At 44.3% G+C, this 288358-nt stretch overlaps 2 protein-coding genes across 4 annotated transcripts in view; both read left to right on the top strand.

The window, feature by feature from the left end:
* Positions 1-81920: 81920 nt before the first annotated feature.
* On the top strand, positions 81921-195899 carry PXYLP1 (2-phosphoxylose phosphatase 1). 2 transcript variants are annotated; one of them, XM_073674630.1, is made up of 9 exons: positions 81921-82173; positions 99750-100088; positions 100446-100530; positions 166586-166721; positions 183706-183762; positions 188766-188936; positions 189920-190046; positions 190837-190976; positions 192239-195899. In XM_073674630.1, the coding sequence occupies exons 4-9, from the start codon at positions 166643-166645 to the stop codon at positions 193168-193170; spliced, it is 1506 nt and encodes a 501-aa protein (XP_073530731.1). In that variant the 5' UTR covers positions 81921-82173; positions 99750-100088; positions 100446-100530; positions 166586-166642; the 3' UTR covers positions 193171-195899. The 2 variants fall into 2 exon arrangements, with proteins under 2 accessions (XP_073530731.1, XP_073530730.1); XM_073674629.1 differs by lacking the exons at positions 99750-100088; positions 100446-100530.
* Positions 195900-259375: 63476 nt separating this feature from the next.
* The window catches only part of CUL3 (cullin 3), a 145511-nt gene continuing 116528 nt past the window's right edge, over positions 259376-288358 (top strand). The window contains exon 1 of one of the 2 annotated variants that reach the window (XM_073674628.1): positions 259376-259786. In XM_073674628.1, the coding sequence (XP_073530729.1) occupies positions 259721-259786 (66 nt within the window). In that variant the 5' untranslated portion in view covers positions 259376-259720. The remainder of the gene's footprint in view (positions 259787-288358) is intronic. The other variant, XM_073674627.1, reaches the window with a different exon arrangement.

The raw sequence follows: 288358 nt of genomic DNA, 5'->3' as shown, positions 1-288358 counted from the left end.
CACGCACACCATGACACGCTCACCCTCACAACTGCACACGCTCACCCTCACACGGTCACCTTCACATGCTCACACGCTCACGCTCGCACGCACAACTCCACACGCACACGCTCACCCTCACATGCTCACCCTCACACGCTCACCCTCAGACGCTCACCCTCAGACGCTCACCCCCAGACGCTCACCCCCAGACGCTCACCCTCAGACGCTCACCATGACACGCACACCATGACACGCTCACCCTCACAACTGCACACGCTCACCCTCACACGGTCACCTTCACATGCTCACACGCTCACGCTCGCACGCACAACTCCACACGCACACGCTCACCCTCACACGCACACCCTCACCCGCTCACCCTCTCACCCTCAAACGCTCACCCTCACACGCTCACCCTCACACACTCACCCTCACACGCTCACCCTCACATGCTCACCCTCAGATGCTCACCCTCAGACGCTCAACCTCAGACGCTCACCCTCACATGCACACCCGCACACGCTCACCTGCACACGCTCACCCGCACACGCTCACACCCTCAGACGCTCACTCTCAGACGCTCATGCTCACCCTCACACGCTCACTCTCACACGCACACCATGACACGCTCACCCTCACAACTGCACACGCTCACCCTCACACGCTCACCCTCACACGCTCACCCTCAGGCGCTCACACACTCACCCTCACACGCTTCCACGCTCACCCTCACATGCTCACCCTCACATGCTCACCCTCACCCTCTCACCCTCAGACGCTCACCCTCAGACGCTCACCCTCACACGCACACCCTGACACGCACACCCTCACGCCTGCACACGCTCACCATCACACGGTCACCCTCACATGCTCACCCTCTCACCCTCAAATGCTCACCCTCACACGCTCACCCTGACACGCTCACCCTCACACCTGCACACGCTCACCCTCACATGGTCACCCTCACATGCTCACCCGCTCACCCTCTCACCCTCAAACGCTCACCCTCACACGCTCACTCTCAGACGCTCACCCTCAGACGCTCACCCTCAGACGCTCCTACGTTCACCCTCACACGCTCACCCTCACACGCACACCCTCACCCGCACACGCTCACACGCACACCCTCACCCGCTCACCCTCTCACCCTCAAACGCTCATCCTCACACGCTCACCCTCACATGCTCACCCTCACCCTCAGACGCTCACCCTCAGACGCTCCTACGCTCACCCTCAGACGCTCACCCTCACACGCACACACGCTCACCCGCACACGCTCACCCTCAGACGCTCACACGCTCACCCTCACATTCTCACCCCCTCAGACGCTCACCCTCAGACCCTCACCCTCACACGCTCACCCTCAGACGCTCACAACTTCAGATGCTCACACGCTCACCCTTACACGCACACCCTGACACGCTCACCCTCACACCTGCACACGCTCACCGTCACACCGTCACACGGTCACCCTCACATGCTCACCCTCTCACCCTCACACGCTCACCCTCACACGCTCACCCTCAGACGCTCACCCTCACACGCTCACCCTCACACGCTCCTACGCTCACCCTCACACGCTCACCCTCACATGCACACCCTCACCCGCTCATCCTCACAAGCTCACCTTCACGCTCAGATGCTCACCCTCAGACGCTCACCCTCAGACGCTCACCCTCAGACGCTTCTACGCTCACCCTCACACGCTCACCCTCACATGCACACCCGCACACGCTCACACGCTCACCCTCACATTCTCACCCCCTCAGACGCTCACCCACAGACGCTCACCCTCACACGCTCACACCCTCACACGCTCACCCTCACACGCTCATACACTCACCCTCAGACGCTCACCCTCAGACGCTCACTCTCACACGCACACCCTCACACGCACACCATGACACGCTCACCCTCACAACTGCACACGGTCACCCTCACATGCTCACCCGCTCACCCTCTCACCCTCAAACGCTCACCCTCACACGCTCACCCTCAGACGCTCACCCTCAGATGCTCACCCTCAGACGCTCCTACGCTCACCCTCACACGCTCACCCTCACACGCAGACCCTCACCCGCACACGCTCACCCGCACACGCTCACACGCACACGCACACCCTCACCCGCTCACCCTCTCACCCTCAAACGCTCATCCTCACACGCTCACCCTCACATGCTCACCCTCACCCTCAGACGCTCACCCTCAGACGCTCCTACGCTCACCCTCAGACGCTCACCCTCACACGCACACACGCTCACCCGCACACGCTCACCCTCAGACGCTCACACGCTCACCCTCACATTCTCACCCCCTCAGACGCTCACCCTCAGACCCTCACCCTCAGACGCTCACACCCTCAGACGCTCACACGCTCACCCTTACACGCACACCCTGACACGCTCACCCTCACACCTGCACACGCTCACCGTCACACGGTCACCCTCACATGCTCACTCGCTCACCCTCTCACCCTCACACGCTCACCCTCAGACGCTCACCCTCAGACGCTCACCCTCATGCTCAGACGCTCACCCTCAGACGCTCCTACGCTCACCCTCACACGCACACGCTCACCCTCACATGCTCACATGCACACCCTCACCCGCTCATCCTCACACGCTCACCCTCACGCTCAGATGCTCACCCTCAGACGCTCACCCTCAGACGCTCACCCTCAGACGCTTCTACGCTCACCCTCACACGCTCACCCTCACATGCACACCCGCACACGCTCACCCTCATACGCTCACACGCTCACCCTCACATTCTCACCCCCTCAGACGCTCACCCACAGACGCTCACCCTCACACGCTCACCCTCACACGCTCAACCTCACACGCTCACACCCTCACACGCTCACCCTCACACGCTCACACACTCACCCTCAGACGCTCACTCTCACACGCTCACCCTCAGACGCTCACTCTCACACGCACACCCTCACACGCACACCATGACACGCTCACCCTCACAACTGCACACGCTCACCCTCACACGGTCACCCTGACATGCTCACACGCTCACGCTCACACGCACAACTCCACACGCACACGCTCACCCTCACACGCACACCCTCACCCGCTCACCCTCTCACCCTCAAACGCTCACCCTCACACGCTCACCCTCACACGCTCACCCTCACACGCTAACCCTCACACGCTTACCCTCACGCTCAGACGCTCACCCTCAGATGCTCACCCTCAGACGCTCAACCTCAGACGCTCACCCTCAGACGCTCCTACGCTCACCCTCACATGCACACCCGCACACGCTCACCCTCAGACGCTCACCCTCACATGCGCTCACCCTCACACGCTCACACCGTCACACGCTCACCCTCACACGCTCACCCTCACACGCTCACCCTCACACGCTCACCCTCACACACTCACCCTCACACACTCACACCCTCACCCTCAGACGCTCACACCCTCACACCCTCAGACGCTCACGCTCACACGCTCACCCTCACACGCTCACCCTCACACGCTCACCCTCACACGCTCATCCTCACACGCTCCCACCCTCACACGCGCCTACGCTCACCCTCACACGCTCACCCTCACACGCACACCCTCACACACTCACATCCTCACACACTCACATCCTCACACGCTCACCTTCACACCCTCAGACGCTCACCCTCAGACGCTCACCCTCAGACGCTCACCCTCACTCTCACACACTCACCCTCACACGCTAACCCTCACCCTCACATGCTCACCCTCACACAATAAACCCTCACCCTCACACCCTCACACGCTCACCCTCTCACCCTCACCCGCTTGCCCTCACATGCTCACCCCTCACACGCTCACCCTCACACGCTCACCCTCACCCGCTCACCTCCCACCATCTCACCCTCACACGCTCACCCTCACCCGCTCACCCTCACACGCTCATCCTCACCCACTCACCCTCTCATGTTCACCCTTACCCGCTCACCCTCACATGCTCACCGTCACAAAATCACCCTCACACGCTCACCCTCACACGCTCACCCTCACTCTTACCCGATCACCCTCACACACTCACCCTCACACGCACACACTCACACGCACACCCTCACACGCACACCCTCACACGCTCACCCTCACCCTCACACGCTCACCCTCACACCCTCACACGGTCACCCTCACATGCTCCCACGCTCACCCTCACACCCTCACATGCTCACCCTCACACGCTCACCCTCACACGCTCACCCTCACACGCTCACCCTCACACCCGCTCACCCTCACACCCGCTCACCCTCACACGCACACACTCACCCTCACACGCACACCGTCACCCGCTCACCCTCACCCTGTGCTAGCCGGTCATCTCCCTCACACGCTCACCCTGTGCTAGCCGGTCATCTCCCGGCTGCTTGGAGCAGAAGTACCCCGACCGGCGGCCTCGCTCCCAGGTCCTCCAAAATTCATTAGGGGCCCTGGAGGGATACATTGGGGGGTTCATTTAAAGTAGTGCACAACCCATTTAAATACTGCTTTGCTGATTAGTCGCGCTCGGTTGGCAGCATACATATTCTAGAATATGTCTTATGTTCTAGGTTCTTCAAAGTAGCCACCTTTTGCTTTGATGACTGCTTTGCACAATCTTGGCATTCTCTTGATGAGCTTCAAGAGGTAGTCACCGGAAATGGATTTCACTTCACAGGTGTGCCCTGTCAGGTTTAATAAGTGGGATTTTTTGCCTTTTAAATGGGGTTGGGACTATCAGTTGTGTTGTGCAGAAGTCAGGTGGATACACAGCTGATAGTCCTACTGAATAGACTGTTAGAATTTGTATTATGGCAAGAAAAAAGCAGATGAGTAAAGAAAAACGAGTGGCCATCATTACTTTAAGAAATGAAGGTCAGTCAGTCCGAAAAATTGGGCAAACTTTGAAAGTGTCCCCAAGTGCAGTTGCAAAAACCATCAAGCGCTACAAAGAAACTGGCTCACATGAGGACCGCCCCAGGAAAGGAAGACCAAGAGTCACCTCTGCTTCTGAGGATAAGTTTATCCGAGTCACCAGCCTCAGAAATTGCAGGTTAACAGCAGCTCAGATTAGAGACCAGGTCAATGCCACACAGAGTTCTAGCAGCAGACACATCTCTACAACAACTGTTAAGAGGAGACTTTGTGCAGCAGGCCTTCATGGTAAAATAGCTGCTAGGAAACCACTGCTAAGGACAGGCAACAAGCAGAAGAGACTTGTTTGGGCTAAAGAACACAAGGAATGGACATTAGACCAGTGGAAATCTGTGCTTTGGTCTGATGAGTCCAAATTTGAGATCTTTGGTTCCAACCACCGTGTCTTTGTGAGACGCAGAAAAGGTGAACGGATGGACTCTACATGCCTGGTTCCCACCGTGAAGCATGGAGGAGGAGGTGTGATGGTGTGGGGGTGCTTTGCTGGTCACACTGTTGGAGATTTATTTAAAATTGAAGGCATACTGAACCAGCATGGCTACCACAGCATCTTGCAGCGGCATGCTATTCCATCAGGTTTGCGTTTAGTTGGACCATCATTTATTTTTTCAACAGGACAATGACCCCAAACACACCTCCAGGCTGTGTAAGGGCTATTTGACCAAGAAGGAGAGTGATGGGGTGCTACGCCAGATGACCTGGCCTCCACAGTCACCAGACCTGAACCGCAGAGTAAAGGCAAAAGGGCCAACAAGTGCTAAGCATCTCTGGGAACTCCTTCAAGATTGTTGGAAGACCATTTCCGGTGACTACCTCTTGAAGCTCATCAAGAGAATGCCAAGAGTGTGCAAAGCAGTCATCAAAGCAAAAGGTGGCTACTTTGAAGAACCTAGAATATAAGACACATTTTCAGTTGTTTCACACTTTTTTGTTAAGTATATAATTCCACATGTGTTAATTCATAGTTTTGATGCCTTCAGTGTGAATGTACAATTTTCAAAGTCATGAAAATACAGAAAAATCTTTAAATGAGGTGTGTCCAAACTATTGGTCTGTACTGTATATATAATGTGTGTGTGTGTGCCAAATGTGAATATGCATATAAAGGCTCGTTCACGCGACCGTATTTTCGGTCCAAGTGCTGTCCGTGAAAAAACCTACAACACTCAGACCAATGTTACTCAATGGGACAGTGCAGATGAATGATTATTTTCTCACTGTCTGAATCTGTGTGTGAAAAAAATTGCACCCTGCATTCGTTTCTTACATGTGTCGGTTGAGACTCACCCATTCAAGTCTGTGGGTGCGCAAAAAAAAAAAAATCTGATGCCATACAGAGTCACAATATGGCATCTGATTTTTACGAAAACATTGCAATTCTGTAACAGGAAACTGTAAATGATCTTGTAAATGACTAATAGATGCAGTGCAAAAAAGCAGATTGCATATGGATAACAAAGAAAAAATTTGTCTGAGTTTTCTGGATGAAACTTTGAATGATTTTTTTATACATTCATGTGAATCTATCCTAGGGGTGGGCGTTAAAAAAAATAAATTGCTGTGTGCATGTTCTACCTTATGTCACTTACTTTAATTGCTTCAGAATTTGGAAACCTTGAAGCAGATAAAAGAAGTGACATGCTCATACTTCTCCGCTCTGAAGCCATCCGCTCTCTACACTTGACAGTATAGATCAGGGATGTCAAGTTTAAAACACACAGAGGGCCATAATGAAAAACTTGGACAAAGTCATGGGTCAGCCATTATACAGTATAATGGACTCCACATAGTCCTCCGTACAAAAAAAATGGGCTCCACATAGTCCTCCAAACAGTTTAATGGCCCCACATAGCTTTCCATACAGTATAATGGTCCCACATAGTTCTCCATAAAGAATAATGGCCCCACAAAGTCCTCCATACAGAATAATGGCCCACATAGTCCTCCATACAGAATAATGGCCCCACATAGTCCTCCATACAGAATAATGAGCCCCACATAGGGGCGGTGGTTCTGTTGTCGCGGGCCAAATATAATCACCCTCCAGGCCAGATTTAGCCAACGGGCCAAAGTTTTACATGTGCGGTATAGAATAAAAGATGATGTCGCCACAAGAACAATGTCAAAACTGCAGTCGAAGCTGCTTCAGGAAAATGACTGCTGGTGTGCACATGGTCTAAAAGACGTCATGCACACATTGCCTAAAGGGGTGTTCACACTGAGTCTTTTTGCGGTGAGTTTTTGCGGAACAAACTCTACAAAATCATCCTCAAAAGGGCTCAAAACTTGAAGTTTATGCTCCGGAATCTCTTAGGATGAGTGCACACAATGTATTTTTCAGGTGGGTCCATCCCGAAATCCACTTGAAAAATTGCTCAGAAAAAACTCAAAAGACAGAACATATGCCTTACTGCCAGCTTTCTACTGAAGCGCCTTTGGCTGGGAAAACCTCGGTGGAGCCGTGTGCACTTACCATAAGGGTGGTTTCACATAGCTTTCTTCTGATAAACAACTAATTGTTGTCTTGATGTTCTTAGCTTTTTTATAAAGAACACTGCGTTCATTGCTGAAAATAGGGAGAAACATAATAGTCCCAATTCATCAGTGTTTACTCCAGTTTTCTGATGTAAAACAGTTTGAGAAGTCACAAAATTTTTGTGCAACACTGAGCTGCGACCAAAACTTTGCAATTTTTGGCATGTTCAGTCCTGGTTAGCTCAGCCAAAATGGACTGTCCATGGGCAGGGCGTGGCGGCTGCCAAATTCATGATATGTTATGCCACTTTAGAAATCATACTGCAGTCCTTGACTGGAGCAGCATTTCTGGTGAGGAGCATGGAGAGTGCATGCCATTGAGAATTTGGGTCGAATTTTTTAAGTGGCGTCTTTAAGTGAGTTTTTTAGTGAATTTGGCACATTTTAACCATATTAATGAAGAGGTGTGATAGGGTATGTACAATGCCAGTTTTAATGAAGTGGGCCCAAAATGTGCAGGCAGTGCATTTTCTAAACTATAGAATTTTTGGATTTGAAAAATGTCTGAAAAAAACATGTTAAAAATTATCTGCAAAAAAAGGCACACCCCCCAAAAAAACTAGAAATAACCAAAAAATGCCACTATATCTAAAATAGACCCAACAGTTGTTAGTTAAAGTAGTTCTTGGGACACTGCTATATTTATACAAAAAGGTGTCATAGATCAAAACTATTTTGCAATAAAGTAGTGTGTGATTTGGAAAATGCCTGTTTTCATTATTAACAATGTTAAAGGCTCCCTCTAGTGGTAAATGGAAATTTTTGCAGTATAGATCTCAGCTAATTGTTCTTTAAAAATCTTTTTTTTCTTGTTTTTACTATATGTAACATAAAAGAAGACCATCACCAGTGAATTCAGCTATTAATGCTCATGGTGGTTTTAACAGTACTTTATTTTTATTGTAATGAGGGGTCAGGAATGGATGACATTTGCCACCACACCCACAATAAAAACATCTAGATTTTCTAGTAGGGGCTACAAAAATGGACTGAGAGAATCATTTAAAGCATGTATGTTCCCAGCTGATAACATTTCTGGGGACATTGAAGTTCCAGCCCCAACCTCATCCCTACTAGGTATACCACCAACCCTACTGTAAACACCCCCGGACGACCTCAATTGACAAAACCTTGCCCTCTTTTTGCTCAGGAGTTTCAGGAAATCTAGAATTATTGAAAAGAGGGACCACGGCAGTGCCAAAAAAGGTGCAACATGGCAATAATTTTACAATAAATCAGCATTGCTCCTATAGAAGAATATATAGCTAATGCACTATGAAGCAGCACAGGCTCCATACATTGCCGTACAGACACCAGGCTTTACCGTGTACATGAACCTTAAATCCGTACTATAATATATATATATATATATATATATATATATATATATATATATATATTGGATATATAGGATATATATATATCCTAAGAAAGCATGACTATGACCAAGTAAGAATGTAAAAACTTACATACTTTATTAACAAGGATTCTTATAAGACCATGTAAAACATTACACAAAACCAGCACAATGGAAAGAAAAAACAAGATGGCAGAGCAAATTGAAGATCCCAGAATACGTTTTTTAAATAAGCAAGCATGTGTATATATATATATATATATATATATATATATATATATATATATATATATATATATATATATATATATATACACATATACACAGTACAGACCAAAAGTTTGGACACACCTTCTCATTTAAAGATTTTTCTGCTTTTTTCATGACTATGAAAATTGTACAGTCACACTGAAGGCATCAAAACTATGAATTAACACGTGGAATTATATACTTAACAAAAAAGTGTGAAACAACTGAAAATATGTCTTATATTCTAAGTTCTTCAAAGTAGCCACCTTTTGCTTTGATGACTGCTTTGCACACTCTTGGCATTCTCTTGATGAGCTTCAAGAGGTAGTCACCAGAAATGGATTTCACTTCACAGGTGTGCCCTGTCAGGTTTAATAAGTGGGATTTCTTGCCTTATAAATGGGGTTGGGACCATCAGTTGTGTTGTGCAGAAGTCTGGTGTATACACAGCTGATAGTCCTACTGAATAGACTGTTAGAATTTGTATTATGGCAAGAAAAAAGCAGATAAGTAAAGAAAAACGAGTGGCCATCATTACTTTAAGAAATGAAGGTCAGTCAGTCTGAAAAATTGGGAAAACTTTGAAAGTGTCCCCAAGTGCAGTTGCAAAAACCATCAAGCGCTACAAAGAAACTGGCTCACATGAGGACCGCCCCAGGAAAGGAAGACCAAGAGTCACCTCTGCTTCTGAGGATAAGTTTATCCGAGTCACCAGCCTCAGAAATTGCAGGTTAACAGCAGCTCAGATTAGAGACCAGGTCAATGCCACACAGAGTTCTAGCAGCAGACACATCTCTACAACAACTGTTAAGAGGAGACTTTGTGCAGCAGGCCTTCAGGGTAAAATAGCTGCTAGGAAACCACTGCTAAGGACAGGCAACAATCAGAAGAGACTTGTTTGGGCTAAAGAACACAAAGAATGGACATTAGACCAGTGGAAATCTGTGCTTTGGTCTGATGAGTCCAAATTTGAGATCTTTGGTTCCAACCACCGTGTCTTTGTGCGACGCAGAAAAGGTGAACGGATGGACTCTACATGCCTGGTTCCCACCGTGAAGCACGGAGGAGGAGGTGTGATGGTGTGGGGGTGCTTTGCTGGTGACACTGTTGGGGATTTATTCAAAATTGAAGGCATACTGAACCAGCATGGCTACCACAGCATCTATTCCATCCGGTTTGCGTTTAGTTGGACCATCATTTATTTTTCAACAGGACAATGACCCCAAACACACCTCCAGGCTGTGTAAGGGCTATATGACCACGAAGGAGAGTGATGGGGTGCTACGCCAGATGACCTGGCCTCCACAGTCACCAGACATGAACCCAATCGAGATGGTTTGGGGTGAGCTGGACCGCAGAGTGAAGGCAAAAGGGCCAACAAGTGCTAAGCATCTCTTGGAACTCCTTCAAGATTGTTGGAAGACCATTTCTGGTGACTACCTCTTGAAGCTCATCAAGAGAATGCCAAGAGTGTGCAAAGCAGTCATCAAAGCAAAAGGTGGCTACTTTGAAGAACCTAGAATATAAGACATATTTTCAGTTATTTCACACTTTTTTGTTAAGTATATAATTCCACATGTGTTAATTCATAGTTTTGATGCCTTCAGTGTGAATGTACAATTTTCATAGTCATGAAAATACAGAAAATTCTTTAAATGAGAAGGTGTGTCCAAACTTTTGGTCTGTACTGTATGTATATACATATATATATATACACACACACACACACACACACACACACATATATATATGTATATCTATATGTACAGTTATATGAAAAAGTTTGGGCACCCCTATTAATCTTAAGCTTAATGTTTTATAAAAATTGGTGTTTTTGCAACAGCTATTTCAGTTTGATATATGTAATAACTGTTGGACACAGTAATGTTTCTGCCTTGAAATGAGGTTTATTGTATTAACAGAAAATGTGCAATCTGCATTCAAACAAAATTTGACAGGTGCATAAGTATGGGCACCCTTATCATTTTCTTGTTTTAAATACTCCTACCTACTTTTTACTGACTCACTAAAGCACTTTTTTTGGTTTTGTAACCTCATTGAGCTTTGAACTTCAGAGCCAGGTGTATGCAATCATGAGAAAAGCTACTTAAAGTGGCCACTTGCAAGTTGTTCTCCTGTTTGAATCTCCCCTGAAGAGTGGCGTCATGGGCTCCTCAAAACAACTGTCAAATGATCTGAAAACAAAGATTATTCAACATAGTTGTTCAGGGGAAGGATACAAAAAGCTGTCTCAGAGATTTAACCTGTCAGTTTCCACTGTGAGGAACATAGTAAGGAAATGGAAGAACACAGGGACAGTTCATGTTAAGGCCAGAAGTGGCAGGCCAAGAAAAAAATCAGAAAAGCAGAGAAGAAGAATGGTGAGATCAGTCAAGGACAATCCTCAGACCACCTCCAGAGAGCTGCAGCATCAACTTGCTGCAGATGGTGTCACTGTGCATCGGTCAACTATACAACGCACTTTGCACAAGGAGAAGCTGTATGGGAGAGTGATGCGAAAGAAGCCGTTTCTGCAAGCACGCCACAAACAGAGTCGGCTGAAGTATGCAAAAGCACATTTAGAGAAGCCAATTTATTTTTGGAAGAAGGTCCTGTGGACTGATGAAACCAAGATTGAGTTGTTTGGTCATACAAAAAGGCGTTATGCATGGCGGCAAAAAAACACAGCATTTCAAGAAAAACACTTGCTACCCACAGTAAAATTTGGTGGAGGTTCCATCATGCTTTGGGGCTGTGTGGCCAATGCCGGCACCGGGAATCTTGTTAAAGTTGAGGGACGCATGGATTCCACTCAGTATCAGCAGATTCTTGACAATAATGTTCAAGAATCAGTGATGAAGTTGAAGTTACGCAGGGGATGGATCTTTCAGCAAGACAATGATCCAAAACACCGCTCCAAATCTACTCAGGCATTCATGCAGAGGAACAATTACAATGTTCTGGAATGGCCATCCCAGTCCCCAGACCTGAAAATCATTGAACATCTGTGGGATCATTTGAAGAGGGCTGTCCATGCTCGGCGACCATCAAACTTAACTGAACTGTAATTGTTTTGTAAAGAGGAATGGTCAAAAATACCTTCATCCAGGATCCAGGAACTCATTAAAAGCGACTAGAGGCTGATATTTTTGCAAAAGGAGGATCTACTAAATATTAATGTCACTTTTCTGGTGAGGTGCCCATACTTCTGCACCTGTCAAATTTTGTTTGAATGCAGATTGCACATTTTCTGTTAGTACAATAAACCTCATTTCAAGGCAGAAACATTACTGTGTCCAACAGTTATTACATATATCAAACTGAAATAGCTGTTGCAAAAACACCAATTTTTATAAAACAATAAGCTTAAGATTAATAGGGGTGCCCAAACTTTTTCATATAACTGTATGTAACACACATATAGATCTAGGCAGCTGTAGACGAATTCAATCATTGGATGCCCGCTTGCCCCCACTGACTGTAATGAGATTTCTGTCAAGATTTCCATCATATTTTACACCTAAGTTCTTGTTCTTATACTGTAAGTTCATGCTCAGGCCATCTCCTCAGCAGGGGTGTAACTATAATAGGTGCAGGGGTTGCAATCGCATCTGGGCCCTGGAGACTAGGGGTGGGCTCAAAGGTCCTTTTGCCCCATATGAAGAAACTATTACTATTAAACACCTGTGTTAGTTGGGAGCCCCCCTGGAGATTTTTCACTGGGGCCCACAAGCTTTTCGTTATGCCACTGCTTTTCAGTGTTCTTCTCTGCCCTCACTCCAAGGCACGTTACAACTTTAAACATCATGATGTACCTTGGAACAAAGGTAGTGAGGAAAATCTTAAAAGGGTCTGTCTTCATAGCTATTTCTTTAAAGCAGCACTCCCATCAAAATGTTTATCCTCTTAATATATTGCAGTCAGCGTTTTATATAGCACTGTGTACTTACAATTGCTCCTTTTTCCCTTCTACCCAGCTAATTCTTCTCTTTTGTGCCAGACTGCCAACAGACAAGACTTCCCTGTCCTGACCAAGAGGATGACTGTCCATACTCTCCTCCTCGTCCTCCAGCTCCTCAGGCCATCCACACTGAACAGACGGTATGACTGTTGTGTGGGTAGTACCGTCTGCAGTGCAGGAAAATAGCTCCTGTTCCTTCTCATTTTCACCTAATCTGCATTGGGATGAGATGAGGCTGGGCTGTGTGGCATCACCCTGTATAGTTCCTTGCTCCATCTCATCGTGATCCGTCTGCAATGCCTCCTCTTTAATTGTGAGCAGCGAGCGTTTCAGTAGACAGAAGCAGGATGGTGATGCTAATTATGACATCATCACTGCTCTCCATCTTGGTGGAGTCCTCAAAGTTTTGGAGGACAACACAGATGTCAGACATCCATGCCCACTCATCAGCTCTTATGTGCGGAGCCTGACCTGAATAACGACGGGCGTGTTGAAGCTCGCACTCAACTGCCCTCCGCTGCTCACAAATCCTTCCCAACATCTGCAATGTTGAGTTCCAATACGTGGTGACATCACACACCAGTCAGTGAGTTGAAAGCTGCAAACACTGCTGAAGCACGGCAAGGGCGGCGGAAGCTGTAGCTGACTTTCTGAAATGGGCACACATACTGTGTACTTTCACAAGCAGCTCAGGCAGATCTGGGTAGGTTTTGAGAAACTGCTGAACCACTAGGTTGAGCACATGGGCCAGGCATGGTACGTGTGTGAGGTTGCCAAGTCTCAGAGCCGCCAAAAAGGTTCTGGCCATTGTCTCACATGACTATACCTGGCTGTAGGTTCGGCGGTGAGAGCCACAGTTCTGCCTGCTCTCTTACAGCTGTCAATAACAATGCAGTGGTGTGCGGTTTGTCACCTAAGCATATTAGCTTCAGCACAGCCTGTTGCTGCTTGGCCGAGGCAGTGCTGCAGTGCTTCCGACTAATGTGGTCATTTCGGAGATGAAGGCTGAAGAGGAGGGGAAGGTGCAGGAGCTGTAAAATGTGGTGGCAACCCTGATAGACCCAAGGCCTGCAATACTCGGCGTCAGGCGGACGTGTTTCGTCCCAGAGTCCGACGGGGTCCCTGCTTCCACTATATTAACCCAGTGGTCTGCCAGTGAGATGTACCATCCCTGGCCACAAGCCCTTGTCCACGTGTCTGGGGTTAGGTGGAACTTCCCAGTAACTGCGTTGGTGAGGGCACGGGTAATGTTCTGGGATACGTGCTTGTGTAAGGGGGGGGGGGCGGCCCACCGAAAGAAATAGTACCGTCTGGAGTCCGATTACCATGGGACGGCCGCCAACATGTGGGACGGGGACTCGAGCTCCCGCCCGAGCATCCAGGAAGTACTCGCTGAGCGCCGAGCATCTCGAAAAGTGAGTACCGAGCAGTTGCGAGCACGCTCGCTCATCACTAATTAAGAGGCATCTTAAATCCTGTGTGCCTCCATGTGCCTCACTACAAATCATGCTCCAGATAAGGATTGCACTAAGGTTTCTGGAGTAAGGTACATCCACCAATTTTGGCGGAGCTGGCCAAAACTGTCGTGGAACTGACAAAAGTTCCAAAATTGTTATGCAACCTTGTGTTGCACAAAATTTTTCCAACTTTTCAAAGTGTTTTAAGCCAGATCATTAGCTTAAACACTTTGATGGGGCCATAATGTGATTTTGATTTTTGCCATAATTTGCAAAAAAAAGGTGCTAGAAAGTGGCCCAGAAACTGAATTGTGGCCCCCTTGCTGTTCTAAGTTTAATGTCATTTCACTTAGTGGCAACTAAACCAAAAGAGATATTTAAGGAAACTAAGAACTAACTAAAGAAAAGCTAAGCTAACAATGTTAGAAGTTATCACACCTTAGGCCAGTTGCACATCAGTGTAACAGATGCGGTAAATCAGAGGGCATTGGAAGAATGATAGACAGATGAAATGTTGGAGTGCACATAGTTATGGCGAGCTCTGTAACTGCTCTGGATGAAATAACATTTAGCCAACACACATTCCACAACAAAGAGAACATATGATTGATTAATCAGCTACTGGACAGGTCCAACCTCAGCAGTCAGAACACTGTCAGTTTTATGGATTTTAATGGTTTCCTCTATGCAACATCAGAATATATATTTTTTTTTTTGCAGACTAAACAACATGTATGTCACATGGGAAAAAATTTAAAGTTCAGTAGAAAATGCTGATGAAGAGAAAACTATTGAGGAATCAATAATTAGTCAAAGCCACTTCTTCATTTATTCTCACAGGTACAACATACTGGCCATGTAGGGCATTAATAATCAACCCATTAATATGTTTTTTTAATGCAATCAATTATTAAGAATGATAAGCTAAATATTTTACATACATAAAATATATATACAGTATATATACACATATAGGTATATGTATACTGTATATACAGTGCCTTGAAAAAGTATTCATACTCCATGACTTTTTCCACATTACGCCCACAAATTTAAATATTTTTTAATGGGATTTTATGTGATATAACAAAACAAAGTAGCAAGTATTTGTGAAGTGTAAAGAAAATGGACAGTATGGTGGCTCAGTGGTTAGCACTGTAGCCTTGCAGTGCAGGGGTCCTGGGTTTAAATCCCACCAAGGACAACATCTGCAAGGAGTTTGTATGTTCTCCCCGTGTTTGTGTGGGTTTCCTCCGGGTTCTCCGGTTTCCTCCCAGACTCCAAAGGCATACTGATAGGGAATTTAGATTGTGAGCCCTGATGGGGACAGTGCCGATAATGTCTATGAAGCACAGTGGAATTAATGGCGCTATATAAGTGAGTAAAATAAATATATGAATAATTCATGGTTTTCTGAATATTTTAAAAATAAAAATCTGAAAATGTTGACAAAAAAAGAACACACCCCCCACAGTAGCTTAGGTTTCTCAGCCTGTGAGATGTGATGATACAGCTCTGATCTCCAGGTTTAACCTCATCCATGATTAGAAAGTGCAGCTAAGTTTAGCTGTGTAACATTACAAACCCTTCTATCAGCTATCTCCTCTCATAGCACTGTCAAGCTCTTCTGTACTGACCCTTCCCCACACTGCCTGTCTGGAGATGAGTCACACTTAAGTGTGTTGTGCTAATGGCAACTTGTAATTGCTCTGCAATGAGAGCACAACAAGCTACTCCTGTGTGAGATGTAATTACACCCAGCTCTTTTCTCACTGCACAGGGATTACAAGATGCAAACATTGAAATTTTACACTGTATGCCCTCTACAACGTCATTAATAAATATTATAAGAAGAGGGCCCAATACCGACTCATGTTGTACCAAACCGAAATGGTGATCTAATCACAGTGTGTTTCATTAATATCAACCCTCTGTTTCCTATTACTGAGCCAGTTGTTAACATAGTTACACATATTTCCCCTAGTCCTATTGCTTTCACTTTATGTGCCAACATTATACGTGGCACTGTATCAAATCTTTAAAAAGTCCAGATACAATAGATTATATCCATGGCCTTTTTCAGATTTTGCAGGACAGCATTCAATCCTGGCCTTGGAAATAAAAATTTATAACTCATGCATAAAGCTTTAATACAGCCTGATAAGGAAACCCTAAAAGATTCTTAGATTGCGATTTCAAATAGGCTGCTTGCACACAAGCAGCTTTTGTGGAAGTTTTTGATGCAGTTTTTTCAAGCCCAATACGAAGGTAGATTCAAAGGAGTCAGATGATTTATCAAAAGGTTTATTTGATGGCTGATTGCATATTTTTATGCAGTCTAAAAGATTATCGTTGTGAGCAGCACATCTGTTTCTGGAAACAGGAATGTGCTGCCAATGTGTTGTCCTCCATGTTCCAAATTCTATGACGTTTCAAGCACCCTGCCATATTACAGCTCTGTTTCCTGCAGACAGGTAATAGCACAGTCAGAAAGTGCAGGAGTCCTCTACTGTACATCTCTATGTTTACAATTTTATATTTTTGCTTTTTTTCTATTCGACTGTGTAGAAATCTAAACAATAAATAAATAATCTGCAGATATAGTACTTGAGTTTGGTATTATGGCACTAAAATTCCAGCACAGCATCATAGGACGATGCTTTACATGGCTCAGTGAGCTGACACATTGCCATGTGCTGTAGAACCTGATTGAAAATCTGAACCAAAATGTGCATTTGTGATACGTAAATTTTGTGACAAATTTGGCTGTGGAATTTCACCAATTGGGAATGTTTTATATTATTTGCGGATGAGGTTAAATATGGCCACTTCTCCCTTCCTGGATCTCCCTCCAATATTTGATATTTTGGATCACCAACTCTAGCGCATATGTCTACTCTATTAGTCTCAAGGATGCCGCTCTCTTTTGGTTTTCATCCTTCTTCTCTGACCTCTCAGTGTATTTTTTCCTCTCCTCCTTTATGTGGGGTTTCTTAAGGTTCGGTCCTCGGTCCCCTCTACCTGCTAACCTATCTAAACCTGAAGTCGTCATCATCTCTGTGGGTGGTTCTACCATAACTTCTAATCAGCATGATCATTGTTTTGGTTTTATATGTGACTCATAACTCTCCCTATAGCCTATCACTCGCCCATGAATCTGCCCATTTTTTTCCTTTGACATTGCCAAAACTTTTACTTTTGCTCTGACTCTCTCGCCTCTTTAATTGGTCTCCCTCTTACTAAACTCACCCCTCTCCAATCTTTTCTGAATGCAGCAGTAAGGGTCATATTTCTGTTCAGCGGCTACACTGATGCCTCCTCCCTGTGACAGAGAAAAGAGAAGAAAAGCGCTCCTAGTGCTATCAAATAGACATAAGGAGGTAGAAAATGTGAGCTGTTAACTCACCTGGTAGTGTTGTGCAGCAGGCACAACACTGACAAGGGCGTGGATGATCTCCCTCCAACAGCTGCAGATGTGTCCGCAAAGCCCTCGGTAGGGCTCAGAAAGGCAATGTGAGGAAGAAAAAGTTGCAGACTTGGTGAACGCTGCCAGGAGGAAACTTTCTACTATGAGATAACATTCAGATTTCCTAAACATAATGGAGAAACAGAAATGACTATATGAAGCCTTCATATAGTCGCTTCTGTTTCTCCATGATGGTTAGGAAATCTGGATGATATTTCATAGCAGAAAGTTTCCTTATGGCAGCGCTCACCAAGTCTGCGACTTTTTTTTCCTCACATTATCCTCCCTGTGCCAGTTATTGCACTGGTTACCCATCTACTACAGAGTACAATATAAACTTATCACTCTCACCCATAAAGCGCTCCACAGTTCTGCACTGACCGACATCTCCTCTCTCATCGGTATCAATCACCTTTCCGATGTTCTCTATTCTGTTAATGATCTGAGACTAACATCCTTTAGAATCCGAACCTCACACTGCCATCGCCAAGACTTCTTTCATGCTGCACAAGTTCTCTGGAACCAACTACCCCAGACAATCCGGTTTATTCCCATTATCCACAGCTTTAACCCCTTCATGACGCAGCCAATTTCCATTTTTTCCTCCCCTTCTTCCCAGAGCCATAACTCTTTTATTTTTCTGTCCAAAGACACATGAGGGCTTGTTTTTTGCAGGATGAGTTGTACTTTTGAATGACACCATTCATTTTACCACATAGTGTACTGGAAAATGGGAAAAAATTCCAAGTGCATTGACATTGTGAAAAAAACCCCCACAATTCTGACATTGTATTTTGGGAATTGTTTTTACGGTGTACATTGTGTGGTAACAATGACCGTGAAATATGATTCTCCTCATCAATACAATCACTGCGATACCAAACATGTCCAGGTTTTTTTATTATTTTAGTGGTGAAAAAGAATCCGAAGTTTGCAAAGAAAATTCGGGGATTTGTCACCATTTTCCGAGACCCATAACATTATTATTTTTTGGGCTGATGGAATTGTATGATGGCATATTTTTTGCGGGGCGAGACAACAATTTTATTACTACCATTTTGGGATAGATGTGACTTTTTGATTGCTTATTACAACCTTTTTTGTGGAATTCTTGTGAGCAAAAAAACTTAATTTTGTCGTTTTGAATTTTTTCCGCTTATAGTGTTTACTGATCAGGTTAATTGTTTTTATATTTTGATACATCAGACTTTTCTGAATGCAGCAATAGCACATATGTGCATTTTTTAAATATCTTTATTTTCAATGAGGGAAAAGGATGGTGATTTGAACAATTTTTTTAATATTTTTTTAAAACCTTCTTTTTTTACTTTTCACTGTTCATGTTAGCCCCATTAGTGAAGATGCAACCGTCTGATCGCTTGTGCTATATACAGCGATGCAACAGCATTGCTGTATATAGCAGAAATCATTCTCCTTTGAAGCCCGGCCAGAGGCAGAGTTTCAAAGGAGCTCCGTAATGACAGGCATGGGGGTCATCAGTTGACCCCCCCCCCCCCGACTGTAATGACAACCCATTGGAGACCCGCGATTACGTCATGGGCGTGCCAATGGGCGGAGATAATGACGTGCGTGCACATCGGCGTGTGTTAAATGCCGCTGTCAGAGATAGACAGCGGCATTTAACACATTAACAATTGCGGGCGGAGCTCCACAAAACCCATGATTGTTAATGGTAGGTCCTGGCTGTAATATACAGCCATCACCTGCCTGGTATGGAGCAGACTCGCTGTGGGAGCCCGCTCCATACACTTGCATCCTACATGCACCATTCATGTATGATGGATGTCATGATGGATGTCATGAAGGGGTTAAGCGTGCTCTAGAAATATTTGTTTAGACTGGCCTATCACCTCACCTTACTAATCTAACTCTTCCATCTTTACCCTTCTTAACTTTTTGTGAGACTTCATTCCCTAATTACATCTGTTCCCACACCCTCTATGCTCTCAATAGACTTTGTATTTGCACTCAAACAGATACTGGCTGAGTGGTTCAACATTATTTGAATACCCCTATTTATTTATTATAATCACGGCAGGACCATACATGACAAGCACTTTTTACCTTTTGTGTCTCCCTATTTCATCATAGACTGTAAGCCTGCGAGCAGGGCCATCTGTTAGAATCAATGTTGTTTTTCTTTTCGGCCATCTTTTTGTGGTTTGCTGGCTTCTAGTCTTTTCCTCTGGTGCTGGGTGTCTTGGTCACGTGATTTCCTCACTCTTTATTACTCAGCACCTGTCTCCCATTCCTCGCTGGACATCAGTGTTGTTACGCTTGTGCTCTGGCTAAGTTGCCTTGTTAGTTCTTTGTGCTTAGGAAAATTGATATTCTGGGACTTGTTCCACCAGTTTTGTTTCCTTTTATCTTCGTTTCTGCAACTAACTTTTCTTCTAGGAGGTCTCCTGTTTTTGCTCCCAGTCCTTAGATCTTTTAGGGACACCCTTTCCCCTTCCTTCAGGTCTTCGTTTGAGTTCAGTGCAGGAGTGTTGGTAGGGCTATTCACAAGGAATAAGGCACCCACCCCAGAGTAGGGTTTAAGCTGAGTCTCAGTGCAGGAACAGCTTTTCCCTCCTATTCCTTAGTTTTTAGTTGCAGAACATAACAGTATGTCCAGCCCCGTTTAAAAAAAAAAAAATATTTGTTTTCTCCTCTCCTCTTCCTGGGTTTTCTTCAGTATGAATACCGTTCAGGAGCTTGCTCAACGCTTGCAGGGGTTGACTCTGGAGGTTGCCGGTCTTCAGCAGTATGTGAGTAAATACCCTGCAGAACGCTATGAAGAACCTAAGGTAGGATTACCTGAGTGTTTCTCGGGGAAACGACAGAATTTTTTTTCCATTTAAAAATGCTTGTTTGTTGTATTTTCGTCTCTCACCTAGATCTTCTGGGAGTGAACTACAGCATGTAGGAATTATTATGTCTCTATTGCGTAAAGAACCTCAAATCTGGGCATTTTCCTTGTCTCCTGATGATCATTGTTTGAGGTCTGTGGAGGCATTTTTTGATGCCTTGGGTTTGCTGTATGATGATCCTGATCGGGTTACATCAGCTGAGGCAGAGCTCAGTCGTCTCAAACAGGGTTCTCTTGATGCTGAGAGTAATTGCACCCTGTTCAGACGATGGTCTGCAGAGGTCAGGTGGAACGACCATGCACTCAAGTTTCAGTTTCTCGCAGGCTTGAGTGAAAAGGTTAAAGATTTGCTCATTGCATTCCCTGCACCTGATACTTTGCAAGTTGCCATGCAGTTAGCTATCCGTGTGGATAGAAGGTTGAGGGCCAGACAGAATGAGGAGAAGTTTCCTATATTGTTGAATTCTGTTTCTCACGATATTCCTGCCGACACTGGGGAACCTATGCAGGTGGGGTCAATGTCATCCCATTCCAAGGAGAGAAACAGGAGGTTCTCTGAGGGACTTGGCTTGTATTGCGGTAAGGCTGATCATTTTTTAAAGCAATGCGAGGTTCGCTTAAGGAAAGAAAAAAAAAATGGTCAGTAGAAATAACACTCCCGTTCGCATTGCGTTTTTACGTTCTGCTGGCGTGTTTTTTCCTGGTAATACCACCAGTCAGGGTCGCTCGATTGAGTTTCAGATAATGGTGGATTGTGGTTCTGCACTTAATTTGATTGATCAACAATTTCTTGAAAAGTATAAATTCGGTTCTGAACCTTTGTCGTCTCCTGTTCCTGTGGTGGCGATTGATAATACTCCCCTGGAGCATGGGAGCATTCTTCAAAAGGTCACTGAGTTTCCGCTTACTATGAATATGGAACATCAGGAGCAGATTGACTTATTTGTACTTGCTAAATTGCCTTCCCCGGTTGTCCTGGGGTTGCCCTAGTTAAAAGTGCATAATCCTTTGCTGGACTGGTCATCTGGTTCCATAAGATCCTGGGGTCAGGGGTGTTATGGTAAGTGTTGTAATGTTCACATTGCGGCTGTTGTGAAGGGGGAGTTACGTGAACCCATTCAGGATTTTTGGAGGGCTTTTTCGGAGGTGGAGTCGAAAACTTTACCACCTCATAGAGATTATGATTGCGCTATTGAGTTCGTCCCTGATGCTAAGCTCCCTAAGAGTCGGTTGTTTAATCTGATAATTCCTGAGATGGAGGCTTCGAAAGAATATCTTCAGACTAGTTTAGCTGCAGGTCACATAAGACCCTCTAAGTCTCCTGTGGCGGTTGGGTTCTTTTTTGTGAAAAAGAAGGATTAGGGTCTTAGGCCATGTCTGGATTTTCGGGAGATTAAAAAGATCACTGGGCGCAATCCTTACCCGTTACCACTTATTACGGATTTGTTTAACCAATTGACCGGATCTAAATGGTTTTCTAAGATTGACCTTCATGGGGCATATAATTTGCTGCGGGTGAAGGACAGAGATGAATGGAAACAGCTTTTAACACCCCGGAAGGTCACTTTGAGTGTTTGGTGATGCCTTTTGAGCTTACTAACGCTCCAGCATTTTTTCAAAATTTCATCAATGACATTCTGAGACCCTTGATCGGTAGGAGTGTTATTGTTTATCTGGATGACATTTTGATTTATTCATCGGATCTTGAGTATCATTGGCAGAGAGTCCGCGAAGTTCTTCAGATACTGAGAGATAAAACATTCTTTGCTAAATTGGAGAAGGGTCTGTTTGCTGTCCAGAAAATTTGTTTTTTAGGTTACTTTGTCTCTTGTGATGGTTTTGAGATGAACCCGGTGAAAGTTCAGGCTGTGCTGGAGTGGCCGAGGCCTGAAGGTTTGAAGTCCGTACAGAGGTTTTTGGGGTTTGCCAATTATTACAGGAAATTCATAAAGAATTTCTCCGTCATCGCTAAACTCATTACTGATCTCATCAAGAAGGGTGCTAATACAGTCCAATGGTCCACTGAGGCTATTGAAGTTTTTGAGTATCTCAAGGAGGGGTTCAGCTCTGCTCCTGTTCTTATCCAGACGGATGAGACCAAGCCATTTTTGGTTGAGGTGGATGCCTCATCTATAGGCGTAGGGGCAGTTCTGTCCCAGGAGGGAGAGGATGGGGTGCATCCCTGTGCTTTCTTTTCAAAAAAATTTTCTGAGACAGAACTCAACTATGATGTTGGGAATCGCGAGTTGTTGGTTATTAAACTCGCGTTCGAGCATTGGCGATATTTTTTGGAGGGGGCTCGACATCCTATACAGGTTTTCACTGATCATAAGAATTTGATTTATCTGGACGCAGCTAAACGTTTGAATGCCAGTTAGGCTAGGTGGGCACTGTTTTTTGCCCTGTTCAATTTTTCCATAACCTTTGTCCCGGGGACAAAGAATGTTAAGGCTGACGCTTTGTCTCGTAGTTTCTCTCCAGCGGTGAATGCTGAGAGGGAGAAGTGTATTTTGCAGAGAGGGGTGGTGGTGGCCGCATTGGATTCTGAGTTGGAGAATAGCATCCTAGGAGCTCAGAGTGCGGCACCAACTAACACTCCGTGTGGTAAATTGTTTGTGCCTAGAGCCTTGAGGAGCGTTGTTTGTTGAATGTCATGAGTCTCGGTTGGCGGGTAACCCAGGGATTTCGGAAACTAGGAAGTCTATCGGTCGGAGTTTCTGGTGGCCAGAGTGGCAAAGGGAAGTCATCAAGTGGGTGCGTCAGTGTTCTGTGTGCGCTAGGTCGAAGGCCTCTCATGCTCCGCCTGCGGGGCTGCTGTGCCCCTTGGAAGTTCTTAGTTCGCCATGGACGCACCTTGCCATGGATTTTATCACTGATCTGCCTGTATCGGAGGGTTTTTCTCTCATCTGGTTTTTGTGGACCGGTTTAGTAAAATGTGTCATCTGGTTCCGTTCAACAAGTTACCTTGCGCCAAGACTCTTGCTAAGGCTTTTGTGAAGGAGATTGTTAGGCTCCATGGTGTTCCCACGGACATTGTTTCCGATAGAGGAGCAAAGTTTGTGGCTCGCTTTTGGCGTGCTTTTTGTGACAGATTGAAAATTCACTTGTCATTCTCGTCGGGGTATCATCCAGAGTCCAATGGTCAGACTGAAAAGAAGAACCAGGATGTCGAGCAGTTTTTGAGATGTTTTGTGGCAGACAATCAGGAAATGTGGTCGGAATTTCTACCACTTGCGGAGTTTGTCCTTAATAATCATACTTCTTCCTTGGCTTGGTGTTCTTTTTTTTTGCTGTACTGGCAGGCATCCATCTTTTGGTCCATTTTCCAAAGTTGGGGCTGCTGTTCCCAGAGGAGGACAATTTTTCTGGTGATTTGGAGAGGGTTTGGACCAGTGTACGCCTGAATCTTAAAGAGGCTAACAGGAGATCAAAAAGGTATTTTGACAAAAAAAGAAAGGAGTCCTTGTTTGCTGTTGAGGACATGGTTTGGTTGTCCTCTAGGAATCTTCGTTTGAAAATTCCTTTTAAAAACTGGGGTCTAAATTTGTGGGTCCTTTCAAAATGGTTCAGATTGTCAACTCGGCAGCGGTGAGGTTGGGCATTCCCTTGTCCTGGTAAGGCTCGGCCTAGAGGATCCTCGTAAAAGGGGAGGTACTGTTAGAATCTATGTTGTTTGTCTTTTCGGCCATCTTTTTGTGGTTTTCTGGCTTCTAGTCTTTTCCTCTGGTGCTGGGTGTCTTGGTCACGTGATCTCCTCACTCTTTATTACTCAGCACCAGTCTCCCATTCCTCGCTGGACATCAGTGTTGTTACGCTTGTGCTCTGGCTAAGTTGCCTTGTTAGTTCTTTGTGCTTAGGACAATTGATATTCTGGGACTTGTTCCACCAGTTTTGTTTCCTTTTATCTTCGTTTCTGCAACTAACTTTTCTTCTAGGAGGTCTCCTGTTTTTGCTCCCAGTCCTTAGATCTTTTAGGAACACCTTTCCCCTTCCTTCATGTCTTCGTTTGAGTTTTGTGCAGGAGTGTCGGTGGGGCTATTCACAAGGAATAGGGCACCCACCCCAGCGTAGGGTTTAAGCTGAGTCTCAGTGCAGGGACAGCTTTTCCCTCCTATTCCTTAGTTCTTAGTTGTAGAACATAACATCATCATTCCTCTTTTTTGAATTGTTGAATAATGTATTTGTGGCACCCCAGGGGTCTGGTTGCCACAGTAATAGAAATATTATGTCTGAGAGCAAGTGGGAGGTTTCTCTGGTCAGGAGCCGTAAGCATGCAACACGGCCCACCCAGACCTGGGAGGGGAGAAATCTGCCCTTATAAACTGGGTCTGGGGCGGGATTAGGTTAGTTAGAGCAGACAGAGGGAAAGTGACAACAGGAGCTCTGTAGGAGCAGGAGCGAGTGCCAGAGGCTGGAAGCTAGAAAGCTCGCCTTGGCTGAAGACACTAAACCAGGACACGGAGTCCGAGGCTGTGGGGACATCCAGGTCCAGCAGCAGAATCCAACCGGCAGGGGATTCCATGTCCTCTGGCCTTAGAAGCCCGGAGGCACGGTCACAAGCAAGGGGACCAGCACCGCCATCGTGAAGCGGAGGCTAACGGAAGGCCCCAAGTCACCGGCCATACGGGTGAGCACCACACGGTATACTCAGGGACGTGGGCTACTTCTACCCGCATAGAGCAAGGTAGCCAGGAAAGAGGGCAGATAGTCGGGGAGGCCTACAACTCCACCTGGCCAGGGGAGATCCTACTTGCTTACAGACTGACCAGGCCCCTACTGCTAACCAGTACTCCCGGGAGGGTCTGCGTTATACCATCAGTAAAGACCCTGAACTGCACCACACGTCTCTGTGTTTCATCGCCGCACCAGCACCATCAGTAATGGGACGCTCACACCATCACTCCCATCATCTCTCACATTAGCTGCCCTGAGGCAATACTTCTCCCCTGGGGAGTTATCCCATACTCGGCTGCGCAAACAACATCAGCCTCAGCGGTCTGCAGCGCAGCGGCGGTCCCCACTGACCGCAATCCACGGGTGGCGTAGTCGGACATTGTTATTACCTAAGACTGCCACTGGTTTGACCGCCCTGTGCATGGACCGGGTCACCGCCACGGAGGACTACAACCCCCAGCGATCCGGCTCCGGGTATCCCCCTGCACAACACAGGCCCAGGGGGCGCGTCATATTTGTCACGGACGAACAAGGGGATGTCCGGCGGACGGCACAACACACGGATACAACGGGATGATATAGGGGGAGGAAGGCCCTAACGGTAGGGAACGAGGGATGGGATACCTCCTGACACCAACCTGTGTCTGTCCCTAAGCTCCCCTAACACCCTATGTGGGTCCTTCCCCCTCGCCGCCGTCACGTGCCTAGTCCCTGACTGTCACCTCAACTTACCATAGCTAATGAACTGGCCAACAAGGAAGCTAGCCTTATCACTACTCCTAATGTTACACAGGGTAAGAAGACAAACAAGGGACTGGCAGCAAGAAAAACAACTTAACTTATAATCGGCAGCAAAGTTCTAATAATGGCACCAGGGTACAGAACTCCTACAGCGGCTCCACACACCTAGCTGGTCTGCAATAGAATGAACTCTATAACTGATGGGTCATGTGGCTATTTAAAGGAAGGTGGGAGTGGTTCCAACCAACATCAGCTGACCAGCCTCAAAAAGCTGCCAGCAAGAGACTAACATTAACCCTTGCTGGACCAAAGGAAAAAACTACCATTTAAATTCCAGCATAACCAGAGCTGCCACGAATCCCCTAAGGATTCGTGACAGTATTGTTGATATAATGTCTTATATAGTTCGTACATGTCCCGTCTAATTTGTAAAGTGCTATGGAATATGTTGGTGTTACAGAAACAAAATTATTATTTGTGATGAAATTGTGGTGCTTTAAGATCTGTTCACTATGAAATCATTGCTTCTGTTTTATACATTATTCATCATATGATCTTGCTCCAATTTATAAATCTATTATGAGTTAATTAATAATGGTTTCCTAAGACTTTAAAGGGAATTTGTCAGCAAAATATCACCCCAAACTGTTTATATGTGCATGTCCAGTCTGTCACTCTAGCTCTATTCTCCACCCAGCGCTGCCTCCCCCAGCTTGACTGACAGCATCTATGCTGAGCGACTTCAAGCAAAGAAGCAGTGAATCAAGCAGAAGGAGGCAGCATAAGATGGGGAATAGATCTGGAGTGACAGAGGCTTCAGATCTACAATAGTGTTCTAGCCTCATTTGCATATCAATTCAAATGCTGATTTCTCAATTACAGAGGAAAGGACTGGTCATGTAAAGTATTGCTGGACTTCTCTTTGAAAGAGCTACATGCTCATATAAATAGTTTGGGGTGTGAAATCCTGTTGACAGATTCCCTTTAAAATTAACCGTTTTCATTGAAGACAGATTTTAGCATTACAGAAATAGAATATGGCAGTTGGTGCTTTTAAAATTCTATGGAAAGGAGAGATTAGGAGGGAGGAGCTAGAGGCAGACATAGACATTTCAATGCAAGTTCTCCTTAAATTGCAGAACTTTAGGAGCACCAACAGTAATACGAAAATCTGTTATCACTGGATAAAACGATAAGTAAAACTACGGTTACTCTTTAAACATCACTGAGATAAGAGATGCCAGTTGGTGCTTACCATATATTATTCTATGTGGGGGGAAAGGCTGTATGGAACTTGAGGCAGATACAGACATTCAGTTGCAAGTTCTCTGGAACATGATAAGAATTTTTAAATATTATAAGACATAAAAGTCATTGAGTCTAACAAAGTGAGATCAAAGTGTCACATAGATTAGATGTGAATTTTATTTTTTGCCTAGTATACATAATAATTATAATAAAATCCAAAAACATCATATCAATCTAGTCCGTTTTATCGCCAAGGGGCCTCTGTATGAGTGAATTGGAATTTTATTATTTTCGGCTGAAAAATATAATTAAGTGCACAAATTGCATGCACTTGTAATTCAAGTATGCGTTATTAGCAAGGGAAATGAGCAGCATTTTCATTAATTTATTTACAGTCCTTAAAATTAACACACTGGAAAATGGCTAGCCTGCTTAAAACATTTACAACCTGATTAGGAAAGGAGGTAAATAATAAATACCAATTTTCGGAGAGATTAGCGGAGACCGCAGTCAATGCAATATTAGGAAATGTTGATGTGACCATGATCATTATGTGCAGACACTGCTAATGAATTTAATTCCACCTCAACTCCTTCTTGACTACTAAACTGGTACTTAAAATTCAGGATAATTCTGAATGTCAGAGAAATGGTATATTACACTTGTGGAACTTAAAGTAGAACTTCTCCATGTACCCTCCTAAACATCTGATCCAATTTATTCATCGCCCACTGGTTGCCACATCAAAAAGCGCGAAAAAGATTTGGACACCTGTGGGGGCATCTTTTTTTCACTTAAAGGGGTTGTGCCACCATAACGAATACATTTAACTAAGCAGAAAACATGGAAATGAATGGTTTTGTCATCTTCATAAGTATGCCCCCGGCACTATTCCATTCCATCCTCCCAGTGGCCAATCAGCTGGCCAAGCTTGCACAGTTTCTGTCATCATAAGAGATCCCCCCAACCCCAGTTTGCACAACGTATTCTTCCTGCGCTCATCTCACACAGGTTTGACAGCGCAGGCAGCACATTCCTGAAAGCGATTCAGTGATTCCCCCACCCCCACCGCACTCACACAGGTCTGATCTGGGTGAGATCAATCTGCTTCACAGACCTGTGTGAGCGCGGAGTGGGGGGGGGGATAACTGACATGCTTCCGTGCTTTCAGGAGTCTGAGAATTCATTGTGCACACTGGAGGTGGGAAGTTGGGGGGACCTCTTATGATGACAGGAACTGCGCAAGCTTGGCCACTGGGAGATCAGAATGGAGCATCATTTTTAATAACTGTAAATTACAAAACCATTCATTTCCACCTTTTTTGCTTCGTTAAATGTATTCTTTATGGTGGCCCAACCCCTTTAAATGCAGGTATTTTGGCTAAAATCATTCGTGCAACTGGTTTCACTGAAACTTTGGCAGCATTTGACTTTGATAGCATCTGTGTTGCACCGTCTATTACTGGCTGCAGAATAAGTTAAAGGGCTTATCTGTGTCTTTGCTTATTTTTCTCTACGAGTCTAAGAACTTACAGGTAGGTAGTTGCTAAAACTTGCCTGTTCTGCCCTGCGACGATCTCTGCTGGCTCAGAGTGGTCATGGACCACCCCTGCCAGCGATTCTCTGGCTTACAGTGATGTCTCGCCGACTAAGCAGCTTCTTATCTTCCACTCTGCTCTGTCGACAAGTCATCACTGCCAATGTCATGCTGATTGACAACCAGCTCCCCACTAACTAACTGCCGGCTGTAAATCAGTATGATGACAGCAGTAACGCCCCATCAACAAAGCAGACTGAAAGAGGAAGAGCTGCTCTGTTGACATGAAGAGCAGTCCATGAGTGCTCTGAATTGGCAGAGATCAGCATCGGGCAGAACAGGCAGGTAGTTCCTAACTAAAACTTAAAAATGTGCTTATTTCATACTAAAGTCCCACACCTATAATAGCCACATAGCAGTTGCTCCGACCAACTGACTAGAGTCCATGCAAAACAGAAAACTGTTTCATCCAGAAAGATTTCATCCAGTATATACTGTATATATACACAAGTAATAGAAATAACTTTGCAGTATATTCACCACTGTGAACAAATCATCCAGACTGCAGTACGGGGTTGCGCAAGCTTCCGATCGCAGGTGTGTTTCCCTCAATGTCGTTCAGTGTCTCTGCTCTCCTGCTCAATCTATGGTAGTGCATGTCTGCACAGGGATCACCCACACCCAGATCACGGTGCATGGGGGGGAGGGATGGTAGCCAGTGCACACATTTCCCATCAACCAGTTCATGTAAATGCCAAAGTCAGTGATTGACAGTCGCATTTAGGCTGAGTGCCCACTATGCGTTTTTCAAGCGTTTTTTCTGCAGAATTTCCGCAGCGGAAACACTTTAAAAGCGCTTGGTAATACATGCTTGTTCTGTGCACATGCTGCGGATTTTTCCGCAGCGGATTTTCAGTGCGGAAAAATCCGCAGCATGTCCATTATTTGTGCATTTCCGCATGCGGATTTGAATACTAAATGCATTTGAAAATAGCATGGCAAATCTGCATGTAAAAACGCTTCAAAAACGCATGCAAAATCCGCATGTGTTTTTACTGCCAAGGACATGCAGAAATGCTGCGGAAAGTTTCTGCTTCACTTCTGCATCATGGGCACATAGCCTAAGGCTATGTGCCCACGATGCAGAAATGCTGCATATTTTTTCCGTTTCTCCCTGGCAGGAAAAACGCATGCGGATTTTACATGCATTTTTCCCTCCAGGTAGAAAAGTTTGTCAAGCGTTTTTGCATGCATTTCTGCATGCGGGTTATCAAGCGCTTTACCAAGCGATTTTAGCATCACTTGGAAAAGTGCTTGACAACTTGGTCTCACTATATAAATCCATGCAACCGGCATGGATTTATATAGTGTGACCAAGTAATAGTTAAAAAAAAAGAATAAGAATGGTATAAAATAAAAAATAAAGATTATACTTACCTTCCGATGGCCCCTGGTCTCCTTCTCCGCTCCGTCCGGTCTCCTCGGTGTCTCGCGGTGGTGTGAAGGACCTGCGATGACGTCATTGAGTCATGTGACAGGTCACGCGACCGCCGACGTCAGCGGTTGCGTGACCTGTCACATGACTCAATGACGTCATGTCAGGTCCTCACACCACCGCGAGCCGCCCAACACACCGCACGCATCGATGAGGAGACCGGGGGACATCGGAAGGTAAGTATAATCTTTATTTTTTATTTTAAATTCTTTTTTTTTACAGTTTCTATGGTACCCAGGTCTGGATGAGAGTCTCCTCTTCTCCAGACCCAGGTACCATCCGCACATTGAATCGCTTCATATCCACGTGTGCACATGTAGTGATGCGGATATGAAGCGTTTCAATGCAGGTCAATGGTGGCGATTACGCTGCATGTCCGCAAAATTAATGGACATGCTGCGTATTTTTCCGCAATGATAATAAGCAGCGGAAATTTACGCAGCATGTGCACAGCACATGAGGATTATCATTGGGGACCATGGGGCACGTATTACCAAGCGTTTTTTAAGTGTTTTTGCTGCGGAAATTCTGCTGCAAAAACACTTGAAAAACGCATAGTGGGCACACAGCCTTAAACAATAAAACAGCAGCAAGCAGAGGTTAAGTTGTTGCTGTTACAAGTAGATTGCAGGATGTATAACACAGTAGGCATCTGCCAGGTACAGTGCAGGCTCAGTTCTTGAGCCCGATTGTTATAGATAAAAATTAAAATCAATAAGACATCTCTGGAGAGGGGACATATCACCCTCACATTGAACATATGGGATTAATTATAGCTGGGGAAAAGAAAAACTAATTATAACTGGGGAAGTAGGAGGGAGTTGACATTTCAACCTCCGTTTAAGTAGGTGCCTCCTGCAGTGAACAGGTATTGACAACAGGAGATTTGTTCTGGAAAAAAGACACCAAGTCTGGGATCCGTTTATGCAGAGGCAGAAAAGTATACATCCCAGGGTTAGAGCTTCCTTTGATCAAAGCATGGTTCTGAGACATTTTGGAGCCAGTGGTCGGTGATAAATATTGGGGTTTGCATCGATCCAATATTTATGGGAGATATATTTATTTTCGGCATTGTAGCGAATGGACAAAGATAACACATTCATTCAGATCACCGTAATGCCAGCAGAACCCCTCCAACTTTATATTGGTCCAATGGATGGTGCTATCCATGTTGCATCTCTATAGAAAGGTAAATAAGAAACATGATGACAATGTCTACCACCTGGGATCTCCAGGGGCGAAGATATGCTGTAAATTGGGGATTTCATAAAATTCTAACAGACCTTGCACATCCCACAACCAGCCCCCATATGAGCTCACCCAGGGGAGGTACATAGGCGTAACCTTTATCTAATAAAAAACAGAATTTGGGTTTGTGCATTGGTCAGTCCTGGAAGGTGTAGCTTGCTGTGGGTTCTGTCCGTTTTCCTAATGAGTACCTCCCTCCACTATGCTCTGAGCCATTTCCGTGACATCAGGTTTAGTAATTTTCTTTTGCTATCCCTTTTCTTTTATCCAACTGCATATATCATATAGTTTGTTCCCATTTTGTAACATCTTTGTACATTTTTTATAAACACTACCTACCTTTCTGGATTAAATATTTAAAATGTAATAGCTTCATTCCTCTTGCTCTATAAACCGCACCCCTGACGCCATACGCTACGTGTAACGGGTGTCCAATCGACATGTATAAACAATTGGTGGTGGAAGCTAGTAGTTTTTTCTGTTATTGTGGAGTTGGCAGTGACCGTACAGAAGGTATGTACAGTACATATATTCCATTAGTTGAAATTAGAGGTGTATATACCATACGCTCACTGTAAGTTCCTCAGCCTAGCAATGGAAGCAGCCGTGGTCTCTTCCATCACTTGACAGTCATTTGCGTAATTGCAATGATGATTGGAGGCAGCAGAATTGCGTCCCTTGACAAGCTGGTGAGAGCGGTGGGATTTGCGGGACCCCTCCACCCCCCCCCTTTTGGCACCGATCCATACACCAGCACCCAGTGTTATTCATACTGTTAGGGTATGTGCACTGTAAAATATTTGGTGCAGACATTTCTAGTGATACAGTAAAATAGTGATGAGTGAGCACTAAAATGCTCGGTGCTCGAATCAAGCAGGTCGGACAGTCGGACGGGCTCGACTTGAGTAATGAGTATAATGGAAGTCAATGGGAAACTCAAGCATTTTTCCGGAAGACCCTACCAGGTGGACTGGGGGGCAGGAAAATTGTTGAAATGAATGGAAACAGCGATCAAATTGCATGGGAACACCATGGGGAAGACGCCTGGATGCATCGCTAACTCCCAGGTCGCTACTGGGAACAATGTTGTCAGAGTATGACTCAACTTTTATGGACTGATAATAAAACATACAAAACCGAAGATAAAATGGATTTTACAGGAAACAATGTTAGGAAACATATAAGGCAAAATTAAACAGAGAAAAAAAAACACCTCCTCCCTTCACCCCTTAATAGCCGGGCTATCTCTCACCATATTTCCCCATCGCCTATGACTACAGTGGATAACACATAGTAGAGAGGGAAATAAAGCTACACCCACTGGTAAATGTAATTTTAACATTTTGCTACCTTATCTGGGCATATGGGGTGTGAGACGTGACTGGTAAAGCCTTTGCACTAAGTGCAAGGGCTGAAAAACATTTACCCCTGGGGGTACATACAGTGGGGGAAATAAGTATTTGATCCCTTGCTGTTTTTGTAAGTTTGCCCACTGACAAAGACATGAACAGACTATAATTTTAAGGGTAGGTTAATTTTAACATTGAGAGATAGAATATCCCCAAAAAATCAAGAAAATCACATTGTATAAATTAGATAAATTTATTTGCATTTTGCAGTGAGAAATAAGTATTTGATTCCTCTGGCAAACAACACTTAATACTTGGTGGCAAAACTCTTGTTGGCAAGCACAGCAGTCAGATGTTTTTTGAAGTTGATGATGAGGGTTGCGCACATGTCAGGAGGAATTTTGGTCCACTCCTCTTTGCAGATCATCTCTAAATCATTAAGATTTTGAGGCTGTCGTTTGGCAACTCAGAGCTTCAACTTCCCCCTTAAGTTTTCTATGGGATCAAGGTCTGGAGACTGAATAGGCCACTCCATGACCTTATTGTGCTTCTTTTTGAACCACTTCTTTGTTGCCTTGGCTATATGTTTTGGGTCATTGTCTTGCTGGAAGACCCAGCCACGACCCATCTTCAATGCTCTTATTGAGGGAAGGCGGTTGTTGGCCAAAATCTCGCGATACATCTTCCCTTCAGTACGGTGCAGTCGTCATGTCCCCTTTGCAGAAAAGCACCCCTAAAGTATAATGTTTCCCCCACCATGCTTCACGGTTGGGACGATTTTCTTAGGGTTTTACTCATCCTTCTTCTTCCTCCAAACACGGCAAGTTGATTTAATGCAAAAGAGCTCAATTTTTGTCTCATCTGACTACAGCACCTTCTCCCAATAACTCACAGAATCATCCAGGTGTTCATTGGCAAACTTCAGACGGGCCTGCACATGTGCCTTCTTGAGCAGGGGGACCTTGCGGGCACTGCAGGATTTTAAACCTTTAAGGCATAATGTGTTACCAATGGTTTACTTGGTGACTGTGGTAGCAGCTGCCTTGAGATCATTAACAAGTTCCCCCCATGTAGTTTTAGGCTGAACTCTAACCTTCCTCATGATCAAGGATACCGCACGAGGTGGGATTTTACATGGTGCCTCAGATTGATGTCGATTGACAGTCATTTTGTATTTCTTCCATTTTCTTACTATTGCACCAACAGTTGTCTCCTTCTCACCCAGCGTCTTACTTATGGTTTTGTAGCCCATTCCAGCTTTGTGCAGGTCTATGATCTTGTCCCTGACATCCTTAGAAAGCTCTTTGGTCTTGCCCATGTTGTAGAGGTTACAGTCTGACTGATTAATTGAGTCTGTGGACAGGAGTCTTTTATACAGGTGACTATGTAAGACAGCTGTCTTTAATGCAGGTAATGAGTTGATTAGGAGCGTCTAACTGGTCTGTAGGAGCCAGAACTCATAATGGTTTGTAGGGGATCAAATACTTATTTCTCACTGTAAAATGCAAATTTATCTAATTTATACAATGTGATTTTCTTGATTTTTTTTGGACATTCTATCTCTCAATGTTAAAATTAACCTACCTTTAAAATTATAGACAATGTCTTTGTCAGTGGGCAAAGTTACAAAACCAGCAAGGGGTCAATTAATTATTTCCCCCACTGTATATATAAGATAATTGTAGAGGTAGACCTCATAAACATTCTGTAAAAATTATGAAGGAGTGCATCAGCAGGCACAGTTTCACCTGTCTCACGGCCTTGGCCTGTGCATGCGCCATCAGCAGCATGTCCACTTCCCCGTCCCTTGCACATTTTACATTAGGTATATATTTATATACCTGCAAACTTTACGGTATTAATAGGGAAAATAAAATATTTAGCCCTGAAAAGGACGTTTATTTTTAGGTTGCAGCTGCAGTATACCTAAAGAAGGACTATAAGGCAATAAACCCTGCCTGTATGCCTCTAATCCAAAACTATCCCTCCTCTATCAGCTATCCCTACACTGAATGCAGGGAACAGTGGTTTTACTAGAGAAAGGACAGTATGTAGCCCTGAAAAGGACTTTTCTTTTAATGGTGCAGCAGCAGTATACAAGTACTGCAGTAGCAATATTAAACACTGAATATATGCCTGCTCTCATCTAAGCTCTCACTCCTATAACAACTCTCCCCCAACTGCTTCCAGAGAAGAGTGTGCCGAGCATCGTGTCATTGGGTCTTATATAAGACCCGATGACGTGATGCTGCCGGCCAATCACAGTAATGCCAGTAGCCAGCATGGCATTACGGTGTGGCAGGCAATCCCTGTCTAACAGGCGCAAAACATGTGGGGCAGGGACCCTAGTATGGCGCTTGTAACGAGCGTACCGGAGCACGCCGGTGCTTGATCGAATATCAAGCAGTAGCAAGCACACTCGCTCATCACTACAAAAAAAACATGTCTTTTCATTGGAAAAAATCAGCGTTTTTGATGCAATACTGCTGAAAGAATTGACATGCTGCAGATTTGAAATTGCTTTACATTTGTAAGGAAAAAATAAGCAAGATGTGCATGAGACTTCAGGAATCTCATTCACTTTATTGGTACTAGGAAATGCTAAAACTGTGCAGAAAAAAAACACGACAAAACAGTGCATTGCCTGGACTGGAAACAACTGTACCAACTTCTCAGTTGAACGTTTTCCTTCACCGATGGCAAATAAATATCTTGAAATTGATGAAAAAAGATAAATCCATTGGAAGAAAATGCACCATAATGGATTGTCCATAATATATTGTCCATTTATCACAGGTCCAATTTCAGAATACAATTATACCCATTTCATACTTTAGGTTTGTGATTGGAAGATAATTACCAGGACAAGGTTTGATGCTGCAGTGTACAAGTGCACTACTAGGTGGCGCTGTTACCTCATAAACCCCTTATTCAGACTTCATTTTTTAATTGCTTTTCTATTTTCTATTTAATATATGCAGCCATTTTACTTAAGGCTTGTGTTTATTGAATAAGTAAAACCATTAAATGATCCATACCAGTGCTGCAGCTGCTCATTAACACTAGCAACACTGTACATTGATGGGAACGCATTAACAATCATGTATAAAAATAAGAAATACTGTATATTAGTTTTGCTTGATTTAAAGAGGTTCTCCAGTTTAAAATTTTACTAGACAATATGGTTGCATATTTTTAAAATAACAATCACAGCGATATTCACCCTCCCCGGGTCCCGCAGTTCCTTTTCGATGAAGCGCTAGTTTTTATTTACTTGTTTTCACTGAAGAAACCCTGTAAGTGCCTCTCTGCCATGGTGTAAAAGGATATCACAGGACAGGGAAGGCTAAACGTCCAAGTATTTAATCTCTAATGGAAATCAAGAATCTTCACCTTATTGATATCAGAGAGAATGAGTGACCTCCACACGCAACACAATCCACTGAATCCAAGAATAATATACAGGTGCTTCTCACTAAATTAGAATATCACCAAAAAGTGAAACTCATATATTATATAGAGTCATTACACACAGAGTGATCTATTTCAAGTGTTTATTTCTGTTAATGTTGATGATTATGGCTTACAGCCAATGAAAACACAAAAGTCATTATCTCAGTAAATTAGTATACTTTATAACAACAGCTTGAAAAATGAGAAGCACCTGTACCAATAATACCCATACACATAATCCACCTACAAGGGACAAATAACACCACACCATGAGCAGACCACACATTACCCCCACATCCGGGGCGGACACTGACTGCTTGGGGTCCCTGTGCAAGAAATGTGTCTGGGCCCCCTACCGTTTATGGCGACAAAGCTACAGATGTATTTATAGCCACACACATATATATACCTCTTACATAGTCTCCTTTATTATGTATATTGCCGTCCCTTATTACACAATGCCCTCTCTTGTTATGTACAGCACCGTCCCTTACATATTGGATTAGCTATAGTGCCCTGTTCTTTATTACATAGAGTCCTCTCTTGTTAGATATATAATGCAATGACGGCTGATGGAGCATGGGAAAGCTTCTTTTCTGAAGGAGGAGCTGATGGACCGGTCTTCTGGTCACCGGCTGCTCCATCAGCAGTCATTTTAACAAGAGACGACTATGTAATAAAAGAGGGCGCTGTGACTGACAAAAATAACAAGAATACGCTATGTAAAGGACAGCACTGTACATAACAACAGAGGAAGCTATATAACAAGAGACGGCACCATATATAACTAGAGGATGGTACATAATAAAGGAAGGTGTTATACATAATAAAAGATGAAACTATATAACTAAGGATGGCGCTATACATAATAAGCGAGTACACTATATACTAAGGGACTGTGCTATACATAATACGGCTACATTCCTGTATCCGTATGCAGTGTAGGTGTGCTGCCTGCTTTTACAAATGTATTAAGCATGTCCTATTCTGATCCTCAAAAAATCGGATTGGAACAGGACATTCTCTGACCCTCATAGATCTCATTCTTAGATCCGTGATTTTCATGGATGTGTGAATGGATCTATAAAACTCTACGAGTCCGTGGACCATCCCATAAAAAGCACCCGGGCATTTCACACAAATGTGAGAATGTGGCCTAAGGGATTTTACAGATAACATTATCACTCCAAGTCACACAGTGCAGATACAGAATAATATTTACATCCAGGCACTTACCACCGATGTCTTATCTGATCTTAGTCGGTTTCTGCTGCTTCTTCTCCAAATGGTCAGACCTTCATGTCGACATCTCCCAGACACAACTTGTCTTGTCACGATGATCTCCAGCCTAGAAAATAACAAGGTCACATATATTGTATATATACATGTGTCGCCCCCGCACTGCACCCCTGAATACAGATATGTACCCCCCATTAATATACTATTAGCCACTTAGTAATCAAAATATAAAGTGATAAGCAGCACTGTGCCCCCCATTAACTATAATCTCCACCAGCCAATAATTTAAATTATTCAGTCTCTGTGACTCTCCACAATTAACTGTAAGGCTATGTGCACTCGGAAAATGTACAAGGCTTTACAGTACAAGCAAAGCGAAACCCCCATCATTGCTCTCTCCAAGCAACCCCCGTCATTGCTCTCCCTAGCCCCATCATTGCTCTCCCCATCCCCACCATCCTCATCATTGTTCTCCCCATCCCCACCATCCCTATCACTGCTCTCTCACAGCACCCCGTCATTGCTCTCCCAGCAACCCCCGTCATTGCTTTCTTCCAGCACCCCCATCATTGTTCTTCCAGCACCCCCATCATTGCTCTCTCCCAGCAACCCCCATCATTGCTCTGCCCATCCCCATCATTGCTTTCCCCATCCCCATCATTGCTTTCCCCATCCCCATCATTGCTTTCCCCAGCCCCATCATTCCTCCTCGTTCTCGTTACTGGAAACTTTCGCTCTGACCCAGGCGACCACTGCATCATGACGTCATCAAGCAGCACGGGCCTGTGTCAGGGAGGAAGCGCCGGGCAGGAAGAAGAGGTGAGTACTGATCCCTCCAGCTCCGCTGCTGACAAGAAGAAAATGGTGGGATTGGTCCCTGCCTGTCGCATATGATGAGGGCAATCTGGCCATGTGCCAAGTCCACCCCTGCCCCACATAGTGATCAAATAATACTACATACAAGGGACAAATACCACCACACCATGACCAGATCACACATTACCACCACATAGTGATCAAATAATACCACATACAAGATAGAAATACTGCCAAACCATGACCAGACCACACATTACCCCCACACAGTGATCAAATAATACTACATACAAGGGAAAAATACCACCACACCATGATCAGACCACATATTACCCCCACATAGTGATCAAATAATACTATATACAAGGGAAAAATACCGCCACACCATGACCAGACCACATACTACCCCCATATAGTGATCAAATAATACTACATGCAAGGGAAAAATACCGCCACACCATGACCAGACCACATATTACCCCCACATAGTGATCAAATAATTCTACATACAAGGGAGAAATACCACCACACCATGGCCAGACCACATATTACCCCCACATAGTGATCAAATAATTCTACATACAAGGAAGAAATACTGCGACACCATGGCCAGACCACCCATTACTTCCACATAGCGATCAAATAATAATACCACATAATAGGGACAAATACTGCCACACCATGACCAGACCACATATTACCTCTATACAGTGACTGAATAATTCCACATACAAAGGAGAAATACAGCCACACTATGACCAGACCACATATTACCATGACATAGTGACCAAAGAATACCACATACAAGGGACAAATACTGCCACACCATGATCAGACCACATATTACCACCACATAGTGACCGAATATTACAATACTGATCATTAATGAAAACCACAATAATAATAACACTAATATTACCATCAGTGCCATTATACACAGGAGATCTGTATATAGTATATAGTGTACATGTAATACAGTGATCAACGGTGACATCATACACAGGAGTCCTGTATCTAGTATATAGTGTCCAGGCAATATAGTATTCACCAGCGACATTATACACAGGAGTTCTGTATATAGTACATAGTATATAGTGTACAAGTAATACAGTGATCACCGGTGACATTATACATAGGAGCTATGAATATAGTGTCAGTGTACAGGTAATACAGTGATCACCAGTGACATTTTTCCCCGAATTCTACACTGCGCCAGTTGAGGGGAAAAAAGCGTCATAGTGCCACCATGCACAGTACCAGGACCTCCCTTTTGTTCCCCCCATTGAAAACAGTGTCCTCAAAAGTAAATATATTACAGCAGTAATAATGTCCCCTGGATATTATAATAATAATTGGTCCCTGCATATTAGAATAATTGGCCTCCACTTGCCACCATAAACTAAAAATGTATGTTCCTCATTCTTGCCCACATACAGTAATTATGTGACCAATCTTGTAATAAATGTTCTCGGTCCTGGGAACCTTCCTGTAATAATGTTCTTCATCCCGGGCCCATTAATTTAATATTGTCTCCCATCCTGGGCTCCTTTCTAGAATAAGGTCTCCCATCCTGGGCCTCTTCCTATAATAATATCCTCCATCCTGGGCCCCTTCCTTTAATAATACCCCCATCCTAGGTCCCTTTCTGAAACAATGTCCCCCATAATGGGCCCATTCCTTTAGTAATATATCCCACCCTGGGCCCCTTTTTGTAATAATGTCCCCCATCATGGCCCCTTGCTTTAATAATGCCCCCCATCCTAGGCCCCTTTATTCAATAATGTCTTCCATCCTGGACCCTTTATTTAATAATGTCCTCCATCCTGGGTCCCTTTATTTTAATAATGTCCTTCATAGCTCCATCCTGGGCCACTTTTTAAAAAATGTCCTTGTGACAGAGTCACTGGTATAATACCTCCCCTCATATATGTGTCACGTAGGTTGCTAGCCTGTGTGAACTAAAACCAATAAACTTTCTGCCAGCATGTTATATGCTGGGGTTTAACTCTTTTAAAGGGTGTGGTTTTATGGGAATGATGTAGAAATGGGAGGGAAGTCATTCCTTTACCTCCCTTCAGGGTGTGGCTGAGCAGGGTTAAATGGTCAGTCAGCTTTGTTTCTCTGGAGTGTGTGATCTGGAGAGGGAAGTCTCCAGGCTGTGTTTGGGTGAAACCAGAGAGCAACACCGGAGGACTGGTGTTGCTGAAGACTTCACTGTGCTGCCTGCAGCGGGCAGAGCCTCGCTTACTATTGGACTCTGTCATTCCTTATCTTTTTTTGTTTTTTCTGTTAACCCCGAGAGGGTTTGTTTATTTTTATGGGACACTGCTGGAGTTTATGCCACTGAATAAACCAGCAGGAAGTTAACCCAAACCGTGTGTCATGTGTCTGCCTCTAGACAGCTGAGCAAGTCGCTTTACCACAGTTGGTGTGAGAGTGCTAGCAAAGATCCAGGAACACGTGTACCTGCCACAAAGAACGGTGGATGTCCTGGGTGAAGGCATTCAGCCAGCCAGAGATGTCCGGCAACATGGAGGAGCTTATTATGAATTTAGTCCAGAGCCAGCAGTAGCAACATCAGCAGCACCTGCAACAATTACAGCAACTCCGGGAGCTACAGGAGCAGCAGATCCTGCAGCAGCAGCAAGCTCAACAAGAGACGACCAAACTGTTACTACAACAGATCCAGTTGCATCAAAAGGCGCAGCAGCAGCACCAGCAGGAGCAGCAACATCAGATACAGCTTCTGGCGGATGCCATCCAGGGCAGAGCAACCGCCCCACCCCCAGGGCCGACTGATGACTCACACGTCAGGAAGGCGGTAAGCCGGGCCATGCAGAAGATGACCCCCGGGGATGATGTAGAAGTCTTTCTGACAGTCTTTGAGAGGGTGGCTGATCGGGAGAGACTTCCACCAGAACAGTGAACAGAGGTTCTGGCGCCATATTTGTCAGGTGAACCCCAAAAGGCATATTACGACTTGGCACTGCAGGATGCCAAGGAATATGCCAAGCTAAACTACGCCTGGGAGTGAATATGGCGGTGAGTGCCCAACGAGTCCACCACTGGGCATACGCCAGCGACAAACTCCCTCATTCGCAGATGTTTGACCTATTGCATCTCGTTCTAAAGTGGTTGCAACCAGAGTTCTCCACTCCGGCCCAGATGGTCGAGCGGGTGGTGATTGATAGATTCATGCACTCTCTTCCCAAATTGGTACAGACTTGGGCTGCCCATGGCGATCCCTAGAACGCAGATTACTTCATTGGCCTGATAGAGTGGTAATTGAAAAATACCTGGAAACCAGATATAATAACTGCTCCATACTGGGATACCCAAAAGAGGGCGGGCTCACCACGGAAGGGGTTTAGAGCCACCACTGGGGGATGTCCCACTTCCACTGAAGGTGCCGCAAAGACTGTTGTTAAGGATATAGTCTGTTGGCAGTGTCACCACCCTTGAAACATAGCCGCCCAGTGTCATATGTCTCCTGAGCCCATGGACTGCAGCCTAGGCCAACGAGGTTCCTTTTATGCGTATCCAGTCTGCAGTATGGACTAACGACCCGGCGAGGGCCCGCAGGCGTGTGCCGTGTCCATAAACGGAGTAAAGGTGCTTGGGCTGTTAGACTCTAGAAGTCTGGTGACTTTAATCAGAGCTACCCTTCTCCACCAGTTGGTCCCTTCCAAAATTGTGGGTGTTCGGTGCATCCATGGGGACGCCAAGGACTACCCTGTGGCCACAGTGACAGTGGTGCCCAGTCCCACGTGGTCGGGGTGGTTAAGGACCTGATACATCCCATCATACTGAGCGGTGATTTTTCTTTGTTTTCGGACTTGTGGGGGAAGGGAACCATACTAAGTAGCGTGAGCAAAAGCCAGGTTCCTGGAAAAGAACCCCCAACGAAGTCTCAAGTGATGAGTTCCCACTGTGCGTCCTTGCCAGCGATGAAGGCGAGACGGTGACCGAGGAGGCCGACCTCCCTGAGTTAGATGTGTCCGGAGAGAGCTTTGGGACTGCTCAAGTTCGGGACTTGATCTTAAAAGGGGCGTTTGACCAGGTTACTGTATGTAATGGGGTTGCCCAAGAGTCGTGGGCCGACATCAGGTTCCCCCACTTTCCAGTTCAGGGGGAGTTGTTATATTGGGTGGCCAAACTAAGGGGCGGTGAGATAGTGGAATAGCTGCTAGTCCCAGGGCCATATAGACAGAGGGTGCTAGATATGGCCCATTCACATGTTCTGGGGGGACACCTAGGGGTTGAGAAAACTCAGAAGAGGATGCTGAGAAGATTTTATTGGCCAAGGTGTTGCCGAGAAATTCTGAACTATTGTAGGTCCTGTCCCACCTGCCAAATAACCGCTCCCTCCTCCCACTTCCGTAGTTCGCTAGTTCCACTACCAGTGATAGAGGTCCCCTTTGAGAGGATTCCTATGGACATAGTAGGGCCCTTAGTCAAATCAGCCAGAGGCCACCAATACATTCTAGTAACCATGGACTATGCGACCCGGTATCCAGAAGCAGCACCGCTAAGCAACTCTTTGAGCAAATGCCTGGACAAGGAACTGGTTCATATACTTGCCAGGACTGGGCTTCCGCAGGAAATCCTAAGGGATCAAGGGACCCCGTTCATGAGCAAGGTAATGAAGGAGCTGTGCAAGGTCCTCCAGATTACCCAGCTGCGAACATCTGTTTACCATCCGCAGACAGACGGCTTAGACAAAGCGATGCTCAAGAAAGTCGTATAGAAGGATGGAAGTGACTGGGACTACCTGCTGCCATTCCTGCTCTTCTGAGTAAGGGAGGTTCCGCAAGCCTCTACCAGCTTTTCTCCGTCTGAGCTTCTGTATGGATGACATCCGCGAGGGCTCCTGGACATCTCTAAGGAAACCTGGGAACCCGAGGTTACGCCACACCTGAGCGGCATCTCCTCCAGACGCAGGAAGCCCAGGCAAGGGTCTATAACCGATCGGCAAGGCTTAGGCAGTTCCAGCCCGGTGACCATGTTTTGATGCTAATCCCTACAGTCGAGAGCAAGTTCCTGGCCAAATGGCAAGGTCCGTACGAGGTGGTGGAGAAAGTTAGCGAGGTTAATTATAAAGTCCACCAGTCTGGCTGAAGAAACCATATACCATGTGAACTTGCTCAAGCCGTGGCAGGACCAGGAACCTGTGGAAACTCCTTGCTTGGGAGCCGCTTTTGAAGGCAAGGTGGAGAGGGTCACTATTGCAGAGACTCTATCGCCGGCCCAGAAGCAACAATGTCGAGAACTGCTGCAGCTGAATCAGGAGTTGTTCTGAGAGTTGCCGGGGCATACTCAGGTGGTAGAAGATGACGTGCTAAATATAGCCACATGTAAGAGTGAATCTGAAGCCGTACCAGATTCCGGAAGCACGCCAGGAGATGATCTCGGCCAAGTTGAAGGGTGTTAGAGAAGTCAAAGAGTGGGTGGTAGAGCCCAATTGTCCTCATACCAAAACCCAATGGAGAGTGGATTTTGTAATGACTACCACTGGCTGAATGAGGTGTCCAAGTGTGACGCGTACCCGATGCCCCGCGACGACGAACTTGAGAGGCTTGGACCGCCGAGGTACATCACCACTCTGGACCTGACGAAGGACTACTGGCAGATCCCCATGTCCCAGACGGCCAAGGAGAAGACGTCTTTCTCAACACCTGATGGAGGCTTTCTCGACACCTGATGGGTGCTTCCAATACATTCGGATGCCGTTCGGACTACAGGGGGCCCCAGCCACCTTCCAGAGGGCTATGGATTGGATCCCAGCCCCACATAAGATGTATGCCGCAGCCTGCCTTGACGACATCATAGTCTTTAGCCCAGACTGGACTAGTCACCTACCTAAAGTACAGGCCATTCTGGATGCTCTAAGGAAGGCGGGATTTACCATAAATCTGAGAAAATGTGCCGTTGGAAAAGAGAAGGCCAGGTACTTGGGCTATGTCATCGTAAGAGGTGAAATAAAGCCACAGGTAAATAAAGTGGAGGCAATCCAGACCTGGCAACAACCGCTATTCAAGAAGCAAGTAAGAGCATTCCTGGAATTGTTGGGATATTACAGGTGGTTTATCCCAAATTTTGCCATGATGGTCGCGCCGCTGATGGATCTCCTAAAAGGCACCAGATCAACCATGGTGAAGTGGACGGAGGAAACAGAGACCGCGTTCCAACAGATGTAGCTAGCACTGTGTAAGCAGCCGGTCCTGGTCGCACCAGACTTTAAGAAAGAGTTTGTGGTCCAGACGGATGCTTCAGAGGTTGGTCTAGGAGCCATACTCTCGAGATAAATGGGGAAGAGCATCCCATTCTCTATCTGAGCCGGAAACTTTTGACATGCGATAACTACGCAATAGTAGAGAAAGAGTGTCTAGCCATAAAGTGGGCAGTAGATACACTAAGATACTACCTCCTAGGCCGGAAGTTTAAGTTGGTGTCAGACCAGGCCCCGTTGAGATGGTTGAGGGAAAAGAGGGGTTAAAATGCCAGGGTTACTAGATGGTTCCTAGCTCTTCAGAATTTCAGCTTTCACATAAAGCATAGGCGGTTACACAGGAACGCTGATGCCCTGTCTAGAATTCCCTGTCTGGTATTGGAAGGAGCCCAAACCCCCGGCTGTGGGCAGAGGGGGGGAATATATGAGACTCACTGGTATAATATATGAGGGGAGGTATGTGTCACACAGGTTGCTAGCCTGTGTGAACTAAAACCAATAAACTTTCTGCCAGCATGTTATATGCTGGGGTTTAACTCTTTTAAAGGGTGTGGTTTTATGGGAATGATGTAGAAATGGGAGGGAAGTCATTCCCCTACCACCCCTCAGGGTGTGGCTGAGCAGGATTAAATGGTCAGTCAGCTTTGTTTCTCTGGAGTGTGTGTGATCTGGAGAGGGAAGTCTCCAGGCTGTGTTTGGGTGAAACCAGAGAGCAACAACCGAGGACTGGTGTTGCTGAAGAATTCACTGTGCTACATGCAGCGGGCAGAGCCTCGCTTACTATTGGACTCTGTCATACCTTATCTTTTTTGTTTTTCCCGTTAACCCCAAGAGGGTCTGTTTATTTTTATGGGACACTGCTGGAGTTTATGCCACTGAATAAACCAGCAGGAAATTAACCCAAACCGTGTGTCCTGTGTCTGCCTCTGGAGAGCCGAGCAAGTCGCTTTACCACATCCTCTATCCTGGCCCCCTTTTTTTAATAATATCCCGAATCCTGGCCCCTTTATATAATCATGTCCACCCATCCCGGTTCTTTTGTTTTAATAATGTCCCTTTATTAATCTTTATTAATAATGCCCCCCATCATAGGCCCCTTTATGTAATAATATCGTCCATCCTGGCTTCTTTATTTAATAATGCCTCGCACTCTGGGCCCTTTATTTAATAATGTCCTCCATCCTGGACCCCTTTATTTAATAATGTCCTCCATCCTGGACCCTTTATTTAATAATGTCCTCCCCCACAATACATTTCTGCAGATGCACATTCAGCTGCAACCAGTGCTGTTCCAGGCAGGCACTTTCTGCATTTGCGGACGGTTGCCCCTGCTCATGGGTCCATCGGCCCAGAGAACCCACTGGGCCCTCCAGAGGATTTTCCGGTTTTCCAGTGGGTCACTCCAACCCTGGACCTGTGAGATGAAAGAAGAACAAGGTGTCCTGGATCTCAAAATCATTGATTTTGCCTGGGATCACATGAAGAGACAGAAGGATTTGCGTATGCTTACATCCACAGACGTGTGGTTAGTTCTCCAAGATGTTTGGAACAACCTCCCTGCCGAGATTTCTCTTTTGTTTTTTCACTTTGAGTTTTGTTAAGTCATAAAAATAAATTATTAGCAGTTCTATTTTTGAAACGATTCTCACTTTGTAGCAACTTTTCAACACCTGCTTAACACTTTTGCACAGTAATGTATGTGCTGTATTTTAATGAATCTTAGACTCACAAAGAGCTCTCATTTAGTCCCATAAGCCCAGTAAGGAAACAGATATTTACTGTAATACAATAATATGGATAAAACCTATGGCCCAATGACCTTTGCAGTTCTGTAAAACCTGCTTTATCTGCAAAAGTATTTTCTGTGTAGATCATTTTTAAGAAAACACAAGAGAAGTATTAATAACGGTGCTGAAGATTGCTGCGCTGTGTAAAACTGTTCTCTGCAGAGCTATAAATTAAAAGTTTTATATTTCTGCTCTTTCCGAAAAGCTTTATAATATTCCAGCAGACTCTTGTTTAAGTGTGGCCAGAACAAAGCTGCAATGCCCTGTGTGCACGTAGGGGTGCAGACAGCTGGTATTGGGCATTTATATGTCATGTATTCATAAGAAGGGTTTATTGCACAGTTATAGGTATATATTGGGTACAAAGGATGAATATTTCAATCTTTAAAATTTATGGCTGCTTATATTATGGACCCATATTGCTTCTATAAGAAGCTGGCGTCACTGTCCCCACCTTCGGACAATTCAAATATCAAGAGGAAGTGAGAGCAGCCGCAGCCCTGGCTTCTTATTGATGTTCAATACAGTACAGACCAAAAGTTTGGACACGCCTTCTCATTTAAAGATTTTTCTGTATTTTCAAGACTTTCAAAATTGTACATTCACACTGAAGGCATCAAAACTATGAATTAACACATGTGGAATTATATACTTAACAAAAAAGTGTGAAACAACTGAAAATATGTCTTATATTCTAGGTTCTTCGAAGTAGCCACCTTTTGCTTTGATGACTGCTTTGCACACTCTTGGCATTCTCTTGATGAGCTTCAAGAGGTAGTCACCGGAAATGGTCTTCCAACAATCTTGAAGGAGTTCCCAGAGATACTTAGCACTTGTTGGCCCAATTGCCTTCACTCTGCGGTCCAGCTCACCCCAAACCATCTCGATTGGGTTCAGGTCTGGTGACTGTGGAGGCCAGGTCATCTGGCGTAGCACCTCATCACTCTCCTTCTTGGTCAAATAGCCCTTACACAGCCTGGAGGTGTGTTTGGGGTCATTGTCCTGTTGAAAAATAAATGATGGTCCAACTAAACGCAAACCAGATGGAATAGCATGCCGCTGCAAGATGCTGTGGTAGCCATGGTGGTTCAGTATGCCTTCAATGTTGAATAAATCCCCAACAGTGTCACCAGCAAAGCACCCCCACACCATCACACCTCCTCCTCCATGCTTCACGGTGGGAGCCAGGCATGTAGAGTCCATCCGTTCACCTTTTCTGAGTCGCACAAAGACACGGTGGTTGGAACCGAAGATCTCAAATTTGGACTCATCAGACCAAAGCACAGATTTCCACTAGTCTAATGTCCATTCCTTGTGTTCTTTAGCCCAAACAAGTCTCTTCTGCTTGATGCCTGTCCTTAGCAATGGTTTCTTAGCAGCTATTTTACCATGAAGGCCTGCTGCACAAAGTCTCCTCTTAACAGTTGTTGTAGAGATGTGTCTGCTGCTAGAACTCTGTGTGGCATTGACCTGGTCTCTAATCTGAGCTGCTGTTAACCTGCGATTTCTGCGGCTGGTGACTCGGATAAATATATCCTCAGAAGCGGAGGTGACTCTTGGTCTTCCTTTCCTGGGGCGGTCCTCATGTGAGCCAGTTTCTTTGTAGCGCTAGATGGCTTTTGCAACTGAACTTGGGGACACATTCAAAGTTTGCCCAATTTTTGGACTGACTGACCTTCATTTCTTAAAGTAATGATGGCCACTCGTTTTTCTTTACTTAGCTGCTTTTTTCTTGCCATAATACAAATTCTAACAGTCTATTCAGTAGGACTATCAGCTGTGTATCCACCTTACTTCTGCACAACACAACTGATGGTCCCAACCCCATTTATAAGGCAAGAAATCTCACTTATTAAACCTGACCTGTGAAGTGAAAACCATTTCCGGTGACTACCTCTTGAAGCTCATCAAGAGAATGCCAAGAGTGTCCAAAGCAGTCATCAAAGCTAAAGGTGGCTACTTTGAAGAACCTAGAATATAAGACACATGTTCAGTTGTTTCACACTTTTTTGTTAAGTATATAATTCCACATGTGTTATTCATAGTTTTGATGCCTTCAGTACAATTTTCAAAGTCATGAAAATGCAGAAAATATTTAAATGAGAAGGTGTGTCCAAACTTTTGGTCTGTACTGTACATCCGAAGGCGGGGACAGGTACCCCAGCGCTGATTGGGTGCACAACGTCACATGGGCACCAGTAGAGCAAGTGCCGACCCGCTGGAATAACGCTAGCATGGGAGGGGAGTATAAGTGTTTTTATTTCAGTGGAGCAAGTATGAGGAATGAGAAAGGGTTGTCCTAGTAGTGGACAACCCCTTTATTTTAATTTTAAGAGAAAAAATGTCCCCACTCCAAATATGGCACCCATTGCCGGCAAAATTTCCAATTTTTCTTTCACCACTTAAATAAAAATAAAAACTTTACAAGTTTGGTATCTGTGTACTCTTCGTACTGAAATGGAAAATCATATTTCCGGGTCTGTTTTACCATATAGTGAACATGGTAAAAAAATAAAACAAAGGACAATTGTGGAAGTGCACTTTTTTTACAATTTCAATGCACTATAATTTTTTCCCCGCTTTCCAGTGCATCCATGATAAAATGAATGATGTCATTCAAAAGAACAACTTGTCCTGCAAAAAAAACAAGCCCTTGATGTGGCTATGGAGAAGGAAAAATAAAAAAGGTTATGGCTCTTGGTATAAAGGGAGGAAAATACGAAAGAGCAAAAATGGAAAATTGCAAGGTCATGAAGGGGTTAATATATTGTACATTGTATTCAAGTACCTTCGATCCTGTCTTTTCCCCAAATTAATCATACAAAAGAAAAGGCACTACATAAGGACGTGCACACCTCCAATGAGAAAATAACAAGACGTTTATTGAACATAAGCGCACTATTAAAATCATCTAAAAACCATAGACATGGTATGCAACTGTTCCCCACATGACAATGATCATCAATAATAATAAATAATAAGTAATATTAATAAATAGTAGGCATGCAAACCCCAAAATGCACAATCTATAGACAATATCCAGGCGGGCAATTGTAGATTCCAAATATAATACAAAAATCCCGACAGTTAATTTTCAAGGAAAAGAAAATGAAGCACAATGTCAGTGTATGTATGGCAAAGGACGTCCTTTACAATGGCATACATGTATTTCCCCAAATTAAAGCTACAATTTTTATTATTTTAATACAATTCGCTTGCTGAATCCGAATGTCATCCATTTTTGCTATAGATGTGCATTTTTACTGACAGCGTTGCATTTGTTTTGCGCATATGAAACACAAAACAAAAATGTCAAGCTTCTCCATTCTCCTACCCATGAAACAGTAAAGAACAGCCAGCACTTGGATGGCACACGGATGGCATCCTGGTGCTGCTGTTTTTATACTGACATATTGATTTGGATCGGCAAGTTTGGTCCATGATCAAATATAGGCATGTCTCCTTTAGGTCTACAAAGAACACAAACTTGTAAACAGCCCCGATAGGACACGTACCCATTATAGTCTAACACGAATAAAACAAGTGCGTGAAAAATGGACATCTTAATGATGTTTGATACACAGGAGCGCAGTCATTTATAATATGATCAGTGTGCAAATTGAAGTGGTCAGTGGGGCGCTAGAAACTGGATAAGGCGCTGGAAAAGGATAAAACAAACCTCTTTATTGAAGTTATAATGCCCACAACGCGTTTCTGCAGCGGTCTGCTGCCTTCATCAGGTGGAGTTATGGGAAAATGGCAGAAACAGGCACTTTTATACATAAAACAAAGGAACTCAATGGGAGGTGCCAAGGGAGAATTTGGTACTTAACCCCTTAATCACCATTAAAAAAGACAATTACAATTTAATAACAAATGGGACTTAAAAAAGCATTACAGGTCAATAACTACACATTATAAACTTACTATGAAGATGCAAGATGCAGACATTAAGGGCAATGCTTTACAAATACATACATATAAAAATGCATATATAAATGAGGGTAAATAAGGATATTACATAAAAATTGGTGAGGCATATTCTGAGTATACCCCTCAACCAGTTTTTATCCCCCCAAAAATATATAAATATTAATAATTCATCTGCACACATTATCAATCGCTAAATTCAAACCTTCCGGATATAATGTACCCAATTTAAAAATCCAAAAATTCTCTCTCTTCATAAGATAATTAAGCCGATTTGTTACATTATCAGGTACTTGTTCTAAAATCGTGAGTTTCAAGCTAATGGGATCTCTCTGGTGGGCAGTCAGAAAGTGCTTAGAAACACTATGCTACACATACCCATTCTTAATATTAGAGCGATGTTTATTAAGGCGGGCCTGCATTCTGTGTATAGTTTGGCCCACGTATTGCAAACCACATCCACACTGCAACAAGTAGACCACATAGTCAGAATGACAGTCTACTTTACAGGTGATGGGGAATTGTTCACCAGTGGTTTGCGAGCAGAAGGATACTGCCCCATGATTAATGGTACTACAGCATAAACAGCCAGGAGATCGGCAAGCAAAACAACCTACTCCTTCTTGCCTTTGCCTCCCATATCTCCGTACTGAAGCTGCAGATTTCAATGTCATGTTACTGGGCGATATGAAGGCCTGTAAATTCCGATTCTTCCTATAAACAATCCTGGGTTTACATGGCAAATGTTTGGACAAAAGCGGATCCCCCAACAGGACGCACCAATAACGACTTAATAGTTCCTGTATGTACACTCTAGATTTATTGAAAGTAGTCACTAAACTCCAATCTTTATATCCTGTATTCGTATGCTCAGAGTTAGGGCTAGAAAATCGAGCCAGACATGATTCCTGACTGAGCGGCTTAATTATTTTATGTGCATCCCTAATCAATTTCTTAGGATACCCCTTCCTCAAGAATCTTTTATCAAGGACATCATCCTCCTTTTCAAAATCTTCATCCTGCGTACAATTTTTCCGTATACGCCAAAACTGGCCATACGGAATGTTCTTAATCCACCTTGGAAGATGGCCACTGTCAAATCTGAGGTAGCTATTCACATCCACGGTTTTGAAATGGGTGGATGTGAGAACCCTCCCCAAATCATCCAATTTCAAAAGTAAGTCAAGAAACTGTATGGAGTCACTTGACATGGATACAGTAAACTTAAGACCCCATGGGTTATTATCCAAAATTTCAAAGAAATCCTGGGCTGATTTTTCCGTCCCTTCCCAGATAAAGAACAGATCATCGATGTAACGACGATATAATCGTATATGGCCTTTGGTTAGAGGAGAAGACGTGATGAACAAAGATTCAAAGCGTCCCATGAAGATATTTGCGTAGCTGGGAGCTACCCTCGTCCCCATTGCACAGCCCTTTATTTGCTTATAAAAATTATCTTCGAATGAGAACATATTATTATTTAATATGAATTCTATTGATTTCAAAATAAACTCTTTTTGAAAAAGGGGGATACTATCATCTTCCATTAAGTAATGGCGCACCGCTTCTGTACCTAGTTCGTGGGAGATATTACTGTAAAGAGCTGCAACATCTGCTGTGATAAGGATACAGTTCTTCACAGACGGCAAACTTCTAACTGTGGCAATTAAAGTTGAGGAATCTTTAAGATAGGACCCCAATTCACATACATATTTCTGAAGAAACAAGTCGATGAAGTGTGATAGATTGGACGTATTGGAATTTATCCCGGATATGATGGGGCGCCAGGCAGATTACAAGGATCCTTGTGTAATTTAGGTAAAAAATAAAAAATGGGGTCCGGTAACTTGAGATATCTAAGAACCTTTTTTCATTCTTATTCAGAATGCCCTCTTCATAACCTTCCTTAATCAAATAATTATAATTAACAAAGATGGAGATAGAAGGATCAATGTCCAATTTATGGTAATATTGGTCGTCACTAAGTATCCTAAGACCCTCACACAAGTACCAGGATCTGTCCATAATCACGACTCCTCCTTTATCAGCACTTTTTATTATAATGTCATTATTGTTCTTCAAAGTCTGCATTACTTCCCTTTCACTTTTCATCAAATTGTCTGGTTTCCTGCGCCGCTCAATCGAGCGTAGATCTCTGAGGACCAATTGTTGGAAAGATTCTATATGTGCACCCTTGTGGTGCATCGGGTAAAACTTATTAGAGCCTCCCCTGACCGCCATATGCTTATATTGATCAGTAGGGATGGTTACCTCATCAGGTGAATTGGAAAAACCTATGGAAGCATTGGGAGCTGGTAATTTCTTGCCACGTTCCTCTATTAAAAAATGTCGCTTAATAGTCAATTTACGAAAGAATTCGTTCAGAACTAAGAAAAGATCAAAACTATTTAATTCAGCATCTGGACAAAATGATAATCCTTTAGCCAATAAGGAAGTTTCACCTTCTGTAAGCATGTGACTAGAAAGATTAAATATACCACAGGATCTTAAATCACTAGTCTCCGAAATTTGTGAGCTGGATGCTACCTCACCTATACCTTTGTTTTCTTGGCGATTAGGGATTCCGAGGTCACGGCTATTACCTGAGATCCCTCTGCCTCCTCTACCTCCTCTACATCCACGTGTGCTCTTTTTCTTTTTGGGTGGCGCCCTGGTGCCACTTGAAAAAACGGAGTGATTTTTGAATCTTTCATTGTTATTGGTGGCTTAAATGGACCAAATAATGGTGTCGATCTCATTGCTATGTTAGCCGTATCTAACATGGGCGCAGTTAGAAACAAGGCAGAATTTTTTACCTCTAATGCTGGCGAGTCCATGGTGCATGTGGTATCCACAATGAGTTCGACCAAATTAGTATTATTATCTCCTGATTCAAATAATTCCTGACTCATGTCTGGTCCTATTAACCTATTAAAGTCTTGCGAGGTCGGGTGAATTGTGAGACATGAGGAAACATCCACAGTGTTCGTATTACTAAATGAACATTCGTGACCTGATGCCAACCCAGCACCCTGATTTGTTAAAGGTATAATGTTGGGGAAGGAGGTAATGGAACTACTCGTACATGACATAATGATGGGTTCCATTGTGTTATGTGCAACTTCAGGTGTGTTGTTAAGCATAACCATGGAATTATTAATATCAGAGGCAGTGATTTTACTTTTGTCACTGACATTACATGCAGCAATAGTGCCCTGTGACTCCGGTATTATTGACCCTATGGGGAGCACGGACACATTGTCCAACCTCATGGAATTCCCCAAACCATCATTACAGCCAAAATCCAAAGATGGAACAAACGGATTTGATAATGCTTCAGCCTGCATAATGCCATCACTGCCTTGCATCTTATGCTGATTTAATGGTGCACCTGATGGAATGGAGAATACAGCAGTTTTGGGTACACTTCTATTCTTTCCTAGCAAGGTATTCTTATGCTTCTCGTAATTATCCCTTTGCTCTTTAGTTTTTAAGATTCCAGACGGACCAGTAGTGGGTATTTTTGCCCGCTGTGCTGCCATTTTACTTGTAGTGTCACCTTCACCTACAGTGTTACGTGTTTGGGAAGAGATCCCAGGCTGAGAAAGCGCGGAGCTTTCCATTTTATCTCTTAAATATTTATTCCCTTTTTTCTTCACAATGTCACCTTCAAACCTCAATAATCTACTTTTAAGAACGGGATCAAATTCCTGAAAGTCCCTATGACAGGAGTATAGTTCCAAATTATTCCTTAAATCACCCATCTCGCCCATAGCCTTATCCACCAGGGTTGTTCTTTTTCTAATTAGGATCTCCATAAGATTCATGGAGCAATCAGTGAGACATTCATCCCAATGTTTAGTGAACTCAACGTCCTGGGGAAAAGAGGATGATACTTTCACCCTTAAACCTCTGGGCGTGATTCTGTTAAGCACATATTGTTTGAGAAACAGTATATCCAATTTATTAACAATCTCGATCTTGGATCTGTTTTCAAACTCCAAAAATAGATCGTACATGCGTTTCTTATCTGATTCGCTCAAGGTATCCCGATGTGTGGTGCAGATCCCCTCCACATGGGGGCTATTAGGGGTGTGAATAGCTTCCAAGATGAGCCTCTCTCTCCTGGACTCCCCATGGGACAAGTAGTCCATATTGACTGCGTGAGTGTAAATGGAACTACCACAAAATATATATTATAGGGTGGACGTATGACTATATATAGAACAAGGATCTGTTACGGCTAAAACAGATAAAAAACAATTCTGAAACAAAGAAATGGAAAAAATCCCACTAAATGATTAAAATGTACATGGGATGCACAGATAACAATAGATTGCTACTATTACATGTCCATGTAACTTGCAGACGTGATAATATATAGAATGAGAACCTGTTACAGCTAAGGCAGATAAAACAATTATGAAACAAAAAAAAAAAAAATGAAAAAAATCCCACTAAATGATTATAATGTACATGAGATGCACAAAAGACATTGAATTGCTAATGTTACATATCCATATGACTTGCAGACGTGGCCAATTCAATGGACAGTTTCAAGTAAATCATCAGTATGGTGCAATCTCCTATCCTTTAGAAGTGAATGTATCTTGTTAACAACCATGTGGTTCAGTGCCCATGAATATCACATGGAAGGGAAATCAGGTCCACAAGACTGCAGCTCTTCCTGGAAGCAAGCTTCCCACATACAAGATGCGTGACCATGAAAGACAAAAAAGGGGGTGGGGTGGAAAAGCGCAATGCTTGTGTGAACCTGTATGGAAATAGAATATACGTGCAGATACAGTGGTCTGCTCACTTGAGTGGGTTGTGCAGACCGCACAACCCAGGTTAAACAGCTACTGGCGCTGATAGCGCTGCCACGATGCCTTCAGTGTCTCCTCTGGATTAGCAGATGGAGCTTCCAATCATGTGATTCCGGGTGGGGTCACATGGGTGATGACATCATCGCAGGTCCTACAGGTCCTGCAGCTGAAATTGTATCCAGTTCTCTGCAGCCTCCAGCCACAACTCCCAAGGGAAAAGTGAACAGTGTGCAAATTGAAGTGGTCAGTGGGGCGCTAGAAACTGGATAAGGTGCTGGAAAAGGATAAAACAAACCTCTTTATTGAAGTATTAATGCCCACAACGCGTTTCTGCAGCGGTCTGCTGCCTTCATCAGGTGGAGTTATGGGAAAATGGCAGAAACAGGCACTTTTATACATAAAACAAAGGAACTCAATGGGAGGTGCCAAGGAAGGTTATGAAAAGGGCATTCTGAATAAGAATGAAAAAAGGTTCTTAGATATCTCAAGTTACCGGACCCCCATTTTTTATTTTTTACCTAAATTACACAAGGATCCTTGTAATCCGCCTGGGCGCCCCATCATATCCGGGATAAATTCCATTACGTCCAATCTATCACACTTCATCGACTTGTTTCTTCAGAAATATGTATGTGAATTGGGGTCCTATCTTAAAAACTCCTCAACTTTAATTGCCACAGTTAGAAGTTTGCCGTCTGTGAAGAACTGTATCCTTATCACAGCAGACGTTGCAGCTCTTTACAGTAATATCTCCCACGAACTAGGTACAGAAGCGGTGCGCCATTACTTAATGGAAGATGATAGTATCCCCCTTTTTCAAAAAGAGTTTATTTTGAAATCAATAGAATTCATATTAAATAATAATGTGTTCTCATTCGAAGATAATTTTTATAAGCAAATAAAGGGCCGTGCAATGGGGACGAGGGTAGCTCCCAGCTACGCAAATATCTTCATGGGACGCTTTGAACCTTTGTTCATCACATCTTCTCCTCTAACCCAAGGCCATATACGATTATATCGTCGTTACATCGATGATCTGTTCTTTATCTGGGAGGGGACGGAAAAATCAGCCCAGGATTTCTTTGAAATTTTGGATAATAACCCATGGGGTCTTAAGTTTACTGTATCCATGTCAAGTGATTCCATACAGTTTCTTGACTTAGTTTTGAAATTGGATGATTTGGGGAGCGTTCTCACATCCACCCATTTCGAAACCGTGGATGTGAATAGCTACCTCAGATTTGACAGTGGCCATCTTCCAAGGTGGATTAAGAACATTCCGTATGGCCAGTATTGGCGTATACGGAAAAATTGTACGCAGGATGAAGATTTTGAAAAGGAGGCTGATGTCCTTGATAAAAGATTCTTGAGGAAGGGGTATCCTAAGAAATTGATTAGGGATGAACATAAAATAATTAAGCCGTTCAGTCAGGAATCATGTCTGGCTCGATTTTCTAGCCCTAACTCTGAGCATACGAATACAGGATATAAAGATTGGAGTTTAGTGACTACTTTCAATAAATCTAGAGTGTACATACAGGAACTATTAAGTCGTTATTGGTGCGTCCTGTTGAGGGATCCGCTTTTGTCCAAACATTTGCCATGTAAACCCAGGATTGTTTATAGGAAGAATCGGAATTTACAGGCCTTCATATCGCCCAGTAACACGACATTGAAATCTGCAGCTTCAGTACGGAGATATGAGAGGCAAAGGCAAGAAGGAGTAGGTTGTTTTGCTTGCAGATCTCCTGGCTGTTTATGCTGTAGTACCATTAATCATGGGGCAGTATCCTTCTGCTCGCAAACCACTGGTGAACAATTCCCCATCACCTGTAAAGTAGACTGTCATTCTGACTATGTGGTCTACTTGTTGCAGTGTGGATGTGGTTTGCAATACGTGGGCCGAACTATACAAAGAATGCAGGCCCGCCTTAATAAACATCGCTCTAATATTAAGAATGGGTATGTGCAGCATAGTGTTTCTAAGCACTTTCTGACTGCCCACCAGAGAGATCCCATTAGCTTAAAACTCACGATTTTAGAACAAGTACCTGATAATGTAACAAATCGGCTTAATTATCTTATGAAGAGAGAGAATTTTTGGATTTTTAAATTGGGTACATTATATCCGGAAGGTTTGAATTTAGCGATTGATAATGTGTGCAGATGAATTATTAATATTTATATATTTTTGGGGGGATAAAAACTGGTTGAGGGGTATACTCAGGATATGCCTCACCAATTTTTATGTAATATGCTTATTTACCCTCATTTATATATGCATTTTTATATGTATGTATTTGTAAAGCATTGCCCTTAATGTCTGCATCTTGCATCTTCATAGTAAGTTTATAATGTGTAGTTATTGACCTGTAATGCTTTTTTAAGTCCCCTTTGTTATTAAATTGTAATTGTCATTTTTAATGGTGATTAAGGGGTTAAGTACCAAATTCTCCCTTGGCACCTCCCATTGAGTTCCTTTGCTTTATGTATAAAAGTGCCTGTTTCTGCCATTTTCCCATAACTCCACCTGATGAAGGCAGCAGACCGCTGCAGAAACGCATTCTGGGCATTAATACTTCAATAAAGAGGTTTGTTTTATCCTTTTCCAGTGCTTTATCCAGTTTCTAGTGCCCCACTGACCACTTCAATTTGCATACTGATCACTTTTCCCTTGGGAGTTGTGGCTGGAGGCTGCAGAGAACTGGATACAATTTCAGCTGCAGGACCTGTAGGACCTGCGATGATGTCATCACCCATGTGACCCCACCCGGAATCACAAGATTGGAAGCTCCATCTGCTAATCCAGAGGAGACACTGAAGGCATCGTGGCAGCGCTATCAGCGCCAGTAGCTGTTTAACCTGGGTTGTGCGGTCTGCAGGTGAGCAGACCACTGTATCTGCACGTATATTCTACTTCCATACAGGTTCACACAAGCACTGCGCTTTTCCACCCCACCCCCTTTTTTGTCTTTCATTTATAATATGATAACACTAGGTCATTCTCTCTGGGTGTTGCTTAGCGGATTCACTAATTGGTCAGAAGTATGTGGACACCTGACCATCACCCGTATATCAATTAACTTGTTGGACATCCCATTCCAAAAGCATAGGGGTACATAGGAGTTGAGACCTCTTTTGCAGCTATAATCGTCCCCACTCTACTGGGAAGGCTTTTAACTAACGTACATGTTTTAGCATGTTTGTGGGAATTTGTGTCTATTCTGCCAAAGTAGCATTTATGAGGTCAGGAATTGGACAGGAATGTCTAGCTTGCAATGTGGTTGAGATCTGGTCTCTGCCTTGCTACTTGAACTCTTTCACACCAAACCATAATGGTTTGAAGTTCTCTATGTGCACTGGACACAGTCATGGTAAAAAAAAAAAAGAAAAGGGCCTTCTCCAAACTATTGCCACAATGTTGGGAGAATACAACAGTCTAAAATGTCTTTGAATGCTGTAAAATTAAAGTGGCTCTCTAGGACTTAAAAGTGTCTATATATTTCTCATGGACAGTCATACTATTTGGTGCCCCGTTTGCCTACAGCTACCACCTCTGCTCATATCGGCGTTCCTTTCTTATTCTTTCCAAGATGGCTGCTGATATGACATGTGGAGTGATGAGCCTACCCTGCATTGTGGTCACTCCTGTGGCCATCTAGAAAGCAGACCAATCTGAGTAGACAAAGTAGAGGGAGGTAAAAGGAGGCGACTATGTAGGGGGACTGTAAGGCTATGTTCACACATTGCGTTTTTTCTGCAGCAAAACCTGATCTCTTTGCAGAATTTGGTGAGTTATTTGGTGTTTTTTGTGCGCTTTAGGTGCGTTTCTCAGGATCCCAAAGTTCAGCTTTGCTTCCATCACAGAAGCATGAACACAGGTCACCAATGCAAGACATATGTGAAACCATATTAACCAGAATTACAAATGTAACAGTGGGGGGAGGTGAATTGCTCAATAATAGTTTTTGTAAGATACTGGCAGTGTATTGAGTTTGTAGGACACTATTTATTTTCACACTATGGTATGCCATTCAGTTGCTCAGGGCAGGGGCAGACATACCGCCGGTGCAACTGCATCGGGGCCCAGAGGTCCAGGGGGGCCCTGGCAGGGTGGCTAATACTGAGGGCAATCTGGCCAGTTTCTCGGACCCCCAGGCTCAGGGGGGGCCATGGCCAGGTTGCCCTCATAATACACGGTGGGCAGAGAGAGATCCCTGCAGCTTTGCCAATCCTCGTGTTCTGTGGCAAATGCCAAGCGTCCTGCACGGTGTTGGACTATGAGCACAACCCCCATCTGTGGACGTCAGGCCCTCATACCACCCTCATGGAGTCGTGTTTGTGCAGACACATGCACATTTGTGGCCTGCTGGAGGTCCTTTTGCAGGGCTCTGGCTGTGCTCCTCCTGTTCCTCCTTGCACAAAGGAGGAGGTAACAGTGCTGCTGCTGGGTTGTTGCCCTCCTATGGCTCCCTCCACATCTCCTGGTATCTGCTCCATGCTCTGGACACTGTGCTGACAGACACAGCTACCCTTCTTGCCACAGCTCGCACTGATGTGCCATCCTGGATGAACTGCACTACCTGAGCAACTTCTGTGGGTTGTACTGTAGACACCGCCTCATGCTACTGTACCTCTTGGGGTGAGAGCAATGGCAAAATCAAAAAGTGACCAAAGCAGCCAAAAAGGATGAGAACAGAGAAGTGGTCTGTGGTCACCACCTGCAGAACCACTCCTTTATAGGGGGTATCTTGCCAATTGCCGATCATTTGTACCAGTTGTCTGTTTAGTGCGTAACTATAAACTTCGGGGCCCAGGGCAAAACTTCATAGTGGGGCCCCTCAACATTTCAATCACTAGAGGTTGTGCGGAACGTGGTGAAGCCTGCTACGCATTGTTGTATACAACACACAGGCTTCATTACGTTCCGCAAGACCTTTAATAGATTTTGTTGTTTATGATGCAAGTTTTAGAAGTTAAATAATCAGTGAATATGTTTGGAAAATTAATAAGGTGAATAATTCCAAATATTGCACAATTTTCAAATAACTGTATATTTTTATTAAATAGCAGTGCTTCTCACAGTTTATCACAAATATATTTGTGTCTGCTGAGACTGTCTCCTCTCAATGATGCTGAGAGTTTGTTACAGTCAGTGTGCACTGTGCCTGCCTTGCCAACTCTCTGTGATTGCCAGACTAACATGTTGTTACAAATCTTGTGCTATGAGACTCTCCAGGCCAGTGCAGGTTTCCATTCATTGACAGCTGGCAGAGCTCCTGGAAATTATTGAAATGATAGTCTCTCCTGTCCTCCGGGTGACATAGTCTGACAGGAATATAGGAGCTGGATATTTTATGAGAAATTAAAGTATTAAAATACAATTTTTTACCATCAGTTTGGGGCCCCTTGGGTGGTTGGGGCCCCTTGGGTGGTTGGGGCCCCGGGGCAGTGCCCCGGCTGCCCCGGTTGTAGTTACGGCCCTGCTGTCTGTTCCATTTGCACAACAGCAGGAGAAATTGATTCAAAATCAGTGTTGCTTCATAACTGGACAGGTAGATTTCACAGAAGTGTTATTGACTTGGAGTTACATTGTGTTGTTTAAGAGTTCCCTTTATTTTTTTGAGCAGTGTGTATATATATATATATATATCAGTACAGACCAAAAGTTTGGACACACCTACTCATTTAAAGATTTTTCTGTATTTTCATGACTATGAAAATTGTACATTCACACTGAGGGCATCAAAACTATGAATTAACACATATGGAATTATATACTTAACAAAAAAGTGTGAAACAACTGAAAATATGTCTTATATTCTAGGTTCTTCAAAGTAGCAACCTTTTGCTTTGATGACTGCTTTGCACACTCTTGGCATTCTCTTGATGAGAAGGAGGTAGTCACCGGAAATGGTTTTCACTTCACAGGTGTGCCCTGTCAGGTTTAATAAGTGGGATTTCTTGCCTTATAAATGGGGTTGGGACCATCAGTTGTGTTGTGCAGAAGTCTGGTGGATACACAGCCGATAGTCCTACTGAATAGACTGTTAGAATTTGTATTATGGCAAGAAAAAAGCAGCTAAGTAAAGAAAAACGAGTGGCCATCATTACTTTAAGAAATGAAGGTCAGTCAGTGTGAAAAATTGGGCAAACTTTGAAAGTGTCCCCAAGTGCAGTTGCAAAAACGATCAAGCACTACAAAGAAACTGGCTCACATGAAGACCGCGCCAGGAAAAGAAGACCAAGAGTCACCTCTGCTTCTGAGGATAAGTTTATCCGAGTCACCAGCCTCAGAAATTGCAGGTTAACAGCAGCTCAGATTAGAGACCAGGTCAATGCCACAGAGTTCTAGCAGCAGACACATCTCTTCAACAACTGTTAAGAGGAGACTTTGTGCAGCAGGCCTTCATGGTAAAATAGCTGCTAGGAAACTACTGCTAAGGACAGGCAACAAGCAGAAGAGACTTGTTTGGGCTAAATAACACAAGGAATGGACATTAGACCAGTGGAAATCTGTGCTTTGGTCTGATGAGTCCAAATTTGACATCTTTGGTTCCAACCACCGTGTCTTTGTGCGACGCAGAAAAGGTGAACGGATAGACTCTACATGCCTGGTTCCCACCGTGAAGCATGGAGGAGGAGGTGTGATGGTGTGGGGGTGCTTTGCTGGTGACACTGTTGGGGATTTATTCAAAATTGAAGGCATACTGAACCAGCATGGCTACCACAGCATCTTGCAGCGGCATGCTATTCCATCCGGTTTGCGTTTAGTTGGACCATCATTTATTTTTCATCAGGACAATGACCCCAAACACACCTCCAGGCTGTGTAAGTGCTATTTGACATAGAAGGAGAGTGATGGGGTGCTACGCCAGATGACCTGGCCTCCACAGTCACCAGACCTGAACCCAATCGAGATGGTTTGGGGTGACCTGGACCGCAGAGTGAAGGCAAAAGGGCCAACAAGTGCTAAGCATCTCTGGGAACTCCTTCAAGATTGTTGGAAGACCATTTCCGGTGACTACCTCTTGAAGCTCATCAAGAGAATGCCAAGAGTGTGCAAAGCAGTCATCAAAGCAAAAGGTGGCTACTTTGAAGAACCTAGAATATAAGACATATTTTCAGTTGTTTCACACTTTTTTGTTCAGTATATAATTCCACATGTGTTAATTCATAGTTTTGATGCCTTCAGTGTGAATGTACAATTTTCAAAGTCATGAAAATACAGAAAAATCTTTAAATGAGAAGGTGTGTCCAAACTTTTGGTCTGTACTAATAAAAATATTAACATAAAATATATATATATATTATATATATATATATATATATATATATATATATATATATATATTTTATGTTATCTGTAACTTTGTTGTAATAAAAGGAGGGGGGACCATACACATTTCTTGCACAGGGGCCCCTAGCTGTCAGTGTCCGCCCCTGGCTCAGGGCATTGTTCAATTTCACACCTTCCTGGGTCATAAGTATTGTTCAATCTCACACCTAGCTCAGCCAATGTTTAATGTGTACACATCACTAATTTAATTAACCCCTTAAGTCTGAACCACTTTGTAGGTTAATGAACGGGCCAATTTTTTCAATTCTGACCATTGTCACTTTATGAGGTAATAACTCTGGAACGCTTCAACGGATCCCACTGATTCTGAGACAGTTTTTTTGTGACATGTTGTACTTCATGATAGTGGTAACATTTCTTCGATATCACTTGCGTTTATTTGTAAAAAAAAAAAGGTAATTTGGAGAAAATTTTGAAAATTTAGCAATTTTCAAACTTTGAATTGTTATGCCCTGAAATCAAAGAGATATGTTACACTAGATAGTTAATAAATAACATTTCCCACATGTCTACTTTATATCAGTGCAATTTTGGAAAAGAAAAAATTGTTAAGACGTTATAAGGGTTAAAAGTTGACTAGAGATTTATCATTTTTCCAACAAAATTTGCAAAAACATTTTTTTTAGGGACGACATCACATTTGAAGTGACTTTGAGGTGTCTATATGACTGAAAATACCCAAAAGTGACAACATTCCAAAAACTGCACCCCTCAAGGTGCTCAAAACCACATTCAAGAAGTTTATTAACCCTTCAGGTGCTTCACAGGAACTGATGCAATGCAGAAGAAAAAAATTAACATTTAACTTTTTTTCACCCAAAAATTTATTTAGACCCATTTTTTTTTTTTTTTTTCACAAGGGTAACAGATAAAAATGGACCCCAAAATGTATTGTGCAATTTCTTCTGAGCATGCTGATACCAAATATGTGGCGGAAAACCACTGTTTGGGCGCACCGCAGGGTTCGGAAGGGAAGAAGCGCCATTTGACTTTTTGAATTCAAAATTTGCTGGAGTAATTAGAGGACGCCATGTTTCATTTGGAGAGCCCCTGATGTGTCTAAACAGTGGAAACCCCCCACAAGTGACCACATTTTGGAAACTAGACCCCTCAATGAACTTATCTAGATGTGTGGGGAGTACTTTGAACCCCCAGGTGCTTCACAGAAGTTTATAACATAGAGCCGTGAAAATAAAAAAAAATCACAAAAATTTTCTTTTAGCCCCAAACTTTTTATTTTCACAAGGGTAACAGGAGAAAATGGACCCCAAATGTTGTTGTGACATTTCTCCTGAGTATGCCGTTACCCTATATGTGGCGACAAACCACTGTTTGGGCACATGGTAGGGCTCGGAGGGGACAGAGCGCCATTTGACTTTTTGAATTCAAAATTTGCTGGAATAATCAGCAAATGCCATGTCGCATTTGGAGAGCCCCTGATGTGCCTAAACAGCGGAATCCCCCCACAATTGACTCCATTTTGGAAACTAGACCTTTCAATGAACTTATCTAGATGTGTGGTGAGCACTTTGAACCCCCAGGTGCATCACAGAAGTTTTGAGCCGTGAAAATAAAAAAAAAAAAATCACAAATTTTTTTTAACCCTAATTTTTTTATTTTCACAAGGGTAACAGGAGAAAATGGACCTCTCATTTTGTTGTGCAATTTCTTCTGAGTACGCCAATACCCTACAATATTACTACATGTAATTGGGAACTACTTTTGAGGCACAGTGCAAAGGTCAGAAAGGAAGGAGCACTATATTATAGTGCAGATTTTACTGTTGTGGTTTGCAGGTGACATGACCCACTGGGAGATCCCCTGAGGTGCCAGAACAGCAGAATCCCCCATAAGTGACCCTATTTTACAAACTACACCTCTCAATGAACTCATATAGGGGTGCAGTGATCACATTGACACCACAGGTGTGTCACAGAACTTTATATGATTGAGAAAAAAATAATGACATTTTTACAGCAAAAAAAATTTTTAGACCCAGATTTTACATTTTCACACTGGGATAATGGATAAAAATGGCACCAAAATTTGTCCCATAATTTCTGCTGAGTGTGGCAATACCTCACATATGGTTGTACAGTACTGCTTGGCCACACAGTAACATTCAGGAGGGAAGGAACGCTATTTGCCTCTTGGAGCGCAGATTTTTCTAGACTAGTTTGCGGACTCCATATACAGAGCCCCTAAGTGCTAGAAGAGCAGAATCCTCCCTCAAGTGACCCCATTTTGTAAATTATACCCCTCCAAACATGTGGACACTAAATGTGGTTTAGATACACTGCGGTGCTCAGAAGGGAGGGGGGATTTGGATGTGGGAGCGCAGAATTTGCTGAATTTCTTTTGGGGGGCAAGGAGCCATTTTGCTTTTCCAGAGACTTTGTACTACCAGTAACGTGGAAGACTCCTATATTTCCATTAACCCATGACAGACCTGAGTGGGGTATTTTATGTGAAGCTTTTATTGGGAACATTTTACATAACATTTTATATCACATTTATCCGGCGCTCTACGCTGAGCACTTACTTTGGGGTTTCCATCTAATTCTCCGAATTACGCGATTCAGATAAAACCCCCGAGGGATCCATTCACTATAATGAGATGAGGCAGCAGAGTTACTCTGGACTCTGTATGGCCTCTGTTCAGCATTGTTTTTCTTTTCAGAGGTGCACAAAACTGTGGCCGACCGCGCTTTTATCTACGCCTAAAAAGATGGACACTGCCGAATCGTAGGTCAGACGGGGTCCACAGTGCCCCCATCTGCCTCATTACAGGGAATCTTCCATCAGGGGTTTCCGTCTGAATCACGTTTTTCAGATATTTACACAGAAACCCGGTGTAAGCGCTCAGCGCAGAGCGCAGGATAAATGTGTGCCGAGCCTTACTGCGATCTTTGGGAGGCAGAATAAACAAATCAGCAGCAGGTGAAGAATTGGTTTTATTTATTTTTTACCCCATTCCTTGTGTGGTATAAGTGATTAGACGACTTTATTCTCCGGGTCGGTGCGATTACAGCGATGCCAGATTCATATCGGGTTTTTATGATTGACAGCTGTCACACACTAAAAGACGTTTTGTTTTGCAAAAACTAATGTTTGCATCGCCATATTTTGAGAGCTATAATTTTTTCCATATTTCAGCCAACAGAGTCATGTAAGGGCTTGTTTTTTGCGGGACAAGTTGACGTTTTTATTGGTACCATTTTCGGGCAAATTACATTTTTTGATCGCTTTCTATTCTGATTTTTGGGAGGCAGAATGAACAAAAACCAGCAATTCGGGAATTATTTTTCTTTGTTTTTTTTTTTGTTGTTACTTGTGTTGGAAAATTGATAAGGCAGGTTTATTCTTCGGGTCAGTACGTTTACAGCGGTACCACAGTTATGTAATTTTTTTATGTTTTTGCGCTTTTACATAAAAAAAACTTTAATAGAAAAAAATAATTATCTTTGCATCGCTGTATGCTGAGTGCTGTAACTTTTTAATTTTTTGGCTGATGGAGCTGTATGGTGGCTTGATTTTTGCGGGACAAGATGACGTTTTCAGCTGTACCATTTTTATTTACATCCGTCTTTTTGATCGCATTTTTTTCCACTTTTTATTTTTTTTGCACTGTTCACTGAAGGGGTTAACTAGTGTGACACATTTATAGGTCGGGTCGTTCCGGACACGGCGATACCAAATATGTGTACTTTTTTTTGTTTATTTTTAATTTTTTTTAAAATAAAAATGTGTATTTATTACTGTAATATATTTTATTTTATTTTTTTTTTTTACTTTTTTTAAACTTTTTTACTTAGTCCCTCTATGGCACTTTCACTTTTTCCACAGGTATAATGTATTGCAATGCACTAGCATTGCAGTACATTATACTTATGGTGAAAGCTTCTGAGACCATGCTGTGCATTGGTCTCAGGAGCTTTTCGTAGCTTGGTGACCAGGCAACGGTCGGGCCACAGCGATGACGTCGCGGGGGCGCCTATCTGAAGGCTGAGGGAGCTCCCGTCCCTCTGCCTGCCTCCTGAACACTGCTGATCACACTCGATTGCAGCATTCAGGGGGTTAACAGCCAGGGGCGGCGCTGACACCGCTCCTGGATGTTTAGTGCTGGAGCTCAGCCACTGGCAGAGCTGAGCTCCTGCTGTGATCGGGCAGGAGATGCTGAAATTTCAGCTTCTCCTGCGCGATCATGCTGTGATCGGTCAGTCAGACTGACTGACCGATCACAGCGATCTGGGTGCGGGGACCACCGGCATAGGTCCCTGCACCTCTTCCCTTGCCGCTCAGCTGTCTGTGATAGCTATCGGCAGTGAACTGTCACTGCGTGTTTATATGCAGTGACAGATCAAAATCAGGATGGGGATAACCTGTCATGGTGCGCGGACTGACATCCTGCCATGATGGGTTATCCCCGTTATTGGGCGTTAAGGGGTTAACTGTTCTAATCCAAGCTGCCATCTAAGGTGACCAAGACATGATGGTAAAATCACAAAAATAAATGTGTTTCACATACTGTTGTACTTGCTTTTTTTCGCTAAAAACGCAGAAAAACTTGATAGCTATGTTCACACCAGGCGTTTCTCACCACCTATTACTTTTAATGGGTGAAAAATGCTGAAAAAACACAGAAAAAAACGCTGAAAGAAAAGACATGCTCTATTCTGCAAAAAAAAAACAGGCAAAGCACAAAATACTGATCAAACAAAAACCAAATGTGTGCGCATGAGATTTCTGGAGTCTCGTAGACTTTGCCGGTACTGTAAAATGCAGCTGAAAATTTGCATTAAAAAAACGCATAAAAAAACCGCAGAAAAAAATGCAATGTGTGAACGTAGCCTAAATCAGAAATGTTTAGTCACTTTCACTGGAAATAACAGGCCTAGCCCAAGCTCTGAACAGCCCAGTACCAAATTTTAGTTGGTACCGTTCACCCTGGTATGTAACTTTGCCTAGATAACCAGATTCACAAATGATGAAATGTGACGGGTGCTTTAGAACTCGGTGGCCCCGCTGTGTGAATCCTTCGATCACTTTTTGCTTCCGCTTTACAATAATATTACTTTCAGCTAAGCAGGGTATGTCTAACAGATCAGATATTTACAAGCGGACTTGTGGCACGGGAGACATCCTATCACCACACCCAAGAGTCAATGAGATCTTTGGCCTGACCGGTACTTTTCCCAATGTTTATCTATGGAGGGTGCATGGGTGTGTGCTTCATTTTTTGCAGTGGATGTGACTGAAATACCTGAAGTCAATAATTAGGATGGGGTATCCACATATTTCTTTTTTAAATATTGTATTTATGTTGTCACAGGCAGGGATGGCGTTTAGGGGGTGGGAGCCCAAGGCCCTCATCTTCAAGAGGGCTCCCTGCATTATTGGTCACTGTTCTGTAATCTGCAGGTTGCTTTACGCCTACAGACTAAAGAACACTGGGAGCATACACCGGAAGTCAGCATCTTGGTGCACGTGGCGTGATGACATCATAGCGTCGCTCCACCTCTGATGCTGTGATGTCAGACTCAGGAATAGGGGAGAATAGAGGGTTTATTTTTTATTGTCAGTCAGTACTGATAGAGGAATGTGTGGGCAGTAATGTATACAGACAGCTGTGGGGGCCTCATACTGTATATAGGAAGCTGTGGGCCCCATACTATATATAGGGAGATGTGGGGGCCCCATACTGTGTATAGGGAGTTGTGGGGATATTATACTGTATATAGGGTGCTGTGGTGCCTCACACTTTATATAGTGGTATGTTAGGGCCTCATATTATACATAGGAAACCGTGGGGACATTATCCTGCATGCATAGAGCTGTGGGACTCCATACTGTATATAGGGGATGTGGGGGCTTTATACTGCATTGGAAGCTGTGGGGCCATCATACCGTATGTAGGGGTCGTGGGAGACATCATATTGTATGTGGGAGTTGTGGGGGCCATCATACTGTACATATTGAGTTGTGTGTGCCCCATACTGTATGTGGAGACTCCATACTGTATATACGGAAGCTTTGAGAACCATGATAATGTATATAGGGGAGCTGTGGAAACATTATTCTGTATACAGGGAGCTGTGGAGACATCAAACGGTATACAGGGAGCGGTGGGGTCATCATGCTGTATATAGGGAGCTGTGGGGCCATGATACTGTATATAGGGAGCTTGTATATAGGGAGCTGTGAGGATCATCATAATATACAGTGCCTACAAGTAGTATTCAACCCCCTGCAGATTTAGCTGGTTGACACATGCGGAATTAACTTGGCATTGTGACATTTGTACTGTAGATCAGCCTGGAAGTGGGAAATGCACTTGTAGCACCCCGAGGGCTCGGCTGCTACAGGGGTATTGCACCTCAAACCAGAGGTGTGATATTCCACTCCCGGGTAAGGATGGAGTGTGGACCAGGACTCGGTAAGCTGCATGCACCACACACACCCCATTTCCGAGGAACAGACCAACGGTGCTCCCACTAGACAGAGTGCAGGCACGACAGCTTCTGTTCCTGGCTGGAGTGGGGAGGGGAAAGTACACCCAGTGGTGTAGGAGCAGATAGGGGTGGGTTTCTGGGCATAGGTAGGAGCCCATTGGTTGCTAGTCACCTGGGCTCACACATAGAGGGAGGTATATAAGGTGGGCACCATCTTAGAACAGAGTTCAGTCCAGTTCAGTTCAGGCAGGAGGAGAAGAGGAGAGGAGCTCAGCCAGAGAGGGCTGACAGGGAGCTGTGGCTCAGTCTGGGCCCAGCTCCAGAGGCAGGCCTGGAGTGGAGGCCAGAAGCAGCAGAAAGAGAGAGGAGAAGGAGCAGAAAGGAAAGTAAGAAAGGAACTGGAACAGAGGAGAAAGGAAGCAAAGAACACAGAGAAAGGCCCAGAGACACGAAGGCAGAAGGAACCCCATATGCCCAGAGGAGATACTGGGTGAAGGGTTGGCAGAGCAGGGTACCGGAACCCAAATTGGTGGAGGCAACAGATTCCTCAGCCAAAGACCGGAGGTTGTTACCACATCTTGGTGCGACCCCTCACTACATCCACCAGAAAGGCATACCGTATAGGGTCAGGGAAACCGGGAGAGGTTTCGCCAACAGAAGGCCCGAGGAAGCTGGACAAAGGTGGGTCACTAGTGGGGACGGCCAGTAGAAAGGAAGAGAGGGGAGCTCTGAGCCACACTCTGGAATTACCTGGGAGTTGACCGAGTCCCTCACCTGGTGGACGCAGCACGGCTTGGGCAGTCATCGCCTGCAGCATTGACCTGAATAACAACCGTGAGTAAAGCTTTGGAAACTGCAATTACAAGTCTCTGTGTTTCATCGCCGCACCAGCACCATCAGTACTGGGACACTCACACCATCACTACCACCATCATCCACATTAGCTGCCCTGAGGCAATACTCCTCCCGTGGGGAGTTATCCCATACTCAGCTGCGCAACCAACATCAGCCTCAGCGGTCGGCAGCGCAGCGGCGGTCCCCACTGACCGCAATCCACGGGTGGCGTAGTCGGACACTTATTACAATACAAATAGACTGCCACTGGTTTGACCACCCTGGGCACGGACCGGGTCACCGCCACACGGAGACTACAACCCCCCAGCATCCTACAGCGATCCGGCTCCGGGTATCCCCACAGCAGCACAGTACAGTCCCAGGGGGCGCGTCACACTGCAGCAATTTTTTTTTTTTTTTTTAAAACGTTAAAAGTTAATTCAGAGTGTCATTTATTATTCAACCCCTCAAACCACAAGAATTCTGTTTGGTCCCCCAAAAGTATTAAGAAGTAGTTCAGGCACCAAGAATAATGAGCTTCACATGTGTGGATTAAAGATCTCTTTTGCCAGCCTTTTCTGACTATTTAAGACCCTCCCCAAACTTGTGAACAGCACTCAGACATGGTCAACATGGGAAAGACAAAGGAGCATTCCAAGGCCATCAGAGACAAGATCGTGGAGGGTCACAAGGCTGGCAAGGGGTACAAAACCCTTTCCAAGGAGTTGGGCCTACCTGTCTCCACTGTTGGGAGCATCATCCGTAAGTGGAAGGCTTATGGAACTACTGTTAGCCTTCCACGGCCAGGACAGCCTTTGAAAGTGTCCTCCCGTGCCGAGGCCAGGCTTGTCCGAAGAGTCAAGGCTAACCCAAGGACAACAAGGAAGGAGCTCCGGGAAGATCTCATGGCAGTGGGGACATTGGTTTCAGTCAATACCATAAGTAACGTACTCCACCGCAATGGTCTCCGTTCCAGACGAGCCCGTAAGGTACCTTTACTTTCAAAGCGTCATGTCAAGGCTCGTCTACAGTTTGCTCATGATCACTTGGAGGACTCTGAGACAGACTGGTTCAAGGTTCTATGGTCTGATGAGACCAAGATCGAGATCTTTGGTGCCAACCACACACGTGACGTTTGGAGACTGGATGGCACTGCATACGACCCCAAGAATACCATCCCTACAGTCAAGCATGGTGGTGGCAGCATCATGCTGTGGGGCTGTTTCTCTGCCAAGGGGCCTGGCCATCTGGTCCGCATCCATGGGAAGATGGATAGCACGGCCTACCTGGAGATTTTGGCCAAGAACCTCCGCTCCTCCATCAAGGATCTTAAGATGGGTCGTAATTTCATCTTCCAACAAGACAACGACCCAAAGCACACAGCCAAGAAAACCAAGGCCTGGTTTAAGAGGGAAAAAGTCAAGGTGTTGGAGTGGCCTAGTCAGTCTCCTGACCTTAACCCAATTGAAAACTTGTGGAAGGAGCTCAAGAAAAAAGTCCACATGAGACACCCAAAGAATCTAGATAACTTGGAGAAGATCTGCATGGAGGAGTGGGCCAAGATAACTCCACAGACCTGTGCCGGCCTGATCAGGTCTTATAAAAGACGATTATTAGCTGTAATTGCAAACAAGGGTTATTCCACAAAATATTAAACATAGGGGTTGTATAATAATTGACCCACACTTTTATGTTTAAAATTTAATAAAATTCAACTGAGCAACATAACTTTTTGGTTTGTAAGATTTATGCTTCTGTTCATAAAACCTACTCTCGTTTGCAGTTTGAAGGCTCTAACTTATTTGCATCTTATCAAACCAGCTAAATCTGCAGGGGGTTGAATACTACTTGTAGGCACTGTATATATTGGAGCAGTGGTGGCCATCATACTGTATATAGAGGAGCTGTGGGGCCATCATATTGTACATAGGGAGCTGTGGGAGACATCATACTGTGTATAGTGCATCTGTTGGAGACTTGTACTCTATATAGGGGAGCTGTTGGGGCCATCATACTGTATAAAAGGGGTCTGTTGCGCTTGTTTAATGGTCTGAAATATGCTCCAATTTTCATTTTTGTCTAAAACCAGCCCTGGCCACAGGCTATAGTATTTGACTTCAGCTGATACGCTTGTCTGGCATAGTCTGAAATTCAACTCAGACTGACTCCCATCTCAAGCTCATGCTGATCAATCCTTCATGCTTTACACTGCAGCTCTGCCTATGTAGGATGATGTGTACAAACAAATGCCCAACACATGAGGAACTGAATATATTATTATTATTTATTATTATAGCGCCATTTATTCCATGGCGCTTTACATGTGAAGATATGGATTCTGACTTCCATTACAGCAAAAATACATTTCTCTATAATTACAGTTTCGGTAACAATATTTTATTATAGTAATTCTTACAGAAAACATAAATTACAAAAAATTAGTGGGAACTGAATCATCAGCTGAAGAGTGGAAAATCATCTGTCTCCATTGCTTGCCTTTTCCGTACAAAGAACCTTACAAGTGCTATCTAGCAATGGCGATGACCCCCTTGTGTGCCTATAGTACAACATGGTCTTCCATACTGTGCAAACAGAGAACGACTACTAGACAGATAACGTACTTGTAAAATCTTGTAGAGTTTCCAATGCAGTTTGCGCACCATAAACATAAGATTTGTGTCTGGCTAATGCATCCTTAAAAGTCATTTATAGCTAAACTGTCAGTAAGCCAATTAACTAGATGTATCATACGCTCACTCTTACCAAGGACAACCCATACACTTGTCTCATTATTGAGCGTAATCGCGCCATTCTCGTTGATTACCTTGTATATTGCAATATTGATAAGTACATCAAGTACTAGACAAGATGAGTGAATACAGAGAAGATCATCATTAAACATATTTGTCAGCCCATTATAACAGTCATTTTAAGGAGCAAATTTAAAAAAAAATGAACATTGTTGATTGACAATAATGAAATCGTACAGTTATGGAAGATTGTACGTAGAACTTTCATCTCCAAATACTGTTGTTAAAGGGAATCTTTCAGCAGGTTTTTGCTGAGTAATCTGACAGCAGCGTGCTGTAGGGACAGGAACCCTGATTCTAGCAATCCATCACTTAGTTTACAGGGTGCAGCAGTTTTGATAGAATCACTGTTTTCTCTGCTGCAGATCTAGCAGAGCTCGGAATGCAGAGCCGTGTATAGCCCCGCCCACACCACTGATGGGCAGCTTTCTGCGTATACTGTTAATTGAAAGAAAGATGCTAATCAGTGGAGAGGGCATGATTGCATTACAAGACACAAGACACCTAGTCCTGTAGTGATAACCTCCTGCTGATAAAACACTGATTTTATTGAAATAGCAAAACGCAGCCCAGTAAGTGAAACAATACTGGAATCAGGCTCTCAGCCCCTACATCATGCTACACTCAGATTACAGCCCCCTGATCTGAAGATTATTGAAAATCTGTGGCTAGAATAATAATAAATAATAATTTTTATAGCGCCAACATATTCAGCAGAACTTTACAATTTTGGGGGGGGGGGGCTTGAACGGACAAAAAGACGTTACAGAGTAACACAACTCAGATACCAAAATGAGTGAGAGCCCTGCTCGTAAGCTTACAGTCTATGAGGAAATAGGGGAGATACAAAAGGTAAAAATGTACATATATTGTATAATACAGCCATAATATGCTAAATAGGGTAAGTACATAACACTAAATTAACTGGTCGCCAGCCAGTATGTGTACAGTACAGACAGAGGCTAATCAGTGCATGGATGGTATGAACATGATTTTGAAGAAAATTTTAATATGGGCCAAACTGGGACAGTTAGATAAGTATGTTGAGGAGATAGACCAGTCTAAAGTATTGGGTTTTTAGGGCACACCTAAAACTGTGGGTATTGGGAATTCATTGAGGTACGGATTGTGGAGGATTTTAGTTATAAGTCATTAGCAGAACGGAGGGCACGGGTAGGGTGGTAGACTGAGACGAGGGAAGACATGTAGGGGGTGCTGAACCGTGGAGAGCTTTGTGGGTGAGGGTGATAAGTTTACATTAAACTCTGTATTGGATGGGCAACCAGTGCAATGACTGGCACAGGGAAGAGGCATTGGTGTAATGGTTGGTGAGGAATATGATCCCGGCTGCTGCGTTCAGGATGGATTAGAGAGGGGAAAGTTTAGTAAGAGGGAAACAAATTAGTAGAGTTGCAATAGTCCAAACGAGAATGAATAAGAGCTACAGTAAGAGCTTTTGCCGAGTCAATGGTAAGAAAAGTTCTGATTCTAGAAATGTTTTTGAGGTATAGGTGACACGAGCGAGGGAGTGATAGGATGTGAGGAGTGAAGGAAATATCTGAATCAAGTATGACCCCAAGACAGCGGGCATGTTGCAATATGGCAATATCGGGCATAGGTAGGTTAGTGGAGGGAGGAAACCCGATTAGTTCAGTTTTTGACAGATTCAGTGTTAGATAGAGGGAGGACATAATGTTAGAGACAATGGTAAGATAATCACTGGTATTTTGTAATAATGCAGGGGTGATGTCCGAAGAAGAGGTGTATAATTGGGTGTCATGAGCATAGAGATGGTACTGAAAACCGAATCTACTAATTGTTTGTCCAATAGGAGTGGTGTATAAGGAGAAGAGGAGGGGGCCTAGGACCGAGCCTTGAGGAAACCAAACAGTAAAGGAAGGGGAAAGGAAGAGGAGCCAGCAAAAGACACAGTGAAGGAGAGGTCAGAGAGGGAGGAGAACCAAGAGAAAACGATGTCCTTGAGGCCAATAGAGAGGAGCATCGTGAGGAGGAGCTGGTGATCCACATTGTCAAATGCTGCAGAGAGATCCAGGAGGATCAGCAGGGAGTAGTGACCTTTGGATTTAGCTGTTAGTAGATCCTTAGAGACTTTAGTGAGGACAGTTTCAGTGGCGTGTAAAGAGTGGAAACCAGATAGTAAATGTTCAAGAAGAGAGTGATCTGAGAGAAAGCGGATTAGAAGGGAGTGGACCAGGCGTTCCAGGAGTTTAGAGATGAAGGGAAGATTGGAAACAGGTCTGTAGTTAGCAGCACAGTTCTGGTTGAGGTATTTTTATTAAGTAATGGGTGTATGCTGGCTGGCTAGACCTCAAAATAGCAGTGCATGCAAGATGACCCAGGAATCTCACAGAACTGGAAGAATTTTCCAAGGAAAAATGGATGAAAATCCCTCAAACAAGAATTGAAAGACTTTTGTCTCTCTACAAAAAGTGTTTATAAGCTGTGATACTTTCAAAAGGTGGTGCTACAATGTACTAAGCATGCAGGGTGCCCAAACTTTTGCAACAGCTCATTTTCCTTTTTGTAATTTTTAAAATGTAAAAGATGAAAATGATACAAAATTCATATATGTATATACAGGGTGGTCCAAAAGTAGGTGGACAGAAAGTGTGATAAGGTTATGAAGGGGGAGATTTATCAAACATGATGTAAAGTGAAACTGGCTCAGTTGCCCTTAGCAACCAATCAGATTCCACTTTTCATTCCTCACAGAGTCTTTGGAAAATGAAATGTGGAATTTGATTGGTTGCTAAGGGCAACTGAGCCAGTTTCACAGATCTAGTTTTCACAGATAGATCTCCCCAAAATCTGTTTTCTGTTCACATAATTCAGATAACACATAATTTAAATACAGATCAAAGAAAATGGATTTTAACAGAGTATTGGAAATCTCAAAATGCTGAAACCGTTAGAGCAAATTGGGTTGAAACATTTGGTACTAAAGCCCCAAAGAGGCAAACCATTTACCGCATTCGTGACAAATTCAATGCCACTGGCTCAATCCTTAATGCTCCAAAAACTGGTCGACCCAAAACAGTCTGTACAGAAGATAATAAACAACTTGTTGCTGAAACATTTGTTCAGAGTCCAAAACAGTCCACAGAAGAGCCTCTTTTGGAATTGGGAATTTCACGAGCTTCTATCATGCGAATCCTGAAATCTATTGGGTGGAAAGCTTATCGTCCACCCAATCTAATTCATGGTTTATTGGAGGATGATCCAGACAGAAGACTGCAATTTAGTGTTTGATAAATCTCCCCCTTCATAACCTTATTACACTTTCTGTCCACAAAGGAACTGTATCATCTTTAACTTAAAGCATTTTAGAGATCACTTCATCTTCAACTTGCTTAACTGTTCACAATAACAGTAATTTTGACCAGGGGTGCCCAAACTTTTACATGTCACTGTATGCCGCAGTACTATTCTATATCCCTATACTATATGATCCTGCACTATTCTATATCCCTATACTATATGTCCCTGTACTATTCTATATCCCTATACTATATGACCTGCACTATTCTATATGTCCCTGCACTATTCTATATCCCTATACTATATGTCCCTGCACTATTCTATATCTCTATACTATATGTCCCTGCACTATTCTATATCCCTATACTATATGTCCCTGCACTATTCTATATCTCTATACTATATGTCCCTGCACTATTCTATATCCCTATACTATATGTCCCTGCACTATTCTATATCTCTATACTATATGTCCCTGCACTATTCTATATCCCTATACTATATGTCCCTGCACTATTCTATATCTCTATACTATATGTCCCTGCACTATTCTATATCCCTATACTATATGTCCCTGCACTATTCTATATCTCTATACTATATGTCCCTGCACTATTCTATATCTCTATACTATATGTCCCTGCACTATTCTATATCTCTATACTATATGTCCCTGCCCTATTCTATATCCCTATACTATATGTCCCTGCACTATTCTATATCCCTATACTATATCCCTATACTATATGTCCCTGCACTATTCTATATCCCTATACTATATGTCCCTGCACTATTCTATATCTCTATACTATATGTCCCTGCACTATTCTATATCCCTATACTATATGTCCCTGCACTATTCTATATCCCTATACTATATGTCCCTGCACTATTCTATATCTCTATACTATATGTCCCTGCACTATTCTATATCCCTATACTATATGACCTGCACTATTCTATATGTCCCTGTACTATCTGTCCCTGCACTATTCTATATCCCTATACTATATGTCCCTGTACTATTCTATATGACCCTGCACTATTCTATATCCCTATACTATATGTCCCTGTACTATTCTATATCCCTATACTATATGTCCCTGCACTATTCTATATCCCTATACTATATGACCCTGCACTATTCTATATCCCTATACTATATGTCCCTGTACTATTCTATATCCCTATACTATATGTCCCTGCACTATTCTATATCCCTATGCGATATGTCCCTGCACTATTCTATATCCCTATACTATATGATCCTGCACTATTCTATATCCCTATACTATATGTCCCTGTACTATTCTATATGACCTGCACTATTCTATATCCCTATGCTATATGTCCCTGCACTATTCTATATCTCTATACTATATGTCCCTGCACTATTCTATATCCCTATACTATATGTCCCTGCACTATTCTATATCCCTATACTATATGTCCCTGCACTATTCTATATCCCTATACTATATGTCCTGCACTGTTCTATATCCCTATACTATATGTCCCTGCACTATTCTATATCCCTATACTATATGTCCCTGCACTATTCTATATCCCTATGCGATATGTCCCTGCACTATTCTATATCCCTATACTATATGATCCTGCACTATTCTATATCCCTATACTATATGTCCCTGTACTATTCTATATCCCTATACTATATGACCTGCACTATTCTATATCCCTATGCTATATGTCCCTGCACTATTCTATATCTCTATACTATATGTCCCTGCACTATTCTATATCTCTATACTATATGTCCCTGCACTATTCTATATCCCTATACTATATGTCCCTGCACTATTCTATATCCCTATACTATATGTCCCTGCACTATTCTATATCCCTATACTATATGTCCCTGCACTATTCTATATCCCTATACTATATGTCCCTGTACTATTCTATATCCCTATACTATATGTCCCTGCACTATTCTATATCCCTATGCGATATGTCCCTGCACTATTCTATATCCCTATACTATATGATCCTGCACTATTCTATATCCCTATACTATATGTCCCTGTACTATTCTATATGACCTGCACTATTCTATATCCCTATGCTATATGTCCCTGCACTATTCTATATCTCTATACTATATGTCCCTGCACTATTCTATATCCCTATACTATATGTCCCTGCACTATTCTATATCCCTATACTATATGTCCCTGCACTATTCTATATCCCTATATGTCCCTGCACTATTCTATATCCCTATACTATATGTCCCTGCACTATTCTATATCCCTATACTATATGACCTGCACTGTTCTATATCCCTATACTATATGTCCCTGCACTATTCTATATCCCTATACTATATGTCCCTGCACTATTCTATATCCCTATGCGATATGTCCCTGCACTATTCTATATCCCTATACTATATGATCCTGCACTATTCTATATCCCTATACTATATGTCCCTGTACTATTCTATATCCCTATACTATATGACCTGCACTATTCTATATCCCTATGCTATATGTCCCTGCACTATTCTATATCTCTATACTATATGTCCCTGCACTATTCTATATCTCTATACTATATGTCCCTGCACTATTCTATATCCCTATACTATATGTCCCTGCACTATTCTATATCCCTATACTATATGTCCCTGCACTATTCTATATCCCTATACTATATGTCCCTGCACTATTCTATATCCCTATACTATATGTCCCTGCACTATTCTATATCCCTATACTATATGACCTGCACTGTTCTATATCCCTATACTATATGTCCCTGCACTATTCTATATCCCTATACTATATGTCCCTGCACTATTCTATATCCCTATGCGATATGTCCCTGCACTATTCTATATCCCTATACTATATGATCCTGCACTATTCTATATCCCTATACTATATGTCCCTGTACTATTCTATATCCCTATACTATATGACCTGCACTATTCTATATCCCTATGCTATATGTCCCTGCACTATTCTATATCTCTATACTATATGTCCCTGCACTATTCTATATCCCTATACTATATGTCCCTGCACTATTCTATATCCCTATACTATATGTCCCTGCACTATTCTATATCCCTATACTATATGTCCCTGCACTATTCTATATCCCTATACTATATGTCCCTGCACTATTCTATATCCCTATACTATATGTCCCTGTACTATTCTATATCCCTATACTATATGTCCCTGCACTATTCTATATCCCTATGCGATATGTCCCTGCACTATTCTATATCCCTATACTATATGATCCTGCACTATTCTATATCCCTATACTATATGTCCCTGTACTATTCTATATGACCTGCACTATTCTATATCCCTATGCTATATGTCCCTGCACTATTCTATATCTCTATACTATATGTCCCTGCACTATTCTATATCCCTATACTATATGTCCCTGCACTATTCTATATCCCTATACTATATGTCCCTGCACTATTCTATATCCCTATACTATATGTCCCTGCACTATTCTATATCCCTATACTATATGACCTGCACTGTTCTATATCCCTATACTATATGTCCCTGCACTATTCTATATCCCTATACTATATGTCCCTGCACTATTCTATATCCCTATGCGATATGTCCCTGCACTATTCTATATCCCTATACTATATGATCCTGCACTATTCTATATCCCTATACTATATGTCCCTGTACTATTCTATATGACCTGCACTATATGACCTGCACTGTTCTATATCCCTATACTATATGTCCCTGCACTATTCTATATCCCTATACTATATGATCCTGCACTATTCTATATCCCTATACTATATGTCCCTGTACTATTCTATATGACCTGCACTATTCTATATCCCTATGCTATATGTCCCTGCACTATTCTATATCTCTATACTATATGTCCCTGCACTATTCCATATCTCTATACTATATGTCCCTGCACTATTCTATATCCCTATACTATATGTCCCTGCACTATTCTATATCCCTATACTATATGTCCCTGCACTATTCTATATCCCTATACTATATGTCCCTGCACTATTCTATATCCCTATACTATATGTCCCTGCACTATTCTATATGCCCCTGTACTATTCTATATCCCTATACTATCTGTCCCTGCACTATTCTATATCCCTATACTATATGTCCCTGCACTATTCTATATCCCTATACTATATGACCTGCACTGTTCTATATCCCTATACTATATGTCCCTGCACTATTCTATATCCCTATACTATATGTCCCTGTACTATTCTATATGACCCTGCACTATTCTATATCCCTATACTATATGTCCCTGTACTATTCTATATCCCTATACTATATCACCTGTAGTATTCTATATCCCTATACTATATGTCCCTGCACTATTCTATATCCCTATACTATATGTCCCTGCACTATTCTATATCCCTATACTATATGTCCCTGCACTATTCTATATCTCTATACTATATGTCCCTGCACTATTCTATATCCCTATACTATATGTCCCTGCACTATTCTATATCCCTATACTATATGTCCCTGCACTATTCTATATCCCTATACTACATGTCCCTGCACTGTTCTATATCCCTATATTACATGTCCCTGCACTATTCTATATCCCTATACTATATGACCTGCACTGTTCTATATCCCTATACTATATGTCCCTGCACTATTCTATATCCCTATACTATATGACCTGTACTATTCTATATCTCTATACTATATGACCTGTACTATTCTATATGACCCTGCACTATTCTATATCCCTATACTATATGTCCCTGCACTATTCTATATCCCTATACTATATGTCCCTGCACTATTCTATATCCCTATACTATATGTCCCTGCACTATTCTATATCTCTATACTATATGACCTGTACTATTCTATATGACCCTGCACTATTCTATATCCCTATACTATATGACCTGTAGTATTCTATATCCCTATACTATATGTCCCTGCACTATTCTATATCCCTATACTATATGTCCCTGCACTATTCTATATCCCTATACTATATGTCCCTGCACTATTCTATATCTCTATACTATATGACCTGTACTATTCTATATGACCCTGCACTATTCTATATCCCTATACTATATGACCTGTAGTATTCTATATCCCTATACTATATGTCCCTGCACTATTCTATATCCCTATACTATATGTCCCTGCACTATTCTATATCCCTATACTATTTGTTCCTGTACTATTCTATATCCCTATACTATATGTCCCTGCACTATTCTATATCCCTATACTATATGTCCCTGCACTATTCTATATCTCTATACTATATGTCCCTGTACTATTCTATATCCCTATACTATATGACCTGTACTATTCTATATCCCTATACTATATGACCTGTACTATACTATATGTCCCTGTACTATTCTATATCTCTATACTATATGTCCCTGCACTATTCTATATCCCTATACTATATGTCCCTGCACTATTCTATATCCCTATACTATATGTCCCTGCACTATTCTATATCCCTATACTATATGACCTGTACTATTCTGCTGTATTCTATATTGTGTGATCACTGTGGATCCGTTGCCTATAGCAACCAGCCAGAGCTCTGCTCCGATTGTCAGCTCTGTGCCCCAGTCACGTCTGCATTACTTCTCACTATTGTCCATGAAAGTTTCAGCCATGCACCGGTCACCTGGAGTCCAATCTGCCCAAGAAAAAGATGGCGGCGGAGCTCCCTTCTCACCCACCTGAGGACACGTAAAGTGGCAGACAAGTGACGTTTACATAGCAACGGTTGCTAAGCAGCGCCAAGAGTCTGACAAGGTGAGACGTGGGCGGCGCCGCCAGTCACAGACCTGCACGTAGAGTCCAGGAGAGGGCACAGGCTGTGTGCCGCCCCGGTGCCCCCTCCATTGTGGCCCCGCTCCTCCGCTGTGTCTCCTCCTCTTCCTCCCTCCACTTTCTCTCATTCATCGCTCTGCCCCCGCCTCCTCCCAGTCTCGGTTCGGTCCTGTGCACCCTCCTGCTCTTCTCTGCGGTCCTCCGGCTCAGTGTCCAGGCTGCCAGGTAGGCGCTGTGCTCGTCCTGCTCACCTTCACCCCTGCTGCCCCCTGAGCCTCCGGCACTGCAGCGCTGTGTGCGCCCCCCCCCCTGCATAACCCGGCACCAGGGTGGGGGACACGGTGCTGGGGGGGGTCTGTCAGCTCCAGGTCACTGCTCGTGTGGGGACGTGGGCTCATTACCTGCATCCCCTGAGAGTGTGGGCAGGAAGGGGTTACCCCGTACAGGGCTCTAGGACCCCCGTGACGTCATCAGGACCCCTTGGGTGGTCCCTCTCCAATGTGTTTGAGCAGCTGGCTGGGGCGCCTTACTCCACTTGTGATGGCTGGTGTGTGACCCTCATGCCAGTGGGGGTGGGGACCTTAGAGATCAGGGTGGGCATCGGGAGGCCCCCTTATTCTGGTGGGTGCGGAGAGACCGCCTTATCTGGGTCCGTATTCTCACCATATGGGGTAGATCGGGGCCAGACTCTGATACTGCTGTAAGAACTTATTAGGACATGAGCAGAGTTTTGATGTGGATGTTTCCAGCTAAAAAAACACTAAAAAAGCTTTAAAAAGGGGCTTTTATTTGCAATTTTAGTGCATGGACTTTTTTTCCTGCTCTGGTTGATTCAGTAGTTTTTTTAATCTCTTTATCAGAAACTCCTTATGAAATGACGTGTTAGAGAATGTCCACACTTTTTTTTTTCTAGCTTAAAGGGAATCTATCAGCAGGTTTTGCTCCCTCATCTGACAGCAGCCTGATGTATTCAAAGAGATGCTGAATCCAACGATGTATCACTTAGATTACTGGGTGCAGCCGTTCTGACACAATCAGAGCTTTTAGATGTAGGATGTAGCAGAGCTCAGAAAGCTAACCCAGCCCAATTCATGCTCTCTGTGTAGATAGTCTATTGACAGTGAGCTGCTTATCGCAGGAGTCGAGCCAGCAAGCGTTTGCCGGCTAGTCTAGACAATGATAAAGTCCTGGTGATAAAACGTTCATTGTAAGTAAATAATAGCACACAGCTTCACATGTGACACATCATTGAAATCAGTGTTTTAACCCATACCTCATGCTGTCCTCAGATTACATAGGAAAAACCTGCTGACAGATTCCATTAAAGAATGTACACCAGAAAAGAAGCTTCCAAAAACCATTTTCTGTGCTGAGAAAGATTCTGCTCCAAAATCCACATTAGAAAACTCTTCAAATTCTCTTTGAATAAACCTTCTTTTCATTTAAGTGGGGAAACCCCGCCTACAGCGCACACAGTGCAGTTTTCCTTTCCACGTGGAAAATGTAACGTGAAAGTTGGAGGGTGAGTTAACCCTATGGGCCGGATGCATGAAGACCGGCATTGTTCTATCTTGTCTTGGTGAGGGGCTGTGCTGGGGTCAGACTCCTGATTCATGAAGGAGTGTCGGATTCCTTTGACTTGAGCCTAAACTTTGCGACTTTTCAAAACTTTTACTCTAGAAATCAGGTGAGCAAGCTTTGATGCATTGGGTCCTGAGTTTTTGGGTGGAAACGAGCAGAAACTCTAATTTTTGATGATTTTTTTTTAGTTTTTGAGAAGAATTTTGAAGACTTTCTGCTCCTAAAAGTCTTAAAAAAAAAACACCCTATAGAACGTAGGACAGTATGTGCACACTGTCAGGAGCGGCAGCGCTTTTAACGCAGCATACTTGATGCTGCGTTCAAAGCGCTGCACGCAGTTGAAGCCGCATGTGTTCATTGAACACATGCGGCTTCCCCACATCCTATACATTACACTGATAGACTTTCTCTTGCGGAGACCAGCATTTCCGCAAGAGAAAGACATTCTGCGGTCTGTGAAGACGCACCGCATGTCCGTCTCGGCAGGTGAGCCGCAGGAGCACGGAAACGCATAGTGGGCATGGGATTTATACAAATCCCATCCACTATGCTGTAACATCTGGCCGCTGCGGATTGCATGAAGCGCAAGTGTGCTGCTTCCAATCCGCAGCGTTTACTGATTGTCTGCACGTACCATTACTCAGAGATTGTTTCTGCTTACAATAAACCTCTCCTAAACTGACTTATTAATTGAAGGAGGAAAAAAAACAGGGCTGTGGAGTCAGTAAGCCAAACCTCCGACTCCACAGCCCTGGAAAAAATGCTCAATTCACAAACATTGTATCAAAAAATGCACCAAAAAAAACATGCTTTTGTTGTTTTACTTCGAATTTTCACAGTCTGCAAAAATCCACCTTGAAAAACTCATTGTGAACACATCCTTACTTTTTCCACCTGAAAAAAAGCAATGTTAATGTTTTCCCATTGAAAAGAAGTAGCTTCTATCAGTATACCCTTTTTGTTCATGTGGATTTGGAGGAGAATCTGCTCAATAATCTGCATCAGAAAGCTCAGTGTGAACATTCCCAAAGATGTCGGCCATTAAGTGACTTGTGGTATTTACATTAAGAAATCAAATATTGAATCTTGTGGTTGACATTGTCCTGTTATATAGGAAACAAACACTTCTGGAATTTTTCCATGCACATACCCGGCCCATGTGTAATCCCACTTTCTGCATTTTGACCACTACCCCCATCAGATCCTTGTATGCAGGGTGATGTTGCACTGTTTGTTATTCTGAGGTGTCATTTTTATTACTCCAGTGTTTTGCTAATATGTAAATCGGTGCATCCATCTATTAGGATGCAGGGTGTAAACTTCCCTCCGAAGGAAATGCCGTAACAAGCAAATTGATTCTCCCGTGGTTTTCATGAATTGAATTAGAAAAATGAACTTGCTGATTTTTAATAATCATTTGTCAGAAAGTGTAACAATTACATCCAAAGTATAACAGTATTATAGTAGCTTTTATGCTATAGTCGACTTATTTCTTGAAGGGGTTGAATGTTCTGGCCTCTAAGGCTTTGTGCCCACGATGCGATTTATGATGAGTTTTTGACGCTGAGTATTTTCGCTGCATGAAAAGTGCAGCGTCTTACAGCTCCAGCAAAGTGGATGGGATTTATAGAGATCTCATGGCCACTGCTCTTCTTTTTTCACTCAGTGTAAACTGACCTGCGGTGCGTGTTTCATATCCGCAACATGTCAATTTCTCTTGCGGTAACGCTGCATTTTCTGTGCTGATTTTCCCCATAGACTTGCATTAGATTTGGAAAATCCACAGGTAAAAAACGCACATGCATTTTTAGTGGGTTTCCGCGGCAGATAAGCATCAATAACGCATGTAATCCGCACCTAAGAAGTATGTCAGTGAAGGCTTGTCAAAGCCAAATGAACAAAATGATGATTTCCATAAATGTCGGTGGTGAGTGACGCTAATAATAAATGATTGTCCTGTTTCTTTGTAGTGACAGCTTGATGATCCATGAATCACGGACGGTGCCAGAGTTGGCAGAATGGCCTGACCGCCAGGTCTCCTGGTCTGGGCTAATAGTGTCATATAGGCCTATGTAGCAGTAAGCTCAGGCCAGGGGACCCTGCAGTCTGGGGGAAGGAGTGTGTGGTTCATGGATGTGAAACCAGCCTTAGTATAGAGACTGCAAGGCTATGTTCACATGTTGCATTTTTGCTGCCTTTTTATTTTTGCAGGCAAAACCTGCTCTCTTAGTAGTAAAAAAGCAACCTAAAAAAAGCAGGTTTTGGCTATGTGCCCACGTTGCGGACCTGAAGCATATTTTTTACGCTTCTCCCTGGCGGGAAAATCGCATGCGGATATTACATGCGGTTTTCCCGCCAGGTAGAAGCGTTTGTGAGGCGTCTTTGCATGCATTTCCGCATGCGGGTTATCAAGCACTTCTCCAAGCATCACTTGGAAAAGTGCTTGACAACTTGTTCAGAATGGTAAAAAATAAAAAAATAAACTTTATACTCACCTTCTGATGCATTCTCTGCCCCGTCCGGAGTCTTGAGCGGCTCACGCTGTTGTGTGCAGGACCTGCGGTGACGTCATTGAGTCATGTGGTGGGTCACATGACTCAATGACGTGGCAGGTCCTTCAGACAACAGCGCGACGGAGGGAAAACATCAGAAGATAAGTATAAACTTTATTTTATTCTTTTTTTTACAGGTTCTTTGGTACCCAGGTCTGGAGGAGAGTCTCCTCTCCTCCAGACTTGGGTACCATCCGCACATTGATTCCGCAGCGCTTCCGCAAAATTAATGAACATGCTGCGGATTTTTGACTGCAGCATATACGCTGCGGAAAAATCCGCAGCATGGGCATTGACATTGCGGAATGCCATTGGGGACCATGGGGTGCGGATCTACATGCGTTTTTCAAGCGTTTACGCTGCGGAAATTCCGCAGCATATACGCTTGAAAAACGCTACGTGGGCACACAGCCTTAAGGCTATGTGCCCACGTTGCGGACCTGAAGCATATTTTTTACGCTTCTCCCTGGCGGGAAAATCGCATGCGGATATTACATGCGGTTTTCCCGCCAGGTAGAAGCGTTTGTGAGGCGTCTTTGCATGCATTTCCGCATGCGGGTTATCAAGCACTTCTCCAAGCATCACTTGGAAAAGTGCTTGACAACTTGTTCAGAATGGTAAAAAATAAAAAAATAAACTTTATACTCACCTTCTGATGCATTCTCTGCCCCGTCCGGAGTCTTGAGCGGCTCACGCTGTTGTGTGCAGGACCTGCGGTGACGTCATTGAGTCATGTGGTGGGTCACATGACTCAATGACGTGGCAGGTCCTTCAGACAACAGCGCGACGGAGGGAAAACATCAGAAGATAAGTATAAACTTTATTTTATTCTTTTTTTTACAGGTTCTTTGGTACCCAGGTCTGGAGGAGAGTCTCCTCTCCTCCAGACTTGGGTACCATCCGCACATTGATTCCGCAGCGCTTCCGCAAAATTAATGAACATGCTGCGGATTTTTGACTGCAGCATATACGCTGCGGAAAAATCCGCAGCATGGGCATTGACATTGCGGAATGCCATTGGGGACCATGGGGTGCGGATATACATGCGTTTTTCAAGCGTTTACGCTGCGGAAATTCCGCAGCATATACGCTTGAAAAATGCTACGTGGGCACACAGCCTTAGGCTATGTGCCCACGTTGCATTTATGAAGCAGAAAATTTCTGCTGCATAAATGCAAGTCCTCTCCCTGAAAAACGCATGCGGAATTCCGCACGCGTTTATCGCGCATTTTTCGCGCGTTTGTCACGCGTTTTCCACATGCGGAATTGCCTTGCGTTTTTTATGCATTGGACAAAGGCAATTCCGCTTGCGGAAACACAAAATTAAATGACATGCTGCGGATTTTTGAACGTGGCATAAACGCTGCGGAAAAATCCGCAGCATGTGCATAGAATTTGCGGAATCCCATTGGGGAACATGGGGTGCGGATATACATGCGTTTTTCAAGCGTTTACGCTGCGGAAATTCCGCAGCATATACGCTTGAAAAATGCTACGTGGGCACACAGCCTAAATGCTGCATCTATAGTAAAAAAAAAAAAAGAATTAAAAAGTTAAAAATAAAAAAAACCTGTATACTCACCTCTCCAGTCTCCTCCCAGCGGCGGCGATCCTCTCTCCTCGACGTCCCACGGTGTACTTGCAGGACCTGCTGTAACGTCATTTAGTCAGCTTGTGGTCGCGCGACCATCACCTGACTGCTGACGTCAGCTGTCGCGTGACCATCAGGTGACTAAATGACGTTAACGCAGGTCCTGCCAGTACACCGCGGGACGCCAAGGAGAGGACGCGGCCGGGAGGAGACTGGAGAGGTGAGTATACGGGTTTTTTTTATTTTTAACTTTTTTTATTTCTTCTTTTTTTCACCGTTTGGTAGCCGGGATGAAGAGGAGTTGTAGTCTCCTCTTCATCCCGGGTACCACACGCACCGTGATTACGCTGCAAATTCGCGGCCATTGAATTTAATTGAAACGCATGCAAATCCACATATACCTGCAGGTTTGCGTCGTAATCACTGTAGAAATGGTCATGTTGCTTTTTGCAACGCAATGTGAATTCGGCGAGCTAATTAGCGCATCATGTGCACGGTACATCCGAATTCACATTGCTTTGCATGGCAGACGGTTTTACAACTTTTTTTTTGTGGCCGTAAAAACGCTACGTGGGCTCATAGCCTTACTGCGCTTTTCTACGGTGTTTTTGTCAGGGTACATTTGTCTCTTGTGCATGCTGATAACGCAGCAAAACCTGATACCTGCGTTTTTTCCATTGCTTTCAATGAGTGAAAAACGCTGAAAGAAGTGACGTTGCATTTTGCAAAAACACAGCTCTTTGCCAAATCAGTCAGGAAAAAAAAAACCAACGTGTGTGCATGAGATTTCTGAAATCTCCTAGACTTTGCTGGTACTGTAAAACGCAGCTGAAAATTTGCATAAAAAACTCGCTGCAAAAACGCAACGTGTGAACATGGCCTTAGTGTAAGGGTTTGTGCTTCACATTTGTAAAGTCGCAAAGCGGTTAAAATAAATAACCTCACGATTCCTCAGGCAGCTTCTGTTTGGAAGACGCTCATTATTATATACATAGAAGTAAAAAAAAAAAAACATTTGGCAAAGTTGACCTCCACCACTTTTCAAAGCCCAAAAAACCCAGTGAAAACACCAAACATCCTAGAATACAAGTTTCACACAAATTGTTCCTATATTTCAAGCAGTTTCTTGCCAGAAAACTGGAATAATCTTCCTGGTGAATGTGCTTTATACCTTCGGTGTATAGTGCCTGTGCACACATTGGGCGAGGAAGGGCAGGAAATGCAGAGCTGCTGGCTTTCCATAGGTAACCTGGTGTTTGCTTAGTAGGACACCTGTCACATACAGCGGTCAAGGGTCACAGACACCTCTCCATACATGGCTGCTATTATTTCTTCTAGTAGTTCATTTATCACAGGTTCTCAGCTCCTTACTCTTGTTTCCTTCCTTTCTCACACTTGTTCTTCCTTGATTAAAGGAAGGTGACTGATATCACAATGTGCGTGGTCTATACCCGCTCCCTGCTATAAGGCCTCATTTACACATCTGTGTTTTTGGGTTTTTTTCATGTTAGAACATGTACCCATTATAGTCTATGGGGCTATTCACGTCTGTGTTTTTTTCACGGACCGTGCGTCCATTTTTCTCCAGTATCACAGATAAAAAGAGCCAATGAAAGTTTATGGGTCTGTGAAAGACACGGATGGCAGCAGTGTGCCGTCCATGAATAATATTGTGAAGTATAGGAGAAACTTTGTAATTTATTTGTCCACTCCTGAAAAACACTGACACCGCTACCGTTTCTTTTTTAAGTACTCGTTTAACTCCTTCACGCTGTGGCCAATTTCCAATTTTTTTATTTTTCCATCCACATATAACCGTATGAAAGCTTGTTTTTTGTGGGACGAGTTGTACTTTTTAATAACACCATTTTATCATGTGATCCACGGGAAAGCAGGGAAAAAATTCCAAGAGCATTGAAATGGCAAGAAGAAATTATTTAATTTGTTTTTTTATGTACCAGGTTCACTATATGGTAAAACTGATTCTCCAGGTCAGTACAAGTGTGAAGATACCAAACATGCATAGTTTTTTTTTTTTGTGAAAAAAAACGGGAACATTTTTTTGATTATGTTGCCATTTTTTGAGACCATTTGTATCTTCGTTGCCGTCATATCTGAGGGACACGTCAGACGTCCTGGTCTAACTTGAAGGGATTAATGTGAGCGATGAAGTGCTTTTTGCGTCCATTGACGTAAAGCCCTCTATAGCAACATCCCACATGGGGCGGGCCTTAGAGGTTTACAGCACTTCCTTGGGACAAGGGCAACACAATTTGGCACACATAATCGATTTGTTTGTAATTTGATGTCGTTTATACTTGCCCATAATCATTTTTCTTTCAATGGCAAAACCTACCACCAGCTCAGGGGGACTGCGATGGGGAGTCCCTCTGCCCCTTCGTATGTTAATCTCTTCCTGGGCTGGTGGGAGGAGACTGTGGTGTTGCGGGAGGAAGTATGGTGGTTCCCTTTTATTTTGCTGTGGTCTAGATTTATCGACGACCTTTTCCTCCTTTGGTCGGGTTCAGTGGATGATTTTCAGAAATTCATACAGTGTCTCAATACAAATGAAATTAATATGAGATTTACATCTGAAATAAGGGGAGATGAGTTGACCTTTCTGGATCTAACGATTGGGAGAGATTGGGAAGGATTTATCACAACACAAACTTTCCGTAAGCCGACCGCAGCCAATAGTCTCCTCAGATGGGAAAGCCACCACCCGGGTCCACTCAAAAAAGGTATCCCCAAGGGACAGCTTCTGCGTATAAGGAGAAACTGTTCCAATCAAGGGGTATTCATGTCCCAGTCCCGCGAGTTGAGAGACCGATTCAAAAACAGGGGTTATCCTGACAAGGTTATTGAAACAGCTTTTCTCCATGCCAGTGGTCAAAATAGACAAAGACTACTATACCCAGTAATTAATAAAGATGAAAGGAATGGCCCGCCAAGTGAGGTGTTGACAATTGTACGGAAATACTGGGGGATTCTCAAAATGGACCCTGATCTCAAGGGATTTATCTCTGAACATCCAAGTATTACCTACAGGAAGGGACGGTCTCTACGGGACCGCCTGGTCCATAGTTTTTACAGACGGCCCATTAGACAAGGTTTGTGGCTTGAACGCAAAACATGTGGTACCTTCAGATGCAGGAACTGTAAATTTTGTCCGTGGTTAAGACCATCTAAAAGTTTTACTGGCAGTATGGGGGGAAAGGTTTTTTTCATGAGGGATTTTGCAAATTGCAAAACAGCAGGGGTAATCTATATGGCAACATGCCCCTGCCCCAAGAATTACGTTGGTAAAACCAAAAGGGAACTGCAGAGAAGAATTGGTGAACATCTCGGGGATATGCGACACAGGAAGGATACACCTCTTGCCCGTCACATGAGGGAGTATCATTCCAACTGCCCAAACGCAGTTTCCTTTTGTGTATTAGAGGTGATCCAGAAAAATGAAGGGGGGGGGGTGATTGGAATAGGTTGTTACTCCAGAAGGAATGCCAGTGGATTTTTAGATTAGGTGCTTTGACTCCGAATGGCCTCAATGAACAACAGAATTATTGTTGTTTCACTTAAATAATAGGGACTACTACTATCAGCCAGCATGGTTATTTTTGTAATTCTTTTTAACTATCAGCGATGCTTCTGACACCCAAGTACTCTATGTATGCTCCCCATAACCCACCCCCTTCCCACTCTGTAACCTGTACCAATATATCAGTACTCGGTATATAAGTAATATGGTGACATAAAAAGTTTCCCCTCTGTGGGATTCGATCATGTTCATGTGTGCAGTTTGTGTCTTCTGGAGTGTGTTCTGCACGTGTATTTGGCTATGGCATGCATTTGCTGTGTGTTGTTGGACTCTGGTCCTTGCGGTACACACAAACACTGCGGACCTCTTTGATATGACAGGAATGTGGGACTCATGTTGGGGTGTTGATTGTCGGCGCCTACGTGAGTGTCCCACGTGGTTTGTAGATATAGCGCTTGCGGTTTAATTACGCTAGAATACTTGCGGCATGACCGCCGTCCATTCAACAGGTTTTGGACAAGTGCGCGTGTGCCGGTTTCGTATTGGACGCAGGACATTTGATATGTATCCGGAGTGGAGGCGTGGCCAAGGCCTGGTCTCTGACGTCCGTGCGGGATCCGCGCCTGCGCAGTACACCCGCAGGACCTCTAGTGAATGTCAGCCCAGCTGACATGCGTACTGCACTAGGAGGGGACAACTCTTCTACCAAGGAATGTTTTACCTCTTGATTAGGGAAGTAAATCAGGATCAAGCACACCTGATGAGGTATATAAAGAGGGCGAGCGGCAACATAGAATAGACTGCAAATCATCAGCAGGATACCTTACCAATTTCTTTCCCATTTTTTTTCTCCTGATGAACCTTGAACCATACGGGGAAACGCGTCGAGAAATATGGAACCCTGTAGTGTACTGGGGAGGCAGGATCCCTGCACACTGAGATGAGTAACATTTTATGCACTTTATGAACTTGTATAGGTAGGAGGTATTGTGTTATCTGTACGTACTTCTTATTTCACTGTTTGTTGTGCGATGGTACCTGCCACTGTGCCCCAGTCTGGGGAAGTGTCTATCATACTATTAATTTGGAGTACGAGGAATATGGAACCCTGTAGTGTACTGGGTAGACAGGATCCCTGCACATTGAGATGAGTAACCGGTTATGCACTTTAACTCTTTATGAATTTATATAGGTAGGAGGTATTGTGTTATCTGTACATGCTTCTTATTTTCATCATGTATTTTGTGCGATGGTACCTGCCACTGTGCCCCAGTCCGGGGAAGCATCTATCGTACTGTTAGTTTGGAGTATGGTTCCCGCCTGGTAACTGTTTTGTTAAATGCAGTAAATGATTAGGCATGTCTATATGATAATAATAGGTGGTGCGTTGAGATAATTGAGGTGACTTGAAGAACCATTATGTGTATTTCTTACGCCATCTTTACCGGGTCTATTTCTGGAACCACAGCACACGAGTAATATTTATCGGCTGTACTCCTAGTGGTGTTTCTTGTTATAGTGATCCATTACTGTTATATTTGGATAGGCTTCACTGAGAGAAATCTAATCTATGGGTCTCTCTCTAATTTATATGTTGTCATACTGGACGCTATAGCCTATTGCCTAATATTTTGAATAATTACCTATTGACAGTATTGGATCACGTCTCCATCATTTGTGTCTATTTCTGTGTTATTTAGTATTTGTCATGAGCCTCAAGGCAAGATTTCAATGATATCGATTAAAGGTTATCTTTTAAACGGGTTTTTCTTGATGTGAGAAATTTTTTGAGACCCGTAACATTTTAAATATTCAAAATAATGGGGCTGGGTTAGGGCTTATTTTTTTGCACCCTGATCTGTCATTTTTACTGATGCCACTTTGGGGTAGATACAATGTTTTGATCGCCTCTTATTGCAATGTTGCAGCAGCCAAAAAAATGTAATTCTGGTGTGTGTTGTTTTTTTTTTCTCCTTATGGGGTTGACCGATCGGATTATTGTATTTTATATTTTTGACAGATCAGACTTTTAGGCTATGTGCCCACGAAGCAGAAATGCTCCGGATTTTTTCTGCATCTCCCTAACAGGAAAAACGCATGCGGATTTTACATGCTTTTTTCCTGCCAGGTCCTGAAGCGTTTGTCAAGCGTTTTTGCATGCATTTCTGCATGCGGGTTATCAAGCGCTTTTCCAAGTGATTTTAGCATCACGTGGAAAAGTGCTTGACAACTTGGTCACACTATATAAATCCATGCAACCTGCACCGGCATGGATTTATATAATGTGACCAAGTTAATAGTTAAAAAAAGAATAAAAATGGGAAAAACAAACAAACAAAAAAAAACAAACATTATACACACTTTCTGATGGCCCCCGGTCTTCTCTCCGGTGTGTCCGGTGTGTTGGGCGGCTCGTGATGGTGTAAAAGCACCTTCCATGACGTCATTTAGTCATGTGACAGGTCACGTGACCGCCGACGTCGGCGGTCGCGTGACCTGTCACATGACTAAATGACGTCATGGAAGGTCCTTTTACACCATCACGAGCCGCCGGGGAGCCAGGACGCATCTTACAGTAGACCAGGGCCACCAGAAGGTGAGTATAATGTAGATTTTTTTATTTTAAATTCTTTTTTTTTTTTTACAGGTACTATGGTACCCGGGTCCGGAGGAGAGTCTCCTCTTCTCCAGACCCGGGTACCATCTGCACATTGAATCGCTTAATATCCGCATGTGCACATGTAGTCATGCGGATATTATGCGATTCAATGCAAGTCAATGGCGGCAATTACGCAGCATTTCCGCAAAAATAATGGACATGCTGCGGATTTTTCCGCAATGATAATCCGCAGCATGTGCAGAACACATGCGGATTATCATTGGGGACCATGGGGCACGTATTACCAAGCGTTTTTTAAGTGTTTTTGCTGCGGAAATTCCGCGGCAAAAACTATTGAAAAATGCATAGTGGGCACACAGCCTTACCAACACAGCGATACCAAATATGTGTTTTTTTTTGTTTTTTTTTAATGGGGCAAAACGGGGGGTAATTTGAACTTTTTGTATTTTTTTTATCTATTTTGAAAAACATTTTTTTTTTTTTAAACTTATTCCCCTCAGGGGACTTGAAGATGTGATCATCTGATTGCTTGTACTATACATAGCAGTGCATCAGCACTGCTATGTATAGCAAAAACCCTATGAACACTAGCTACAAGCTGGCTTTCACAGAAAAATCGCCTTTACATGGATGGAGGTCTTCAGCAGCACGGCAACCCATTGGCGCCCCGAGATCACATCATGGGCACACTGGTGGGCTCCCCCCTGCTGCCGGCACATGTCACTGTCAGAAATTCACATGTACACTCCCTGACAGAAGTTGTCGCTTATCCATATTATGTAAATAAAAGCTTATAACCTGACGTTAAATTCATCCATTGGTTTTATAAATTCCTCTTTTCAAAGCTGAAACACTCCAAAATTTGGTTTAGGTTAAGAAAATAAATTGGCATCAATGCTGAAATATTGATCATTTAATGAACACAGAATGGTCAGATTTTGGCAAGACAAAAGTTTTGTCACCTGGTCATATAATGCACCCAATCCTGGTTTACATCCTCACCAATGCTCAGTAAATGATCGGTTAATTAGTGGGTGTGTATAAAAAGAAACCCAGCACCCCAGACCTTCACTTAAACTGCAACTTGAGCTCTGACAACATGCCAAAAATCCACCCTGCGACCAAAGCCTTGATTATCAAGAGGCTGAAGACCAGATCCACTGCAGAGGTGGCTGGCACCTTTAATGTGTCTTAGCGTCAAGTACAAAGAATTAAAAAAAGATTTGAAGAGACTGGAGATGTGTTTGACAAGCCCAGGTCCGGCAGACCCCGCAAGACAACTGCTCAGGAGGAACGTTTGTTGGTTAGAAAATCCAAAGCAAGCCCCTCTTCCACTGCAGCAGAGCTCCAACAGGCCTGGTCACCTCAAGTCCCTGTATCAACTAGAACAGTTTGTAGGATTCTGTCTCGAAATGGCCTCCATGGTCGAATCAGTGCCCAGAATGCAGCACTAAACAAAAGGCAAATAAAAAACCGTGTGGCATTTGCAAAGTCCCACAGCCTGCTAAACAGATGGACGCTGGAAAAGTGGCAGAAGGTGGATTTCTCTGATGAATCTTCAGTAGAATTACACCACAGCCGTCGCAAATACTGCAGGAGACCTACTGGAGCCCGTATGGATCCAAAATACACCCAGAAAACAGTTACATTTGGTGGTGGAAAGATCATGGTCTGGGGTTACATTCAGTATGAGGGTGTGCGAAACATTTGCAAGGTGGAAGGCAATATCAATAGCCTAAAATATCAAGTAGTATTAGCTACCTCTTACATTCCAAATCATAAAAGGGGTCAAATTCTACAGCAGGATGGTGCTCCATCTCATACATCCATCTCTACAACAAAGTTCCTCCAGGCAAAAAAGATCAAGGTGCTCAAGGACCGACCAGCCCAGTCACCAGACATGAACATCATTGGGCATGTTTGGGGTAGGATGAAGGAGAAAGCTTGGAAGACAGAACCAAAGAATCTAGATGACCTCTGGGAGGCATGTAAGACTGCATTCTTTCCTATTCCTGATGACTTCATTAATAAATTGTATGAATCATTGTTGAACCGCATGGATGCAGTCCTTCAAGCTCATGGAAGTCACACAAAATATTAAATATGACTCTAATAGCACCACAACTCCATTCACCCATGTTATCTAACATATATTTGTATTTTAAGATAATTATTTGTTTGAATATCGCATTACTTTCTGTGGGCAACAAAACTTTTGTCTTGCCAAAATCGGACCATTCTGTGTTCATTAAATGATCAATATTTCAGCATTGATGCCCATTTACTTTCTTAACCTAAACCAAATTTGGGAGGGTTTCAGCTTTCAAAAGAGTAATTTATAAAACCAATGGATGAATTTAACGTCAGGTTATAAGCTTTTATTTACATAACATAGATAAGCGACATAACTTCTGTCAGGGAGTGTACTTGGATATAATGAACAGTCCACAAAGGTCATTGTGAAGGAAGGGGAGCAGGGTCAGCTGTGATTGATGGATCCTGTCTGACTTGCTGTATATAGAGATGTACCTGTCATTGGGATTATGGAAAAAAAATACATGTAACACAATAACATGATCTAAAGAATAGATAATTTTCAAATTTGGTGATAGCTTCCCTTTAAGGTACTTTTATGAACGAGCATTCCTAGTAAAGCTCGTTTCATCATAACGGACGGCTGGTCACATATCAACCTATTCGGCAGCACATTGTCCTATATGTATATATAACTATGCTGCCAAGAACAATGTCAGCCTATGCGCACAGAATAATCTACTACTGATAGTTCAGCTCATATTTATAGGGTGTTGCAGCACGGTGGCTCAGTGGTTAGAACTGCAGCCTTGCCGCGCTAGGGTCCTGGGTTCAAATCCCACCAAGGACAACATCTGCAAGGAGTCAGTATGTTCTCCCCGTGTTTACGTGGGTTTCCTCCAGGTTCTCCGGTTTCCTCCCACACTCCAAAGACATACTGATAGGGAATCTAGAATGTGATCCCCAATGGGGACAGTCTGTAAATTGCTGCAGAATATGATGGCGCTATATAAGCAATGCATGATAAATAATCCCTAGGTTATCACCATGTGGAAACAATAGTCCTGTGATGGCTATTCCCGTCTAGATATTTGACATATTTAGTGCACTTTTTCGGCGCCCCCATGGAAGTGATAGAGCCATGTAGGCCACCTCTTCACTCACAAAGGTGCACGATGGACCCCTTTCTGAAGATGGGTGTGAATCTATAAGGCAATTCTGGACCTGCTTCATTCATATCCTGTGGACCTGTTGCCATCTATGTGATTAGCAGAAGACCGCAAAAAAAACAAAGCAAATGATTTGTAGTCTAGAGGCGACACAGGTGAGACAACAATAGCCAGATATAGATACATAGTCTCACACACCACAAATAACTATTGAAAATAGGACAAATACTGCACCAGTGCACATAATAATCAATCGTGCCGGTCATCATCCTGGAGGAGACAGCTGTGCTATCAGAAATGGCCCGTTTCTGGAGACCTTACATCTGGTGTTCTAGGGCTGCATGTGCAGTTACCCAAATAATGCCTGTAGGCAACCAGAAAATGCCTCTATTCCTGTTTGGATCTAAGACTACAAGAATATAGCAATCTGCTTGCATTTAAAAAAATGAACGAATATTGTAGGTGGTTTTGCTACCAGATGCACATGTGTAATTGATATGTGGGCGATAAAATGTGGGTCACTCGCCCTTCACGTCATCACCATAATTAAATGGTAGGGAATAGGGAGTGTTACGGTCAGTTGTATTATATCAGCCTGGACATTGAAATCTACTGCAGCCGTCTGTATTTTGGCATTGTTTTCTGCTGATGTCCATGTGTCCTTATTGCTGGGAAAGTAAAAATTGTCAAGTCAGGATGGGTCTGTCTGGTTTCTGTAGTCTAATGCAATAACACCTTTACCTGTACAACGTGTAGATGCTGGTAGATCTGTCAGCAGGTGCCCAAAAATCCATACAATTCAATGCTCATTTGAGAGAGCAAATTCTGGTGAGTGTATTGTTCTGTCGTGAGCAGCCACATCCAGGCAGAGACATGCGGAGAAACAGCTGCCTGGGATTAGGGACAAGACTTTCTGATTTGTGGTCAAGTTCTCTTGTGAATGTTTAACAAGTGCTCACATACATGGCACTGTTATGTTCACAGAGTCCCAACAATAGAGTGTCTCCACCACCTTTTATTATAAAGAATCCAGAAGAAAAATACTGGTTGGGTCTTAGTATGAAATTGAAGGTGCTTCAGGTTATTATATGGACCTGTAGTGGAATTGTGTATATGAGGCATTTTACTTATTCGGAGCCGTCCCTTTCCTTGTATTTACCTGCCTTAGTGTGCCCACACACCTTAGATAGCTGTTGACTGAACACTCATTCGAGAGTTTTCACAACTCCCTTATATACATGAACGCTCGGTTGAGCTGTGTTCTCTACAATACTAATAATAATTTTATATAACACGCTTGAAAACATTAGGGCTAGATATTAGTCGGATCGTTTTGGGTAGTGCATTCCAGAACACTGGCGCAGCACGAGAGACGTCTTAGAGACGGAGGTGCTAGGTTCGGATTATGGAGGATGTTGGTCTTAGATCAGTTACAGAACGGAGGGCACGGGTAGTGTGCTAGACAGAGATGAGGGATGAGATAGGCTTGTGCAGAACTGTGAAGAGCTTTGTGGGTGAGAGAGCTAAGTTTGCATTGTATTCTGTAGCGGATAGGCAACCAGTGCAATTATTGGCACAAGGTGAAGCGGCTGGACAGAAATATTACCCTGGCTGCCACATTCAGGACTGATTGGAGAGGAAAAAGTTTGGTTAGAGGGAGACCGTTCAGTAAAGAGTTGCCGTAGTCCAGATAAGAATGGTAAGATCAGAGATAATGGGAAGATCAGAGTAAAAGCCTTCAGACGTATTAGGCTAATGTCAACTGTAGAGACAGATATCAATGGGCTCGGCCGACAATCTAATGTGTATGGGGGAGCCTTTCGGCTGGTGGTTGGGGGAGATCCGATCAAGCATGTCCGATTTCCGACTTTCAGTTGCATTGTTCTCTTGGAGATAAACTACCAGCCAATGTGTCAGTCGGCGGTTTTCACATAGAGAGCACAGGGGCGCTCGAAAAACAAGTATTCCTGTGTATGCAAGAGTCTGCTGAGATGGCTGTTGGCCGAATGATCGGCCAAAGCATCGTTCAGCCAACAACCATCTAATGGCAGCTGCCCACATCTTGAGGAAGTAAAGTTATTGGATTTTAGAATTCAAACTGCCCAAAACTTTGTCCCCCAACACCTACTGTAGGGGAAGTGTCTGGAGACCCCCATACATATAAGATTATTCTAAAGGAAAAAGGCACAAAAGAGTTGCTACAGTGTAGAGGTTTGGGGTACATGAAAGTAATGGAGAGTCAGCCAATCTGCTCACCTTAGTGAGATGTGCTTAGAATAGGCAAAACTCTGCCCGAAAACTTGTAAAGAGTGGACCAGCTGCTGCTCCTGCTTGTGCCGGTTATACAAAATGGCCGCTGCAATAAGTGCAGTACAGTAGAGTACAAGAAACCACTGGGCGCTGCTGGGAAAGATGATGGCTCATAGGTAGTGGTGTGGTCACTATATTGAGGCAATGCATCTCGGCACCGTAAAGCCATCGTACTTGGTCAGTGCAGAAATGTTTAACCTTAAAAAAGTGACCGTACCACTACCTATGAGCCATCATCATTTCCAGCAGCGCCCATTGGTTCACACAGGCATCAGCAGTTTTGGCTGACTATAATGTATATGGAGGCCCTTAGAGTGAGCATTTTACTGAAGAATATGGTTGTGACACCCTCTTTTTTTTTTTATTTGCTTTTAAAAAGATATAATGATAGTGCTTTATTTTAAAGGAGTTCTCCAGAACATAAACATTGATGACCTATCAGTGGGAGTCTGAACTCTCCAACCTCCGCTAATCAGCCTAGAAGAAAAAAAGGACTACCTGTTAGCAGCACAGTCCTATCCGTGTGAATAAGACCAGGCAAACGGATATGCAGGAACATTATTTTATTCATTGTGCTGATCCGTGAGAGTCGTACTTAGATTGTGCTGATCCGTGAGAGTCGTACTTACAACAGACACACATCCAAGTCCTATCCTAATGGAAAAATCCCTGTAGGCACTCCATTCTCTAATTCGGGGTTCCTCCGTCTGCACTCTGCATGGACCGAGCTGTACTATATGAATGGGTAAGTTACACCAGAACTTTTTGTCTATTTCTATAATCACATACTTTGTACCCTGTAACTATTAGACGATGATCATTCAGTAAACCACAAATCATTAGAAATAACTCCCAGAGACTTGGCTCAATTTGAAATCAATCGCTTGTCTCTTCCTAATCCCTCTGTGCATATATAGTGATTACTGCGAAAAGCCTTTTAATAGTTATTACTGAAAACACGGGGGAGTTTAATAATTCATTCCGCCCACTTTGTTTTCCAGCCTCAATACGTCTTGATTATTTATTTAGTTTACAGTTTTTCAATACATCTGCTCAGATTACAACATTTGCCTTGTATAATGCCAATTCTGTCTGAATGCAGCCTCCCACTGCAGATCTCCGATGGTGGCAAATGGAAAAAGTGATTTGCTTCCCAGGGAATGGTCTCTTCACAGATGCATCTTGAAGTGAGTAGCTCGATGCGGCTTTTCTCCATCTTTACATGACAGTACTGTGTTCAGTCTGGAATATGAAGTCGTTTGCTTCACAATAAATAACAGAAGGCTTTGTCATATTCTGGAGGAAGAAAGGAAACTAATGTATTCATTCAGGTTGTGAAATCAAAGTCTTTTTTTAGATGCAGAAATGCTCCGGATTTTTCCTGAGCGTTTCTGCATCTCCCTGGCAGAAAAAACACATGCGGATTGTACATGCGGATTGTACATGCGGATTGTACATGCGGATTGTACATGTGGATTGTACATGCGTTTTTCCTGCCAGGGACATGCGGAAGTGAAGCGTTCTTCACATGCATTTCCGCATGCGGGTTGTCAAGCGGTTTCCAAGCGATTTTAGCATCACTTGGAAAGTGCTTGACAACTTGGTCACACTATATAAATCCATGCAAACGGCATGGATTTATATAGTGTGACCTTAAAGAATGGTTAAAAATAAAAAACTAAATCTATACTTACCTTCTGATGGCCCCTGGAGTCTTGCTTCGCTCCGTCCTGGCTACCGGCAGATCGCGGTACACTACACTGAATGACCTGTCGTCACATGACTAAATGACGTCAGTGCAGGTCCTTCAGTCCACCGCGAGCTGCCAGCAAGCGAAGACGAGCACACCGCGGGCCATCAGAAGGTAAGTATAATATTTATTTTTTATTTTATTCTTTTTTTTACAGGTACTATGGTACGCGGGTCTGGAGGAGAGTCTCCTGTCCTCCACACCTGGGTACCATCCGCACATTGAAACACATGGAATGCGCACCTACAGATGCTGTGATGCTTAATCCAAGCGTTCCAATGCAAGTCAATGGCGGCGAAAACGCAGCGCTTCCGCAAAATAATTGGTAGTGCTGCTTTTATTTCCGCAATGATAATCCGCAGCGGAAATTTACGCAGCATGTGCATAGCACATGCGGATTATCATTGGGGAACATGGCAGGCCTTCTACCAAGCGTTTTTTAAGCGTTTCTGCAGCGGAATTGCCGCTGCAGAAACGCTTAAAAAACACATCGTGGGCACACAGCCTTACAGTATACAGATTTATTTGCACACTCTACTTTCACGTGTATACACCCTGTCTGCTTTTGTTTAATAGACGGGTTGCCGCCTACTGGGACCATCGCCAGTCCTGAGAATGGGGGTCCCATGTCCTTCATATGCTATTCCCACCTGATTTAATTAAGCGAGAGCCCTCTTAATTGGGCTGATTAATTTTAAGAAAATCTAGTGACTATACCTAAAAAAAATACCATGCTTTGGTACTTTTCATCCATGCTCTCCTAGCTGCATTAACATAAAATTATTAGATTAAAAAAATCCATACTCATCAGATAATAATTATCTGAAGCAAAAGGATGGAGGCTTTCCTGATGAGCTAATGTGTATGGGGGCAGCCAAGTCTCCTCCAGCTCAGATCCCTATATGCTTTAATCCAGAGGTCCCCAACCGCCGGTCCGCGGACCAGGACCGGGCCGTTGGGGTTTTTCAGCCGGTCCGCGGGGAGAGGGGGCCCCTCCAGCCTCCAGCAGGGCCGCCATCAGGGCATGACTGCCCTGACTCCAGTATGGGGCCCGGCCGGTAGGAGCCCCCTCGGAGCCCCCCTCTTGTGCGTTTCTCTCCTCATGGGGCCCCCGGCCGCATGCTAAGCGCCGGGTCCGGGACATCTTAGCGCTGCGCTGCTGCGGCAGCACCTTCATGATTCCCCTGACTTCCGGTCATGTGACGGCGCCGTCACATGGCCGGAAGTCAGGAGAACCTGGTGTCAGCGATTTGGACGAGCGCCAGGATTCTGCAGGGATCGCATGGGGGTAAGTATAACAAGTTTTATTTTTTTTTAAATACAATTAACTAGGAGTGGGGGGAATGGGAGATGCACATGGGGGGAGGGGAGAGATGAGAGATGCACATGGGGGGAGGGGAGAGATGAGAGATGCACATGGGGGGAGGGGAGAGATGAGAGATGCACATGGGGGAGGGGAGAGATGAGAGATGCACATGGGGGGGGAGGGGAGAGATGAGAGATGCACATGGGGGGGAGGGGAGAGATGAGAGATGCACATGGGGGGGGAGGGGAGAGATGAGAGATGCACATGGGGGAGGGGAGAGATGAGAGATGCACATGGGGGGAGGGGAGAGATGAGAGATGAGAGATGCACATGGGGGGAGGGGAGAGATGAGAGATGCACATGGGGGGAGGGGAGAGATGAGAGATGCACATGGGAGGGAGGGGAGAGATGAGAGATGCACATGGGGGGAGGGGAGAGATGAGAGATGCACATGGGGGGAGGGGAGAGATGAGAGATGCACATGGGGGGAGGGGAGAGATGAGAGATGCACATGGGGGGAGGGGAGAGATGAGAGATGCACATGGGAGGGAGGGGAGAGATGAGAGATGCACATGGGAGGGAGGGGAGAGATGAGAGATGCACATGGGGGGGGAGGGGAGAGATGAGAGATGCACATGGGGGGAGGGGAGAGATGAGAGATGCACATGGGGGGAGGGGAGAGATGAGAGATGCACATGGGGGGAGGGGAGAGATGAGAGATGCACATGGGGGGAGGGGAGAGATGAGAGATGCACATGGGAGGGAGGGGAGAGATGAGAGATGCACATGGGAGGGAGGGGGGGGATGAGAGATGCACGGGGGGGGGATGAGAGATGCACGGGGGGGGGATGAGAGATGCACGGGGGGTGGAGGAGAGATGCACGGGGGGGGGATGAGAGATGCACGGGGGGGGGATGAGAGATGCACGGAGGGGGATGAGAGATGCACGGGGGTGAGCTGCACATGGGGGGGTTATGTTTACATAACTTTGTTGCCTTATGAAGGGCGGGGGGGGCCCCAAAAAATTTCTTGCACAGGGGCCCACTACAGTCTGTGTCCGCCCCTGGGATGAAGTAAATGCAGCTGAACAGCAGCTGTCAGGACAGCTGCCCTGTCCTGCTGCAGGGCGTGATGGGGCCTCAGTGATGCGGCTCCTGGCACAGCACATTATGTGGGGCTCCTGGCATAGCTCCTGGCGGGGACCTGGTCTACACTATATGATAAGTATGCACTAAACTCCAAATCCCTCCATTACCCCGCCCCCATATGACCAAAGCCCCGCCCACCCCACCCCCTCCTTGCTGGGCCATGGAAAAATGATCTTGCTTCAAGCCGGTCCCTGGTGCAAAAAAGGTTGGGGACCACTGCTTTAATCGAAGCTGGCGTGTAGTACCCAAGAACGGCCACTACACTGTACGGAGCTGCTTACATCTGGCTTTCATGGCACCTACTAGTGGCTAATCATGTGGGTGTAATGTCTGACCCTCAACGAAATAACATCAACCTGTCCTAAGGTTAGGCCATCGCTATCAAAGTACTAGAGAACACCTTTGTGTTAATGGACGTTCAATGACATGGAGCCTATGTTAAGAAGTCGGCTGAAACTACCATGGCAAAAGGCAAGCTAAATATTTCCAATACTGATCTCCTCTAGGAGATAATGAGAGAAAATCAAAACAAAATGTATAATTATAGCCATTACTTGTATATTACAGTCTATCAAGCAAACACAATATATCCTCAACGTGACTCTCATGGGATTATAAAACATTACACACAGGAGGATACATGCAGGGGAGGCTGTCGGTTATTATAAGAGGGCAACTAAAAAATAAATTACCATCGGCATCTGCCATAGAGAAAAATTAAAATCCATAAAGGCATCTCTGGAGAGGGGACAGATCACCCTCACATTGAACATATGGGGTTAATTGTAACTGGGGAAATGAGAGAGAGCTGACACTTCAACCTCCATTGAAGTAGGACCTCACATTGAACATATGGGATTAATTCTAAATGGGGAAATGAAAAATTAATTATAACTAGGGAAGTGAGAGAGAGCTAACATTTCAACCTCCATTAAAGTGAGTAGCTCCTGCAGTGACCAGGTAATTACAGTAGGAGATTTGCTCTGTCTGAGAACCAGTCACTAAGACTCTGATTCGTGTATTCAGAGACGGAGAAGTACACTTCCAAGTCAAGAGTTTTCTCTGTTTAAAAGTACTGATTGCAGACTTTTTGGAGCCAGTGGTCAGTGATGAATATTGGGGTTTGCATCGATCCAATATTTATGAGAGATATATTTTCAGCGTCATAGGGACGTAAATCACAAATTCACTCACATCACCGTAAGGCCATGCTTACCCCTCCAACTTAATAACAGCACAATGGATGATGCTATCCATGCCATGTTTCATCTCTATAGAAAGGTAATAGTTATAGATCAATATATTCAGTGTCTTCCCTTCTCTAAGGGATTGGGCAGATTTGAGGGTTTGGACAGGTCCTTCTTCAATAACCCTTTATGCCTTTCTACCTGACCATAATTTTATTTTTTCTTTAGAGAGACGCATTAGATAGCATAAGGGAAATCTCTGTTAAATCCTTATTTTCTTATTTCCCATGTGATCCCAGCTCTGAACAAGATATATGCCAGCAGTAATCACTGAGAATAATGAAACGGTAAATAATCATTGAACTTCGCGTCATGCAGCATTACACATAACAGAATTTTCCTTCCGCAGTTTTCTCTGCTTTAATATTTCCTTTCCAAGTAACCGGTGTAAAGTTGATTTTAGGACAGGGAATGTGAAATAGCTGGATGCATTTCAAGGGCTCCCACACCTATTAATACTTTATTACTACACACCATACTCTGCAATTTAACCTGATTACGGCAGAATAAGAATTGTGAGCTGATCTGAATCCAATTGCTGGACATGAAAGGCAGTAACAATGGGAAACTGTGGGTTGCTCGTAGCTTGGGTTAGTATATATAATTCTTATGTATAGGCACTGTGTATATGCATTTGTGAGGCTCATAGTCTATAATTATATATAATTTTGTATATAAATTATATGCTCCATAATTTTAGATATAAATATCCGCTACATACGTAATTCAACACCTATAATTGACCGACAGCTCCAGCAGAGAATGAATATCTGTGATTGGCAACGTGGTGGCTCTGTGGTTGGCACTATTGTCTTCCTTCTCTGGGCTCCTAGATTAGAGGATGCCCTTTTTAAAACATAACCTTTAATCATATCAGTTTAATACTTCACCATTAAACCCTATTATCTTATGGAAAAATAAGACCTTCCCGGGGTGCGATATAGCGCCTACCTTTAGCAGCAAGACCTTAAAGACCCTTCCCAGGGCCCACTAGTAACGCGTGAATATGGTTTACTAGTAAGCCCTGGGAAGGGTCTTTAAGGTCTTGCTGCTAAAGGTAGGATATTGGTGGGAGCCATATCACACCCCGGGAATGTCTTATTTTTCTATGAGATAATAGGGTTTAATGGTGAAGTATTTTACTGATTTGATTAAAGGTTATGCTTTAAAAAGGGTATCCTCTATGCTAGTTATGTTATATTCCTGAGGTTGATAATTTGTTGTTAATAAAGGTCTTGGTGCCTTATTTTGCTCCTAGATTAGAATCTAATCAAGGTAATATTTACATGGAGTTTGTATGTTCTGCCTATGTTTGAGTTTCTTCTCTGTATTGGATAATGTTGTAGATTAATTGGCATACAAAAATAACCAGGAAAGGAAATGGCTTATCTGGGAGAGGAATTAAAGAGGTTGGCCATTACTTTAGCATTGCTGATCTATCCTTAGGATAGGTCATCAATGTCTGATTGGTGGGGTGCGACACCCTGCACCCCCACTGATCAGCAGTTCTTGTTGGCGGCAGCCGGAACTTCTTCGTCTACTGTATAGTGGCCACAGCCAAGTACTATTCACATCAATAGGGGGCGGATATGCAGTACCTGGCGGCGAAGGATGGAGGTGCACTGTGCAACTCCGTAACGGAGCAGTTCCAGCCGACATAGAGAGCGGCTGATCGGATAGGTCATCAATGTTAAAGTAGTGGATAACCTCTTTAAATGAGTAAATGAGAAAATTCAATTCTAAAAAGGCTTAGGTTCCACTAGTAGGCCAGCCTCTTTCTAACAGATCTTTAAAACTTTATTTGTATTATGTATGCATTTAAACATTGTGTGATTTTAGGGGTACTATAGGAATTAAAAGTCCAAACACTTGGTAGCTTCCCCTCATCATTAATGCAATATTCACCACATTCAGTTCAGTGCTATATAGAGACGTGGACAAAATTGTTGGTACCCTTCTGTTAAAGTAAAAAAAATCCACAATGGTCACTGAAATAACTTGAAACTGCCAAAAATAATTTTCAATTTCAATTTACTGATTATCAACTAATGATGACACAGGTCTACAAAAACATTTTTTTTTCAGGTGCCAAGATTTTTTTAATTGATTTAGGGTATTTTGAGGGAGATCAAAAATCACATTAGTTTTGCTGAATTGGTTCTACTTTGAGAATTCATCCATGAAAATAATGCATTCCCCCAATATGACATGTGATAACAAATGCAAGAGCTTTTGGTCTTTTGATTCTTTAACAGTGTCTTGGGTAACGAAATATCCAATATAATTATTTTGTATTTCAATTTGTAGGCTGAGGTCTAAGGGGTAAAGTTTCTCCTTGAGGAGAGTGACATACCGGCTCTGGCATGCTAAAGTAAGGAGGCTTATTCTCTGGGAGCATTGCACGGCGAATAAGGCTATGTACCCACGATGCAGAAAATTTCTGCAGCATTTCTGCATCTCCCTGGCAGAAAAAACGCATGCAGATTGTACATGCGTTTTTCCTACAGAATACATGCGGAATACATGCATATCCAAATGCGTTTCCGCATGCGTTTCCGCATGTGGACTGACAAGCACTTTCCAGGCGATAGCATCACTTGGAAAGTGCTTGACAACTAGGTCACACTATATAAATCCATGCAAACGGCATGGATTTATATAGTGTGACCGTAAAAATAAAAAAATAAAGCTATACTTACCTCCTATGCCCCGCCGCGTGTGCTGTCGCGCTCGTCCTGGTTCCTTCCTGGTTGCCGGGCTCTCGCGAGACAGCCTGCGGTCACATGACCGCGACGTCATCTCAGGTCCTGGAAGATAAGCGCTGCCGGCAAGCAGAGAGAAGCCGCCGGACAGGTGAATATAAACTTTATTTATTATTTTATTCTTTTTTTTTTTTTAACAGGTACAATGGTACCCAGGTCTGGATGAGAGTCTCCTCTCCTCCAGACTTGGGTACCATCCGCGCATTGAATCGCATATAATCCGCGTGTACAAATGTACAGACACGGATTATATGCGTCTCAATGCAAGTCAATGGCGGCAGTTCCGCTGCGCTTCCGCAAAATTAATGAACATGCTGCGGATTTATGAGCGCTGCAGAAACGCTGCGGAAAAATCCGCAGCATGTGCATTGACATTGCGGAATGCCATTGGGGACCATGGGGTGCGGATTACCAAGCGTTTTTGATGCGTTTCCGCTGTGGAAATTCCGCAGCGGAAACGCATGAAAAACGCATAGTGGGCACGCAGCCTAAGCCTCCTTACTTTGGCATGCCAGAGCCGGTATGTCACTTTTCACAAGGAGAAACTTAACCCCTTAGGGTAAGTGCACACACGTTGTGTTTTTCTGCCTATTTGCATTTTCAGCTGCATCTGGCAGTACCAGCAAGGTGTATGACAAGCCAGAATTCACTGCTCCCTCATGTTGCTTTTTTGTTCGCTGCGTATTTTCAGTGATTAGAAAAACGCTGAAAGAAGTGACATGTCTCTTCTTTCAGCTTTTTTTCACCCATAGGAAGTAATGGGGGGATGAAAAACGCTACAAATACGCAGCAAAAACGCACCTGCGAAGTTTTGCTGCGTATTTGCAGCGTTTTTGGACCAGAAATGACAGACAACATTTTTTTTCCCTGTAGTCACTTAACTTTATTAGCATGAACATGAGACAGAATTTCAACAACAAAAAAACTCGCAGCAAAAAAACGCAGCTAAACCTACATTTTTGACGCAGCTAATTTCCTGCCACAGAAAAGTTATCAGCAGATTTTGGTGCAGAAAAAAACACGTGTGCACTTACCCTTAGACCTCAGTACAGAGCCTCTCATCTAGCCAAATCAGTTCATACTTTGCACTGATGAGGGCCAACAGCCTGAAACACCGTGTCTGCAAATTGAGATTCTGATTTTGCTATTATCCTAAGTCATATTGCAAGGCTCCTTAAAGGGTCGATTGTGACTTGTAGGATTGCTTCTTCCAATAGGTGGCGTTATAGAGTTCAAGTCCTCTTTCTCTCTGAAGAGGCAATTTGCATATTAATTTGTAGGCTACAATGCTATAAAAGCCACTTTTTGAAGCCAGAATTCTATTGTAATTGAATATTTCAGAAACTAGAGTCAGGTTGACAAAACCGAAATCCTATTCTTAATCAGCACCATAAAATTAATATAAAACCATTCACAGACATCATTGGCACCAAAATCACTTTATACCAGTGAGTGTAATCAGACTTTACTATACAGCTGTTGTTCAACAGAAAAAGTACAAAAAACAAAGTAATGAAAATGACCTGGACAAAAATGATGGTTCCCCTAGAAAGGATTGAAAATAATATGGACATATTAAACTAAGGTGTGTCCTGTAACTGGCATCACAGGTGTCTAAAAACGTGTAATCAGTCAGTCTGCCTAGTTTGAAGGGTAAAAAGTAGTCACTGTACTGTTTGTTATCATGGTGTGTACCAACCACACTGAACATTGACTGATCAAAGAAAGCTAAAGAGAGAGAGTTGTCTCAGGAGATTATAAAGAAAATTATAGACAAACAAGTTAAAGGTAAAGGCTGTAAGACCATCTTTCAACAACTTGCTGTTTGTGTTAATACAGTTGCACATACTATTCAGAAGTTCAAGGTCTATGGGTCTGTAGCCAACCTTCCTGGATGAGGCTGCAAGGGGAAAATAAAATAATACCAAAATGCATACTGACAAGCCACAAAGCATCTGGGAGAATGTAATTTGGTCATGAGACAAAATGAGCTTTTTGGCAAGTCACATCAGCTCGATGTTCAAAGACACAAAAATGAAGCATAAAAAGAAAAGAACATTGTACGTACTACGAAACATGGTGGCTCAGTTTGGGACTGCTTTTTTGCCTCTGGATGAGTGTCTTAAATATGTGCAGAGTATAATGAAATCTCAAGACTGTCAAGGCTTTCTGGAGCGAAATGTGCTGCCCAGTGTCACAAAGCATGGTCTGAGTCGAAAGTCCTAGGTCCTCCAATGGGATAATGACACAAAATACATAGCTGAAAATATCCAAGAATAACAAAGAGCAAAGAAACTGAACAATTCTGAAGCGGTTTCTATGAGCCCTGACCTAAATTCGATTGACCATCTGTAGAAGGAGCTGAAACCTGCAGTCTGGAGAAGGCACACTTCACACCTGAGACAGCTGGTGCAGTTTGCTCTCGAGGAGTGGGCCAAAATACCTGAAGAAGTATTATTGAGAGTTACGAAAATCTTTTGTTTGCAGTTATTGCCTCAAAAGGTTGTACAACAAAATATTACGTTGAGTATAATCATTTTTGTCCAGGCCATTTTTTTTTTGTTTTGTTAAATTAGTGATCATTGTGTATTTTTCTTAATTTAACAGAAGGGTACCAACAATTTTGTCCATGTCTATATTGCATGGTATCACATTCCCCTGATGAAGTCACTGTTGTGGTGAAACACATTCAGGGGACGCTTGTGATGTGTGCTTCAGTTTTAATCCAACCCTGTTGGTTAGGCTGTTTAATAATAGGGCAGCAATCCTGAACACTGTTCTGTCAATTCAGGCACTGAATGTGCTATATATTACATTAAGGCCTCATTCAGTTAGAGCTTCATCAGTGATTTTCATCTGAGTTTCATCAATTTTTCTTCACACGGATGGCATCCAAGTGCTGTCAATTTTTTTCACAGATCCATGTACTTGAATTGCCGATTTTGATCCAACACGTTGATCAATCTGATTCGTCTCTGCTATTTTGCACGGACCATTTGTGACTGATAAGAAAAGTATATCACTATATGGTTGCAGTGTGACTTTGGGGCGTTTTATTGAAGGTATACATTGGGGAATTCTCCAACATTTATGTCTAATGGAAGGCCTGAATGTGATGTGAGCAGAGCCATTGCACAGGATCAAAAACCATGTTGTACACTTTGATTTCCCATATATCAAGGATGCAATAGTTATTAACTATACCACCAGAGATAAAAAAAAAAAAAAAAAATACAACTATCCGGTGAGATTTACACACCACTTCAGCCAAATGAGCCAAAGAAAGTGAGTAGGTCTAAAAATGATCCCTTCTTCAGCATTCTCTTGGGAGATTGACATATTTGAAGAAGCCGAGTGTATACATCCCCCAAGCCCAATCCTAATCTTGAATACATATTTGGAACCTTGCATCATAGATCTTGTATCACACGACTTCAAGAGTTCATGACCAGCCAGACTTGGGAAAATGAAATCCCACTTCTGTTGTTCCAGTAAAGCGTATTTTAATTTTATTAGATTCATGTGATTTTATTTCTCCTTTTTCTTGTTAGTAAGACTCTGAGTTATGTTAATGTACCATGACATGAATCAATTAGAATTGTAAGTTGGCTTCTGTGTGTGTTTTTAATTAAAATTTTAAAAAATAGCACAAATTCTACCAAATTGATAAAATTCAATGAAACATAAAAAAGGGAAATGGCTGAAGAATCTCTTAACATTTGAGTACAGGTTGCAGTAAATTCATTACTCCAGGAGTAAGAAATTGAAAAAATGTAAGTAAAAATATTAAACCTCTATTAGTTTAAACCAATATGCATTTATTGAATAAGAAAATATGTATATACAGTTCAGACCAAAAGTTTGGACACACCTTCTCATTTAAAGATTTTTCTGTATTTTCATGACTATGAAAATTGTACATTCACACTGAAGGCATCAAAACTATGAATTAACACATGTGGAATTATATACTTAACAAAAAAGTGTGAAACAACTGAAAATATGTCTTATATTCTAGGTTCTTCAAAGTAGCCACCTTTTGCTTTGATGACTGCTTTGCACACTCTTGGCATTCTCTTGATGAGCTTCAAGAGGTAGTCACCGGAAATGGTTTTCACTTCACAGGTGTGCCCTGTCAGGTTTAATAAGTGGGATTTCTTGCCTTATAAATGGGGTTGGGACCATCAGTTGTGTTGTGCAGAAGTCTGGTGTATACACAGCTGATAGTCCTACTGAATAGACTGTTAGAATTTGTATTATGGCACGAAAAAAGCAGCTAAGTAAAGAAAAATGAATGGCCATCATTACTTTAAGAAATGAATGTCAGTCAGTGTGAAAAATTGGGCAAACTTTGAAAGTGTCCCCAAGTGCAGTTGCAAAAACCATCAAGCGCTACAAAGAAACTGGCTCACGTGAGGACCGCCCCAGGAAAGGAAGACCAAGAGTCACCTCTGCTTCTGAGGATAAGTTTATCCGAGTCACCAGCCTCAGAAATCGCAGGTTAACAGCAGTTCAGATTAGAGACCAGGTCAATGCTCCTCAGAGTTCTAGCAGCAGACACATCTCTTCAACAACTGGTAAGAGGAGTCTTTGTGCAGCAGGCCTTCATGGTAAAATAGCTGCTAGGAAACCACTGCTAAGGACAGGCAACAAGCAGACTTGTTTGGGCTAAAGAACACAAGGAATGGACATTAGACCAGTGGAAATCTGTGCTTTGGTCTGATGAGTCCAAATTTGAGATCTTTGGTTCCAACCACCGTGTCTTTGTGCGACGCAGAAAAGGTGAACGGATGGACTCTACATGCCTGGTTCCCACCGTAAAGCATGGAGGAGGAGGTGTGATGGTGTGGAGGTGCTTTTCTGGTGACACTGTTGGGGATTTATTCAAAATTGAAGGCATACTGAACCAGCATGGCTACCACAGCATCTTGCAGTGGCATGCTATTCCATCCGGTTTGCGTTTAGTTGGACCATCATTTATTTTTCAACAGGACAATGAGCCCAAACACACCTCCAGGCTTTGTAAGGGCTATTTGACCAAGAAGGAGAGTGATGGGGTGCTATGCCAGATGACCTGGCCTCCACAGTCACCAGACCTGAACCCAATTGAGATGGTTTGGGGTGAGCTGGACCGCAGAGTGAAGGCAAAAGGGCCAACAAGTGCTAAGCATCTCTGGGAACTCCTTCAAGATTGTTGGAAGACCATTTCCGGTGACTACCTCTTGAAGCTCATCAAGAGAATGCCAAGAGTGTGCAAAGCAGTCATCAAAGCAAAAGGTGGCTACTTTGAAGAACGTAGAATATAAGACCTATTTTCAGTTGTTTCACACTTTTTTGTTAAGTATATCATTTCACATGTGTTAATTCATAGTTTTGATGCCTTCAGTGTGAATGTACAATTTTCATAGTCAAGAAAATACAGAGAAATCTTTAAATGAGGTGTGTCCAAACTTTTGGTCTGTACTGTATAACTAACTGTGCAAATGTACTAAAATATAAATGAGAATTAATACAGAACCATGTGGAAATGAGTAACATGCATAATGTCAATAGCATTTGGAGTCATAGAATCATAGAATCATAGAATGGTAGAGTTGGAAGGGACCTCCTGGGTCATCTGGTCCAACCCCCTGCTCAAAGCAGGATTCACTAGATCATCTCAGACAGATGTCTGTCCAGCCTCTGTTTGAAGACGTCCATTGAAGGGGAACTCACCACCTCTTGTGGCAGCCTGTTCCACTCATTAATCACCCTAACTGTCAAAAAGTTTTTTCTAATATCTAATCTGTGTCTCCTCCCATTTAGTTTCATCCCATTGCTTCTAGTCTTTCCTTGTGCAAATGAGAATAAAGATGATCCTTCTACAATGTGACAGCCCTTGACATATTTGTAGACGGCTATTAAGTCTCCTCTCAGTCTTCTTTTTTGCAAGCTAAACATTCCCAAATCCTGCAACCGTTCCTCATAGGACATGGTTTGCAGACCAGTCACCATTCTGGTCGCTCTTCTCTGAACTTGCTCCAGTTTGTCTATGTCTTTTTTAAAATGTGGTGCCCAAAACTGTACACAGTATTCCAGATGAGGTCTGACCAAAGAGGAGTAAAGACCGATAATGACTTCACGTGATCTAGACTGTATGCTTCTGTTAATACATCCCAGAATTGTATTTGCCTTTTTTGCTGCTGCATCACACTGTTGACTCATGTTCAGTCTATGATCTATTAGTATACCTAAGTCTTTTTCACATGTACTGTTGCTTAGCTCTATTCCTCCCATCCAGGCGGTACAATAGTATATACAGTATGTGGGGGCCCTCAGATTATTACTATAGCGCCATTAATTCCATGGTGCTTTACATGTGAAAAAGGGGTATACATAGCAAACAACAAGTACAATAGTTTGAACCAAAACAAGTCACTGGCTGGTACAGGAGGAGAGAGGACCCTGCCCGCAAGGCTAAAGGGATTTTTCACTGCTAGAACAACCACTTCTTGATGTTTGGCCCCAATAAAATGAAAAAGCTTATACTCCCCTCCTTTGGCGGCGCCGTTCCAGCGGTGCCCTCACTCGAACTTAAAGGGAATGTGTCACCCCCCTGGGCAATATTAGACCTCTACTGTGGGCATACAGGTGATAGAAAAGTAAATCTATACATACCTGTATGGCCCATAGTAGAGGTCTGATTCCAGAGAAATTTGGTTTTATAAAGTCTGTTTTCCAGAGGCTTTGCGTCTGGGGAACACCAAGCAAACCCCTCCTACCAGTGGCAGGTACATTCAGGATTAATTTGAAGGACAGAAGGGCTGTCTGACTGTATTCGCTGTTTTAAGGTATACTTGGGCGTGCCTGAATAGCTGCCTAAGAATAATCTAGATAGAATAGATATATGCCAGCCCATAAAAAAAAAAAAATAGTACAGCTTGTCCCACAAAATGTACAAATTACAACGCAACAACATGGTCTCATACAGCTACGTCGTGGGATAAAAAATGTAGAAAGTTAAAAATGGAGAAAAAAAAGTATTCGTATTCTCAAGGCCAATTGTTTTTGTTTTTTTTGTTGTTTTTTAAATAACATTTTGTGAATGAATATTTGTGTATTTTTTCCTAGTAAACCTCCAATAATGTGTTTTTGTTATATTTAACTTAATTTGAAGTTTGTACTTGCGGTTTTCTCTCTTGGACGGTGACGTGTTTACTTTTTCGTTCATATTTTATTTGCTGAACACTTAGATCACCTGATCTGATTTGCACCAAGGCCCCCAAATATAAAAGTAATCGCACAATTACATGCAAAGTAACTCATTTTAATTTACTACTTCCTTGGGCTGCTTGCATTTATTTAACTAGCTGTGACCCATTAGATTTTTGGGAGGGATCCAATATCTACAGAATCAATAAAAATCCAGTTTCTACAGTGTTGACAGTTCCCTGATGTCTGTGGTTAGAGGAACAAGGAAAAAGGTTTGCGTTTAAGACTGTGTTCCCACCATGAGCTTTGTTGAGTTTTTGACGCTGCCCAATTTCTGCACCTATTGCGGTATTTAAATTAAGATACTTGCGTTTTTTCATTGTGTTTTTGTGTGCGTTTTTTAACACTAAAATGCCCTATTGTTTTAAATTTCTTTTTTGTGTTTTAGTATTTATTTTAAAATAGACTGGCAATGGGTTTTTTTCACATGAAAATCTTTATTAAGAAAAAATTTGGAATTTTCACACTGGCCACCAGGACTATTTTAAACTCATACTTCCTGTTTTTTACAGCAGACTTTTCAGAATTCTCATTATCATCAGAGGCAAGATTACAATGACAAGTAACACCTCTATGCACTGTACGGTTGACCACACAGGATCCACCATTCTCAATAGGTGATGTTACTACCATGTCTTGTACAATGACACTTGCACGCCCTCGTTAAACTATTCAGTACAAAAGATGGGGTCTGAGTCAGTCTATTGCTGCTAATGTATAAAAAAATACATAAATACCTGATTTATGCAATAGGTAATTTTCTAATCACATATTACCATTAACAAATGTGCCTTACCTGTCCAATCATAAAAAAACAAAACCAAGCATTCCATTGTAGGTGTTGGGCAGCCTCTTATCCCTTACCTTAAAATGGCTTGGCTCCTCATAAGACATTAATTTGATGTCAGAGGACCCTGGCCTTGGGACTTGCAGTCTACAAGATAATGGGGAAGGAGACAATAGGTTGGGGGGGGGGGGGGGGGTTGTGACAGCTTCGGTGGTGGTGAGGTGGGTTAGTGCAGGCTGTAAGCTTTTTTGATGAGATGCGTTTTCAAGTTTCGTCTGAAAGTTCTGAATATGGTGGGTAATCGGAGGTGTTGGGGCACAGAATTCCAGAGGATGGGGGATACTCAGGAGAAGTTTTAGAGGCGATTAGGTGAGGAACATATAAGTGTACAGGTGAGAAGGAGGTCTTGGGAGGAACAGAGACTGTGTGGGAAGATAACAGGAGATCAGTTAGGAGACATATGGAGGAGACCGATTATGGATGGCTTTGTAGGTCAAAGTTAGCAGTTTGAACTAGATACGTTGGGGAATTGGGAGCCAATGCAGGAATTTTGCAAAGGGGAGAAGCAGAGGAGTAGCGAGTGGAGAGGTGGATTAATCGGGCAGCAGAGTTAAAGGGGTTGTCAACTACTAGGAAAGTCCCCCTTCTCAATCTGAATGTTTGCTCCCGTTAAAATAAAAACACCTATACTTCCCTTCCGTGCCGGCTCCTTTCCAGCAATGTTGGCACTCACGTTCCCCGGGCTCACTTGAGGTTGTTGCGTCACGTGAGCCCTGTGCCCAATAAGCACTGGCGTCACTTTCCTCTCCTTCAAGCCTATAAATAATTAAAAAGAAGCGAGAGCTGCGGTTGGCCGTTCACTTCCTCGATTACTTATATGTCCTAAGATGAGGACAGTGACGCCAGCGCTGTTTGGGCACAGGGCTCACGTGACGTAACCTCATTTATGCTAATGCAACAACTGAATAGACTATAAATTCTGTATTCCCTGCATTATAAAGCAGCTTAAGTATTTTACGCCAATGCATAATAATCATGAGGTTTAGGTCCTGATAGTATCTGGTAATAGCCAGTAACAACAAATAATCATTTGTTCAATAATAACACCTGTGACTCATGTCATTATAATACTAATTCAGTGCTTTATTTTTCCGAGAATGCTGCATTGTAATTGCAGTACTGACATTTAAAGAGAATCAAACACCTATCTTTTTTAAGTAATTAAATCCACATAAAAATGTTTTTTTTTTTTTGTATAATCTGTTATTTTTTGATTATAGATTTTTTTTTCTTTTTCCACATTCCTCAAGATTGAAATTGCAACACCAAGTAGGAAAAGTCATTGAATTCTAGAAATCACAGGATCGATAGACATGGTAACGATATGCAAATGATTGAATGAAAACTACATTTTCATAACCTCCCAATTTATGGGAAATTGCAGAAATATACACGCTTTCACGCCTTCGCATGCTATTAATTAGGTTATAATAGTTGCCTAAAGAAAGTTCTGCCACACTAAATGCACTTGGGCAAACCTCAAGATCCGATGTTAGCAGCTCTTTGCAATTGCCGACCAATGACGTCCTAGATTTGCTTGATGGCCACACAAATCTGGAGATACTGCAGGTCATGGTATGGTAGCACAAAGGAACATCATATCAGTCCTCCCAGAATTATGGTGTGGGGTGGTATATTATATGGTAGCCGGACCACTTTAACCTTCATTCCATTTACAATAACAGCTCAGCGTTACATTGATTTGGTGGTGGTACATCCATTTGTCCAAAGTGTCCCAGGAGCCGTTTTCCAACACGACAATGCCAGGCCACATATCTATTGTTTCGGTGACTTCTTGAACTCCACGACTTTTCATTCTTGCTGTTGCAATTTCAATTTGAGTATTTTCTGTAAATGATTATGGGGGCGGCCCTCTTTCCTTAACTTCTATTGATGTATGCTTTACAGCAGCCACATAGACTATATAGGTACCTCTAGTGTGGAGAAGACTCATTGACTTTTTATGGTTCTAGGTATGTTTTGTGACCTGTGCAGTTGTCACTGTGCATGGAGGAAGTAAACTGTGACCATCACCTGTGTGTGGTCAATATATAGGTGTAACGTTTCATTGCAATCCTGCCTGTAGTGACAATGACATGACTGCCAAAAAGTGATTTGTACAGGACAGGAAGTGTCAGCATATTATAATGCCCAGTGGCCTTATAATACCTGTGAAATCTACACTATAGATAGATATACATGTATGGTAGCTGGACAGGTCCTGGACGGGGAGGTACTGTATGTGTCCCCGATGTGCCAAGCCTTGGTGATGTAGGACCCGGAGAAGCAGGCTCCAGTGCGAACACAGTGCTGAGTAGTTTTTTTGTATGGGCCCAGATTAATGGGCTCGGTTTTCACGAGCAGCTGAAAGAGCTGGATAGGATCGGCGGCTCACTTACCTCCAGTCCAGGTCTTGGAAAGAGTTATAAAAGGCAGTTCACCTGCCTCATTTAGTGTCTGGGTGTGGCGATGGAAACAACTCTGGGACTTGTGTCTGTGTGATGAAGTAGAAGACTTGCTGTGTACTGGTCAGCCCCTCCTAGTGGCTGACTAAGCCTGGACGTACTTTTGAACTAGAGAACCTGCTCTGTGGATGCAACACAAAGGGAAGAGGGGAAGGAAGCCCAAACACTAGGGAAAGGGGGAGTGGAGACCCCCTAGGCCGATCTAATATCACCCTGCCTACCCTACCATCCTTATATAGGTTCCGCACCTATCGCCGAGCGGGAACCTAAGCCCTGAATGTCCCTAGAGCTTGGACCTAGATAGGGAGGGGACAGGGTGAGCACTAGTCAAGCCCAACTACAAACTAAATACAACAAGGTAGACAAACAAAGGGAATACACTTAACTTGAGCAGACACCCAAGAGATAACACCAACTGTCCTCCAAGGGTACCAGAGAAGAAACTAGCCAACTGCTAGTGCTCCAAGCCATCACAGAGGTACATAGAACTATCACCTGTGCCCCTCTGGAGAAAGAGTTTTTAACTACCAAGCAAGGGTGTGTCACTCAGCAGCAGAAGGTAAAGGAAGAAGGATATACAGTGGGTACGGAAAGTATTCAGACCCCTTTCAATTTTTCACTCTATTACATTGCAGCCATTTGGTAAATTCCAAAAGGTTCATTTTTTTCTCATTAAAGTACACTCTGCACCCCATCTTGACTGAAAAAAAAAACATGTAGAAATTTTTGCAAATTTATTAAAAAAGAAAAACTGGAATATCACATGGTCATAAGTATTCAGACCCTTTGCTCAGACACTCCCCATATTTAAGTCACATTTCCTTGTAATCCTCCTTGAGATGGTTCTACTCCTTCATTTGAGTCCAGCTGTGTTTAATTAAACTGATAGGACTTGATTTGGAAAGGCACACACCTGTCTGTATAAGACCTTACAATGCATGTCAGACCAAATGAGAATCATGAGCTCAATGGAACTGCCCAAGGAGCTCAGAGACAGAATTGTGGCAAGGCGCAGATCTGGCCAAGGTTCCAAAAAAAATTCTGCATTACTCGAGGTTCCTAAGAGCACAGTGGCCTCCATAATCCTTAAATGGAAGAAGTTTGGGACCACCAGAAGTCTTCCTAGACATGGCCATCCAGCCAAACTGAGTAATCGTGGGAGAAGAGCCTTGGTGAGAGAGGTAAAGAAGAACCCCGAGATCACTGTGGCTGAGCTCCAGAGATGCTGTAGGGAGATGGGAGAAAGTTCCACAAAGTCAACTATCATTGCAGCCCTCCACCAGTCGGGCCTTTATGGCAGAGTGGCCCGACGGAAGCCTCTCCTCGGTGCAAGACATATGAAAGCCTGCATAGAGTTTGCTCAAAAACACATGAAGGACTCCCAGACTATGGGAAATTTAGTTTCTCTGGTCTGATGAGACGAAGATAGAACTTTTTGGTGATAATTCTAAGCGGTATGTGTGGAGAAAACAAGGCACTGCTCATCACCTACCCAATACAATCCCAACAGTGCAACATGGTGGTGGCAGCATCATGCTACGGGGGTGTTTTTCAGCTGCAGGGACAGGACAACTGGTTGCAATTGAAGGAAACATGAATGCGGCCAAATACAGAGAGAACCTGGATGAAAACCTCTTCCTGAGTGCTCTGGACCTCAGACTTGGCCATAGGTTCACCTTCCAACAAGACAATGACCCTAAGCACACAGCTAAAATAACAAAGGAGTGGCTTCAGAACAACTCTGTGACCATTCTTGACTGGCCCAGCCAGAGCCCTGACCTAAACCCAATTGAGCATCTCTGGAGAGACCTAAGAATGGCTGTCCACCAATGTTCACAATCTAACCTGACGGAACTGGAGAGGATCTGCAAGGAAGAATGGCAGGGGATCCCCAAATCCAGGTGTGAAAAACTTGTTGCTTCATTCCCAAGAAGACTCATGGCTGTACTAGCTCAAAAAGGTGCTTTTACTCAATACTGAGCAAAGGGTCTGAATACTTATGACCATGTGATATTTCAGTTTTTCTTTTTTAATAAATTTGCAAAAATTTCTACATTTCTGTTTTTTTCAGTCAAGATGGGCTGCAGAGTGTACTTTAATGAGAAAAAAATGAACTTTTTAGAATTTACTAAATGGCTGCAATGAAACAAAGAGTGAAAAATGTAAAGAGTTCTGAATACTTTCCGTACCCACTGTAACAATACTAAAGAGATGAGGGGATCAAGAAGACGTCTGCAATGCCAAGCGCAGTGACCTTCTGCAGCTTGCTCCAGAGCGACTGTCTGTCACACCTGACACACCCGTGACAGTGAAGCCATAACTGCTATATGGAAAATAAAAACATACAGAGAGGCGCCCTTGTATGTACCTAATGGTCTGATGGGGACTTTTTTTGGAGGAAGGGGGGTCGCGAGATCACTCGCCTTTCGTGGTTGTGCACCTCTGCACAACTACAGTGTGGGCCTCCGGTGTATAGTCACACAACACACTGTACTCCGGCGTTCAGGCTTAATCGGTCACGTGGGGGTGACGTCACCTCAGGTCCTTCACTCACTTTACTCCGGCGCTGTAAGCTGCAGCTCTTGCCGCTCCCAAAGGGATATAATTGATGAACTTGGTAAATTTGCGGTTTTAGTGTGGCGCATGAATCCAGCATCCGGGTACAGATTATCCTTTAGGTATTACTTCTTTATTTAACAAATGTGGCACTCACAACATGTTTCGGCGGGTCACCGCCTTCATTAGGTGACCCGAAACATGTTGTGAGTGCCACATTTGTTGGAAAGAGGTAATACCTAAAGGATAATCTGTACCCGAGTGCTGGATTCATGCGCCACACTAAAACCGCAAATTTACCAAGTTCATCAATAACTGCTATATGGACTGTTTTCCTCTTCCTTCTTTTTTACTATTTTTGCTGGGAAAAGACTTTTGTTTTCACTTAAAGTTTATGAACTTTAATACACTTTAAAGTTTACACCGAGAAGCTTCGTGCCTGTGTGAATGTTACCAGTAGTCTAGAAAGCGAGGATCCCTTACGTAGGTCGCTCGCTCTGTGTCTCTATCGGTCGCTCGCTCTGTGTCTCTATCGGTCGCTCGCTCTGTGTCTCTATCGGTCGCTCGCTCTTTTATATAGATATCTTTCTATGATAAGATTTTCAGGTTTTTAGATTATGATTACAGTGTTACAGAAGCCATGCAGAAGGAGACAGCCTTTTATAAGGAGTCTTGAACAAATGACTGGAAATAGACCTAATATATAAAAGTATAGAGTGCTAGATGTGTGAGTGCAGCGTACCTCCACTTCTTCCTTTCTCTCACTGCTGTACATTATGGTGAAGGGCTTCATAATGGATCTCTAGCTTCTTGCTGAGATCCTTTTTAATACACACATGAGTGTTCAGTAAGTGCAGTCTACTTTTTTAATGGTGAATGTCTGGAGCCATCTGATAGAATTAGGTCCGTACTTTACTGGAGACAGACACAGAAGCCGCTATTGATTGTTGTTGGAGCCAGATGTTTTACACTCTCCTAATCTTCTTTGCAGGGAACATTTCTAAATAAAAAAAAGGCAGATGTGACCAAGGGTAACCCGAGGATAGGAAGCATTTTACATGCATGACATTGTGCAAACTGCATACATTATTGGGGAATGAGGAAGAGAAGTATAGTGAGGGTGGCAGAGAGCAGCGTGCCATTAGACCTTTCATATATGACTGTGTGAGCTCCGGGTGTTACTTTTTGGCCTTACTTGACTTCAAGCTTGGATTATTTTGATTACGTTTTTGTTGGCAACTTTAATCACACAAGTTTTACCCTCCTACTATCAGTTCCCACTGCCGTCTTTTAGGTGCAGAATATAGAAAAATAAAAAAACAATTTATGCTCTGGCTCATTTGTTTGGTTTTAATATAGAAAAATAATTGTGAATCTCTATGTAAGGTGTCAGTCTTTTGACTTCTTCTTTGCACAAGTGAACTATCATAATAAAGGGAATGTAGTCTGAAAATGACCTGTCCGAAAAAAGCAAGTTTTTATGTTAAATGTATTTAAAACACAATAGTTCTGGTAACCTCTACGACATGAGTGGAGTTATAAGTTATACAGGTCAAACGCTTGGGGGCATTGGATCACTGCCTGCAACCCCCGCTGTCAACAGGTAATTGAAGCAGGTTATCTGCCCACACACAGCCCCTTATATACCGTAAGAGCTCACACACAGCCCCCTCATATACAGCATGAGCCTACACACAGCCCCCTCATATACAGCATGAGCCTACACACAGCCCCCTCATATACAGCATGAGCCCACACACAGCCCCTTATATACCGTAAGAGCTCACACACAGCCCCCTCATATACAGCATGAGCCCACACACAGCCCCCTCATATACAGCATGAGCCCTACATAGCCTCCTATTTACATACAAACATCCCATACTCATGAAAAAAAACACCACATACTCACCTCGCTCCCATTCCCCCGGCTCTCTGCTCCTGTCTCGGGGGCACTGACTCTCCACAGTGCACAGCTGACGCGGTGAAATGACATCATCGTGTCTGCTGTCTCACACGCTGATTGGTGGAAAAAGTAGTCGGCGGCCCCTCCACCTATGTATTCACTGCTATCTGCATCCAGAAGGTGTGGGTAGCCGTGACAGCGGGCGAGGGAGAGCAGAGTGCGGCCCATGTTTCAGCCCTCCGGCTGTGTCGGTCTGCAGGCCGGACTGGAACAGCTTAAGAGGGGCAGATGTGGCCCGCAGGCCGCCCTTTGCCCAGACCCAGGTCTGCTCTAGGAGGTTTCTGGTGTTAAATATGAACCACAGGAGAAATTAGGGCAAAACTGGATTAGAGTCAAATCTAATCGGTCGTTCCGCTCTTGCCTCAATGGAGGGAGGAGTGAAGGGGGAAGGGTTCTGGTGAAACCCATGTCTTTCAAGGAATATCTGTGTCAGACCCAGTAGAAGAAATGTGTATTGCAGATCTTTCCATATTTCCTGCAGTCTTCTCCTCCTCCAGAAGGGCTCATAGATCCAATTCATAAAACATATCTGTATCTTAGCCCTTTTATTTTATTCTGTTTTTGCTTGTATATATGCCTTTTTATTAATGCATCTTTTGTAATCTTTTTTAAACACTGCTCTTTTCGTATATTAAATCAAAAATGTAATAAGTTTCTCCCTTGTTGATCTAACTTACCCATGATCTCCCGAGAGAAAATAGCTTGGTTGTGTTAACTTTTTAGCCAGACTGCAAGTAGTGAACCGTTCAGGAGTTTGGAAGAGCTGGGTGTGCATGTGCGCTAGTGTTGTGCCCAATACAGGTGTCTCGCTGGCTCTTTTACGGTAGCATCCGCGGCCCGCGTGTCATAAGTGAGTGATAAATGTCTGTGATAAATTTGAGGCAGCAGTTGTGGTGGGTCACGTAGATCCCACCGCCGTCACCAGATTGTCACAGATGACACCAGGGATGGGGGTCATGCACATCCCACCGCTGCCACCAGTTTGTCACAGATGACACCTGGGATGGGGGTCATGCACATCCCACCGCTGCTACTAGTTTGTCATGGATGACACCAGGGATATCACGCAAATCCCACCGCCGTCACCAGTTTGTCAGGTGAATGCAACTCCGCTGCCTTCGATCATTAGGACAGTTACGCAGTTGACTGACGAATGATAAACGTAGCTGCTTCCACTACTAGGCTAGTTATTGGGGAACTCACTGTGAGCATATGCTATATACACCTCCGATTCCAAGTCATAGAATATATATATCTATATATAGATATATATTTCTATTCTATTCTATTATATTACACATATACCTCGGTATGGTCTCTGCCAACTCCACAATAACAAAAGGAGCTACTAGCTGCCACCACCAATCGTTTATACAGGCCGACTGGACACCTGTTACAGGTAGCGTATGGCTTCTGGGGTGTGATTTACAGAGTAAGGCCACGGCCCCACTATCAGTATTCGGTCAGTATTTTTTCTCAGCAGTGGGAGCCAAAACCAGGTGAGGAACAATCAGAGAAAAGGTAGAATAGAAACAAGTCACCAATTCTGCATTTATCACCCACTTCTGGTTTTGTCTCCCACTCCTGAGAAAAAATACTGACCGAATACTGACCAAATACTGATAGTGGGGCCGTGGCTTAAGAGGAACAGTGCTATTACATTTTATATATTTAATCAGGAAAGGTAGGCAGTGTTTATAAAAAAAAAAAAAAGTACAAAGATGATACAAAATTTAAACAAAACAGTATGGTATATACAATTACATAGAATAAAGACAACAAAAGAAAATTGACACGCCTGTGTCACAGAAATGGCTCCGAGCTTAGCGGAGGGAGGTACTCCTTAGAAATACTGACAGAACAGGCTGTACCTTCCAGGACTGACAAATTATAGAAACCCAACCTTGGATTTTTTTTATTTTATTTTAAATATTTTTGGGTTTTTTTTAGCAACATTGATATGAAAACAGAACATTCCAAATCCGTTCAGTAATAACTTAACAACCATCAACTTTTTTATTGTTATCGTTAAACATTAGAATGAGTCTAATCAGCTTGATGAGGTATTAATATAAGCTCTTACATGAACCAAATAAGAATGTGTATGCTAGATAAATGTAAAGAAAAAAGGAGGGTGGAAAGAGAGAATGAGAAGTAAAGAAGTGTGTGGGTGGGGTGGGGTAGAGGGGATGGGGGGGGGGGGGGCAAAAAAGAACAAGCAAACCACGACTTATTGAAAGCAGCGCTTCAGAGGAGACCACATCTGCCACAACATTCTAAGTATTATTTTCAGATTGCCAGGTCATTCCCCTCACTGAATAATATCCAACATGTCAATTGACTATGAAAAGCTTTGAGTCGATTGTTATCATATATATAATCATGTTTTCCATTTTCATAATACTGTTAACCTCTTCCACCCATTCACCCAATGTGGGAGTTTTTGTGGATTTCAAGTGACGTTGAATAATTGAATTAACAGCTGTTAATAGATATCTTTCTTTTTCCTTTTGAGATTGAATCCGGAGTAATGGAAAGTAGGCTTATTTTGGGGGAGGGTGAGACTATTTTTCAATGAGAATAATGAATTCCATAACTCACAAATCAATAGGCATTCCCATCCTAAATGCAACATGAACCCGGCTGCTCTTCCAGCACAAATCTGACAGAGGGGAAAATCCTATGTACCATAGTGGGACAATGGTAGCATCTAGATAGAATCTTAAAAGTTTTTCTCCTGAGCACAGCAAGTAATAGATAATTTGTGGGAGAGTGTGAATGCTTTTTGCGAATCCTCCTCTGAAATTTGACTGCCCATTCCTTCTCCCAAACCCCAGTAAAAGAAAGATGGGTCATTGCAGGTGTCCCATTGTATTACTTTGTATATGTAAGATAGAAGTTTAGTACAAGGACCTACTTGAGTTATTAAGGTTTCAAATGGAGTGAGTTCATCCTTTATACCAGTCAGAGATATGTGAGAATTTATAAATGACCTGAGCTGGAAATAAGCGAGCCAGGATAGACTCCTACCTGGAGAAGAGCCACCACCTTCTGTAAAGGAAGGAAAAGAGCCTGATCCTATTAGAATGTGTCTCAATCTAACCCCACCAGATCTGTTCCAGATTCCCAACCTCTGATTTTTATTAGATCAAAGTTACGCCCATATACCTCCTGGTGGTGAGCTCATATGGGGGCTGGTTGTGAGATGTGCTAGGTCTGTTAGAATTTTATGAGATCCCCAACCTTCAGGATATCTTCACTCCTGGAGGTCCCAGGTGGGAGATATTGTCATGTTTCCTATTACCTTTTTATATAGAGATTAGTGATGAGCGAGTGAGTGAGCGTGCTCGTTTAACCCTTTAATCGAGCATGTTCGGGTGCTTACCGAGTATCTTCAGCGTGCTCGTATATTATGTTAAAGTCCCTACGTCTGCATGATTTACAGCTGTAAGACAGCCTCAACACATGTTAAGATTCCCTAACAAACAGGCAATCCCTGCATGTGTTGAGGCTCTCTAACAGCTGTAAATCATGCAGACGCAGGGACTCGAACATAATATACGAGCACGTCGAAGATACTCGGTAAGCACCCTAGCATGCTCGATTAAAAGGTTAAACTAGCAAACTCACTTCTCACTAAAAAGGGTGAAACATTGCCTGGATAGCATCATCCACCGGACCAATATTAAAGGGGTATTCACATCTCCAAGATCCTATCCCAATATGTAGTAGGTATAATAATAGCAAATACCTTCAATTAGACATTGCAGGACCTTAGGCATCCATGGTTATGACCACTAGCAACTAGCTAACTGTCAGCATATCAGTGGTCGTAACCATGGATACCTAAGGTCCTGCAGTGCACTGCACATGGGGTTAGTGACATGGTGAATCAGGACTACTATACTACATTTCTAACTGGAGGTATTTGCTCATATTATTATTATTATTATTATTATTATTACACCTACTACATATTGGGATAGGATCTTGGAGATTGGAATACCTCTTTAAGTTGGAGGGGCTCTGCCGGCCTTACGGTGATGTGAGTGACTGCGTTATGTTCATCCCTTTGCTACGATGCCGAAAATATATCTCCCGTAAATATCGGATCGATGCAAACACCAATATTCATCACTGACCACTGGCTCCAAAAGGTCTGGGAGCCGTGCTTTGATCAGAGGAAGCTCTTTGGTTTGAAAGTGTATTTTTCCACCTCTGAATAAACAAATCCTGGCAGATCTCCTGTTATTACCCGGTCACTGCAGGAGGTCCCCACTTCAATGGATGTTGAAGTGTCAGTTCCTTGTCACCTCCCCAGTTGTAATTAATCCCATATGTTCAATGTGAGGGTGATATGTCCCCTCTCCGGAGATGTAGAGAAAAAAATTAAAATCCATACAGACAACAATGACAGTTTACATTTGTGTTTTCAATTTTTTCTGAAATCTTGCAGTATTCATACAGACTCCACTTTTGGTTTTTGGTACAGAAAAAAAGCGCAGCAAAAATGCTGTGTATAAACATGTCTGTACAGAAACCCACCCCACACACGCACACTCACTTACGATGATGCTTTTGCTTTCTGTAAAAATGTCATAACTTGTTTTGGATCCTAAAATGCAAGTAAGAAACTAGCCTAAAACTCTTATTACAAGGACTTATTATGCAAAAAAAACCTGTGTTTTATAGTACCAGCAAAGTGAATGAGATTTCTGAAATCTCATGCACATGCCGCTTATATTTTTTCTTTGCAGATTTGATCCATTAAAGCGTTTTTTCTGAAACGTGTCAATTCTGTCAGCATTTTTCTCGGATTCAAATGGATGCAGAAAAAACAAGTAAAAAGGCATAAGAAATGCACACATAACATGCAGCATATTTCCTGCCAACACTTTTTTTTGCTGTAGAAAAATCTGCTGCAAATACTCCACGTGTGCACATATTCCAAAGCTGGAGGCAAATAGCATGACCGACAATTGAGAGCAGGTGGTATGAACACCTCCTTACACAATGACCTACGCACAAAACAGTCCCGCACAAAACAGTCCCGCACAAAACACTCCCGCACAAAACACTCCCGCACAAAACACTCCCGCACAAAACACTCCCGCACAAAACACTCCCGTTTATGTCATCTCATTCACAACCTATGTGGCTGCTGTAAAGCATAGCCCTGAGTGTCCCTTTTAATGCTAGGTTAAGAGCATAGCAACTGCTCAGACAAAGATAATCATCCCCAGTCATCTTCTACAGAAAATAAAAAAAATAGATCTAAAATACAAAGAGTAGAAAAACCACTCTGCTTCATCTGGTGTTCTGACTGGTATAACTTATTTAAAAAAAATAAAAAAAATCCCATTAAGAGCTTAACATTCTTGGTTCTAAAACATCTATGGATTTCTTATTTTTATTTGCCAGAACAGACTGCCATTAAAGATGAGCTGTTTTCCAATGACAGATTTCCTGGAGTGGCATGGCTTATGATTTAACCTAAGCTCAGACCCAAGAGTTTTTTTACTTTCATGCTCTTATCAGTACAATAAAACATGTTGACAATAGGATTAAATCCCCTGACCTCTGACCTGTGTCATAAGGGTCAACATCATAAGCTGTTACCTTCAAGATGACTCCTTCACCGATTGATTGTCTGGGTCCCTTGAGCTAAAACAATGCATTTCAATGAGACAAACATACCGGACTATTAAAAAAAAACAAAAAAAAAAACTGATTGTTGTGGCTCTAAATAAAAACAAACCTATGAGGAACATATGTAACTAATAACCTTTCTTATTGTAAACTAGGACACAAATTAATGGAAGGTGATAACCTCATCACTAAAAGTTATGTACACCAAACAACCATAACATTAAAGGTAGAGTCACACGAGGTTCCATCCAGAAAAGTGGGATGATTTTTTTTCTCACTTGTCATCATATAAGCAGCTATTAATCATTTACAACACCATTTACAGTTTCCTATGTTACAGAATTGCAATGTATCTGTAAAAATAATGGGTGCTGTACTGTGGCTCTTTTATTTTTTTATACCCATAGAATGGGAGATTCTCATCCGATTTACGTAAGAAACTAGTGCATTCTGTAATTTTTTTTTGCACACAGATTTGGTTACCAAAAAAAAAAAAAATCACTCATCTGCACTGCCCCATTGAATAACATTGATCATACGCTGTCCGTTATTTTATTTTTTTTCACGGACAGCACCGGGACCGAAAATACAGTGGTGTGAACAAGCCCTTAAACCAACAGGCTAATAAATAGCATTCATTATCTTAATACAATAGCACCTGTCATAGGCAGCAAATGAGCAGTCAGTTCTCAAAGTTTGTTTTGGAAGCAGGAAGAATCGTCAAGTGTTAAGATTTCAGTGACTTTGACAAGGGCCAAACTGATGGCTAGATCAGAGGATCTTCAAAATGTCAGATCTTGTGTTCCCAGTATGCAGTGGTTAGTTATTGCTGGGTATGAATGAACACGCATTGCATTTCAGTTGCTCCACATGGGGCTGCATATCCTGTAATCCTGCTGACCTCTGTACACCGCTAAACGCTCATACAATGGCCAGGTAGACCATGGAGTAATGAAAGAAGGCGCCCTGGTTGAAGAATCATGCTTTCCTTTGCTTCACTCTAATACAAGGTTTACTTACTGTAAGTATCTTACCTGGGTCGAAATGGCACTGGTATGTACTATGGAAAGGAGGCCCGACAGTAGCTGTGTGATACTGTGCACAATGTTCCTCTGGTAAACCCTGGGTTCTGGCATTCATGTGGATGTTACTTTAACAGATAGCTCCTACATGTCTCGCAACGTTTATATGTCCAATGAGGGTCACTTTTAAGCACTGCCGTGAACATTCATAAAACAAATTTTCATAAGGCTCACCCACGTTTCCTACATATTTTGTTTGACACTCTTGTGAAAAACATGCCTAAACATTATGCCCCAAGTACACTCCCTTCATTCAACAGAAAACCCTAATGGCAGTGGTCTTTCAGCATGATAATGGACATTGTCACATTCCAAAAAATTGTTCATGGTTTGAGAAACATGACAGAGTTCAAGGAATTTACTTGTCAATAACTGTCCCCTTTGTGGCTCACAATCTAAATCCCCAATTATTGTCTTATGGAGTGTGGGAGGAAGCCCAAGCAAACACAGGGAGAACATACAAACTCCAAAGAGATATTGTCCTTGGTCAGTTTGAACCCAGAACCCCAGCGCTGCACGGTAACAGTGCTAACTACTCAGCCAACATGCAACCCAGCAATTGTTGACTTATTACTCATATTCCAAAGAGATTTTTGAGCATCTATTAATGTGCTATGAAATCTAGTCCAATCCATTTAGGACTCTGTTGACAATTTAGAAGACTTGAAGGCTCTGTTGCAAAAATCTTTGACAGATACAAGACCTCTTCCTAGTTTGTGTGAAGTCCATGGGCCTGATTCATGAAAGCTTTTATGCCAGCACTAGCAGCCAAAGTTCCGAAACAAGTTTCAGAAGCGAGAAAAGTGTGCTCTACATAATAATAAAAAACTAACTCAAATTACCTATGTCTATCTACTTTCAACCTTCTTACATGGTAAACAACAAAGTTGTCATAATTAATAAATTAATGAATGGCATTACAGAAAACAAAATTAAAATTTAGAAGATTACAGAGACGTTCGCCAATAAATTCGCTTGGAAATCTCTGTATGCTGCCCCTCTGGCCTACTGAAGTAATTGCAGCTGATGTTTTTCTTGGACTCACCTCAACATTAAGCTCTCTATGTAGTAAGATTCTGGCTTAAAAAGCTTTGAAAAGTCACAATTTTGGTACAACTTGATGCTTCACTAACATTTTGAGATTTTTGTCGTTCTCTCTGCCATTTGTCAAATTCATGACGAACAGTAGCATTCTCTACCCCACAGATCTTACTCCAGCTGGCACTGAAGTAGGATGTGTGGTGAGGCGCACACGCTCCTGATATCTTGAGGCGTGCTCTTAATGAATCACGAGTGTGTAACTCCAGCACCTCCTCTCGTGAACGCCGGTCTTGATTAATCAGGGCCTATGACTCAACAGGTCAAAATTGTTTTGATGACAAGAGGGGAAGGTGGTTTTAATATTACGGCTGCTTGGTGTACATGACAAATACGTTTCAGGAGTTCTCCAGGATTACAAGAGTCTTTTTGAAAGCAAAAAGTGTAAAAAAAAAAAATCTGCTTGAAAGCTTAATGGAGTTGTCCACTACTTTTTACGATTCCCCCAATGTATTAACCCTGTGATTTATTAGACTTTTTGTAATTACCTTTGGTAGTCTTTATTGCCTGTGAGCGGTGCTATCATTGGCCGCTCACAGGCATCACGTGACCCCCGGCTGCAGCCGGCTCTGGCATATGCTGATGTTCCAGTATGACTCAGTGCTGCGTTCCATGGTGGATGCTGGGCTGCGGGCGGTGTTACCCCGCTTGTCACACCCAGCATCCATCGTGCGCTTTCCCTCTCCTGATTCATTGGGAAAGCGTGAGGTGGGTGCTGGGTGTGACGCGCGAGATAACCCCGCCCACAGCCCAGCATCCACCTCGGGGAAATTTCACTGATGTCGCGCCTCACTTGACGTGACATCAGCGGGGGGGGGGTCATGTGATGCCTGTGACCGGCCAAGGATAGCGCCGCTCACAGTCAATAAAGACTACCAAAGGTAATTGCAAAAAGTCTTATAATCACAGGGTTAATACATTGGGGCAATCTTAAAAAGTAGTGGATAACTTCTTTAAATTTGAATTTAAGGTCTTTGAAGGGTAAAACTCTCCATCATGTATGTCTTTTTTTTAAGGCCTACTAAAGCCCAAGAGGAGGGCATTGTTCTCCTTTTGAGACGTGCGATACAAGACAAAGAAAAATGTTTAATTTTGGTTATATTTAGCGTTTTTTTTAATGGGTTTTGCTAATCTTTTCCAAGCGTTTATTGTAGTTTCAAAAATAGGCTGATTTGGCTCATGAAGAGATGGATTAAATGAGTGATTTATAAACAAGTCCTGGAAGGAAAGATCGCCATAGCCATTTATAGCTCATTCCAAATCTAACCATGAAGAAGAGATGTCTTTTCTAAGCCAACTCTGACTTTGTTTCATTAAATGTGAAACAAATAGCATGTTAAATTAGGGAGGCCTAAGCCTCCTCATAATTTATTTTTATATAAAATATTTCTTGCATCTCTTGCTCTTTTGTAATTCCAGATAAAATTATTGATTAGATTTTGAAGTCTAGTTATTTAGTTAAGAGGAATTCGTAATGGTAGAGTTCTAAATTGTATAAAGAATTTTAGGGAGGATTATCATTTTAATTGCCATTATTTTACTTACCCATGTCAGATCCGAACTAGCGAAACTAGTTAAATCGTTAGAAATAGTTTTTAAGATCATTTCCATATTAGAGGAAATTGTGGATTTGTAATTTTTTGGGAGTATAATGCCCAAGTAAGGAATTTCAACATCTTCCCAAGCAAAAGATTAAATGTTTTTTGTATTATTTTTCAAAGTATCATCTAAATTAAAATGTAAGATTTTAGATGTATCTGTATTAATTTTGAAATGGGAGATTTTGGAAAATGTGTCTAATATGGCTTGAAGTTCTTTAATAGAATTAAGAGGATCTGTAAGTGAGAGAAGGAGATCATCGGCAAATAATCCATTTTTAAAATGACGAGATGGGATTTGGATACCTCTCTATGTTAGGGTTGTCGCTAATTGATTGGTTTAGGGGTTCCACAGGTAGGGCAAATAAAAGAGGAGAAAGGGGACAGCCCTGTCTAGTGCCATTTGAAATTTGGCTAGTGTTAGAGAGATGATTATTAACATATACTTTAGCACTAGGATTTGAATAGAGGGCTAATATGGAAGATATTATCTGATCATTGAAGCCACATTTGAGGAGGGTCAATTTTAAGTAGTCCCAGTTAAGTCTATCAAAGGCTTTTTTGCATCAAGAGTTAAGAGTTGAAGGAAGATTTGATGAATTTATTATTTTTATAATATTTAGGAATTTCCTGGTACCATTTGACTCTTGACGACCTTCAATGAAGCCCAACTGTTCGTTGTTAATGATCCCAGAGATAACGTTTCTCAATCTGTTTGCTAGACTCTTTGAATACATCTTGATGTCCGTATTAATCAGCGAAATCGGACTGTAATTTCTAACCTGAACAAGCTCACCTTGAGGCTTAGTAATAAGTATTAAGCTGAAAAAGAGAATGGACAGCACCTCCAAAAACATACGTTGATCTAATGCCTCTCGGCGAAAATATATAAAACTGAACATGAGGTTCTTAGATTAACATTCTGATCAGACTGTATGAAGCCCACTGCCATGTCACGGCAAACCTCGTAGTGGGTCCTGACATTTCCTGCCTGAACGGGAGCAGAGCCGTGCGCCAACCACCACCGCAGCGACAATGCACCAGCAGGGCGGGCGGCCTGGTGCCTCACAGCACCCATGCTGCAAGGCCGAGTCCCCATGACTCCAGGCCGCGCCGCCCCACAAGCACAAAACCACAGCAACAATGGCCGACACACTGCACCAACACGACAAGAAAGGAGCATTGTGACTCACCTTCCTCAAGCACTCAAGTGAGAGCAAAAATAGGCTGGACCCTCTTTGCAGTCTCCTGCTAATTAAAATCACCTGTGCCAAATGGGAGGAGTGCACGTCCGGAAAAAAAAAGGACAGATCATGCATTAAGCTGAAAGAGAATGGATAGCACCTCCAAAAACATACGTTGATCTAATGCCTCTCGGCAAAAATATTTTTTGGAGGTGCGGTCCATGCTCCTTTTTTTTGCATTGCATATTCTTTCCCCTTTCTTGGACCAGCACTCCTCCCATTTGGCATAGGTGATTTTAATTAGCAGGAGACTGCAAAGAGGGTCTAGCCTATTTTTGCTCTCATTTGAGAGCTTGAGGAAGGTGAGTCACAATGCTCCCTTCTTGTGGTGTTGGTGCAGTGTGTCGGCCATTGTTGCTGTGGTTGTGTTTGTGGGGCGGCGTGGCCTGGAGTCATGGGGACTCGGTCTTGCGGCATGGGTGCTGTGAGGCACCAGGCCGCCCGCCCTGCTGGTGCATTGTCGCTGTGGTGGTGGTTGGCGCATGGCTCCGCTCCCTTTCAGGTAGGAAATGTTAGGACCCACTACGAGGTTTGCCGTGACATGGCAGTGGGCTTCATACAGTCTGATCAGAATGTTAAACTAAGAACCTCATGTTCAGTTATATATATTTTTGCCAAGAGGCATTAGATCAAATGTATGATTTTTGGAGGTGTGGTCCATGCTCCTTTTTTTGCATTAGTAATAAGTATGATTGTGGCTTGAAGTATTTCTGCTGGAAAAGATCCAATCTTAGATGCCATACCAAAAACTTTAACTAAATGGGGAGATAAAAGCGAACCAAAAATTTTAAAGTACTCATTAATGAAGCCATCAGGGCCTGGAGATTCTTTTACTTTAAGCTTTTTAATGGATTCTAGAATTTCTTCTTCAGAAAAGGGGACTGTCAAACAATCCAAATCATTTTAACTAATTGAAGGTAGATTAACTTTTGATAGAAAGTTGCTAATGCTGACCTTATCTGGGTAGGAAGAAAAGTCGTCTTGTTTAATATTATATTGTTTGTAATAATATTCGTCAAAAGAGTTTGCCCTTAGGATGTACTCTTAACTTACCGTTCGAGGATTTCATTTTATTAATCCTACATTTGAGTCTATTGTGTTTTAATATTTACGCCATGAATAGTCTGTTTATTGAGATAAGAGTAAAAATTTAAGATTTGATGTTTTAATGTAGGAATCCTAGTGAGAGAAAAGATAGTTTTGTTTTTGTTTTTTTTAGCTCTTGCCTTAATTTAAAGATTTCAAGGTGGATAGTTTGAGAAAGTGAGAAGTTTTGATAGAGTGTCTTCTTTTACTTTTATTTGCAATTTGGATTTTTTGGATATTATCTTTATTTTTCTTTTTATGTCTGCATTAAAGTCCCCCTTATTACTGCCTCGTGGGCATTCCATACAATAAAAGGACTCATGGTCTCGGAAGAGTTTTCAACAAAGTAGTTTTTCAGTGCGGTCTCCATTTCCCTTTTATATTCAGAAATGTGTAACAAAGCAGAGTTACATTTCCAAAATAGATTATTTTGCAGAAGGTGACCAAGAACCGGTGAATGGTCCGAGATAGATCTTTCAATGATTATTAAATTTGGATATAATGAAGATGTCGGTTAAAGTTTGATCTATGCGGGAAGAGGATTTGTGTACGTCAGATAAGTGGGTGTATTCCTTTTGAAGAGGTGTTGATACAACAAAATGCATCCAAAAGTTCGTTCTTGATAAGCCAATTATGTGATGTTGGAGAAAGGGAGCAAGTAATAGATGTTGAGTCTAGAGAGCTATCCGGGACCATATTAAAGTCTTCAAGAATAAGAATTTCTCCTTTTATTACAACTTGAACCTTTTTCCTTAATTTGTCCAGAAATTGTAATTGTCTTTTATTAGGAACATAAACGTTGTTAATAGTGCAGAGCTGGTTATTAAGGTAGCAAATTAAAATCTGACCCCCCCCCCCCCCTCAGAATCCGAGTGTTCTCCCACCAAACTAAAAGGAATAGAATCCTTTATTATAGTTGTAACACCTGCTCTTTTTTAGTGTTTAGGGACTTAAAGATGTAAGGGTCGTTTTTGGATGTTGTTCTTTCATCAGTTTATTAGTCTCTTGTAAGCAGGTCAAGTCAGTGTAACTATTTTTGATTTCTCTCCAAACTAGGGATCACTTTCTTGGGTCATTCAAGCCTCTAACATTATATGATAAGATCTTCATACTCATGTTGCACTTAGATCAAAAATTTAAGATAATACTGTGAAATGTTAAAACGAGTTACAAATACAGCCTAACTGTACTAGTAGACAGTTCAAGTATTAAGTAAAATAAAATAAAAAATACAGTATAAAACTAGAGTATATTAAGGAAAAAAAAATAGAAATATATTACTTTAAGAACTACAAACAATTTTAAATCAAAACGAAGTAGTACCTATATTTTGATAGCTACAAACCAAAATCTTTACCTCCAGTGTTTGTAAGCCAAAATCAGCAGTGGAAAAATCAAAGGAAAAGTATAATAGAAACACATCCCCACATTTGACACTAGTCTCCCCATAGACTAAACTTTCTTGATGAGTTTTCAATTTGATGTATTTTTGTGTCTCTTCAACCAGTTTTTTGTAACTATTTAACACCAAAAGTTGCAAATCCTTTAAAGAAAAAAAGTGCATCTTTGATTTTTGCACCAAATTTATGAAGCGTGTGCGCCATTTTAAATAGCATGTTACTAAAACGTCGGTGAATACAACAAGACAAAGAAAGTGACTTTAGTTTATCGCAAATGATGAATTGAGCCCTAGGTCTGGTTTTTTTTTTGTTTGTTTGTTTTTATCCGAAACAACCCTACAAGCAAACCTACAAACATAATTAACATCAATCATTTTATAAACGACCTAGAAACCAAGACTAGATAGAAGAGTTGTCAGCGCCCTGTGCCGTTCAGTCACCAAAGGTATTGAATTATATTGATTTAAGAATGTCTGTCTGTATTTTACAACAAAACGGCATCTTCTGTCCATCGGCTGCGTCCGATGTTACAGCCCGTGTTCATTCAGATGAATGGGGTAGAGATATAGTACCAGACAAGGCTCATGGTTTCTGATTGAAGACTGACTCCCTTTATCTAAGCTCATAGAGAAGAAAATGTATTTACCGTTACATAACATGAGGCTGATGCCGACTGGTTCCATCACAAAGGATGGAGCAAGATGGGTGGATTTAGCAATATTGCCCTACAGCTTCATTACCATGTATGCCGGTAGCCTTCTTACCTTATGTGCTAAATATACTGCTAAAACATGGTGTGATCATAACCTATATAAAAAATACCTGTTTACAACAAATATTTTGTACATTGCATATTTTTTTGTGGGGGGAGGAGGGGATTTTGTCGTTTGAAATAACGGACACCCCACTCTCCCAAAAAGAAAAAAAAATAATAATAATGACCAAATATATGCCACGTCCCCATCAGGAGTTCTAATGCTTTGAAGATGTTTTGTGAGACAAAATAAGTCGGGCCAGGCAAATGATGCCTTGGACAAAAAAAGTAGAATTGCTGCAGTTATTTTTTTTTTTCATTTTATCCCATAGCACAATGGTGGTAATTACCTGTGTAAATGCTGCATTGTGTACAGGACACAGTCATTTCAAAGGCTTTGCTTTCTCCAATAATGACAATGCTGAAATAACAGGTATTAACAGCAGATGCTTCAGTTTATACAGATTAAATCTTTGCTTAATTTAAATTCAGTGTTGTGAATTTGATTTTTTTTTTCCTGCATAGCTTATTAAAAAAATACAGTACAGTTAACATTTTTATGGACACATTGGAATACCATAATTAGTCATTAAAGGGTCATAACATGGTTTTCTGTACATATAGAGTTAATAATTGTGAAGGATCCACACCTCGCCACCCCGCCTGACGTCACTATTACGTCAGACGGATCATGTAATTCGGTCTTTCCACTTTCACCAACCTGACGTTCCGCACATCCCTGCGGACACGTAAGGTCAGATTGGTACAGTTTTACAGACACCCCCTGTCCTCCAAGGGAGGCACTAGGAGTAAGAGGATGTGCCCCTTGTATTCACTTACGTGGCACCACACTTGCTCATGCCCCTGACAGGCTGAGAGGCCCCTTTGACTAGCTTCAATGGAACAGAACCTTATGAGCCCGGTAGGACTGCCACCAGTTCCTTGTTTTGATATACGCCTGGTCCGTTAACTGGGTTATATCGGGCCAGAAACCAGCCCTGGTAGCATGGAAAATTAAAGACCATACACTATATACACGATGGTTATACATATATGATGGTCAGATGTGCAAATACAAGTGAAGTACAACAGATGGGGGCATCAGATTCCAGCTGGGTCCTAGGTCCTTCACAGCAAGCTACTTGAGAGATACAACATGGCCTTAGACTAGCTTTTATCCCCTTTTGGGTCACTGCCCTCTGGGATGAACCTAAGGCTATGTGCCCACGATGCAGAAATGCTCCGGATTTTTCCTGCATTTCTGCATCTCCCCTGGCAGAAAAAACGCATGCGGATTGTACATGCGGATTGTACATGCGTTTTTCCTGCCAAGCGTTCTTCACATGCATTTCCGCGTGCAGGTTGACAAGCGCTTTCCAAGCGATTTTAGCATCACTTGGAAAGTGCTTGTCAACGTGGTCACACTATATAAATCCATGCAAAAGGCATGGATTTATATAGTGTGACCGAAAGAATGTTAAAAAATAAAAAATAAATCTAGACTTACTTTCCGATGGCCCCCGGTGTCTTGCTTCCCTCTGTCCAGGCTGCCGGCAGCGGTACACTAAAGGACCTGCCGACGTCAGGGTCATGTGATCCGTCACATGACTATGACGTCAGCGCAGGTCCTTCAGTCCATCGCGATCTGCCGGCAAGCAGAGACAAGGACATCGGGGGCTGCCAGAAGGTAAATATAAATTTTTTTTTTATTTTATTCTTTTTTTTTACAGTTTCTATTGTACCCGGGTCCGGAGGAGAGTCTCCTCTCCTCTAGACCTGGGCACCATCCGCACATTGGAACGCATGGAATGCGCATCTACATATGTAGTGATCAGGGGCGGACACAGACTGTAGTGGGCCCCTGTGCAAGAAATTTTTGGGGGCCCCCCCCCCTGCGCTTCATAAGGCAACAAAGTTATGTAAACATAACCCCCCCATGTGCAGCTCTCATCCCCCCCATGTGCAGCTCACCCCCCCGATGCATCTCTCATCCCCCCCCGTGCATCTCTCACCCCCCCCGTGCATCTCTCACCCCCCCCGTGCATCTCTCACCCCCCCATGTGCATCTCTCACCCCCCCCATGTGCATCTCTCATCCCCCCCATGTGCATCTCTCATCCCCCCCATGTGCATCTCTCATCCCCCCATGTGCATCTCTCATCCCCCCCATGTGCATCTCTCATCCCCCCCATGTGCATCTCTCATCCCCCCCATGTGCATCTCTCACCCCCCCCATGTGCATCTCTCACCCCCCCTCATGTGCATCTCTCATCCCCCCCACTCCTAGTTAATTAATTGTATTTAAGAAAAATAAAACTTGTTATACTTACCCCCATGCGATCCCTGCAGAATCCTGGCGCTCGTCCACGTCGCTGCCACCAGGCTCTCCTGACGTTCGGCCATGTGACGGTGCCACATACATAGCCAACAGCTTTTGTTTTGGCCAAAAGATTTTTAAAGCTGCCACTACGATAAGGTAGACTCTTCTGGCCGGGCCCTACTCTAACCTATTAAAATTTTCTTAAAATATCCAATACTCTTTTTAGATATATTTTTATTTAGTTTTCTTTAAGGGAATGTGTCATATACATTTTTTTTTTTAAATGACCAATAATACCACATACAGGGAATACCGCCACACCATCACCAGACCACATATTACCACAACATAGTGACCGAATAATACCACACAGAAGGGAGAAAAACTGCCACACCATGACCAGACCACATATTACCACCACATTACTAATATTACCACCACATTACTAATCTTACCATAAGTGTCATTATACACAGGAGCTCTATACATGGTATGTATAATGTAAGTGTCCAGGTAATCTAGTGATCACCAGTGACATTATACACAGGAGCTCTGTATATAGTGTCAGTGTACAGGTAATACAGTGATCACCAGTGACATTATACACAGGAGCTCTGTATATAGTGTACAGGTAATACAGGGATCACCAGTGACATTATACACAGGAGCTCTGTATATAGTGTACAGGTAATACATGGATCACCAGTGACATTATACACAGGAGCTCTGTATATATTGTCAGTGTACAGGTAATACAGTGATCACCAGTGACATTATACACAGGAGCTCTGTATATAGTAAGATAAGATAAGATATACTTTATTTTATCCCGGAGGAAATTGCGGTATCACAGCAGCAGAACACAGATCTCGAACATGACACATATAATAACAAAACATTTGGAATGCTTTAGACATTGCTTTTCAGACATTTGTTAAACACCCCCATAGCTGTTGGAACAAACGATCTCCTGTATTTTTCCTTTTTACACCTTAGTTGTATTAGGCGATTGCTGAATGTGCTCTTCTGTTTCGCAAACAGTTCATAAAGCGGGTGTGTGTTGTTGCCCATTATAGCTCTGCACTTCTTCTTAATCCTATCCTCTACCACCTCTTCAAAAGTCCCAAGCTGTAGGCCCACCGTCGCGCTAGCCTTCTTTATAAGTTTGTTGAGCTTGTTGGCGTCAGCAACACGCACACTGTTACCCCAGCAAATTATTGCCGCAAAGGTGGCACTAGCCACAATGGATTGGTAGAACACCTCAAGCATTTTGCCACACACATTAAAAGACCTTAACTTCCTTAGGAAGTACAATCTACTCATCCCCTTCTTGTAGACCTTCTCCATGTGGCACTTCCAGTCTAGCTTGCTATCCAGGTAAACCCCCAAATATTTGAAACTGTCCACCATCTCCACATCCTGACCGTCAATGGTAACAGGTAGGCATACCTTCTTGCACCTTCCATAGCTCATCACCAACTCCCTGGTTTTCTTAACATTTAGTTCTAGATGGTTAGCCTGGCACCATACTACAAAGTCCGCAACCACCCTTCTATATTCCTCTTCGTCCTGGTCCTTCCCAATACCGCCAACTATCACAGAGTCATCCGAGTACTTCTGGAGGTGACAACGGTCTGATTTATACTGAAAGTCAGCTGTGTACAATGTAAAGAGGAATGGCGACAGCACTGTTCCCTGCGGGGCTCCGACACTGCTCAGTACACTATCTGATGTAGCCGTCCCCCACCTAACAAACTGTGGCCTATCCGACAGGTAGTCAATTATCCAATTCACAAGTCCCTCATCCACCGCCATTTTAATCAACTTTCCTCGCAGTAAGAGTGGCTGTAATGTGTTGAACGCACTAGAGAAATCAAAGAACAAAGCACGCACTGTGGTTCCATCATTGTCCAAAAAGGAATGTACTGTTTGTAGCAGAGACGCTACAGCATCGTCCACACCCAGTCCCTGCCGGTACGCAAACTGAAGAGCATCAGTATGCGCCATCACCCTCGGACACAAGTGAGCAAGTACTATTCTCTCCAAGGACTTCATCGCATGCGATGTTAAGGCCACCGGTCTATAGTCCCCCGGGGAAGCCGGGAAGGTAGTCTTGGGAATCGGCACCAGGCAGGAAGTCTTCCATAGCACTGGTACTCTCTTTGATTGTAAGCTCTGGTTAAAGAGATGCTGGAAGACAGTACATAACTCATTTGCACACACTCTGAGGACACGTGGACTGAGACCGTCAGGCCCTGCTGCTTTGCCAATGGCCAGCTTACTAAACTGGTCCCTCACGTCATTTTTGGAGACCGAGAAATGATCTATTTCACCCCCTGTTAATTTAGCTAGTTGTTCCCCGGCCTCCTCCCCCTTCCCTGCTGCTACCGCACCTTTATTGCTGAATCTATTGAAGAACTGATTCATTTCATTAGCCATTGTAAGTCCACCACCCCCCTGCTCCGACCTTGCCTTAAACCCAGTCACTAGCTTCATTCCAGCCCACACCTCTCTGGAGCTTTTTTGTGCAAATTGATTTTCTAATTTAACTCTGAATGCCTCACGGGCAATCTTAATTTTCCCCTTTAGGTCTCGCTGTATAATTTTCAATGCCTCCTTGTCCTTCCTTTTAAAAGCCAGTTTTTTCATGTTTAGTAAATGTTTCAACTCTTTTGTAATCCATGGCTTATTGTTTGCATAACACCGAATCTCTTGAACAGGTACTACAATGTCCATACAGAAGTTGATGTAATCAGTAACTCTGCCAGTAATCTCATTAACATTACATTTCTCTTTCATGGTACACAACACCTCCCAGTCTGTACAGTCAAAGCAGTCTTGTAATGCCTCCTCTGCTGCTGGACACCACTTCCTTATCTTTTTAATTGTCACTGGTTGTTTGCGGACGTCTGGTTGGTAAGCAGGAGACAATAGTATGAGGTTGTGGTCAGATTTCCCCAGGGGGGGTAATGCAGCCGATGAATAAGCATTCTTAACATTAGCAAAGAGGAGATCCAGTGTGATGTTGTCCCGTGTAGGACATTTGACATATTGATAGAACTTTGGTATTGCAGATGAGATCTTTACTCGATTGAAATCCCCAGAAATTACAGTTAGAGAGTTTGGGTGTTTAGTCTGAAGTTTAGTTTAGTGTCAGTGTACAGGTAATACAGTGATCACCAGTGACATTATACACAGGAGCTCTGTATATAGTGTACAGGTAATACAGGGATCACCAGTGACATTATACACAGGAGCTCTGTATATAGTGTACAGGTAATACAGGGATCACCAGTGACATTATACACAGGAGCTCTGTATATATTGTCAGTGTACAGGTAATACAGTGATCACCAGTGACTAGTGTTGAGCGATACCTTCCGATATCGGGAAATATCGGATCGGATTGGATCGGACCGATACCGAAAAAGTATCGGATATCGCCGATTCCGATACCGGAAACCAATGCAAGTCAATGGGACATAAATATCGGAATTAAAATAAACCCTTTCTTTCCTTGTAGGTTATTTCTACATGAAGGAAAACAACTAAGAATAATGTAGAATGTATTGGGGGAGGTGGGGGAGACAATAAAGGCATAGAGGTTTAGCCCAGTCAAATGGAATAGCAGGAATTAATATTTTTTTATTATGTTCTGAGTTACGGAACTATTAACTATGTTAAGTATTTTTATATTTTGTCAGATATTTATGTTTCACTACTTCCATGCTCTTCACCTTCTTTTTTACTTCTCCCACACTTTCTCCTTCATCATCCTCAGCATCTTTTTCATCCACTTCTTCTTCACCTTCTTCTTCTTCACCTTCTTCGTATTATTCTTTTTTTTACATTCTTCATATTCTACTTCTTCATCTTCTTCATATTCTTCTTCTTCATCATATTCTTATTTGTGACAGGCATTCCTGTAGTTGTTATCTATAAAAGGTTGGACATTACACCTTTCGTTCTGCCCGTCACAAAAGATTTACAACAGGATTTGTCCGCGTTCAGTTTGGCCTGCAGCAGCAGGTCTTTTCCAGGGGCACCACGAGGAGGAACGGACTCACCCCCATACACTGCTTAGTCATCTTCTGCTTATAATTTAGATATTATCTTTTGCTCTGATTTTTAGTCTTATGCTTAATGTTCTTCCGCTTTTTGTTCTGCAGCTTCTTGTATTTCTGCTTCTTGGTTTTCTGTCTCTTGTTTTTCTGTATCTTGGTGCTTGTCTTCTCTTCTTTGTCTTCTTGGTCAACTTCTTCAGGGTCATCTTCTTGGTCTTCTTCGGGGTGGTCTTCAGGGTCGTCGTCTTCGGGGGTCCTCGTCTTCGGGGTCCTCGTCTTCTTCGGGTTGGTCTTCTGGGTCCTCGTCTTCGGGGTCCTCGTCTTCTTCGGGGTGGTCTTCAGGGTCCTCGTCTTCTTCGGGGTGGTCTTCAGGGTCCTCGTCTTCTTCGGGGTGGTCTTCAGGGTCCTCGTCTTCAGGGTCATTGTCTTCGGGGTCCTCGTCTTCTTAGGGTTGGTCTTCAGGGTCCTCGTCTTCAGGGTCCTCGTCAGGGAGATCCAGAGTGATTACCAAGAACCATTTCAAAAAGCTTGAACTTGGAAATGTAGCAGAAGGTACAAGAAAGCTGAGGAACTACCGAGGACCAGCTGACGGTACTGGAACCCGGATGGATAGCAGAAGGTACAAGAGCCAATGGAACTACCGAGGACCAGCTGATGTTACTGGAACTCGGTTACTAAGCAGGAGGTACCTGTGCCAGAAAGCACTACCAAGGACCAGCAGACGTTGGTGGAACTTGGATACCGAGAAGGAGGCACCTAATCCAAAGGCACTGCCGAGAACCAGCTGACGGTACTGGAACCCGGATGGGTAGCAGAAGGTACAAGAGCCAATGGAACTACCGAGGACCAGCTGATGTTACTGGAACCCGGATGGGTAGCAGAAGGTACAAGAGCCAATGGAACTACCGAGGACCAGCTGATGTTACTGGAACTCGGTTACTAAGCAGGAGGTACCTGTGCCAGAAAGCACTACCAAGGACCAGCAGACGTTGGTGGAACTTGGATACCGAGAAGGAGGCACCTAATCCAAAGGCACTGCCGAGAACCAGCTGACGGTACTGGAACCCGGATGGGTAGCAGAAGGTACCCATGTAAAAAAAAAGTTCAAGGCCGCGAGCCGGCCGCAGTTACCAAAACCCACAGTCCTACAGAGGGTGCTTGTCCTATTGGCACTATGGAACCAGCCTTCATTGCCAGATCCCGCAGCCCACATAGGAGTCACCTAAACTGCAGGCACCATAGAGTCGGCTAACCCGACCGCAACACGACAGGACAACGCATTGGAGGCAAAGTGACGTTGACACTACCCGGAAACAGCTGGCGTGCTGGAACCAGGCTGGGCAGGAGGGAGTACCCGTGCCAAAGACACTGCCGAGAACCAGCTGACGGTACTGGAACCCGGATGGGTAGCAGAAGATACAAGAGCAAATGGAACTACCGAGGACCAGCTGACGGTACTGGAACCCGGATGGGTAGCAGAAGGTACAAGAGCCAATGGAACTACCGAGGACCAGCTGATGTTACTGGAACTCGGTTACTAAGCAGGAGGTACCTGTGCCAGAAAGCACTACCAAGGACCAGCAGACGTTGGTGGAACTTCGATACCGAGAAGGAGGCACCTAATCCAAAGGCACTGCCGAGAACCAGCTGACGGTACTGGAACCCGGATGGGTAGCAGAAGATACAAGAGCAAATGGAACTACCGAGGACCAGCTGACGGTACTGGAACCCGGATGGGTAGCAGAAGATACAAGAGCAAATGGAACTACCGAGGACCAGCTGACGGTACTGGAACCCGGATGGGTAGCAGAAGGTACAAGAGCCAATGGAACTACCGAGGACCAGCTGATGTTACTGGAACTCGGTTACTAAGCAGGAGGTACCTGTGCCAGAAAGCACTACCAAGGACCAGCAGACGTTGGTGGAACTTGGATACCGAGAAGGAGGCACCTAATCCAAAGGCACTGCCGAGAACCAGCTGACGGTACTGGAACCCGGATGGGTAGCAGAAGATACAAGAGCAAATGGAACTACCGAGGACCAGCTGACGGTACTGGAACCCGGATGGGTAGCAGAAGATACAAGAGCAAATGGAACTACCGAGGACCAGCTGACGGTACTGGAACCCGGATGGGTAGCAGAAGGTACAAGAGCCAATGGAACTACCGAGGACCAGCTGATGTTACTGGAACTCGGTTACTAAGCAGGAGGTACCTGTGCCAGAAAGCACTACCAAGGACCAGCAGACGTTGGTGGAACTTGGATACCGAGAAGGAGGCACCTAATCCAAAGGCACTGCCGAGAACCAGCTGACGGTACTGGAACCCGGATGGGTAGCAGAAGATACAAGAGCAAATGGAACTACCGAGGACCAGCTGACGGTACTGGAACCCGGATGGGTAGCAGAAGATACAAGAGCAAATGGAACTACCGAGGACCAGCTGACGGTACTGGAACCCGGATGGGTAGCAGAAGGTACAAGAGCCAATGGAACTACCGAGGACCAGCTGATGTTACTGGAACTCGGTTACTAAGCAGGAGGTACCTGTGCCAGAAAGCACTACCAAGGACCAGCAGACGTTGGTGGAACTTGGATACCGAGAAGGAGGCACCTAATCCAAAGGCACTGCCGAGAACCAGCTGACGGTACTGGAACCCGGATGGGTAGCAGAAGGTACCCATGTAAAAAAAAAGTTCAAGGCCGCGAGCCGGCCGCAGTTACCAAAACCCACAGTCCTACAGAGGGTGCTTGTCCTATTGGCACTATGGAACCAGCCTTCATTGCCAGATCCCGCAGCCCACATAGGAGTCACCTAAACTGCAGGCACCATAGAGTCGGCTAACCCGACCGCAACACGACAGGACAACGCATTGGAGGCAAAGTGACGTTGACACTACCCGGAAACAGCTGGCGTGCTGGAACCAGGCTGGGCAGGAGGGAGTACCCGTGCCAAAGACACTGCCGAGAACCAGCTGACGGTACTGGAACCCGGATGGGTAGCAGAAGGTACAAGAGCCAATGGAACTGCCGAGAACCAGCTGGCGGTGCTGGAGCCCAGGGTAAATACTAAAAACAGAAGAGCCAGAGGTGTATTTGGAGGAGGTTTTAAATCCGTACTACAGTGGATGTGGACAAAGCAGGAGAATTTGCCGGACACACAGCTGGGGATCAGCTGACGTTACTGAATCCCAATAACACTGGAGCAAGCGTTGACTGTGCAGACGGCACTTCTGAGCAGCAACTAGCGGTATTGGAGCCCAGGGTAAATACTAAAAACGGAGGAGCCAGAGGTGTAATTGGAGCAAGTTTTAAATAAGTAGCACAGTGAATATGGACAGAGCAGGAGAAATTGCCGTGAACACAGCAGGGGAACAGCTGACGTTACCGAACCCCAATAACACCGCAGCAAGTGTTGACTGTGCAGACGGCACTTCCGAGCGCCAACTGGCGGTGCTGGAGCCCAGGGATAAGAATGAAAACAGAGGAGCCAGAGGTGTAATTGGAGCAACTTTAAAATCTGTAGTAGTGAGAATGTGGACAGAGCAGGAGAAATTGCCGTCCGCACAGCAGGGGAACAGCTGACGTTACTGAACCCCAATAACATGGTAGCAAGTGTTGACTGTGCAGACAGCACTTCCGAGCGCCAACTGGCGGTGCTGGAGCCCAGGGATAAGAATGAAAACAGAGGAGCCAGAGGAGTAATTGGAGCAACTTTAAAATGTGTAGTACAGTGGATGTGGACAAATCAGGAGAAATTGCCGTCCGCACAGCAGGAGAACAGCTGACGTTACTGAACCCCAATAACACGGCAGCAAGTGTTGACTGTGCAGACGGCACTTCCGAGCGCCAACTGGCGGTGCTGGAGCCCAGGGATAAGAATGAAAACAGAGGAGCCAGAGGTGTAATTCGAGCAACTTTAAAATGTGTAGTACAGTGGATTTGGACAAAGCAGGAGAAATTGCCGTCCGCACAGCAGGAGAACAGCTGACGTTACTGAACCCCAATAACATGGTAGCAAGTGTTGACTGTGCAGACAGCACTTCCGAGCGCCAACTGGCGGTGCTGGAGCCCAGGGATAAGAATGAAAACAGAGGAGCCAGAGGTGTAATTCGAGCAACTTTAAAATCTGTAGTAGTGAGAATGTGGACAGAGCAGGAGAAATTGCCGTCCGCACAGCAGGGGAACAGCTGACGTTACTGAACCCCAATAACACGGCAGCAAGTGTTGACTGTGCAGACAGCACTTCCGAGCGCCAACTGGCGGTGTTGGAGCCCAGGGTAAATACTAAAAACGGAGGAGCCAGAGGTGTAATTGGAGCAAGTTTTAAATAAGTAGCACAGTGAATATGGACAGAGCAGGAGAAATTGCCGTGAACACAGCAGGGGAACAGCTGACGTTACTGAACCCCAATAACACGGCAGCAAGTGTTGACTGTGCAGACGGCACTTCCGAGCGCCAACTGGCGGTGCTGGAGCCCAGGGATAAGAATGAAAACAGAGGAGCCAGAGGTGTAATTCGAGCAACTTTAAAATGTGTAGTACAGTGGATTTGGACAAAGCAGGAGAAATTGCCGTCCGCACAGCAGGAGAACAGCTGACGTTACTGAACCCCAATAACACGGCAGCAAGTGTTGACTGTGCAGACGGCACTTCCGTGCGCCAACTGGCGGTGTTGGAGCTCAGGGATAATACTGAAAACAGAGGAGCCAGAGGTGTAATTGGAGCAACTTTAAAATCTGTAGTAGTGAGAATGTGGACAGAGCAGGAGAAATTGCCGTCCGCACAGCAGGGGAACAGCTGACGTTACTGAACCCCAATAACACGGCAGCAAGTGTTGACTGTGCAGACAGCACTTCCGAGCGCCAACTGGCGGTGTTGGAGCCCAGGGTAAATACTAAAAACGGAGGAGCCAGAGGTGTAATTGGAGCAAGTTTTAAATAAGTAGCACAGTGAATATGGACAGAGCAGGAGAAATTGCCGTGAACACAGCAGGGGAACAGCTGACGTTACTGAACCCCAATAACATGGTAGCAAGTGTTGACTGTGCAGACGGCACTTCCGAGCGCCAACTGGCGGTGCTGGAGCCCAGGGATAAGAATGAAAACAGAGGAGCCAGAGGTGTAATTGGAGCAACTTTAAAATCTGTAGTAGTGAGAATGTGGACAGAGCAGGAGAAATTGCCGTCCGCACAGCAGGGGAACAGCTGACGTTACTGAACCCCAATAACATGGTAGCAAGTGTTGACTGTGCAGACAGCACTTCCGAGCGCCAACTGGCGGTGCTGGAGCCCAGGGATAAGAATGAAAACAGAGGAGCCAGAGGAGTAATTGGAGCAACTTTAAAATGTGTAGTACAGTGGATGTGGACAAATCAGGAGAAATTGCCGTCCGCACAGCAGGAGAACAGCTGACGTTACTGAACCCCAATAACACGGCAGCAAGTGTTGACTGTGCAGACGGCACTTCCGAGCGCCAACTGGCGGTGTTGGAGCTCAGGGATTACAGTTCAGGTGGTAGAAACATGAACAGAACAGGAGACCTGGATACTGTTGCCAACCAATTATTTATTCTGGAAGAGGACTGGCAAATTCATGAGAGATCCAGGCCTTGTTCATTTTGAGAAAAGTAAGCCGGTCAACGTTATCGGAGGATAGTCGCATGCGACGGTCTGTTAGTACACCACCTGCGGCACTAAAGACGCGTTCCGATAATACACTAGCAGCAGGGCAAGCTAGCACCTCCAGTGCATACTGACTAAGCTCTGGCCATGTATCCAGCTTACAGACCCAAAACTTGAAGGGAGAAGAGCCGTCTGGGAGTACACTAAGAGGGCAAGACATGTAGTCTGTCACCATCTGACGGAAACGTTGCCTCCTGCTGACTGGAGCTGTCTGTGATGGTGTAGACATTTGTGGCGGCGGGGACACAAAACTTTGCCACATTTCGGCCATACTGGTCTTGCCTTGTGCTGAGGCGCTGCTTCTGCTCCCTCTTTGTGCAGAGCTTCCTCCACTGCCTCGACGCACTGAGCTGCTTTGTAAAGCACTAGCAGCACTGCTCTCGGTTGGAATGGAGAACATGATGGAATGCACCAGTGCGTCTTGGTACTCCCGCATTTTACGCTCCCGGTTCAATGGTGTTATGAGGCTTTGTAAGTTGTCCCGGTAGCGAGGATCTAGGAGGGTGGACACCCAATAATCAGCCGTGTTGAGAATGTGGGCGATGCGGCGGTCGTTTCTGAGGCACTGCAGCATGAAATCAACCATGTGCTGCAGACTGCCAACTGGCCAAGAAACGCTGTCCCCTGCTTGAGGCGTGATCTCTGCCTGCTCTGCATCACCCCACCCTCGCTCTAGATACTGACTACTAGAGCATTGTGTACCTCCCTCCTCTGGACAGATGTCTTCCTCATCCATTGACTCCTCCTCATCCTCCTCACAAAGTGTCCCCTGCCTAGGCCTTTGTGAGGAACCACATTGCGCAGACTGTAGAGAAGCAGATGGCATTTGTGACTCCTCATCCTCCACCTCTTCCAAAACCTCGTCCCTTAGTGCTTGCAGTGTTTTTTCAAGCAGGCAGATAAGGGGGATAGTCATGCTGACTAGTGCATCATCTGCACTCGCCATCCGCGTGGAATAATCGAAGGCACGCAAAACGTGGCAAATGTCCTTCATAGAGGCCCACTCAGTGGTGGTGAAGTGTGAACGGCGCGCACTGCGACTTGTTTGCGCCTGCTGCAGCTGGTACTCCATTACTGCTGCCTGCTGCTCACACAACCTCTCCAACATATGTAACGTTGAATTCCACCTGGTGGGTAGGTCACATATGATGCGATGTTCCGGAAGACGTAATCGGCGCTGCAGAGCTGCAATGCGTGATCTTGCATTGCTGGAACGCCGCAAGTGAGCGCACTCTATGCGGACCTTGTGAAGCAGTGCATCAAGATCCGGATAGTCCCTCAAAAAACTCTGCACGACCAAGTTGAGCACATGTGCCAGACATGGGATGTGAGTGAGGTTGCCTAGGCCCAGAGCTGCCACCAGATTTCGGCCATTGTCACACACTACCATGCCTGGCTGGAGATTCGCTGGCACAAACCACACGTCACTCTGCTGCTTGATGGCATTCCAGAGCTCCTGCGCTGTGTGGCTTCGATTCCCCAAAGAAATTAATTTTAATACGGCCTGTTGACGTTTGGCCACGGCTGTGCTCATATCGGTCATCATAACAGGTAACCCGTTCACGGGTCGATGTGGAGGTAGACCGTGACGGCTCCTGCAGCGCTGATTCAGAGGAACTGGAGTATGAGGAGGAGTCAATGTGTACAGACTGGATTCCTGCAATCCTTGGAGTTGGCAGAACACGTACAGCGCCACTCTCAAGATCTGTACCCGGCTCCACAACATTTACCCAATGGGCAGTGAGGGAAAGGTATCGTCCCTGTCCATGCTTACTGGTCCACGCATCAGTGGTCAGGTGGACCTTGCTACTGACGGCGTTTTGTAGCGCATGTTTAATTTTTCCCTCCACATGATGTTGCAGGGCAGGGACGGCTTGCCTGCTGAAATAAAAGCGGCTGGGCACGTTGTATTGTGGGACTGCCAATGCCATAAAGTTACGGAATGTGTCAGTCTCCACCAGCCTGAATGATAGCATTTCAAGGGCCAGTAGTTTAGCAATGCCAGCATTCAGAGCCTGTGCTCGGGGGTGGTTTGCCGAGTATGGGCGCCTTTTCTCCCATGCCTGTGCTAACGATGGCTGTAGACTGGCCTGGGAGTGTGAGGATGACTGGGAAAGTGGTGCTGTGGGTGGAATTACACTGTGTCTCTGTACAACAGTGCCAGAGATTCTTCCATGGCGATCCTGTGAGGAAGCCGAACCAGCTGTGTGTGAGCTGGAGGAAGAGGCTACAACACGAGCTGAAGAGGTGGTAGGTGGCGCTGTAGGTTGGCCTAGGTCTTCAGTGTGTTTGTGTAACTCCACCACGTGCTTGGTCCGCACATGTTTCCACATATTTGTGGTATTGAGGTTGCTGACACTTTTCCCTCTTTTCACCTTCTGATTACACAGCTTGCATTTGACAAAGCAAATGTCATCTGCAACTGTGTCAAAAAAGGACCAGGCACTGCAAGTCTTGGGAGCGCCCGCTTTGGATTTTGGAAGAGCCATGCTCCTAATGGGTGCCGAAGTGGAGGCTACAGGCAACCAAGTCTGCCCCCTCCCTCTCCCTCCTTTTTGGGCCGTTCGGGGAATCTCTTCCTCAGAGCTGCTCCCACCACCTTCCTGTCCCTCACGCCATGATGGGTCAAGGACCTCATCATCTACACCACCCTCTTCAAACAACTGCTTCTCCTGGGTAGTCTCGACAGCACAGTACGCACCAGAAAGTGGCACCTGAGTCTCATCATCAGATGCGTACTGAGGTGTGCTGCTGACCATAGGCACTGGCCCACCCGCCTCTTCAGATTCAGAGAGACAAAACGGTTGCGCATCACTGCATACTACCTCTTCTTCAAATTCTCGAATTCTGCTTGGCTGGCCCCCTCTTTCCAAGCCAAGAGATTCAGAGAACAGAAGTAGAGATGGCTCCTGTCCAGGGCTCTCTGACTGCCTGGGCAATTTGGCAGGTGGTGAAGAGACAGATGGGTGCTCTTCAGTGCTCAGGACCTGAGAGGATCTGGAACTAATTGAAGTCGATGCGTTAGCTGCCATCCATCCGACAACGGCTTCAATTTGGTCCTCGCGCAGCAGTGGGGTACGGCTAGCTCCTACAAAGCTGCGCATAAAGGACTGTTCCCTGGTAAAACTGGGGGATGCTGAGTCACTGGTGCCCGCAGCAGGCACAGAATCCCCACGTCCTCTCCCTGCAGGCACAGAATCCTCACGTCCTCTCCCTGCAGAAACTCCACGCCCACGCCCACGACCACGACCACATGCCTTACTCCCTGCCTTCTTCATCTTGGTAGACTGATAAAGATAGGCAGAAAAGTACTAAGGGCTTAGTGTGCTTATTCCTGAACAGCTGCTAACAGGTATAAGAAACACTAATTTTATAAAGTGTGGACTAGACTTTAATATGAGCTAATGTGGCCTACACAACTGTAAAGTGGAGTGTTTGGTGAACTTTATTTAGGTTTTTTTTGTCACAAAAAGACACTGGATGTGCCTAAAGATGTAATAACGATAGTATCACAAACTTTTTGTAGCTATTACAATGTAGGAAGGTAACCTACAATGCAATAGATGAGGCTGCAAAAAATAGGCTAATACTAATCTGGCTGGGGCTGCAGGGCCCAATGCTGCAGAAAGGCTCCTCTATCTACTCCTATATAGTGTGTTTGGAATCAATTTAGCTGAATATGGATGGAACCACCACACTAATAGGAGATATCAGGAAAAATTATGAATTGGCAATAAAGGACAATGTATGAGGCAGTGACACACACTGAGTGCACTACAACCAGACGGGGTTGAAGCACACACTACAGGGTGAGCTGCACTCACACACCAGACCTTGCAGACAGCGGTGAACAGTACAGATGCAGAGCACTGTGCACTAGTGCTGCAAGACGGAAAAAAAATTCTCTATCTACTCCTATATAGTGTGTTTGGAACCAATTTAGCTGAATACAGATGGAACCACCACACTAATAGGAGATATCAGGAAAAATTATGAATTGGCAATAAAGGACAATGTATGAGGCAGTGACACACACTGAGTGCACTACAACCAGACGGGGTTGAAGCACACACTACAGGGTGAGCTGCACTCACACACCAGACCTTGCAGACAGCGGTGAACAGTACAGATGCAGAGCACTGTGCACTAGTGCTGCAAGACGGAAAAAAATTTCTCTATCTACTCCTATATAGTGTGTTTGGAACCAATTTAGCTGAATACAGATGGAACCACCACACTAATAGGAGATATCAGGAAAAATTATGAATTGGCAATAAAGGACAATGTATGAGGCAGTGACACACACTGAGTGCACTACAACCAGACGGGGTTGAAGCACACACTACAGGGTGAGCTGCACTCACACACCAGACCTTGCAGACAGCGGTGAACAGTACAGATGCAGAGCACTGTGCACTAGTGCTGCAAGACGGAAAAAAATTTCTCTATCTACTCCTATATAGTGTGTTTGGAACCAATTTAGCTGAATACAGATGGAACCACCACACTAATAGGAGATATCAGGAAAAATTATGAATTGGCAAAAAAGGACAATGTATGAGGCAGTGACACACACTGAGTGCACTACAACCAGACTTGGCTGAAGCACACACTACAGGGTGAGCTGCACTCACACACACAGACCTTGCAGATAGCGGTGAACAGCACAGGGAACTGTGCACTAGCACTGCAAGGCACAGTGATTTAGAAAGTAGCTTGGGTAAAGCAGTATAGAGCAAATAGGTAGCTAAAACTGTCCCTCAGAACAACAGCGTCCTATCCCTAACTGAATTCACAGCAGAGTGAGCTCAAAATGGCGGCGGTGGCTTTTATAGTGCATCATGACATCATTTCAGCAGCCAATCACAGCCATGCCATTAGTTAAGATGCCTACATGCCTAACAGGATGTGCCCACACTTCTTAGGATCCTCATTGGCTGAATAAAATGAAAATGTCTCATTGCATTATGGGAACTTCCGATTCCGGTATACGATATTGCAATAGTATCGGAATTAAGTATCGGAATTCCGATACCGCGAATATCGGCCGATACCCGATATTTCAGTATCGGAATGCTCAACACTACCAGTGACATTATACACAGGAGCTCTGTATATAGTGTCAGTGTACAGGTAATACAGTGATCACCAGTGACATTATACACAGGAGCTCTGTATATAGTGTACAGGTAATACAGTGATCACCAGTGACATTATACACAGGAGCCCGGTACATAGTATATAGTGTAAGTGTACATGTAATGCACTGACTCACTGGTGACGTCTCTAGGTGAAGTCCTTCAGCTACGCTTTCCTCCTTCATCCAGCACAGACCGCCATCACGTCTTCCAGCCAGGACTCGTCTCTGCATAAAATAACACAGTTATCTAGAGCACATTCCCCAACTTCTACATTACGCAGCTGAATACAGACGTGCATCCACCATCAATATATGGTTAGTTATTATGCAACCTACCATTCCAAATATAAATTGTAATCCACCACGGTGCCCCCATTAACTGTAAATAGGCACTTAATATATAATTTAATTAGAACCTCTACTCTATACTTCCTGCTCCCCGCATTCATTATTTACATGCACCCCCTGCCCCAATTCATTATATCATGTCCGTGCTCTCCCCACCCCATCGTCATTTATCATTTACTCTCCCCCACCCCACATTCATTATGTGCAGCTCATTATCCCCCTACTCCTAATTCCCCCATGTGCAGCTCATTTTCTCCCAATTCCCCCATGTGCAGCTCTCACCCCCCCATGAGCAGCTCTCACCACCCCCCCATGTGCCCCTCTCTCATCCCCCTCCCCCACATGTGCCCCTCTCTCATCCCCCTCCCCCACATGTGCCCCTCTCTCATCCCTCTCCCCCACATGTGCCCCTCTCTCATCCCCCTCCCCCACATGTGCCCCTCTCTCATCCCCCCCATGTGCATCTCTCATCCCCCCATGTGCATCTCTCATCCCCCCCACATGTGCACATCTCTCATCCCCCTCCCCCACATGTGCACCTCTCTCATCCCCCGCCATGTGCATCTCTTATCTCCCCCCCATGTGCATCTCTTATCTCCCCCCATGTGCATCTCTTATCTCCCCCCATGTGCATCTCTTACCCCCCCCCACATGTGCACCTCTCTCATCCCCCCCACCCCATGTGCATCTTTTATCATCTCCCCCCACCCCATGTGCATCTCTTATCTCACACACACACACACACACACACACACACACACACACACACACACCTCCCATTCCCCCCACTCCTAGTAAATTGTATTTTGAAAAAAACAAAACTTGTTATACTTACCCCCATGCGATCCCTGCAGAATCCTGGCGCTCGTCCAAATCGCTGACACTAGGTTCTCCTGACTTCCGGCCATGTGACGGCGCCGTCACATGACCGGAAATCAGGGGAATCATGAAGGCGCTGCCGCAGGAGCGCAGCGCAGCGCTGAGATGTCCCGGACCCGGCGCTTAGCATGGGGCCGGGGGCCCCATGAGGAGAGAGACTCACAAGAGGGGGCCCCCAACGGGGCTCCAAGGGGGCCCCTACCGGCTGGGCCCCACACTGGAGTCAGGGCAGACATGCCCTGATGGCGGCCCTGCTGGAGGCTGGAGGGGCCCCCTCTCCCTCGGGGCCCCCGTTCAATGAACCGGCTGCACGGGCGGTAGTTCCGCCCCTGGTAGTGATGCTTAATCCATGCGTTCCAGTGCAAGTCAATGGGGACGAAAACTCAGCGCTTCCGCAAAATAATTGGTAGTGCTGCTTTTTTTTCCGCAATGATAATCCGCAGCGGAAATTTCTGCAGCATGTGCACAGCACATGAGGATTATCATTGGGAAACATGGCTGGCCTTCTACCATGCGTTTTTTAAGCGTTTCTGCAGAAATGCTTAAAAAACGCATCGTGGGCACACAGCCTAAGTCCTTTCCCCGTGCCTCTGGAAACTAAAAACTCCAAAACTCCAGATGGGTCATAACTCTTTAATGACTGTAACGGGTCTGGGAGGCGGAACCTCTGAGCAACTATACAAGGGGGCGGTCCTTGTAAGGAAGCGGGTGGCGCCCAGGGAAGATGGGCAGGTAGTCACAGCAAGTGACCGGGGCAGTCTCTGGGTAAACGGGCAGGAGGTCACGGCAAGTGACCGGGACAGTCTCTGGGTAACGGGCAGGTGGTCACGGCAAGTGACCGGGGCAGTCTCTGGGTAACGGGCAGGTGGTCACGGCAAGTGACCGGGACAGTCTCTGGGTAACGGGCAGGTGGTCACGGCAAGTGACCGGGGCAGTCTCTGGGTAAAGGGCAGGTACGACCTGTGACGGCTGAGCCTCCAGGTAGGCTAGCAGGCGAGTAGCAGATGTGTGCTCCCAGGTGAGCAGGCAAGAGTCTCTGGACAGGCAGGTGGTCACAGCACGTGACGGCAGAGCCTCCAGGTAGGCTAGCAGGCGAGTAGCAGATGTGTGCTCCCAGGTGAGCAGGTGAGAGTCTCTGGACAGGCAGGTGGTCACAGCACGTGACGGCGGAGCCTCCAGGTAGGCTAGTAGATGAGTGCTCCCAGGTGAGCGGGCAAGAGTCTCTGGACTGGCAGGTGGTCACAGCACGTGACGACGGAGCCTCCAGGTAGGCTAACAGGCAGGTAGCAGATGAGCGCTCCCAGGTGAGTGGGCAAGCTGGTCCATAGACAGACTGACTGACTGGTGTCGGAAGGCAGACCGTCGGACCTCAGGCTAGCAAGCAGGTAAGCGGATAACAGGCAGGAATCAGACAGGAAACTGGCAGGTAACTGGAAACGGGACCTGAGGGCTGAAGCAGAGTAGTGAACAGTGCAACAACAATGCTCGGGCACCTCCATTTTGGAGGAGGTGCCTTATATATGGAGGGATCCTCCGGCCATTGGCCGGGGACTCCTTAGAGCGGCGCGCGCGGCCCCTTTAAGAGAGGGGGAGCGCGCGCGCGCCCTAAGCACAGTGACCGGGGGAGAGCGCGTGGTGCAAGCAGAGCGGGAGGAAGCCGCCGGGCACGGAGCAGAGAGGTGAGGGGAACAGCGTCCCTGCCTAGCAGGAGGCAGGGACGCCGACGCTACAATGTACAGTCCTAGGGAGGTGGTTCTGGTGCCATCAGATTCAGCCGGGCCCCTGCTACGCGTTAAAACCAAACACTGCTTCGCTATCTGTTTCCTACTAGCTCTTCTATGCATCTCCCCACCCTGTGAGGCCAGAACGGATCGAGACTCTGGAAAATGTCCGGTCTGGGATCTTGGAAATATACATGATGTACAGCTAGGACGCATAGTATCTCCATAACTCCTTATGAAACCATATCTGTCTTAACAAAGCAATTTAGACAGGAAGATATCCATATGGCAAGCAAGCCTTTTGTTCTGCACTGAGCTGGTCAAGGTGTGAGATCTGTCACTCGCAGCCTTTTGACCCTTGATCCCCCCCATGCTCCTGCTAGCTGTTCTGTTACAACTGCACACTGAAAGGGTTTTTATAATCCCATGCCAAATGTGATACTAATGATTGACCTGGAATTATATCTCCAATATTCTTCACAATCATGTGTCGACCTATTTTTTTAAATCTGCACTGATTTGCAGCTATCACCCCTCTAATGATGACCTTTTACCCTCCAGACAACTGTATTGGTTCTCCAGTGCTTTTAATACTGTAGGTCGAGCATACTCAGATACACGTAATGACCCATTTTAATAATATATCTTACAGCTGAGTTGTACCTCAGCTATGCTATGCCGAACATTCCAATGTTACAAGCTGCATTTGTACTAAATGACCCTGCCTAATAAAGCTGCCCCTGAATCTCTCATAGTATTCTGATTGCTCGACAGCGGCGTGATAACACAGCTCAGCTATTCTATGCTCAGCTCTGCTATACATGAAGAGGAGATCATGATCATGCTCTGAAGAAATCCATGAGCCACCAATAAAATGTGGAATTTGTAAATGGCAAAGCATATTTGTGAAATAGTGGCACAGTCACTACATTCAAAACTATCAATGATCACTTCAGCCATATAAATAAAAATTGCACATTGTGAAATCTGTTTGGATACACAGAAGAGAGCAGAGGGAGGGGCCTGCAGCACTGACAAGAAGCCGTGTTCTGCTAGGAAAAGTTGTTTTAGCAGATAATGGCACCTATCATTCAGTTTTATGAAGCTGTATACGCAAAGGGACAGAAGGGTTGTGGAGCAATGTACTACAGAAGAAGGCTGTGGAGGTATGTACTGAAAGAGTGGGGTTGTGGAGTGATATGCTGCAGGAGAGTGGGCTGAGGAGCGATGTTCTGCAAGAGGGATGTTGTGATGCTGGTGTGTTTTGCTCACTCAGATATTTTGCAGCATTTCCTCAGCTGTGTAAGGATTGACAACCAATTGGCTACCATGACAGACAGGAGCTTGCTGAAGGCCCCCGTTGCTGCCATATTTGCTCTTGTCTGAAGCTTACAGTACTGCAGTATATGGAACAGGCAATCAGACGATAGAAGATTCAAGTCCCCTAATGTGACAAAAAAATTAATGAAAAATATTAGAAAAAAATAATAAAATCGTGCCGCCTCTCCCGCATAAAAAATAAATGTAAAAAATAAACTTAGGTGGAATTGCCGCATCCATAAAAGTCCGGTCTATCAAAATATAAAATTAATTAATCCCTTTCTGAAACTGCCATGAGCAGAAAAGTAATTGAAATGCCAGAAATGTGTTTTTTTTCAATCACTCCACTTCGCTAAAAAATGCAATAAAAATGATAAATTATTTGTATCAATAAAAGTCTCAGTGCACCACACAAAAACAAGGCCAAATATATGTCCACTAACTGAAAAATAAAAACGTTAAGAGTCTCGAAAAATAAATGGTGGAATGAACCAAGTTATTTATTTTACAAACTTCGAAAAAAAAAGTGGTCCTTGCTGACACATTAGTATCACATTGAAGCCACCAACAAAATGGCTCTGCATTGGATCCTAATCTTTATCCTCCCCATTCCTATTGCAGATACCGAGAAGGGGAGGAGTGACGTCGGACACATACGAGCAGATCCCTTCCACATTTACTGCAGCCACAAAGCAAGCTAGCATTACCCTTGATCATGTCATGTGAGCAGCTGCTCCCCCCAGTGTTTAAAAGTTGAAAATATTAAAACTTTTTACATTTTTCATATTTTATACCTTTAAAAAAAACTTTTTTTTTTTTTTTTAATGATGAATTCCCTTTTGCAACACACTGCACTAACAGGCTTTTTAGGCTACTTAAATTGTAAAAACTATCTAAATAATATCCCTTTTGGGGGAAGTTGTCTGTATTGTTGGTGGCATATAGAATTATACTATTGGTCTATTACAAGAACGTCTGCAAAAAAAAAGAAAACACACACATTTTGAGGGAGACTGTTGGATTAAAATTTCTGAAATGTGAAGATTTTTCTTCTGTGTTTAAAAAAAATTAAATAAATATATATATAATGTATTTATTTATTAGATAGATAGATTTTCCTTCTTACAAGCCAGGAAGCACACCAGCCTTGATTTCAGGATTTGTCTTCAGTAGCAAATTTAGGACGGTGTGTTATTAAACTACCCACCTCATGTGCATTGTGTGAATAAAATAAGGCTTTTACTCCAGTATATCACAAATTAATCAATTCAGTTACACTGACTATGCAGTTCCAGAACCTCCCTATCAGTTGAACCTTTGAAAATGAAAGCTGTAGTCTGAGTGTGCGAATTCAATGTACTTAAGCTCTGCAGTTGTACTCCACTATCAGATAAGGCCTTTTTTTATCCCTGTTATGAGCTATGCACTCTGACCTTCTATCCCAAGGCCCGTAAAATCCTAAAGTGGATGCCGCTTGCCCTGTCTTAACTTCTATAGTCCTTGTGATATCCCCCCTGATTGGTTGTGCTAGATTATGGGATATGATGGCTGCAAAGGCCAAGCCTGACATCATTATCCCTCTCTCTCGCTGCTGCAGTCCTTAGCAGTGTGTTTAAATGGCATCTGGCATTTTTTTTTTTCAATCCTTGCAAATGAAATCGAATATTGTTTGAATTCTCAGGGACCTGCAAATTTCAGGAAATTTTAAGTCCGTTGATTTGGAGCAGATCAATCTATTCCTCTCTTGTAGAAAGCTGAATGATGCAAATACTTTTTTCTTTCAAGTGTCTTACACAGTAGTGTAACACTGAACATTTATACATTTTGTTTTACAATAATTTTTTATTTTTGAAAAACATTTAACACGGGAAATGCTAACGTTAACATAAGTATAAGTAAATGATTAAGAAGGTAAACGGAAGGAAATGGTAAGGGGACTGGGGAGGATTAGGGAAGGGATGGGAACACTCGGGTGGAATAAACAAGGAAAATGGGAAGAAATTGAATCGTCATGTGGTGAAGTATTTTAAAGAGGTATAGAAGTATAGAAAGGAGAAACCAGAGTCAAGAATTATCTGTATCAACATAAGTTAATAACAATAGTAATAGTAACATCATCGATTTAACTTGAGATCATATACACTAGGTAAATGCTAAAATGACACACATCTTATGGTTATCAATATTAAGAAGCACAAGGAAATTTAGTTGACCAAATGTCCCATTTCCTTGAGAATCTATGTAGATTGTTGTTAATAGTTGCAAATCTTTGTTCATAAACTCTGTGCATTTATACATTTTGAAGAGGACTGAGTACGTCTAATTTAATCAGATAAAAGGATATGAGTAGGTGGGCAATATCCAGAAAATAGAAAAATTATATCTAGGCCCTGATCCATCAAAAAACTGGTGTAAAAAGAAAAAAAAGAAATGTTTTAAATATATAAAGGGACCCCTTTTTTTGCACCATTAAAAATAAGGGAAAAAAATACACATATCATACACACCTTTGTAAAAGTCCGATCTTTAAAAATATAAAATGAACTTGATCGGTAAATGGTGTAATGATAAAAAAAAAATCTATAATTCCAGAATTATGATTTTTCAGTCGCCGCAACAGTGCTAGAAAATGCAATTAGAGGCGATGAAAATTTTTTATTTAACCCAAAATGGTATCCATAAAAACGTCAGCTCAGAGTGCAAAAAATAAGCCCTCACCCAGCCCCAGAACCAAAAATTGAAAACATTATGGGTCTCGAAAAATGGTAACACAAGCGGAATTCTTCGTTTATTTTTTTTGTTTGTTTGTTTGTTTTTTACAAATATCCCAATTTTCCCTTCACCCTATGACAGCACACCTGAGAGGATCCACCCTTCAAGGACAGGAAACCATCTGAAATAAAAGGGCGGCACCTCTCCCCCGCTTCAGTTGGTTTCCTGTCCTTGATGGGAATCCTCATGAAGTAATCAGGCGGCTGTTAGGCTGAAGAAAAACTTACCCAGACCTGTCCCTGCGCTGGAAGAGCGGGCGGTTTTGTCCGTGGCGCCGGCCTTCAGGTGCTGGTAGAGCCGTCCACAGGTTCCCCGGGGATCTGGCGCACGTGCTGGCGCAGGCGGTGCAGAGGTTCTGGGCTTCCGTACACCGCCGCGTCGCCCTCCCCCAGCCGTCTACGTGACCGCGGTCATGTGCCTCTGACGTCATGGTGCGGGGCACGCTGGGTAGGGCGTGCCCGATGATGTCGGGGGGCGGCGCCAAAGGAAAACATGGCGGCGCCCTGTGTAATGCCGGCCAGCATCGCAAAAACGCTAGCGTTTGCGAGGAGAGCGGCGTCTGGTGGAGGGGCCTAATTACCGGAAGGGAGACCGCAGGGACCAGGAGGTGGCTGACTTCGCCCGACTCCCTATAAAGAGGAGCACCTGGGGTCAGAACAGTGCTCGTCATAATGTCTGACATGGAGCAACAGCAGCTGTCGCCACGGCCACAGTCGCTACCACCTTCATCACCACCTCTGTCTGCTCGCCGGTCTAGAGGGTCCAGCGGAAGGAGCAGCGGTCGTCCGAGTCAGAGGGGTAAAGCTTCTCAGGACTCCACGTTCTCCAGGAGGGATATGTCGCGTATCCTGAAAAAGCCTTCAATTCCGGTATCCGCAGTGGCGGGGTGAGTGATCTTCGTGAATGTCATTAGATATTTTGCTAATGGGCTCCTACTGTGTGTTTAAATCACCAGGAGGAACCCAGGAAAGTAACCGCAAAGAAGCGGAACAGAGAATGTGCCATATGCAAATGCCCGCTAGCAATAGACTGGCAGAAGGAGCTCTGCTCGGACTGCATTCAAAAAACTATTTGTGAGGGCACCCTGGATTTTGCAGCCAGCCTCAGATCGGTTATCAGATCGGAGGTAGAGAGCTCCCTTAAAACTATTTTGAAAAAAAGGAAAATCATATCTGATCCTTCTTCTGACTCTGATTCCTCTGGATTATCGGATGGACAGTATCATAGTGGGGCCTCATCCTCATCCTCTTTCTCTTCGGGCAGCGATAGAGGGGGGAGACCATGCTTCCCTATAGAAGACACAGACAAATTGGTAAAGGCCGTCAGAAACACTATGGGGTTAAAGGAAGATAAATCCTTTAAGTCCCTAGAAGATATATTTGCAGGGTTAGAAGAAAAGAAAAAACGCACCTTCCCGGTGAACGCTAAGGTCCAGGCACTTTTCAATAGAGAATGGAGGAAACCTGAAAAAGTAGGAGCCTTGCCTTCATCCTCAAAGAGAAAGTATCCCTTTGACCTAAAGGACTCTGAGAACTGGGACAATGTGCCAAAAATTGACGCTGCAGTGTCTAGATCACCAAAAAGATCGGCACTCCCTCTTGAAGACTCAGGGGTACTTAGAGACCCCTTAGACAAGAAGGCGGATACCTTTTTAAAACATGCCTGGGAATCCGCAGCAGGAGGTCTAAAGCCGGCCATTGCAGGAACATGTACTGCTCGTTCCCTTATGGTATGGTTACAACAGTTGGAAGATGAGCTGAAAAATAAAAAGACCTCAAGGGAAAAAATTCTAGCCAGCCTCCCCATGTTGCATGGTGCAGCTGCCTTCCTAGCAGATACCTCTGCTGACTCAGTAAAACTGGCAGCCAGGTCGGCTGGATTGTCAAACGCGGCTAGACGAGCTTGTGGCTCAAGGGATGTCCTGGGGACTTACAATCAAAGTCTAGACTGTGTTCTATCCCCTGTGACGGCCAATTTCTCTTTGGCAAAAAATTGGACGATGTCCTTGAGAAAGCAAGTGACAGGAAAGGAAGGTTCCCTGGGTTTTCGGCAGATGCCAGGAAGACCTATTTTCGGAGGGGGAAATTTAGTAGAGGTTGCCCCCCGGGAGAAAAAAGAAAGTGGGATTTTAAGAACAAAAAAGAGTCTGGATATATGTTCGGGGGTCCCTCCGCTGCCTCCAAAAAGCCTCCACAATGACGCCAGGCCACAAGTTGGAGGGAGACTTTCTCATTTTTTTCATGCCTGGGAAAACATTTCCTCCAGTCCCTGGGTCCTCAACATAGTGAGAGATGGACCAAGGATTCAATTCCTTCAGCAGCCATACCGCTCGTTTGTGATAACTCCGGTAAGAAAATCCCCAGACGAACAACTGGCCCTAGAATCCGAGATCTTGAACCTGTTGAACAAGCAAGTGCTATACGAGGTTCCGGTCAGTCAAAAAGGAAGGGGAGTTTATTCCCCTCTCTTTTTAATAAAAAAAACGGACGGTTCATTCAGAACTATTATAAATCTAAAGGGCCTCAACCGGTTTGTAAACAATCATACGTTCAAAATGGAGTCAATAAACTCAACAATAAAGCTTCTTTTTCACAATTGCTTTATGGCAGTGATAGATCTCAAAGACGCGTACTATCACGTCCCAATTCACCCAGGTCATCAAAAGTATCTAAGGGTTGCTCTTTACATTCAAGGAAGTCTCAGACACTTCCAGTTCCAAGCTCTTCCCTTCGGGTTGTCCATTGCTCCAAGGGTATTCACCAAGCTGATAGCCGAGGTAACGGCCTTTCTCCACATTCAGAATACAGTTATAATACCATATCTGGACGACTTCCTTATAGTGGGGAATTCAGAGAGCCACTGTTTTTCACAACTGAATCAAGTCATGGCTGTCTTGCAGAATTTAGGCTGGATGATCAATGTACAAAAATCAAGGCTAGAGCCCGCAAGGATCCAGGCCTTTCTGGGGTTTACCCTAAACTCAGAGAGTCAGACTTGTCTTCTACCCGACAGCAAAATAGACAAAGTCACAAATTTGGTGTCAGCAGCCATACACACCCCAGACATGTCCTTAAGGAAGGCTATGTCCCTGCTAGGTACTCTAACATCTTGCATTCCGGCAGTCAAGTGGGCCCAATTTCACACAAGAAACCTTCAGTGGGAAATCTTGTCAGCACAAAGATTGTTAAAAGGGTATTTAGAAGGAAAGGTACATCTCTCCTTGCGAACCAGGGATGCCCTCTTGTGGTTGACAGACAGGTCAAATTTATCTGGGGGGGGATGTCCAGTGGGACACACCAGTACAGGACATAGTCACGACTGATGCAAGCAACTCAGGATGGGGCGCACACCTAGAAAATCACATGATTCAAGGCCCTTGGTCATTCCTAGAGGAAAAGGGGTCATCAAATCTAAAGGCGATATGGGCGGTGAGAAACGCTTTAGAAGGCTTCCTCCCTTTAGTCCAGGGTCGCCATGTTCGGGTTATGTCGGACAACAGAACCACTGTGGCCTACATAAACCACCAGGGGGGAACAAGATCTTATTCTCTTCTGGAAGCAGTAGGCAGGCTCTTTCAAATAGCGGAGAAAAATCTTTTATGTCTCACAGCGCTACACATACGAGGAATAGACAACGCAAAAGCAGACTTCCTAAGCCACAACAAGTTGAGACAAGGGGAATGGGCCCTGAATCCCAGAGTATTTCATCAGATAGTACAGCTGTGGGGTCTACCAGAGATAGATTTGTTTGCCGACAAAAGCAGGAAAGTGGAGAAATTCTGATCACTAGACCCAAGGGGAAACCCTTTGGCAATAGATGCTCTCCAGATTCCTTGGAGCTTCCAGTTGGCCTATGCATTCCCGCCAATAGCTATGATACCTCTGGTGGTGAGGAAGATCAGGAAGGATCAAGCGAGAGTGATTCTCATAGCCCCCTTCTGGCCAAAGAGACCATGGTTCTCCCTTTTGAGGATGTTGTCACAATCAGACCCATGGATTCTACCAGAGACCCCGGACCTTCTAGCTCAGGGACCAATATTCCATTCTCAAGTGAAGGGTTTCCACCTAGCAGCATGGAATTTGAGAGGGCAATATTGACGGGCAAAGGGTTTTCATCAGGTTTAGTGTCTACTCTATTAAAAAGTAGGAAGCCCATAACCACCAAAATCTATGGTAGAACATGGAGAAAATTTTTACATTTTCTAGGAAAGCCATTAAGCCAAAAACCTCAAATTAAATCCATCCTGGAGTTCTTACAGAAGGGGTTTGAGTTAGGTCTAGCTACCAGTACACTTAAGGTCCAGGTTTCTGCCTTGGGTGCGCTATATAACCATAACCTTGCAGCCAATAAATGGATTACAAGGTTCATTAAATCCTGCGGTAGATCTAGGCGAATCTCAATACCCAAAGTTCCTCCATGGAACCTAAATTTAGTACTTGACGCACTAACTATGGAAACCTTTGAACCAGTTCAGGAGTTGTCCGCAAAATACATAACTCTCAAAACAATTATTTTGGTAGCCTTAACATCGGCCCGTAGGGTAAGTGATTTACAGGCTCTATCCATAAATCCTCCATATACGTAAATATTTGAGGATAGAATAGTATTGAGGCCTGATCCAGCCTACCTTCCTAAGGTTGCGCTCAAGTTTCATAGATCTCAGGAAATTGTTCTGCCCTCCTTTTGTAACAGCCCAAAGAACCCAGGGGAGCAAAAGTTTCATAACCTTGATGTTAGAAGGGCTCTATTACAATACATAAAGGTAACTAGCCAGTGGAGGCGTAGCCTTCCAGGGGAGTAGGAAGGGGGGGTATGGGGTGACGAAAGCAAATATAGCCAGATGGCTTAGGGAGGCCATTTGCTTAGCCTACTCTACAAGTAGCACCCCGATCCCGGACGGCATCAAAGCTCACTCCACCAGGGCTGTCGCTACCTCCTGGGCAGAGAAGGCAGATCAAATCTGTAAGGCCGCTACATGGTCATCACCATCTACCTTTTTCAAACACTACCGTTTGGATCTATCCTGCCTATCTGACTTAACCTTTGGTAGAAGGGTGCTACAAGCGGTGGTCCCTCCCTAAGGTGTTTCTTTCTCCAAAATTCTCTCAGGTGTGCTGTCATAGGGTGAAGGGAAAACACCAAGGTTACTTACCGGTAGCCGGTTTTTCCAGAACCCATGACAGCACCCGTATATTCCCCCCCTTCTCTCTCACCATATGGGTGTGCACGTGTGTTGGATGTTATTTGATGTGGTGTTGGATTTGTGTTTAACTCTTTTTTATGGAGGTCCTCTCAATGCTCTGTAACCAACTGAAGCGGGGGAGAGGTGCCGCCCTTTTATTTCAGATGGTTTCCTGTCCTTGAAGGGCGGATCCTCTCAGGTGTGCTGTCATGGGTTCTGGAAAAACCGGCTACCGGTAAGTAACCTTGGTGTTTTTTTCACCAGTTAAATGAAAAAAAGTTATACATTTCTAATATCTCCTTAATGGTACTGACCTGGAGAATCATATTGCCCACAAAAAACAATCCGTCATGTGGCTATTTTGACAAAAAATTACAATTGCTGGAAAACGCGAAACTGAAAACTGATGAATCGAGGCCATAGTTTTAAGTTGATAAGAATTTTACTTTATCATTAAAAAATGTGAAATCTGTGGTCAAATATTCTATGAAATCTGGATGTTTATGCACAGCATAGCAAAATTTTCCCTGCTTACCACCACTGTAACTAAAATTATTTCACAGATGCAGCCTCTTATGGAGAAATAATATTTTACTTTTTCATTCTCAGGGATGTTTAATGGCAGAAACAAAGAAATCATGAAGTCTAAGTAGAAGGAATTGAAGAATGCTTCTCCGAAACCGCTTTCTCTTACTGCTGGCCCTGGCTGCCCTTTTGGCCTTTCTAAGTATCAGCCTTCAGTTCTGTGAGTATGACTTTCAAAGAAACCTTTTCAAAAAGTTAGTGATTGTTAAAGGAGTATTCTCATTTCTAAATGGGGAAAAAGAACTTGTAAAGTTGGCAGGTTAGACGACTTTAATGAGTATGGAGCCAATCGACTAAAAAGTCTTAATGATGAATTTGGTGCATTTTGTGTTTGATAAATTTTGGGGCATATTTAGACTGTCTTACACTATGGCCCCGATTCATCAAGATCAGGGTGAACAACATCAGTCTTGATGAGGGGGCATGTTGGAGTCAAACGCTTCTGATTTATTAAGAGGCGCACGTCTCTTACTTTTCAGACGCAGCTGATTCAATAACGTGCACTACGCCACTAGTCTTACTCCAGTGAGAGACTGGAGTAAGATTTTTGGCATAAGGCACTTCACAACTTGTCATGAATTAGACAAGCTGTGGTGTCACACCCCTGTTCCACCCCAGTTCCACCTATTTTGGCAGAAATGGGTATAATTAACATGAAAACATCCAAAAGTCTACACAATTTTGGCGCAAGCTCAAGTTGTACTAGATTTTTGCAACTTATCAAAATGTCTTACGCCAGCTTCCATCTCACAGGCAGCCAGTGTGGGAACAGGGCAGTACAGCAGAACTGACTGTTCTGTTAGATGAGAACTGCAGCTGTAAATGTGTTTCTAATGCAATAAAATTCAACTCTGCTGTACTGTTAGTTGTAATCAGGCATGGCTCTGCAGCTGAACTGACAGCATTGTTAGAGGACAATGGCAGATGTGTTTGTAATGAGACAAAGTTCAGCTCTACTGTTCTGTGTTAGTTATTATCAGTCACAGATCCGCAGTGAGTTCAGGAGAGCAGACTGCCAGTTATTACTTGACTCACACAGATAACGCTCCCTTTCATGTGAAATGAACTTTGGAGGCAAATTCTCAGGAAGATCTATGTCTCGCCCATATAATTTAACAGCTCATTAACATATTAAGAAAAATGTGGATTTCTCTGGAATGAGACATTGGATCGCAAATATCAGTATCATTTTATTCAGTTTACTATGATCTACATTCCCTTCACAAAAGAGTTTTTTTTCTCAATTTGTCTCCTTAATTGTTGACGTATAAACAGTATATTGTAAACTACTGAAGAATATCTGTTTGCTATATAACACCATCTTCATCAAGGATCCCATTGCCCTGCTCTATCAAAGTATCATCTCCTTACAACTAGTCCACAAAAGGGAGCATGTCCTAAGCTATACCCTCCCACTAAATGAGGAAGCTTTGTGCAGGACAGGCTTTCATTGGAAGCGATGGGGATACATGTACTGACTAGTGTTGAGCGATACCTTCCGATATCGGGAAATATCGGATCGGATTGGATCGGACCGATACCGAAAAAGTATCGGATATCGCCGATTCCGATACCGGAAACCAATGCAAGTCAATGGGACATAAATATCGGAATTAAAATAAACCCTTTCTTTCCTTGTAGGTTAATTCTACATGAAGGAAAACAACTAAGAATAATGTAGAATGTATTGGGGGAGGTGGGGGGAGACAATAAAGGCATAGAGGTTTAGCCCAGTCAAATGGAATAGCAGGAATTACTATTTTTTTAAGATGTTCTGAGTTACGGAAATATTAACTATGTTAAGTATTTTTATATTTTGTTAGATATTTATGTTTCACTACTTCCATGCTCTTCACCTTCTTTTTTACTTCTCCCACACTTTCTCCTTCATCATCCTCAGCATCTTTTTCATCCACTTCTTCTTCACCTTCTTCTTCTTCACCTTCTTCGTATTATTCTTTTTTTTACATTCTTCATATTCTACTTCTTCATCTTCTTCATATTCTTCTTCTTCATCATATTCTTATTTGTGACAGGCATTCCTGTAGTTGTTATCTATAAAAGGTTGGACATTACACCTTTCGTTCTGCCCGTCACAAAAGATTCACAACAGGATTTGTCCGCGTTCAGTTTGGCCTGCAGCAGCAGGTCTTTTCCAGGGGCACCACGAGGAGGAACGGACTTACCCCCATACACTGCTTAGTCATATTCTGCTTATAATTTAGATATTATCTTTTGCTCTGAATTTTAATCTTATGCTTAATGTTCTTCCGCTTTTTGTTCTGCAGCTTCTTGTATTTCTGCTTCTTGGTTTTCTGTCTCTTGTTCTTCTGTATCTTGGTACTTGTCTTCTCTTCTTTGTCCTCTTGGTCAACTTCTTCAGGGTCATCTTCTTGGTCTTCTTCAGGGTGGTCTTCCGGGTCCTCGTCTTCCGGGTCCTCGTCTTCGGGGTCCTCGTCTTCGGGGTCCTCGTCTTCGGGGTCCTCGTCTTCGGGGTCCTCGTCTTCGGGGTCCTCGTCTTCTTCGGGGTGGTCTTCAGGGTCCTCGCCTTCTTCGGGGTGGTCTTCAGGGTCCTCGTCTTCTTCGGGGTGGTCTTCAGGGTCCTCGTCTTCTTCGGGGTGGTCTTCAGGGTCCTCGTCTTCTTCGGGGTGGTCTTCAGGGTCCTCGTCTTCTTCGGGGTGGTCTTCGGGGTCCTCGTCAGGGAGATCCAGAGTGATTACCAAGAACCATTTCAAAAAGCTTGAACTTGGAAATGTAGCAGAAAGTACAAGAAGGCTGAGGAACTACCGAGGACCAGCTGACGGTACTGGAACCCGGATGGGTAGCAGAAGGTACAAGAGCCAATGGAACTACCGAGGACCAGCTGATGTTACTGGAACTCGGTTACTAAGCAGGAGGTACCTGTGCCAGAAAGCACTACCAAGGACCAGCAGACGTTGGTGGAACTTGGATACCGAGAAGGAGGCACCTAATCCAAAGGCACTGCCGAGAACCAGCTGACGGTACTGGAACCCGGATGGGTAGCGGAAGGTACCCATGTAAAAAAAAGTTCAAGGCCGCGAGCCGGCCGCAGTTACCAAAACCCACAGCCCTACAGGGGGTGCTTGTCCTATTGGCACTATGGAACCAGCCTTCATTGCCAGATCCCGCAGCCCACATAGGAGTCACCTAAACTGCAGGCACCATAGTCGGCTAACCCGACCGCAACACGACAGGACAACGCATTGGAGGTAAAGTGACGTTGACACTACCCGGAAACAGCTGGCGTGCTGGAACCAGGCTGGGCAGGAGGGAGTACCCGTGCCAAAGTCACTGCCGAGAACCAGCTGACGGTACTGGAACCCGGATGGGTAGCAGAAGGTACAAGAGCCAATGGAACTGCCGAGAACCAGCTGGCGGTGCTGGAGCCCAGGGTAAATACTAAAAACAGAGGAGCCAGAGGTGTATTTGGAGGAGGTTTTAAATCCGTAGTACAGTGGATGTGGACAAAGCAGGAGAATTTGCCGGACACACAGCTGGGGATCAGCTGACGTTACTGAACCCCAATAACACTGAAGCAAGCGTTGACTGTGCAGACGGCACTTCTGAGCAGCAACTAGCGGTATTGGAGCCCAGGGTAAATACTAAAAACGGAGGAGCCAGAGGTGTATTTGGAGGAGGTTTTAAATCCGTAGTACAGTGGATGTGGACAAAGCAGGAGAATTTGCCGGACACACAGCTGGGGATCAGCTGACGTTACTGAACCCCAATAACACTGGAGCAAGCGTTGACTGTGCAGACGGCACTTCTGAGCAGCAACTAGCGGTATTGGAGCCCAGGGTAAATACTAAAAACGGAGGAGCCAGAGGTGTAATTGGAGCAAGTTTTAAATAAGTAGCACAGTGAATATGGACAGAGCAGGAGAAATTGCCGTGAACACAGCAGGGGAACAGCTGACGTTACTGAACCCCAATAACACCGCAGCAAGTGTTGACTGTGCAGACGGCACTTCCGAGCGCCAACTGGCGGTGTTGGAGCTCAGGGATTACAGTTCAGGTGGTAGAAACATGAACACAACAGGAGACCTGGATACTGTTGCCAACCAATTATTTATTCTGGAAGAGGACTGGCAAATTCATGAGAGATCCAGGCCTTGTTCATTTTGAGAAAAGTAAGCCGGTCAACGTTATCGGAGGATAGTCGCATGCGACGGTCTGTTAGTACACCACCTGCGGCACTAAAGACGCGTTCCGATAATACACTGGCAGCAGGGCAAGCTAGCACCTCCAATGCATACTGACTAAGCTCTGGCCATGTATCCAGCTTACAGACCCAAAACTTGAAGGGAGAAGAGCCGTCTGGGAGTACACTAAGAGGGCAAGACATGTAGTCTGTCACCATCTGACGGAAATGTTGCCTCCTGCTGACTGGAGCCGTCTGTGATGGTGTAGACATTTGTGGCGGCAGGGACACAAAACTTTGCCACATTTCGGCCATAGTGTTCTTGCCTTGTGCTGAGGCGCTGCTTCTGCTCCCTCTTTGTGCAGAGCTTCCTCCACTGCCTCGACGCACTGAGCTGCTTTGTAAAGCACTAGCAGCACTGCTCTCGGTTGGAATGGAGAACATGATGGAATGCACCAGTGCGTCTTGGTACTCCAGCATTTTACGCTCCTGGTTCAACGGTGTTATGAGGCTTTGTAAGTTGTCCCAGTAGCGAGGATCTAGGAGGGTGGACACCCAATAATCAGCCGTGTTGAGAATGTGGGCGATGCGGCGGTCGTTTCTCAGGCACTGCAGCATGAAATCAACCATGTGCTGCAGACTGCCAACTGGCCAAGAAACGCTGTCCCCTGCTTGAGGCGTGATCTCTGCCTGCTCTGCATCACCCCACCCTCGCTCTAGATACTGACTACTAGAGCATTGTGTACCTCCCTCCTCTGGACAGATGTCTTCCTCATCCATTGACTCCTCCTCATCCTCCTCACAAAGTGTCCCCTGCCTAGGCCTTTGTGAGGAACCACGTTGCGCAGACTGTAGAGAAGCAGATGGCATTTGTGACTCCTCATCCTCCACCTCTTCCAAAACCTCGTCCCCTTAGTGCTTGCAGTGTTTTTTCAAGCAGGCAGATAAGGGGGATAGTCATGCTGACTAGTGCATCATCTGCACTCGCCATCCGCGTGGAATAATCGAAGGCACGCAAAACGTGGCAAATGTCCTTCATAGAGGCCCACTCAGTGGTGGTGAAGTGTGAACGGCGCGCACTGCGACTTGTTTGCGCCTGCTGCAGCTGGTACTCCATTACTGCTGCCTGCTGCTCACACAACCTCTCCAACATATGTAACGTTGAATTCCACCTGGTGGGTAGGTCACATATGATGCGATGTTCCGGAAGACGTAATCGGCGCTGCAGAGCTGCAATGCGTGATCTTGCATTGCTGGAACGCCGCAAGTGAGCGCACTCTATGCGGACCTTGTGAAGCAGTGCATCAAGATCCGGATAGTCCCTCAAAAAACTCTGCACGACCAAGTTGAGCACATGTGCCAGACATGGGATGTGAGTGAGGTTGCCTAGGCCCAGAGCTGCCACCAGATTTCGGCCATTGTCACACACTACCATGCCTGGCTGGAGATTTGCTGGCACAAACCACACGTCACTCTGCTGCTTGATGGCATTCCAGAGCTCCTGCGCTGTGTGGCTTCAATTCCCCAAAGAAATTAATTTTAATACGGCCTGTTGACGTTTGGCCACGGCTGTGCTCATATCGGTCATCATAACAGGTAACCCGTTCACGGGTCGATGTGGAGGTAGACCGTGACGGCTCCTGCAGCGCTGATTCAGAGGAACTGGAGTATGAGGAGGAGTCAATGTGTACAGACTGGATTCCTGCAATCCTTGGAGTTGGCAGAACATGTACAGCGTCACTCTCAAGATTTGTACCCGGCTCCACAACATTTACCCAATGGGCAGTGAGGGAAAGGTATCGTCCCTGTCCATGCTTACTGGTCCAAGCATCAGTGGTCAGGTGGACCTTGCTACTGACGGCGTTTTGTAGCGCATGTTTAATTTTTCCCTCCACACGATGTTGCAGGGCTGGGACGGCTTGCCTGCTGAAATAAAAGCGGCTGGGCACGTTGTATTGTGGGACTGCCAATGCCATAAAGTTACCGAAGGTGTCAGTCTCCACCAGCCTGAATGATAGCATTTCAAGGGCCAGTAGTTTAGCAATGCCAGCATTCAGAGCCTGTGCTCGGGGGTGGTTTGCCGAGTATGGGCGCCTTTTCTCCCATGCCTGTGCTAACGATGGCTGTAGACTGGCCTGGGAGTGTGAGGATGACTGGGAAAGTGGTGCTGTGGGTGGAATTACACTGTGTCTCTGTACAACAGTGCCAGAGATTCTTCCATGGCGATCCTGTGAGGAAGCCGAACCAGCTGTGTGTGAGCTGGAGGAAGAGGCTACAACATGAGCTGAAGAGGTGGTAGGTGGCGCTATAGGTTGGCCTAGGTCTTCAGTGTGTTTTTGTAACTCCACCACGTGCTTGGTCCGCACATGTTTCCACATATTTGTGGTATTGAGGTTGCTGACACTTTTCCCTCTTTTCACCTTCTGATTACACAGCTTGCATTTGACAAAGCAAATGTCATCTGCAACTGTGTCAAAAAAGGACCAGGCACTGGTTTGGATTTTGGAAGAGCAATGCTCCTAATGGGTGCCGAAGTGGAGGCTACAGGCAACCAAGTCTGCCCCCTCCCTCTCCCTCCTTTTTGGGCCGTTCGGGGAATCTCTTCCTCAGAGCTGCTCCCACCACCTTCCTGTCCCTCACGCCATGATGGGTCAAGGACCTCATCATCTACACCACCCTCTTCAAACAACTGCTTCTCCTGGGTAGTCTCGACAGCACAGTACGCACCAGAAAGTGGCACCTGAGTCTCATCATCAGATGCGTACTGAGGTGTGCTGCTGACCATAGGCACTGGCCCACCCGCCTCTTCAGATTCAGAGAGACAAAACGGTTGCGCATCACTGCATACTACCTCTTCTTCAAATTCTAGAATTCTGCTTGGCTGGCCCCCTCTTTCCAAGCCAAGAGATTCAGAGAACAGAAGTAGAGATGGCTCCTGTCCAGGGCTCTCTGACTGCCTGGGCAATTTGGCAGGTGGTGAAGAGACAGATGGGTGCTCTTCAGTGCTCAGGACCTGAGAGGATCTGGAACTAATTGAAGTCGATGCGTTAGCTGCCATCCATCCGACAACGGCTTCAATTTGGTCCTCGCGCAGCAGTGGGGTACGGCTAGCTCCTACAAAGCTGCGCATAAAGGACTGTTCCCTGGTAAAACTGGGGGATGCTGAGTCACTGGTGCCCGCAGCAGGCACAGAATCCCCACGTCCTCTCCCTGCAGAAACTCCACGCCCACGACCACATGCCTTACTCCCTGCCTTCTTCATCTTTGTAGACTGATAAAGATAGGCAGAAAAGTACTAAGGGCTTAGTGTGCTTATTCCTGAACAGCTGCTAACAGGTATAAGAAACACTAATTTTATAAAGTGTGGACTAGACTTTAATATGAGCTAATGTGGCCTACACAACTGTAAAGTGGAGTGTTTGGTGAACTTTATTTAGGTTTTTTTTTTGTCACACTGGATGTGCCTAAAGATGTAATAACGATAGTATCACAAACTTTTTGTAGCTATTACAATGTAGGAAGGTAACCTACAATGCAATAGATGAGGCTGCAAAAAATAGGCTAATACTAATCTGGCTGGGGCTGCAGGGCCCAATGCTGCAGAAAGGCTCCTCTATCTACTCCTATATAGTGTGTTTGGAATCAATTTAGCTGAATACGGATGGAACCACCACACTAATAGGAGATATCAGGAAAAATTATGAATTGGCAATAAAGGACAATGTATGAGGCAGTGACACACACTGAGTGCACTACAACCAGACAGGGTTGAAGCACACACTACAGGGTGAGCTGCACTCACACACCAGACCTTGCAGACAGCGGTGAACAGTACAGATGCAGAGCACTGTGCACTAGTGCTGCAAGACGGAAAAAAATTTCTCTATCTACTCCTATATAGTGTGTTTGGAACCAATTTAGCTGAATACGGATGGAACCACCACACTAATAGGAGATATCAGGAAAAATTATGAATTGGCAAAAAAGGACAATGTATGAGGCAGTGACACACACTGAGTGCACTACAACCAGACGTGGCTGAAGCACACACTACAGGGTGAGCTGCACTCACACACACAGACCTTGCAGACAGCGGTGAACAGCACAGGGAACTGTGCACTAGCGCTGCAAGGCACAGTGATTTAGAAAGTAGCTTGGGTAAAGCAGTATAGAGCAAATAGGTAGCTAAAACTGTCCCTCAGAACAACAGCGTCCTATCCCTAACTGAATTCACAGCAGAGTGAGCTCAAAATGGCGGCGGCGGCTTTTATAGTGCATCATGACATCATTTCAGCAGCCAATCACAGCCATGCCATTAGTTAAGATGCCTACATGCCTAACAGGATGTGCCCACACTTCTTAGGATCCTCATTGGCTGAATAAAATGAAAATGGCTCATTGCATTATGGGAACTTCCGATTCCGGTATACGATATTGCAAAAGTATCGGAATTTATTATCGGAATTCCGATACCGCGAATATCGGCCGATACCCGATATTTCAGTATCGGAATGCTCAACACTAGTACTGACTAATTAGGATGTTAGTGCTCCTCAAGGGTCCTAGTGTCTACATTGTAGTTCAATCCCTGTTGTAAAGTTGTGTAAAACAGATGACCATATACTCTTCCTTGGACATCAGAAAATACAGTGAAGATGGAATTTCATAGAATCCCTTGGCTCCTACGTTATCTTGGATTGTAATCCCATAGAAACAAACCTAGGCAGTGGATTTATTGGATGCAGGCGGCACAGGTGTCTATCGGATCAATGTTGCTTCTATGTCAATGTATCTCAAGCTGGGATGAATAGTACGGACTACAGGGCTGAGGGAATGGATGAGCTGATCATTTCTGAATGAAATCCTGGAGCTGATCATTGGCTGAGCCTTTGCCATTCTGGCTATTCTTCGATCCAATTGAATGGTAGTTTTCTGTTTTCTTCCTCGTCTCTCTGGTTTTGCTTTCCATTTTAAAGCATTGGAGAGCATTTTTACTTAACAGCCTGTCACTGTCAGTACTTCTTTATAAGTTTTACCCTCTCCAATCAACTTTTTAATGACAGTTCGCTGTTCTACTGAGCAATATCTTGAATGATCCATATTTCTCAGGCTTTCAAGGAGAAATGCATGTACAACATGTGCTGGCTTCACCCTTAAATAAGGGCTCCCTGATTCACACCTGTTTCTTCACAGAATGATTGACCTCACTAATTGAACTCCACACTGCTATTATATTGAACACACCCCCTTTCAATTAATTATTGAAATACATAGACTCAAAAACATGTAGATCATGAATGCTGAGTCTGTCAAATATGGTGGTGGCAGTATCATGCTGTTGGAATGCTTTTCTTCAGCAGGGACAGGGAAGCAGGCAATCCTGGAGGAGAACCTGTTAAGGGCTGCAAAAGAGACTGGAACCTAGGTTCACCTTCCGAGCCTAAACATACTGCCAGAACTACAATGCAATAGCTTAAAACAAAGCATATTCATGTGTGTGAATGCCCAGTCAAAGTCCAGACCTAAATTCCATTGAGAATCTGTGGTAAGACTTGAAAATTGCTGTCACTTTCCATCTAATCTCACTGAGCTAAAGCTGGTTTGCAAAAAATGGGCAAAAATTTCAGCCTCTAGATGTGCAAATCTGGTAGAGACATACCCCAAAAGACTTGCAGCAATAATTTCTGCGAAATGTGGTCCTACAAAGTATTGACTCAGGGGGACTGCATACAAATGCACATCACAATTTTCATATTTATATTTTTAAAATATTTAGAAAACCATGTATCGTCTCATTTACTCTTCACAAATACTTTCTACTTTTATATTGGTATATCAAATAAATTCCAAATAAAATACATTTAACTTTGAGGGCAACATGGAAAAATTTGAAAGTTCATGGGGTATAAATACTTATTCAAGGCACTGTGTATGTATATATGTATATATATATATTATATGCGCTTGTGTATTCTTATATATATAGATGTATATATATGTGTGTGTGTGTGTGTATATGTGTATATATATATATATATATATATATATATATATATATATATATATATATATATATATATATATATATACACATACATACACTTTTCAAAAAACTAAAGGGAACACTCAAATAACACATCCTAGATCTGAATGAATGAAATATTCTCATTGAATACTTTGTTCTGTACAAAGTTGAATGTGCTGACAACAAAATCACACAAAAATCATCAATGGAAATCAAGTTTATTAAAAAATGGAGGCCTGGATTTGGAGTCACCCCCAAAATTAAAGTGTAAAAACACACTACAGGCTGATCCAATTTTAATTTAATGTCCTTACAACAATTCAAAATGAGGCTCAGTATTGTGTGTGGCCTCCACATGCCTGTATGACCTCCCTACAACGCCTGGGCATGCTCCTGATGAGGTTGCAAATGGTCTCCTGTGGAATCTCCTCCCAGACCTGGACTAAAGCATCCACCAACTCCTGGACAGTCTGTGGTGCAACGTGACATTGGTGGATGGAGCGAGACACGATGTCCCAGATGTGCTCAATCGGATTCAGGTCTGGGGAACGGGCGGGCCAGTCCATAGCTTCAATGCCTTCATCTTGCACGAACTGCTGACACACTCCAGCCACATGAGGTCTGGCATTGTCCTGCATTAGGAGGCACCCAGGGCCAACCACACCAGCATATGGTCTTACAAGGAGTCTGAGGATCTCATCACGGTACCTAATGGCAGTCAGGCTACTTCTGGCGAGCACATGGAGGGCTGTGCGGCCCTCCAAAGAAATGCCACCCCACACCATTACTGACCCACTGCCAAACCGGTCATGCTGAAGGATGTTGCAGACAGCAGATCACTCTCCACGGCTTCTCCAGACTCTGTCACGCCTGTCACATGTACTCCGTGTGAACCTGCTTTCATCTGTGAAGAGCACAGGGCGCCAGTGGCGACTTTTCCAATCCTGGTGTTCTGTGGCAAATGCCAAGCGTCCTGCACGGTGTTGGGCTGTGAACACAACCCCCATCTGTGGACGTCGGGCCCTCATACCACCCTCATGGAGTCGGTTTCTAACCATTTTTGCAGACACATGCACATTTGTGGCCTGCTGGAGGTCATTTTGCAGGGCTCTGGCAGTCCTCCTTCTGTTCCTCCTTACACAAAAGTGGAGGTAGCGGTCCTGCTGCTGAGTTGTTGCCCTCCTATGGCCCCCTCCACATCTCCTGGTGTACTGGCCTGGCTCCTGGTAGCGTCTCCAGCCTCTGGACACTACACTGACAGACACAGCAAACCTTCTTGCCACAGCTCACATTGATGTGCCATCCTTGATGAGCTGCACTACCTGAGTAACTTCTGTGGGTTGTAGAGCCCGTCTCATGCTACCACGAGTGTGAAAGCACAACCAACATTCAAAAGTGACCAAAACATCAGCCAGAAAGCATTGGTACTGAGATGTGGTCTGTGGTCCCCACCTGCAGAACCACTCCTTTATTGAGGGTGTCTTGATAATTGCCAATAATTTCCATCTATTGTCTATTCCATTTGCACAACAGCATGTGAAATTGATTGTCAATCAGTGTTGCTTCCTAAGTGGACAGTTTGATTTCACAGAAGTTTGATTCACTTGGAGGTATATTCTGTTGTTTAAGTGTTCCTTTTATTTTTTTGAGCAGTGTATATATACACATACACACACATAATTATATTGTGCGGCATGAATGAATATACCCCCTTTGAAAAGAAGATTTTAACCAATATTTCATTACACACCAGAACAATTTCCAAGCTTTCATTACAAAATCTTCAGTTTTACTGAAATTAATTGATGCAAAAATGAATGCACCCCAAATCAAAAACTACTACATCTGATATTTTGTTCAACTTCTGTGATTTTTAGGGACAGCACCTGTTTTGTTGAAAAATTTGGAAAGTTTTGTTTTTTTTGCCTGGGAGGCTGTTCACCCGCCTTACTCTGGTACTGCTCCTGCTTTTCTATTTTTTATATAACATATATTATATGCTAGTATGAATTTCCTACAAAAAAGTGCAAAGTTGACTTTTAAGATACCAAAGTAACTGTTTTAGACGGTCTAGAGTGCTGTGCCAGAACTGAACAAGTTAGCAGCGAAGACCACAAAACTTCACTTGCAAACATTTAAGTCAATGTTAGTTCTTAAGAGAACAAGCCAGCCTTTCTTTCTGTGGTTTAAGTTTGCCTTTTTCCTTTGCAAGGAACTGAATCAACTGTTAGGTATGCAAAAATGTGAAAGGTTGCCCTGTCCCTCTTTAGGAGGTTCTCCACCAGACACGAAATATATAGTTTGTTTTAGCAAACTCCTGCCATTTCCATAGTGGACTTCTGGAAGGCTACAACATGAGCAGCCGTATGCTTCCTATCCTGTTCCTAATAGGTGCGTGCCCTGTCTTCTAAAATTATCATATCATGAAGGTTAATATAACTGTTACCTATTAACTTAAGGTCATTTTATATTGTTATTAAGGATATCTCTTTTTACTATGTCTTTAAGGCTGAGCATATCAAACAGCATTCATGTGCTATAATATTAGCATTATGATCTATTTTTCAAACAAATGTTTTTCAAATGTTCTTTAAGATGTAATTTTTTTTTTTTGTAAAATCTCTTCTGGATGGTAAATGCATAAAATAGCACTGGTATGCCCTGTACTGCACTCATACACAGAATTTCCTGGTGTAAATACGTAAGAATTATTTTGAAGGACCTGAATGATTAGATATATAATATTGATGGCTTTAATTATTAAAATATCCTAATTATGCTTTTAATTCTAAACCTTGTTACCTTTGGGTGTAATAAAGTATGGTACGTATATATGGACGTCTGTAATAGGAACACCCCTATAACAAATTTGGCTTATGCTTTTGTGGTTCTGTCGGGGTACTGTTGGGGTTCCTCAAGGATCAGTCCTAGGCCCCCTTCTTTTCTCCTTGTACACCGCTCCTATTGGACAAACAATCAGCAGATTCGGTTTTCAGTACCATCTCTATGCTGATGACACCCAATCATACACCTCTGCTCCGGACATCACCCCTGCATTATTACAAAAGACCAGTGATTGTCTTTCTGCTGTGTCTAACATTATGTCCTCCCTCTGTCTAAAACTGAATCTGTCAAAAACTGAACTACTCGTATTTCCTCCCTCCACTAACCTACCTGTGCCCGATATTGCCATTTCCGTTTGTGGCTCAACCATTACTCCCCAGCGACAAGCCCGCTGTCTTGGGGTCATTTTTGATTTCCTTCACTCCTCACATCAAATCACTCGCTTCTTCATGTCATCTACACCTCAAAAACATTTCTAGAATCAGGACTTTTCTCACCTTTGACTCGGCAAAAACTCTTACTGTAGCTCTTATTCATTCTCGTCTCGACTATTGCAACTCTCTACTAATCGGTCTCCCTCTTACTAAACTCTCCCCTCTCCAATCCGTCCTTAACGCAGCAGCCAGGATCATATTCCTCGCCAACTGCTACACCGATGCCTCTTCCCTGTGCCAGTCATTGCATTGGTTACCCATCTAATAAAGAGTTCAATTTAAACTTATCACGCTTACCCACAAAGCGCTCCATGCTTCAGTACCCCCCTACATCTCCTCCCTTGTCTCAGTCTACCACCCTACACATGCCCTCTGTTCTGCCAATGACTTAAAACTAAAATCCTCCATAATCCGAACTTCCCACTCCCGTCTCCAAGATTTCTCTCGTGCTGCGCCAATTCTTTGGAATGCACTGCCCAGGAAAGTTCGAATAATTCCCAATACCCACAGTTTCAAGCGGACCCTAAAAACTCATTTCTTTAGACTGGCGTATCGCCTCCACACACTATCTGTCCGTCCCAGTCTTCCCCCATATTAAAATCTTCTTCAATTTCAGGTTCATACAAACCATGCACTTAATAGCCTCCGTCAGGACTGTACACATACTGGCAGGCGACCAGTCCATGTATTATTATTTATCCTATTTAGTATATCAAGGCTGCATTATACAATATATGTACATTCTACCTTTTGTGTCTCCCCCATTTCCTCATAGGCTGTAAGCTTGCGAGCAGGGCCCTCACTCCTTTCAATATGCTTATTCTGTATAAGTCCCCCCTAAAATTTGTAAAGTGCTTAGGAATATGTTGGCGCTATAAAAATAAAAATTATTATTATTGTGGTTTGTTTTGGAAATTCAGCAAAAAATGTACATTATTTTCAAAATTTTCTATACATATGGTTCATCTACAGATTGCAGTACATTAATAATAGTAATTGTGTTTTTACATTTTTTTTAACATGAAGCATATCTGTTATGGCTTTGTGAATTAATTTAAAGACAATGGACAACTTTGACATGAATAAAGTTTTTTTTTCACATGTATTAATGGTTACCTTTAGTTAATAAAATTTCACTATGTTGCAATCGTCATTCCTTTATTTATCTTTAGACCCCCCTGATATGCAGTTTGCAGTCATATCCAAGTTTCAGAGTTTTCTCTTGCTGGAGTGTCTCTCCCAGTAAAAGAGGCTGGATGTGAGTTCTGTGTGTATTATGGGTACTCCTGTCTGCACTTCTCATATATTAGCTCAGCTCTAACACTGTACTTCTTTCCTCCTTATCTATCGTCTGTTTTTGTTTATTTTTTGAACTGTAGATGATTTCTTTCCTCTCCATAATGCAAAGATCTGTGTACAAATACATTCCTGCTGCAATCTCTAACACTGAGAGAAGGGAGCATATAGAGCCGTCGGAAGCATGAGCTTTGACATATCTGTAACATTTTTCTGTGCATTCAGCTAGATAAAAGACTTAGACACTCTGAAACAGCAGAATGATAGACTGTGTAATGGAAACTATTTAGAAAGTTGCTTTATAATTTTGAAGCACTTGAACAAAAGAAAATGTGGACACTGTAAGTTTAAGGCTATGTGCCCACGATGCAGAAATGAAGCAGAAAATTTCTGCAGCGTTTCTGCATGTTCCTGGCAGTCAAAAACGCTTGCGGATTTTACACGCTTTTTTTGCAGCGTTTTTACATACGGATTTGACATTGGGACCTCAAATCCGCATGCAGAAACGCACAAATAATGGACATCCTGCTTATTTTTCCGTAAGGAAAATCCGCTGCTGAAAATTCCGCAGCATGGGCACAGAACATGCAGATTTTCATTGGGGATCATGGGGCATGTATTACCAAGCATTTTGCAAGCGTTTACGCTGCGGAAAATCCGCATGAATAACGCATAGTGGGCACACAGCCTTAAAAACAATCTACACTACATTGCAATTAGCCATACTGTATAATAATTCTAATGTGTATTCATATCCATTGTAAATAAGGTCTTCCAACTTGTATCCAGCAGTAAAAGATTTAAAGGGTTTGTCCCAAGATGTGAAGTTATCTCCGATGCGTGATTGCTGGGGGTCCAACTGTTGGGACCCCTACCGATTCAAAGAAGGGGTCTTTGAATGGAGCTGATGTCAAGCATGCCCATGATGTCTGTTCTATTCATTCTCAGTGGAAGCTTTGGAGAGAGCCGAGCCTAGTAGTCAGATCTACAGTGACTGGGAACTTGAAGGGGTTCTCCGGGAATAGAAAAAAAAACATTAAAGAAAATGTCTTTATGAATAAATTCCTAAATACTTTTAATTCCCAAATTGCAATTGTTTCATCTAGAGAGGAACTCATTATAGAATTTAAATGGCCGCCACCTTCTTTCACTGAGAGAAACCTATCATAGAATGTTTTGTTAGGTGCCTGTGAACATGTGCAGGAGGAAGCTGCTCCCTCTGCCTTCATATGTAGGAAGATGTGCTCCCAGCAGATATTTTGATGTAACACTGGAGATGCCAGGGATGATAAGGGGCTGCTCACACTGCTGTCCATCATGTCTATGTGATCTAATACTGAAGGTACCAGGAGTGCTGAGATAAGAGGCTGCTCACACTGCTGTCCACCATGTCTATGTGATCTAATACTGAAGGTACCAGGAGTGCTGAGATAAGAGGCTGCTCACACTGCTGTCCACCATGTCTATGTGATCTAATACTGAAGGTACCAGGAGTGCTGAGATAAGAGGCTGCTCACACTGCTGTCCACCATGTCTATGTGATCTAATACTGAAGGTAGCAGGAGTGCTGAGATAAGAGGCTGCTCACACTGCTGTTCACCATGTCTATGTGATCTAATACTGGAGGTACCAGGAGTGCTGAGATAAGAGGCTGCTCACACTGCTGTCCACCATGTCTATGTGATCTAATACTGAAGGTACCAGGAGTGCTGAGATAAGAGGCTGCTCACACTGCTGTCCACCATGTCTATGTGATCTAATACTGAAGGTAGCAGGAGTGCTGAGATAAGAGGCTGCTCACACTGCTGTCCACCATGTCTATGTGGTCTAATACTGGAGGTACCAGGAGTGCTGAGATAAGAGGCTGCTCACACTGCTGTCCACCATGTCTATGTGATCTAATACTGAAGGTACCAGGAGTGCTGAGATAAGAGGCTGCTCACACTGCTGTCCACCATGTCTATGAGAATGACAACACATGTATTTGGTATCTCCTTGTCACAGCAATGAAGCTTCCTACTGCACATGCTCAAAGGCACCTGTCCAAATATTCTAGGACAGGTTTCGATCAGTGTAACAAGGTGGAGACCATAATAATTCTATAGTAATTTACCTCCCTAGAAAAAATGATTGAGGTTTGCTAATTTAAAAGTATTTAGGAATTTATTTAGAATATGTGATTTTTTTGGAGAGAACCCCTTTCACCTTTTGATACAAGCCCATTAAAGGTTTAGTCTGTGAAGCACAAAGCATTCCCTTTTAGGCTGTAGCCCCCTCGACAATCAGTTTGTCACAAAAACAAAATGAGGCTGTAAAATTCCATTGATAGTGTTTTGTAGACTTCCCATTATAACCACTGTTTTCTATATTACTTTTGTGTCTAGTCTCCAGATGGCTACCTGTCAGCATGCAGCCTAAGGCACAGACCCATGTTCTCCAAGGTAATGTACAACGAGGGGCACATTATGTGGAATGTACAGGGATAAGAACCACAGAGTTAATTTATTTAGTTTTCTGTAAGAATAAACCCTGTGCGTCTGAGTATGTGTTCTACAGTAACATAGTCTATGATTTAATGATAGTAATTGAAGTAAACACATTTTGTTTCCAAGCTACCTCAATACTTTGCGGTGAACTCTTATACACCAGGGTGCAATAGAAGACCGGCTCTTTGAGGCCAGAGAAATTGGAGAGCGTACCGCAGGATGAAATGGACTTGTAATTCTAGGCTTTCCACACCCAAGAAATTACAGTATAAATATCCAGAGCAGCTGGGAGCTGCCTTTTTAATGTATTTTATAAGAAGGGCTTGTACAGAAATATGTATAATAATGTATAATTCTTATGCGTCTCCAGGCTTTTTATAGTTTCCCAGATACCCAGGGTTTACAGTTGTATTGATGATACAAATTTTTGATTTGCATTTGAGCACCATTTCACTTTCCTTCTTGGTATGATCTACTCCATAATTTCACAGCCTGTCATACAAGTACCCTGAGAGGCTGAGCCTTAGCGAAACCGTGTGATGATCACTCTTCTCTGCCTCAGATTTCCAACACCTATATGGATAACTTTGCAGATATATTACAGTACGGATCCTGATTTACAGCTTATATTACAATCCAGAGCAGTATTCACAGTTCTGGTGGTTGCTACCTGGTATCATACAAGTCACAGCCCTAACTTTTTAGAGGAACCCCTAGAATATAGAATACACCATGAGCAGTGGATATTGGCTGAGCATTATACATCCGGCGGCTTCTTGAGTGGGGATTGATGGGAGATGTGAGACCGGTAAGCTGAATTATGAATGCAGCTCTGGGTGAGAATAGGGTAAAACCATTTGTATTGTATTGAGTGTGTAAGTGGCTGACCTAAATAGTCTCTCAACACAATTTACACTGATAGTTGTCATAAAAGCAATGTTGAACATGCATGTGTTGCTGTATATAGTAATACTAAAATGAAGGGGCTAATGCATCAATACTGAAATAGAATTTCACCACTTAATGGATTCAGCGCCTCTTCTAAGTGGCGTGCGCCTCCATGCACTGAGCCAGAAATGCTACTCTAGTCGAGGACTGGCGTACAAAGTGCCAGCATTTTTGATGACTCTGATGGACTGATGTGGCCATGCCCCCTGTCCCACCCATACTCTGTCTATTTTGGCAGAACTCTATCAAACTGGCGAAAAATGCCAAAAGTTGCAAAAATGTTGCTCAACTTCCCATTGCATAAACATTTTTATGACTTTTTAAAGCATATACCCTGGTTTTCTGGTGTAAAATCTTTGAGTCGACCCCAAAGTGTTCTTCTGTTTTGGCAAGTGTCCACTGGGCGTTGCTTAAGCTGGGAAAGAGTCCTGAGGGTTGGCCAGTAAACCTTCCCCTCCTCTGGTCTTGACTGGCTGCTTCAATGTTCTCTCTTAGTGAGCATTGGCTTCAATGCACATGTGTTGGACCCCTACTGAACAAAGGGGGGGGGGGACTAAAGCAGGACCCTCCCTGGCGTGAGCAGTGCCCAGCACACACTTGCTGCTATGGAATAAAACGTCACTTTCTCCATCATTATAGCACTATAAAGAATGAGGTACTGCTGTATGTTTAGGCCCTTGTTCACAAGCCCATCATGGCGAATTCTTGTTCCCTATCATCTGCTCATGTAAACGTGGCGGCAATCACCCGATCAACAAGCAAAATGCTGCTTTGTCAGGTGATTTTTATCCATGCTTAAAAATCCATGGGTAACCCCTTGGCATCATGACCATATTTTTTTTTTTACTTTTCTTTTTTATTGTCGCAGTCCCATACTCTGTAGTTGTATGAGGGCTTGTTATTTTGGGATGAGTTGTCTGTCAGTGCCATCATTTTGGGATACATATAACTTATTAACAAACTTCTATTAACTGTTTATACGAAGGAATATAAACAAAATCGCAATTCTGACACTGTGTGCGCTTTAAATTTTACTCTATTCACTGTACTGCCCAGATGGTGTTAACTTATTGTGGAGATACGGTATCAAATTGATGTTTTTCTTTCTTTTTTTTATATACAACAATAAAAAATACACAGCGAAAAAAAATGTATTTGTTTTGTGCTGCTATATTCGAAGAGCCATAAGTTTTACAACTTTCCTTCAATGGAGCCGTATGAAGGCTTATATTTTGCATGACAAGCTGTAGTTTTTCTTTGTATCATTTTGGTATATGCTTTCTAACTTTTTGATAACTTTTTATTACACTCTTTGAAAGACAAAATGAGCAAAAAACAACAATTCTATATTTTGGGTATAATTGTTTTATCTTTGTTCTGCAGATGGATTATAACAATACTAAATTTAAATATAATATTTTTGGGACTAGTAAAACGCACCTTTTAGCAAGAGCAAATTTTGTAAAAAAGAGTGGTCATCTTATTGTCTTGGGGCCTCTTCCTGTGATCAAGAACACTATATTTTTCCTATAGTCTATCGAAACATGGTCTGCACCTAATATTATGGTGTGTCCTATAGTCTGAAAAATACAGTAGTTTTTTTTTTTTTGCTTGTTTTATTACTTTTGCACAAGTAATTACACATAATCTTTCTTTTTTTTTGCCATATTCTGATACCCATTGCTGTCTTATTTTTCTGTAGGTGGAGCTGTATGAGGGCTTGTTTTTTGCTGGAATTGTATTTGTACAGTTTAAGGGTAGTTACGACTGTCTGTTTTTTGATCACTTTTTAATTTTTTTTGTACGAAGCATGAACAAAAAACAGTGAATATGGATTTTTTTTTTCTGTGCAGTACAATTTTCATACTAACTTTATTCTGCCAATCGATACCATTACAGTGATACCCAATTTATTCACTTAATTTACTCGCTTATATAGCGCCATTAATTTCACAGCACTTTAAAGACATAGTCACTGTCCCCATTGGGGGATCACAATCTACATTCCCTATCCGTATGTCTTTGGAGTGTGGGAGGGAACCGGAGAACCCGGAGGAAACCCACGCAAACAAGGGGAGAACATACAAACTACCTGCAGATTTTGTCCTTGGTGAAATTTATGTTATTAGTTAAATATTTAACAAAAATGGCACATTGGACATTTATCAGGAAGGGGTCAACCCCCTTTAACCACTTTACAGCCTGTGCCGTATTAGTATGCACAGGCTGTAATCCCCCGGTTCAGTGAGGGCTCCGGCGCTGAGCCTGCACTGAACCGGGCACATGTCAGCTGATTATTACAGCTGACCTGTGCCCGCAACAGCCGCGATCGCGATCCACCCGCGGCTGTTAACATGTTAAATGCCGTTGTCAATCTCGGACAGCGGCATTTAACAGCGCCGCGCCGGAAGCGCGTCACTTACCCCGCCCATCGGTGACCCCCGTCACTTGATCGCGGGTCACCGATGGGTGGGCATGACAACCCTGGGTCTGCAGCAGACTCCAGTGGTTGTCATGAGCTGGTCGCTATGAGCGCCACCTTGTGGTCGACACTCATAGCACAGGACCATTTCTGCTACATACAGGTGATCTGCTGATCATCTCTGTGTAGCAGAGGTGATCAGACAAGTTCTGCTTCTAGTTTCCTATGGAGACTATTGAAGCGTGCAAAAAGTGAAAAAAAAAATGTTTTTAAAAATATAAAAGTTTAAATCATCCCCCTTTCGCCCCATTCAAAATAAAATAATAAAAAAAAAAACCACATACACATATTTGGTATCGCCGCGTTCAGAATCGCCCGATATATCAATATAAAAAAAGAATTCATCCAATCGGTAAACGGCGTAACGAGAAAAAAATTCTAAACGCCAGAATTACATTTTTTGGTCGCCGCAACATAGCAATAAAATGCAATAACGGGCGATCAAAACATCGGATCTACCCCAAAATGGTATCAATTAAAACTTCAGCTCGGTTCGCAAAAAATAAGCCCTCACCCGGCCCCAGATCCCGGGAACTGGAGACGCTACGGGTCTTGGAAAATGGCGCCTTTTTTTTTTTTTTTACCAAACTTTGGAATTTTTTTTCACCACTTAAATAAAAAAGAACATATACATGTTTGGTATCTACGAACTCGTAATGACCTGGAGAATAATAATGGCAGGTCAGTTTTAGCATTCAGTGAACGTGGTAAAAAAAAAAAAAAAAACATCTGTGGTATTGCACTTTTTTTGCAATTTCACTGCACTTGGAATTTTTTCCCGTACACGATATGGTAAAACTAGTAATGGCGTTGAAAAGTACAACTCGTCCCGCAAAAAATAAGCCCTCACACGGCCATATTGATCAAAAAATAAAAACGCTACGGTTCTGGGAACAAGGGGAGCAAAAAACGAAAATGCAAAAACAGAAAATCCAAGGGTTGCAAAGGGGTTAAGAAACATTTTTCATTAAAAAAATATTAATAAATGCAAAATATATAGATCTAAGCCCTTATGTTGTCCTGTATGCTTGTTAGTCTTCAGGATATGTCCTAAATGACTGGCAGATAAAGGTCCTATGTCTCCAGAATGAGTGTCCTCCGTATACCACCAACATCATGTGCAATGCTGTCACCATTCACATCTATAGGAGTCACGGACACGGTGTGCTGTTGGGATTAGAATATACCTGTATCCTGCTCATCATTGCATTCACGCCATATCTAGGCAGATTTCCAGTGCTTACCACGGTGTCCTGGAATATTCGCATACTGTGTGGTGTACATTTTTCCAATGTTAATGATAACTATTAAATACATACGTTTAATTTATGCACAGGGAGGATTTCTCCAAGTATATTCTATTCCAAATGGTTTGACCAGCCTCATTATGGCGGATGAATCTTTAAAAGTAATTTGCACCAAATAAAGCTGTAACCATTCGTGTGTTTGTTCGTGTCTGTTTTGAGGGTGTTGGCTTCATATCAAATGCTACATCAATCGTTTTTGTTTTTTTTTCGTTTTTTTACAGGGTCACCAATTCGGCTTGTACCGGCTGTTTCAAACAGGGAGGAAACGCTCACTTCCAAATATCGTAAAAGAATCATGCCCGACCTGCTAACAGAGCCTTCTGCACCGGATCCACTGTATGATGCCCTCCTGTACTGCAATACTCCTGGAGTGACAGAGCGCAGTATGGAAGGTAACGTGATATTGGGAGTAATGGACTGAGCTGAAGTTGTATTTTTACACACTCTTTTTTTTGCCGATTTGTTGACAAATCTCATAAATTACAATGGGCTTTGATACCTTTTCAGTTTGTCAGGAGATAGCCGCTGTGACTTCCCCATTGTGGGAACCATGATCAAATAGCGTTTTTTCACCTATCCAACTTTCTGTTCCCCTTCACCTGAAATAAAAGAGTTAGAGTCCTGTTTCAGATGCATGTTCGCTCACAGGGTCCTGTTAAAAAATACATGCATATTTGGATGAGCCAAATATCCAGAGCTGGGGAACATAGCTGTCAGCCAAAGAGTGGCTTATCTGACATCCTGCAAGAACGATGCCACACATCACGAGATAAGGTCTGGTAATATGCCTGATTGTCTCAGGAATGTCCATTAAGGTCTGTTTATCTGTAGCACTGTTCATAGAAATGTCCGTCACTGGTAGAATTTTACATAGTAGTTCTTCACTGGCTGTTATGTTATATAGCAAGGGAAATGAAACACTTACATTTAGCAGGAAGTTCCCTAAGATTGGAGTTTTATACATCCATCCTGATCCAGGGTCCATTGGAGTAATATTTGGCAAATTCATTAAGCGGCATCTTTCGTAGACTTAAGTACATTTCGGCTACAACTTACGGCACCTTTTGTGGCGTAAATTGCAGTGAATCTGTTGTAACGTATTTAGGCCATACCCCTCCGCTAAGCTCTGCCCACGTTTAAAAAAAGCTAGTGGAACTGGCGTAAATATGCCAAATTTGCATAATTTTATGCAACTACATTGTTGAACAAATATTTGTGATTGTTCTTTCAAGACCACTTTGCACCATACTGTAAAGTGCTTGATGAGCTGCCCCCTCCACCTTCCCCCCAGAGCTTTACCTTACCCTACTACTGTTCAATCTCTTTTTAAAATTAAAGTACGTCTTTAATTTCATACTATGTTTCATGTCTCCAGGCCATGCACCTCATAACTTTAAATTGTTGTCCGTCCAAGTGATGATCCGTCATGGAGACAGATATCCTCTGTATGCCATTCCTAAAACCAAGAGACCTGATATTGACTGTGTCCTGGAGCCCGACAGGTATAGTGCCTGTTCTTAAAATTTGCATTGCTTGCTTTCATCCTTAAAGAGGTTTTGCCACGAATAAAGTTCATTTTAATTAATAGATCTTCGAATAAAAATAACTTCCACAGTTGGACGTGTTTAAATAAAATGTTCCTGTGCTGAGATAATCCTATAAATGTGCCCCTGCTGTGTACTGTGTAATGGCCGTGTCTGACCGTACAGGGACATGGTCTGATCATACCACATCTCCTGGGCAGGGAGGAGGCAAAAGATTATACAGACAGGACAGCAAGGGATCACAGCTGATTCTTACTTTGAAGTAAAACATTGTTTAAAAACAGGCAGGGGAATGTTTTACCTCACAGAAAGCTGTAGCTGTGATTCCATGCTGTAATGTCTGTATACTCTTTTGCTTCCCCCCTTGCCCAGGAGATGTGGTATGATCAGACCATGTTCCTGTACGGTCAGACACAGCCATTACACAGTACACAGCAGGGGCACATTTATAAGATTATCTCAGCACTGGAACATTTTTTTAAACACATCCAATTATGGAAACGATGATTATGAGGGAAAACCCCTTTAAATATATATCCGGCATGGCTTAAATAAAGCATTACCATAGCATGTAATGTGCAATATAGGAGGCCATGGTGACACGGCAGACACAAGGTTGTGTTCACAGAAGGCAGAAAAAGCCAAAAAGAACTACATAACTTAACTCAAGGGCATTATCTCACGGCACCCGACGGTCAGACCCCTATACTCGGTGGCTTATGGTTATATTTACTTTTTTTTTTTTTAGGAAACCATCTCATCCAAACCTGGAAGATTTTATCAACCACATGACTAAAGGATCAGAAGGTCAAATGGATGGTACATTGAGCAGCCTGCCACGTATTCCCAGCCATTCACTGTGCGAGATGGGAGAATTAACCCAAAAAGGTCAACTTTTATTTTCTGTATTATTTCATGACCGTCACAAATGTGGAACATAAATAAGAAAATGAATATGAATATTGATCTGTCGCCGCACTTTGCTGCCTTGTGCAAGTAGCTGCTTCAGGGAGGAAAAGAACAGAGTCTCTGGTGCCACCTATTAGAATTAGTAACATTCCAAAAAGTCAACATGGACCCTTTAAAGTGCCTTGCCTTGTTCTCCTGCTTAGCACTGATCAGGGGCAAACATCCCTTAAAGATCCTTGGTTTTATACCTAACCATTTTATCAATGTTAAATATTTGTCTATTATTTTCCAATCAATTTGGAAGATGGACAGTAAATTCAAAAATTCAAGGTTTCTCCTCCCACCCACCAATGTATATGGACCCCGTGTATTGAGGTTCTGTATTAGGCAATGGCCCCACTATCAGTATTTGGTCAGTATTTTTTTCTCAAGAGTGGGAGCTAAAACCATGTGGGTGATAGAAACAAGTCACCAATTCTGCATTTATTATACCTTTTCTCTGATTGTCCCTTACCTGGCTTTGGCTCCCACACCTGAAAAAAAAATATACTAATAGTGGGGCCGTGGCCTTATATCTAATAATGGCTCTAATACTAAAACTTTTTGCTCAAATTACTGGTATCCAAAACCAGCTTCCAATACAGAGCATCGCCATATGTGAGTAGTCCACTAACCGACTATGGTTAGTGTTTTGTTCCTTTTGTCATTTTTTTTTTTTTTTATTAAGTAAAAGGGGTATTCCCATCTCCAAGATCCTATCCCAATATGTAGTAGGTATAATAATATTATTATAGCAAATACCTCCAATTAGAAATGTAGTATAGTTCTTGTGATTCACTATGTCGCTTACCATGTGCAGGCATTGCAGTAGCTTAGATATCCACGGTTACGACCACTAACAGCTCACTAATTGTCACTATTTGAGTGGTCGTAATCATGGAACCCAAGTTACTGCAATGCACTGCACATGGTAAGCGACATAACGAATCGGACGAACTATACTACATTTCTAATTGAAGGTATTTGTTATTATTATTATTAATATTACACCTACTACATATTGTGATAGGATCTTAGAGATGGGAATACCCCTTTAAGCCATAATACAGCATTTTGTAAGGGAGATTCACCATTAAAGAGTCATTTTGGGCCTGCCGGGGTGAGGGGGACGGCATGATTCATACATTCAGCAATGATTTCAATGTTTTTGGCTATACCTAATATTTTCCTTTCTAATACAGGCGTTGTGCAGCATTTACAGAATGGACAAATTCTAAGAGAAATTTACTTGAAAAAACATAAACTTCTATCCAGTGACTGGACGGCAAAGCAGCTTTACATTGAATCCACTGGAAAAAGCAGGACGCTACAAAGCGGGCTCGCCTTACTCTACAGCTTCCTGCCTGGCTTTGACTGGAAGAAGATAAGCATTAGACACCAGTGGAGCAGTATCTTCTGCTCCAGTCAGTGCGACTGTCCTATGAGGAACCACTACCTGGAAGAAGAGCAGCGGCGCCAGTATGGCTATAGGATTAAAAATGCCCAGCTGGAAAAGACCTATATTAACATGGCCAAAGTGGTTGGGGTCCCCACTAGGCTATTACGAGCCTCCAATCCCATTGACTCATTGCTATGTCATTTTTGCCACAATGTTACATTCCCATGCACCAAGAATGGCTGTATAGACATTGAGCACTTTAAGGTTATTAAGGCACATCAAATAGAAGATGAGCGGGAGAGACATGAGAAGAAGCTGTATTATAAGTATGCACTGTTAGCAATTTACCCTCTGTTAAACCAGACTGTCAGCCGAATGCAACGGATCTCAGAAGGCAAAAAGGCCGAAGTGTTCGCCTTGTACTCCGCCCATGACGTGACTCTTTCACCCGTCCTCAGTGCCGTTGGTCTCACAGAGGCTCGCTTCCCACGATTTGCTGCACGTTTAGCCTTTGAACTGTGGCAAAACGCTGACAAACCGAAGGAACACTACGTCCGAATACTCTACAATGGGGAGGATGTCACTTTTCAGACTTCTTTCTGTAGAGAACACGAGAAGCGATCAAATCAGCCTTTGTGCTCACTGTCAAAATTTGTCAACTTTGTGAAAAAAGAAATGTTCTCTGCCCTGAACAGTACCAGTTATTCTGATGCATGCCATCAAAGGTTGTTCTAGAGTGGAATTCATGACGAGACACCAAATAATTAATTGTCCCATCGACGACATCTTGGTTCAGTAACTGCAAAGCAAAGTCCACATTAATCTCCAGCACAGTGTATGGTGACCGCACAGAGCACACACAACCTGCTAGCCGCGCACTGTGTCTGCCATGCCGATTTGTGCCTCAGTCCCACTAACACTGATTGCTGAAAAGGTGACCAGCCTGCTGCGGAAGGCGTAAGGGAGATTATTGCGTTACGTTAACTGCAATTTAAAAAAAAATGCCTTCCGCAGTTCCAAACCTTACACTTCAGATGTGATCGCAATTTACCCCAATAACATGTAATTCCTCCAATGACACTCTCAGGGGCTCAAGAAGAGAGGATACAAATAATAATAATTTCTAAATATTTGACATCTATCATGCGTTTTTTCTATTGAATGATTGAGATGGGAAATCCGCTTTAAAGGGAAGCTATCGTTAGAAAATGACCTATTGTTTAAATCAGGTTTTTATGTTTTTTTTTTGTTTTTCTGGTAATGTTTTTTTTCTACTTTTTCATATCATGATCTCTGTTTTAAAAAAAAAAACATAGAAATGTTGCAATTATCACACTGGCTCTATTTGAGACTGATACTTTCTGTTCTTTCAGGAGTTTCACATGAACATTAAGAGCAATAGACGGACTCTGACCCGATCTGTTGCTTTCTAAGCATCTAATGAGCGTGTACAAAAGTCATTGGGAAGGGGGGGCAGGGTCGGCTGTGGCATCACCTATTGTGATTGGTGGATCCTATGTTATCAGCTGTGTATAGTGGTCCCAGTGGTGATAATGAGATTTCTGGAAGCTCTTATTGAAAGAATAGGAAGTGTAAGTCTAAAATGGCTACAATGTGAATATTGAAAGCTTCCTAATTTAAATTAATACTGATTCTGATATGTATGTGTGTATAGATATATAGAGGGTGCAAAGTCTCCCTGGTATGTACCAAACCATCCAGATAAAACAGAAAAACTGGAGGCAGCACACCAAGAGTTCACAAAAGTTGATTATTTATAAGGCCATTGTGGCGACGTTTCGGTTTCAATAGATTTCACATAATTTTGCCACAATGGGTTCATAAATAATCAACTTTGGTACACTCTTTTGGTGTGCTGCCCCCAATTTTTCTTTTTTTTCTTTTTTATAAGACCACAAATAAATATATATACACTTAATCACTTTTTGTTTAAGAGTAACCGTTGTTTCAATTTTTATTTTATAAACCAATAGAACACATCAAAATAAGAAACCTTTGTAATATATCTTATCAGAGACATCTGCTTCTTTCTCCATCTGGATTGATCGATCATTCTCAAAATGTTCAATTTATGGGTAAAATTTGGATTCAGATTTTCCCATTGCTGCAATGACAGATGACAGGAAGAAGAGGGAGGGAGCTCTGCCTCTAGCTCCTCCCCCTCCCATCTACATAGAATCTTATCAGCACCAACTGTCATCTCCTATCCCCGTAATGGAACAATCTGTCTTCACTGAATACAGATTTTACCTGAGAATTGAAAATATGTAAGATGACAGATCCGTCCTGGCCGAGAAAGAAGCAGATTTCTCTGATAAGATATATTACAAAGTTACTTATTTTCATGTGTACTATTGATTTCTGAAAAAAGATTAAAACAACAGTTACTCTTTAAATGCATGTCATTCAAAAACCTAATTTAAAGAAAGGTCATTTTCTGGTGATCCGTCCCTTTTGAAGGAGGACACATCTGTAAGGGCCGTTGTTTGCAGAGTCTTTACTTTGCTTGTAATACAGAAGAAAACAAATAATTGGATTAGATTGCTCCGCTGTGCATAGCCTTAAATATCTACCGAGACCGCTATTGGTGCAGCACGGAGTGGGGAGGAATATCGCGTCTTCATCTGCAGTCACACCTGACTTTTTAGGGTTTGAGTGGATTTGGCAGAATACACCAGAATTAGGCAGCCATGACACTTACTGAACTGTTTCTTGATCAAAATGGAAAGATTGTGAATGTGATAACGTAAATAGGGGCATTGGTATAAATTATTATGGTCCGAATATTCAATACTATTATGATGTGAGGGATAGTGCACCATTTTTTACAGGTCCAGGAGAGTGCTGTCCCCTACCTTATACCAAAATACTGGGTATGTAGAGTTTTCAATACTTGGCAATAGACTTAAAGGGATTTTCCAGGATAAATGTTTACCTTTTACAGAGTCTTGTATGAAGTAATCAACACAGCTGTTCACTCACCCTCCCCGGGTCCAATACCAGCTTTCTGCTGCTGTTCCAGCGATTGGTTACTGGTTGCAGTGGTCGCATCACGGCTATAGCGCAAATCATCACTGCAGCCAATCACTGCCGACGTAGACCGCACAAACTGCTGAGCTCAGTGATCGGCTGCAGTGATGCTGTGTGCCATAATCGCAATGGTACCGCCGCAGCCACAAAACAATCACTGGACCCCAAGAGATCAGGTAATATCTGTGTTTATTTTATGCATATAAAACTTGTAGCTTCTGCAGAGATAAGCATTTAGTCCTGAAAACCTCTTTAACGGTGACATCTGGCCGCAGCATCTTTGACTCAAGAGCACAAGTTAAAACATGAAAAATGCATTAAAACGCTGCGTATGAATCCTGCCTCAGGCCTCATTCACACTTTGGTATTGAATTTGTGTTTTTCGTCTGTTTTGTTAATATATTTATATATATATATATTAGTACAGACCAAAAGTTTGGACACACCTTCTCATTTAAAGATTTTTCTGTATTTTCTTGACTATGAAAATTGTACATTCACACTGAAGGCATCAAAACTATGAATTAACACATGTGGAATTATATACTTAACAAAAAAGTGTGAAACAACTGAAAATATGTCTGATATTCTAGGTTCTTCAAAGTAGCCACCTTTTGCTTTGATGACTGCTTTGTACACTCTTGGCATTCTCTTGATGAGCTTCAAGAGGTAGTCACTGGAAATTGTCTTCCAACAATCTTGAAGGCACTTGTTGGCCCCTTTTGCCTTCACTCTGCGGTCCAGCTCACCCCAAACCATCTCGATTGGGTTCAGGTCTGGTGACTGTGGAGGCCAGGTCATCTGGCGTAGCACCACATCACTCTCCTTCTTGGTCAAATAACCCTTACACAGCCTGGAGGTGTGTTTGGGGTCATTGTCCTGTTGAAAAATAAATGATGGTCCAACTAAACGCAAACCGGATGAAATAGCATGCCGCTGCAAGATGCTGTGGTAGCCATGCTGGTTCAGTATGCCTTCAATTTTGAATAAATCCCCAACAGTGTCACCAGCAAAGCACCCCTACACCATCACACCTCCTCCTCCATGCTTCACGGTGGGAGCCAGGCATCTAGAGTCCATCCGTTCACCTTTTCTGTGTCGCACAAAGACACGGTGGTTGGAACCAAAGATCTCAAATTTGGACTCATCAGACCAAAGCACAGATTTCCACTGGTCTAATGTCCATTTCTTGTGTTCTTTAGCCCAAACAAGTCTGCTTGTTGCCTGTCCTTAGCAGTGGTTTCCTAGCAGCTATTTTACCATGAAGGCCTACTGCACAAAGTCTCCTCTTAACAGTTGTTGTAGAGATGTGTCTGCTGCTAGAACTCTGTGTGGCATCGACCTGGTCTCTAATCTGAGCTGCTGTTAACCTGCGATTTCTGAGGCTGGTGACTCGGATAAACTTATCCTCAGAAGCAGAGGTGACTCTTGGTCTTCCTTTCCTGGGCAGTCCTCATGTGAGCCAGTTTCTTTGTAGCGCTTGATGGTTTTTGCAACTGCACTTGGGGACACTTTCAAAGTTTGCCCAATTTTTCGGACTGACTGACCTTCATTTCTTAAAGTAATGATGGCGACTCGTTTTTCTTTACTTAGCTGCTTTTTTCTTGCCATGATATAAATTCTAACAGTCTATTCAGTAGGACTATCAGCTGTGTATCCACCAGACTTCTGCACAACACAACTGATGGTCCCAACCCCATTTATAAGGCAAGAAATCCCACTTATTAAACCTGACATGGCACACCTGTGAAGTGAAAACCATTTCCGGTGACTACCTCTTGAAGCTCATCAAGAGAATGCCAAGAGTGTGCAAAGCAGTCATCAAAGCAAAAGGTGGCTACTTTGAAGAACCTAGAATATAAGACATATTTTCAGTTGTTTCACACTTTTTTGTTAAGTATATAATTCCATATGTGTTAATTCCTAGTTTTGATGCCTTCAGTGTGAATGTACAATTTTCATAGTCATGAAAATACAGCAACATCTTTAAATGAGAAGGTGTGTCCAAACTTTTGGTCTGTACTGTGTATGTATGTGTATATATATATATATATATATATAAAAATATATATAATATATATATATATATATAGATCCAATTCTGAAGTGTGGATGAGGCCTAAAGACTGCTGTGCAGGGCTATACCTGCCAGTTATTACTTGGAGTTAATTGAGAGTATACACCTTTTACATTCAATACTCTGCTGCTTTATTAGGAGAAATCGCTCCACTAGACAGTTTAAAAGTTTTCTTTTTAACAATGAACTTTAACTGCATCAAATATGTACTAGCACATCAAAATGTGTCTTACACTATATCACCAGAGGGGGCAGAAATCTGTTTTTCTGAGTGCCAAATGCCCCGCTCCTAATTACAGACAAATATAGGGTAAAGGATAAACTGTTATCGCCCTGTAGCTGCTGCTCGGGGGAGAATAAGTGTGTGAAAATACCATTGTAGGGAACCTGTCTCTAGATCCGTGCTGCTTGAACCATGAAGCATGAATCCAAGCCTGACAGCTGTAACATTTCAGAGAAGTGCATTTAAAAAGCCGGCCGGGGCCTATAGGGAGCGACCTGACGTCTCCCCACCCTGCCCCTACACACATCATACAGACCTGGGGCAAGGAGAAGACAGCTGGTGGCACCACCGCTCTGGTCATGTTCCCCCTCTATGGTCTCCGACCAGCTTTTCAAATTATACTTTCTCTGAAATGCCAAAACGTTAGAGTAAAACGCTGCGATCACACATCCAGGCTCTGATTCATGCTGCCTGCAATTTGGGCAGCATGAATCTAGCAATAGGTTCCCTTCATTATGTATTGTATTAAGCAGAATATAGCTAAAAAATCAGCAACATATACCAAGTCTGATTGTGCCTGTGAGCATATGGTTTTATTAGGCTCTGTTCACACTAGTATTATGACATGATTAGGAAATCTAACGAAATGTAATGTATGTATGCAGTAAGCTCGTCACACTCTCGCCCTATCTGACATCAGATGTGGACGCACTCCATTGCATACTGGGTGATGCCAAGGCCTAGGACCCATAGGGGCTCATTCTGATTGTCCATTGTACAATACTTGTCTCGGCATCTCCTCGTGCCCAATGGTGGCCCTGGTGGGAGAGTATGCGTGGACTACCGTATTAAAGCGTGGACGGAAGAAGGGCATATGGAGCGGTGTATGAGAAAAATAGAGATCCGACAAAGGAAATGTCATCAGAACATAACATATTGTCTAAATCAAATTCTTTTTAAATGTATTTTTTAAAAATCGTATTCAATCATAACACTATCTACGGTCCACGCTGGCCACTAGGCCTAATACTAGACTCCTACTTTCTGTTTTTCACATGGTCATTAACAATAGACTGACTCGGACACTATTAGTTTCTATAGAGGTGTTATTTGAGCATGCTCTAATCTGGGCAAAGGTCACTGTGAAAGAAGGGGAGGAGGTGAGATGTACCATCACTAGATGTGAATGGCGGATCCTGTGTTATCTACTGTAGTTAGAGGTATTACCTTTCATTCTAAATCAGCTTGTTATGATATTGAGACTGCTGAAGAGTCATCTGTACAGAACTGGAAGTTAGCGTGTAGTACAAGGCCTAGTGAGTCTAATATAATGCCTATATAGCTAGTGATAAAGAATTGGAAAAAAAACATCCAAAAAAAATATATATATACCGTATATTGCATTAAAAACCTGATTTAAATATCATTTCATGACACATCCCCCTAGAAGATGGGTTACAAAATTAATCTGCTACAGAACTTAGATTAAACATGAATTTCAGTTTCGGCAACTAAAGGTCATTTATTGTACAATGGAAAGTCCTGAGATTTTCCTATCTACATCCTGCATCAGTTTTGGCTTTCAAGATCAATCATCTTTGGGAATCTATAACTTGAAACTAAAGTACCTTTATTTACTGACACCTGAATACTTCAACACATGCTGGACATTGATTGATTGTATGTTTTGGTCACTGCACTTGTGTTGCAGCCAAAAGTACCACATTGTCCCGGCTTTTAGCAAATGTGCTATGAAGACGTGAGTCTAGTAAGAAATATGTGGTCCTCCATCGTAGAAGGTCCATATGTAAGTCTGACTCTGGAATATATACAGTTGGAGATTTCACCCTTCTCCTTATGTGTGTTTTGTGTGTGGGTAACATGTCCACAATCTATGCTAAAAGACCAGACCCAAACTACCGACCTTATTACACGGTGGTGTTATTTGGTAAGTGACCGTCAGGGTGGAGCCGCAGCTGAGAGCTGAGGAATACGTCAGTGTCATCAGTTTGTCCCTGAACCACGTAGCCTTCACACATAAGATTAAAGGGAACCTGACAAGTCCCCTGACTGTCCCCAACCACTACTCTAGCATTATGGGGCAAAGTTTCCTTCATCTGATAAGGTGTTGTAAGTGCCATACTAATGCTCCAATATTTGAACAATGAACTTTAAGTTTGCAGCTTTGCAAATATTAGAAAGGTAGGCCTCTTCCGTGGGATATTCCATCAATATCTGAGCGGTGGGGGTCCGACATCTGGCTTTCCCCCAGCTGACACCATTGTTGGCCAGAAGTTTTCGTATGCTGCCGAAACACAGCAGCTCTGTCAAAATTATAGTGGCCGCTCCGGGTACTGCACATTTGCCCCTCAATTTAATAGGAGGCGGATCTGTAGTACCCTCCACGGCCACTATAGAAATGACGGAGCTGCGGTGTCCTGGCATTACTCTAGCCGCTGCCGGTAAGAGCTGTTCAGCAGCGGAGCTGGGCGCCACACCCCCACCATTCGGATATTGATGGCCTAACCTAATGATAGGCTCTCAATAAAGTAATGGCCAGCCTCTTTTAGTGAGGCATGACTAGTTGGTAGAGGTGTTTCTTCCCCCAAGCTAGACTTGTCTTGTATTTTCTAATCACGCCTCACCGGGTGTGATTGACAGTCGCATAACATTTGTACCAGAATGGGGATTGAGTGCAGATTGTCAGTCGTGTCCAGGGAGATTGGAAGACAGTAGTCCTGCCTCATATGTGACGCTGCCAAACAAAACTACATCCTTCAAAGATTGCAGCGTTGCACCTATACAGTACCCATAAATGGGGGACCTGACAGGTTTCCTTTACTTGACCAGCTGCGGTAGGTTGGGTAAATACAAGGAGTTTGTATGTTCTCCCCGTGTTTGTGTGGGTTTTCTCTGGGTTCTCCGATTTCGTCCTACACTTCAAAGACATACTGATAGGGGATGTAGATTGAGAGCCCCAATGGGGACAGCGAAGATGATGTCTGGAAAGCGCTGTGGATTTAATGGCGCTGTATAGTGAAATAAATAAATGCACAAGTAGCGTTTTAGCTGCAGTCATTCTTTGGGGATTTTGCAGTGTAATTAACAGCTAAGATCTCATCCACACACTGCTAACATTTTGCCGTGCGGGGTGTTAATCTGCAGTCTAATTCTTTCTGTAGATTCTTATTGGGGATTTCATTTTTGCAATGTATAGAGTGAAATTCGTGGTAAATCCAGAACAAAATGTATAACGCGTTTTTCTGATATTGCAGTGGATTTGCTTCAAAGTCCACATGAGAAAATCCGTCCTGTGTACTTGTTGCCTTATTGTAGAAACGAGTGATTGTAGCTTGCGGCTACTTGTGTCTTCTCTCATTAGTATGTTCTGGTCTCGTACTCTTGTGTTTTATACGGTATTACTTGTTTCATGAAACCCTCCATACTATTGTATTATTTCATTGTCCTACATGTTGCAGTTGTGTGTAAATACTGGACCGTTCTCGTAGAGCCTACTGTAATCTGGACATTGCTTGAAATTAGTTTTTTCATGATGTATTCGTAATGTCTAAATTAAATTGTGTGTCACTGTACATAAGAACATCCCATAATACCGTGTACCTCGTAATATGTTATACAAAATCTTCGATTTTATTGGGTGACACATTGGGGTCACATTTATTTGTTCATCGTCCCAGCAAATATGCTGAATGGTCATTGCGAGAATAAAGCCTTGAGTTCATTACATAAAATCCATACATCCTGGTAGCGATGACCTGATACTCGGGCACTGGACAGCAAATCATAGTTCTCAGAATGAAAACCAAGGCCTATGGGGGGCAAGCGGCTCATTGACATTACACAGGTGGACAATGTAGTCCATGTTGTCAAACATTATGCCTGCTGCTCCCCTGATGATGATTTTTTGCTACTTTTTATAATCTCTACCAAGTACTGTTGTGCATTTAAAAAAAGCCATTTTCTCCTCATATTTATTTAAACTCGCAAACAATCCCTTTAAGGCCACGTTCACACGTTCAGTATTTGTAAGCCCAAACCAGGAGTGGAACAATCAAATGCAGAAGTGGTGACCTCATTCTATTATACTTTTCCTCTATCACCCACTTCTGGTTTTGGCTTACAAATACTGATAGAAAATACTGACCGTGTGAATGTGGCCTCACACTCCAATATACAAACAATGCTCCTGTTAATATATAATTATTTAACCCCCATTAAAAGTAGAATTATCCAAGTGTAATTACTTTCTACAGTATGATATTTAACCGATCAAACAAGAACAATTTAAATTGGTCGCCTTCCTGTCCAATCACAGATTTTATAATGACTTCAAGTCAAGCAGCTGTGACTGCAACTTCAACATCTTCCTGGACTTCTTCTGAAACTAAGCCTTGGTGGACTTCGAGGTGTGTTTGGGATCATTGTCCTGTTGGAAGGTCCATCGATGCCCAAGATTCAGCTTCCTCAAAGAAGGCCCCAATTCTTCAAGACCGGCATTGGTCATGCCGCTCTTGATGAGGACATGTGCTGAAGTCCGACGCTCCTTAGGAGACGCATGAGCTCTTTATAAATCGATAGTGTCGGACGAGTGGCGTGCACTTTTATGTGAGCCTCGCAACAAATTCTACTCGAGTTCCTGCTGGAGTAAAATTTGTAGCATGGAAAAGCTTTAATGAATTGGGCCCAAAGCTTTCTCATTAGTTGTCCTGATACTTTATTGAATCCGTCTTCTACTTCACATGTTGCTGGTTTTCAGTGGCAGAGGAAGCAAAGCTGCCCCAGAGCATCACCGAGACACCACGCTTCTCTGTAGTCATCACCGATCACCCGCCTTCGTTCACTGTAGGCGGGGTGTTTTTCCTCCTCCATACATACTGCTTGATCCATAGGCCCAAAATGTTCAAGACTTTTTTTCATTGTTCCTGAGAACAGAATCCTAAAACTTTTGTTGCTTATTTATATGGGTTTGGAGATGATTCTTCTTGTGCTTTGGGTCAGGAGAGGTGTACATTTTGGAGTTCAGACATTCAGCATTTAGTATGCACCTAATGTTAGGTTCACATAGATACAGTACACTCTGTTTACCACTATGTTGGCATCATCAAAATTTTTTACTCCCAACAGGTGCCGTGATGGAGACATTCACTTGCATGAAGCAGACAAAATCGCTGTGGATACTAGCCTCAGCCCTTGCACTATTCATCTTGCTTATGATGTGACTTTGACTCTAAAATGAAGTGTGAAACCGGCCTTAAAAGGAGTCTAAATTTGAAAGCTTATTAAAGTGCAACATAGCTGCTGCATAATTTTCTCAGAGCTGTAAATATACAGTATGCTCATTGTCGCCGTATGTAGCTGCATTTCAGAATATATATAATGTGATAGTATTATACGATTCTTGAAAGGCGGTGCCCCAGTGTTCTCTGGTGTGCAGCTGAATCCACACAATTAATTATCTATAAGCAGCAGTTCCAGAGAGGAGAAAAGTCTATATAGGAAAAAATGATGCAAAGGAAGAATGCTTTCAAAAATAGAAATGTTATTAGTTTAATTTTTATCAATTAGCAAAATGCAAAGTGTATAAAGGAAAGCGAAATCTAAACCAATTCTTCTAGGTACACTTGCACACAGTTTTTGATAGAACTCTTCAGGGAGATTGTTGCAAACATCTTGGAAAAACTAACCACAGAAAGTTTTGCAGATACAGTGCCTTGTGAAAGTATTTGGCCCCCTTGAACTTTTCTACCTTTTCCCACATTTCTGGCTTCAAACATAAAGATATAAAATTCTATTTTTTGGGGGAAGAATCAACAACAAGTGAGACACAATTGTGAAGTGGAACAAAATTTATTGGATATTTTAAACTTTTTAAAAAAATTAAAAACTGAAAAGTGGGGCGTGCAATATTATTCGGCCCCCTCGAGTTAATACTTTGTAGCGCCACCTTTTGCTGTGATTACAGCTGCAAGTCGCTTGGGGTATGTCTCTATCAGTTTTGCACATCGAGAGGCTGAAATTCTTGCCCATTCTTCCTTGCAAAACAGCTCGAGCTCATTGAGATTGGATGGAGGGCGTTTGTGAACAGCAGTTTTCAGCTCTTTCCACAGATTCTCGATTGGATTCAGGTCTGGACTTTGACTTGGCCATTCTAACACCTGGATACATTTATTTTTGAACCATTCCGTTGTAGATTTTGCTTCATGTTTGGGATCATTGTCTTGTTGGAAGATATATCTCCGTCCCAGTCTCAGGTCTTTTGCAGACTCCAGCAGGTTTTCTTCCAGAATGGTCCTGTATTTGGCTCCGTCCTTTTTCCCATCAATTTTAACCATCTTCCCTGTCCCTGCTGAAGAAAAGCAGGCCCAAACCATGATGCTGCCACCACCATGTTTGACAATGGGGATGGTGTTTTGAGGGTGATGAGCTGTGTTGCTTTTAAGCCAAACATATCGTTTTGTATTGTGGCCAAAAAGTTTGATTTTGGTTTCATCTGACCAGAGCACCTTATTCCACATGTTTGGTGTGTCTCCCAGGTGGCTTGAGGCAAACTTCAAACAAGACTTTTTATGGATATCTTTGAGAAATGGCTTTCTTCTTGCCACTCTTCCATAAAGGCCAGATTTGTGCAGTGTATGACTGATTGTTGTCCTATGGACAGGCTCTCCGACCTCAGCTGTAGATCTCTGCAGTTCATCCAGAGTGATCATGGGCCTTTTGGCTGCATCTCTGATCAGTCTTCTCCTTGTTCGAGATGAAAGTTTAGAGGGACGGCTGGGTCTTGGTAGATTTGCAGTGGTCTGATACTTCTTCCATTTCAATATGATCGCTTGCACAGTGCTCCTTCAGATGTTTAAAACTTGGGAAATCTTTTTGTATCCAAATCCGGCTTTAAACTTCGCCATAACAGTATCTCGGCCCTGCCTGGTGTGTTCCTTGGTCTTCATGATGCTCTCTGCACTTGAAACAGAACCCTGAGACTATCACAGAGCAGGTGAATTTATACGGAGACTTCATTACACACAGGTGGATTCTATGTATCATTACCAGTCATTTAGGACAACATTGGATCATTCAGAGATCCTCACTGAACTTCTGGAGTGAGTTTGCTGCCCTGAAAGTAAAGGGGCTGAATAATATTGCACGCCCCACTTTTCAGTTTTTAATTTTTTTAAGAAGTTTAAAATATCCAATAAATTTCGTTCCACTTCACAATTGTGTCCCACTTGTTGATTCTTCCCCCAAAAATTTGAATTTTATATCTTTATGTTTGAAGGCAGAAATGTGGCAAAAGGTAGAAAAGTTCAAGGGGGCCAAATACTTTCACAATGCACTGTAAGATCTGTCTCTGTGTAATCTCAGATAGCCTTGATGATGTTGAGATCAGGGCTCCGTGGGGCCATATCATTACTTCCAAGACTCCTTGTTCTTCATGACACTGAAGATAGTTCTTAAAGGGATGGTCTGAAACCAAACTTTGAATTTCATCCTAAATGTCTATTAATTAATCACTTTTCTAACATTTCAATTAAAAATTCTCTACTGTTCCCATTTTGATGACGTTTTACTTGCGAATCCCCAGTGCATGTGGTGATACTCAAGAGGGACGACATAAGGGAGTCGGGGCTTGGATAATACTTGCTCTACTGAGTATGAGCCTGTTGTCAATTCCAAAACATGCTCAGCATGCCCTCCCTGCTTACAGTGCTATATTCCTTTGACTGCACAGTGACCGTGCGCTCTCTTGTCTGCGAGGGAGTGCGCATGCAAAGGAATATATCACCGTCAGCAGGGAGGGCATGCTGATCATGTTTTGGAATTGACAACTGACGCATGCTCAGTAAAGAAGAGACTGGCCCAGTCCCTGAAACGGACATCACTGAGGACTCTTCGTTTCAAGGGAGGACAGCAGCCTCTGCCACCTAATAGCGTCCCACTTGAGTATCTTAAACAAACAAAAAAAGCATGAAGAGTAGAGAGGAAATGGTATAAAATTTAAAATTGAAGTATATTAGAAAAGTGACTACTTCCATAGGTTTTTTTTTTTCATTAAACCTGTGTACATGTGAATGGTGTGTTATAATACTCACCTACTTCTCCAGTATCCAGCACTCTTCTGCGCCTCTTCTCAGTGACGTCACCACTCTACAGTCTATCTGGCTCACTGTATACTCTACGCGTGAGCCGGAAGCGTAGTTCTGACGTTAATCCACAGACTTACGGTCAGAGCTTGAGTCGAGTGTCAGTGCTCTGTGCTCCGATCGTCCAACATAAGAGAATCGCAGCAGAGGTGCAGAGGAGATGGAGAAAGTAATTTCTCCATCTCCTCCATTGCCGGCTTCCATGGCAATCGGACTGCATTCAGATGACATCCGAGTGCAGTCCGATGTTTCACACGCACCCATAGACTGCACTCGCAGCATGCTGCTGAATAGGCATGAGAAAATGATCACTGACCTGCGCTGCCCCATACATTGTGCCGAGTGCTATCTAATAAAACATCGGATAGCACTGGGCTATGTTATACGTTCATGGGAGTGAGCCCTTAACGGCATTATTAAACTTAACCAAATTCCCAACTTCACTTGCTGTTTCACAAAAGCTGATTTTTAACACAACACCCGGCACCATGTAGCTTGTGCTGCTGTGAGCAGCCTTAATGGCCTAAAAGTGCTACCTTGACCTTCAGCGTCTCTGGTCTTGTCTCCCACTGAACACTTAAGCCGTCTACATGAGGATGCTGGTCATAGGAAGCTGAATAAAATGATAACTTGATATCTGTGATCCGATGTCTTATTCCAGAGAAATCCACGTTTCTCTTATATGTAAATGAGCTGTTAAGATCTATGGGCCGGACACTGGTCTGTAAGAGACTCCGCCCCCAGAGATTATTATAAATAAAAGGGGCAGTTACCAGTGTGAGTCATGGATGTAACCCAGTACAATAGAACTGATTTTTGTCTCCTTACAAACACATTTGCTGCAGCTCTCACAGCTCTGCTGTATTGTAACACTGACTGTCTGTGAGATTGAAGCTGAGAGGAGCCTGCAGATGTGTCAGGTATAATCACACACAGCTCTGCAGTGAGATCAGGAGAGCAGAGAGCGGCCATCACACTGGTAATGTCATCTTTTATTTATAATAATCTCTGGAGGCGGAGTCTCATGCAGATGTATGTCCGCCCCATAGTCCTGAGCAGCTCATTTACATATAAGAAACATGGATTTCTTTGGAATAAGACATCAGATCACGGATATCAAGGTATCATTTTATTCAGCTTCCTATGACCTGCATCCTCATATAGACGGCTTAGGAGGGTTGATCCTACTGACAGATTCCCTTTAAGTCCATGTGGATGTTATCAGATAGAAATTCATACAGGGAGAAGTACACATCCCCAGTGAAAAGTTTCTAATAACACCCACTTGGACTTAAAGAGACTTTGTCAGCACAGGGTGACTGTTCAAACTAAGTCCCGCCACTCGGTGCATCACGGCGCTCAATCATTTATACACACCTTCCCACCTGCTTGTTTTCCCTCCATCTCCACCCATCTCTTCCTTGATTGACAGCTCTGGCTTCATAGAGCCAGAGAAGGGGAGGAGGTGTATATAAATGATTGGCCCCGCCATGATGCACCGAGCGTCTGTACTTGATTTGAACAGTCATTATGTGCTGACAGAGTCCCTGTAACTAAAGTTAACTCATTAGGTGCCAAATACATTGCTAATATCTCTGCAATGGAGAGGCGGAATTAAAAAAATAAAGTTTTATTCCGCACTGCAGTCACTACTACATTGTGTGTAAAACTCAACAGGAAACAAGGTGAAAGGTCCATGTCTATCCATTCTGTGATCTCCATACTTCCACGTCTTTTCCTTCTTGATGTACAATTTCAATATTGAGGAGTGTATAATTATATTATAACAAATAGCCTTCTCTCCGCTCAGGAACTGCTGCTGATAGATAACCAAGTGTGTACATTCAGCTGCACCCCAGAGATAAGCCCGGGGCGCCGCCTCTCACAAATATCTAATCGTACCATGATGCAGGACAAAAGTAGCCTGAGATTATTCCATTTCAATTTTTGTACTTATTCTGAACAAGTATTAGTCTTATGCATCGTATTAATGTGGTGTCATTCATGCCCATTGATGCTTGCGTTATGAGGAATTGGCTGTTATATTCATTTATGCCAGGTGGGGGCACTGTTGCGTTATTGTATTGTAACGTGGGCTCTGGATCCTCAGCATGACCCGATCATGGCTGCGGGTATCCGCTCAGTACACAGAATATAGGATATGCTGGAGAGTGAGGTCACGTCGGTAATGGTGCTCTTGGATGTATTCTGCTGGATATTTTTCTTCCTGGCTAAAGGATTTTAAGAATCCGCTCCGGATATGTTGTTTAAAACCTTGTTCACTACAATCAGAAGTTTTACAGCTGTGATACAATAGTGTAGCTACAAATACTGCCATTATAGAGCGGTGTAGAAATCTATGATCCTTTATAATAGGATCTGACAAAAAAAAATCATGTCTGCCTTCTTCTAGTAACAGCGCCTCTGTTGTACATGGTGAAGAAGAAGAAACTGCTGACTGTCCTGAAGATGTGGGGACTGGACACCTCTTGTACCTCAGCTGTCCCCCAGGAAACACCATGCAGTATCTCCAGACCTGAGCAGGCACTAGAGCTCTCGACTCTGGACGACCTGTGGGTAAGCCAGTCAGCACCTGGAATGTGATCTTCTTCATGAATAATGCTCCAATCTGGAGCTTAATTTGTACAGACATATTTTGACTGTTTCTGAGTATGGCTCGTCCTACCCCTGACAATGCCCAAACCGGATTCTGGAGTTGTCGGACAGGGATCAGACACCAACTCTTCACGGCTTTCAGCCCGAAACTTCCGGTTAATCCGAGGCCTTCACTTGCCATGGAGACAGTCACAGTCATCTGTGGAGAGGAAACACTAACGCCAAGGGCAGCCTCTCCTACTGGCCCGAGGCTTTGGGACTCTCCAAACTTCGCAGAACAAAGACCTTTAGGGTGTTCCATACAACGGCAGCGATACCACAATCCGATTTCATGACTGAGTTCCGGCTTCTGCTTTGCCTGACGATCATGGTCAACCTTCATGGATTCAGCCCGGGAAGGTGCCTCTACAGGCTGGGAAACAGGTGGTCTTTGGGAGGACAGTACCTGACGTGACGACTTTCCTCTACGTCTTGCTCGTCTGGACTGCTTCTTAGAGTTGGGAAGGGAAGTATTCTGCTTTGTCTGCTGAACACTGTTATCCTCCGTGGATTTTGCGTGGGTAGCTGCCTTTTCAGACTGGGGAACAGGTGGGCTTACTTCACGCGTCACACATCCATACTGTTCCAGGATATTGGAAGAGGAAGTATTCGCAGAAGGGTCAGGGTCACCGAAGACCATAAGAAAGGCCACCAGGAAGGTCTGTAGGTCAGAGATGATAGGATCCCTTGCTTCTCATAGGGGGGTGATCATCAGATCATCAGGTAGGACATCAGAAACGCTACTTTAACCCTATCGGTGGGAAAATAGTGAGCATAGAATTTGAAATGCAGCATGCATTGCTCCACAAATGCACGGCTTCGTTTTGGATCCTCATAGTACCGTGATGGATCCGCAGGAACGAGTGCTGATAGCTCCATTTTGGCTGGTGCGTATATCGCCTGGACCTCAGCTTGGGAAAAATATGTTTTCATGGTGCATGTATTCGCCAGACAAGGATTCAAATGTTTCCGAGAGCGAAGGGCCGTGGGACTCAACGGGGACCATGGCCTGAGCAAACTGTTACTCTCACGCCCAGACTGTTTGGCGTGAGCGTGGTTAGTGGTCCCACTGGGCCACGAACCGAGGAGTGCCTGGAGGGGCGTGACTAGGGGCTTAATCGACTCCGTGGTCCAAGGAGGGACGTGGGAGGTGGCCCAGGTACTACTCCAGGTCAGACCCCGGTCACACAGCTGTTGACCCACATGAGGAATGCAGAAACGGGCAGGTTTGGCTGGTATGCAGACAGGCGGGTACTGGCAGGCACGGCTGGTATGCAGACAGGCGGGTACTGGCAGGCATGGCTGATATACAGACAGGCGGGTACTGGCAGGCATGGCTGATATACAGACAGGCGGGTACTGGCAGGCATGGCTGGTATACAGACAAGAGGGTACTGGCAGGTAGGTAAACAGGCTGGATAGGGATCAATACAGACTGGGATACAGGAACAGAGCCGCAGGTGCGGAGGGGAAAAGGAGCAGGGCAGAGCCACAGGTGCGGAGGGGAAGCGGAGCAGGGCAGAGCAGAGCCGCAGGTGCGGAGGGGAAGCGGAGCAGGGCAGAGCAAAGCAGAGCCACAGGTGCGGAGATGTAGTATGAACATGAAAAATGGTTATTTTATGTTTCAAATCCATATTGAAATAAAATACAGTACAGACCAAAAGTTTGGACACACCTTCTCATTTAAAGATATTTTTCTGTATTTTCATGACTATGAAAATTGTACATTCACACTGAAGGTATCAAAACTATGAATTAACACATGTGGAATTATATACTTAACAAAAAAGTGTGAAACAACTGAAAATATGTCTTATATTCTAGAGTCTTCAAAGTAGCCACCTTTTGCTTTGATGACTGCTTTGCACACTCTTGGCATTCTCTTGATGAACTTCAAGTGGTAGTCACCGGAAATGGTTTTCACTTCACAGGTGTGCCCTGTCAGGTTTAATAAGTGGGATTTCTTGCCTTATAAATGGGGTTGGGACCATCAGTTGTGCTGTGCAGACGTCTGGTGGATACACAGCTGATAGTCCTACTGAATAGACTGTTAGAATTTGTATTATGGCAAGAAAAAAGCAGCTAAGTAAAGAAAAACGAGTGGCCATCATTACTTTAAGAAATTAAGGTCAGTCAGTGCGAAAAATTGGGCAAACTTTGAATGTTTCCCCAAGTGCAGTTGCAAAAATCATCAAGCGCTACAAAGAAACTGGCTCACATTAGGACTGCCCCAGGAAAGGAAGACCAAGAGTCACCTCTGCTTCTGAGGATAAGTTTATCCGAGTCACCAGCCTCAGAAATTGCATGCTATCAGCAGCTTAGATTAGAGACCAGGTCAATGCCACACAGAGTTCTAGCAGCATACACATCTCTACAACAACTGTTAAGAGGAGACTTTGTGCAGCAGGCCTTCATGGTAAAATAGTTGCTAGGAAACCACTGCTAAGGACAGGCAACAAGTAGAAGAGAATTGTTTGGGCTAAAGAACACAAGGAATGGACATTAGACCAGTGGAAATCTGTGCTTTGGTCTGATCAGTCCAAATTTGAGATCTTTGTTTCCAACCACCGTGTCTTTGTGCGACGCAGAAAAGGTGAACGGATGGACTCTACATGCCTGGTTCCCACCGTGAAGCATGGAGGAGGAGGTGTGGGGGTGCTTTTCTGGTGACACTGTTGGGGATTTATTCAAAATTGAAGTCATACTGAACCAGCATGGCTACCACAGCATCTTGCAGCGGCATGCTATTCCATCCGGTGTGCGTTTAGTTGGACCATCATTTATTTTTCAACAGGACAATGACCCCAAGCACACCTCCAGGCTGTGTAAGGGCTATTTGACCAAGAAGGAGAGTGATGGGGTGCTACGCCAGGTGACCTGGCCTCCACAGTCACCAGACCTGAACCCAATCGAGATGGTTTGGGGTGAGCTGGACCGCAGAGTGAAGGCAAAAGGGCCAACAAGTGCTAAGCATCTCTGGGAATTCCTTCCTTCAAGATTGTTAGACCATTTCCAGTGATTACCACTTGAAGCTCATCAAGAAAATGCCAAGAGTGTGCAAAGCAGTCATCAAAGCAAAAGGTGGCTACTTTTAAGAACCTAGAATATAAGACATATTTTCAGTTGTTTCACACTTTTTTGTTAAGTATATAATTCCACATGTGTTAATTCATAGTTTTGATGCCTTCAGTGTGAATGTACTATTTTCATAGTCATGAAAATACAGAAAAATCTTTAAATGAGAAGGTGTGTCCAAACTTTTGGTCTGTACTGTAGGAACCAGACATGTCAGCATTTGTAGGTATCCTAGCTCAGTAGACTAGGCGACATTAGTCCAGACATATTAAAACATAGCTTTAGTTTAAGTTTGCTAACAGTCTGAGGTTTAATCCTTATTACTGAAGGGAATTCGACTTCGTATACGCTGTGTTTGCTAGAGCCAGAGACAGACGATGGCACAATATTGTAAATAAGACTACAGGCATATGGCTTAAGATGGAGACGCTTATTGTAGTACCAAAAATATAAGTGGCTATCTGAAACCCATTATGATGTATCCAACCTTTAATTAATATTCTGATTATATATTCTGTGTTAAGGTATACTTTATCTGTTAATGTATCTCACTGATACATAGCTCCTTAACACAATATACTGTCTGGGAAGAAAACCTTGTTCTGATTTATAACCCGGTGTAAGATTTACTCTTATCATATGTAAATATTATGACAGAAGTAGAATGGTCCGTGAACAGGTCTTGTCCGGCATTGCTTATCTGTGATAGCTGGCCACTGTCACAGGATTGGAATGTTGGACAACAACCTATGAACTTTCATGCTTACGTAATATTAGGTTGGGTAAGCCTTTTTCTAAAATGTATAAAGCTGTTGAAGAATTCAGTAATGGCAGAAGGATTGTGGACCTGTGAAGAGGACGCTCTTCACAGTGTAGGACCTAGGACACATTCTCTGCTCATCGCTGAACGCTTCTCCAGCTGAAGTTTCCGGACAGATGATGTACATGCTACTAGGGAAATCGTTTTCTTCTTCTATCTAATAGTAAGTATGTAACCTTTGTAAGTATTTAACCTTAGTTACCTTTAATCTACAAAAGTGTATGCAATATCATAATATCATACTATTCCTTGGATTCAGTATTTTATCTTTCAAATTAACTATTATAAATAAAGTTGCGCTATAATACAAGTGGTTGCCTTCTTTAAAGCCGTATCCGAACCTTATTGCTAAAAACTTGGCAATACATAATTTGGCGTAATCGGCAGGATACGCTGAAGGCTCAGAAGTTCTTTTTTTTGGAAAGTAGAAGGGACTCTGTGTGATAGTGTGATATTGCGTAAAACATGCCTCTCTTTAAGAAAAAAGAGGTTGTAAGTGTCTCTGTAGAAATTCGAGGGTGGGAGCAGGCTCCTTACCATATTTTGGCCAAAGAGTGGTCGCAATGTGTTGGATTAAGTGAATCATGGGATAAATGTATAAAAGAGGCTGAACCTGCTGATGTGGTGACATGTCTGCAAAAAGTGAGAGTGGAAAAAAAATCAGGAATTGGGGGCTGTGAACAGGAGAGGATGGATTTTGTTACATGCATATAGAAAACTGCATGAGGAACGGCTTCAATTGCTGCAAAGAATGCAAGTGTTAGAACAAGCAAAAGTGTGAAATGCGGAGTGCTTTGACAGTGGTGCAATGTCCGAATAGGCTGATAATGGATAAATGTGATGGGTATCAACATGTCGCAGAAAAGGCAGCTGTACGTGTAGCTCAGTACAAATACAAAAGGAGGCGAGGGAAGGTTAATAAAAAGTCAGGGGTTTCACATAATGGAAAGGTTACAGTAAAAGATTCTGAATCCCCACAGCAGGGGCCGGGCAGGACACGGGGAGAGAGAGGGCCCACTTCCTCCTCGTCGCCAGCAAAGCCCACAGCATCGGGGGTTTGAGGATCTTTATGCTGAAGTTAAATCCTTGATACAGGAATTCAAAGCCCAACAGAAGGGGGCATCATTTTCTCCTAATATGATGTCTTCATCTGAAATGGAGGATCGATGGAGGGAGACAGATAAAAGTGATTGACATGCTGGCCACGCCCCACAAATGTTGGTAGATACAGGGGCGGAGGCCAGTTTGATTAAGGGAACTCCAAAACAATTCAGTGAGTGCAAGGTTATAACTACAGAATTAGGAGGAAAGCAAATTGAGACAATTCAGGACAGAGCAAAACCAGGAGTTAGTGGAATCTCCACATTGCATGAGAACGTAAGCAAAGTCCCTGTGGGACTTCAGGAGCAGGAGATACCCTTCGAACAATTGATTCCTGAGCAGAGGAAACAAGCGTGGTTTCAGAAGGGTCAGCTAGTTACCAAGGTAACAACCGTGTGTGGAACGCAGTGGGCTATCAGACTACAAGTATACATAGCAAAGAAGTATGGGGAAAAGAGTTGTGGCAAGATATCTGGCAATTGTACAAATAATTAAAGTGACTGTGTTTCATGTTGATGCTATTTGTGCTTCAGATCCCCTGGAAAGACTCAACTCAGTAGCAGACGAACAGTCCAAAATATCAGTCACTGAATCCAGTAAAGACTGACACCACTGAGGAGCTGCTCGGACTGACTCAATGGGCACAGACCAGAGGGTGCCCATCTGGTTAGATGTAATCAAGGAAACAATTATGAAATGTCCAGTATGCCAACATTCACAACAAAGACCTGTCCTCCATGTTGTTAGAGGTCAAATAGTCCGAGGTAAACTACCTGGACAAATTTGGGAGGTAGATTACATCGGCCCCCTTCCACAAGATGGAGGGTGTGTGTATGTATGCACGGCCGTGGATACCTACTCATGATATATGATGGCTTGTCCGTGTAAAACGGCCAATGCTAACAGTACCATTAAAACCATGGAAACCATAATATTATATTACGGTATTCCATTGCAAATTCAGAGTGACAATGGTAGTCACTTCAAGAACAGGAAGGTCACAGAGTTCTGCTCAGAACATAATATTGAGTGGATCTTTCATATCCCATATTATCCTCAAGCCGCAGGATTGGTAGAGCGGATGAATGGGCTATTGAAAGAACAGTTGAAGAAATTGGGAAATGGAAACTACAAAGGGTGGAGAAAACATTTACGTGAAGCCCTTAACATTCATAATAACAGACCAGTTGGAGAACAAGAAACACCGTTAATGAGAATGATTACCCCCAATTTACAGATCATGCCTTTAAAAGCTTCTACCACAGGACAGACAGTTCCCTATTGGGAACGAGAGCCTGGGGCTCTGGGACATTAAAGAGCCAACCCACAGGCAGCAGGACTAGATTTACACTCGCATGAGGAAATTAGATTAGAAATAGGGGTTGTAAAGGCAATCAGAACTGCTATAGGATTACAAATGCCTCCTGAGCATTTTGGTTTTATAGCTCCAAGATCAGGTTTGGACCTGAGAGGAATTTGTTACGCTCACGCCCGGACTGACTGGAGTGAGCGTGATTAGTGATCCCACTGTACCATGAACCGAGGAGTGCCTGGAGGGGCGTAACTAAGTATCAACCCGATCCTACCAAGGTCGCACGGCGGCTTAGTCGACTCCGTGGACCAAGGAAGAACCGAGCAGAGGGACCAGGTGCGACTCCAGGTCAGACCCCGGTCACAGTTGTTGACCCACACCGGGGAATGCAGGAACAGGCAGGTTAGACGCATTAGGGGTGAACCCACAGCAGCTATAAGAATCAGGAAGTAACCGGGCCGCCGCCCTAAGCAGTCAGTCAAGGGACATGCACACAGCATGAAATGGAGCAAGGTTTGTAGGCTGGACTGACAGGTAAGATTGCGGTCTTGCATAATGGGAGGTGGTGCACTATGCAAGCACGCCGCCAGGGATGTTACAGTACCCCCCCCCCTTTATGCCCCCTCTTCTTCAAGCCTGCAAGGGTCTTCTGTAGAGAATTTGGAGGCCAATCCTTCTCTTCAAGAGGATTACCTCTTCTGTCCATTAGAGGAAACTAAACTGGTCTCATCATCTTGGTGACTAGGATGCTTCCTCCTATCAAGCCATCCTCAGCAACAGATGAAGTGGGTGAAGTACCAAGGACAGCACACAGAAAAGTCTCTCTCCATTTGTTATCAGGTAGCACCTCGGGGCATTCAGGAGACAACTGGAGGTCCTCCGTCTGGTTGGAGGGGTGCAGAGACTCGGGGGTAACCACCGCCTTGACGTACATTTTGCCAAGCTTATTGGATGAAGTGGGCGGCATACCAGGTACCAGGTGTAGGAAAGTCTCTCTCCGTTTATCAGGTAGCACCCCGGAGGATTCAGGAGACAACAGGAGGTCCTCTGCCTGGTTGGAGGGGTGCAGAGACTCGGGGGTAATCACTGCTCCGAAGTACACTTTGCCAGGCTTACTGGAAAAAGTGGGCGAAGTACCAGGTACAGGGAGTAGGAAAGTCTCTCTCCATTTGTTATCAGGTAGCACACCGGAGGATTCAGGAGACAACTGGAGGTCCTCCACCTGGTTGGAGGGGTGCAGAGACTCAGGGATAAACACCGCCTTGATGGACGTAGGACCAGATTTATTAGAGACAGAGGGTCCTTGCTTTAGGACCATCTTCAGACTGGTTTCAGAGATGACATGTCTGTAAGGCGGGACGGTACCTGAAGCCAGATCATTGGTACAATCGTTGAGACTGAGTGGAGACATCGCCTCCGCTTCTCTTCCTTCGGAGACTTCAGCGCACAGCGAGTCAGCGACTAGCAGATCTGGTAAAGAAGAAGAAGAAACTGCTGACTGTACTGAAGATGTGGGAACTGGATGCCCCATGTACCTTAGCAGTCCCCCAGGATACACCATACAGGATCTCCAGACCTGAGCGGGCACTAGATCTCTCGGCTCTGGACGACTTGTGGGTAAGCCAGTCAGCACCTGGAATGTGAACCTCTTCATATGTAATGCTCCAATCTGGAGCTTAATTTGTACAGACATATTTTGACTGTTTCTGAGTAGGGCTCGTCCTTCTGCTGACAATGCCCAAACCGGCTTCTGGAGTTGTCGGACGGGAATCAGACACCGACTCTTCAAGGCTTTAAGCCCGAAACTTCCGGTTAATCCAAGGCCTTCACTTGCCAAAGAGACAGTCATGGTCATCTGTGGAGAGGAAACACTAACGCCAAGGGCAGCCTCTCCTACAGGCCTAATGTCTTGGGATTCTCCAATCTTCGCTGGACAAAGACCGTCAGGGGGTCCCAAACCACCGCAGCGGGACCGCAATTCGATTTTGTGACTGAGTTCTGGCTTCTGCTTTGCCTGACGAACATAGTCATCCTTCATGGATTCTGTGCGGAAAGCTGCCTCTACAGGCTGGGGAACAGGAGGTCTTTGGGAGGACAGAACCTGGCGTGACGGTTTACCTCTATGCCTTGCACGTCTGGACTGCCTCTTGAGGTTGGGAAGAGAAGTATTCTGTGGAGCATAGTCATCCTGTGTGGATTCTGGGTGGGCAGCAGTCTCTTCGGGCTGGAGGACTGGTAGGCTACCTACACACATTACCCATCGGGGCTGCTCCAGGATATTGGGAAGGGAAGCTTTAGCAGAGGCTTCAGGATTAGGGTCATCGAAGACCATTAGAAAGGCCACCAGGAAGGCCTGCAGGTCAAAGATTATAGGATCCCATGCTTCCCATATGGGGGTGATCCATTTCAAGGCATCACCCGCTAGGTAGGACATCATGAATGCTACTTTAACCTGATCAGTAAGAAAATAGTGTGCATAGAACTTGAAATGCGGCATGCATTGCTCCACAAATGCACGGCTTCGTTTTGGATCCCCATAGTACTGTGGTGGATCCGCAGGAACGAGTGCTGATAGATCCCTTTGGGCTGGTGCATAAATCGCCTGGGCCATAGCTTGAGAAAAAAATGTTTTCTTGGTGCACGTATTTGCCAGACAAGGATTCAAAATGTCTCTGAGAGCGAAAGGCCGTGGGGCTCAACGGGAACCATGGCCTGAGCAAACTGTTATGCTCGCGCCCAGACTGACTGGCGTGAGCGTGATTAGTGATCCCACTGTACCATGAACCTAGGAGTGCCTGGAGGGGCGTAACTAAGTATCAACCCGATACGACCAAGGTCGCACGGCGGCTTAGTCGACTCCGTGGACCAAGGAGGAACCGAGCAGAGGGACCAGGTGCGACTCCAGGTCAGACCCCGGTCACAGTTGTTGACCCACACCGGGGAATGCAGGAACAGGCAGGTTAGACTGGCATACAGGCAGGTGGGTATTGGCAAGTACGGCTGGTATGCAGACAGGTGGGCACTGGCAAGCACGGCTGGTATGCAGACAGGTGGGCACTGGTAAGCACAGCTGGTATGCAGACAGGTGGGCACTGGCAAGCACGGCTGGTATGCAGACAGGGAGATACTGGCAAGCACGGCTGGAGTGCAGACCGGGGGGTACTAGTAGGTTGGAGCGCAGGCTGGATAGGGTCCAGTACAGAAAGGGAGACAGGTACAGAGCCGCAGATGCGGTAGACAAGCAGAGTAAAGCGAAACCGCCGGAGCGGAGGACAAGGCCAAGCAGAGAGGAACTGCTGGTGCGGTGAGCAAGCAGAGCGGAGCGAAAACCGCAGGTGCGGTGGGCAAGGCACAGCAGAGCGGAACCGCCGGAGCGGTGGACAAGGCAGAGCAGAGAGAAACCGCAGGTGCGGTGGACAAGGCAGAGCAGAGCAGAACCGCCGGAGCGGTAGGCAAGTCAGAACAGAGAAACCGCAGGTGCGGTGGACAAGGCAGAGAGGACAGGGCTCTGTTCACATGGAACAGACTAAAAAAGGGAAAGTACGGACATAGAGACAAACAGGTAACAGGCTAGGATACAGTTCAGACAGGAACTGCTACTTCAATGGGATACAAGAACGAGCCTGGGTATACAGCCCCCAGAGATGGCGGGAACGGACAAGAAGTCACAGATAACAGGTCTGGGTATGCAGCCGCCAGAGATGGCGGAAACAGACAAGAAGCAGAACTGGACCTGGCAACTTCAGAGTCAAGGAGCACACTGAATGTTAGTGTTGCTCAGGCACCTCCTGTAACATACCTGGTGGCGTCCTTGCATAGTGGTCCATCTCCCACTGTGCAAGAGCGCGCACTTGATTTCCAGTCCAGACTATCACCTATCACTTTGGCTTCTTTCCATATGGTCTGCTTTGCTCTGCTCTGTCTGCTTAGGGCGACGCCCGCTGAACTTCCTGTTTCTTATAGCTACTGTAGACACACCCCTGATGCTTCCTCAGCCTATTGCTGTCTGTTACCTGGTATTTAACCCAGCTCCTCCCTGGAATCCTTGCCTGAGCATCTTGTACTGTCATTTGGCTTCTTGTCACTGATGTGTCAGGTCCTGTCTATGGTTCCTGCCTTGCGGTATCAGTTCCTGTGTCTGAACTGAGTCCTGTCTGTGTTCTCTAGCCAGCTGCCTTTTCTGGAGGCTGTATTTCCAAGCCCGAGTGAACACGCTCTTAGCCTGTTCCTTCTGCCCTCTAGGGGCCGTATACCTAGATCTGTTGTCTGTGTTTTTTCCCAGTGTCTGTTCCTGCCCTAACCATCTTCCAGCCTGTTTCCCGTTTCTCTCTACGCCCTTATCTTCCCTTTTTCTGCAGAGTCTGAACTCGTACCTAACTCCTGCTCGTTGTCACTGTACTTCTGTTTGTGAGTTTGTGGTCCACTCGCTACTTCACTTCAAGTACCCTGTGGGTATCTGGTTTTGCCTTTCCCTTCCTGTCTGTTCCGTGTGAACAGAGCCCTGTCCCCTCTTCCCTGCCTTGCTCGCTGCTCCGGCGGTTTCTGCCTGCTCTGCCTTGTTCACCGCTCCGGCGGTTCTTGTCTGCCCTGACCCTTTGCTCACTGCTCCAGCAGTCTCGCTCTGCTCTGACCCTTTGCTCACTGCTCCGGCAGTCTCGCTCTGCTCTTACCCTTTGCTCACTGCTCCGGCAGTCTCTCTCTGCCCTGACCCTTTGCTCACTGCTCCGGCAGTCTCGCTCTGCTATGACTCTTTGCTCACTGCTCCGGCAGTCTCGCTCTGCTCTGACCCTTTGCTCACTGCTCCGGCAGTCTCGCTCTGCTCTGAACCTTTGCTCACTGCTCCGGCAGTCTCGCTCTGCCCTGACCCTTTGCTCACTGCTCCGGCAGTCTCGCTCCGCTCTGACCCTTTGCTCGCTGCTCTGGCAGTCTCGCTCCGCTCTGACCCTTTGCTCGCTGCTCCGGCAGTCTCGCTCTGCTCTGACCCTTTGCTCACTGCTCCAGGCGGCCTCGTCCTGCTCTACTCTCGCTCACCGCTCCAGGCGGTCTCGTCTTGCTCTGCTCTTGCTCGTCGCTCCAGGCGGCCTCACTCTGCTGTGTTTGTCCACCGCATCTGCGGTTCTGTTCCTGAGTCGCAGTCTGTACTGGGTCCTATCCACTCTGTGCTCCAACCTGTCGTACCTGCCAGTACCTCCCTGGCTGCATACCAGTCGTGCATACCAACATCCACCTGCCTGCATACCAGCCGTACCTGCCAGTACCTCCCTGTTTGCATACCAGTCGTGCTTGCCAGCATCCACCCGTCTGCATACCTGCCATGTCTGCCTGTACCCACCAGTCTGTGTGCCAGCCTAACCTGCCTCTTCCTGTATTCCCCGGTGTGGGTCAACAGCCGTGTCCGGGGTCTGACCTGGAGCAGCACCTGGTCCCTCTGCTCGGTCCCTCCTTGGTGCACTGGCGTCGTATGCCGTCGTGCGACCTTGGTCGGATCGGGTGGATACTTAGTTATGCCCCTCCAATCATTCACTCTCTGGTACGGTCCAGTGGAATCACTACATATACACGCACACGCCAGTCAGTCCGGGCGTGTGCATTGCACCTCCTACTGGGTGGAGTGGGTTTAAATATCCATTGACTCACAGCAATAGGCTGGAGACGCATTAGGGGTGCGCCCACAGCAGCTATAAGAATCAGGAAGTAACCGGGCCACCGCCCTAAGCAGTCAGTCAAGGGACATGCACACAGCATGAACTGGAGCAAGGTTTGTAGGCTGGACTGACAGGTAAGATTGCGGTCTTGCATAGTGGGAGGTGGTGCACTATGCAAGCACGCCACCAGGGGTGTTACAGAATTTAAGTGATGGGAGGAGTGATAGATCAGGATTATCAAGGTGATATCAAGGTACTCCTGTTGAATAGTGGGGATAGTGACTTGTTGATCCTAAAAGGAGACAGGATAGCTCAATTATGAATTTTATCTATCCAGAAAATGAAAATAATCAAGGGAACAGCTCCTACAATAATAACAGTTGGAGGAGACAGAGGTTTTGGCTCCACTCATTTTGTGAATGATGCTGCAAAAATCTGGGTGAAGCAACCTGGAGATAAAGGTCCCCCAGAGCCTGCAGAGGTGATTGCCCAAGGGGCAGACAATGTGTTAATAGTGATGAAGCCAGGACAAGAGAAGTGGGAACATGTTCCTGCAGACAGGTGTTATCTCAGAGACTAATGTATATACAGTATTTCCATTTTAGATTCAAAATTGAAGATGGTGGATGATCTGTGTTTCAGGCATGGTCCTTTTGGTTTCTGTCACTACTAGTGTTGAGCGATACCTTCCGATATCAGGAAATATCGGATCGAATTGGATCGGGCCGATACCCAAAAAGTATCGGATATCGCCGATTCCGATACCGGAAACCAATGCAAGTCAATGAGACACAAATATCGGAATGAAAATAAACCCTTTCTTTCCTTGTAGGTTAATTCTACATGAAGGAAAACAACTGACAATAATGTAGATGAGCCGACAATGAACTCGGCTCACCTCATGCACGTCACTGACAGCGTGGGAGAATTCTCCTGCGCATGCGGTGAGCGTGAGAGACTCGGCTCATCGGGATGCCGTCACAGCCTGACACTGAGGAGCGCAAGCATGCCTGCGCTTCTCAGTGTCTGCGGGATGACAGGCTGGATGGCAGCTTTCTACTGTGATCCAGCCTGTCATCTCGATTTAGCAGAGCTGAGGTGAGCTGAGTTCATTGTCGGCTCATCGGGATGCCGTCACAGCCAGACACTGAGGAGCGCAAGCATGCCTGCGCTTCTCAGTGTCTGCGGGATGACAGGCTGGATGGCAGCTTTCTGCTGCGATCCAGCCTGTCATGTGAATGTAGCAGAGCTGAAGCTGTCCTGGGAACCATGGAAAGGTAAGGATGATGTTGCTTTATTATTTTACTTTTATTGCAGGAGATCGTTGGCTTCAGCTGGAATGGGCGTGACGGTAAGTAGAGTTTAATTTAGAACAATAAAGAATTGTGTGTTTATTTCAATTAAAGCACTTTATTCTGGGTGTTGTGTTTTTTTTAAATACTTTACTAGAAATTCATGGCGATCATGTCTAATATTGGCGTGACCCCATGAATTTCGGGCTTAGGGCCAGCGGATAATACAAAGTTGGCCCTAACCCCTTTTTTACCCAGTGAGCCACCGCACCAGGGCCCTGGATGAGCTGGATACAGCACCAGAAGATGGCGCTTCTATGAACGCAACATTTTCTGGGGAGGCTGCGGACTGCAGTTCGCAGCAGTGGGGGCCCACAAAGCTTGGGCCACCCTGCGCTGTGGATTCCAGCCCCCAGCTGCTTAGTTGTACCTGGCTGGACACAAAAATAAGGCGAAGCCCCACGTATTTTTTTTTTTTTAACTTATTTCATGAAATTCACGAAATAATAAAAAAAAAGGGCTTCCCTATATTATTGTGTCCGGCCAGGTACAAATAGGCAGCTGGGAGTTGGGGGCAGCCCGTTCCTGGATTCTGTACCTGGCTGGCATACAAAAATATGGCAAAGCCCACGTCAACATTTTTGGGAAAAATTAATCAAAAAATAAATAATAATTTAGGGACTGCATCTTTATTAACCCCTCAAGTGTCATTTAGTGTTAAAACAAAAGGATTTATTTAAAAAAAAATTGGCGTGGGATCCGCCATAATTGTAGTCTCTAGCGGAGGTTAAGCAGACAGCTGGGGCAGATGTTTGAAGCCTGGGAAGGGGGTAATACCCACGGAGCTTCCCAGGCTACTAATATCAGCCCCCAGCTGAATACCTAGCCTTTACTAGCTATTAAAATGGGAGACCCCCCCAAAAAATGGTTCCCCCTATTTTAATAGCTAGCAAAGGCTAGGCAGACAGCTGGGGGCTGATATTAATAGCCCAGGAAGGGTGCCATGAATATTGGCCCCCTCCCAGGCTAGAAACACCAGCCGTCAGCCGCCCCAGAAATGGCGTATCCATAGGATGCGCCAATTCTGGCACTTAGCCTCGCTCTTCCACGCTGCCCTGGTGCGGTGGCAGGGGGTAATATGGTTGGGGTTCATGTCAGCATCAGCTGCCATGAAGCCCAGGTTAGTAATGATGGGCGTCTATAAGACACCCCCATTACTAACCTACAAAGTGTTAAAAAGAAAAAACACACACTACACCCAGAAAAAAAAAAATTATTTGAAATAAAACACACCATTTTATTTAATTCTTAGTTTACTAAAAAAAAATAGTTACCTGTCCATATTCCTGCGCTGATCTCCCATGCACAGCTGTCACATCTGGAGATGGTGACAGCTGTGTATGGCTGCTGTAAGCTCACACTGCCGGGAACACGTCCGCTCCCGGCAGCGTGAGCCCTGACTGAGGTCACCGGAGTGCATTCAGTCAGCGCAGCTCCGGAGACCTCCTTTACGGCACTGCTGTACCGTGGGAATTTCTCACGGTACAGCAGGGCCGTAAAGGAGCTGACCGGAGCAGCGCTGCCTGAACTCCGGCGAACCCGCTTATGCAATGACGGGGCTGCTTTACGGCCCTGTCATTCTAGCGGCGGCAGCGGTTCAGAGCAGTCACATTCTATGTGGCTGCTCTAAACTGGAGATCATCGTGGGACACTCGTGGACTACTACGGAGGGGTAAGGATAAGGTTGTGGTTTATTATTTTATATTTTATTACAGGAGATCGATTGCTTCGGGGAATTAGGTGTCTAGGTGAGTAAAGGTGTATTTTTTTATTTTTTACTTTATTTTAGGTGGCGATCAGCGGGGACAGGTAATGTATAAACGAATTTATTTTAGATAACCACTGGCCACCAATGAAATGTATTTAAAATTTATTGGGGACACAGTAGGGCAATTTAAATAGCAGGATCAGGCTGATGGGAACTACTGCTCCCATCGAGCTGATCCTGCTGGCACGAGTGGACGGGGGACAGACATAGGCCGATGGGAGTAGTAGTGTCACATCGGCCTATGTCTGCCTGCACGCACACACCTGCAGACATCGCACAGACACCCGCACACACCAATCATGACGGGCTGATGGTCTGCGAGGTGTGGCTGACCTGTGCGGCCGTGGGAAAGTTCATGTGAGTTCATGCAATGCAGTCAAGCATGAACTCACATGAACCCTCTGAGGGCACCGCGGCGACTTCAAATGAACAGCTGATCAGCATCACCTGATACCTCAGCTGTTCATTTCAAATAACCGGCGGGAAAGCGCAGTACAGAACGGGAAAGCCGGCTGTGAAGTCTTTTCATTGCCGGCTTCCCCGCCCGGGTCCTTCGATCCCCGCTCCTTGGTGCTGTGCTCCCCGCCCTGTCCTAACTTACGATCGGGATGGGAGGCGGCGGGGGGAGCGGAGGATCGGGGTGGGAGGCTGCGGGGAAGCGAGTATGGGGCTGAGTGATTGTTTAAAAGCCGGCGGGCGGTAAAAAGCCAGCGGGCGGTAAAAAGCCGCCGGCTTTTAAACAATCAGGAGAATTCTCCCACGCTGGGATGGCATTCTGATGACAGGCTGGATCGCAGCTGAGCGCTGCCATCCAGCTTGTCATCCTTCAGAGACACTGCAGAGCGCAGGCATTATAGGAACTTCCGATTCCGGTATTCGATATTGTAAAAATATCGGAACTCAGTATCGGAACTCCGATACCCGATATTACAGTATCGGAATGCTCAACACTAGTCACTACCCAACCGTTATACAGAAGGGAAAGAGAAACGCCGGACAAGGAGAATGAGGCTTTATGGAAAATTAATCAGAATTTATAGAGTTACTTGGCGCAACTGTCAAACATGAGCCATTTTTGTATGGCAAAGACTGCTACGGCTACAAGAGTGTTGGAAACTTGTATGGTAGCTATACCAACCCCCTTACGATTGTGGATCAAATTGATAGGGGGATTTATCCAAAATGAGGAGGTGGAAGAAGGCGATGTGCTTCACAATTATACATACAACCCGTATTATGCTTGTATAAACCGTACTGGAGAAGATTTTATTACTGAAGATATGATCACTATAAAGATTCAAAACATTGCATCTGTTGAAGTTATTCCTTTGGGATATGGCGTTGGATATAAATAATATATGGTTTCAGATAACTAAGGGTGTATTGTAGTATGAACATGAAAAATGGCTATTTTATATTTCAAATCCATATTGAAATAAAATAGGAACCAGACATGTCAGCATTTTTAGGTATCCTACCTCAGTAGACTAGGGGTCATTAGTCCAGACAAACTAAACTTAAGTTTGCTAACAGTCTGAGGTTTAATCTTTATTACTGAAGGGAATTCGACTTTGTATACGCTGTGTTTGCTAGAACCAGAGACAGACGATTGCACAATATTGTAAATAAGACTACAGGCATATGGCTTAAGATGAAGACGCTTATTGTAGTACCAAAAATATAAGTGGCTATCTGAAACCCATTAAGATGTATCCAACCTTTAATTCATATTCTGATTATATATTCTGTGTTAAGGTATACTTTATCTGTGAATGTATCTCACAGATACATAGCTTCTTAACACAATATACTGTCTGGGAAGAAAACCTTGTTCTGATTTATAACCCGGTGTAAGATTTACTCTTATCATATGTAAACATTATGACAGAAGAAGAATGGTCCGTGAACAGGTCTTGTCCGGCATTGCTTATCTGTGATAGCTGGCCACTGTCACAGGATTGGAATGTTGGACAACCTATGAACTTTCATGCTTGCGTAATATTAGGTTGGGTAAGCCTTTTTCTAAAATGTATAAAGCTGTTGAAGAATTCAGTTATGGCAGAAGCATTGTGGACCTGTGAAGAGGACGCTCTTCACAGTGTAGGACCTAGGATGCATTCTCTGCCCATCGCTGAACGCTTCTCCAGCTGAAGTTTCCGGACAGATGATGTACATACTACTAGGGAAATCTTTTTCTTTTTCTATCTAATAGTAAGTATGTAACCTTTATAAGTATTTAACCTTAGTAACCTTTAATCTACAAAAGTGTACGCAATATCATAATATCATACTATTCCTTTGATTCTGTATTTTATCTTTCAAATTAACTATTATAAATAAAATTGCGTTATAATACAAGTGGTTGCCTTCTTTAAAGCCGTATCCAAACCTTATTGCTAAAAACTTGGCAATACAGAAGGGGAAGCGGAGCAGGGCAGAGCAAAGCAGAGCAGATCCGCAGGTGCGGAGGAGAAGCGGAGCAGGGCAGAGCAAAACAGAGCCGCAGGTGCGGAGGGGAAGGGGAGCAGGGCAGAGCAGAGCCGAAGGTGCGGAGGGGAAGCGGAGCAGGGCAGAGCAGAGCCGCAGGTGCGGAGGGGAAGTGGATCAGGGCAGAGCAGAGCCACAGGTGCGGAGAGGAAGCAGAGCAAGGCAGAGCAGAGCCGCAGGGGAAGCGAAGCAAGGGAAGAGCAGAGTCGCAGGTGTGGAGGGGAAGCGGAGCATGGCAGAGCAGAGCCGCAGGTGCAGAGGGGAAGCGGAGCAGGGCAGAGCAGAGCTGCAGGTGCGGAGGGGAAGCGGAGCAGGGCAGAGCAGAGCCGCAGGTGTGGAGGGGAAGCAGAGCAGAGCCGCAGGTGCGGAGGGGAAGCGGAGCAAGGCGTAGCCGCAGGTGAGGAGGGGAAGCGGAGTAGGGCAGAGCAGAGCCACATGTGTGGAGGGGAAGCGGAGCAGGGCAGAGCAGAGTCACAGTTGTGGAGGGGAAGCGGAGCAGGGCAGAGCAGAGCTGCAGGTGCGGAGGGGAAGTGGAGCAGGGCTGAGCAGAGCTGCAGGTGCGGAGGGGAAGCAGAGCAGGGCAGAGCAGAGCAGCAGGTGTGGAGGGGAAGCGGAGCAGAGCAGAGCCGCAGGAGCGGACAGACAGGACTCTGTTCACATGGAACAGACAGGACAGGGAAACACAGGAAGATAGGTAGAACAAAGGAGGTAGCTGCGGAGGCAGGGAAACAGGACAAGCAGAATCAGATACACACAAGGTACTTGCTATGAAGTAGCGAGTGGACACAAAACTCACAAACAGAAGTACAGAGACGACGAGTAAGAGTTAGGTACTGGTTTTCACTGCAGGAAAAGGGAAGGATCGGACATAGAGACAAACAGGTAGCGGGCTAGGACACAGTTCAGACAGGAACTGACACAGGAACGAGATACAGAAACGAGCCTGGGCATTCAGCCCCCAGAGTGGCGGAAATAGACTAGAAGTCACAGATACAGGGAACGGGCCTGGGTACTCAGCCCCCAGGGTGGTGGAAAAAGACTAGAAGTCTCAGATACAGGTAATAAGCCTGGGTACTCAGCCCCCAGGGTGGCAGAAATAGACTAGAAGTCACAGATACAGGGGACGGGTCTGGGTACTCAGCCCCCAGGGTGGCGAAAACAGGCAAGATTCAGGACAGGACTTGGCAACTCACAGTTGCAAAGAACACACTGTAAGAAAGTGTTGCTCAGGCACCTCCCACTGGGTGGAGGAAGTTTAAGTATCCAGTGACTCACAGCAATAGGCATGGGGATGCATTAGAACTGTGCACACTGTAACTTTAAGAATCAAGAAGTTCCAGCGCTGCCGCCCTAAGACAACAGACAAGAGACATGCACACAGCAAGTAGAGATGCAAAGTGCACAGCCTGGACTGGTAGGTAAGTTGGCAGTCTTGCATGGTGGGAGATTGTAAGCCATGCCAGCACGCTGCCAGGGATGTTACAACAATGAAGTAGAGGTGCTGGATTTGCCCTCAACCCAATCAACAATCAAACACTTGTGGGTAGAGTTGAAGAAAAAGCTGTATACGTACCCAAGTGAGTTGACCAGTATGCATCAACTTGGGAACGAAGAGTTCTTGGATGAGATTTCGGTCGAGACATGTTTGAATCTAATCGAGAGCATGCCCAGAAGGATTGAGGCATTGTTGAAAGCCAAAGGTGGATTTAAAAAATACTAACAAAATATTAAAAATTAAAATTTAGGTTTTTAAGAGCAAAACAGTAACAATGCAGTGACATGACAAGAATCTGCATAACTAATCATATGCTAAATAGTTGCAAGCCAAATTTATGTATTAGATAGCCAAGATGATTGTCTATAAATTGATGGTAGTCTCATGTTGGAAGCAGTAGTGGATGGTGAGATATGGAGCCTGAAAGTCAAAAGTTGAAAACATTGTTACACTTTTTGCCTTGTTGAATGACCCCTGGAACAGTCAGTTCATTGGTGAACACTAGTGATGGGCGAACCCAGGGCTGCCACCAGGAATTTCAGGGCCCCATACTGGCAAAATTTTTAGGCCCCCTTATTGAGACTCCGCCTCCACCCCAGCTCCGCCTCCATCCCTCGAGCCTTCCACAGTCACACCGCCCACTCTTGGAAATTCATTATTTGCTCTCCCCATCCCCCAACTCCCAGTTCATCATGTGCTCCCCACCCCCACTCCCAGTTCATCATCTGCTCTGCCCACTCCCCAGTCCTAGTTCTTCATATACTCTGCCTACTCCCCAGTCCCAGTTCATCATATGCTCTGCCCACTCCCCAGTTCATCATATGCTCTGCCAACTCCCCAGTTGATCATATGCTCTGCCCACTCCCAGTCCCAGTCCATCATATGCTCTGCCCATTCCCCAGTCCATCATATGCTCTGCCCACTCCCCAGTCCCAGTCCATCATATGTTCTCCCCACCCCTCACTCCCAGTTCATCATATGCTCTGCCCACTTCCCAGTCCCAATTCATCATATGCTCTCCTCACCACCCATTCCCAGTCCACCATATGCTCTGCTCACTCCCCCAGTCCCAGTCCATCATATGCTCTGCTCACGCCCCAGTCCATCATATGCTCTGCCCACTCCCCACTCCCAGTTCATCATATGATCTGCCCACTCCCCAATCCCAGTTTATCATATGCTTTCCTCACCCCCTATCCCCAGTTCATCATATGCTCTTCTCACCCCCCACTCCCAGTCCATCATATGTTCTGCCCACTCCCCAGTCCCAGTTCATTATATGCTCTTCCCACTCCCCAGTCCCAGTTCATCATATGCTCTGCCCACTCCCCTGTCCCAGTTCATCATATGCTCTGCCCGCTCCCTAAGATCATTTAATTAATTCTATAAAAAAAAAGTTTTCATACTTACCTCTCTTACGATCCCTGCAGCTCCACTTCTGGACTGGCAGCATCCTGGCGCTCGATGCCGGCGGGTACGCGATGAAGTCATTGCGTACGCGACGACAGCAGCGCTTCACAGAAGAGGCGGAGGGACTCCCTTGGAGCTGCACGGCCATTCGGCTGTGAGAGCTCCAAGGCAGAAGCTCCCTGCACCAAGATATATACTGCTGGCGGCAACACACCAGCACACGATACCCCGGGGGCCCGGTGAGCAGAAGCACAAGATGGGGGGGCCCTGGACTGGGCCCCTGCTCTTTACTGCTGTTCACCGAGCCCCATACACCAGTAAGGGCAGTAATTCCCTGATGGTGGCCCTGGGCGAGCCCCTGACTGTTCGGGTCCGGCGGAATCAGCCGAACACCGAACAATTTATTAAAACTTCGGGTTCAGGTACCAGAACAGTACTCGAACCCGAACACGGACCCCATTCACATGAATAGGGGGCCCGAACATCGGGTGTTTGCCGCGCTGTCATGCACATGACATGCTCCTGTCGGCGGTAAGATTAATACCACCGGTCAGAGGGCTGCAGTTCCTACGCCGGCTGTCGCCGATAACAGTGAGAGCAGGCGCGGCTGATGGGAGTATTCATCTGCCGACGCCTGCGCTATAAATAAATAAATGATAAAAAAATGTTGTGGGTTCCCCTGTTTTTTTGATAAACGGCCAGGCAAAACTGACAGCTGCGGTCGGCAACCTCAGCTTTAGCAAGGCCAGCCTAAAAATAGCAGCCCACAGCCGCCCCAGAAAAGGCATATCTATTAGATGCGCAAATTCTGGCACTTTGCACGGCTCTCCCCTTTGCCCTGTGGTGGTGGCACATGGGGTAAAATTTGTGGGGTTGATGTCACCTTTGTATAGTCCAGTGACATCAACCCCACAGGTTAGTAATGGAGAGGTGTCTATAAGACGCCTGTCCATTACTAATCCTATAGTCAAATTGTTAAATAAAAACAAACACACAGAATAAATGATTTTATTTAAAATAAAACACACACACAGTTTTACTTTTTATTTAAAAATAACTAGCACAGTTATATTCACCTAACACCTAATCTCTGATGCCCTTGTCTCCTGTAAGAAAACGAAAAGAAATAACAATATCCCTCCCTCACCTGTCCGCAGCTCTGTCCCTGCATGAAAGCGTGAGGAATACCTGGTGTTCAGGGTGCCGAACCTGAACAGTAACACGGACTTCCTGGTGAAGTCCGTGTTCAGGATCCGTGCTCGAACAGTAGGTGTTCAGTATGGACCCCGAAGTTTAATGTTCGGGTTCGCCTATCTCTAGTGAACATGGATGAAAAGTGCCTGTTTAATATCTCAGTCTTATCTTTGTCCTCTATAATTATCTTACTATTATCATTTTTTAAATAGGTACTGTACATTTTTTTCTTTTTTGCATTGATGTAGTTATATATTATTTTGGGATTTATTTTAAAGTCGCTAGCGATTTGTTTCTCTGTAGATAACTTTGCTAACTTTATTTTTTTTTTACATTTCCTATTGAGATCGTTACACTCCTGAAATTCTATTTCTGTATTCTCGGCCTTGAAGATTTTGAATGCCCTATGTTTTGTCTTATTAAACTTTGTACTGTCTTACAGTGGTGGCCAAAAGTATTGGCACCCCTGCAATTCTGTCAGATAATACTCAGTTTCTTCCTGAAAATGATTGCAATCACAAATTCTTTGGTATTATTATCTTCATTTAATTTGCTTGCAAGGAAAAAACACAAAAGAGAATGAAGCAAAAATCAAATCATTGATCATTTCACACAAAACTCCAAAAATGGGCCAGACAAAAGTATTGGCACCCTCAGCCTAATACTTGGTTGCACAACCTTTAGCCAAAATAACTGCGAACAACCGCTTCCGGTAACCATCAATGAGTTTCTTACAATGCTCTGCTGGAATTGTAGACCATTCTTCTTTGGCAAATTGCTCCAGGTTCCTGATATTTGAAGGGTGCCTTCTCCAAACTGCCATTTTGAGATCTCTCCACAGGTGTTCTATGGGATTCAGGTCTGGACTCATTGCTGGCCACCTTAGAAGTCTCCAGTGCTTTCTCTCAAACCATTTTATAGTGCTTTTGGAAGTGTGTTTTGGGTCATTGGCCTGCTGGAAGACCCATGACCTCTGAGGGAGACCCAGCTTTCTCACACTGGGCCCTACATTATACTGAAAAAATTTGTTGGTAGTCTTCAGACTTCATAATGCCATGCACACGGTCAAGCAGTCCAGTGCCAGAGGCAGCAAAGCAACCCCAAAACATCAGGGAACTTCCGCCATGTTTGACTGTAGGGACCGTGTTCTTTTATTTGAATGCCTCTTTTTTTTTCCTGTACACTCTACGTTGATGCTTTTTCCCAAAAAGCTCTACTTTTGTCTCATCTGACCAGAGAACATTCTTCCAAAACGTTTTAGGCTTTCTCAGGTAAGTTTCGGCAAACTCCAGCTTGGCTTTTTAATGCTTTTATGAAATTAATTTGGCACAATATTAACATATTAATTATAATATTTTTTTTACATTAATTGTATGACTTAATATTGAGCACAATTGAGTATGCTGACATCCCCCTATATACAGTATGAGACCCTACATACAATATGAACTGCCATATAATCCTCCTATACACAGCAGGAGGCCGAACGTAGCCATCTATACACAGCAGGAGGCCACACGTAGCCATCTATATACAGCATGAGGCAGTACGTGTAGCACCGGTGTCTCTGCCTCCAGCCGGGCAGAGACGCCATTCCCTTCACCGCCGCAGTCCAGGTCCGGCGTCCTCCCGCTCCCCTGCTGCTGTGGCACGCTCTGCGCGCAGCTTCCCGGGCTCTGTGCTTAGGGCGCGTGTGCGCACCCTCCCTCTTAAAGGGGCCGCGCGTGCCATCCTATAGAGTCCCCGGCCAATGGCAGGAGGACTTCCCCTATATTAGGCACCTCCTACAATATGGAGGTGCCGGTGCAAGGTTGTTGTTCCGTGTGCTAAACACTTGCTCCAGCCCTCAGGTCCCGCTGCCTGTCAGTCCTGCCTGCCAGTCTTCTGTCAGTCCAGCCCGCCAGCCTGTCTAACAGTTCTGTTCTCCAGTCTGTCTACAGTTGTGCCCGCCAGCCTGCTTACCTGGAGCATCTGTCTGTAACCTGCTGTGCCCGCCAGCCTGCTTACCTGGAGCACCTGTCTGTAACCTGCCGTGCCCGCCAGTCGGCCTACTTGGAGCACCTGCCTGTTACCTGTCGTGCCTGCCAGTCAGTCTACCCGAAGCACCTGCCGGTTACCTGCCGTGCCCGCCTGCTCGGTCCACCCGTCAGCCTTCCTGCTGTGCTCATCCGCTGTACCAGTCAGTTCCTGCCATCTGACCAGTGGGAGTCACCTGCTCTCACACAAGGTCGGTCCCAGAGTGGCACCTGGTCCACCTGCCCTGTTCCTCCCTGGTTCACGGAGTCGACTAAGCCGCCGTGTAACCTTGGTCGGGCCATGTAGGCACTTAGTTACGCCACTCTGGTCCCTCCTTGCACCGAAGCACAGAGGTTCCACCACCCGGTCCCGTAACAGCACGTAGCCATATATACACAGCAGGAGGCCGCACATAGCCATCTATATACAGCAGGAGGCCACACATAGCCATCTATACACAGCAGGAGGCCGCACATAGCCATCTATACACAGGAGGAGGCCGCACGTACCCATCTATACACAGCAGGAGGAAGCACTTAGCCATCTATACACAGCAGGAGGCCGCACGGCGCCCCCCCAGATACAGCGGGAGGCCATACGGCGCCCCCCCAGATACAGTGGGAGGCCGCACGACACCCCCAAATACAGCGGGAGGCCGCACAGCACCCCTCAGATACAGCGGGAGGCCGCTCGCGCGCCCCAGATACAGCGGGAGGCCGCACGGCGCCCCCCAGATACAGTGGGAGAAGGCACGGCGCCGCCCAGATACAGCGGGAGGCCACATGGCGCCCCCAGATACAGCGGGAGGCCGCATGAGGTCACGCACACACACACAAACATATACAGACATATACATACACGCATAAACACATTTGAAACACAAAAATACATATAAACAGACATCACACAATGATATCTGCACATACAAACACACTGTGACAGACACACACTCACCATCGCCGGCCTCGGCTCCAGTCGTTCAGCTCCTCTCTGGTGGTAAGTAGAAGTGCAGCGCGCACTGCGTGATGTCACGCTAGCAGACACGGCCGCGCACAGGGCCGTGTATCCTAGCTGTGACACAGCCGAATAAGAAGCAGGGGCCCTGCGCAGTTGCTGTGGGAGCGGTCCGGCGCATTGGCGCCGCACACATTATAATGAGGGCAATCTGGCCATGGGCCCCCCCCGGAACCTCGGGCCCCAGGCGGTAGCTCAGATTGCCTTCATTATAATCCGCCTATGTGTGTCGGCATCACCCCTGTTATAAAAAACGGAACACTGCCGAGAGGAATAAATTTAATTTCCTCTCGGCATAGGGGGGTCTAAGTGCCGGTGCCGGGCAGGTTCACAACGCTATTAACCTGCAGATTAACCACAAATCTGCAGTTTAATAGCATTTTTTCACGTGATAAGTTCCATTTAAACCCACAGTGAATTAATTTATGTTGTGATTTATCAATGATTATTGAACCCTTCACAATGCATAGGTTAAAATGTGCATAAAATCTGCACCTTATCCACAGCAAAATCCTTGGCAGTAGATTTCACTGCGGTTTCTACACTGTGGAAAATCTGCAGGGGATGCGCCATGTATTAACATACAAGAAGTGTTTTGTTCACAACAACCAGTAAAAATGACTATGTATATAAAGCCCATTAGTATAGCATGCCCATCCATATCTGTAACATTGAATATGCTGCTCTATTCACGGGCACCATGTTATAGAAAGTAGCAATAAATGGCTAATTCACACATTGTGGCCTTTACACAAAAACTCAACAAAACTGCAGCATTTCAGCTGTGCTGAAATCCCAACAAAAACTGTGACATCACTATGATGTATGAATAAACCCGAAGAGAAGGAGCTGAGTATACAGTGACAAGTTTGATCTCACTTCTCCCAGTCTGAACTGGGAACAAATAATTGTTGCTCGGCATGAAACTTTCTGATTTCTCAAGCAAAAATCATTATTGCTCAAGAAAAAGTATATTTAAGGTTAGGATTGGTATAGATAGCTAGCTAGTTAGCTAGATAGATAGATAGATAAAGATAGATAGATAGATAGATAGATAGATAGATAGATAGATAGATAGATAGATAGATAGATAGATAGATAGATAGATAAAGAGAGATTTTCTTTTTATGCATGGACTCCTCATAATTTCATTGAATCGTACATACATCTGTTTTAAATATCTGTGTGTCTGATCCGGGAGACTCAGAACACATCTAAGGCCACGTTCACACAATCAGTACTTTACATCAATATTTGTAAGCCAAATCCAGGAGTGGATGAAAAATGCTGAAATGGTGATGCGTTTCTATTACACTTTTGTATACTTTACCACTTTTCACAATAAAATCACTTTATTTTTGTGTAGCTATTTCCTGATCTCAGCCAACAAAGCTACATCAGGGCTTGTTTTTGTGGGACTAGCTGTAGTTTTATTGGTACCATTTTTGATACATCCAACTTTTTGATCATTTTTTATTTATTTTTATTTTTCTGGAAGGTGGGATAAACAAAAAGGCAATTTTGGCTCTCTTTCTTTTTTTCCTTTGAATTTTCAGCAAATATTTTTTTACCACAGGTTGTTATTGACACTGCAACACTATTATGGAAGGGGGCTGGGATTTGCCTTATGAGAAACAAAAAAAAACTGTTCTTTTTGCTTCTCTGTTGAATAGACACACACACCCACACACACATTTTGTTTTTTTACTTTTGAAAGTGACCACTATAGAACGTTGGATTGCTGGTATGATACACTGCATTCTTTTTTTATACCGGTCCTATTAGGTGTACTGGCTTAGTAAACCTGACATTCAAACCCAATGGCACTCCGGCACTTGTGCTGTGGATGGTAATGGAGTTTACCACTTCTCTCTGTCTAACCGCTTAGATGCTGTTGTCAGTATTAACTGCAGCATCTGAGGGTTTGCAGCAGGGTGTCAGCTATGACCTGTTATCTGCATTGTAACATGCATACAGTATCCCCATGACTACACATGACTATCTTAAATAGTTAGAAGCACTTTCTTGATTTTCTTTGAGCACTTCCTGTTAATGGTTACATGCCATCAGTTTAGTCTTGTGGTATGTTAATATTCCTGTGATGGAAGATCACAAAACACTTAAATATCAGTCACTTGCTTATCACGTTGTTCTGTTTTATTCTCTGCTACTCAAACTGAAATCTACCATTATTTTGAAATCCATGGTTATAGAATTTAAGATTAACTGTAAATTATAAAAATATTAGACACCCCCAGGGCAGATCTATGATCATATACAAGCACCATATTTTACTTTACAATGCTCTGCAGTTGCTGCAAAAGCCATCCCTGATTGTAACATAAAGCAGCCCCTTCCCTTACAGGCTTTGCGCCCACAATGAGTTTTTGATGCTGCGTATTTTCCCTGCATCAAAAATGCAGCGTCTTACAGTTCCAGCAAAGTGGATGGGATTTATAGAAATGTCATGCCCACTGTGCTTTGTTTTTCACCCATCGTAAACATTATTCAAAATTGTTATTGGACCATTCTGTCCTGGTTGCGGGCTGCAAGGAATTTCTTTGCGGGCCAAGTGATTGAAACCACTGGCCTAGCCTATCACTAATATTAGTCTATGGAGTGTAAATGGTTGTAGTCTTCATTTTATGTACTGTGAGGCAGTGAGGGGGATCATATGCGAGGGGCGGTATGTATCTCCTAGGATGTGCATAGAGGCATATTGAACCCGCTGGAGTGAAATTGCAATCACAGACACTGCTGTGATTGCAGTGCAGAATAAAAGTAAAGTTTGAACTTGGTCAAGCTATTTGGCTAAATTATACTTAAGAAAACTCGGCAAGGGCTTTTATTTTGGGAGTGAAATACAGGTGGCAGTGGGGAGGTTCACTCCCTCCAGCCAGGTCTTACAAGTGGCTTGTGGCCACAGATTCCATTTAAAACATACAGCAAAGGTTTGGGTGTGTCAAAGGAAAGCAAAACGCCTGCCGCACAGCGGTGCAGTCTCCCACAGTAACGGGTTTGGAGACAGACTGTGTTACGACCCAGCTGCGATCCGGAGGATATCATTTACCTTTACTTTGTGAGTTTTTGGAAAATAAAGACATTTGAGTTGAACTTTACTGGGTCACTGCCTCATTACCGCACAGTGTGAACACCGCCGCACTACAATATGGTGGAGAATGCGGGCAGTGTGAACTGAGGCATACCCCCAAGGCTGCATGTCCGTGATCAAGCCTGCAAAGCTACAGCTCAGGCCTGCCGACAACATGGAGGAGCTACTGAAGCAGTTGGTGATCACCCAGTAGCAGCAGCTGCAGTTTCAGCGGCAACAGCAGGAGCAGCACCAGCATCTCCAATGGCAACAGTAGAAGCAGCACCAGCAGCACAATCAGCAGCAGCTAATGTACCAGCAGCAGCAGAAAACTAACGAAATGATTTTGCAAAAGATTGTGGCCCTGCGAGAGATGCTCCCAACACCGACCCCGGTTTGTTCTGAGGCCCGGGACAAAGTCAGGTCAGCACGAAGGAAGATGAGTCCTGAGGACGACATGGAAGCTTTTCTCACGGTGTTTGAATGCACAGCGGAGTGAGAGAGCTTGCCAATTGGTCAGTGGGATGAGGTGGTGGCTCCGTTCCTGATGGGGGATGCCCAGAAGGCGTACTTTGACCTCACCCGGGATGATACCCAAACTACGGGAAGCTGAAAAGTGAGATCCTTGCCTGACTAGGGGTTAACACTTATGTGCGGGCACAACATGTGTACCAGTGGTCCTTTGCGAAGTCCTAACTTGCTAGGTCTCAGGCATATGACTTATTACAGTTAGTCAAAAGTGGCTCAAGCCTGACACCTTGAGACCAGCTCAAATGGTAGCAAGGGTAGTGGTTGATCGGTTGGTGTGAACTCTGCCAGCAGCCATACAGTGTTGCATGGGGCAAGGGGACCTGGTAACCTGGACCAGATGGTTAGCTTGATCGAGCGTTATACAGCCACCCAGGACTTTGTACGGGACTCTGCCCCAATGCGAATGGCACACCGGCCCCTGCAGTCCCAGGAGCTTGGGAAAGGGACACGTCCCTCTGCTGGGGACAATCGGAACCAAGCCCATACTGAGGGGGTTCCCCAGAGTGAGGGAGGCAGGAGACCAGTTTCCTCTAAATCGGTCTCGAGGACTGGCGCTGCCACTGCTATTAGGTGCTGGCGATGCCAAGGGCCAGGACATGTGGCTGCCAACTGCCCCCTGACTGCTGAACCCATGGACTGCGGATTTACACGCCGGGTGTCTATGTATGCTCACACCATCTATACCGCGGACCCCATCGGTCCAATGGCTGAACCCCATCTGTGCCAGGTGCGCGTCAATGGACATCGAGTGGAGGCTCTCTGGAGCTCAGGAAGCCTAGTGACCCTCTTCCATGGGTCATTGATCTCTGGGTTAGATCCCACTGGGGGTAAAGTCGGGGTCGTTTGCATACATTACGAACTCCACGAATATCTGACGGCAGAGGTTACCTTTTCCACTCCATGTGGAGAGGTTAAACATGTGGTGGGAGTGGTAAAGACTCTTCCTTACGGAACTGTGCTGGGAAGAGATTTACTCCTGTTTTGGTCCTTGTGGGAGAGTAAGATGAACCCTCCCAGAATAAAGATGTGTTTGGGTGCGGAACCCGAAGATCCAGAGTCAGGGATACCCGCCGTAGGGGTCTCCAACCTAGGGACAGAGTGTAACCCCGATAGGTTATCCCTAGTGGTATTGGCAAGAGAGGTCGAGGAGACTCCATTGATCCCAGAGCTGGAAGCGTCCCCCTGGTACGTTTGGGACAGCTCAGCTCCAGGATCTTCCTCTAGCCCAGGCACGAGAAAGGGTGGTAGAAATAAATGGGGTGCCTCAGCAACCGGGTGCAGAGGCGGTTTTCCCCCACAAGGCTGTCAACCAGGATTTATTATATAGGGTTGATAAAATCCGGGATGAAGTGGTGGAACAGCTGATAGTGCCACAGTCGTACCGTCGAGCAGTGCTAGAGATAGCCCACACATACATGCTGGGTGGACACTTAGGGGTAAAGAAAAAACATAAGAACGTATTTTGCAGGGGTTCTTTTGGCCTGGGATTTATGCCAAGGTACAGAGGTATTGTGAGTCATGTCCTGAGTGTCAACTTACCACACCCATTGCAAATTTCCAGAGTCCATTGGTACCTCTGTCCATTATAGAGGTACCATTTGAGCAGACTGCGATGGATCTGGTGGGGCCCATAGTAATATCCGCCGGTGGCCACCAACATATTTTGGTTGTAGCAGATTATGCCACCCGTTACCCAGAGGCAATACCACTTTGCCACACTTCAGCAAAACTTTTCGCCCGTGAGCTGTTTGCAATGTTCTGCAGCCTTGGGCTACCAAAGGAGATCCTTACAGATCAGGGGACTCCTTTTATGTCGAAGGTGACAAGGGAACTATGTAAGCTGCTCTGGATTAAACAATTGCGCACATTCGTGTACCGCCCACAGACCGATGGGTTGGTGAAGAGATTTAATAAGACACTTAAATGTATGCTAAAAAAGTGGTCTCCAAGGACGGGAGGGATTGGGACATGTTACTGCCCTATTTAATGTTCACTGTTCGCGATGTACCACAGACTTCCACGGGCTTCTCACCCTTTGAGCTATTGTACGGCAGGCATCCTAGGGGTCTGCTGGATGTAGCCAAAGAGACGTGGGAACAGGAGCCTACTCCGCATAAGAGTATAATAAGAAGATGTAGCAAGTATGGAGGACTGGATCGTGGTGGTCATGCCTATAGTAAACGAGAATCTAATGGATGTTCAGGCAGCACAGAGTCGCACCTATAATAAAAGAGTCACGGTCCGGTCCTTTAAAGAAGGGGATCAGATGTTAGTGCTAGTTCCCACAGCAGAGAGTAAGCTCTTGGCCAAGTGACAAGGGCCATATGAGGTACGGGAAAAGGTGGGGGAGGTGAATTACAGAGTGTACCAGCCAGGAAAAAGAAAACCGGAACATATGTATCATGTGAACCTGCTAAAAGCCTGGAAAGACCGGGAGTGTTTGATTACCGATGCGACTCCAGTCGTACCATCGTGGGAACCCTCTGTCACCAGGGACAAGGTCGGGAGTGAGGTCAAGATAAGTGACGCTCTCACGAAACAGCAGCGACGGGAGGCTTGGAATTTGGTGCAGCGGAATACAGACGTATTCTCAGAACTGCCCGGCCGGACCTCGGTGATTCGACATGACATAGAACCTCGGGTGAGGGTGCAAATGAAACCGTACCGTGTACCCGAAGCCCGAAGGTAAGCCATCGTGGCTGAAGTAAAACAAATTCTCCAGTTAGAAGTCATCGAGGAATCCAGGAGTGAGTGGACTAGCCCCATTGTGCTAATTCTGAAGCCAGACTGGTCATTACAATTCTGTAATGACTTCTGGAAATTGAATGATGTGTCAAAATTTGACCTTTATCCAATGCTTCGGGAAGAAGAGCTGATCGAGAGACTGGGCCAGGCCCAGTACTTCACCAAGCTCGATCTCACCAAGGGTTACTGGCAGGTGCCACTGACAGAATCGACAAAAGAAAATACCGCCTTTATAATGCCAAAGGGTCTCTATCACTATGTTGTCTTGCCTTTTGGATTACATAGGGCCCCAGCCACCTTCCAGAGATTTATGGACATAGTGTTAGAGCCTCATCAGAAATACGCGTCAGTATATTTAGATGATATCATCATCTTTACCACCGGCTGGCATACCCACCTGTCCGAGGTACAAGCGGTGTTAGATTAACTCAGAGTCGCGGGGTTAACAGTGAACCCAAAAAAATGCATGATAGGACTCGAGGAAGCCTGGTACTTAGGGTACGTGATTGGCCGTGGGGTTATTAAACCCCAAATAAACAAGATTGAGGCCATTAAAAACTGGCCCAGGCCTTTGAGTACTAAACAGGTGAGAGCGTTCTTCGGTATCATTGGGTATTAAAGCCTGTTTATACCTAATTTTACTGGGAGATTGTCACCCCTGACCAATCTCCTAAAGGGGAAGAAGTCGGTTATGGTTCGGTGGAACCATCAATCGAAAGGAAGCGTTCCAGTCCATGAAGGAAGTCAGCGTTGTGTGGACAGCTGGTCCTCATCAGCCCCAACTTCAAGAAAAACTTCATCATGCAAACGGATGCGTCAGAGGTAGGCCTAGGTGCAGTACTGTCGCAAGAGATGACTAGAGATGAACATCCAGTCACCTACTTGAGCAGGAAACTTACCCCGGCAGAGAAAAATTATAGAGTAGCGGAGAAGGAGTGCTTGGCTATTAAATGGGCCTTGGAGTCCCTACGCAATTATTTGCTCGGGAGACAGTTTCATTTGGTAACGGACCATTCGCCCCTCGTCTGGATGAGAAATGCAAAGGAGAGGAATGCTCAGGTCACCAGATGGTTCCTGTCCCTACAAAATTTTAGTTTTTCGGTGGAACATCGGGCTGGGAAGTCGCAGGGAAATGCGTATTTACGCTTGCGTTCCAAGGACTGGGGTAGTGTAACATCGCTGGCGGCGTGCTGGCATGGCTTACCACCTTCCACCATGCAAGACCGCCATCTTACCTATCAATCCAGACGGCACACTTTGCTCCAGTACCTGCTGTGTCTCTTGTCTGATTGCTTAGGGCGGCGGTGCGGCTACTGCTTGATTCTTATAGTTACTGTGTGCGCACTCCTAATGCCTCCCCAGCCTATTGCTGTGAGTCACTGGATACTTAAACCCCCTCCACCCAGTAGGGGGTGCCTGAGCAACACTTTCATTCAGTGTGTTCTGTGCAGTTCCCAGGCTCGTTCCTGTATCTTATTCCTGGTTCAGTTCCTGTCTGAACTGTGTCCTAGCCCGTTACCTGTTTCTCTCTATGTCCGAACCTTCCCTTTTCCTGCAGTGTCTGAACCTGCACCTAACTCCAACTCATTGTCTCTGAACTTCTGTTTGTGAGTTTTGTGTACACTCGCTACTTCATTGTAAGTACTTTGCGTGTATCTGGTTCTGCTTGTTCACCGCACCTGCGGTTTTGCTCTGCCCTGCTTGTTCACCGCACCTGCGGTTTCGCTCTGCTTGTTCACCGCACTTGCGGTTTCGCTCTGCTCTGCTTGTTCACCGCACCTGCGGTTTTGCTCCGCTCTGCTTGTCCACCGCACCTGCGGTTTCGCTCCGCTCTGCTTGTCCACCGCACCGGCAGTTTCGTTCTGCTCTGCTCTGCTTGTTCACCGCACCGGCGGTTTCGCTCTGCTCTGCTTGTTCACCACACCTGCGGTTTTGCTCTGCTCAGCCTGTTCACCGCACCTGCGGTTTCGCTCTGCTTGTTCACCGCACCTGCGGGTTTTGCTCTGCTCCGCTTGTTTACAGCACCTGCAGGTTTTGCTCTGCTCTGCTTGTCTACTGCACCTGCAGGGTTTGCTCTGCTTGTCTACCGCACCTGCGGGCTTTGCTCTGCTCTGCTTGTCTACCGCACCTGCGGGTTTTGCTCTGCTCTGCTTGTCTACCGCATCTGCGGGTTTTGCTCTGCTTGTCTACCGCATCTGCGGGTTTTGCTCTGCTCTGCTTGTCTACCGCATCTGCGGGTTTTGCTCTGCTCTGCTTGTTCACCGCGCCTGCGGGTTTTGCTCTACTCTGCTTGCTTACCGCACCTGCGGGTTTTGCTCTGCTTGTCTACTGCACCTGCGGGTTTTGCTCTGCTCTGCTTGTTTACCGCACCTGCGGGTTTTGCTCTGCTCTGCTTGTCTACCGCACCTGCGGGTTTTGCTCTGCTCTGCTTGTCTACCGCACCTGCGGGTTTTGCTCTGCTTGTCTTCCGCATCTGCGGGTTTTGCTCTGCTCTGCTTGTCTACCGCATCTGCGGGGTTTGCTCTGCTCTGCTTTTCTACCGCACCTGTGGCTCCGTTCCTGTGTCCCAGTCTGTACTGGTCCCTATCCTGCCTGTGTTCCTACCTGCCAGTACCCGCCTGTCTGCATGCCAGCCGTGCCTGCCAGTGCCCACCTGTCTGCATGCCAGCCGTGTCTGCCAGTGTCCACCTGTCTGCATACCAGCCGTGCCTGCCAATACTCACCTGTCTGCATACCAGCCGTGCCTGCCAGTACCCACCTGTCTGTATGCCAGCCTAACCTGCCTGTTCCTGCATTCCCCAGTGTGGGTCAACAGCTGTGACCGGAGTCTGACCTGGAGTAGCACCTGGTCCCTCTGCTCGGTTCCTCCCTGGTTCACGGAGTCGACTGAGCCGCCGTGTGACCTTGGTCGGACCGAGTTGATACTTAGTTACGCCCCTCCAGGCACTCCTCGGTTCATGGTCCAGTGGGATCACTAATCATGCTCACGCCAGTCAGTCCGGGCGTGTGCATAACAGGTAGTGACAACTGAATGCTGCACTGGGACAAGGACGCGGACGTGGTTGCTGAGCATGCTGGTGGTGGTCAGGATGGTGGTTGTGCTGCCCCTGCTGATGCTGGCATGGCAGATGTTGCAAGTGGCCTTTTTTGGGTTAACTGGACAGTCTTTAAAAAAGCGCCTCAGGAACACCTAACCTTTGGCCTAGCAACTTCCACCATGTTGGTGTTCTGGGAAACAGTTGCCTGCCTTGTGTCTCTGGGCACCCCACTGCCTCTTCCTGCCTGTTGTGGTGATCCCTCCCACTCTTAGCTGCTGTCCTCGCTCTGCATGTCACCTTCCTAGGTTGGGTCAGTGACTTCATCGTCCACCACCTTGTCTTCCACTTCCGTACCCTGGTCCTCCTCCTGACTTGCTGACTTACCAACATCACTTTTGGCAATTATGTCTCATCATCATCCACATCTTGTGATAGCAATTGCAGTTTCCCACCATCGCCTTCTTGTGAGCGTGGCTGTTCAAATATTTGGGCATCGCTACCAGCAATATCCTCATGTCCTGCTTGAAACGGGCAGGGCAAGAAGCCAGAATCTATAAAGGGAATGTGAACAGCTCTTCGGAGTGTCCAAGTGTGGGATTACTTGTCTCTGGGCACACGGCATGGTGGGAGGAAGGAGGATCAGGGTGAAGCTTATGTGGTCCAGAATCATGGCTACTGAGACTGAACCGTACGGAAGACAGGGTACGGAACCATACGGAAGACAGGGTAAACTGGCAAACTGACTGTAAGCATTATCTGCGATTCAACCAACAACCTTTTCACACTGGTTTGGCTTCCAGAGTGGTGTTTCGCACACCCCTAAAAAGTGGGACTGGAAACTAGGTCAACATGATGCGTGTTTTTGTTGTGCTCCCGCAGCAGGCACTGTTTCGCCTTGCCCACGGACTCTGTGCTCACTATCAGCATCACTTCCACTTCCCCATATCTTGCCACGCACCTTGCCCATTTTAAATTACGTATGATATTTCCCTGCTGAAAAAACTTTGCAGGATTAGTATCGCAAGAAAATTTGCCCACCTCAGATGGACTTGTTAAACTGCAGTAGCAATATAGCGATGCTATTGCTAACCAACCAAGTCTGGCTGTATGTTTTTAATGCACAACTGGTGCAGTTTAAATGGCGCATAATATTTGAATGCTGGGAAAAATTTGCAGGATTTGTATCACAGGAAAATTTACCCATCTCAGCTGGACTTTTTTCACTGCTTGCACTATATAGCAATGCTACTGCAACCAAGTCTGCCTGTATGCTTTTAACGCACAAATTGAGCAGTATAAATGGCGTATTATATTTCTTTTCACAACAATCTGCAGGATTAAGAGCAAAAAGAATATTAGTAGCCCTGAGAAGGGCTATTGATATTAGTTGCAGTAGAAAGGATGTGCAATGAACCCTATCCTGTCCTACTCTATCCCTCCAACACAATCTCTCCCTAAGTGCTGCTAATAGCAGTATAAATATTGATTATAATGAGCCCTAATAAGGGCTGTTATTGCAGTTGAAAGAAACAAAACTGGTGTAGAATCGCTGCATATACACAGATAAAACCCTGTCCCTTGTTCAGCACCTCTCCCTGCTCTGCCTGTTTCCGTTGGTAGACTGTGATGAGCATAGGGTCCCGGGTCTAATATAGACCCGATGACGCTATGAGGCCAGCCAATCACAGTAATGCCCCTACCAACATGGCTACGGCATTACAATGAGTGGCAGGCAATCCCTGCATGTTTATTGGCTGTTTAAAAAGTGCCAAACATGCAGGGAGGGGACTCGAGCTTGTGCCCCAGCATTCAAAAAATACTCGCCGAGTAATGAGCATCTCGTTAAGCAGTGACGAGCACGCTTGCTCATCACTAGTGGTGAGTTCTCCTTTAATGGAAGTCTTCATACAGAGGCTGTACAGACATCTGTCTGAGATTGTTTAGTGAATTTTGCATTGAGCAGGGGGTTGGACACGATGACCCTGGAAGTCCCCTCCAACTCTAACATTCTGTGATTCTATGACTCAGTTTTTTATTTTTCTATCCACTCTCTAACATGGTATAAAGATATACTTTTTCTGTGACACATTTATCACTGTTTCTGTGGATAGGTGATCAATGTTGCTCATAGGCCAAACCCTTTAGGTGTGTATATGGCCCTCCCTGGGCAATGTACAGGACACTACACAGGTGCTCTCCACACTGCAGCCATGTCAGTTCTCTAGTTTCAGCTGGTTAGAAGCTAGGACAGCACAGAAGTGATCTGCAGTGATGTGCAGAATGTATTGTAGCTTCATGCTCACAAAAGCAAGACATCCTGGACCTCAAAGGTGATAGAAAAAACCCAAGATGGGATCCATGACCTGATTGATCCAATATGTTGTGCCGTGACCAGATAAAATGCACCAATAGAAGCTAATTTTTCTGTGTCAGTAACTTGGAAACTATCAGGCACAAAATCTGTTTGAGACATTGGGAGATAACTGGATTTCTGCCAAAGCCGATTTGGCTGCTGAATATGTGAATGAGATCAGTCGTGCAATCATTTTGAGCAGTTTATTTTTGGGTTAATTTTTAGTAAGGAAACGAGAGTGTTTTGTTTCATATGCAGTTTCATATTCACTGCCAACATTGTAATGATCTTTACGCAGCTGAAATTATAACTTTCCAAGGAGATCATATTCATACAATCGTGAGCTCCGCTGTGTACCCAGCTCTATAGCCTTTATTCTATATGCAGTCCTCTAGAAACATTTAGACACAATGAAAAATTGGAATTTTGGTCACCGTTTTTGAAGCATTTGTCAAATTCACAAAAATAGCTGTCTGTAAGGTGACTAATGGTCGCGTAGTAGATGGGAGGTATGTATCACAGAGATGGCTGGTCTCTGTGATGTAACCCGGAGTATTTTATTTAGTGCATGCACTAAGAGGACTAATTGGTGCACCTGGGACCGGGTTATGGGTAGCTTGAGAAATGGGCGGGTCTTGCTACCCACATACCTCCCCTCTGGGTGTGGTTACCAGCCTATATAATGGAGGCTGTTGTTTGACACATGGTCTGTGTGTCTGGAGGGAGAAGGCTTCCTGTGTGTGGTTGTCTCCAGACTGGGCCGTGTACTGAATGCCTACCAGCCTGTGTGATCACAGCGCTGGCTAACCAGAGGCTTTGCTAAAAAGACTGTTTTCTTTGTTTTTGCCTGCACTAACGGCTGTTTGTTTGCATTTTGACGGTTTATGAAGCCAATAAACTGCTATGGACATTTAAACGAACATGCTTCCTGTTTGCCTCTCTTCGCACCTAAGTGAGAACAATCCCTACAATTGGTGTTAAATGTGTGGGCAGCGTTCGTAGCAGATATATGTGACTGCTACAGGAGGGACTGCATGTCCTGGGTCAAATCTGTCGCAAGCCAGCAAGCATCGCCAGACAAAATGGAGGACCTGCTGAAACACTTGGTCCAGTCGCAGCAGCAGCAGGAAACCAACAGGCTGTTGTTACAGCAGATCCAACAGCACCAGAAGGAACAACGGCAGCAGATGCAGCTTATGGCAACCGTCATACAGGGCAGGACAAGAGCCCCAACCCCAGGTCCAGCTGATGATACCCATATCTGGAAGGCGGTAAGACGGGCCGTGCAGAAAATAACCCCGGGGGATGATGTTGAGGCCTTCCTGACGGTGTTTGAAAGGGTCGCCGAGAAAGAGAAACTTCCACCAGAGCAGTGGGCAGAGGTACTGGCATCATACTTGACGGGAGAGCCCCAGAAGGTATACTATGATTTAGCTTTGCAGGGCGCCAAAGAGTATGGCAAGCTAAAAACTGAGATTCTCACGCGCTTGGGGTGACAATGACTATCAGGGCGCAGCGGGTTCACCTGATCCAGAAGTGGCTGAAGCCAGAGTCTTCTACGCCTGTGCAGATGGGAGAGCGAGTGGTAATGGATAGGTTTGTGCACTCCCTGCCGAAGCTAATACAGACTTGGGTTGCCCAGGGTGATCTCCGGAACGCCGATGAACTGGTCGGACTGGTTGAGAGATACCAGGGGATTGAGGGTTTCTTGAGAAGGCAACCCACTCCATACTGGGGGTCCCAACAGGGGGCGGAGGCCCAAAAGGGGGTGGGGCATCCAAGTTCCAAAGGGGCGGGGGAGGTGGTGCCCAAGGTCCCTACGGGTGATGTTATTTGCTGAGGTGCCATGGCCCAGGCTGTTATGATAGGCTACAAGCACTAAGGAAAGACAGGAGATCTGTCCCTACAATAGAGCTAAGCTAGATCCCTACGATGTAACGGGGAACCTGATCCTGCGATCAGACCCGCTAAAGTCCTCAGCTAGTCTGAACGAAGACCTATAGATGTGAGGGAGGGATCCCTACAAGAACTAGGGACTGGGAGAAAGATGGACACCTCCTAGCAGAAATTGTAGCAGTAAAAAGACAAACAAACAACAAAGAACATAGAGGTCAAAAGACCTAGCTAAACTGACTGAGAAAGGTTACAAAGCACCTGGCTAGCTTAAGAGTAGAAATTACAATGAAGTCCAGCATGGCCAGAAGGGCGGAGCAGGATTAAATAGGCAAAAAAGGTCATGTGACCAGCAAAATAGAAAAAACCTAACAGGAGAGTTCTAACACAGGCCATATTGTCGCCCGTTGTCCCCTGACCGCCGAACAGATGGAATGCAGTATAGGACGCTGTTGTTCATATTACGTGTATCCGGCCTGCAGTGTGAACTGTCCACCCGGCGAGGGGACACAAGTTTTGTCCTGAGAAGGTAAACAGGCGGCAGGTAACGGCACAGCTAGACTCCGGGAGTCTGGTGACCCTTGTGAGGGCCACCCTTCTTCTCCAACTGATCCCGGGGAAAAGAGTCGGCGTACAGTGCATTCATGGTGATGCGAAGGACTATCCCATGGCCAGAGTAGACTTTGCAGCATTTTTTTCAACATCTGCTTAAAACTTTTGCTCAGTGCTGTAAATATTAATCTGCTCGGCTTCTTCCGCTCTTTGCTTTTATGGCATTTATGATGTGGTATAAGTAACAAGATAACTCTATTCTGTGGTTCAGCACAATGACAGTAATGCTGGTTTTGCAGTATAAAACACATTTAAAAATATGTTCTTGTGTCGTTGCATAAGACATAAAAGCATTTTTTTCTTATTATCGACGTAACTGTATGATGATTTCTACAATACACTGCAAAACGTTTGGACTCCAATGTGCTATGCCTGACAGGCGGCCTATTAGGCTTCAGTCTTGGGCTGACCTGGGGGCTTTGGTAGGCCCACAGCTGCCATGGGCACCATTCGGCAACCCACAATTGTGACATGGAAGCCCAGTGGCCTTACAGAAGGCACCTCCATAAAATCACTTAGGTGAAGTTGTCACCATTGACTGCGGCTTCGAAGGAGAAGTGGCCAGGAGAGGAGTTGGAACCATCCGTTTTAAAGGTAATATATCATTAGAGAATTACCTATAATTTAAATCAGACTTTTATTTTTTAAAACCTTTTATTTATTTTTTTCAATTTTCTATGTCACATTTTATTTTGAAAATAAAAAAATTAGAAATCTTGCAGCTTTCACACTGACCGCTAGACTTTATACAACACTCATCATCACAGGCAGGATTACAATGACAGATACCACCTCTAAACACAGAAGATAACACAGGAGTTGCCATTGACAATATGTGATGTCACAACTTGCCTCCTCCCCTTCTCTTCACAATGATATTTGCCCAGATTAGAGCATGTTCAGATAACACTTTTATACATATAGGATCTGAGTCAGTCTATTGCTGCTATTGTCCAAGTAAGAGTCTGACATTAGAGCCAGAGGTCAGGGTGAAATTGCGAGATTTGTGATCTTTTTAATTATAATATATCAAAACTAAAAAAACAAAAAACTATATATTTTTAATTAAATACATTTAAAGGGAATCTGTCACCAAGTTCTTGCTCCCCCATGTGGGAGCAACATGATGTAGGGGGAGAGACTCTGATTCTAGTGATGTGTCAGTTACTAGGCTGCTTGCTGCACTTTTTGATAAAATCACAGTTTTATCTGCTGCAGATCTACCAGTTCTCTGACTGCTGAGCTGTGTATAGCCCCGCCCACACCACTGATTGACATCTTTCTGTGTACACTGTGCATAGGCAGAAAGCTGCCAATAGGAGGTGGGGACGGGGTTGGTCTACATGGCAGCAGGTTTACTAATCCACTAGTAACTCTGGTAATAATCTCCTGCAAGTGAAACAGTGATTTTAGCAAAACTACACCAAGCAACCCAGTAAGTAACACATCACTGGAATCAGGGTCTGTGTCTCTAAATAATGCTGCTCTCAGACTAGGTGACAGATTCCCTAAAACCCATTACTTGACCAAGCTATTTTTTTTTAAATCTGACATGTGTCAATTTATGTGGTAATAAATCTGGAATGCTTCTATATATGAGGGGGTACCCCCCACACCCCAAAAAAAGAATTATTAAACATTTTTTATTAAACATCAATCCCCTTCAGAATCCTGTCCATTAGATGATCTGCACTTGTCCCAACGGTTTTCCACTGTTTGAAACATTTTTTAGATTCTTCTGAACTAATGGTGCTAAGTGTCACCAGCTATTTCTTCTTATCCTCTCTCAGGGGGCTAGGTCGGGTGAGTAGGTGGGCGAGAAACCGTTGTCATGCCAGTTTTCACCAAAAAATGGTTAATTTTCAACGCTGCGTTGGCATGCGCGTTGTCACGATGAAGCAGCCAGTCCCCCGATCACCAGAATTCAGGTCGCTTTCTTCTCACTGCTTCACACATTCGCTTCAGCACTTGCAGATAGTAATGTTGGGTCACTGTGGTGCCCTGAGGAACAAATTCAATGTGAACGACTCCTTTGATGTCTCAAAAACAAACCATCATGGACTTCAAATTTGATTTCACTTGCCGTGCCTTAGGCGGTTCTCCCTCTGGTCATCGGAAAGCAGTCGTGGAACAAACTTTGCCACGATGCGTCTCATGTTCAAATCTGCAGTTAGCATTCTTTGGCATGAAGTCCAGCAAATTCCAAATATTTCCTCCAATTTGTTGATGATCAAACACCATGGCATCGCACGCTTATTGAACATTTTCTTCTGGTCTGGACGTTGAGGGGTGACCTGACCAGGGTTCATCTTTAAGTTACATTTGGCCACTTCTGAACTGGGCAAACCACTCGTAAATTCTTGTCTGGCTTCGAGCTTCCCGTAAAAGCTTCCCGAAGCATTGAAATGTTTCTGCCGCTGTTTTCTTTAACAGGAACCAGAATTTGATGTTGGCACGCTGCTCCTTAAAGTCTGAGAACGTTGAGAGGGGCTTAAGAAAACAATCACTCTGTCCACTGTGATGGTTTCTCATGAACGCGATTTGGCCAACTACTGAGCAGGGAGAGTGTGTAGTAAGCGTACCTAGCAGGAGAGGGCAGCACTGCCAACCCACCTACCTACAGAAAATAATTCTTGTTTTTTTGGGTACCCCCCCTGTATCCCAGTGATTTTTAGACAGTTTTTTTTCACGACACATTGTAATTTATGTTAGTGGTAAATTTAGGTTGATAATAATAATTTTTATTTTTATAGCTCCAACATATTCTGCAGCACTTTACAATTTTAGGGGGGACTTATACAAGCAACTTATACAGCAACTTATAAGTCAACTTATACAAGGGACTTATAAGCATATCTCAAATCAAAAGGAGTGAGGGCCCTGCTCGCAAGCTTACAGTCTATGAGGAAATGGGGGAGACACAAAAGGTAAAATGTACATATATTGTGTAATAATAGATATGAGAAACACAGAGTTTTTTTATAGGCATAAGACATTCAAATTTTATTACAACATTTAAAATTACACATAAAATACAATATAAGGTGACAATATATAGATGGTGGCCAAGAAAGATATTCACTGGAAAAGAGAACCGGTAAAAGAAGTCCCCATAGTCCCAAAAGGTTCATACAGCAAGATAATATATGTACTGAAACCAATAGTGGTAGTGTATTGGTATATATCGGAGCACAATTGTAAGTGTGTTTCCGAAAAAAATAATAAATATTGCTGAAGAAAGGGACTATCAAAGGGGTAAGTCCTACATGTTAAGCAGCCTTACCCAGTGAAAATCAATCACAAGCCAGTGATAATAGCCACAAAATGGCAAACCCCCAGTATACAGGTGGTAGCCAAGGAAGATGTACACTGCAGGAAATAACTAGTAGTAGAGGTCCTCATGATCCCAAAATCCATACAGTAAGGTAGTCCAATAATAACAATAAAGTAATTACTGTTGAGAAGAGGGAAAATCATAGGGACAAATGTTAGCATTAAGTCATCTTACCCAGTGAGAAGCCAAACACTGGCTAGTGATGATAGCCGCGCAGTAGCAAGCCCCGACGCGCGTTTCACGGCCCAAAACTGGCCGCTTCCTCAAGGGGAATGTGCAGGAGTAAGGAGGCGGCACCCTTTTCAACCATAGCGTCGGTCATGTGTGGCCACACATGACCGATCACATGATTAGCAAGTAGGCGTGGTTTGATGCCGATAAGCGGCGCATGCGTCGCCACTCCCCGCCCCAGGACGCGAGCCCAGGCCGTCAGGGGCCAGTGCGCAAGCGCGGGCGCGCGGCCAAAGACAAGGCCGAGCGCCCGCGCATGCACCAGCACCGCAGAGACAGCTGGGCGCGCGACCCACAGCGGAGGGGGCGGAGCACGCGCACAACATCAAAAGGGCACAGGTTAAAGCGGAAGAAAACAAGATGGATATAATAAATATAACACTGTATTTAAAGATGTATCGTATCTCTGAATACTTATGATGACATTGTAATCAAACCTGCGGACAAGGGGGGAAACATTGTGATTTGGCAATGCGCCAAATACGAAAGAGAGGCGTTTAGGCAACTACGAGATAGCAATACGTATTGTAAATTAAATTTTAATCCGACTCACTCCTACTCCTCCGCACTTCAATCTATCCTCACCCGTGCCTGTGAAGCAGGGACCATATCTAAAAAAACAGTTGAAGCACTTACCGTACGGTTCCCTAAGACATCTACGTTCTATCTTCTGCCCAAGATCCACAAAGACGCCGTGGACCCACCCGGGCGTCCGATCGTGTCCGGTATAGAGGGTCTCTGTGAACCAGCCTGTAAATTTATTGATTTCTATTTAAAACCAATTGTAGCGACGTTACCCTCATACGTTAGGGACACGACGGACGTCCTTACTCGGGTCGACGACGTCTCTTTGGATAAGGGGGTTCTGCTTGTCACGGTAGATGTTGAGTCTTTATATACTTGTATTGACCACAACATTGGTCTGGATGCGGTCCGCCTTTTCCTCGGGGCGTCTGACTTGGGCGGCCCTATGTGTGATTTTATCTGCGAGCTGTTGCACTTTGTACTCACGCACAATTACTTTTTGTTTAAAGACAATATTTATCTACAGAAGCGCGGCACAGCGATGGGGGCGGCCTGCGCGCCTTCGTACGCCAATCTCTTCCTAGGGGCATGGGAGAGACTGATTTTTGGCGACGGAGGCGTGGGGGTCGCGGACCATGTGCTGTGTTGGCTGCGCTACATCGATGATATTTTGTTTCTTTGGCGTGGGTCGGTGCAGCAGCTTGAGAGTTTCATGGCACAGCTTAATATAAACATGTGGGGAATTCGGTTGACATATAAATATGATGCATCTAAGATTGAATTCCTGGATGTCTGTCTGGAGGTGGACGATTTTGGCCGCCTTCAGACGGACATCTATAGGAAACCAACGTCGACCAATTCCCTTATTCATGCAAGTAGTGCCCACCATCCAACCACAATAAGGGCCGTCCCGGTCGGGCAATTCCTGAGGGCGAGGCGGATCTGCTCATCGGACCATAAATTTGAGAAGCAGGCTATCGATCTCAAATCAAGATTCGCATCACGTGGCTACAGTAATAGATGTGTGAGGCGGGGTTACGAACATGCTAGGCGTACCCCAAGAAACCATTTATTATACCCAAACAAAGCATATAAAATCAATGATGATGGGCAGAAGAAGATACGATATATATCTACATTTAATCACGAGTGGGATAATATGAGGAGTATAATGACAAAACACTGGAGTATCCTGATGACCGACGCCTCCCTGGGACCGACTCTTGGGGACTATCCCCTAATGACCCCTAGACGGTCCAACAACTTGAAAGATATTTTAGTGTCGAGCCACTATGTCGCGAAAAAATCAAACCCCTTCGGCTCCCGTGGCCCTACGTTGGGCATGTTCCCCTGCGGCCACTGTCGTGCCTGCGCCAATGTCCTCCGCTGCACCACTTTTGCGTCCTCGGATGGTATAAGACAGTTTGACATCAGACATTACATCTCGTGTGGCACAAGTAACGTAATTTATTACGCAACCTGTGACTGCTCTCTGATATATATTGGTCTGACATCCAGGGAGCTCCGGGTACGCATACGGGAGCATGTGCGGGACATTGGCGCGGCCAGGACAGTGGCTGATGTTACTGAATTAAAAACAATTCCGAGACATTTCAGGGTCGCCCATAACTGTGACCCTGGATGCCTCAAAGTTCGTGGGATAGATGTGGTTCATATGGGTGCCCGGGGGGGTAATGTAAGAAAAGCCTTGGCACGTGCCGAGACTAAGTGGATTACCATGTTGGATACTCTTTCTCCACATGGCTTAAATGAGTCCCTGTCCTTTTCCTCATTTTTGTAAACTTGACTTATGACTATTCATTTAACTTAGTCTCTTATGGTATTGTTCCCCTTTGGTCCTTTCCCCCTTTTTCTTTCCTTTTCTTTCCCCCCTTGTGCTTCAAACAATTTTGTTGCGCTCTAGTATCTGTTTTTATTGTATATATGGGGTTTCCCCAGTTTCTAATTTTTATATTTATTTCTAGTTTTTATTGTATGTTTGGAATATTTGGCCCCCTTATGCCGGATTATGATGATGCCTGAATTGAATCATCTGTGAATCGGTCTGATGTTGGCGGACGTAACAAGTATTAATGTTATACGAAAACACCATCGCTCTGAAAGTGATCTTTCTGCACACTGCATCAAATTGGTGGACCAATCATCGATAAAGTGACTTGCTTGTGCTTTTCTTAAATCAAGTTGCCTATTCAGAGATACGATACATCTTTAAATACAGTGTTATATTTATTATATCCATCTTGTTTTCTTCCGCTTTAACCTGTGCCCTTTTGATGTTGTGCGCGTGCTCCGCCCCCTCCGCTGTGGGTCGCGCGCCCAGCTGTCTCTGCGGTGCTGGTGCGTGCGCGGGCGCTCGGCCTTGTCTTTGGCCGCGCGCCCGCGCTTGCGCACTGGCCCCTGACGGCCTGGGCTCGCGTCCTGGGGCGGGGAGTGGCGACGCATGCGCCGCTTATCGGCATCAAACCACGCCTACTTGCTAATCATGTGATCGGTCATGTGTGGCCACACATGACCGACGCTATGGTTGAAAAGGGTGCCGCCTCCTTACTCCTGCACATTCCCCTTGAGGAAGCGGCCAGTTTTGGGCCGTGAAACGCGCGTCGGGGCTTGCTACTGCGCAGCTATCATCACTAGCCAGTGTTTGGCTTCTCACTGGGTAAGATGACTTAATGCTAACATTTGTCCCTATGATTTTCCCTCTTCTCAACAGTAATTACTTTATTGTTATTATTGGACTACCTTACTGTATGGATTTTGGGATCATGAGGACCTCTACTACTAGTTATTTCCTGCAGTGTACATCTTCCTTGGCTACCACCTGTATACTGGGGGTTTGCCATTTTGTGGCTATTATCACTGGCTTGTGATTGATTTTCACTGGGTAAGGCTGCTTAACATGTAGGACTTACCCCTTTGATAGTCCCTTTCTTCAGCAATATTTATTATTTTTTTCGGAAACACACTTACGATTGTGCTCCGATATATACCAATACACTACCACTATTGGTTTCAGTACATATATTATCTTGCTGTATGAACCTTTTGGGACTATGGGGACTTCTTTTACCGGTTCTCTTTTCCAGTGAATATCTTTCTTGGCCACCATCTATATATTGTCACCTTATATTGTATTTTATGTGTAATTTTAAATGTTGTAATAAAATTTGAATGTCTTATGCCTATAAAAAAACTCTGTGTTTCTCATATCTATTATATATAACATGAGTTGGCATGATTTGGTGCTCAGGGTTAGTCTTTCTTTCCCTCAGATACGCCAATCTAGCTATAAAAGGGTTAAATTGTTGATGCTATATATTGTGTAATGCAGGCTTGATATACTAAATAGGATAAATAATAATACATGGACTGGTCGCCAGCCAGTATGTGTACAGTCCTGACCGAGGCTATTAAGTGCATGGATGGTATGAACCTGAAATCGAAGAAGATTTTAATATGGGAGAAAACTGGGACGGACAGATAGTGTGTGGAGGCGATACGCCAGTCTAAAGAAATGAGTTTTAGGGTCCGCTTGAAACTGTGGGTATTGAGAATTAATCGAACTGTCCTGGCTAGTGCATTCCAAAGAATTGGCGCAGCACGCGAGAAATCTTGGAGACGGGAGTGGGAAGTTCGGATTATGGAGGATTTTAGTTTTAAGCCATTGGCAGAATAGAGGGCACGTGTAGGGTGGTAGACTGAGACAAGGGAGGAGATGTAGGGGGGTACTGAAGCATGGAGCGCTTTGTGGGTAAGCGTGATAAGTTTAAATTGAACTCTTTATTGGATGGGTAACCAATGCAATGACTGGTACAAGGAAGAGACATCGGTGTAGCGGTTGGCGAGGAATATGATCCTGGCTGCTGCGTTAAGGACGGATTGGAGAGGGGAGAGTTTAGTACGAGGGAGACCGATTAGTAGAGAGTTGCAATAGTCGAGACGAGAATGAATAAGAGCTACAGTAAGAGTTTTTGCCGAGTCAAAGGTGAGAAAAGTCCTGATTCTAGAAATGTTTTTGAGGTATAGATGACATGAACGAGCAAGTGATTTGATGTGAGGAGTACAGGAAAGATCTGAATCAAAAATGACCCCAAGACACCGGGCTTGTCGCTGGGGAGTAATGGTTGAGCCATAAACGGAAATGGCAATATCGGGCACAGGTAGGTTAGTGGAGGGAGGAAAGACGAGTAGTTCAGTTTTTGACAGATTCAGTTTTAGACAGAGGGAGGACATAATGTTAGACACAGCAGAAAGACAATCACTGGTCTTTTGTAGTAATGCAGGGGTGATGTCCGGAGCAGAGGTGTATGATTGGGTGTCATCAGCATAGAGATGTTTTGCTTTTATTTATAAAAATATCAGATACCAAATTTTTTTAAAAATAGCAATTTTCAAACTTAGAATGTTTATAACTTTAATGCACAGTCATATCACACAAACTGGTTAATAAATAAGATTTACCTTGTCTATATTCCGTCAGCGCCAGTTATAAAATGTTCTTTTATTTTGTTAGGACGTTAGGTTTAAAATTTACAAAACTTATTTTTTAGGAACCACTTCTGTTAAGGAAACCTATATATTGGAAAACCTCCAAAAGTGATACCATTTTAAAAACAGCGCCCCTCAACAGATTTAGATCTGCTGTCAGTTAGTTTATTACCCCTTTAGTCGCTTTTCAGGAATTAACATAAAGTGACCAAATTGAAAATGGTCGCAATCTTCAGGACCACACAATAATGATCTCTGGGTGCTGCTGGGGTTAAAGAGGCAGCCCCCATGCTTTTTTAACCATGGTCGGTGCCAACACTGATTATGTCTGATGCAGCAGGGTGTCAGATATAGTATACAGCTGACAGCTGCTACATTTTCACCCATTCTCCTATATCTCAAATCAGTAAAGAAGACGTACTGGTGCTCAATAAGGGATTAAAGGTATTTCAGAAAACCCTGTCCCCCACTGTCTTGCTTTAAAAAAACAAACTAGGTTTTACTTCCCCTCACCAGGTCCAGCACTGAGTCTCCATCGCTGCTCCCAGTGATTGATATTGATATGAGCACTGACATCACGTTGACAGCACAGCAGCCAATAAGTGAGCTTGAGCTGTCAACTCAGGCAGAGCCGCCGATCTCACTGAATGCAGCGCTGCTGACGTGAAATTGGCGCTGCAGACAATAACAGATACTGGGAGCAGCGGTGGAGAGTCAGTGCTGGACCCGGGAAGAGCAAGTAAAGGACCATCTGTTATTAAGAACGGTGGTAATGGGTTTCCAAAAACCCTTCTAAGGCTATGTTCACACTAGGCGTTTTTTCGTTGTTTTTTTCCGCAAATTTTCAGCTGAGTTTTACATTACCAGCAAAGTCTAAGATTTCAGAAATCTCATGCACATACCTTGGTTTTTGTGTCATCAGTATTTTGTGCTTTGCAGGTTTTTTTGCACAATAGAGCATGTCACTTCTTTCAGCATTTTTCACCCATTGAAAGTGGTGGTGAAAAACTGCATAGTGTGAACATAGGTATCAGGTTTTGCTGCATTTTTAGTGAAAAAAGCAAGTAGAGCAGTATGAGAAACTCATTTATTTTTGTGATTTTTCCATCTTATCTTTGTGACCTGAGGTGGCAGTTTGGATTACGACAGTTTAATTAAATTAGTGATATGTACAGTTTAAACATTGGCTGAGCTAGGTGTGAGATTGAACAATACCTGTGGCCCAAGGAGGTGTGAAATTGAACAATCTCTGAGCAATTCAATGGCAGTCCATCCTGTGAAAATAAATAGTGTCCTACAAGCTCAATGCACTGCCAATGTCTTAGGGCCCCGTCACACTAAGCGATGCAGCAGCGATCCCGACAACGATACGACCTGTCAGGGATCGTTGCTGCATCGCTAATACATCGCTGGTGAGCTGTCAAACAGGCAGGCTCACCAGCGATCAGGGGAGCAGCGATATCGTGGAAAGAATCGTTCCACGATGTCCTGCTCCCGTTACCAGCCTGCTGCAAGCAGGAGCAGGCTGGTAACTATGGTAAACATCGGGTTACTAAGTGCGCGTGTGCCCCTAGTAACCCGCTGTTTACCATGGATACCACTCTGCTACGGTGCGCGGGAGCCTCCGTGCACCGTAGCAGAGTGGTATCCATGGTAAACAGCGGGTTACTAAGTGCGCGCGTGCCCCTAGTAACCCGATGTTTACCATAGTTACCAGCCAGATCGTTGGTCCCGCTGGTCACACACAGCGATGTGTGCTGGCCAGCGGGAGGCCAACGACCAAAAAATGGTCCAGGACACTTTGCAACGATCAGCGACCTCACAGCAGGGGCCTGATCGCTGCAAAGTGTCACACATAGCAACATCGCTGGTGAGGTCGCTGGTGAGTCACCAAAACCGTGACTCAGCAGCGATCTCGCTAGCGATATCGCTATGTGAGACGGGGGCTTTAGAAAACTCTTCCTGAACAATTCACCTCCCCCCACTGTTACATTTGTAATTCTGGGTAATATGGTTTCACATATGTCTTATGATGGTGACCTGTGTTCATGCTTCTGTGGAGGAAGCAAAGCTGAACTTTGGGATCCTGGAAAACACATCAAAACCTGCGTTTTTGACGCAGCTTCTTTCCTGCCAAGACATCAGGTTTCGCTGCAGACAAAATCTGAAAAACCGGCCTAGTGTGAACACAGCCATAGGCTGCGATCCCAACTGTGTGCCACTCGGGCTGACGGGGCCGTTATCTGCCCTTTTTAGAACTGCGCTTCTTCCTCTTCTCTAAAGACACGAGTATGACCATGGGAACCCGATAGAATCCGCACACCTTCAGTATTTGGGGAGTTTTTTACCTCAGTATGTGTAAGCCAAAACCAGGAGTGGAACAATCAGAGGAAAAGTATAATAGAAACACGTCACCACTCCCGGTTTTGGCTTACAAATACTGAGGTAAAATACTGACCAAATACTCAACGTGTGAACACAGCCTGATGCTCCTGCTGACCGCTGTACACACGGGATTAGAGCCTAGTATGACTGCTGGGTATGAAAGGACCCGTTGGCCCCACCCATGGTTTAACCAGTTTAAGGCTATGTGCCCACGTTGCATTTATGAAGCAGAAAATTTCTGCTGCATAAATGCAAGTCCTCTCCCGGAAAAACGCATGCGGAATTCCGCACGCGTTTATCGCGCGTTTTTCGCGCGTTTATCACGCGTTTTCCACATGCGGAATTGCCTTGCGTTTTTTATGCATTGAACAAAGGCAATTCTGCTTGCGGAAACGCAAAATTAAATGACATGCTGCGGATTTTTGAACGCAGCATAAACGCTGCGGAAAAATCCGCAGCATGTGCATAGAACTTGCGGAATCCCATTGGGGACCATGGGGTGCGTGTTACCAAGCGTTTTTCAAGCGTTTACGCTGCGGAAATTCCGCATCAAAAACGCTTGAAAAATGCTACGTGGGCACACAGCCTTAGGGATCGAGCTCCTAGAATCTGGCCTTCCAGGTCACTGGCCACTGACTGTCAGTTTGTTCGCCGCCGCACGTATTAATAAAGTTTGTTGCAGGATTGGACGCACGGCTGACAGCATCATACAAATAGAAGGACGTCAGGTAGGCGGAACCAACGCATCACGCAATAGGCGGGGCCAGAGCGCTGCGGTCTATCGTCCTATCAGATTCTTCCTTGCTTTGCAGCTGTAATAAGAGCGCAAACATGGCGCCGCGCCGGCTTCATCTCCCGTCACTGACAGCTCGCACCATACAGGGCTGAGGAGGAGGGAAAGGTGTGAAGTCTCGCGAGATCCTCCCTGCGCTCACGCTCCTCCCCCGGCCGAGCTAGCTGAGTGAGGGATGCTTGGCCGCCATCGCGGAGGTTTAGTCAGCGCCGAGTACACTAGTTCCGGTCCCGAATCCTGCGTCCTTCCAGCCGCGCTGCTGGGAGTCAGGCCTGGATAGAGGACGGCACAGGACTACCGAGGTCTCTGATAGGCCGGACCCGGGGCCTCCTCACACCGACGGGAGACAAGGAGGGGCCCCGGGGCCGAGAGAGGACAACGAGTAGCCGCCGACATGTCGAACCTCAGCAAAGGCACCGGCAGCAGGAAGGACACCAAGATGAGGATCCGGGCCTTCCCGGTAAGAGCGGCTGAAGGCGGAGGGCACGTCAGGGAGGCGGGGAGTGCGGAGGAGGGGGCTGCTTCCTGCCGCTGAGCGCACAATGACAGCAGGGCCTTCACAGCGGGCGCCGCTATTGTCCTCTGCTGTCAGCCACAGCTGGTGCTGCGCTGCGGTACCTGTCCGGTACTGGCTCTGTGAGTCCAGAGCTGGCTCTGTAGGTTTTCTCCAAAGAGGAAAGTTCTGCAACTTTCTGATGTGCCTTATATCAGTTCCTCACAGGTGTCAGGACCGCTGCTGGCTGTCAGTGCCTGCTGCCGACCACTGTTTACATCCGGGGGAGGGCAACCTGCCCTGATAGAGGCCCTGTTATATATAGTGTAGTGTACGGGAGCTCTCGTGTAGCGTGTGCCGTGTCCACATATATACTCGTAGTGTACGGGAGCTCCCGTGTAGCAAACGTGCGCCGTGTCCACATATATACTCGTAGTGTACGGGAGCTCCCGTGTAGCAAACGTGCGCCATGTCCGCATATATACTCGTAGTGTACGGGAGCTCCCGTGTAGCAAACGTGCGCCGTGTCCACATATATACTCGTAGTGTACGGGAGCTCCCGTGTAGCAAACGTGCGCCGTGTCCACATATATACTCGTAGTGTACGGGAGCTCCCGTGTAGCAAACGTGCGCCGTGTCCACATATATACTCGTAGTGTACGGGAGCTCCCGTGTAGCAAACGTGCGCCGTGTCCACATATATACTCGTAGTGTACGGGAGCTCCCGTGTAGCAAACGTGCGCCGTGTCCACATATATACTCGTAGTGTACGGGAGCTCCCGTGTAGCAAACGTGCGCCGTGTCCACATATATACTCGTAGTGTACGGGAGCTCCCGTGTAGCAAACGTGCGCCGTGTCCACATATATACTCGTAGTGTACGGGAGCTCCCGTGTAGCAAACGTGCGCCGTGTCCACATATATACTCGTAGTGTACGGGAGCTCCCGTGTAGCAAACGTGCGCCGTGTCCACATATATACTCGTAGTGTACGGGAGCTCCCGTGTAGCAAACGTGCGCCGTGTCCACATATATACTCGTAGTGTACGGGAGCTCCCGTGTAGCAAACGTGCGCCGTGTCCACATATATACTCGTAGTGTACGGGAGCACCCGTGTAGCGTGCGCCGTGTCCACATATATACTCGTAGTGTACGGGAGCTCCCGTGTAGCAAACGTGCGCCGTGTCCACATATATACTCGTAGTGTACGGGAGCTCCCGTGTAGCAAACGTGCGCCATGTCCACATATATACTCGTAGTGTACGGGAGCTCCCGTGTAGCAAACGTGCGCCGTGTCCACATATATACTCGTAGTGTACGGGAGCTCCCGTGTAGCAAACGTGCGCCATGTCCACATATATACTCGTAGTGTACGGGAGCTCCCGTGTAGCAAACGTGCGCCGTGTCCGCATATATACTCGTAGTGTACGGGAGCTCCCTTGTAGCGTGCACAGTGTCCACATATATACTCGTAGTGTACGGGAGCACCCGTGTAGCGTGCGCAGTGTCCGCATATATACTCGTAGTGTACGGGAGCTCCCGTGTAGCGTGCGCAGTGTCCGCATATATACTCGTAGTGTACGGGAGCTCCCGTGTAGCGTGCGCAGTGTCCGCATATATACTCGTAGTGTACGGGAGCTCCCGTGTAGCGTGCGCAGTGTCCGCATATATACTCGTAGTGTACGGGAGCTCCCGTGTAGCGTGCGCAGTGTCCGCATATATACTCGTAGTGTACGGGAGCTCCCGTGTAGCGTGCGCCGTGTCCGCATGTATGCTCGCAGCGTGCGCCGTGTCCAGATGTGATCATGACAAGATTTCAGCCTCTGAATGCAAACAATTAACCCTTTCATGACCAAAGCATTTTCCGTTTTTGCGGTTTCGTTTTTTTGCTCCTCTTCTTCCCAGAGCCATAACTTTTTTTATTTTTCGTTCAATACAACCATGTGAGGGCTTATTTTTTGTGGGACAAGTTGTACTTTTGAACGACATCACTGGTTTTACCATATCGTTTACTTGAAAACGGGAAAAAGATTCAAAGTGCAGTGAAATTGCAAAAAAAGTGCTATTCCACAGTTGTTTTTTGTGTTTTTTTTACCACATTCACGGATTGCTAAAACTGACCTGCCATTATGATTCTCCAGGTCATTGAGTTTGTAGACACCAAACATATAGGTTCTTTTTTATTTAAGTGGTGAAAAAAAAATCCAAAGCTTACTTTGCAGGAAAAAAAAAGGCGCAATTTTCCAAGACCTGTAGTGTCTCCATTTTTCTGGATCTGGGGCCTGGTGAGGGCTTATTTTTTTTAAGCACCAAGCTGATGTTTTTATTGATACCATTCTGGGATAGATCCGATGTTTTAATCGCCCGTTATTGAATTTTATTGCAATGTTGCAGCGACCAAAAAAATGTAATTCTGGCGTTTATAATTTTTTTCGTTACGCCGTTCACCGATCGGATTAATTTTTTTATATTTATCCTGTGATTCTGTACGTGATAAATGTTTTTTTTTTTTTACTTTATTGTGAATGGGGCAAAAGGAAATTGATTTAAACTTAGATTTTTTTTTAATATTTTTAAAAACGTTTTTTTTTTTTTTTTTTTTTTTTTTTTAATATACACTTTTTGCATGCTTCAGTAGTAGGAGACTAGAAGCTGTAGTTACCTGATCCCCCTCTGCTACATACAGGCGATGATCAGATTGCCTGTGTAGCAGAAATGTTGCTTGCTATGAGTGCTGACCTACTCTAGGACAACATGCACATTGGAGGAAGAACCCATGCACTTGAATGTACCCCTGCTGCATTTTCTCTGCACAGCGGTTGGCTAGTACTGAAAAACTGAGGGTCACTCTGGCACTGTGACCCGCTCTTTCTAATGATTTACCGTGGTCCCAGAGTTTGGGCACTCTAAGTGGTCTGTGATCTGCCTAACATTACAAAATGGGAAAACCCCTTGATACTTCAAAAAGACAGTGACACGTGGGAGGGGTCATCTGACGGTTCCTGCACTGTTTGCTGTCATTTTCTCTATTAATAATGTGTAGATTGACATTTTATTCAAATTTTCCAAAGCTTCCCATTCACAGTTGAGTGACGTGATGATTGAGCAGCAGCTCAGAATCCCCTGCTGCCTCTCTGTACAGCTTATGGCACATGCTCAACATTTAACATTTTCCCTTTACCTTTTCTGATAGCGGAAATGTCGCCAGTGACCTTGTCGGTGTCAGGTGTATGAGAAATTGTGTGCTCCCTGGATCATGACGTGCTGTTATACCCTATCCTGGTGCATGTTCCCAGCAAATCTGACCACAACGCTAAAAACTGTCCCTACTCTAGGACAACATGCACAGCCTGTCGGCTGGTTATATACATGGAATGTGTGCGTTTCCTCTACCTGTGACCCTTCTTGTGTATCTCCCCCTGCCTGCAGTAGTAAATGATTGGAAGAATTCCCTGCAGCCCCCCAGCCTGTTCATAAGAAGGCTCATCTCTCCCTGGTGCTGCTGATCTCTGCTGATAATGGTAGTAAGTCATTAGTACAATAGGACAGTGACACAGGTTCTGCCCATGTTCCTGTATGCTCACTTCCTGGAGCTGCTGATTCACACTTCATCAGTCTCATTTGCCTTTGTTGCTGACATCAATGTAGTGTTGGTAAAAGGCTGATTTATCTGCGGGGGTCAGATCGTGTGTGTGTGTGTGTATAGCTGTATCTTCTGGTCATGTTGGCCTTAGTCTGTAGGGGATGATATAGACGTATTCAACGGACAAGACTGTGTGCTCACGTTACCTGCTGACATGGTTCGCAAGGACAGTATTTAAATTTTACCACCTTTTACATTAGAAACTTAAAAAAAAGTCTGCACTGCTCCTGCCTGTGGATCTTTTCACTTAGACATTTGTTTGTGAAAAAAATACTCTTACAGGTCCTGCTTTCATCAGTTTTGGGCATCAGACTTGACTATTAAAGTGTAAGCGGATTTGTGTGACATGGCTAAAACATGGAATACAGAGTTTGTTCTTCAGTTTTCCATCCAAGATTCATCAGTCTAACTGATCCATAGCAAAGAGGCAATGGACAAAAAACTTATTTCATTAGCTACCTGCAATCTTTGCTTTTAATCTTTTAATTGCCTCTGTTAAACTTTGACAGCAACAATTAAGTGATGTGAGCATGTTGGGCCCTGCCCCACCTAGTGCCAATGGGTCATCAAGGTGGACGACGCCTACTGGAAGCCTTTATGGCTATCATCTGTCCACGAGTGTGTCAGATGTAACAGTCACTCTGGATCTGGCTGCAGAAGGTCACTGCGTTTGGCATTGCAGACTACTTCTTAATCCTTTAAACTTTTGGACACAGCTGCAACCTCCATCCTGCTCTGACACACCCTGGTCTGGGTGTTTATAAACTGTCTGCTTCAGGGAGTTGCCAGTGATATTCACATTTTCCTTTGTGAAGGCTTGGAACTATAGCAGTCGGTTAGCTTCCTCTCTGGTGCCCTTGGAGGATGTTTGGTGTTCTCTCTGGTGTCTACTCAAGCTAAGTTTTCCCCCTTTCTTTTGTCTCCCTTGTTGTCTATAGTTTATAGTGGGGACTGACCAGTGCTAACCCCCCACCCTCTCCCAATAAATGGGATATACAGGGCTTCGGTTTCCTGCTTGGCGATTGGTGTGGAACCAATATAGGGGTCGGTAGGGTGGGCAGGGTTTTATTATATCAGCCTAGGGGTCTCCACTGCCCCTTTCCCTAGTGTCTGGGCTTCATTCCCTTCATCCCTTCGTGTTGCACTTAGTCTTTCCCACACTGTGCGTGACATCATCTTAGTACACCTATGAAGCCTAGCCATAGTCTGGGCTTCAAAGGAGACCTTGATTTTTCACTATATATTGTAATACTTTGGTTTTCCAGTATATTGAACAAGTGATCAAACGATCACAGGTTCAAGTCCCCTGTGGGGAATAAAAATAACGTTAAATTAAGTTTTTAAAAATATTAAAATAAAACAAATTAAAATCACCCTTTTTTCTCCATTAAAAAATGAGAATATTATAAAGTTAAGCATATTCTCTTATGCCGCATCCCTATAGGTATGAGCTATAAAAAATTTAAAATTTCGTAATTCATAAAATATACACTGTAAAGAAAAATAGTAGTGCCAAAATCGCCAAGTTTTGGTCAATCAACTTTCCACCGGTAGTGCAGTAAAACTTGATCAAAATGCTGAATATATATCCCAAAATATTGCCATTAAAAGCTTCAGCTTGCCACAGGAAAATACTGGCCCTCACACACTGCAATCAATAAAAAAATAAGTTATGGGTCTCGGAAGAATTAGCATACAAACCAATTTTTTTTTTTCCCCAGCGCTTACTAAAATATATGTTTACATTTGGTGTCACCTTACAGAAGACACTTCACCAATTTGAGTATGTGAAACTGGCCCCATTATTGAATACTGATTCAGAGCTGAATGGAACAAATTTTTTACTTTTTCATTTCTCTTTTGCAGAGATATTATCTTTTAAAGTTCAGGTTATAATAAGTCAACAGAGCGTTACCAAATTCTTTCTTGAGGTGTGAGTACTTCTTCCCCTGCATGACATTGACCAATCATAAGCAGGAGGCATCATGCAGGGGAGAAAAGAACACGCCTCCACCATAGCTTAGAACTGGCTTTTTCCTGTGAGACATGTGATGACTGACAGTTTGTTTTTCTCCCTGTAATTGCACACAGCTCTGCAGAGAGAGCAAAGTGTAGGAGTAGAGCTTTCATCACAATGCAGTTTTGGGGAAGAGGTAGTAGAGCTGAGCATTGTCTCATTACAAACATGTCCAGCAGCTCTTCTCACGGTGCTGTCAGCTCTCCTTTTCTGCCCCTCACACTGGCTACACTTGAGACGATGGCTGAAAGTTAGTAACCACATTCTTTTCAGTTCTATGGGATCCCTATAGTTTGTAATCACACACAGCACTGCAATGACATCAGTGAGAGCAGACTCTGTTGTAACGTTTCACACAGAAAGAAGCCTAAGTTCTAAGCTATTATGTGGGCTTTTGTGTGTTTTTTCCCCTGCATGACACCTCATGCCTACAATTGGTCAATATTAAGTGAATAAGTACACTGCTCAAAAAAATAAAGGGAACACTTAAACACAATGTAACTCCAAGTCAATAACACTTCTGTGAAATCTACCTGTCCAGTTATGAAGCAACTCTGATTGTGAATCAATTTCTCCTGCTGTTGTGCAAATGGAGCAGGCAACTGGTAGAAATGATTGGCAATTAGCAAGATACCCCCTATAAAGAAGTGGTTCTGCAGGTGGTGACCACAGACCATTTCTCTGTTCTCATCCTTTTTGGTTGTCGTTTTGGTCACTTTTTCATTTTGCCATTGATCTCACCCCTAGAGGTACAGTAGCATGAGGCTGTGTCTACAGTACAACCCACAGAAGTTGCTCAGGTAGTGCAGTTCATCCAGGATGGCACATCAGTGCGAGCTGTGGCAAGAAGGGTAGCTGTGTCTGTCAGCACAGTGTCCAGAGCATGGAGCCGATACCAGGAGATGTGGAGGGAGCCATAGGAGGGCAACAACCCAGCAGCAGGACCTCGACCTCCGCCTTTATGCAAGGAGGAACAGGAGGAGCACTGCTAGAGCCCTGCAAAATGACCTCCAGCAGGCCACAAATGTGCATGTGTCTGCACATATGGTTAGAAACCGACTCCCTGAGGGTGGTATGAGGGCCCGCCGTCCACAGATGGGGGTTGTGCTCACAGCCCAACACCGTGCAGGACGCTTGGCATTTGCCACAGAAGACCAGGATTGGCAAAGTCGCCACTGGCGCCCTGTGCTGTTCACAGATGAAAGCAGGTTCACACTGAGCACATGTGACAGACGTGACAGAGTCTGGAGACGCGGTGGAGAGTGATCTGCTGGCTGCAACATCCTTCAGCATGACTGGTTTGGCAATGGGTCAGTAATGGTGTGGGGTGGCATTTCTTTAGAGGGCCGCACAGCCCTCCATATGCTTGCCAGAGGTAGCCTGACTGCCATTAGGTACCGAGATGAGATCCTCAGACCCCTTGTGAGACCATATGCTGGTGCGGTTGGCCCTGGGTTCCTCCTAATGCAGGACAATGCCAGACCTCATGTGGTTGGAGTGTGTCAGGTCCTGAAGATGAAGGCATTGAAGCTATGGACTGGCCCGCCCATTCCCCAGACCTGAATCCGATTGAGCACATCTGGGACATCATGTCTCGCTCCATCCACCAACGTCACGTTGCACCACAGACTGTCCAGGAGTTGGCGGATGCTTTAGTCCAGGTCTGGGAGGAGATCCCACAGGAGACCATCCGCAACCTCATCAGGAGCATGCCCAGGCGTTGTAGGGAGGTCATACAGGCACGTGGAGGCCACACACAATACTGAGCCTCATTTTGACTTGTTTTAAGGACATTATATCAAAGTTGAATCAGCCTGTAGTGTGTTTTTCCACTTTTAATTTTGGGGGCGACTCCAAATCCATGCCTCCATTGGTTAATAAATTTGATTTCCATTGATGATTTTTGTGTGATTTTGTCGTCAGCACATTCAACTTTGTACAGAACAAAGTATTCAATGAGAATATTTCATTCATTCAGATCTAGGATGAGTCTGATGACTCCAAAGTGGTGACAGATTCCCTTTAAAGAATAACTGTCATTTTAACTTTTATTTCATATCATTAGTACAAATGAAAATGAGCAACTGTGTTTTGATAATTGATAGTTTATTTCTATTAATACTTCTATTTTTGAAAGAATTCTTATTTTTCAGCAGTTTTTCCACACCTATCTAAAAAAAATTCAGTCCTGTACATGTCAGTGAAACGTGGCAGACATGGGCGCTGTGTGCTGGGGTGGCCCATACACATGTCACTACACTGCTCACTATATCTGCAGTAGCTGACGTCCCCACTGTGATGACCACCAGGCCCAAGATGCAGTTGGGCTCCATTCACGTTGTCAGGCCACGCCCATTTGATCAGAAGTCACGCCCCCAAGTAGTAGTGGCTTTAGAGAAAACTACCAAAACTGCATTTTTCCCCTTCTTACACTTCTGCCCATCAGTACTGCTTGTCTGACATGGGACTTCCTTCTCCGGGGTCCTCATCGGCCTCTATCTTACAGCAGCATTATCCTGTGATTTCCAGCCCTACCCCTTCTCTTTGGCTCTCTTTCCCCTGTCTGCTCTATCCTTTCTCCCTGCTTACACATTTGCCTCTGTTCTGCGCTCCCCTCCTTGTTTCCTTAGTTTCCCGCTCTGTCTGCTCCTTTCTTTGGTGATCTGCTCCTGCAGGACCAATGTTCCTCTGCCACTTTCTCAGCTGCCAGACTCCTGGTGAGGGTGGGCCGCCTAAAGGTCTCCTACACAGGTTCTTACTGTATTACCTTCCTACACAGACAGAAGAGGGAGATGGTGATAATGTGCTTTGTACAGATGGGGCCACATGTTGGGCTGCCTGAGGCCACATAGGAACCTTTATTGCACGGCCACCTTCAGTAATAGTCGGCCTGGAGGGTCACTTTAATACTTCTCTTTGTACCAGATTGTTGAGATCGGAGATGATTTCACAGGAGATAACAGCTGGCTTGTGTGGAATCACAGACAGAAATGAAGTGATACAAGCGACGACTATTTCTAATAAAATTTTAATGAGCAGCATTGTGGGAATGAAAAGAAAGCTGAAGTGCCTGTGACTAAAGGGATATTTCTCCTCTGAAGGTAATTAGCTGCAGTTAGTCATGATGGCTCTCAACTTTTTCCCATCACTTTTCATTAGATATGTATATACATGTATATCACTGGGGCTCTCCCTTCAGGATGCCCTATAAGTGAAATGAAGACCCGTCCTCCTTCCTCACCAGTCTCACAATTGACTCCATTCCTGTGAGCACAACTCAGTAAGACCTTTTAGTTTTACTGGCCAAAGACTAATAAATGTTTTACCATATGAATAGAAAAAAATCTTTGGCATAATGCATGATCCTGTTTTAACCAGGTCAATGCCAAAAATGCCAAAGCCACCCTCCAGTAATTTTCACCCCTTTTTAGCCTCTTATCTGCTGGCTGTCCCAAGTCATCCCATGGGCCCAGGAAGCAGCCGACTCTCCCAGGAGGGCCTTGTGGTCATAATCTGCTAACTACATCTCCTCCTGGACCCGTCAGAGGAAATACTTGGACACCTGTCCTCAGTGATCCGTGTAGTAAATGTCGGTCTCCCTTGATACATCTACTGCACATGCTGTATTTCTGCTCTCATTAGCACAGTGCTGGCCTCCCTACTGTCAGAACATGCTCCCACCACTGACTGTTTCAGCCACATTACTACCGATGACAATGTAATGTATATACAAAACTACACACTATTTTTAATGGATATTTATTGTAAATTCACTTTTGACATCCTTTGAGCTTTGAAAAATGCTCTTCGTTAAACAACCCTATTAATGGAAAATTTTCTGGACCTTATACCCGCAAAGCATATGACTGAGCAGACCTTATTTGCTGTTCTTGGTATTTGGTAATTTCATGACACAGTTAGTCCACTGGGCTTTAAACTGTGTCTCTAACTACAATTCCCAACATTCCCTGGCGGCCTCTGTTTGAAGGCCATTGCATTTAAAGGGAATCTGTCAAAATTCTGGGGTGTCACTTGTCAAAGTGTGTATCGTTGTTTACTAACTGAAGGATTTATCACTAAGAGATTAACATTGCCAGACTAGTCCAGCAGCTAAGCAGCTCACTGTCTATAGACATTGTATACACATAGCCTGGTGTGGGCGGGGTTAGCTTTCTCAGCTCTGCAGCATTGCTAAATCTAAAAGCTCTGATTATGTCAGAAAAGCTGCACCCAGTAATCGAAGTGATAAATGGTTGGATTGGTTTCTTTTTTACTACATCAGGCTGCTCTCAGATGAGGTAACAAAAACCTACTGACAGATTCCCTTTAAGGAGTTCTGTGGGGAGTGAAAAAAAATAAAGAAAATGCCATTAATTGGCAAATCACTTAATTTGTCTGGGGAGGTAATCACTATAGCACGTCAAAATTATTGGTAATAGGATGGCTTTCTATTTATTGTGATTCTGACAGCTTTCAAAGTCCAATTTGCAGAGTAAAGATTGTGGACTGAAGTAAGGCAGAGTATTCCACTGTCACCTACAGACTGACAGGCTGCCTAAAGCCCCCTCAGTGAGTCACTGACAGGAGGCTGGCGACTGGAGAACTGTAAGTGCAAGCCAAGACCCCCTACACTTGCAGGTTCTTTGTATAAACATTCACTGACTGATTTCTAGAAAACTTAGAAACAGACTTTTATGAATTAAAGGTTTAGACATAATCAATATTTCAGATTTACATAATGATATTAGTTTAGGGTCTGAAAGCCCACTGACAGGTTCCTTTAAACGGGAGATTAGCTGAGGGCCACCTGGGGTTGATTGAAGTCATTCACTAGATTGCCTCCATGTAAAACCATGTGTCCCCTAAAGTGGATCCTGCATTAGAAATGTCTGTCGGACCGTGAAATAATGGTTTGCCAGCATCCTTCAGCTGGTTGCTGTTGGCTCCCTTACAAATATGGTTGTTAGTAGTATGATGCAGCCAGCCTGCACTTCGTTCATGATTGAACAGTCTGGCTCCCTGTGTTTTCCTCGAGTCAGGGAATAGTAATTTATCTATTAACAAACATTAAGCCTATGTCTCATATAAGTGGTATTATCGAATGTATTCAACAGTTCTTCACTCTCTACATCAAACCACCTAAGGAGCCACAATGCAGATTCCCTCTCCGACACCCAAGGAAGCACCCTGTTACTAGGGCTTCCTTCTGCCATGTGTGGGTGTTCAGGATGTGTCCTGGGAATAGGTTCACGATTGGTTGATGTAATACGCAAAGGATGGCTTAACCGCCTCATGTTCACTGCACTTAACACATTGTGCATAGCTGAAGACGTCAAAATAAGTGTGTGCGCATATTTATATATTCTTTTTCCCTCCACTATTGGTTGTACCTTTTTATGGCATAAACTAATCTGAAGGATATTTAACAGTAGCTGGCACCAGATCTGCATGCCATCATTGGAAACCATGACTAGATTATGGCGGAGATTAATATTTAATTCTATTCAAAGTGTCGTTTTAACTCTGCCATTGTCTTCCAAGACAACGATAGTCAGAAATCAGCCATGTCTGAAGAACATAGCCTATGGCCAGCTTTAGATGGGCCCTAGATGTGTTACGGTTGGCAAGTGGTGTCCTGTGTCCTCTTCTGTTGGTAATTTACCCTCCATTACTTTTAAAGGGATTATTTGGCCTTATGACATTGATGACCTATACCTAAGGACTGGTCACTAGTATCAGACTGGTGGGGGGCTGAGACGCAGCACACTCACCCATCATCTGTTTTAAGTCACGGTTGCTGGCAGATGTAGGAACTGAATGGAGCCCTAATTGCAGATTGGCTCCTTTTAAATGTGAACTGAGCTGCAGTTCTCAGAACCGGTCACTGCAGTGAATGGAGCCAAGCAGTTCTGGTTTTGTGCTCTTTACATATGTCCGGCGCCATCTGATCAGTGGAGGTGTCTGATCCTACTGATCTAATGGCTGAAGGCTGCACGACCCCTTTACAATGAAGCCAATTTCATTATGATAAGCAGTTGTGTTGAGATCAGCCGTGTGGTGTCAGACACCATGTAGGTTCCAGTACAGCTCATTAAATGGTAGCGTATGAATGTAATTGATCAGATATGATTCCCTAGAGCAGAACAGCTGCCGTGCTGGGCCAGGATCAACTGCTGGAGGACAGAACTGCTTACAGAAAAACCGTCAAAACACGTTCCTACGGTCTAACAACTTTTCTAGTCAAATACTTTACACTGTTTTGCAGTTGAATAAGTTACTTCTTTTTAATTACCAGCTCACAAGGTTTTTCCATACCTGAGTTTTCTAACTTGGTGACATTGCAGTGAAGCCCTACATGCAGTAGGACAAAATAAACTATAATTGCACAAATTATCCATTATTTGTCTGAGCTGACCGCTATCCACGTGATCGTCTGCTCTTAGTCATAGCATGCCGCTGATCTTTAGTGCCCCGTGCTTATTACTGACTTTTGTATTGCTTTTTGTATACACTGACAATCAAGGAAGTGCTGCAATATGTACCTTGAACACCAACGAGATACCAGGACAGTCCCACCCAAAGCTTAAGGAGTTGGTCTGATTTTACAGAAGCTTAAGGCTGCGTGCCCACGATGCGTTTTTTGAAGCTTTTTTGCTGTGGAATTTCTGCTGCGGAAACGCTTGAAAAACGCTTGGTAATACGTGCCCCATGGTCCCCAATGACAATCCGCATGTTCTGTGCCCATGCTGCGGAATTTACCGCAGCGGATTTTATGTGCGGAAAAATCCACAGCATGTCCATTATTTGTGCGTTTACGCATTCGGAATTGCCTACTCAATGCATTAGAAAAACACATGGCAAATCCGCATGTCAAAAACGCATGTAAAAATCCGCACGCTTTTTTACTGGCAAGGACATGCAGAAATAAAGCTTCCTGATGTTGTAGGATGAGCAGCTCTGGATTATAAAATGTAGCTCCAAGTTAAAACAATGGTTGTTTTTATGGCCATATAGAAAAGTAAATAATTGCAGTGTTTTTTTTCCCCAGTGGTGAATTTCCACTGTACTGACAAATCAATGCAGAAACTTAATTTACATGCATGAGATACAGATTTTTGTTCATGCTGCCCTTTCACTCATCCATTAGTGCCTTTGTGGATCTTTGGTTGTCTACCACCTCAACTAGATGTATTTCCCAGAGTAGCACTAGACACTTCATCTGGATCTGCCAAGCCCTTGGTGGGTCCAGTGACCCCTAGGCCACTACTTTTTATGGTATTTCCATTAAACCACCATCAGGTGTGAACGTGCGCACCACCCAAAACTCAACAGGAGTACCATCCTAGACCATAGGGTGGCTACCACCACCTCGCACTCAGTTCTTGTTTAGAGTGGGTACCAGCTCTCAGTTTACCTTTTCAATTGGATCAGCAGGTGTCCCATAGTACAGGTATGACCGTAGCACACATAGGTCAGTGTTCTCTTCACACAGGGTCCCAAGTGAAATCTCACCTACAGTGCAATATACTACACTTGATTTTTGCTTTTTTGTATGGAGGAAAGAGACTTTCACTTGGCTCGTTGGACTAATTCCATTTAGTTTCCACTGGTCCACTGGGAAGCCAATCACCCTATAGTCGCTGGTGGCTAACTCCCTCTATGCGGAGGTCTCACACAGCTCAGTCTGACTCAGCTGTACCTTCTCCCAGGGCTTATGTCTTATAGTCCCCTAGTTTTAGCTTTCCAAATGGTTGAAGTCATGCACCAGCCACGACTACAGCTCCTCTCAGGACTGTCACCTAATTGGTTCCTCACAGTCTATTGGACACCTTCTCCCAGTTAGCTCACGGTCTGCCTTCCTGAGACATCTCTGGCCTTGCTAAGCCATGGCCACACTGGCACTCCTGGTAACATAAGAAAACATAGTAACATAGTTTTTAAGGTTGAAGGAAAACTAAGTCCATCTAGTTCAACCCATAGACTAACGTGTTGATCCAGAGGAAGGCAAAAAAAAAACCATGTGGCAAACACTAAGCTCCACATTGGGGAAAAAAATTCCTTCCTGACTCCATACGACAATCAGACTAGTTCCCTGGATCAACGCCCTATCAAGGAATCTAGTATATATAACCTGTAATATTATACTTTTCAAGAAAGACATCCATGCTCTTCTTAAATTTTAATAGTGAATCACTCATTACAACATCATGCGGCAGAGAGCTCCATAGTCTCACTGCTCTTACAGTAAAGAATCCGCGTCTGTGATTATGATTAAACCTTCTTTCCTCCAGACGTAGAAGATGCCCTCTTGTCCCCCTCTCAGGCCTCAGAGTAAAAAGATCAGTAGAAAAGTCTTTGTACTGTCCCCTCATATACTTGTACATAGTAATAAGATCACCCCTAAGCCTTCGTTTTTCCACAGTAAATAACCCCAAGTGTAATAACCTGTCTTGGTATTGCAGACCCCCCAGTCCTCTAATAACCTTGGTCGCTCTTCTCTGTACCCGCTCTAGTTCAGCTATGTCTTTCTTATACTCCAGAGACCAGAACTGTACACAGTATTCTAAGTGTGGTCGCACTAGTGACTTGTATAGAGGTAAAATTATGTTCTCCTCATTTATCCCCATTAAAGCTCATTTGCCATTTATCAGCCCAAGCTTCTAGTTTGCATAGATCCTCCTGTAATATAAAATTGTCCTCCTCTGTATTGATTACCCTGCAGAGTTTAGTGTCATCTGCAAATATTGAAATATTACTCTGTATGCCCCCTACAAGGTCATTAATAAATGTTAAATAGAAGGGGGCCCAATACTGACCCCTGTTGTACCCCACTGCTAACTCAGACCCAGTCTGAGTGGTTTCCATTAATGACCACCCTTTGTTTCCTATCACTGAGTCACTTCTTAACCCACATACATATATTTTCCCCTTTCCCCATTGTTCTCATTTTATGTATCAACCTTTTGTGTGGAACCGTATCAAAAGCTTTTGAAAAGTCCATATACACAACATCCACTGCATTTCCTTGGTCCAGTCCAGAACTTGCCTCCTCATAAAAACTGATCAGATTAGTTTGACAGGAATGGTCCCTCGTAAACCCATGTTGATATTGGGTCATGAGGTTATTCTTCTTCAGATACTCTAGTATAGCATCTCTTAGGAAACCCTCCAGGATTTTACCCACAGTAGAGGTTAAGCTTACTGGCCTATAATTTCCAAGTTCGGTTTTTGTCCCCTTTTTGAATATTGGCACCACATTTGCTATACGCCAGTCCTGTGGTACAGACCCTGTTATTATGGAATCTTTAAAGATTAAAAATAATGGTCTATCTATGACATTACTTAATTCCTGCTGTACTCGTGGATTTATCCCTCCGGGCCCGGGGATTTGTCAACTTTAGTGATTTTTAGACGCCGCCGTACTTCCTGCTGGGTTAAGCAAGTGACATATAATGGAGAATTTTTGTTATCACTGATCATGTTTTCTGTCATGTGATTTTTTTTTTTTTTTTTTTTTTGTGTAAATACTGTTGAAAAAAAATCATTTAGCATATTGGCTTTTTCCTCATCCACCATTTCACCCAGACTATCTTTAAGGGGTCCAACACTATCATTTTTTAGTTTTTTACTATTTATGTAGTTAAAGAATATTTTGGGATTATTTTTACTTTCTCTGGCTATGATTCTCTCTCAATCTTTGCTGCCTTGATTTAGTCTCTGTACCATGCAGTTCTCATTCAGGACATGGTTATTTGTTCCAGTTATCGAATACACCTCTCTTGATGGGCAGGCTCACGTGGCCTTGTCTTACTTTCTCTCCTCCTTGTCCCCCTAGGTGCCACTGCCCAGTATAACAATATATACAGTACATATGCCGTATATGTACAAAGTAGGAGCGATAAAGTATCAGCTTTCCTTTATCTCAAAGTGGCTATGTAATACTTGTAGGGGGTTGTCCTCCTTAAATAAACTTAATTCATAGGTTCAGTGTTGTGTTGAATACCAAGCTGAGTGTTTACGGTCACCACATTCAGTGCGGTGTCTTTGCCACGTGATTTCACGTCTCCTGCACTGCAGTCAATCACTGAGTTCAACAGCTCTCTGGATGTAGATGACATGAATGAGACACTGAGTTTGGTGTTTGGGAGCAGGGCAAACATACTGCACTGGATGCAGTGATAGTAAGCAACGCTTATTTCGCTACACATCACTGAACCTATGGGCTGAAGTTAGTTGACACTGGACAACCCTTTTAAGCTCCTGCCCCCCTTCCCCTCGCACGCACGATTTTCTAATGAGACTTGTCAGACTTAATTTAGGCTTCCAGTGCTTTTGACAGCAAGAATAGTGCTGTAGACTACTACAGGAACCCTGGCAGCATTTATACATCCCAAGCTCTGAGTCTTCTCCTTCATCCTATGATGCAGATGAAGCAGAACAGGAGCCCTGACACGACTGTCTCAGATACTCCATATACGCTGCACATTGGTGTCTGGAGTACGCTGCACACATACCTTTGGCAGGAATCATCTTGTGTCCTTAGTCATGTGGTAGTTCTGTAGATAAATACAATTTTTCATGAGTCACTATGACCTGAGCTTTTTTTGTGCAGCATAACAAATTTAGAAGTATTTTTATGTGGAAAAATAATACCATGTGCTTACAAAGCTGCCCAACGTGTGTAGTGGGTTCTTTGGGACTATGGTTGGAACAAAGCATTTGCGCTATGTTCACACACAGCGTTTTTGTTGCAGTTTTATTTCTTGCAGCCAAAACCTCTTGACAGGAAAAATGCCAGTTTGGCGTTTGTCTTTTTTTTGCTGCTCTCTTTTTTGCATATTACATATGCTTTGTCTACAGTAGATGGTTAATGATGTTAGTTTTATTCACCAAAAAATGTTTGTTGCATTTTTTTTTTTTTTGCACCGTTTTTTTACTTTCTCATTGCTTTCTATGGGTGTAGAAACCCTAGAGAATTGGCATGCTGTAGATTTCCAAAGCACTCTCAAATTGTCTAAGAAAAAAGCAAGTGTGCATGAGATTTCTGATATGACGTACTTTTTGCTGGTATTGTAAAAAGCCGCTTTTAATTTGCATACAAAAAGCAAAAATGCTACATGTGAACTAAGACTTAAGGCTATGTTCACGCTAGGAGTTTTTTTCAGCTTTTTTTCTTCAGCAAACCTGGTCTCTTGGAAGGAAAGAAGCTGCTTCAAAAACGCAGGTATTGGTGCCCTGTTTTGGTTTCGTTTTTCAGGATCCCAAAGTTCAGCTTTTCCACCACAGATCATGAACACAGGTCACCAATGCAATATATATGTAAAACCATATTACCCAGAATTACAAATGTAGCAGTGGGGGAAGGTGAATTGTTCAGGAATAGTTTTCTAAGACATTGGCAGTGCATTGAGTTTGTAGGACACGATTTATTTTTACATTATTGTCTGCCATTGAGTTGCTCAGAGATTGTTCATTTTCACTCCTCCGTTGGCCACAGGTATTTTTCAATCTCACACCTAGCTCAGCCAATGTTCACTAATTTAATTAAACCCTCCTAATCCAAACTGCCATATCAGTGACCAAGATAAGATGGTAAAATCACAAAAATAAATGAGTTTCTTTTACTGCTGTTCTTATTTATTAAGTGTTTTTTTCAGTGTGTTTTCACCACCCATTATCTTCAGTGGGTAAAAAACGCTGAAAAGTGACATGCTCTGTAGTGCAAAAAAACATGCAAAGCACAAAATACTGATGACACAAAAACCAAGGTGTGTGCATGAGATTTCTGAAATCTCATACTTTGCTGGTACTGTAGTTTTGTAGTCTGAACCTGAACTTAGTCAGAGCCCAGGTGTCTGCGCAGTTTCTACAGATTCCTGTATACAGATTATACAGTGGAAATAAAAAGTCTACATACCCCTGTTAAAATTACAGGTTTTGTTATGTCAAAAAAAAAAAAAAAAAAAAAAAAAAAAACATTCCCAGAAGAATCATTTCGGAAATGTTTTCCCCCTGTAATCAGTATAATTCAATGGAAAAACAAACTAATCTTTTCAGGTGGAAAAAGAAAAAATAACTAAAATGTTGCATAAGTATACACCCTTAACTTAGAGGTTGTCCGGTCAAAAGTGATAAGTCTGCAGTCACTCTGTATGAATGACTTTAGACTTATGAATCCCCCCAGCGCGCACACTGCAGGGATTCGCCAGTTTCAGACCAGGTAACTGAGGGTACGTATGTGTTATACATACCCCTGTCGGGTGGGCGTGGCCTCGCTGTCCATACACTTGTATGGATCTAGGCTGCACCTTCTAGTCTGAAGCGCCTACTGGCCGTCTGCGTCATTAGACGGGGCGTGGCCTCGATCCATGCAAGTGTATGGAGTGAGGCGGCGCCGACTGGCCGGAGGTATACATGACCTCCGGTCCCAGGTCTGAAACCAGCGAATTGACCAGACAACCCTTTTAATACTTTGTTGAAGAACCCCTTTGAATTTGACAGTATTCAGTGTTTTTGGTTAGGAGTCTATCAGCATGGCACATCTAGCATTGGCAATGTTTGCCCGCTCTTCCTTGCAGTGCTGCTTCTGATAAAGCCATTCTTTTGTTGCAATTGGAGGCATGCTTAAGGTCATTGTTATACTAAAAGGTGACATTCATCTTCAACTTTTTTATTACAGGCCTGAAGGTTTTGTTTCAAAAATACTTGATATTTGGAACTGTTCATATTTTCCTTCACCTTGACTAAAGCCCCATTTCCAGCTGTCAAAAAAACAGCCCCAAAGCATAATGCTGCCTCCACCATGCTTTGCTGTGGGTATACTGTTCTTTTGGTGATACATTGTTGGCTTTGCACCAAACATACCTTTTTTAATTATGGACAAAAAGTTCAACCTTGGTCTCCTCAGACCTTAACCCGTTTTCGCTTATGCTTTTGGCAGGTTTGATGTAGGTTTTAGCAAAGCATAGCCTGGCTTGGGTGTTTTTCTTAGTAAGAAAAGGTTTCTGTTTTGCCACCCTTCCCCGACAGGCCAGACATTTGAATAACAGAAGATTGTTTTCACATGCAGAACACAACCAGTATTTGCCAGAAATTTCTACATCTCCTTTAATGTAACCATAGGCCTCTTAGCATCTTTCTGGACCAATTCTCTTCTCGTATTTTCAGCGTTTTTTTTTGTTACGAACGTTCAGTTCCAGGTAATGTCACTGTTTTTCCAATTTTAGGCCACTTCTTAAGGATTGTCTTTACAGTACCCCATGGAATATGTAATGCATTAGAACATTTTTTTTTTACCTTTCAGCTCACTGATGGCTTTCAACAGTGAGATCCCTTTGCTGTGTTTGTAAGCAGTTTACGGACCTTGCCTTTTGCTTTAAAATGCAGAAAAGAAAATGTCAGAATAACCCCATATAAAGTTAAGCTGTAAATGATGGCAGCTGTGTACTGACTACGATTTAACACGAGTTTCAGTGTGATTGGGGATATAGTGATGTCTAAATTTGCCAATAATAAGAGGGTGTTGACACTTATGCAACCACCTTGTTTAGTTTTATTTTCCCCTCAAAATGATTTCAGTTTCTCAATGGATTTGTACAGATTATGGGTGTTAATAAAGGATAAAAAAGTTCTGATGCATATATACATACGGTATATAAAAAAATCATATCTGCCAGATGTGTGTGTGTTTGTATATAGAGATGAAGATTTCTATAATAAAATGCCAGGTTACTGTCATGTGATAGATCGATAAATCACACACGACAGAAATCTGGCATTTTAACAGAGTTGTGTGGACTTTTTATAATGTCGGTATGTATACATGTTTGGGAAAGAGGGATATAGATAGATATATTATGTATATAATTCCTAAAAGCCCATTTACACCTTGCAAATTTTCTTCATACTTTTTACAAATGATCTGTTATTGATGAATGCAGAAAGTGTTCTGCAAATGTCACTTGTCTGAAACTTTCACGTTTACTAATTTCCCGCAGGTGAATATATTTTATTTACTGTATGTATAATCTGTTTTAATTTTGCCTTTGATCATTTTGTGCATTTAGGCCAGGCAGTAGTTGCCCAGGGACTGACATGGAGAGCCTTTCTCTGGCTCTAATACAAGTTAATAAAAACTATGTTCATGCATGCTCACTACCGCACCATTCACTCCTTGGGATCTGGGGGGTTCCCAGTGACTAGACCTTTAGTGATCATTTATCACCTGACTTTTGGTGGGGAAAAATGTGTTTTGGTATGAAAACTTTTTTTTTTTTTTTTTTTGCAGTTCAAATAGTTTTCTCTAATTTAACATCAAAGATCTGTCAGTACCTAGAAACGTGATGCAAGTTTTATTGTTTAGTTAAAGGGAATCTGTCACCTCCCTGGCACCTATCAGACCTCTAATATGGGCATACAGGTGATAGAAATGTGAATCTATACTTACCTGTATGCCCCATATTAGAAATCTGGTTGCTTTGAAAATGCTTTTTATAAAATCATTTTATGTATGCTTGGCGGGGGACGCCAAGAAATCCCCGCCTACTTTAATTTCAATATCCCCCCCCCCCCCCCGTGCCTTACCCCGCGCCTTCGCAATTTACCTAGTACGCAAGGCACGGTAATTCCAGCAGTCTGTGTATCCTTGTGGAGAAGGGACCTTCTGCGCAGGCACCAGGAAGGCAGAGTGACAAATCTTGGTTTTCACAATTTCTTACTGCTTCATTTTTTTTTTTTAGATCTTTAAGTCAGAGGTTTTCTCTGGTTACCGAAGTACAATAAACATTTCATAATATTTTACACTTTTATTCGCAAATACATGGTCTATCTAAAGTCTTAATATTTACAGTGTCTTATTTTACCAGATTTCTGCTCTTCTGCCTGGCAGCTGGATATCTGCATCAGGGCCAAATCTTGACAGATGACAACCAATTCTTGTTTAATCAGCACTTCATCACAATTTCTTTGTCCACCCACTTTGACCACAGGTTCTCAATTGTATTGAGATCTGGGAAGTTTCTTGACTTCCATGTTTTGTTCACCGAGCCACTTGGTTATCCCTTTTTGCCTTGTAACATGGTGGAAAAAGCATTGTTCATCAAATTGCTCCTGGATTGTTAGGAAAAGTTGATATTGGAGAATGTTTAGATCCATTCTTTATTCATAGAGGTGTTTTTAGGCTTCCACACATAAGTAATCTCAGGAAGCTTTTCTCTTGGCATGACACAAGACTGATGGTAGAACTCACCATTTATTCTCTCGACCATCATTATTCCAGATGTCCCAAACAGTCATCAACAACATCACAGAAAAAATACTTTACCTTAGTCCTCTGTGGTCCAATCCCTGCACTGGTAATTGGCAGTCTGTCCGTGATGTTTTTCTTGGAGAGAAGTGGCTTCTTTGCTGCCCTTCTTAACACCACTGCAGCCTCCAAAAGCCTTTACCTTACGGTGTGTGCACTGACATTAACTGCTGCCATTTCTGAGCAAAGTCTGCGCTGGTGTTTAACCAATCCTGTATCTAAATTCTCTTTAGGAGAAGGTCTTGCCAGATTTTGAACTTTCTTGGATGTCCTGAAGCCTTCGTCACAGGAACTGAACCTCCTTTTTTTTAGTTCTGGCTGATCCAATAAATGGTTGAATTGGAAGTAATCTTAAAAACAGCAATGTCCTTGTTGGTAAAGCCCTCTTAATGCAAAGCAATGACAACTGCACGTATGTCCTTGAGGCTAACCATGGTCAACTTAAGGGGGTCTTCCAGTCTTAGACACCCAATTTTTGTTATTTTTGTTATTTTTTTGTGGAAAAAGTATAAGAATTTTTGGGGTGGGTTTATTTTTTTTACAATATATTTACACATGCTTGAAGTATGCCTATAAATTTTTCTATCATGAAGAGTATAAATAAGTACTGTAAAAATGCAGTGAAGTGGGCAAGGAACACAAAACGGTGGTCAACGGTGGGCACGATTCCGGCTGTTTTACTTCCTGAAGCAAAACAACAAAGATTCTTAACTACGATGATTGTCTCGATCTCTGGTAGATGAGAAAGAGAGAAAAAAAAAAATGGAAATTAAAAAAATGGTATAATCCTGAAAATGGAGTACTGATTTTTGTCACAATTGGAGGCCTGTCAAAATTACAAAATTATAAGTGCCTAAGCCCGACTCAATTAACCAATTAGTTCTGGAGATATCGTGGCCACCGATTTGAAAAAAGTGGTTTTGAGAAAAATGTTAGTTTTTCATACTGATTACACAGATACACATTTACTTACGATCAGTTAGCTATTCCTGGACCATAGAGCGATCCTACCTCATGCTCATAAAATTCCTGCAGAGCTTCTCTTTTCTGCGACCTCGAATGGCGTCAGACAAACGCCGCTCTGAGCGGCTTAAACGAGCCTCGTCTCGAGTGTGCACTTACATCTCCGCTTGCTGTCTAATAGTCATTCCCAACATGTCCATTACGTTAACCCCTTTACCACTTTAGGTTTTTGAATTTTCATTTCTTGCTCCTCTTCCCATAGCCAGAACTTTCTTATTTTTCCATCAATATAGCCATGTGAGGTCTTGTTTTTTGTGTGGGACAAGTTGTACTTTTGAATGACACCATTTGGTTTTACCATAAAGTGTACTGGAAAACAGGGAAAAAATTCCAAGTGTAGTGAAATTACACAATAGTTTTTTTTTTTTTTTTTTAACCAACATCATTTTCCGGGACCCGTAGCGCGTCCCATTTTTCGAAATTTGGCGCTGGGTGAGGGCTTATTCTTTGCACGCCGAGCTGACGTTTTTATTGATACAATTTTGATGTAGATACGATGTTTTCATCACTTGTTATTGCAATGTTGTGTTGCTGTGACCAAAAATCGTAATTCTGTTTTTTTTTTGTTGTTTTTGTTAGACTGTTTACCAATCAGATTCATTTTTTTATATTGATCGGGCGATTCTGAACGCGTCAATACCAAATGTGTGTATTTTTTTTATTTATTTTGAATGGAGTGAGAGGGGGGTGATTTCAACTTTTTTTATATTTTAAAAACACTTTTTTTCACTTGCTTGAGCTCTATGGGAGACTAGAAGCTGCGATCATCTGATCGCCTGTGCTTTAGCCCTGCTATGTGTTGCAGAAATACTCATAGCAGATCGGCTGTGACAACCACAGGGGTCTCCTGCAGACCCTGGGTTGTCATGCCAACCCATCAGTGACCTGTGATCATGTGACAAGCGCGACGATGGGCGGAACTTATGTCGCTGTCAGAGATTGACAGTTGCATTTAACATGTTAACAGCAGCGGGTGGATTGCGATTCCACCCACTGCTGTTGGGGGCACACGACAGCTGATCAGCTCAGCTGTCATGTGTTGGAAAAGATGCGGGCTCATCGCCGGAGCCTGCATCAAGCAGGGGGAGGCGGCTTTGGACGTACCTATACATCCAAGGTCGTAATAAGCTTAAGAATTGGGACAAATCCCTTGCTAAAGATAATTATTGCCAAACGTGTAGCTATGTTCGCAATCTTTGCACCCGAATGAAGATCTTTCGGCTCAAAAGTCCAAATGAGTGAGTTGAGCGATTCGTTGTTTTGCACTTCTGCTCCAACACAACATTCCAACAAATCATCCGATGACAGCTCTTCATAAATTTGCTTTATTACCTCCAATACCTTTGCAGTTAGAGGGGGTTTATTGTGACGGCAGATTGTGAGTGTAGCTTCGGCTCTACACCATTTGCACCAGCTCTCTACCCTGTGGAAAGTTGTCATGTTGCGGTTTATCATCGGTGGAATTTTTATGATGGCACGTGGCCCATATTTCTTGCCTCATTTCCTCGATGGAGTCTGCATGTGTGCGAATAGCCAAGCCTATAATACAGGTGCTTCTCACTAAATTAGAATATCATCAAAAAGTTAATTTATTTCAGTTCTTCAATACAAAAAGTGAAACTCATATATTATAGTCATTACAAACAGTGATCTATTTCAAGTGTTTATTTTTGTTAATGTGTACGATTATGGCTTACAGCCAATGAAAACACAAAACTCATTATCTCAGTAAATTAGAATACTTTATAACAGCTTGAAATTTTTTTTTAAAATACATTTCAGTAGGCCAACATTTTGTATGTTCAGTAAATGCACTCAATACTTGGTCGGGGCTTCTTTTGCATCAATTACTGCATCAATGCGGCGTGGCATGGAGGCGATCAGCCTGTGGCACTGCTGAGGTGTTATGGAAGCCCAGGTTGCTTTGATAGCGGCCTTCAGCTTGTCTGCATTGCTGGGTCTGGTGTCTCTCATCTTCCTCTTGACAATACCCATAGATTCTCTATGGGGATAAGGTCAGACGAGTTTGCTGGCCAATCAAGCACAGTGATACTGTGGTTTGTAAACCAGGTATTGGTACTTTTGGCAGTGTGGACAGGTGCCAAGTCCTGCTGGAGAATGAAATTTCCATCTCCAAAAAGCTTGGCGGAAGGAAGCATTAAGTGCTCTAAAATTTCCCGGTAGACTGCTGCGCTGACTTTGGTCTTGATAAAACACAGTGGACCTACACCAACAGATGACATGGCTCCCCAAACCATCACGGATTGTGGAGACTTCACACTAGACCTCAAGCAGCTTGGAGTCTCCACTCTTCCTCCAGACTGGGACCTTGATTTCCAAATGAAATGCAAAATTTACTTTCATCTGAAAACCACACAATGGACCACTGAGCAACAGTAGAGTTTTTTTTTTTCTCCTTGGCCCAGGTAAGTGTAACGGGTCCGGGAGGCGGAACCTCTGAGCTACTATACAAGGGGGCGGCCCTTGTAAGGGAGCGGGTGGCAGTCTCTGGGTGAACGGACAGGGAGTTACGGCAAGTGATCAGGGCAGTCTCTGGGTAAGGGATAGGTACGACCTGTGATGGCAGAGCCTCCGGGTAGGCTAGCAGGCAGATGGTAGATGTGTGCTCCCAGGTGAGCAAGCGAGAGTCTCAGGAATAGCAGGTGGTCACGGCACGTGACGGCGGAACCTCCGGGCTGGCAGGCAGGTAGGTAACGGAGAAGCGCTCCCAGGTGAGCGGGCAAGAGTCTCTGGAATAGCTGGTGGTCACCGCACGTGACAACGGGACCTCCGGGCTGGCAAGCAGGCAGGTAACGGAGATGCGCTCCCAGGTGAGCGGGCAAGAGTCTCTGAGATAGCTGGTGGTCACAGCACGTGACAACGGAGCCTCCGGGCTGGCAAGCAGGCAGGTAGCGGAGAAGCGCTCCCAGGTGAGCGGGCAAGCTGGTCCATAGACAGACTGACCGGAGTTGTAAGGCAGACCGTCGGACCTCAGGCAAGCAGGCAGGTAGCTGATGTGCGCTCCCAGGTGAGCGGACAGGTTGGTCCTTAGACAGACTGACCGGAGTTGTAAGGCAGACCGTCGGACCTCAGGCAGGCAGGCAGGTAACAAGTATTCAGGCAGGAATCAGGCAGGTAACTAGCAGGAAACTGGCAGGAAACTGGCAGGTAACTGGCAACGGGACCTGAGGGCTGAAGCACAGGTGAGACACAGGTGCAAACAACATTGCTCGGGCACCTCCATTTTGGAGGAGGTGCCTTATATATGATGAAGTCCTCCGGCCATTGGCCGGGGACTCTTTAGGGCGGCGCGCGCGGCCCCTTTAAGAGGAGGGGAGCGCGCGCGCGCGCCCTAAGCACAGGGGCCGGGAAGGAGCGCGCGCTGAGAGCAGAGCAGGAGGAGGACGCCGGGACGGAGCGCGCGCTGACAGCAGAGCGGGGGAAGGAAGCCGGGCACGGAGCAGAGCGGTGAGGGGAGCAGCGTCCCTGCCTAGCAGAGGGCAGGGACGCCGGCACTACAGTACCCCCCCCCTTTAGGCCCCCCCTTTTTTAGGCCAGACAGAAATTTAGCTAGGATGAGAGGGGCATGGATGTTCTCCCGGGGCTCCCACGTTCTCTCCTCAGGACCAAACCCCTTCCAATCTACCAGAAAAAAGGTCTTTCCTCTTACCCTTTTGGTGGCAAGAATGTTCTCTACCTCAAACTCGTCCTCAGCAGAAACCGGAGCAGGAGGCGTACCTGTAGACTTGGAAAAAGAGTTAAGTACCACAGGTTTGAGGAGAGATACATGGAAGGAGTTAGGGATCCGTAAGTTGGCCGGGAGTTTCAATTTATAGGCCACCGGGTTGATCTGACTGATGACCTCCAGTGGGCCGATGAACCGAGGCCCTAACTTATAGGAAGGGATCTTGAGCCGGACATATTTGGACGAGAGCCAGACTTTATCCCCAGGGCGGAATTGAGGAGGGTCCAGACGTTTTTTGTCAGCGTGTCTTTTCATACGCTCGGATGACAGAAGGAGTGCGGACCGGGTACTCTCCCATATGGAGGAAAATTTGTTAACAAGAGATTCCGCAGCCGGATTGTCCGCCGAGGTGGAGACGGGAAACGGGATCCGAGGATGCTGACCGTAGACTACAAAAAACGGGGATTTGGAGGAAGACTCGCTCTCGTGATTGTTGTACGAGAATTCGGCCCATGGCAGGAGATCCACCCAGTCAGAATGGTGGGCATTAACGAAGTGCCGAAGGTAACTGGTCAGGTTCTGATTGATCCGCTCCACTTGACCATTAGACTGTGGGTGGTAAGCGGAGGAGAAGTCCAGGGTGACGTCCAGCAATTTACAAGTGGCTCTCCAGAAACGGGAAGTGAACTGTACCCCACGATCCGACACGATGTGACGGGGCAGGCCATGAAGACGGAAGATGTGGCGGATAAAGTCTTTAGCCAGCTCGGGTGCAGACGGAAGACCTGGCAGTGGAATGAAGTGAGCCATCTTGGAGAAGCGGTCAGCGACCACCCAAATGACCGTACAACCGGCAGAGACGGGCAGATCAGTAATGAAGTCCATCGCTATATGCTGCCAGGGGGCAGCAGGTACTGGCAGAGGTAGGAGGCGGCCGGCCGGCAGGTGTCTCGGAACTTTGTTGCGGGCGCAGGACACACAGGCAGAAACAAAGTCTATTACATCCTTGTGCAGGTTAGGCCACCAGTAGTGCCGGGTAATAAGCTGGAGGGTCTTTTTCTGACCGGCGTGGCCAGCTAGTTTAGACGAATGACCCCAGTGTAGGATCTTCTCCCGATCAGGTACTGGTACAAACGTCTTACCAGGAGGAAGACGATTTAGACTCACGGGAGCCACCTGCATTACTCTGGCGGGATCGATGATATGTTTCGGATCCTCCTCGAGATCAGACACCAGAAAGGATCGAGACAAGGCGTCCGCCTTGACGTTTTTGTCAGCCGGGCGAAAATGAAGGACAAAATCAAAACGAGCAAAAAACAAGGACCACCGGGCTTGGCGCGCGTTAAGTCTCTGGGCATGCTGGAGGTAAGCCAAGTTCTTGTGGTCAGTGTAAATTATTACCGGGTGAAGAGCCCCCTCGAGCAGGTAACGCCACTCCTCCAATGCCAGTTTGATGGCCAATAATTCTCGGTCTCCTATGGAATAGTTGCGCTCAGAGGAGGAGAAGAGTTTAGAGAAGAAGCCACAAGTTACCATCCTCCCGGAAGATGATTTTTGAGTAAGTACCGCTCCGGCTCCAGAGGAGGAGGCGTCAACTTCCAGGAAGAACTGCTTGTTGCCATCTGGGCGATGCAGCACCGGGGCGGAAGAGAAGGCCTGTTTAAGGGAAAGAAAGGCCTCCTCTGCTTCGGGTGGCCACTCTTTGGGATTAGTACCTTTACGGGTGAGCGCAGAAATTGGGGCCGTCCGGGAAGAGAAGTGTGGTATGAAGAGGCGGTAGTAGTTGGCGAAGCCCAGGAATCGCTGAATGGCCTTCAACCCCTCCGGTCGGGGCCATTTCTCGATGGCAGACAGTTTCTCAGGATCCATTTGTAGGCCGGTCTGAGAGATAATGTAGCCCAGAAACGGAAGCGAGGTCTGCTCAAAGAGGCACTTCTCAAATTTAGCGTAGAGATGGTTCTGCCTTAGCCTGAGCAGGACCTGACGAACGTCCCTCCGGTGAGTCTGGAGATCCGGAGAGAAGACCAAGATGTCGTCCAGGTACACCACTACGCAGGAGTAGAGAAGGTCCCGGAAGATGTCATTGACCAACTCTTGAAAGACGGCAGGAGCGTTACAGAGACCAAAGGGCATTACCAGGTATTCATAGTGGCCGTCCCGGGTGTTGAATGCCGTCTTCCATTCATCCCCCTGACGAATACGAACCAGGTTGTACGCCCCACGAAGGTCCAGTTTGGTGAAGATCCTAGCCCCCCTCAGACGATCAAATAATTCTGGAATGAGCGGAAGGGGGTACTTATTCTTCACCGTGATCAGGTTTAGGCCTCTATAGTCTATACAGGGACGGAGAGAGCCGTCCTTCTTTTTGACGAAAAAGAAGCCTGCTCCCGCCGGGGAGGTAGATTTCCGGATGAATCCTCTGGCCAGATTCTCCTCAATATATTCGGACATTGACCGGGTCTCAGCAGCGGATAAAGGATAGATACGCCCACGGGGAGGAGTAGTACCGGGTAGCAGATCGATGGGACAGTCGTATGGTCTATGTGGTGGTAATGTCTCTGCCTCCTTTTTATTAAAGACATCTGCATAAGACCAATAAGGAATCGGAAGTCCAGGTAGATTAGCTGGGGTAGGAGAGGGACGGACGGGATGGACGGGTACCAGGCAGGTTTTATGACAGTCTTGTCCCCAGCGAAGGACCTCTCCGGTTTGCCAGTCTAGCACGGGTGCATGTCTCTGGAGCCAGGGCAGACCTAGCAAGAGGGCGTGAGAGAGTCCAGGTAGAACATGAAAGGAGATACTTTCAGAGTGCAGCATTCCCACCTGCAGGGTAATGGATTCGGTGATGAGTTGAATGGGGCGAGGTAAG

The sequence above is a fragment of the Phyllobates terribilis genome, unplaced genomic scaffold, assembly GCF_046119375.1.
Source record: "Phyllobates terribilis strain yellow unplaced genomic scaffold, ASM4611937v1 Scaffold_3__8_contigs__length_932513732, whole genome shotgun sequence".
NCBI classification, from domain to species: domain Eukaryota; kingdom Metazoa; phylum Chordata; class Amphibia; order Anura; family Dendrobatidae; genus Phyllobates; species Phyllobates terribilis.
The sequence above is the reverse complement of the archived record's forward strand: the minus strand, read 5'-3'. Positions and strand labels throughout refer to the sequence as shown.

What these genes read in the sequence shown, in the direction of transcription:
- PXYLP1 (XM_073674629.1), top strand. Translation starts at nt 166,643, where the DNA reads ATGCTTCTCCGAAACCGCTTTCTCTTACTGCTGGCCCTGGCTGCCCTT. An exon ending in AAGTATCAGCCTTCAGTTCT is followed by an intron (nt 166,722 to 183,705) that starts GTGAGTATGACT and finishes TTTTGTGTCTAG; the next exon opens with TCTCCAGATGGCTACCTGTC. An exon ending in GGGAGAATTAACCCAAAAAG is followed by an intron (nt 190,977 to 192,238) that starts GTCAACTTTTAT and finishes TTTCTAATACAG; the next exon opens with GCGTTGTGCAGCATTTACAG.